Source organism: Chaetodon trifascialis, chromosome 18 (assembly GCF_039877785.1).
Source record: "Chaetodon trifascialis isolate fChaTrf1 chromosome 18, fChaTrf1.hap1, whole genome shotgun sequence".
NCBI lineage: Eukaryota > Metazoa > Chordata > Actinopteri > Chaetodontiformes > Chaetodontidae > Chaetodon > Chaetodon trifascialis.
The window spans coordinates 13882653-14162818 of record NC_092073.1 but is presented as its reverse complement, the minus strand read 5'-3'; the positions used below and the strand labels follow the sequence as shown (position 1 = coordinate 14162818).

The 280166-nt window shown below is 42.8% G+C and overlaps 9 protein-coding genes and 3 non-coding genes across 13 annotated transcripts; 3 read left to right on the top strand and 9 right to left on the bottom strand.

Annotated features, from left to right (window-relative positions):
• Positions 1-28130: 28130 nt before the first annotated feature.
• On the bottom strand, positions 28131-59515 carry eya1 (EYA transcriptional coactivator and phosphatase 1). Of its 2 annotated transcripts, XM_070985858.1 has the most exons (17): positions 59470-59515; positions 57719-57846; positions 55664-55741; positions 53535-53601; positions 53011-53156; positions 51980-52102; positions 47480-47562; positions 46713-46899; positions 45920-46062; positions 45103-45186; positions 41730-41819; positions 32491-32549; positions 32244-32404; positions 31909-32023; positions 31503-31624; positions 30559-30659; positions 28131-28328 (listed from the first exon to the last, which is right to left on the bottom strand). In XM_070985858.1, the coding sequence occupies exons 2-17, from the start codon at positions 57840-57842 to the stop codon at positions 28248-28250; spliced, it is 1764 nt and encodes a 587-aa protein (XP_070841959.1). In that variant the 5' UTR covers positions 57843-57846; positions 59470-59515; the 3' UTR covers positions 28131-28247. The 2 variants fall into 2 exon arrangements, with proteins under 2 accessions (XP_070841959.1, XP_070841960.1); XM_070985859.1 differs by lacking the exons at positions 57719-57846; positions 59470-59515 and adding an exon at positions 57097-57139.
• Positions 59516-115377: 55862 nt separating this feature from the next.
• Positions 115378-115791, bottom strand: LOC139347006 (musculin). Its single transcript, XM_070986423.1, has one exon. It carries the CDS (start codon positions 115789-115791, stop codon positions 115378-115380), a length of 414 nt encoding a protein of 137 aa, XP_070842524.1.
• Positions 115792-119941: 4150 nt separating this feature from the next.
• LOC139346882 (transient receptor potential cation channel subfamily A member 1-like) lies at positions 119942-137516 on the bottom strand. Its single transcript, XM_070986225.1, has 27 exons — positions 137421-137516; positions 136615-136777; positions 136215-136390; positions 135508-135615; positions 135208-135316; positions 134479-134624; positions 133657-133793; positions 131756-131804; positions 129734-129833; positions 129528-129628; positions 128860-129035; positions 127459-127623; positions 126270-126384; positions 125924-126090; positions 125482-125572; positions 125266-125325; positions 125089-125181; positions 123842-123912; positions 123507-123663; positions 123110-123199; positions 122663-122832; positions 122443-122572; positions 121688-121870; positions 121486-121554; positions 120974-121075; positions 120756-120874; positions 119942-120371 (listed from the first exon to the last, which is right to left on the bottom strand). The coding sequence occupies exons 1-27, from the start codon at positions 137514-137516 to the stop codon at positions 120158-120160; spliced, it is 3357 nt and encodes a 1118-aa protein (XP_070842326.1). The 3' UTR covers positions 119942-120157.
• A 19650-nt stretch (positions 137517-157166) lies between these two features.
• LOC139346491 (potassium voltage-gated channel subfamily B member 2-like) lies at positions 157167-237793 on the top strand. The gene is made up of 3 exons (XM_070985544.1): positions 157167-157546; positions 158624-159337; positions 231984-237793. Exons 2-3 carry the CDS (start codon positions 158753-158755, stop codon positions 233961-233963), a joined length of 2565 nt encoding a protein of 854 aa, XP_070841645.1. The 5' UTR covers positions 157167-157546; positions 158624-158752; the 3' UTR covers positions 233964-237793.
• A 1257-nt stretch (positions 237794-239050) lies between these two features.
• Positions 239051-242939, top strand: terf1 (telomeric repeat binding factor (NIMA-interacting) 1). Its single transcript, XM_070986417.1, has 10 exons — positions 239051-239225; positions 239778-239873; positions 240353-240480; positions 240698-240784; positions 240889-241041; positions 241709-241815; positions 241907-241933; positions 242066-242163; positions 242344-242417; positions 242562-242939. The coding sequence occupies exons 1-10, from the start codon at positions 239051-239053 to the stop codon at positions 242721-242723; spliced, it is 1107 nt and encodes a 368-aa protein (XP_070842518.1). The 3' UTR covers positions 242724-242939.
• A 350-nt stretch (positions 242940-243289) lies between these two features.
• On the bottom strand, positions 243290-246913 carry LOC139346934 (somatomedin-B and thrombospondin type-1 domain-containing protein). The gene is made up of 5 exons (XM_070986310.1): positions 246317-246913; positions 245087-245281; positions 244836-244914; positions 244066-244242; positions 243290-243716 (listed from the first exon to the last, which is right to left on the bottom strand). The coding sequence occupies exons 1-5, from the start codon at positions 246540-246542 to the stop codon at positions 243599-243601; spliced, it is 795 nt and encodes a 264-aa protein (XP_070842411.1). The 5' UTR covers positions 246543-246913; the 3' UTR covers positions 243290-243598.
• A 9772-nt stretch (positions 246914-256685) lies between these two features.
• On the bottom strand, positions 256686-260805 carry LOC139346927 (uncharacterized). The gene is made up of 7 exons (XM_070986303.1): positions 260453-260805; positions 260320-260365; positions 260082-260176; positions 259569-259707; positions 258526-258633; positions 258370-258425; positions 256686-257743 (listed from the first exon to the last, which is right to left on the bottom strand). Exons 1-7 carry the CDS (start codon positions 260655-260657, stop codon positions 257604-257606), a joined length of 789 nt encoding a protein of 262 aa, XP_070842404.1. The 5' UTR covers positions 260658-260805; the 3' UTR covers positions 256686-257603.
• A 626-nt stretch (positions 260806-261431) lies between these two features.
• On the bottom strand, positions 261432-265829 carry rpl7 (ribosomal protein L7). The gene is made up of 7 exons (XM_070986514.1): positions 265802-265829; positions 265204-265303; positions 264924-265090; positions 264109-264246; positions 262964-263073; positions 262100-262312; positions 261432-261476 (listed from the first exon to the last, which is right to left on the bottom strand). The coding sequence occupies exons 1-6, from the start codon at positions 265813-265815 to the stop codon at positions 262104-262106; spliced, it is 738 nt and encodes a 245-aa protein (XP_070842615.1). The 5' UTR covers positions 265816-265829; the 3' UTR covers positions 261432-261476; positions 262100-262103.
• LOC139347197 (small nucleolar SNORD12/SNORD106) lies at positions 261959-262051 on the bottom strand. The gene has a single exon (XR_011603312.1). It is a non-coding gene; the product is annotated as a small nucleolar SNORD12/SNORD106 (small nucleolar RNA).
• LOC139347196 (small nucleolar SNORD12/SNORD106) lies at positions 262605-262694 on the bottom strand. Its single transcript, XR_011603311.1, has one exon. It is a non-coding gene; the product is annotated as a small nucleolar SNORD12/SNORD106 (small nucleolar RNA).
• On the bottom strand, positions 263858-263949 carry LOC139347194 (small nucleolar SNORD12/SNORD106). The gene has a single exon (XR_011603310.1). It is a non-coding gene; the product is annotated as a small nucleolar SNORD12/SNORD106 (small nucleolar RNA).
• A 1818-nt stretch (positions 265830-267647) lies between the features above and the next one.
• On the top strand, positions 267648-278793 carry rdh10a (retinol dehydrogenase 10a). Its single transcript, XM_070986314.1, has 6 exons — positions 267648-268322; positions 268700-268935; positions 274912-275010; positions 276118-276263; positions 276943-277074; positions 277201-278793. Exons 1-6 carry the CDS (start codon positions 268037-268039, stop codon positions 277322-277324), a joined length of 1023 nt encoding a protein of 340 aa, XP_070842415.1. The 5' UTR covers positions 267648-268036; the 3' UTR covers positions 277325-278793.
• Positions 278794-280166: the final 1373 nt, after the last annotated feature.

Sequence of the window (280166 nt, the reverse complement as noted above, 5' to 3'; positions counted from 1 at the left end):
GATGTAACTGGACCAAATGAAATATGCAAACCCTACAGGGGGTTTTGCAGCGGGGTCTTTTCCAAGTTGGATGACATGCCTGCATGGAGGCATCCTAATCAGATGCTTGAACAATCCCAAATGTGCTTATTTCCACACCAAAGGAGCAGTGGTGTAGTGCATGGTGGACAGTGTTTGTGTGTATTATCAGAAACCACATGACTCTGACATTTAGAAGATGGACAACAATAATTCTCTTCCCATCTATAAGTGCTTTTAAAGGACAATCAGCCAGGATAAAGACACCCATCATCAGGTAAAAGAGGACAACATTTAAGGTACAGTAAGTGGAGCCTTATCTAAGACGCACATTGTCTTCTTAAGGTCTGTGTTGAAATCTCTGGCTCCTCTCCTCCCTGTCCGGATCACGGCAGCATTGACGGAGCTTACAGCCCGCAGGGTTTTTGTCACTGATACGGCTGCACCGTCCCCTAAATGGGTGACACTGACACTGAGATGTCACCTGGACTTTGTTTCTTAGCATGCCTCCGCCTCCCCACCCTCACCCCTAGGGGTGATTCCCAGCCTCAGCTCCTCTCACTCCTCCCTTTTGTATTGAGAGACCACACAATGCATCCAAAAACCTGAAGGCTATTTTTACACCTCTGAGCTTTGTTGTCCTCCCTCCTCCCTGTTTTTGTGAAATTCACAAAATGACAGGGCCGATCAATTGCGAAAAAATATTTTGGGAACTTTGGAATAAGTGCATGTGGCCCACAGGGCCGTTGAACAAAAGACTGAAGGCCTTATTGTTGTTGTGTGCCATTATGGTGGCAGCCCATAGCGTGACAGCACTGTGACAACAGCTCCTTTCAGATTTAATGCAGAGTGACGTATTGTTGATAATCACGACCAGATTGAGATCCTCCATGCTGCTTGTATTAGAGAGCGCTGCAGTTGGCATACGTTATATGGAAAAAACACTCTTATTATGACTATCGTTTCTACAGTGTTTGAATTAGTTGATGGGAAGCACCCTCCTCAAAAATGAAGTATTACTGTCCATTTTAACCAGAATGAGCTTGTTTTATAATTATGGTGGGAGCGGTTTTGGAAGGTCTTTTACAGTGTGTTGAGTTCAAGTCAGTTTCCTACAAAAACATACAACTGTGTCACAGTAAACCAAGAACACTCGGGCTGATGGACTTTGTTTAACTACCAACCTCAAGTCATCAGAAAATAATGTACCTCCTTAAATTCTCCAATGAATATAATAAATGCTACAGAAAAACGTGCCAGTCCACAGTTTACTGGTTATGTGTGAGTATATGAATTTGGCGCTCCTTTCTAACATTCTGCCCCGCCAGTGAAGCGTGCCTGTGGATTTTTCTCCTCATTGTTATTAAGTGCCTTGTATCCTTTCCCTGGTCTTAACCGTGATGACAGTGCTTTCCAAATCCCAATCATTTAGAATCCTGTAAACAGACCACTGCTTTCATGTGAGCACAAACTACACAGTGAATACCCTCTAATAGCGCATATCAATTGCTATTAGGACCAGGGGAAAAAGAAGAGAAAAAAACAAAAAAAAAACAAAAAAAACAGGGAGGTCCGATTATCCCTGAGTCTCTAACAGGCCAAATAAATAGTACCATGTGAGTGATTTGGCCCAGATGGACACCTGAGTCCAGTGGAGTTAGAGTTGTCCAAAAACCATCAGAGTTTAGGAGGGAAGTCAGGGTACCTGCCTTACCTCAGCATCCCCTCATCATTAAGGGCTTAGTGTCCCAAATGGATTTTACAGTCGCTGCTCTGGGACACATGGAGGCTAGGAGCTGCTCGAGGCGCACAGCCCAATGAAAACAACTTGTGGAGTCAGAGGTGGACTATTCAATGAAGGGCAACAGCATTACATCATTATGACTTGAAAAAGGTGGCAGCACAAATTATAAGAGTCATCCAAATTACAAATTTTATCCTAGCTGGTATCGAGGTGCATAGAGTGCAAAGGTTTTGTGTTGCAAGATTTTGAGACAACTCTTTCTGAGATTTCTACCACTAAACACAGTGGAGGTGAATGGAGTTTTGTTTGTGATGCTCACAGCATTGTACAAAATGTCAAGGCTTAACATTCAAAAGAAATATGATTTTCCAAAAACAATGTTTGAAAAAATAGTCCCTTTAAGTCCGTTGACAGGGAGGTCTGTGGATCATCCAGGATAACAGGGACGCTGTCTCTCAAAATAGCTTTTCTGTCTGTCTGAACTGTTTCTGGAAAAGGAGAAGTTTTCAATGTCATTTCGCAGCACTGCGAGCACCACAAGCCAAATTCCATTCACCTCTGCTGGACCGAGGCAAAAATGGTAAGGGCAAAATGGTTTAAGAAAAAGAGAAAACAAAACTCCTTGCATGGACACATAAAACCCCTACTGTCTGCTGTTTAGATGCCACTAGAGGTGAGTGAGACATTTCAGACTAGACAGGGCACCCAAAAGAATGACTGTACTCTCAAATGCAGATCCTGGCAATCTTCCCATCAGGGCAACGTCTGCCTTTACCGTCGGCCTCATTTGTGTGTGTAAATAAGGCCGAGCCACGGCCACACTGGGCTCTGGCTCGGGCATCAGCAATGGAAATGAGCCACGGTGTGTCAACAGCCTCAAAGCAGTTTGGATCAGCTTGCTCATCCTACTTCATTTGGGATTTGCTGCCACAATGTTGACTTGACGACTAGCGTAGCTTAAAGGGAGACAGTAGAGATGGAACAGCCAACATCTGTCTACCTGTCAGCCGCAGTGACCTGCCGACATCAGTTTTCGTAACTTAATATCACGCAATAAACGTGGTGACCTTATGCAGCAACCACCTTCTGTCACAGTGTCGCAGCGAGTGTCGAGAAGCCAAGTGAGTCCAGAGAAATGGTGTCCTGCTTCCTAGTCATGGGCCAGTATGCCTAAATGCAGCAGCACGTGGAAGTGGCTGCAGTGGAGCTGGCCGAGAGCTGCCCAGTCAGTCCTGTTTGTGAGAGATGGAGCCTGTCTTTTATCAGTCCCCATTAGAGGGGACAGGGGTCCAGTGTGGGTGTGTGCCTGCGTTTGTGTCTCTGTGTGCATGTGTGTGTGTCTTGCTTGAGCAGCCACATTAATCTCCATGAGTGAGCGCTAGCAGGTGTTAACCCATGTCAACCCTAATCGCCACGGCAACAGAGTCGTGGCACCTGGAGGTGTCTGTGAGGCTGTGTCATGTTTTGATCGTCACCCTCGCTCCCAATACACACACACACACACACACACACACACACACACAGAAACAGTTGTGTTTCCATCGCTCTTGGGGACATTACCTTGACTAACCATAAGCACTACTTGCCTAAACTTACTGTAACTTTAAACCAAGTCCTCACCCTAAAACTCAGTGATATGCTTTATGGGGACCTGTGTTTTGTCTCTACAAGGAAGACGAGTCCCCACAATGTGACTGTGTAAACAAATGTATGTCCTCACAGTGTGACTAACACACATTCACACACATTAAAGTCCAACATAAAGATCCAATTTGAGTGACATGAAAGGAATAATACATCCTGCTCATCACACATAGTTGTGCTCTTGTGTCTGTTTTTCAAAATGAGGCTAAGGCTAGCAGCAGTTTAGCTTAGCATTAGGACTGGATACAGGGGACAACAGCTAGTCTGGCTCTATACAGAGGTATCAAAATGAGCCTACCAGCACCTCTGAAGGGCACAATTAAGACTTAATATCTTTACTATTGTTTAGTGTGTACAAAAACCAGTGTGTGAAAATGTCAAGTTGTGATTTTATAGGCACTTATTGCTCTTTCTTAGCTGGTAGCAGTGACTTCCTTCTGGTTTTAGGTGCTGGAAGGCACATTGTAGCCAGGCTGAGAGCCAGTCTTGCGGCTTGCTTTTGTTTTTCATGCTAAGCTAAGCTAACCTCCTAGCTCTAGCTTCATATTGTGCAGACAAATATCCTAGTGTCGATCTTCAAAGCTCTCAACCTTGAACTACTTCTCCAATGGTCATATTTTCATTATTCTGTGTTTATTGCTTGTTTCAATGGCATTCATTAAGGAAATAAAATAAAAAGAAAAGAAGTAAAACTTTTTCTTAATGATTGAGTCATTTCCTGAAATAATAAGCAACTAAACGCAAGAACAGCACGATTTGCTCCAATGGCAGCATCAATTCATCCGCTCGAGGCCCTTAAGCACAAGATGAGACTATCTTTTGGGATCAACCTCAAAATATCTTCCTTACAGTGTAATCATTTCAGCTGAGGTCAAGTACTGATGGTTTTCGGGAGAGCTCTCTTAATGCACCCTTAAGTCCTCTGGCTCTTTGGCTACGTTCGTCTGGCAGACAGACGTAGGCGATGGCTTGTGGAGGAAATGCTTGTGGAGGACTTCAGGCTGGAATGTGGCGCGGTGCGCTCCCAGAGGGCCGTGCTGCAGAGGCCCCAGTGTGGCTGCCACACGCCGTGATTGCCAGGGGTCGCCACTCGAGCCCGGACCCTTCGGCCCCGTGCTCACTACGCATGATTTGGGGTTCACGTGTCGGAATTTTTCTCGGTTTGCTGGCCAGCCCCCACGTTGTTCCTCCACCTATCATCCTCAGGGAAGTCGGGAGGAGAGTGTCAGATAAGCACATTCAGATCAGAGATAGAAGAAGAAAAATTAAGAATGAGATAGAGAGTGACATAGTGAGCAGTGATCTCGCTGAGAGCCGCGTTGCAGCGGCGTTGTTTACCTTCTGAAGGAGGTGATGGTGAAGCCAAGCGCAGCGAGCTAATGCTGGGTGGCAGCTCTCTGAGGCCGGGCCCCCTGGGCTTTCTGCTGGCCAGCCCAGCTGTCATCTTTCTAATGATTTCTTTATTTTGCAGGAAGAGCTTGTCGCCAGGGGAAACGCGCCACTTCCGGCATGGGGAAACCCGACGCTGGGCCAGGCTGACGCTGGGACCCACTACGTCTGCAGCCACATCACAAGGGACCAACACACCCTTTCATCCTGCCTGTGTTTCTTTGCTTTCTTTCTCCCTCTATCCACACAGTCATCAGTATCACCCTTTCTTTGAGAGCTCCCATTTGTCCTCGGGGGGTTTAACTTTACTTCTCAGTAGTAATAGTTTTCTTTTGACTCCTAAATGATTATTTAGCATTCCATTTTGTGACACATAACAGTGGTGCTGCTACTCTGATAACATCTCGTTGCTATTTAACTATTTTCCAAAGCGCGTGATGCCAGTCATCTTCCTAAATAGCTTAAATTTTATCTATGAAACACTTTAAGACTGATCTAAATCTTTTCTTTTTTTTGGAAAGGTAAACGTTGAAAAGGAATATCTGCAGACAAACCACCATTAAGCACGACTGAATTTATTCGGCCCCTTTTGAAATTGTTGTTGTAACTTCATGGCGGATAAACATCCCAATTTCGATCATAATCGGCCGCATTAAAGTGTTTCTGACCACATTTGAACCTTGCAATTGATTCTGTAACGTATCTGAAATCCATTAGTGAATTTGGCCCCGGCCAGTTGGATCGGGGTGAGCGGGGTTACGGGGCCCGCAATGACTGATCTCACCCTGGTGAAGCTTCACTATAAGGGCGAACTCACACACATCCCCAGAGCCCTCGCTTTCTTCCAGCCCTCTGTCAGAAACCTTCAGAGGGCCTTGAAGGAAAGAAAGCGAACCCCCCCCTCCCCATCCGCCCTCCTCTCCGCCGAGCTGAGCATAATCAGGCCCAGCCTCCCAATCATGAAACCCAAGTTGAGTGCGACTTACAGCAGTTCCCCGTGCTTCTCTCCAGGCCCCTGCTGCTGATTGTTCCAGAAACAACAGATGGAAATTGTGAGCGTAAACATGTAAATATTGCAGGAGTCATGGCTGAGAGCAGCGTGGAGCAGAGGTCCTCTCTGCCATCACAGGGAAGCTATTACAACATGAAACGGAGCAAAGCCTTCAGAAAACAACCACTTTGTGTCAGAAGTGATAGCTGTCAGGATCCAACACACAGAAGCATAAACACGCACACACACACATAAACACATGCAGTCCAACCAAACCGACATAAAAGAAAGACTGAAATCAAGTGTATGTGACTGGTTAAGGCTGAGTCACTTTTTGGTCGCTCTAATCTGACGAAAATGCTGCAAAGAGTGACGGGAACAATGGCACAATTTTGAAAAGTCAAATTATCAAATGAAAAAACAAATAATAAACTTCTAACAATAAAAATATGTTTTTTTTTGTGCATCTCACTAAAAATATTCCATGTAACTGAAAAAACTGGCTTTGCTAACAAAAATGGAATACTGTACGTGTGTGTGTGTGTGTGTGTGTGTGTGTGTGTGTGTGTGTCCTGTTTGTAAAATTGCTCTCATTTTGATAGATCTTAATTGTGGTCGAGCAATCTATATAGGGGCACCTGAGAGTCAAAACATGCAGCGCAGCCCGAATGTAAACATTTTTCGGAGGCTGATTGGTATCCAAACCACAGGACCGTTACCTGTCAAGTCCGAGCAGCGCTCACAAACTTGATGAGATGTGCGTGTGTGTGTGTTTGTGTGTAAATTTGCGTGTACCTACATGATTATGTATGATTGAAACCCAGGCCTGCTCGAGACACTGAAAAAGCTCTGGTTAAAATCAGAGGGTCTGCTCCGCTCCAGACTGACAGTGCCATCAAATCATCTACATTCAGTTGGTTTCTGACAAAACAAGGGGAAAAAAAAGGTAAACTGGCAGAGAGAGCCGACCTCAACGAAGCAGACGAATGCTTATCCGAGATTACATGATGGCCAAAAGCTGGCAGTTAACATCTGAAACTGGAACTGTAAATATATTTTTAGGCGCAGATGAAAAATATAAAAACTTCTGATACTGAAATGTCCAAGTGCATGTTGGTAAATCTCTTTAAATGGATATCTGCATGTGTGTATTGTTAAGTTTGAACCTCACAAACCACTGAAACCACTGAGAATGAATCAGTGACACACAGGGTATTTAAGTAATCGATAACAATTATTGGTTTGGTTTTGGGTGGCTTTGACTTGATTTTTCTTCCCCATTTTTTTAATATAAAACACACATGTCGAAAAACTGTTCCTTATTTTCTCTTCTTCTTTTTCATTGAAGATGTAACTTTGGATGCTTAAGACATTAGCCTCTCTCTCTCTCTCTCTTTTTTTTTACATTTTCTAAATGACAAATTGAAATGAGTGAAAATTACACATTCATCAGTAATTTTCTTTTGTACCAAAGATAAAAAATTTTCGACACAGACGGCTGTCTGTTGTAATATTAACATTAAACAGTGTTCTGATGCTGGAAATTAATACAGTTTTTTATCTCAGCTCCACAGATCTGAAATCTTGAAATCTCACTCAGATGGCCAAAATATTTCCTGTGAGAGGTTACAGCCTTCAGCTGTGGCTTTATGGTGCTCACTACATAGCATTGCCATTGTGTTGTCTGGGAGCTATGAACTCCACCATTAAAGGCCGGTGATTGACAGCTGTGCCCGGCCTGGAAACTCTGTTGGGGGCTCAACACTATGGGGAGGCTGCCATTGATATCCGTTGTGTAATTTTCTATTGGCAGGTGGGTGATGGCTGTGATTAAATCTGGGCTTTAGCCCCTGCCATCAGCATTATTGTGTCGGGATTCCCCGAGTCCCTGCACTGCGGATCCTCTGTCACATTCTGTCATGCCAGCTTTGGGCCCTGCCAGCTGGCCCCGTGGCATGGCATAACACAGACTATGTTAGCCCCACAAGGGCCCCCGCCTATGCTGTCTTTCACACTCACATACACACTCTCTCAATCATGCCTTCTCACCACGTTTCCTCTCTTCCCCCTTTCCCACCTTCCATCACCCACCATTTAAAGCCCAACGCTGTCATCCAGCAGCACTGTTTTATTTATTTTAGTCTTCTGCCATTCTCTGAAGCAATGCATCTGTCCATAACGCTTTGCCGATCAGCTGAGTCCAGCCACCGACGGCGGGAGGAGGGTCACACCAGGTTTACGATGTAATTCGTGTGGGCCAGCGACGTGGGTGTTAATGATTACTGCTAAATGTCTGGGACGTGCGGGTCTGTTCTTGGTGGGCACAGCCTGGGACAGCGGCTAAAGGTCAGGCGTGCTAAAACAGAGACGCTTCCTATTGATGTCTGACTGGTGTGTTTGTTTAAGAGCAAAGAGGCGAGGAGAGCCACAGACGCTCTCATTGGCTTTGGCTGAGGCCACTTTACCTCACACACATAATTGGGGAGGCTTCAGCATGAGTTTGAATCATCTCTAAGCCGTCAACATCATAATTACCCCATTTGCCCTCCAAACGCTGACAAATTATTCTGAGGTAATCTGACCTTTTCTGAAAGGGCAAATACAGTTGATTCAGTGAATTCGAATACTTAGAGGGAGAGAAAATAATAATTGCAAAATAGCAAAAAGAAAATAAGAAAATGAGCTTGAATCCTTTAAATAGTTAAGAACGATCACATGCTAACAGTCTCTCTAAATGACTGTTCGCATGATTTTATTTTCCGCTGATAATAAAAAAATCAGCATAACTTTGACGATATTTACTTTCTTACAGTGAGTTTCTTTGGATGAGACCATGAGCGTAACGGCTGGATTGCACATGCACAGGAACATCACTGTGGGCTGAGAGAAATAATGATTAAATTCGGTTTAAAAACATGTGGTTTGGATAAAAAATCTGTCAGCTAAAAATAAATGTGCTCCCGCCAAATATGACTTTTTATGCTGCTTTTTTCCAAACATTTTTAAGGAAACTCTCACTTATCTGACCAGACTGTATTAAAGCACACTCATGCAAATAAACACATGAATCCAGGCAAGTATTTTTTACAGTACGCATGCAGGCCTATGTGTTTAACTCATGCTTTAAAAGCTTTATAAAACTACAGTGTGTAACACACACCAGTGTGCATGCACATACTGTATGTGTGCATGTGTGTCATCTCTTACAGTTACATTACAATATTATATTTCCATGCGGCTCGGCTGTCTCTCATTTGGTCCGCCGGCCGAGGTAGTTTACCGATTCAAAATTAGCCTGTGACGCGTCAGGTGCGTACAGTATATCATCAGTGCAGTGACCTCCTGAATAGCGCACCTCATGCTGTGAATGTGTCAATATTATGAAGTGCTGTCATCTGATCTAATGGGGTCCATGTCAGTGGACAAGCTGTGACCCATGCCTGCGCACACACACACACACACACACACACACACACACACACACACACACACACACATAGGGACAGAGCCTGTGTCACCCTGCCTATTCCTGGCTATTGTTTTAACAAAATGGTTTACCCATGCGCAATTTGTTCAATGCTGTATTTGTGACTGGAGATGTATCTGATTACATTCTTCCTTGCCATAAGACTGCGGCAGACTTGGGCGCTCTAGCTCTGTTGACAGGAGCGTTTTCCTTCATATTTGCAGATTCAGTGACAGCGTGCTTATTCTGTCAACTCAAAGTCAAGGCCAGAAAGAGAAATGTACAGCGGCCTCGTCAGTCTGTCCTCCGGCTGTCTTTAGAGCAACTTGTAAAGCAATGATCTGTCTTGGAACGCTGGAGTAAAATTAAAATCTGCGTGTGTGCGTCCACGCCCTGTATGGCTGCGTGCATTTTCATTTATGAGTGCACATGTGTGGACACCGCTGCGCTGCCTGTACTGTAAAACAAATGCCAAAACACACAAGAGACATTAGATGTGTGCTCAAAGAGGGCCTGTCTGCCTAATTTCAACACCGCCGACGTGGAAAAATAGATGTTAAAAATCATCATTATTACCGCTTGTTTTTATTTCATCCTGCTGCAGCACAGTATCTGCCATTGATGTTGCCTCCATCTGACTTTCTTTATTGTTTACCTTTAGTATCTATATCTGTTTACCTTGGGTGTGGGTGATTCCTCTGGGTGCTTGAAATGATTTAGCCGATGACCTCATCAAGTATACACACTTGTCAGCTGAAGTAAGCGTGGAAGTAGTTCATACAGAACATATCGGTGGAGGTTTCTTTTTTCTGAAAGTGGATGTAAATGATATATTTTCTCACATATTTGAATAGTCTGGGAGTCGGGAGGGTTTTCACAGAGGTAGCCAGCTCAGCTCAGCTGGCCCTGCTGGGAGACATGCATGCTGGCAGCGCGCTCATCACAGAAGGTAAGACTGTCAAGTGGAAGGGTGTCTGTGTGCCACATGAGCATACCAAAGCCGTGATGTACATTTCACCCGTGATCTTCTCTACAAATGACATTCAGTCAGATCCATGATTCGTTTAACGCGTGAAATAGTTCCGTATGATTCCAGTCCATGTGTGATCGGCACACAAACACACACAGACTCGCACACGGGCTGTGCCTGAATCCCAACGGTAAAAGCCACATTAAAGGTGAGCGTTGTTATTCTGCCTTCAGTCCTGCTAGACTCATCAGTTATCCTCTATGGCCTCCAGGATGTCTGCCATCCCCTCCCTCCCTCCTGTTTGTTTTAAGAAAAATCCCACTCTCAAAGTGGGAGTACGGAGTGGGCGCGACGGACAAAAAAGTAAAAACACATCTTTCATGTCTAAATAAATCTGACAAAGAAATGCTTTATGAACTGCCACCTGAAGGCAGTCCTAAAAGCCACGGTGAGCAAAGTGGCCATAACGTTTAATCCAATTGGCTTCCAAGCTCCAAAACCGTCTTAGCAGATGGTAGGCTGTAATATGAAAGTTATTCACCCACTCACTACGGCAGTGCGTCTGTTATATCACCATGTCCTGTTATTCTTTATGGCTTCCATAGGCACTAAAGAGGAGAGAAGTTATTTTCTTTTCATTACTTCTCTCTCTTGGGGGACTGGGAGACTTGGTCCAGCTCTTCCCCTTCAGTCCAGAAATTCTTTTCAATTAAAGGCCTATCCTACCAGATGGTAGAGACATTAGGCCAGTGCTCTGTTGATGTGCCGCCCCTGCAGCCGATGGACAGCCATTTCATTTACCAGGCAGTAAATCTTAAGGCACCTAATGCCCCGCAGCACAGGCCGCCAGCGGCCGACAACACGCACCATCCCAGCCAAAGCGTTTCGCGGCGCTCTGAACTTTTACCGTGCAATCCTCCGCTCTCTCAATCACACATGTATTGTCTTTGCCACGGATCAATTAAAAGGATGAGGTCTAAAAAAAGGGGCCATTTGTAGAATGGACGTCCTCTAAGAAGCGAAACAGCAGCAGAGAGCATTGGAAGCGTGAATAATTTATCCCGAAACCCTATCACAGTGTTTGTATCAGTTTCCATCATAAAGCTTGGCGAGGGAGAGGGGGTGGAGGGGAATACATCAGCCTGTGTGACAGGCTCTGCAGGGAGGGTACAGTAGAGGGTCTTCTGGGCAACCACATACACATAAATCCACTGGCTGTCACCAGAGTAAGAGGATGAGAGGAAATGGCACAGTGAGAGCGTGGCACCGGGACAAACCTTGTGCATTCAAAAGAAAAAACAGCCTTTTTAACAATGACAGTCGAAGATTTCTGAAGCTGTAAAGGCCTCTGCTGATAGTTTCATGTACTGTAGGGCCATAAACCTCCTGAAAGTATAAAAGAACACCATGAACAAAAGCATGAAAATCATCAAATTTTACACCCAGTTTTTTTTTTTTTTTTACATGACAGCCACAATTTACAGCACAGTCTGCGCGCTTTTATTGCAGCACATGAAAGCACAAGAATCACCAGGTGATATTCGACTTCTTTTTAAGGAGAAAAAAGGGAAATATCGACCGCAGCTTCTGCAAAAATATACAAGGAGAAATGAGAAACTTCTGGAATCACAATTAATTTCTTCCCTTCTTGATCTAGACTTTGTTTAGCGATGAGTGGTATGTATCTGTCAAAACATACTTTTCTCAGTTTGGGGAACTGGGATGAACTTCGCTGTTGTGAGATATTTGCGCCGCAAGGGAGAGGTCTCTCTTTGTTTTCCTTTGTGTTTTCACTGACATGATGAAAAGATCCGTTTGCATTTGGGAGCGAATCTGCGCTGAAGCAATGTCAGATCCCGTAATACATATACCAGACACTGATTGCTTATCAGAGGAAATTGCCCGGCATGGTAAATGATGCATATGTTTTTCTCTATTGCTTTAGCCTGCTTGAAATACAAGCGTATGAGAAATACATTTGTTGTCTGAAAACACGCAAACATAAAACACCTTTTGTTCTCTCACCTCCAGACCCAAAAAGCAATAGACAAAGGAAGAGTTGCGCCTCTACAGAAAGGGGAACGATGCATACTGTTTCCTGTAGCATGTACAGCTGATTTTATGGTAATGTGTGTGAAGGCCAGCTATTGTGTAAATACTGTCTCTACTGTTTCTTGAACATAAATGCAGATTTGACATTTGATACCTGACAAATATAGACAGATTTACGTCTCTATCAAATGTCGGCTCTATAATAGCCTGGAATAAAAGGATAATTGTATGATTTATTTACAGGAAAACAGCATTCAAATGTAGTGTGTTTTGATGAAGGACATCATAGCTCATTTGCTACCCATTTCCTGTCACGTTTGGAGACTTGTAAAAACAGAGCTCCCGGTGAGTGAGTGAAAAGCAGCCAGTCTGAGCTCACCTCGGCTCTGTCCGGGCCAGTAATCACAGCCCGTAACTCCCACCGTTCCCAGCTGCCGAGGCGGGGAAGAGGAGCTGGGGACTGACTGGCTGCTACTGCCAGCAAGCTCACCGCTCACCGCGTCTGAAGCCTGGGCCAAACCTCCCCTGTCCCAGCGGAAAGTGCCATTTTCTGCAAGAGTGAGTGAAAGTCTGGTTTCAGACGGAGGAGGCAGCTTGTTAAGGCAGCTCTGCCTTTACCCGCTCCTCGTTCAACGGGAGCGCTGGGATGTTGGAGGAAATCCCACAGAGTTGAAAAGAGACTCAGTCAAAACAAAGGCTGCTGTCAGGGCCTGAGACCACAACCATTTTCACACATTGTTCTACCTGGTAAAGGTGGTTGCAGTCACTTTACTTATTACATGGTTGGCTGGAGGGGGGGTAAAGTTAGTTTGATGTGTTTTACATCCAAGGAAAATTCCAGTTTATTGCATTTTGGGCCTAAATGACAAAATTCTCATGTTTGCATATTAAGAATGAGACCAAAGCCAGGAAATGGTTATCTTAGCTTAGCATAAAAACTGGAAGCAGAAGGAAATAGCTCACATACTGTAGCTCTTTGCAAAGTTTGAAAAAATCCACCCACCAGCACCCCTGAAGCTCACACATTGTATCTTGTTTGTTTAATCTGTACCAAGCAGAAATGTAATGAAGGTAAGGGTTTCTTTACCTGCACATGCTGGGACCATTTCTGGGTTGCGTGCAGGGACTTCCTGGAATAATGTCATCACCCTGAGGACAAGGCAAAGAGAAGTCACTGGGCCTGGCTATCAATCAAGCTATTCATTTGAATGACTGTTTTGCTGAGCATCCAAACATATTGGTTAGCCTTATTAATTAGAGTCCGTGCTAGCATACGGACATTTACATAAACTCAACCTCAGTCAGAGGAAAATCCAAGGTAAGAAGACATCATAGAGGAGTACAGGTGGTGCAGTGCTTACAGTAGACTGCTCAGTGCCAAATAGATTAAAACAATGGGCCATTAAAACAACGTGTATATTTCAGATCACCGTTTATTGCATCATGCTTCATTGATTTTCCTGAATGAAATCTGAATCAGAAAAGGAGGAGCAACATCATGTTGTTACATCAGACATGACTTCGGTATGTCTGACTCCTGCTTGTCCATCTTTTGTCCTAATCTGTCCTGCATGTAACATATGAGATAGGTCTCTGTCTTTTCTTCCTTTCAGACAGAGGGGTTTGAGGGTGAAGTGTCATTTTACTCAGCATCCATAAATAGAATGTGCGGAGCATATCCCCCATGGAGGTGAATGCATATCATGTTAGCGGGGCTGAGTAGGTGCTAACCTGCTGCTGGCAACCTCCACACTAAACAATACTTGTTACAGAGAAACACAGAAATTGGATCACTGTTGTGTGAAAAGTGAACTAATGTTATGTGGAGTAAAACACAAGAAAGTGTAATGCAATCTAAGGCTTATTGTTGTCAAGTGCTAGTTCCCTTGACAGAATTACGTTACAAGTCATTGAATAACAACAAGGATGTCCTTAGTCTGTATCGTGTGGTATGTCTGATTAAAATTCATGTAAAATTCTCAACCTGAGTAATGTTCAACACAAATTTAAATATGTAGAGTAAAATATTTTTCTTACTTTGAGTGTCAATTTCAGTTTGATGTGAAAAAAATAAAAACACTATTCAAATTTGGCACAATTTGGGACGCTATCTTGCAGCTGTGCAGCAAAAATGTTGTTATTGGGTTGTGGTAGTTTACCTTAAAGTGGGGGCAGACTTTTGCTGAATAACAGCCATGGCTAAATGCTATATTGTTCTGCTAAGTGCTGCTAAGACATTTAGCAAAGATGCTGCTTAAGGATTTACTGTTACATCGAAAAACAAGAAAGTGATGCAGACTTAAACAAAAGGCAGGGAAACCATTCAAATGATTTATTTAACAAAATCCAGCTGATTTACAAAAAAAAAGGAAACTCACAGCCAACCGGAAAGTCGCACAGAAGGGATGACGCGACAAAGACAAATGGAAGCACACTCGCTTAAATAGACAAGGGAGGAGAACTAATTACACACAGGTGGACACAATCAGACTATCACAAGGCTGGGAAAACACAGGAAGTGAAGTAAACTTTGACACACGAGGGATGGCTACAAAATAAAACAGGAAATAACAAAACTAAACAGTCCAGATGCTAACATTTAGCTTTAGTAGCTTTCGCCGCGGCCATCATAAGCTACTGGTCAGAGCAGCTAAAAGTAGAGCAAAACCTCTCAGTGCATTGAATGGAGCAAGAGTGTGTTTTATTACCTGGAATTCAACTTTTTAATTCTCAGAGGAAGATTGTGTTATTTGCTCTGCCACAAGTTACATAGTCTCGCTTTAAAGATTAGAATTTGACTGGAGGTTTGCTAAAAGAAACTGCGTTGTTAACGTCTCTCTGATCTTATCTTACAGTTTCACTAAAGTGTTGCCAAGCTTAAATCTGTAACAAATTATCTGATCCCGTCTTTCCTTTACAGGCCTAATCATCTCGGACCCTTAAATACAGACTGGGCCCTGTGGTTAGGTGAGTAACAATGTGTAAAAATTACATGCATTAAGACAGTGTCAATGACAGAAACCTCAACATTGCTATTAACATAGAACAGACACGCCACCATTTTGAGCTCTGACACCGTACACGCCCTGATATTTATCTGAGCTGGTGTTGGAAAGTCAGTCACCAACCAAAAAATATCCCGGGGCATCGAACAAGCTGCCTGAGAAACCACTAACAAGTCTGCTTCCTTCCGAAAAACACCCTCCTTCCCTCCAGTAAAAGTCTGTGAGCCATGCCAGCGAACATAAAGACATAAAGACGTGATAACTAATATAGCCTTGGCTACCTCGGCGTGCCCTGTAGTCACAAGCCTATTGTTGTCGTGCTCTTTTGAAGCCTGGGAAAAATATCAAAGTGTCGGAGGCTGACAGAGCTTTGAACAATTAGATTTTGGCTCGGTGACAGGAAAACCTTAGACAACAGGGGAGAGAGATGGAGTGAGAAAGAAAGAAAGTGACAGATAGAGAGAGTGAGACTGGAGAGTGTGTGCTGTGATTTTGGCTTTCCCATTTTCTGACTGATGGGGCGAGGAGCAGAGGGGGGGGGACCCTCGGATATTACTGTCCTGAAGGATGACAGCTTGACAAGGTAGCCTCCATTTGAAGCGTTGCAGGAAGGAGCGAGGCACTCACAAGCCTTGGCACATGAGTGAACTGCTTCAGATACACATGCAAACATGCAATATAGACACACACACGCCACCACCGCACACATATAGACACGCTCAGGAATGTGTGTCTGAAAAACACTGGAAGGAGGTGGACTCAGCCCATCGACAAGCCAGGCCAGGGTGGATGCCAAAGACCTCCAATCATCCCATTTCCAATAGGAACCTGTCAAATTGGTATCCTCCATCTGACGGACGGAGCGAGAGAGGAAGAGAACGAATGGGAGAGGAAGAGAGCGAGAAAGGAAGAACGTCTGGTCTAGCTACAGCCTGTGCTGCTCCCCTGTTCCCAGCCAAAGCAGGAAATGAAGAAATAGGATCACATCAAAATATGCAAGCCCTATCATCCCGAACACACCTTTCCAAAGGCCACAGACAAGCCAGCGTAGGATTTAGGAGATTAACCTTTTGCCAGATGAAACAATTCTATGGAGTTTATTAAGAAGTGTGTTTTAGCGATGAGCAAAAAAAAAAATGCCCTGATGACGACGGTAAAATAAACCAAGCGTTTAGAGACTGGCCAAGCAATACAACACTTCCCCAAAAAGAGATTAAGAAGCGATAATTAAACAAACCGAAGAAGAACAAACACTAATCACTGTTTTTGGTGGTTTTAGCAATGTGCGGCACTGGCGTACGGCTAAGCTTAAAGGCTACGGGTGAAAACAGGAAATTATATCACTACCACACAGGGTGACATATTCCTTCATTACAATAATGGTGCATTAAATCCTCATCGGTGCATCAAAGATGTATTAATGCACGGTGGAAAGTAGTCCCCAGCAAATATACATTATCTCCTATCTGCTAAAGCTGACAGTGCCCTGCTGTTTTAGGATATTACTTGGCCTTTATAAAAAATGAAATGACAGATTTGTGACCTGTTTTTAAAGATTTACACCTTCAGTCGGAACAAATGTGCCATCAGGGTAGAGATTTCAGAAACCACTGGGAGGAAGAGTGTAAGAGATGGTGGGTGGGGAGCGGTGGGATGGTGGCATAAATACATAACATGAGCAAAAACTGTGAGAAGAGGAAGCTTGCATGCAATGCTTTTGGAGCAGGTGGGGCTGTTTCCCACCTAGTGGGCAGTGATTACTGTTGGCTGAGGTCCACCCAGCCTGCAGCTAGCAAAACATTATCTATGGCTCGGTAAATTCCCTTTTATTTGATTTCATTGTTTTTTTCCAGGTTGAGAGTTTCTGCGGCTCCGTGACAGAATCCCACGACGCATGCACACTTTGAAGCCTAAAAGTTTAAAACTAGCTTCATAAATCACAGCATGGTTTAGAAGTTTGTATGTATTGTGTGATGTTATCGGGGGGAATGTACATTTACGAAGTGTAAACATGTGTGTGACGCTGTAGATCATCCGTGCTGTAATCAGGCGAGCAAAACCCAGGCCCCTGATTAATTTACTGCTTGTTAACAAACACACACTGCTCACTGGCTGCACATTGTTAGTGTCTGTCTCACACACACACACACACACACACACACACACACACACACACACACACACACACACACACACACACACACACAGCATTTATCCTAATTCATAAATGTTTTTTTCCTCACTGTAACATAAATATTTAAGCAGCAGTGTCCTAAATCTCTTTGAACAGAGTTTGGAAAAAAGACGAGTATTAACTCTTTTTTATTATGAGTCTTAAGAAACTGTGGATGTTTATGGGATACACTCTTAAAGAGTAAAAAGGAAAAGACATGCACAGACACACACACACACACACACACACACACACACACACACACACACACACACACACACACACACACACGGGTATCAGCTGGGTTTCATTCCTCTTTTTTCTCCTTTCCGCTACTCTCTTCATTGAGACGTGGGGAGCTCATAAAGAGGCTGAGAGAGAGAGAGAGAGAGGATCCGGGTGATGTAATTTGCTCTTAGCGTCAGTGAGGAGCAGTCCGGTGATTTAGCAGGAGTGTGCTGAAGACATGACAGAGACTAATTGCTTTCATTAATCACGTTTTGCTGGGCCCATTCCGAGGTAAACTAATTGAAATCCTCTTACCTGTCAGGGCGCCAACCATTGTGCGCCCGGCAGGAGTCGTGCGGGGGGGAGGGGCGGTGATGGGAGCGGGGTTGGGGGGGTAAAGGTGCAGGGAGAGAGTGCAGGAGAAGGAACGGACAGGAAATGAAGCTTTAACTACAAATAAACCATGTCTTTGTCTAGACAAATCTCTTTTCAGGCCGTAATGCTCTCTGAAATGTGTTAATGTCATGTAAAGTCTTTCAGGGGGCTGCAGAGCCGAGGAGAAGCCAAGCGCAAATGTGGCTTGGGAAGAAAGGCTCTTTTCCAGCATAAAATACCAAATCAAATTATTCCCCTGGCCCAGCTGCCAGTGGCGTCAGAGAGAGAGAGGCTTTGGGCCTTAATACCTTTGTGTGTGACAGGGGCCATTACTGAGGCCCCTTTATGGTGGAACAAAACAGAGACATCAGAACAGCTCGGCCAGCGCAGACAGATGGAGGGAAAGACAGACAGACAGACAGCGCAGAGACGGAGCAGAGAGGTGTCTCTGGACAGCATGTAAAACATAATGTAAGAATCAATTACACTATAGTTAAAGCTGGAGCGTTGACAAAGAAGTAACGCAGTTTCAATCAGGCCGGTGGATGAACTGCATGTACTCAGATCCAAACATGAAGACAAACAAAAGCCTTTTAAATACCCAGCAGCGTAAGGACTGAAGTGCATGAGAAAGATTTATTTGCTGCTATAAAAACGCATTACATTGCATTCATCAAAGGATGCCAAACAATCATGTGACTTAACAGGTGTCTAATGCACGCATACCTGTCCCACTCACATTTATTGCACCTCAGTGCCCCTCATCAGGGGGTTTGGATGTAAAGAAGCAAATCACACCTGCATATACATACGCTCACTCTCTCCCTCTCTCTCACACACACACAGGCACACACACACCTCTTTTTGGCAGTGGTATTCAGGAGTTGCACAGAGGACAAATCCAAAAGTGATTGCCGTGTGAAAGGCCCTCCTCCTGCCTTGAGAGTGCGTCTCCAGTTACGAGGTCACAGACAATTAGAGAGAGAGAGGATCAGACCACGCTGTTGTCATGGTGCTGCGGAGTGACTCTCTCTCCCTCTACACACATGTATACACACACGTGCACGAATAAGTTCGCAATACAGTGCATGAAAGACGCACATTTGCAATCTCCTTAGTTATATACAAAACGCCATCACAGATGCTCACATACACATGCATGAAGACACCTGGGACCACCGTCAGCTAACACCTCGCACTTCCTCCTTCCCCCTCCCTGCCTGTCAGACAGACACCACCTCAGGCTTCAAGAGCAGACATTTTTTGGGAGGTGAAAATGTAATTTAAGGTTCAGGAATGAATTTATTTGCCAAAAAACTATTATCTGTTGATCTGCGGGGTGTTCGCTGCTTCCTGAACACCTCTTGTCACCGCGCTGCCTTCCCTTGTGGTGCAGCGAGGAGGAGAAGGGCCTGCAGGGACACGGGCTGACTCAAGATCTTATCACCGCTACCATCCCGTATTAGGTTACATCCATTTTTTAATTTAGCATACTGGGAGACAAGTCAGCATTCACAATGAGGCCTTTATGATCTGTGTCAACTCAGTGCCAGGGATGAGTATTTCTCCTCATCACTCGTATGCGTATTAACGAACAGACAGCAGGCTGACTCCTTCGGCTTTCACTAATCTGTTTATATTATTGCAATTATATTTTTAAAGCTATTAATGCTGTTAAGGGAATGTGTGAGTAGGATGTTGATTTAACTTGTAAGTTGCAAATCTGTGATTTGTGATTATGCGCATTATACGCAATACAGATTTATTCAACATATTAAGATTTCTTGATATTTCAGGGCAATTGAGCGCAGTTGATACGCTTTACATTCTTGCACAGCACATTAGTCTACGCAGTTTTTAATGGTAACTTACTGCTCAGAATACATAGTAATGTTTGAAGCAATGGGTACAATGGGTGCTTGATTTCATATAAAAACAAAAGCAGGCTTCTAAAGTGAAAACTGTTGCTAGCAGATTCTATCAGACACTGTTAGCTAGCATACATAATTAGCTAACAGCAGCGTAGTGAAAACTTCTTTTCAAGCTGAATTTATAATGTTTCCAGCTGAATCATTTTAAAATGAGAACCACATTAACGTGTTGTAAATATGCACATGTTGGCTGCACACTTGATATAGGTTAATATGGAAAAAACTGCATTTAGCGTGTCTGCGGCAGTCATTCCTAGTTATTAATCCACATAGAAGACATGGAGATAAAGGAGCATTATCTTGTACTGTAGGTAGAGGCAGTTAGCTCTAGTACTATACAGTGTTTCGGAAAAAAAAATCTAATTCAAATGTTGGACATTGACAGGAAAACAAACTTGGGGATAGGTGACACAGGTTAGCTGCTATGCTCTAACGTAGCCCTACGTAATAGCTAACGACCTTATTATCATTGAAACAGTATGTTAGCTTTACTGCTATAGTTAGCCGGGAATAACATTTGTGCCTTACCTCAGAGCAGACAAACACAGTTTAATCCATTCCTTCGGCATTTGTTCTTATGTTTTGGGTTTTTGCAAAGGCAAAGAAACCCAACTTTCTTTCACTCTCCCATGCTAACCTTTATGATGTAAGCCTAATAGGCCTAGCAGCTTTTTGTCAGGAATAATATCCCTCTGGTAGGCTAAGCGCTGATGTGAACTGGCGTAGGCTGAGTGGCTGAACAGTCCATGAACAGCTCATGAACTAACAGAAACAATTAACATAGTGAACTCTGTCAGTTCTCTGGTTCTCTTAGCTGGGGGTTCAGAGGAAGAATCATGAATTATGGATTAAGTTTTACCCCCCAACCCTGTTTTAATCGACCCACAGGATGCAGGAATATAGATTAAGCATGGGAATCTTTGTGCATTCATACCAGAGTTGAGCGACGGCTGTGGGCTGAGGCGTACCTCAAGGCTTTCCCTTGGACATATTCAGCCATCTTTTGATACAGGGAGCAGTGGGACAAGCCAGTGTCCCCTTTTCAACTTTACCTGCCAGTGTGAATGAGTGTGTACAACACGCCTATTCAAGCCAGAGGTATGAGCGATCGGGGGCAGAGAGTAAGCAGGGGTGGCGTGGCAAGAGAGGGCATAGCAGGGGGTGAATGTGCGGTGTGTGTGTTAGTGGGCAACTGGGTGCACAGGGGAAGGGGAATGGGTGAGGTGTGGGGAAGAAGGGAAGGGGGGTGGGGGCCTTGGTTTCCTGTTCCCCAAATTCCCAGCTCCTGTCTGCAGAGCAGGTACACAAAGCCTCCCTTGAAGGGTTTGGAGAGGGGCGGCAGGATGAAACGTAGCCACTGATGGTTAACAGATCTGTCCCCCTGGACACCCCCCCCACCCTTCCCTCCTTTCCCCTCCTGCACTGTTAGCCAGTGCCCCGTTTGTTTACACTCTCCCAAGCCTTTTTAGCATTTTCTGGCCGGGCCGGGAGACTTGGCGAGGCTCCACGCTGCTGATTGCCATATTCCCAGACCAGAAATGTCACTTACCACTTTGCTCTACTTCATCCGCCAGTTAAACCCTTTGTAATCCCCCAGAAGAGCAGAGTCACCCAGGATATAGAATATTTTCTCCTGTCCCAGTGGCTCCTTCCACCAGTGCTGCCCCCTCCATCCCGTATGTGCCCTGCCCAGACAGAGGCAGAGCAAAGAACCCATTTCAGCCAACTGGAACGAGACATTAACATTCCTGCTGGGGCAGAGTGGGCTCAGGAGAAAGAGACAGACCAAGATGCCAAGAAAGAGAAATGTGGCATAAAACACAAATTTTTCTAACTGACCCTCATCTGTCCACGCAGATGTGCAAATAGCTTTGGTTGTATCTGCCTGCAGGATCTGAGATACTTATTTTTGAGATTTCTGTCTCCACAATGCAAAAGAAATAAATGGAATTTCATTTATGCAGCTTACAGATTTTAAAGCACATTTTGCAATTTCAGCAACCACTTGTCGGGTCACTTTGGATAATTTTTGGGAAGAGATGTTGTTGACTTTTTACTTAAAAGTTATTTGAAAAATGTACTTAATTACTGGAGACTGCTCACTGAGTAAGTAATGGCATTACCTTACTGAATAGTCACCAGCAAAAGTATTAAATTACTTGTACTTTACTATCAGTACTCAGCTCCCAGCTCCATCGACACAACTCCAAAACCTTTATGGTCTTTAATAGGTGTAGAAACAGAAAACAGACATTATGGTTTAGCAAGCAGCCAGCTTAGGGTTTGCAGGGATTTCCTGACCATCAACAGCTAGCTTAGCATTAGCTTCAGTGGCTGTGCACATCATTCCAGAAGTCCAGTCCTCATCAGCTTCATCAGGAGTTGGCAGAAAGCATCTTCCTCCTCTTTTTGATGAAGCTCACTGCCAACACCTTCAGTTCCAGTACATCTTACACAATATTAAAATCTTTCTTTCCTCTCATTGTATGCTGCTCCCTCAGCCAGGTTATAGATTTATAACATTCAAATTCTCCAGTACTGTATGTGGTGGTAGCATTCAGCAGTTATAGTGTTCAGCCATGATTACCATCTCTTCTTTCAAGTATAAAATAATCAAATGAATTATGTCCGCTCTAGTATTTCAGGGCATAAAGCAGCAGAGTTTCAGCACTAGGAGGGGAAAAAATCCAATGGGCAAGAACACACAGGCTACCTACCAAGCACAGCTCACCTTTCGTTCATTTCTACTTATAGAAAAAACAACATCACCCATGACTTATCGAGCAAAAACAAGCCAAGGTGGGACGCAAGGCTGTTTTATTAACCGGATGACATTGAGTTTATTAAACTGGCTGAGAGGCTCCTTCTGCTGCCAGACGAGAGGGAGCTTGGCCCGGCTCCGAGACCCAACTTGGGAGAGCCGGCCCAATTAACACCAGAGAGGGAGGTCCTTGCAAACACACACATACACTTTCTGAGCACACGCGCACACGTAAACACGTTGCGCATGCTAACACGCAGAACGCACAGGGAGGTCTGAAGGGGCGGCAGCGGGCAAATAAACCCTCAGGGACCTGGGATCATAGCTGAGAAGCCATGCATATGCACGCACACACATACACATAGTTGTAGGGTGGCCTTAGCTTGCCATATAAATCTGTGCCACTCGCCTTCAAATGGAGTGTTGCGGTGGGCCCAGTAAATATGAGGGAGTGTGTGTGTGTGTGTGTGTGTGTTTGACCTCAGAGGCAGGTGGAGCTGCGGTGTGGCTGGGCAGACAGTGAGCATCGTTCCAGGTCCGGCCCTGGCAACGCCGCTCAAACACAACAACCTCATGGTGGTTATGAGCCGTGGTGAGAGGTTATGTGAAAGTGTGCCTTTGTTGCTGAATTTGCTCAGCGAAGGAGCCTCGGTACCTGCTGAGCTGCAGCAGTTGCTGTGCGAGTAATTCTTTTTGGCAGGAGCAGGGAGTCACTGCTTCAACTTCCAGAGAAAATTAAGGAAAAACTGCATCAGAAGACAAAAGACTAACATCGTATATTGATGACTGGCAGACATGAGGCTTCAGCTTCAACATGTTTCTGCTACTATGATATTTAATCATGAATGAGTTGCCGCAGCTACTGCTGAGCTGGTGTAGGAGAGATGCATGATGAGAGACTCCAATGGCTACCACTGTACCTCCATGTTTTATTGAAACAGCATGGGCTTTGTCAAAACAACTACTTGTGGTAAAATAACATAATTTGCAATGCTGGATTCCTGAAAACCCTAATACTAAATATTGCAAATGCAATCAACCCTTTCCTCATCTTGTGGGTGCCTGAATGTGTGTATAGATGTGTGTATGTGGCTAACCCTTGCTAACCAGTCACAACCAACTCTGCAAATCCATTAAGATGCATGACCAAATCTTTTTCAGACTCCAACTCTCCACCAGCTCATGCATGTTTTGTCACAGTCTCCACTCACTTGGGAATTCGACGTCTGTATGGGACAGGCATAGTTGTGGACGCCTGGCCCCGTCGGAGTTGACACTCCTGGCTGGGATCCCTGGCATCCCCAGCTTCCTGATTACCAGCTGTCCCTACCCCACTCTTGCCTGTCAAATCCCAGTAACTGAGAAATAAACAAACAGTAAACAAAGGGCCTAGTTTAGCACCAGCATGACAACAGGTTTGTCACTCTAGCTGCCTGCCAAGGCTAACTGAGCCTTGCACTATGGAGAGAAGCTTCTCTTCATCTTCAAACCACCGGAGGAGGAGCTGCAATCAGTGACAGCATGTTTGTCTCTCCTGCCTCAAGACAAACAGCATCAGCCAAACCAAGAATAAAGAAACGCAGACTGAAAGCAACCTAATAGTGTGTCTTCTTGATTCTCAGATTGAGCAGAAACTCCTTGCAGCTCTGCTAAGGATGGAGGCTTTGTGTCTGATCCCCCCCCCCTTCTCTCTCTCTTATTGTCTCAATCTGTGCACATCTGCTCGCTACAGAGACAAATTCCCCTAGCTTGAGACAGACTAGCCACCAAGAGGAGAACACAGGCCTATTAATAGGCTTCCTGCTCATAAAAGAGATGTGGCAGATCAGGTTTTTTGGGGGGAGTTTGATATGCATGTAATACAATATTAGTTCAATTGTGATGCACCGTCAGAGGCCCCCTCTATGGAAATCTGCATGAAATCACTGTCTGGGCAAGGTCGTAAATCACCTACGGCGTTGTTTATTATTGCAGTACAGTTTTATGGAGGGCGGCCGCTTTGCTGGGACGTCCTGGAGAGGAATGCCCAACAGAGGACCTGCTATGTAATGGCTCCTTTATTTCCACAAGGGGGTTGATGGAAGTTCAGTGAAGATCGGGTCTCTGGAGAATTACATGGTTACTGTAAAGCCTGATTAAAGAACAGGAACACCTATATCTAACAAAAGCAAGCACATGGCCTGTTCACTGAGCAGCCATCGGATCTACAACACATCTAAGGATGATCAGTCTCCAAGATCTGGTCGAGGATTGTGAGTCAGGTGAATGAAACAAGCCAAACAGACACAATCCAGCTTTTATTTTTATTCCCCTCCGTTTCGTCCGAGCAGCCAGAGCGGCTGGCCGACGTGCCACAACACCCACTTTTTCTTTCTCTGAATGTCTGGTCTGGTTGTGTCTGAGTTTCACTGCCAGGTCCCTGAGCATCAGGAAAACTTATCAAAGAGAACAGACGTCTATTCTGTGCTGCAGAGAGAGAGCAGCACTCCTCTCCTCGAAAGACAGCCAGTCAGGCCCTCAGACACTACTCAGTCTTTCAGCTGTTCGGAAGTGGGAAAAGCACATTCGGGGTGATCGTGCTGGTGCATTCCTCTGGTAGCAGCCCGGCTTGATTTGTCCAGCCTGGCAGACGTACGTGCCTCACCCCGGCCATCAGTCGCTCTCCATCTGAAAACATAATTGATCTGGATATTAAACGAGCCTTGCGGCTCTAAATAAAATTCCACGCATGCTTAATTCTCCAACGTGGTTTTGGAGGCCGGACACTTTCTTCCCTATCCAGGCTAGTGTTACATGCTGGACTGTCTTAGCTGTGACCACCTCATAAAATCAGGCTCATAAATATTTTTCATGTGTTATTGAAACTAACTCAGCGCTCTATGGCTTGGAGTGTTCTGATATATGTTAATTATGCATGGACGCTCCAACAGACATTTGCTATAAGGATAGAACTATTACAAATATGGGGCTAAGCATTGGCTTGGCTTCAGGAGCCTCAAGAACGTATGACGCGTAGCACTGTCTCATGGGAATCAGGAAAAAATGGATTTGATTGAAATGCAACTAAAAAGATATAAAAAGTCTTGTAAAAAGTATTTCATAGCAGCTATTGTGCAGATTTAAAGGATGTGATTAGCATCTGGGCCTGACACGTTGTTTGGTCTAAACTTGCACCGGCTCTAGTTTCTGTTTGCTTCCTGGTAGGATTAGAGGCTGAGGCCTGTGACATCAGTGTCTGTCTTTGGATAATGGGGGCGGATAGTTATGTTATTCCACTGATATTAACACAGTTTAAAAAAGTTAAATCAGGCCTAACAATTTTGTCCACAGACAAAAAGTAATTTTAATGTCAGTGTTAATTGTGCTTTTTACATTTTTAAATAAAACAAAAAAGGGCAGCATGTAACAGTTCACAAATCAGTTTTATTAATTTAAACACAATCAAATAATAATGTCAAAAACATCTGTACACATATTTTGCAGACACAACAATCTTTTGCGTTTCACAATGAGGCCCATGTAGTGTAAAGTATTTCCAGTTTGCATTTATGATTGCAACATAATTAAAAAAAAGCGTGCTGTATGAATCTATAAAACATTTCCTCTATTTACCTACCATTACCTTGATCTAGCAGCAATATGTAGATACCCCCGAAGTGTGGGGGAAGAAGTTGTTTTGAGAGGACGGGGGTATGGGGGGGTACGTTAGGGGAGAGAGGGATCCAAATTGAAATGTAAAGGCCAACAGTGATCATGTGCAAAGGAGGGAAACATTAGAAACGCAACGAGTTGGTTTCTGTTTAAGAAATTCACAGTCGATAGCACATGTCCTGTGTTCACAAACCCCTCAAAGTTAGTGGCTTTTCTCTCCATGTTAATCATGGTTTCCCCATCCACAGATGTAGAAGCATTATGAAAAGGGCTTCATGTGTTCCAACTATCTCAAAGAGGGGCACAGAGTGTATTTTCAAAGTCAAAATAAAAACACTACATCATACAAAATTACGCCTGCTGTACAAGAGTTGTTATAGCGCTTGTATAAAAGATAATAAAACCTATTCAAGCCTGCTTTTTTTTTCAATCTCAGATTTATTCAAATTTGTTGTTAACACCGAGGTTTTCTCACTTCGAGAATTAAATTTGCTTCCAAATATACGGGGTCAGGGCTGCAAGCTGGTGAAATGCCATAAGGACACAAGTTGTGAGCTACCTTTTTGAATAACTAAAAACCAGACACCTCTTTCCCTTTAAAACATGACTCTAAAAAGGACTTGCAGTAGAGGAGGCCTGTTCCGCTGAATGAAGATGTGACTGAAGTTTCCTGTTCGGACGAGAAACATCACAGAATCAAATGAAAGGTCGTTGACACTTGACATCCATGCTTTTGGTCTTGACAAAACAATTTATCACAAAATCCCATTATCTACATATTTGTGTACTGAACAAAACTTGAACACATCAACACTTTCAGGCGTCGCACAAGCTTATGTGCGATGGGATGCCTTGAATTTTTTTTTTTTACTTCAATGAAAAAGCATTGCCACCTTTCAAGAGCACGTACCTAAATGAATATAGGAAGGAATAGTCCAGTGATTACAAACTTACACACACAAAAAAAAGATTTCCTCTATACACGATTGTCTCAGCATTGTAAATAAAGTTTTTTGTCATTTTCTTAAATTATTAGAAAACCCCTTTTTTTCTCGTCTCTTCCATAAACGTCTTCCTCTCGCTGTGGTGGAAATCAACAGTACTTTGTAAAAGGCACGAGTCTTTTGTCGTCGAGGTACCTTCTCAGTGGCGCGGTGCCACTCACAAAGTCTCCGTTCATAAATAAGAAGCACAGGACTCCCGGGCCGACAGTTAACAGAGGAGCAGTCGTTTTGTCTGTCTGTCCCACGGCGGGGGAGAGGCTAAAGAGTAGGTGGACAGATAAGGACCGGGCCGAGACGTGAGGTGAAGAGCAGAGGGGGAAGAGCTAGAGGGACGGAGAAATGCCACCACCAGTAGTCGTGGGCCTGTGGGTTTACTGTAGCTGAGTTCTGTGGCGAGGTGAGGCGAGGCAGGCGAGGCCATCAGTAGCTCTGCTCTCCTCACAGGTGTGAACCCTGACAGAGTCCCGGCACAAACAGGGGGCCGTAAAACACTTTGACAGCTTCAGAAAGCGGCCAATTCACAGTAACCAGGGCAAGCAGCTGCAGCGCCATAAATTCACCTCTCTCCTTCGCTTCCAGAAAGAAAAAAAAAAGTTTAGGGTTAAGACGAAGTGTGACCGTATGTCAGCACATTAACCGTGCGCTCAGCCTTCTTTTTTTCCACTCTCCTCTTCTTTTCTTCCTGTGTCGTGGAAGACAGACGCCAGGCAGTGCAGGGGGGGGGGGGGGGGGGCGTTCTTCTGAGCTGCAGGGTCTGCGGCAAGCATGGGACGGGGTTGGAGGGCGAAGGTGAAAGGTTGCAGGGTGTGCTGAGGCGGAGCTGGGTGTGCGATGGTGGTGTAGTGCTACAAGTACTCCAGGTCTAGAGCGTGGTGGAGGGCCATGAGGTCTGAATGGCTGGAGATCCTCCAGAAGGGCATGTTGTGCTGTGGGAGGAAGGAAAGCATCATATTGTGTGAGACATTTCAGTTAAAATGCTAAAAAAAAATAAATCAAAAATCTAAATTCTATACATTTTTAGAGCTGAAACAATGGGTCAATAATTGTACAATGCATTTAAATTTCAATATCATTTATCAAAGGAAGATTTGAGGTCTTTTTCTGTTTTTTATCATTGTAAATTGAATATCTGTGAATTTTGCATAGTTGGTTGGACAAAAAAAGCTATTTCAAGTTGTGATCTTGGGAAAGTGTGCTGGCCATTTTCACTGCTTTCCGACATTTAATCAGATAAATGAATAGAAAAAAATAACGGACAAATGAATCAACAGTTGCGGCACATAGTAGCATAAGATTTTATTCTTCACACTGCAGCTAATGCATTCATTGAATGGAGCACGCCTGGTCCATTCACCAGGAAAAGCAATCATATCAATAACACACCCCGACTGCTCCTCTTGCTCCCTGGTGCATACGTCTGTGCAGCCTAATAATACATTTGTACCTCTAACTAATTTCTCTTCTGCAGCAACCTGCAGTTTTATACCACCAAACGAATCCAGTAGCTGTCTTCAAGCTCAGCAGAAATGAACTCCCCACAGTGTCTTTTGAATGAACCTCCTGCCTGCCAGTGTGTGTTTAGGACAGTGCAAATGAGCTGTTGTTCCCAAGCAGAGGACGGGGGAGAAACCCGAGTCGCAGAGAATGAAAGGAGCTTGTCAGGTAGAGTCCTCAGCTCCTCAGTGTGTGGAGCCCATTACCCTTCCCTTATCAAAGGTATGGCCTCTCCCAGGCATATGTTCCGCTTAGGAGAGCCTGCACTGACCCTTAGAAAGCTCTTTGCTTTTTGTTTTGTAAATTGTCTTTGCTTTTAAGTTTAAAAGCTGGAGATGTTATCTGTGCCTTCGCTCCCAGGCGACGGTAATAACTGAAGGCAGAACTGTTTCAGGGATTGTGGATTTTTTTTTTTTTTTTTTTTTAGGATGAAGGAATGAGGGCAGAGAGAACTTTTAGACATTTGCTTTTGTAGTTCCACACAGTGTCACGTCTGATATGTGCCTCCTGACGGGTGAAATTGTTGTGTTATTTCACGTCCTCTCTGATGTTGACACAGAAACCTTTTACCGCATGGCGTGTCGTGGGACTCGCACCACTCAGACAGGGGGAGAAAAAAGCCTTACCCTTCCATCAGTGTCACTCTCCAACAACTCAAGACTGAGTAAAAATATTTGCATCTTTTTCCACAATCATCCCTCGGGACCATATTCCCAGGGTGTGTTCGCTTTTCATAATACAGAGCTATTGCTTTACACACTTATCCAGGGTAAAGGTTGTTACTTCTTCCTAATCGCTGCCTAATCACTCTTCATCTGTCCTCACGCTTCTACTCATTGTTTACTGAGAAACAGGTGAAAAAGGAGCTGGAGGCTGTTCAAAGGGAAGCTCGGTGTCTTCACGCTGACACTGCGGCTCACCGAAACTGTCAGTGAAATATGCTCTTGGGCCGCCGATTAATTTGCTAATGAATATGTTTGCTGTGTGTGGCTTGCATGCGGTGCTTGGTTTACATCCAAACTTGGCAGAAAACGCTGAATACACAGCCTGCGGAGCAAGAGCCAACAGGTAACATAAAAAGGGCAATGTCAGATGTCAGATTCAGCAGAACAGATACCGTCATGTTTCCTGGGAGAGCACGGGGACGTCGGCTTCGAGCCTTTCTTCATGCGTGCCGTGCTAACAGGCCTGTCTTTGCAGTAGATATTTTAATTTCACCAACAATGATTTAAGTCTCCTTTATGCGTGCTCTATTTACGATGTGCCCTCAGCGTGCCTGAAAGGGCTTGCCTAGCATTACGCATACAGCATTCATGCTGCTCAGGGCACCGAGCAGGAGTGTATAATTATGCCATCTCTCCCCTCCCCTGCTCTGTAAACCTGAGATGGCGGAGGAAGAGAGGAAGAGCGCTGATTACACACTACAGACTTTCTCTCTTGTACTCAGATGCCCTTTAAGAGGATAAACGAATGAAAGTAAGACTGTTGGGAGCTGGAGTGCTGATTCCTTTCTTTTGAAAGGTATGGCAGGTATGTTTTGTGTTCTGTGAGCATTCATGATGAACTCCTGACCTTACGGACGGCTATCACATTCACATTATCTTTTCTCGTGCATTTGAGATCAGTGTTTTCATCAGACGACTTGATGTGTATTCTTCTTACCTTTTTTGAGCCTTGCTCCTCTTCCACACCATCTCCAACAACAATGTAAACAACTTTCCTCCCGAACCTTTGAATTACTCTCTCAAAGCAGCTCTCCTTCCCTGCGGAGGAGTCGACAGCGGGACGTTAGTGGAGCGTTGCGTGGATGCAAACAGATACACAGACACATAGACACTTGCAGAGAACCCAAACTAAACACCATCAAGTTGATTCAAAGGCACAGGGCGACAAGAGCCCCTTTAAAAACACCACACACACAAAATAAGGCAGAGTGTAAACAGTTTGAGCTCAGCGAGGAGATGTGATAAGATCAGGCCTCAGATAAAGACAATCTGAAAAGCATTAACTCTGCCCTTCTCCTCTGCAAACATGGGACAAATGGACTCAGCTAAATCACTCTTGCATGCTACAGGGTCTGGTTAGGGGGACCAGTGTGCTTAACGCTCCGAGGAACCTTGAGCTACACTCGGCTCCAACTCTGCGCAGGCGGGCCTGAAAAAGGTGCAGGAGTGAAGCTTGATGTTTATTTTGCATTTGAAACAGTGAAGAAGGAGAAGGACTGGAGGAAAGGGGGGAGACATGGGGGAGGAAGCGAAGGGGGAAGGGGGGGGTCCTGTTGCTGTGGAATGACATAAATGTGCAGAAGTGGTTTCATATGCAGAGACTGAACAGGAGAGGCCTGGGGAGGCCCAACACAGGCCCAGCTCCAGGAAAATAATCCCAGGCTGATTAGGCCTATTCCTTCATAGAAGAACATCAACCGTCTCCGATGACTCTCCCACACCATCCACGCCTCTGTCCCCTCATTTAGGTAGCCTGTGTGTCTTAACTTCTTACCCTCAACAAGCTAAAATAATAAGCATCCATGTCCCAGAGTGACCAAATCATTACAGTGGACAGAACACAAGAGGATTCAAATCACACATTTCAGACGCACTATTTACCTATTTTGGTTGCACTATAAATATTCTCGATAGGAAAGACTATTCCCAAGCCGTAGAGCAGGACCTTCGCCAGGGCAGGGATGAGCTGCGTGGTGGTCACCAGGATATTCACACAGTTTGACCTGAGGTAGAGGAGAGCAAAGTGATGAAATTATTCTAAATCACTCTGAGGGAGGACAAAAGAAAACACATAAAGACAGCGCAGTGGATCAGCTGTTTAAAACATGTCCTGTAATGATGCATTGGACCTCTCAATGTCTTTCAAAATGTTTGTCCAAAAGACAAAATGGTGCATTGGTGTTTTCTTTAATAGCTTGGGAGTATGGAGATGACTTATTTACACCACATGCGAGTTTATATATGTGCGGTGTGGGACTGGGTACAATTTTCCTCACTGGAGTCCTACCTTGAGTGGATTAATGTTAGTGCTTTCAGTGCCAGTGTTAACCAGGAGTCCGTCAAGGCTTCAATTTCTGCTCGCAATTGCAACCAGGCTTCCCTTTTGGCTGGGCCCAGCAGACCTGAAATGCAGGGTAACATTGTTTGCGTTGGACCAGACCTCCGAATACCACTGAAATTTCAAAATTTACCCTGACCAAGTGGTGTGGCATGTGCACTTTGAGAACACACACGTGAACACGCGCACTCACACAAACACCCACATAATGAGGGCACGTACATCTGCAAACTCATTCCTCCGCGACAGATCTGTACAAAGCAGCGCTGCTTGTTGGGGATTACCTCCAACGTTATTTTTGTAGGTGGTGTAGATTTCTTTTACTCGTCTGTAGCGGAAGGCCAGTTTTCTCATCCAGTCCACGCCTCCCCGCACGCCTGTGGCCAGACACAGGTTGGCACTGGTCGCTGCTGCGTGGAAACCGTCAGCGCCGAAGTTGTACGTACTGAGATAAAGACAAAGAAAAGATCTGTCAGCGCACGCTGTGCCAAACTTGGTGGCAGGAGTTTATTTGACCGTTCAGCGTTGTACCTCAGGTCCTGGCCGTTGTCGTCAGAGGACACGTCGTCGATATGTACCTGGTCACATTCCTGGAACACACAAAACATACACTTTGAGTAATGTAGGATTCTCACACTCACAAAAAATGCACTTTTACACTTTAGAGAGGTTTTGGGGAAGGACACATGTTCCAGGTCATTTTCCACCAGAAACAACATCTTTATTCAGGAATTTGTGCTTTGGCTGAACACCTCGGTCTTAATCCCCTTCGCCTTGACTTTTTCTTTGCATCCTTTCGAAACTGTTCTCCACATTTTTCCTCCTTTGTGCCCTCACCGGCTCTGAACACAAAAACTAACCTCATTATCAGTCAGAATGGACTGCTGCCACTAGAGGGGTCTAAAGATATGCACACCCACAGACATAACCAATTACGTCTCAATGCAGCAACTCTAAACACTGCCCAGGTTGGCATTTGAACACTACGTCTGCGAGTACTGATATATATACATACAGTAGAAGGGTGTATGCAGGCTGGATGAGTGTACAAAGAGCCTTGGCATTAATGGTCTGTGCATGTGTGTGTGCCTGTATATGAGTGTGTGCATCTCTAAACATATGTGCGCGCTCCTCTTCCCCTCTGGGGGTGCCTGGCTCTTCTTGGAAAGGTAGAGGGATTCTGCAGCTCTGCACTGATTCCACTGGTACACAGTAACACAATCCAGACTTTCTGGTAAATGTAACCTACTAGAAAAATTGAACCTGATGCTAACCGCCAATGAAATTATGACCTCTGATTGCTGCTGCGCCACACACCAACACAGCCCCGGGGCCAGTCGGCCAGGCAGCCGGCAAAGGAGCGCAGGAGAAAGCAGAAATCTGTTATTAGTTTTCCATTTATAGGAGAGATCTAGTGCCTCCCCCTCCCCCCCTCTCTCCGCCTCCTCAGCCAGCTTGAAATGTGAGGGAGTCCTGCCTTGGCATTCAGATCAACACATTTCACATGGGGCAGAGCAGAGAGAGACGAGCTGGGTGTCTTTTTGCGAAAACTTGAGGTGGCTAACACGGAAGGTGGAACAGCCATGCTAAGAGAAAAAGGGCTGAAAAGGAAATGAATATGATGTCAAACTCTCAATTTGTTTCACTCAGCCCTTATCTGGAATGAAAAACAGAGAGAGCATTCGATATCTCTCTGAAGTAGTTTGAAGAATTTCTCTGGAAAGCTACAGGTTTTCAGTTGGTTGCCAAAAAGGTTAGTCTCACCTGTTTAAAGTTATGTGAGAAATAATAATTTCTCATGGAAATTGAAACTTGAGGAAGAGAATTCCTCCGGTCTCAAGCACGAAGAATCCCTCCCCATTTTTTTAAGCTTTTTAATTAAGTTTCATCCGGCTGTTAAGACACCAAAACACAGAAAGGACTTCCTTGTTTTAAGTCAATCTAACTGAGGCCAAATGCTGACGTTATTGCATTCCTCTCTAATGCTAGAGCAGGGTAAGGGTAAGGGCTTTGGACTGTAAACCTTTTTTATTTTACTGGTTCCCCTCTGAACAAATTTTTCATCTCCCTGGATTTGTGGGGAGAGGGAGGGGAGCGCGACGTGAGGAGAAACTCAAACCAGCTGTTCTTTAACAGAATTAAAATCTTGACCCCCAACCCCTGCTCTAATGCAGCCATTCTCTCGCCAAGCCTCTCCCAGCAAGCCCCGAGATCCAAAGAGGAAAAGACTTTGACCCCGTGACCCCTCTCCCCTCCTCTCCGGGGCTCTGGCACCCCGATAAGGGGGTGGAAGGGTAGAGAGGTGGAGATGGAGGGGAGCAGCAAGTAAAGGCTGGGGGAGAGGGTCCAAAGTGACCTCACATGGAGCGAGCTCTGAGCCCCACGTTCCAGAAGATGCACTGCCAATTGGAGATGGGGTGCAGGCGGGGGCTCTGCTGGCTTAATCTGTTTCCAGACACTCACCAGCAGATCTTTAGTAGCTGAAGAAAGCAACAATTTGTCCCAGCGTGAAAGCCTGCTGCCAACAAACTTGTGGATAATTTATGCTCAGAAATTATCCCCAAATATTTCTCAGAACAGGCCAGAAGTATTGGTGTGTTTAATTCTTTAAGTAGTAGAGGCATGTCTGTTTGTTTAGGACAACAAAAAAAGCAGCCTGGGTTAAGCACCTCATAAAGCTTTCTTTCAAAGACCTCCCATTCTGGTGCAAATGAGTGGAATGCTTCTATTATCCAGTAATTACCTGCTGATGAATCAGGCACAATCAGCCGACTGCCAAAGCTCCTACCCCCTCTTTCACTTTGGTACAGGACCATTCAGTTCCACTCGTTTGGTATATCACCACCTAATTGTACGCTGTCTGCTGGATGACAATAGTGGCACATATTTGTTCTTCCCCTGTAATGTGTTTCTTTCAGAGTCAGACAGCCAGCATGAATCAAAACAGCTATTTGAGAACAATATTCCCCAGCAAGATAATTATGGGTCTATTTTAGGTGCCAAACATGAACCAAAACACATAAATATGTCTCAGTAATTAGGCCAAGCTGGAGTCTTCGTCACTGCTGCCTGATTATGAATGATTTTTCATGGACAAATCCTCAAAGCTCATAGACACGTCAAACCACAACAAACGCAAAAGGTTAAATATCCACAGTTTTTTTTTTTTTTTTAAATTTTGTAGATATTATGATGCTTAATTAACAGCTGAACTTGGCTTGAGACCTCCACAGAGAAGTGTGAAGGGAGGGGGCTGCTGGCAGAATGCGCAGACTCCAACAATTACTGTTCCCAGCTGGGGCCAGCATAAACCTCTGCACTGGCTTCCTGGGAGGACTGGGAGAGCTAATAGAGAAGGCGGCTGCGGGTAATGTCGTACAGTAACCCTTACACATACTCATTAGGAGCCACTTCTGAAGGCCTCGTAAACACCACACAGCCACGGATGGTGCAGGTTCAAGTCAGTTAGGTACAGTCGTATAGTCAAAGTGGATAGGATGGAAATTCACCATGGGCCGGTGAATTTTATGGACTGAGGGACTTGCTGACGGACTTATTCCAGTATTGTTGGATGGATGGATTATGAAATGCCAAATATACAGGACAGAGTATACAGAAAGTCAGTATAATTAGCATCACCTTGTGATAAAGTTGCTCATTTATATGGACACAGGAATTCAGAAGGACTTAAAGTTACTGACTGAAAGCTTTAAAAACAAAAACCTGCTGCTATTATTTTGTTTGTACAGTATAACACTAACAATAGAATGACAGGGCTTCAAGATGGTGGCACATTGAGGGGCAGTCTGAGAATTTCTTAGAACCTTTTGAACATCTCTTTTCCATCAAACCCCCCCAATCTCCCCTCACCAAGCAAACAGTGGTCTCTCTAAAATCTACAATCACCGCTAACTCACACCAGATGTTCCTACTGTACTCAGGAGTGAAGACCCGCCACCAGAAGCCATTGCAATTACTCCTTATGCAAACACTACATCTTTCTGTAAAATTCATCAGCAGCCATTCTTTTCATTTAACTGAGTTCATTCAGGTGCAGGACAATAGAAGACAGGATGCTTCTGCCTCAGGATGCCTCATCTCTACATCATTCACTCTCCCTTCCTCTCCTTGTCTCACTCGTCTGCTGAAAACTCCTCACTGTGGAGGAAGTTATCAGAGCCCTCTTTGTTCCCTTGGCATCTGTCATTAAGCAATCAGCGATGACGGCCTGAGTCTTCCTGTAGTCCTGGAAAGAGCTCAGAGTGGTGACTGCAACAGTCAGAGGCAGGGAGAAGAAAGACGGGATGAGTCTGAAATACATGCTACCTAAACACAGAAAGGTCCGTGCTGTCCAAACCAACTCTTGGACCTATTTTTCCCATAAAGGTCTCGGTGTCCGCCATACAAACGGTGTCCATTATTGGATGTTAGCTGTCCACCTCACTCCCCCTCTCACTCAGGTGAGCTGTTGGGGTGGGGGTGGGTGGTCAAAACCACAGTGTGAGCGATAACAGCCGTCATCACAGCATTCCTCGTGACCCTACACGCAAATGCCATGTGAAAAAGACTCATCCATGGTTCGCAGGTTCTCAATACCGCCACTCCACCGGCAGTGGCTGTCATCCCCCCCGTGGTCTGTGACCCCCAGCAACTTCCTTCTCCGTTCCCACCACAGGCACCCCTGTCTGGGGGGAAAGGAGGAGGGTGTAGAAGGGAGGGGGGCTGTGATTACCTGGGGGTCAAACACAGGATGTGGGTAACAAAGGGAGAGTTCTTCGAACCCACTTCATTCCAATCCACAATCTGTGCTTGAACAGCCACGGAATTCAAACAGCGGCGCCAAACAAAGCACAGGTATGGAGCAGTGCATGCTGGTTTTGCAAAAATTCACACGATCGGGGAGAAGGGATCTGGAGGGAGCACAAGCATACTTTGCTTAGAAGCAGACTGAACTTGAACAAAGTGGTCTATAAAGCTTGTAGGAACTGGAAAAGTTGGAAAGGAAAGAAACACCCCACCGGTAGGCAGTGAAAAGTATAAATTAGTTATGTGTGATGGATGAGCTGCTTCTCATTATTTCCTATTTTTGGCATTACAAGTCCAAACCACACCTCAAGGAGAGCGACATTAAATGCAATATCAAATCTCAGTTGTTTCAGCATTTTCCCTCTGCAACAAACGTATCCATAGAGAGTTTATTCTTGCCAACTGGACTGTTGTTTGGACAAAGTGTCTGTTCTCTTCGTTCACAGACCATGTTGGGCAGGTGTTGTGTGTCCCTCCATAATTTAGGACAAGGAATCTCTTCTTAAATATCATCATTTGTCACCAGGCAGCAAAGCTATATTTTCCGTGCACCCTCAACCTCTACTGGTGCATGAATCGGCTGTGTTAGGATAGCGGGTAAAGGGCGGGGGTGAGGTGGAGCTCTGTGGAGCGAAGATTGACAGGGTGGCTTTGAAACCTCTACTTTCTCTCTGTAGTCCCTCCAAAACACATCAGTGGCCCTGCCTTGAGATGTGATGGAGTTATGTCGAGGAGCATGACAGAACTGCTGCGTCAGAGGCCATGCAAATGATGAAATACCCACATCAGTGCACAGACCTAAAGAAGCCCATCTGACAAAACAAACTCTGTGTATAAAAAATGCCCCTTTTCAGTTCATTTGGACCTCCTAATAAATGGTTTCATAGTTTTTCACCAGTGCATATCTTGATGGGCTGTCAAGGTTTCTGTGTTGCGTTTGCATTATTGATATATAAATAAAAATATGTGCCACAAAGCTACAGTGTAAATCGGTAACCGATCAACTGACTGACTTAATTTCATGACTCAATGAAAAGCACAGTTAGCATTATGTTCCTCCTTACTGGAAATAAAACCACAAAAAAAAACAAAACCCTATCAAGGAAAACACCATAAAGCTACCAATCATATGGAATGGCGAGTACAGGATCTGACTGTACAGTGAGACATAAAACCAACAGAATGGCTCCACACTAAGAGGCTCTGGAGAGCCATTTCAGCCACTAGGAAAAGGTAACCATGCGTTTCACAGCATCTCTCATTAACAGTCAGCCCCTGGGTGAGAGTGACAGAGGAGGTTTCAACCCTGTGACTACAGGCTGGGAGCCATAAAAGGCACTCCACTCACAGTGTCACAGTTGCTCCACAGGTATGTAAGAGTCTGTAGGTAGTGTTCATACAGTTTGTATGTGTTTGCATGTGCGTGTGTGTGTGTGTGTGTCTGTGTGTGTGTGTGTGTGTGTGTGTGTGTTTTCAGCACAACATGTTTAGAGTGCACGTGCATGGTAGGTGTGTGAGAAGGCATTGCACACAGCATGGAGGCATCAGTGGTCTAATTTAAAGTGTTCCCACCTTTAGAGACCTCTCCCCCTCTCTCTCCCCATGAGTGGTTTGCCCCCATGCCCTTTATCCTCCAGACTGGGAGGGTTGTTTTCTCACCCAGGGAAGGGGGAGACGGCAGCCCCTGTACCCCACTGAGAGGGGAACACAGGGGGCTCGGCCAGTGAGAGAGAGGCCCCTGGTTCCCACATACCGCTTAGTGTTAGCATTTGGGCTGCAGCAGTGCACCTACAGTAAACTCACACCCTGAGTCACAGCAGAGCTGTCAGTCTTCCCAGTGAGCTCAGCCTCAGTGGGCTTCATTATACACATCAGTTCAGACCATCAATTAACTCCACATTCAACCCCAGCGCACCACAGGACTACCGAGAAAATGGCATCAACTGAAGCAAATTTACTATATTTCATAAATAAGACATATGAACAACATCTTGGTAATTTACTCATAAAAGTGTTATTCTGAAAAACAATTAAAGGTTATTTTTCACTTTGACAGAGAATAATTCTGAAAATACAATTAAAAAAAACCCCCAAACAATTATTGATATTACATTTCCGTTGTGTGTTTACAAAATAACAAAAATGATTGATTTTGTATCAAGTTCTGTTGTAGATATAACATTGATTGTATGTTTATCTGTCAATCTACCAATGAAATACAACTTCTTCTATATGGAAAATGAATACAGAGCAGATCACATCAACGGGGCTCATATTGCCTTGAATTACTTTCCTAATACTTCCCTCAGTGAGCATTTTTGACGATAAAAACAGATTGTGCTGTTCATACAATACTACAGCCGTCCTTTAAAGGGCTGAGCAGCAAAAGGTTTGTGCGGGACGATCGATAAAGAGATTTGTGTGTGTGAGCCGGGAGGGGAAGTCTTTTGGGGAGGTGCAGTATTTCTGAGACGCACCTTCAATACTATCTGACGGCGAATGAAAAAAGAGCGCTGATCCAGAAAAAGGTTAGAGGAGAAAGAGGGAGAGAGAGACGTAAGGGTGAAACTGATCCCTGTTGACCTCTTCGGCATGCCCTCTTTCTTTTTATGACTTTCCTCTGAATCGTCACTCACCAGCTCTATCAACGCGGCCCAGCCTCCATTCACACACACACACTCTCTCACACACACACACTTGAACACATTATACACAATACGAGAGCCTTTGCTCTGGCTTTGCCAGGCCGAGCACAATATTATGCTTACTTGTGATGTTTGGAGGCACGTAAACAACCCTTGTGCATTTATAACATTTAAAACTAATTAATTTGCTTTAAAAACTAACATTTTAATACAAGCAAAATAATCTGAGACTGCACACAGAGACGTTGTACGGACACTGAGTCCATATTTAATGCACTTGTGTGGAGGCTGGCAGGACAACAGTGCTAAGACTTAAATGGACCCCTCATACTCTCTCTCTCTCTCACACACACACACACACACACACACACACACACACACACACACACACACACACACACACACACACACACACACACACACACACACACACACAGGCCACTAACCCTGCACCTGTGTTTCTGCACAGCCTCTGGGGTCTCCCTTTATGGCTTAGACTAAATTAGATGGACCATATGCATTTCTGCACATGCTTAAATACATAACTGCTGCTGGCTGCGGTATTTATAGTTGGACTCTATTTAGCTCTATCTGAGATGGAGGACTGTTAATCAGCAGAGAGGAAACACAACTGGTTAGGCATTGCTGAGAACTTAACACTCTGGCTGACCCAGCTCAGTTTAAGAGGAGAGATCAATACGCCTTCAAGAGAATGTCACTCCTCCTCTGGTATGATTGTTAATGACAATAGTCGCAGCGTCTGCAGAGAGGTCTTTACATTGGACATTTTTAAAAGGCAACCTTGCAGACGACCACAAATTGCTGTTTCAGTCATAACGTTACTCTAGTTTTAGCTGAAAAAAAAAATCTGAAGCTTTAAAGTGTCAAAACAAAATCTTTTAATTTCGCTACTGAGCTAAAGCAGGAGAAGTATAGGCGTTGCATTTTTAAATAATTTTATAAGCAGTCTGAGCTGCCAATTCATCTGTGAACAGTTTGATCACACATGAAAAGAAATCAAAACACAGGACAGATGTTGAGCGAAACCACATATAAGCGTTGTCACAAACTGCCATTTTTTCAAATGATTGGGGCACATCTATTAAATAAAGTGCAGCTACAATGGATTCTACATGGTTCGAGGCATACGGAAAGATTTAACCAGCCAATTGCAGCCAATTAACTTTGATCACGATGACTGTGTTTGGGATCTCAGTCACTCGTCTGTCTGGAAGAGTATGAACATTTTCCTCCTGTGTCTCCCTCTCCCCCGTTTTTTCCTCCTTCTTGGGTTTGCTTCGTGTAACACAGCCGAACACGGTGGTGAGTAATGAGACTTGGCAGACCGGCCACAGATCTCTTCACACTTAAGTATCAAACAAAACATTTCCTCTACTGTGAGGTCAGCATAAAGCAGGACACTGAGGAAAAGAGCTGGGTCAGGGGGATCAGATTCACTGGGAGACGGAGACTGAGAGGATGAGGCAAGGACAAAAATTGCAAAGATAAAAATGCAATAAAATTGCAGACAGAGAATTGGACAGAGGTAGAGCTGAGAGAAATAACACTGAGTTAAATTGCTTTGTTTATTGCTAAATGTGATGAGCACTGATAGTTTCAACATCTGGATCTGGAAAGAGGGTAGCGGGTGCACTTCATGTCTATGCATGTGTGTATATGTATGACCAAATGTGGCACGCACTGTTCTGTACATACAGTCGGAGCCTATGGTCTTTCACCGCTCCCCAGAGAGGAGCAGACACTCAAGACACCCCACCACACACACCCACACACCTCCCTACCCTTGATCCCTCTATTCCTGTGCCCCAGGGGCAAATTTTACACTAGCTGTACATGAATCACAGGGGCAAAGAGGTGTGGGAGGGGAGACGACGGCGGGGGATTTCAAGCTGTGACGGAGAGGTCTGTGGTGTAGGTGGACAGCGACACCAAGCACACAGCATGACACTCAGACAGACAGAGCGGCCACAGAAACACTAGAGCCTGACAAATTGAGCTGGCCGCTATGGGAGTGGGAAGGAGGTGGGGGCTGGGGGCAGGGCTGGTGACCCAGGAATGACGGAGACTGACAGCACATGTAAAATTCATGGTGTCCCCTGAGCTCCGAGGTAATACTTCACCACTATGAGACTGATAACTGGGACACAGGCTCCATGCTATGAGTCAGTTGTTGCTGTTTTTACTAAAATCTTAATGGACTGGTCTTACGCCATTAAAATGATCACAATGCGAACAAAAGGCATTTGTGCAGGGGGAAAGAAAGCTTAAAGAAGATGGCGAGCGCACACACAGACGCACCTCTAAGTCGTTGAAGAATAAGTGTGTGTCGGCCAAGTTGAAGATCATTTCTTCCATCCTCAGGCCTAGTGATACAGATGTCGGCGGATCCTGTAGAATAGACAGAAAAACAGATCAAATAAAAATCTGAATATTCAAGTAATGTTCCATTTTGAAGGAGTTAATGTGAAACAATAAATAACGCTGCTCCCTCTGAGTCACTCAATTAACACAGATTCCCTTTAAATTCCTCAGCAGGCCGTTCTCATAAAAGAAGACATTAGGCGGACTTGAAAGTTTCAGCCTCTGTTTACGACCCCTCCGAAAGGGACCAGAATAGTCATCAGAAATGCCACAGACTTGAATGAATGCAGTAAAAGCATGTCTCTTCTCAGGAGGGGTGGTCGATTTAGAGGAGCTGGGGTCGCAGTCTCATCGTAAATAGCCCATTCTCCACATAGTTGTGCTGATGCATCGTCTGATTGCTCTCTAGGTGATAGATCAACAAAATTCCCCCCCTGAAGCAAACACTTTGAGCTGCTTATTGATATTAAAAAGAATTCAAATGCAAAAATAAATACTGACGTTTCCCTGCATGTGGGTGCAGCTGCAATTTTTCCTTAAATCTTGATCTCTGTCAGTAATATGAGATGTGCTGTAATGGTGATAGGGTTGCACTGTCGGTAAGATAACACCTAGAGAGGAGTGAACTACACTGTAAATAGTTAATGAGCCTGTGACAATGCATGCGGTTTTCCCTTTAAAAAGATAATGAATAGGCAAAAATACCTCAATGCATTTTCTCATAAACATTTATAAAGATATAAGCCTTGTGTAATTATTTTTCATTTTCATTATGATTAATTAACTTATTGGATAAAAGTGCTCCCATTCTTTTTGCTGCTGAACACACTTTATCTTAAATTTCTGATCAGCAGATTGTCTTTAGCAAGCAAAGGATGAAGAGGGACAATAGCAGGCTGCAGCTGGGTGAGACTGCATTTAAGACAGGCCAGGCAGGACCAGAAGCTGGGATTATAGAGTTAAACCACCTGAAGACACACCTGAGCTTTCTACTGATTAGCTGTCACTGCCCACAATGCTTATGTTTTCACTAAAATGACAGAGGACAAACCACACAAGTAGAACTAAATCCCCACTTCTCGGGGCTTTCTCCTTCCTCTTAACCTCCCAGTTCGAATCAATCTTTCAGTCAGAATTCATCAAAAATAATTAGCCTCCCACATCAGCATGCCACCAGCTCCCTCTCCCCAGCCTCTGGCGCTGTTGGGCGATTTAGCGTTATGGGCTGGTTTGGTGGGAAAAGGCCGGTGCAAGTGAATCCTCTCCAATTAAATCTAAACAATCAGTCAGTGAGGGAGTTAAGAATACAAGCAGGCCAGAAGGCCAAAGTGCTGCTGCTGTCATTGCTTCAGCACCACCTGTCCCAAGATATCAGTGCCATCCACAGGGGCGCCAAGTCCCCCCACCACCACCCTCCTTCTCCCTCTGAGCCCCTTACCAATAACAACCCCCCCCCCCCCCATCCCCACCCACTTTAAGCTCTCCAGCTCTGTCCAGCCCAATAGCAGCACAGCTGGCCTCAGCCATCAGCTTTATGGGGGTGAGCTGCCTTGATGCCAATTAAAAGAGCTGATAAGAACAGCAGTGTGTTTATGTGTGTATGAGAGGGAGAAAAAAAGTCCAAGAGAGTGGGTGGGAGGTCACAGTGAGTGAGAGAAAGTGTGGATGTGCACTCACTCAGATACACATCTATTTATAGTAAGCTCAGAGCAGCTCGGAGGGAAAACTGTTTAGTAACTTTTCTGTTTATGCCACTAAGATAGAGATGACATGAATGGCAGACAGGAGGGAGGAGGCGGGAGGGCGGTTGTTGTGGTGGATGTGTGGTTGTGGGGGATGTTGGTCTGCTTCACTTTCTTTTCTGAGCTCGTTTACAGATCTGCGTTTCTGATATGCTTTGAGGTTGCTGTGAGTAAGCACGTCTCCCTCTCATGACATTGCTTTAATGTGATAGTGTCAGCAGGTTGGAGCATGGCAGGAAGATAAACTTTGGTTAGAAAAAGGGGGCCGACAGGAGAGTAGGAGGAGGCAAAGAGGGAACAAAAGGGAGAGCAGAGAGTGAGAGGGACTCTAGCGGCTGTCACATCCTATATGAGCTCTGATGGAACGGGCCCTTATGGAGTCAGGAGTGTTTCCTGTTTCAGAGGAGCACACTGGAGACCCTGTGTATGCATGTGTGTGTGGTTGGAGAGTCCCTCATCATTGAGCCACAGCTCCATAAGCCTCGGCTCTCTCTTTACCCAGCATGCAGGGCCGAGAATAAAGTAAATAAACAGTGGAGGGTCGTGGGGCAGCCCTCTTTCACCCCAAAAACAAAACAGTGCCCCCATCAAACACCCCCTCATACCAGAACAAAGACACAGAGCACGGGTCGCAGACGCTAAGCTCTCTGACATATGAGGAGCAATATGTCATTTTTGACTTCAAAACCAGACACCTCCATCGCCAAAACAACCGGCGATTAGAAACGCTGCTCTCAGACAAAATAAAATGCAAATTCTTCAAGATTCTGCTGTTGCTTTTAATCGAGTGTCCTGTATCTAAATGGGAAAATAAGAGCGGATGATACACTTTGAAAGCTATATAGAACGTATGACCTCAATGAAACCATGAGAATAGGATACTGCCTTATTTCCCAAATTGTTTGTTTTGAAAGTTTAAATTTAGAGAAGCAATTTACATGGAACAACAAATAGCAAAGCCTGGAAAAGTAAACTCATCATCTCATAAGCACACACAGTGACATGAGATGGTAGTTCCAGTATTATAATAGTATATGTTTGTTGATATTTACATATACATACGTAATATATTTGAAAGCAGGTTTAAGGGAAACTCTGTGCTCCAGTTTGAGTTCTGACTGAACCGCATTTGGTGGACTACATCTCCTGCCAGGGTCTCCTGGGAGATCCCTGCCTGAAAAGGATGGATTGTGAGACACTTAATTAAACTAACAATGTGGCATTTCTGAAGGAGAAAGGAACACTTAAGATGTGTCAATAGACATCCAGAGTGCAACTGTTGTGAGCCCCTACAGCTGAGCCCCGACCAGCCATGCATAGCTCCAACAGCTGCAAAGAGCACTCAAATACTTGCCAAGCCTCATTGGACCTATTAAAAAAAAGAAACAATTATCTGTACATTGAGTTCTTCTCTGTCTTTTCACTATAGACTCAAGGAATAGTGAAATCTATCCTCTTCTCTGTGGCCACCCCCCTCCTTCACCGTCTGATCCCTTTTTTCTCCTTTTAATATTTATGTGTTTTGCTGATAAAGTGCACCGCTACTGCCACAGTCTGATGTCACTCACCCGTCCATATCTGTTGGCATAAGAACCCGTAAGCAAGGAATGGAAAACGATGATTGTTTCATCCAGGTCCCAGATGAAAACTCGCTGGAGAGATGGGGTGCGGAGGGGGAAGAAAGAAACAAAGAAAAACAGAGAGAAAAGAGGCAAAATCAATGGTGCACTCTGTAGGGCTGCAAGGTGATCCTCCTGGTCAATAGGCCAGGAGTGTGTATTTGTGCGCCACAGGGACCAGGATCCATTTGCTTGGGTTGGTCACCGCAACACTCCTCCCATCACCCCACCACATGCTTTCCATCCCCTGCCCTGTACATTAGAGTAATCAATAGTGACAAACTAATTAACTAGATATGTTAACACGCCATGATGTCAGTGCTATAATGGGCGCTATTAACCTTGTTCAAATACATATCATACTAATGAAGAGCCCTCTGAATTACCAAGAGTTTATTTTGATGCATGGTCACTATCAAAGCGTCGTATGGCTCTTGATGCAATGGTTTGTCACAGCTGGCATCCACTCTTTGATGACGAGAATATATATATGTATTATTCACTCAAGTGATGACTCACCTAATCACACGCCTTATTGTTTATTCACGAGGTATACATGAGAACTTTATACAAGATATGCGTTTAGTGATGTCATATATTCCACAATGCATAAATAATGCTTTTATAGTTAAAGAATCAAATCTTTAAGAATTAATGTCCATCAAGTGTTAAAGCTGGTGTGGCAGCCATATAGTAAGTGGATTAGTGCCCGTGTGCCTCAGACAGGGCGAGGCTGTCTGTCGCCAAGGTAGCGGGCTCACCCTACCTCAAGGTCGGAGTCAGGCGGCGGTGATGGGTTGTTGTTCCTTCTTCCCCGGCCACGTGACTTTCCATCCGAGGCCCGCCGCAATCGATCCGAATCTGAATCTTTAATGGGGGTTGATGGACTGTGGATGGTACTGTACTCTGCTGAAAGGAAGGAAAGAAGGAAGAAGGAGAGTATAAAAAGAGTGTATCAAAGATGAGCTATTATTTGCTTTTAGCACAGAAGTGTGATTATCCATTTGTCTTGATGAAGGACAGACAGCTTCCTGGGGACATTTTTAGTGATTATGCAGGCATACAGGTAAGAAAAATACATAATAAAAGCTGCTGTGCTCCATACTGATTTAATAAACAAGAGGTAACAGAGAACATGCCAACTAGAAATAGCAAAGATGCCATTTATCTAAATTAGATGACTGTGTATGAAATTACATTTAGTCAAAGCCTGATGTCTTTGGTGTTGATTGATGACAACTGCAAACACAGTCATAAAATGTTGACTGACTTATAAAGATAGAGTCAGCGCTTGATTGCCAAATAATGCATTAATGTCACATCAAATTATAGTAAACTCTACATCTGATTCCAGTTTTAACTTTTTTTTCTTGCTCGCCACACTGCAACATACTGACTGAAACCATCTCTTACTCATATTGTGCATTTGGATTAGCACGAATAGAGATTTTCAGCATTTAGCTCATGCTCTCTTATCAGGAACAACTTCCAGTCCAGGATCAAATTCCTGATATTCAGGTTACACAAGGCAACCCTGCTGCCTGCAGTTTGACTCTTACCTGCAGGGTTCTCTGTGAGGGCCTGGCTGGTAATGCCGGTGGGTGGCTCCTGGAGGGTGTATGTGGTGGTGGTGGAGGGCGTGCTGGGGCTGGTGTTGTTACTTGTCATGTAGGGTGAAGTGTAGGGTGAGCTGTTGTAATACTGAGCATACTGCCCCTGGCCAAAGGCTGGATAAGTGGGATAGTCCTGTTGAGAAAGACAGACAAAGTAGGGAAATGGTAAAAAGATAAGTTACGTTGGGATAAAGATACGTCAAGTGGAGAAACAACTGAGAGATAATGAAAGATATGTATAATGTGGTGCAAGAGGGGAGATTTGGATCAAAAGGGTGGAGGCAGAGAGAGACAAAAGGTAGCAGAGCTGAGGAAGAAGCAGGAGGTTTGGCAGAGTAATGTGAGATATGCCCTGCACCAGTGTTGCTACTTTACGGCGCAGATTCCAAAACATAAATGCAAACACATGTCTGTTCTGTCCTACATCTGGACAACGATCTGTCTTGTTTTTTTTCCCCTCTCCTTTTCCTCTGTGGCATAAGACATTTGTATTGGGGGAGGTACAGTAGATAATCCTGCGTACAAAGCTTTAGACATCCTGAGTGATTTATGTCTGAATATGTCATGGATGAAATGTAACATATTGAGTATGCATGTTTCATAAAGATTTCCAGGTTGGGAAGAAGTCTGCAATTCAAACTTAGATAAACTGATAGCTGCATACTGATACCACATCACAGAAAGGGAATGAGCTGAAGGAAGGGCACAGATACCTGCTGTGTGCTGTTGAAGCCAGTGGAGTTTGTCAGGGAGTTGTTTCCTGCATACAGTCCTGACGTTGTTGTGAAAGTACCACCTTTAGGGAAAAAGAAATGATCTTTTGAGTTATGTATACACCATATTCCAACAAATAAACATTATTAAAGCTGTAGAAGTGCAAGCAGTGCAGTGACAGATATGAAATGGCATATTGTTAGGGGGGGAAAAGTTAGTCTTTTGTGAAACAACTATTTGAGGTGGTGAACAGAGGGAGGCCTGAGGGAACGCTCCCAACAGTGGCCTTATCTTTCTCCTCTTCTTTCCTTATCAGTGATTGGATCAGGCCTGATGAATGACGGGGGGGGGTAGAGAAGGGTGAGGGGTGGACCGAATCTGCTTCCAAAGCCGTCCGAGCCCGCACAATGTGAGGAAGACAAGAGGCTGCTGTGTGTGAGCTACTGAAGGGTGGCGTGGGGTGAAGCAGGGGAAGGAGGGGTTGGAAACGGTGGATGCACTGGGACGGATCATCAGGGTGCCAGAGGGGCTGTGCATGGGCAGTGTAGTGAGACAGAGATGTATGCCGACGAAGGGTTGAGGTCGGAGTGAGTAGCACTGGAGGGGGGTTTGCTGCTGACATCCAGCCCCAATGAATATGTATGTCCCTCTTTGCACTTGCTCAAAGGATGGTCCTCCTGGGTAATTAAGTCATTCAAAGGGGCTGATACCATCTAATGGCTTTATAATATACATGACATGAGTTATAGAGGAGAGGAGCAGCGGCGGCCCCCGGGGGCACGACTTCTCTCTTCAATGGCCGTCCACCTGTACTGTCATGTCAGGCAAGAGAACAGCGGGAGAAGCAGCTTAAAGGGGATCACAGACTGGTAGAGAGACAGCAAAGTGACAAGGGAGCATGAGAGAGCTGTGTCTTTCAAAGCTAAAATGATCCCAAACCTTTAGCTCATTCCTGAGATCAAAATCATCAGGATCTTTTAAGAACAAAAAAGCTTAAATTTGCACTTTAAATTGCACGTAATTTGGCTTAATTTGTATACTGAGTTCTATAAATCTATGAATAAAGGTTGCTTCAAATTTGCAAAACTCAAATAACACACCTTCTGAAGTTTGACAAACCTTCCCGTAGAAAAGACTTTGATTATCAAACCTATAATGCCACCGCAAAATGAAACTGATAAAAGTGAAACAGCCATGTTTAATCACAAAGTGCTCAAGGCAAAACCCAGTCAGAGAGTGTAGCTGTGAGCAGGGAACGTCTGATTTGATGCATTAGAGTAGGCACTCAAAGATTTCATTACAAGTCATCTGTTAAAAAAGTCTTGGCACCAAACTGCCATGACAGTTTTTCCAACCTTTACGAGTACGACCCCTGGACTTTATTTTGCATCTCTCTTCATACAAATTGCACTACCGCTGCATTCCTTAAAAAAGCTCCTTCACTTATTACCACAGTGATTCTCCCATGGCAGAAAAAAAAATATCCCGTAGCTTCAGTGAAAACGAAGGGGGAGATAAATTCACTGTTCCTAAATGGGGCGTAATTACACCTTTGTTCCCTGAGACAAACAGAGGGAGTTCCTTTCATCCTCTGGTCATTGGCCCCATCAGGAGGGCCCTCCCACACCGTGACAAACGTGAAGCAGCTTTCAGCACAGGGGGAAGGATCAGGGAAGTGGGCCGGGGGGGGGCGTGAAGGGTACCGTATGGAGGAAGGCATGCAAAACAGAAGACGTAGTGCAGTGTTTAGCCGTGTTAGTTAGCTAAGGACCCAGCACAGTGGCCAAAAAAGAGAAACAAATACACCCCAAGCTCCCAAGATTACCAGGATCCACTAATTATTTGTGCAGTTTCTCACTCTCGCCTTCCAGCAATTACACACACACAGCAGATTTTCACTGTGCTCCTCATCCTGGCCTCTACTGGTTATTTTCATCAGAACTGTTCTCTCTCTGTGCTGTTTTGCTTGATATTTCAAGGCCTGCGGGGGGAATTTTAAAACTTTTGTCTTTCCCGCAGAAAGTTCAACATCAAGTGAAAGTCCGACAGAACAATAAGGCAGAGACGAGGAGGGGTCTGCGAAGGACAACAAATTAGCCTAACACACAGTTCAAACAGTCATAAAAGCTCTCTCTGGCAGGGTTTGAGGGTTGCTCTGTGGAGAACAAGGAGCCACATAAAAGCCGACGGGACCCCCGCTAGCCCAGCGAGAATGAGCCCATGCTGTTGGGAGTGGTGGTGCTGGTTATAGCAGGGGGGAGAAAGAGGGGGTCTTGTGGTTCTCCAGGGGGCATGTTTTCTCTCCCTCCCCCTGTCCTGCTCCAGTTAGTTCACTCACTCAAGACCAGACATCATCCCTCCCTCCTCTCCTCCTTCCCTCCTGCCTTCTGGCTCCACAATTGGAAGTCCATTTGCTTTGCTTGATCAGTCTCCTTGCCACGGGCTATGTCTATCATCAGTGCACAATATTTGTAGCAGAAGTTTGTATGCCCCACTTGGGAATAGGCTATCAAGTCCAGATGGGGCTCTCCTTTTAAAAAGGCAACCGAGGCTTCATCTCCTTCAGCTCGCACTGCCACTGGGACAGAAAGCTGGAATCCAATTATTCACCTAATTAGCATCTGCTCAGTCCCACCATCAGCACAATCTCTCCATCTCCTCACACACCTTTGAAGGATTAGGCTTTTTGTGACAATACATGAGATGCACCACATAAACAGCCACGAGGGGCTGCAAAACTGAGGCGCATAAAAGAACGCCTGCCCCCTTTACAATTCGGTGCCATGACTTTAGCGCCCACACAAAGCTCCATGGCATCGGACATGCAAGCAAGGAGCAAAAGCATTAATCTAATCGTCCTCCGCCTTGACAGCTGGCCACAGGCTGGTGGCAGGGACACTGACAGAAAGGGGGAGTATCAGATGTGGAAAAAAGAGTCTTTGGTTGGGACATCCAGGCCTGAGGCACCTTGCCCAGGCAAATCAATAGGCCAGAGAGAGCAGCGATGATGGTGTGGCCAACGGCCAGAGCCACAGTTAGAGAACCCAAGGCCAGAATAGTGGTCAATCTGTCATCTAAGATGGCTGCCAATTACTAACGCACTTAACACTACATGGGGCATCTGATAGCCAGAGATAGTAAGAGACAGCAAGGGAGAGACAGAAACGGACGGAGGGAAACAGAAAGTCAGAGTTAGGGCATAATACTTGGAAGATGAATGGGCACATAATACTGTCATCGAGAGTTAAACCACTAAGGGCAGGATAGCGGCTTCTTCATTCGGCCGCACATGCTTCGTCTCTTGCTCCCTTTCTCTCTGTCTGCCTCTCCTTTTTCAGGCGCTCAGCCGCGCTCTGCAAAACTCCGGCTGTGGCCGACTGTATTTGGTTAAGAGGCGTGGAAAAGAGGCTTCCCCGTGCCACATCTGCTGCTGAGCTGGCGTTATTTATTGTGAGATGCTCTGGAGGCTTTTCAACAACATGTGGAGATGTTTCTACTGTCACACATTAGATATTGCAGGAGAGAACACAAAGACTACGCTGTTGGTTAACTGTCCTTGCATCGTGCAGGTGGAGCAGAGGGTTTTTTGAACCAATGCAACCAGAGAGTAATAGAAGCACTACATGGCAGAAGGCCTGATCTACATTTAAACAGACTGCACGAGGGCACAGAGAGAGCACAAGAGGGGGAGTGCTGGGTGCAACAACTCATCTTTATCAGCCTCAAGGCCATAAATCTCTATGGTCTCAGCTCTTAAACAAATACAAATATGATCACAGGGAGAGAAAAACAAAGGCTGGGGAGTGAGGAGCGACATGGCTGGTGCCTCCTAAGTGCCTGCCATTTTTCCATCTGTGCTGATTCTTTTAAGAGGAAAGGAGAGGGAGGCAGCCGTCGAGGCTGCACATAACGACCGGCGGGATGCAACCATCTTTTGGGGTGAGGGAGAGGGCCGTGTTGTGAATCAGTCTGGCTCTACATGCTATTAAACCAGGGACAGAGACCTTTTTCTCTAATCTTTTTGAAAAGGAGTACAATAAACCTTATTTGGTTGGGCTGAGCAGCGGGAACACTTGGCCGAAAAACTGAAATGAGACAAAGTAACAAAGAAGGCAGAAGGGGAAAAAGTGATAAGTGATGAATGGCAAAATAATGTTGGAGAGAGGCCCAAGCAGAGGAGTACTCTGACAGTGACGTTCAAAGGACAGAAACAGATACACAGAGAGAACAAGGGGAAAAAAGACACCAGCAACCAGATGCCCACTGTATTTTTAGATTGTTGGTGAATCAAAATCTGCTTTGTATTTTTGTAAACCTTTCATGATGCCCGCCATGTCCGCTGGTTTACTGCAAACATGTCATAATTGTAAAAGTGGACATGCTGTCAGCTTTAAAGAGAGGGTGATGGCATCTCGTGCTGCATTTCGAAACCATAGCAACACCCAAACTGGTTTGTGTGTACAGAGAAAAAGATGAAGGATTCACAAAGATGTCCTCACCCTGCATCTGGTAGCTGTAGGGGGCCTGTCCCGTCTGTGGTGTGGTGAATCCGGAGCTGTAGCTTAGGAAGCCTGCCTGTCCCGGGGACTGGGACTGGCTCAGACCCCCCTCTGTCTTTATGCCTGCCCACAATGGACCTAAATCAGTTAGTGACACCAGATCGGTTTGATGCACAGACAACAGTCAACACACAGGTTTAAATTTCACTGGACGAAGCAAAGGAACACGGCCTCTGTTTGTTAGCATAACACGCTAGTCACAATGAACGAGCAACGATTATCTGATTAAAGATTTTTGCTATCATCAGTTGTTTTGAAATATTATCTCACACTGGCTTCTGTCTCGCTGCAAAGGAGTTGGCTGTAACACCAAAAAGCATGTTAGGACTACGATGGTTTGATTTTCATGCCATCATTAGTATTGTTGTTATTATCGTCTCTGGGATAGGTCATCTGTGAAGAGATGCACAAGTAATAAAACATTCTGCGTGTGTTTGTGAGTTAAACTGGTCACTGCTCACGCTGACTCAGTCTTGATGCAGTTTCTATGCAGCGGTAGGTTGCAGGACTCCATTCAAATAAACAGTGTAAATTCCTCCGCATATTGGAGAGTCTTTCGGGGTCAAAACACTCTAAAGACTTTGGACAAATAAAGCCTTCAGTGAGCCACATACTCTGTGCTTTCTCTTGCAATGCCAGAGGAAACCAGTTTTTGTTTTCAGATGTTTATCACTAATCTTTCAGATCTATCTGAACAGCTTGACAAGCAAGTTCTGTTTTACTGCAATGAAGGAGAATATGCAGGCACTAAACAACAGCTCAGCATCTCTGCTGCTCGTGCTTTACTGGAGGAGTTGTGGGAACATGGCTTGTCATGAGCAAGGCCTTGCTCCTGAACACTGACAAGGAAAAAAATATTGAGTCGTAGTTTTCTCCTCCTGTGCATGTAAACAATGTAAAGAGTGACAACATTATTGACATACATTCTTTAGCAAGACAAGAGGTTATGAAGTGCATTAGAGGAATCTTACCATAGGCTGGGATGCCATAGTGCTGGCCAGGCTGGGGGTAGCTAGCATAAGCTGCGGCCTGCTGCATTCCTGTGGTGTACTGCGTCTGCCCATACGCAGCCATATTTTGGGATGAAGGAGTAGGAAGAATATGCGGATATGTTCTGCTATTTGAGAAAAGAAACAAAAGACAAATGTGAGAAAGGAAGGCAGGAGGAAAGAGGGCCATGTTTTACCCCTAAAACCATAACACAAACTTTGCTAACTGACCAATTCCTTGTGATTGTGCTACTTCATTTTAAACACTGAGCCAAGCTGTAAGGCAGATAGCATCACACAGCTCATATACATAGTGAAAGAACAATAAATGGCAAAGGAAATCTTTGCAAGATAATAATTACAACAGATTTCAGAGTGCGCAAGCTGCAGACATCCAGGCAAACAAAGTCGGCCGAAAACCCCCGATCTAGCAGAAGGATCTAATTAAAGATCCAAATGAAGTTGGATGCTGCTTATTTTTTAAAGAAAAATAAAAGAAGCCTTACTTGGAAGGGTAAATCTGTGGAGAGAACTGGTGAGTTTGTCTTGGGCTGAAGCCACTGGTTCCAATAGCTGAGGAGAGTTAAAAAGAAAAGAGGCAAGCACATATTTAAACATTAAGAAATAAGGTAAATATTATCTTTTGCCAATAGAACTTCTGGATTCCAAGGAAACAGTAATTACACAGCATTACTCTATTTATTTCGGTAACCTTATTTAAGGTTGAAAACCGGAGAGCAATAATGAAGCAAAATAATCAGGTAAGAACATCAGGTTTTTCTGCTGACCCACGTATCTCTGAGATACTTCTGGGCTACTATGACGACCGCTGGTGTAAACACACACAGGATGGTCTGAATCAGTCTCGGCCTGCAGCTTCAGTTGCCTTGGGCTTTTCAAGCCACAAGCACATTGGAAGCGACACCACTGATTGCAGGTAATGAGTGCTACTGCATAATCATTCCTTCATTAAGCGTCTCACCATGTGGTTCCACGCTGCAGTTAACATGTGAGAGGTCAGCCACAAATAACTCACAGAGGCACACTTGTTTTGAATCTGCAGTAAGATTTAAAGAAGACACACACTTGGCTTTTTTTAAAAAGTAACACCTCAAATAGACTCTTATTTACGAGAAAATGTGAAAATGTTTCTATCAGTGTTGTGGTAAATGTTACCGACCAGCTTTGGTTCCAAAATTCGAAATATGAATTTTGGAAAAAAAGTAGAATGAATAAAATCTGAACAAAATTAAAATTTCTTAATACACAGGAAATTCAACCTGCAACACTTCAATTACCAACTTGACAGCTGCACTAAAAAAAGCATCATTATTGGTTTTAATTGACTCAATCTTTTTTGATATAGCAGAAATAATTTCTTGCAAATTAATATCTTAATTGGAACAATTAATAAATGAAAGTTTAATCTAAATTTGATCCGATTCAGTTAAAAATCTAAACAATTCAAGCCACAATCACAAGTCTGCCGCATTACCGCATTAAACTGCACAGTTCTGAAACATCTGTCTAATTGGTCGTGACATGTAAAATATGGGATTTTGTTGCGGGGGAGCGCTAACTGTATGTAACTGTATGCTGTAACCCCTTACACACGTTATTAATATTGAACACTTTTCCCACATCAGCAGCACCTGCCACTGGACAAAACCTGCTCTTCTGAGTGGAGCTTTGGGTTTCCCCGTGGAGGATATGGGGTATAAGATTTCTAAATTTCATTAATATTGTCAGAGACAAAAGTCAGAGCAGTGATTTATGCGCTTCTAGCATAAAGTATCAAGTACTTAGTTCAACAGTTATGGAAATACAGGAAAATTAGCAGCAAGATAAGTTGGATGCAGTATTATTAATACATGTTTACAGAAAATATAAGAGAGTGCTGCAGCTTGACATAGATACTGGTGAGGGTGGAAAAAAGAAATAAGCTGGAAAATTATCACATTAGTGGTTATTTCTTTTGCAATTCCTACAATGCTCATTATATTCTGAGGGCTTGGTTTTATTTAGCAATGCTCTGGAGTGTGTGTGTGTGTGCGTGTGTGTTTAAGTGTGTGTGTGATCTTCCCATGCTGAGGGAAGGGTGTGAAAACCCAGGCTCTGACAGGGCGATAGGGTAACAGCCCGTGGAGAGCGAGGGCCACAGGGACGCCATGTCACTCCACTGGACAGGCAGGCTCGGTGCATTACAGGTCATAACTCAGTCCTCACTGGCATGGGAACCAGCGGTGCTAACACACACACAAAACACAACACACACGTGTGCAAGCAAGCACAGCATATAAATGTGCTGACAAAGGTAAGGTAAGAGTCGCTTGTTCTTAAACACTCACACACACACACACACACACACACACACACACACACACACACACACACACACACACACACACACACACACTCACACACACTATATTGGTGTTTTAGCTGCAGGGACACTTCCTGGGGCCCGGCTTATCAGTCACCCATCTCCAGGCTCATCTCTCACTAATCAGTTCTGCAGCTGTGTGTGTGTGTCTGAGAGGCAGCGAGACACATGAGTGCATACACACACGCACGCACGCATGGACGCACACACACACACGCACGCACACACACAGACTCCCTCCTCTAACCTCACCTGATCCTGAGAAGCTGTCTAGAGAGGTGTCTGCTACCGAGGTGGCGATTTCGCTGCTGCTCATTGGCTCGGTTTTAACTGCAAACAAAGAAGCCACATTGTCACCAAATGCACCAAATCAAGTCTGGAAAAAAAAGAAAAATAACAAAAGATCAGATTAATGTCTAACTACTTCAGGCTTTTCAGATTTTGACATTCAGCAAATTATGTTTTGAAAATACAGCAAAAAGTTACTAAATTAAAAGCAGAACTTGGCGGGAAGGAGGGCGTCAAACAACATCCCCACAGAATTCACAGTCATTTAAATGCATTATTAGTTATTGCATCTGTTTCAGTTCAAAAGGCTTCTAGATATATTTTTTTAATTTAATATCAGCTGGTACAAGAAAGTTTATCACTGATCCTTTTTGTTCAACCTGGAAAAAAAGCAATTTTTTGTTCAGTCATTTCTGTTTCCAAAGCTCATGATTTTAAAAAAGCATTTTAACTACTTCACAAGAGTGACATAAATCAAACTGAAATTTCATACATTCCACTTATCAAAAAATAGGTCTGACATTATCAGTTACATTTAATTTTAAATTACTGGCTTATCAGCACTTATGCGTGACATGAATCACATAAAAAAGAGCTCAGCAGAGACGCACAAGCACAATTGAAATGTCAAGGAAATGTATGGTGTATAAAATCTTTTTAAGAGTGTAGCGAACGCTGTTTGACCTTGGCTCCATTTTACAGCTGAGTGATAGATCTGCAAAGACAATTTCACAGCTTTCTGACAGCTCAGGAATCTTTGAAATCAATCCATTTCTCTTTAGGCGAGCTGGAGGAACTTTTTCTTTTTTTTCTTTTTTGGCAAAACAAATTGACAATGTGGGCAAGGGCGTCATGCTCAGTGGAATCCCTCATGGTTGAAGAAGCCATTTGCTGTCATGTTTTACATGTTTCCGCTATGCTCGTTCAATGCAGAAACACATGTTGACGAGGGGCAATTCTTCTGAACAGCACACCGATGAAAAAATAGTGATAGGGTGCATGCATAAACTAGCACACACTCAGGTCACAGAGCACACAATAATCACTGTATCCAGGAAACAGCAGGGAACGTCCATATGAAAACAAAATGCACAGTATGCAAGTTCACAATCTGACCATTCATTAACAATGGACTCCAGTTGGTGTCAAACCATGCTCGAGACAGATAACCACAACAATTACAGCAAATACCAAGGAGTTTCTGAATGAAAGGCACAATAATTGAGGCAACATTGGAATTTTGCTGCTGACAAATTGTGTATTTTTGAGACAAATTGTATTTCTTCATGAGTAAAATCACTGATTCAAAAAGATAAACAACAAAGAGCGCTTTCATTCTGAAAGTGGGGAAAACACCAAGTATTGTCCTTTCATTGTGTCACTAAGAGTAGACAAACCTGCAGCGGACTGTGAGTTAGAACCTAACAACCAGTCTGCAGTGGTAAGCATTGTGATGTTATCACCTATGGGAAAGAAAGAATGGCAAAGGGACACATGACAGTCTGCACCATGTTACACTTCCTGCGTGGTGAAGGCACAAAAAAATAAGTCCTGAGCTCAAAGCACAGACTAACCTGGAGATTACGTGACAGGGGAGATGTTTTTAATAACTCATGTGCATGACTGCTTCACTAAACAAAGGCTCAGATTTATGCACAGGTGAATCACCTGAGTAAATAACTATGTACAGTAGAGACCTCATGCAAAACTCCATCATTTCCATGCTGTGGGCTTTGAATAATTACATGGTTACTTAAATAAACAGCTAATAGTCGCTGGAAAACAACTACTGGTGGCACCAGTACTAAAAGTACTGGTAATTCACCATGAAAAAATTATTATTAAAAAAGTCGATGCAACAACCCTTAGCTTTACTGCTAGCTACACTGAATTACTTTCAAAATAAAAGTCACATTTAATGATACAGTACGGTTTCTATCACCACTGAGCACTTCTAAAATTTTAGAATATTCACAGGAGACAGAAAGCAACCAAAGAGGAACAGCACCGCACACATACCTTCAGTGCCATTGGGTGTCATGGAATTGTTATTGATGTGGGAGTTGTCGAGGTTGGGACCATTAGGAGATTCACTGCTTCCACTTACTCGGCTGTGAGGACTGGCTAGATCCTGCATTTCCATAGACCTGACGAGACACACACGCAGGCACACACCAAATCAAATTACCCATATCACTCTGGTTTCAGGGAAGACACACAGCTCTGATACACAATGCAGTGCACAAAATATGCATAATCCGGTGGTCCACATTTAGATAAATAGAAGAGTGATCAGAATTTAAAGTAAAAATAAAGTAATAATTCTATGATTTACTGAGTAAAAAAATCTAAAAATCTCTTTAAAATCTGTAATTCACTGCAATTTTGACAAAGGCAAAATTAACACACGAAGAAGGAAGAAATACACACGCACGCACACACATGGACAAACGAAAAGGAGTGAAACTGCGAACTATGAAATGAATACTAAACATTTTGACGTGGCGTATCTGATTTCTCGCATTACAACAGTCTCACTGCAAGTCATTGTTTGACGCGACGTGGACGCAATGTGTTTACTGTCAATTTGCTCTGCTGTATCTTAAAGCAAAGATGGCCTTAAGTGTATATTGTTTTGTGTGGTATCGAAGACTGTTAACAGATGTTTGCTGGTTTGAGGCAACGGTTAATGTGCCTGTTAAACGTGCAGCACTCTGCTTGATTATAAGAGCCCATGCCTCAGTGATGGGCAGATGAGAAGCTCATGAGGCATGTGTTTGCTCTGGCAAGCTCCTTAATTGTTTCTGTGTTTATACAAAAGACCACGCCACTGAAAACATTATTCTATCTTCTCATTTGTGCGCTCAAAGGATTTGATCGAGTAAAGACAATAGAGTAGAAAGAAGGCACGAGTGATTTGAAAAGTACGGCCACAAACTCAAGACCCCATTTGTCTCTGCCACTGTTCCCACTGCAAATGAAATTAGGACAAAATGTTTTGTACATTATTCTGCCATTTCCAATTATGTTGCAGGGCTCAGGGTATCTCTGCTATCGACGCACATCAGCCTTTTACACAAGGCCACAAAGATAAATGCTCAAGTAACTCTTGAGTAGTCTGAGTGCTATCAGATGGCACAAAGAAACCAGAATTATGAGATAAAACGATTAAATTATGATATGCATTTACTCTATTTAAGACGATATTATAATGTTATGATATTATGATACTTTGCAGCATAGCTTGGCAAATACAGTCCCTTCTTGCAGTTCAAGTCCAATTTAATTATTAACTGATAAACAATATATTTTTAAGCATCATATTACAAACCAAAAACACTAACACACAAGTGATAAAAAAAACAGTGACCATAAAGCACGTTGACACAAAAGGCTAAGCCACTCTTCCTCACACATACCCCAATAATGGAAGCTGCGTTGTCCTTTTCCCTGAAGTATATTAATTTACTTCCCTCCTAAAAATATCACGCCCTCCAAGCATACAACAACACAGAGGTACAAATATAAGCACATTAAGGATCGTCCAGAATAAACTAATCCTGTTTCTATGTTTCACACACGCAGCTTAATCCTGTTCTCTGCCCCATTTTTTTTATTAGCTGATGGCTAAAAAGCCTTCGCTATCTCCGATGAGACAACACAGTAAAGCTGAGAGAAGTTGACAGTTGTTTAGCAGAGTGTCTAAAGCAATCTCTGATGCCACGCAGAGAGCTCTGATGCTGCTGGCAGTGGCTCAACTGTACTCTTACCTGCACCTAGATAGCTTTGAGTCCTCACAAACCACACTCCCTTGTATTCTGCCTCCACCTGCCCTAAGCAGAAACAAAGTCGCTCCTTGTTATTGCAGCTCGATGTCACAGTCCAGAGCCATCCGTGACACAAAAAAGGTTTGTCTGAGAAAACATTATTGTTGTTCTGGAGCAGAATTGGAAGAGAGGGCTCGCGGGAGGAACAGAGGCGCACATTGTCTCTCTCCGAGCCGCAGCCCTACTCCACTGTTGTTTCCTCCTCCAGGTCCTCCCTCCTCCCTGAGCAAGGGGAGCACAGCCAAATGACGGAAAGGTGATTCATCATTGGTCTACGACAGCTGCAAACTGGATTAGCCCTCCCCCAATCAACATGCAAAGGGGTTTAGCCAAGGTAAGCAGGAAGGGGTGGGGGGGGCTGTGCGGGGGTGAAGGTAGGCAGAGGGGTGAAGGGTTGGGGAGAGCAGGGGTTGAGGGGCTGCAGAGGGTGGGAGAGCCTGCCCGCTTTCCTGCTTGAGGTAGCCTGCTGCTGGAAGGAAGATGGGACTTGTTGAGCAGAGGCAAGTCAAGCGTGACACCCCTAGCATCCTCAGCAGATCTTTCATCTGCAATTGACACTATCTGAAATTTATCAGCACTCCCCCTCCCGGCATACTGACAGGTCCTAATGACCGTCAGCGGGCCTGCCCCAGCCTGGGGCCACGGAGCGGCGCAGAAACACACAACTTCCTAACTTCACAGCCTATTCACAATGGACAGAGAGGCAGAGGGAGAACAATGTATAAACTCACACACACGTCATATAAATCTTGTCTTTTTCTGTGCAACGCAAAAATGCTTGTGCTTATGTCTTTTTCCGCCTTTTTTTAATGTCTTTTTCTTTAAGCAAACATAACTCATGTCTGAATGTCTGCATGTGTACACACACACACACACACACATATGCACAGGGCACTTCGGAGGCCCCCAGATCAGTGGTGCAAATGCACACACACACACACACACACACACACACACACACACACACACACACACACACACACACACACACACACACACACACACACACACACACACACACTCACAAACGCAGGGCACTTTAGAGGCCCCCAGATCAGTGGTGCATCTCAGACAATGAACGAGACTGGAAACAAGAACACGGAGAGCATATGGAGCCACATATGTTTCCTATGACGCTGCGAATGCCTCTATTACTCTCCTTTAGCTGACAGTTACATTTTGCTGTCCACTCCTGCTCTGCTCGTCTCTCTCCAAACATCAAGCAGAGCCGTATACTTGCATGGCTATAACACTATATTAGACCTGACTCCGGCCCACCATGGGAATACAGGGTCCAAAACAGGTCAAAGGTATTCAACTGGTCAGGAAAACGGAAAAAGACGAATAAAGTCCTTTTTCAAAAATGCTGGCATGATTTTTTAATGGCTGACTGTTTACATGAGCCAGGGTAACCTGAGCTGCATGGTCTTAAGTTTTTTTCTTCTTTTTTTCAACAGGCTTTGCTCTTCACACCAAGGCAAAGCCTTCATGAATACCATTTCAGCTTTACATTTTGCCTTCTCTCCCACTGCTTATGGTACAGCAACAACATCAACAGCAAAAAAAAACCAAAAAAACACAACGTTATATTTCTTTCATTCTCGCTTTCGCAGCTACGGACAACAGCAGTGCCTCCTCCTGGCATTTCCCAACACTAAAACATGCAGAGGGGGTGTAAAAAAAAAAAAATCCAAAAATATCAATGGAAGAGAAAGTCGACAGAGGTAAAAGCAATAAAGGCGAAAGAGAAACACATTTTGCCACAGCACATTAACAGTGATCACAGAGTTGGGGGGAAGTGGTGGTGAGATGTGGTGTGTGCGTGTGTGCATGTGTGTGTGTGCGTGTGTGTGTGTGTGTGTGTGTGTGTGTGTGTGTGTGTGTGTGTGTGGTGGCTGGTTTCTCTGTTCAGCAGTGCAGGCCAGTGAAGCCATTACCATGCTGGTGTCTCAGCCATTGCCAGCAGGTGAAACCGGCCAGGTGAAGAGAGCGAGAGGAGAAGGGGGGAGGAAGATGGGAGAGGTAAAGAGTAGGGGGGGGCAGGGATTTAAAAGCAAAAAAACAAGCCTTTCTTCTGTGCCGCTAAATATTTATTGTTTAAAAAAAAGGGGGGCTGCATTCAGCATCTTTGATGTGCTTCTTAGTTCAACCTGAACTGCCAGGTCTTTGAAGGTAACAAGAACAAAGCCAGGCTAGATGAAGCGCTGCAAGTGTCATCAAGAGAGGGGAAAAAAAGAAGAAGTGCCACAACACGCTTCACTCATGGTTTCTTGCTGGCCCTTTTGTTTCGCTTTACTTATTCCAAGACCTGCGTTTCCAAAGGTAAACACAGCCACAGCCGAGCTTTTAGCGTAGATCATCTCAGCATGCAGGTTGTCTGACCCCGGCACAGCTCGTTTCTTCACCTTTGCTTCACGTTTTGTCACTGTTCAGCCAAGAGTTTCACATGGAGGATGTTATATCACCTGCTAACTCTGAACAGATTTGTTTAAAAGTATTTACAGATATTAAGTTTTACTATTGCAAATAAAAATAATCAAACCAATGGAGGCCAAAGAGGATGAAATATGAGTGAATATGCTTTGTTTATTTCCGTCCTCCACTCCCTGTGTCACCATTAATAGATATTAATTTCATAGGGCACAGTGCACAGTCCTTTGAATTTTACAGTCTATGTAAGCCATGTGTTGTGAGTTACAACTTTTGAAAAACAATGCTTTAATCAAAATCTAACTTTAAAACAACTAATCCCCACTTAAGCTGGTCAGCTGAATCCACATGGTGGCCCAGGAAAAATAAATCCACTCTCAAAGAATGTAGATGCAGACAACAATTGGACACAGATGTGAGTGGAATTAGGCACAGTTTACAAAATGCTACACTTCACTTGCGTCTCTATATGTGGACGAAAAAAATGACGGCTGCCAACAAATGCAATGTTAAATAGCTTGTTGTTTTTTCATGCAGTGTGTTAGATAAGATAAGCGTCGCACATTTCTGATAAAACTGATGGACATTTGAAATCATACGCCGGTGTAATTTTGAACAATGCGGGCACTTTTCTAAACCTGTTTTCTGAATGACAGAAGAACATTTGTTTAATTTATTATTACAGCAGCAGAAATCTTAATGAAAATACACGTGAAGTAACGTGAAATATTCCTTGTTATTTTCTATATTCGCTGCACAGATCTGTATTTGGTAACAAATTAGACAAATTAAAAAAAGCACACGGTGCTTCAAATTTTGCACTTGTCTGTAATTAAAACCACAATTATTCACACGTGCTGTTTGTTGATGTGCAATTTGTCTCTCTCGTTTGGTTCAATCTGACACGGTGCTCCAGCAATTCACTCAATAGCTACATTAAATCTGTTAATACTGTGCTCTTCAACCTTCAAAATTATTTCCAGAAGGCCAGTTCGCCTTTGAGGGGCCATCAAACAAGATTTAAGGTGCACATTTTATCACGACCTGCCCACCACCGTGACCACCGCAGAACGAGAGAGGCTTTACACACAAAGATGAAAGAAAGAAGTCCGGAGACAAATCTTAATGATTATATCACTTAAACGCCTGTGGCTTGTTGTTTTCACTCTCTCAAATCTGAGACGGTTGAACGTTAATGAAATTATTTCTTACACAGGATAGGACGCAGAGGATTTTTTAATGTTGCTTAGCTTTTATCAACGCTGCAGACGGTGATAAAGCTGCAGTTTCTAAAAAATTAAAACGCAAACAGGGCATGTTTGCAGCACATTTGAATACAATTTCTGTTTAGACTCTCAATTCAGCAGCTTCCTTGTTATCACGCGCAACGTAAACATATTGCCATTTACAAACAAACACACGAGTGGGTAGTAGCGACTGAGGACCTGCGATCAACAGCAATCCTTAAAGCTCATTTCCTCTTCTCTCAGTCACATATTACAGATCCAAACAGCGGCCTGTTAACAAAATAACACCCCACGGTATTTAGTAAACAACCCCTGCCCACTAATCACCCAACTACTTAATAGGAGGTCCCTTATTTCCTTCTTCTTGCGGTCTCTCTCCCCCTTCTCCCTCTTCCTCAGCTGGATCAGTGAGGCTGGATCAATTAGCCCTCTGTGTCTTTCACCATTTTCAATCTCCTCTCTGAGAGAAGGGGAGAAGGGCTCGGCCTGAGTAGACACGTCTACACGGAAGGCATCAGGCCTTGGGCAAACAATGCCACCGTCACCGCCAACCACTCCTGCTTGTACACACTGCTGCTGCACATGCATGTGTCTCCGCAGCCAGGCAGAGAGACACAGACCTCTCCCTGCGTAAAGCAAATACACAGTGTAAACAGCCCCAAATCAGCCTGCTCATTATCTGTTAATTGGATAAATAAGGTTATTGTGAGAGTGAATGGTTGCAGCAGGCGGTCACACACACTGTCATGTTTGTGTACACGGAGCGGAGGCCACTCTGCAAGCAGTCTGGCTCACTATCCTATCCTAACCTCTCCGTTTCCTGCCTTTCATCTACTAACACACACCTTTCTAAACACTGAAAAAGAGGCAGGCGTTTGAAAATGACAGGAATTAGAGGGTGTAAAAGGAAAGAGAGAAAAAGCACAATTTGAGAGATGAAATGCTCTTCACACACATAAACACACAACACAGAATAATTCCCTGACTTGTGATGGAAGCCTGTGATCATACACAGAACATTAAACCAGAACATCCTTCAATTAGAGAGGCCAGTGATTACAGCGGGTGAGTCATCTGTACTACACGCGAAATACTGGCGAGCGGAGACGCGGCGCGGCCGGGAGCCGAGGCCTGTTGTCTTGGTCAGACGCTGAGAGGCTCTCAGGTCTCCTCGCAGCATTCCTGGCCTCAGCAGATGGCATTAGATGTCAACTGCTTTAACTGTATTGGTTTTGTTTGTTCTGCCAGTCAAAAAGGGACTCCTGCAGGGACCAGCATGTTTTCCTTGCCTGATCAAAAATGTAAACGGGGCCAGGCAGAGGAGGATCCCATACTCAAATAGGGGGGGATTTGAGATGTATTTGCTAACTAGGATATTACTCTTTCATGCTGATAGCACAGACTTCTTTTGCATCTTTTTTTTTTTATTTATTTTTTTTTTTATTCTGAGTAGAGAAAATTTTTAGGTCATAATTTTTAAGAAGGAAAATTTTAGTTAATTTTTTAATTTAAGACAAATTAGACCGTTAAACTTAAAACTAAAAACTAAAAATATATGATGTACTATAAAGACAGAATGTATAGTAAGATTTTTAGCAATTATCAAGTGTCCTGTAATATGCTATTAATTGTTATTTAAATATCCTGATGCATATTTAAATGGACTTCTTTATCAGGATGTGAGCTGCATTTACTTTCACTCAAACTGTAACTAAACATTCATCCAGGACAATTGTTTTCTTACTTATCTGTCATCATCCATGAACTACAGCTGGCCTGTGAAGATTAAAGCCTTCCTATGTGGTTGATATTATTACCATTATGTACATTTTTCAATAGCTCTTTATTACAGTTCTTATAGTATCAAAGATGTAGCAGATGCTGTTTTAACACCATAATTAATGACAAGGTTATTGCTGAAATTTAATTGTTACTTCCACCTCTCTTTTGAAATAAATGCTTTAAAAGAGAATTATATGCTGTATTAAATGTTCAAATAAATCAAATAAAAGGAGACAATTCCACACACACACTGAAAAACTCAAAAATTAGACAAGGTAAGAGAAGACAGGTAACATATCAAACGTTAAGTAGAAATTAAAGTCATACTCACTACAATTATGATTGAATCCCTGTGTGTTTATCCCTTCTTTTAAAAAAAAAAATCTTCTGCAGAAAGATCGCTCAGTCCAGCAAAACAGACAGCAAGCTTTCTAAAACTGCTCTTCGGGCGCTGGTACGATCTGTAGCACAATAAGCGTAAACTACAAGACTACTTTTTTCTTTTTCATTTTAGGTGCTGGAACCCATGGAGCCCCGCGCGGTATCTCAGGAGACCCAGTCCTAGTGAGAAAGAGAGTTGTCCGATTACTGCTTCAGGCAGTGACTAGCGAGTGTCTGAGGAAGAGGGGGAAAAAAAGAGAGAGAGTGAGAGAGCGAGGGAGGGAGGGAGGGAGAAAGGCAGTGAATGAGGGAGGGAGAGGGAGGCTGCTGCCGTTTGAAAAAGCAGAAAAGTTGCTCGGTGCTCTCTCACAGGAAGACTTTGGGTCTGGAGGAGGCACGGGGGAGTTGTGCCTCACACCAGCTCCCCATATGTCATTCACTCACAGCTTTAAGCAATAGAGCCCTCTCCAGATTGTATCAGTGGAGACCGAGACAATGAAATGGCAGATCCCTCCACCGGCCTGCCTGTCCACTGGAACACCAGGCTCCGCTCACACACCCCAAGGGCCCACACTTTTCTTCTCCCCCATTTCTCTCTTGTGTTTGTTATGCTCTTTTTTTTCACCACAAACCACTTTTGTTTTTCGCTCTCTCTTGTGAGTCTTAGGTCGCTGCTGGATTTTCTCTTCGACACAGAGGGACCTTCAGAGGGTAAACAAGGGTTTAGCTTAGGTGATGGGGAGCCGGGGGTTTAACAGCGGGCTGAGCGGCTCGGGTCTGTCCGTCTCCACAGCAGTCTAGTGGAAGTCCTCCGTCAACACATACACACCGCGTCTGTGTGCAAGGTAATGACTGCCTTCTGTCTGCTCCAGGTTATTATTTCAACTGTGCGAAGCTACTACACAAGGCCACGCTGCTACTGATGAGCTCAATCTGGTGATTTATTCAAGCTGCTGATGAGGCTTGCACAGCTTCAATATGTCGTGCCATTTTTTTTTTTTCTCAGAGAATATCAATTCTGTGTAATGAATGGCTGAGAGGTCAATGAACCGTTTAAAATTTGTTTAATTTCCACATAATAAAACTGTGGGTGGAATACCAACTGTAATACTGAAAAATGATTACCAAGAAAGAGGAAACGATACATTTACTATGGTAAAGAGGTGGTGAGAGAAGAAGAACACCCACAGCTGGAAGAATAGTATCCTGTGTTAGCGGGTGTAAGCTTGTACCTACCAGCCAGTGGAGGATGATAAGAAATAAATGTCTCGCTAAAAGAGCACACTTTTTTGGCATGAAATGCTGTTTTAATCAGGAACAGAACTGATATATTAGTCAATTTCTATTTCATCAGCTATACAACCCATACTGAAAGCAAGTCAACACCAACCAACCACTGAAGTGGTAGTCAGCGAGTAGTTGACAGAAATAGATCTGCTCCTGATTTAAATACACTGCAGCAATGATGTGGACGTGCTGGAAATGCAAGTGCTACCTCCTGCTCCAAACCGGCTGCCCACAGGTAAATCCATAGGCTCACGTTTCAATATCGCAGCATGAAATATATTGCACATTGAACAGGTTCTTGATAACTCGATTGACTAATAGATGCTTGGGGACTCTCAAGTAACTATTTCTAATAGCGGAGGGGTACACATGCCAATTGAGTTACTGCATTTACTCTGTCGCTCTCTATTTCAATAAGCAGCTGTATAAAATTAGCTTGAGATGTAATTTTGCAAGTGAGTTATTTTCAAATTGCACAGTATAATTATCCAGACTTGTTTATGTCTCAAAGACCAAACTCAGATTTTCCTTGTACTCTCACTGCATGCAGCGCTGTACGGTATGTTTTGAATCAAGGCTCCAATCAAGCTAGCAGTTTTGCTGGTGATGTTCGGTGATTGCTTTGTTCATGTTGCGCAGTATTGAATAAAAGGCTGTTAAATGAAAACAGCCTAATACAAAAAGTAGATTAAAGTCTGAATTAAACTGTCAACACGTTGAGTTGTTGAGTTGAGAATGATGCATGTCATCAAGCTGTGTTCGTCTACCTTCTGATGAAAAATATTCACGTATATAAAATATATAATATGAAGAGGCACTAAAACTTTTTCAACGTAAGAAAACTTCATCAAAGGCATGAATTAGAACAATCTAATAATTTTTCCTGCAACCAGAAAAACCTAGCCTGATAGAAGTTCTACATCTGCCAACTGGGAGCTTAACAAAAGATGTACTGATACTGCTCGACTGACATCAGCGCTAAAACGCCACTTGCCAAAAACTATATCAAGTAAGAAATAGGAGAAGTGAGCTAAGATTAAATGTGAAGCCGTTCTTTATTAAGGATTATCTTGATGGGCCTCAATGGTCTTCATGTGGGGTTGCAGGGATGCCTGCCTGCAATTTAGAGTGAAGAGAGATCTGCACTGTCCTCCGCTGCCAACAGGTTATCCACTCAGCTTCTCACACACATGAAAATAGACCCACTTCCAAATGGCTGATTCTGTTTTGGAGATAAGGAATGGAGAGTTAATGTACATCTAACTGGAATCCTAGTGCTCGGAAAGTTTTGGATCCTGAGCTGTGGCGAGTTTTTTCCTCTGTTGTTCCACAAAAGGGAACATCTCGGCAGAGCAAGTTTACTTATCTTGACGAAGAATACATAAACAGTGTGAAAGGTGCAGGAACGGTGTGACATGGGATCAAATGGAACAGATGAAACGAAATGCTAACACCCTGGTGACACAGTTGCAATATTTTCATATGCATATGCTGCAAATTTGTTTGGTTAGAACTACTACAGTGTTTATACAATGTCACACATTGGGGGGATCAAGTTCCTTTTTTGACATAAGTCTCAGCAGAGCATTACGCTCCAAACCTTCCCCCAAGAAAGGGAAATCTGAACTTGGGATAACTTTGGATAAAATAACAGTTTTTATATATTTATACAGGCATTACTAGGTCATCTATTGACTAAGGAAAAAATACAAAATAAAAAAAAACCCTTAACTACACAAACCTCCCACCCTCCAGCCTTGCCCCTGACACAAGTGGGACATTAAGTTTGCTGGATGGCAATTTGTCAAAGAGCTCTGTAAGTGCAAGGTACAGGCTATTCCTGAGTTATTCAATGTGCATAGTTTCCTGTTGAAAATAACAGAGCTGCACAGAGCGACATATCCTTGATAAAGCAAAGCAGCACTGATGACCAAGGGAAATTCAAGATCATTTTCAACACTATTCCATTCCTTCTCTGCTCCCGCTGCTTGTGTTTTCATGTGAACTCTGTAATACTAACTTAAAAGCAACTTGCGCGGCAACAATGACAGCTAAAGCAATCAAAGCAAAAACAAAACGCAACCAGCATCATATTGACGCCCCAAAAACATGTTACCTTGTTTAAGATGTCTTTCTGCATGCAGTATTCAAGTGTATAGCATTAACCCATCTATCTGCCAGGCTTTCATTAAACTCGAAAGAGAAACTTTGATGATGATGAGTTGCCACCACAAAAAAGATTTTGACAGCGCAGACAGATAATTTTGAAGTCCCTCGAGGTAAATTAGTAGCAAGTCAAGTGCTTTCAAGTGGTGAATGAAAGTTATGAGTGAAGCCCGAATTCCTTATAAACAAACATCAGGTTGGCCTGCCTCACCGAGCAGCAGTGATAAAAGCAAACACGGCATACCTCAACATGAAAATACATTGCAGCTTTCCTCCACGAAAAGTGAGGAACAAAGGAAATGGTTAACCTCAGTGGACGTCACAAACTTAAATTAACCGAGTGACCTTATTGTTGTAGCCATCCTGGTTCCAAACAAAACCAGGAGAAAATGCTTTGAATTAAATCAAATACCCGTTTGCGAGCGCACTTTAGCTCAGGCAGGCTCCTTATAACTGCTAAATTTTGTGGCTGTTGTGTTAAAAATCCCAGTGCATAATAAATAGTATTTGGTTAAAGAACACTCTGCGGACACATTTATCCTTGCATATACCATGAGAGACAAGTTATACTTTATGACCAGTGAGGCACACCTGGGGAAAGTCTACGAGGACCCCGAAAATCCTCAGACAGACACTTTATTGCTCTCCAATGGCCCCAAAAAAGCCAAACAAGCACACTTTAGAGACCTATTACTCAGAATGAGACATCACTATGGCTGGAAGTATCACCGCGGGCATTACGCTTAAAATATATAGCCTGTTAAAAGATAAAGGGAATATTAAGACTAAATGCAGCCTAATAAAGCACATAAATAAAGTTTGTTCCATATATTTTGAGATTTATGTCATATATCAACAAAAAACTCACAATTTGCATTTTGGTGGGGACAGGCAGCATTTGTAAATGAACACAAACCTTTCCTCCAGTGAAGCGCCACATCACATGCTAAGCTGTCATTGGCAGTGGAGTCTGGAACCGAGACATTTCTCCTAAATTCTCCATCAAAGCCTATAAGACAAAACTGCTGACTAACCTTAATTTTAGATGTGTTTTAACACCTAGTTTAAATACTTGCTTGCTTTTGCTTTGTGAGGCAAAGATTAAAAGTTATATTTAATTCACTAAATAGTCCAGACTGGAGCTTTGCTTATTACAATCAGCATCACTGCACTATTCTAAAGGATTTATACCAAACATGATCATTAATATAACACCATTTGGACAAATTCACAGGGCAGTCACCTTAGAGAAAACATTTAGGTTTAAAACACAGTTGCATTTGATCCCTGTGAATTGAAACAAGCCATTTTCTGCCTCCATGACCTAATTTGATGGCTGCAAACTTTTGACTGCAAATACAACTGCTGAGGAATCTGATACTGTAACTAGTTCAGCTGATATCAGTGATTACTAATGTAGTAGGTGGTCAAAGGGCAGTAAGTGGATGTTATGACTTTCTGGTGTTAAACTGGTAGTCTTGTTTGAAGACAGAGCCTCATCAGCAAAGCCACTAAATCTAAGTCAGCTGCACCCTAAAATACCAATATGTTTGGTAATAAATTTTCAGCACCCCTCTAATGGCGGCATTTGTCAGGGCTGCCCCAACTGTCTGGGACTACTTCTGACTTGCGCAACCCGGGCGGCCAGAAATGTGGCACTCCCCGTCTCCTCCACAGCTGCCTGCCCAGTTGGGCCCAGGTCAGCAGCAGGCTTGCAGTGGGTCTGGCTCATGAGGAAGGAGGGGCTGGTCATCGCTGGGAACTTATGTTCACCACACCAATCAACTCCCAGTGGGTTTGAGTACAAAATGCAGAGGTTAGAGACTTAACTTCTGCCTTGCGACCCCATTCCCTCAAGCTTACTCCCCGTTCCTGTTCCCCCCCAACTCCAAACCCACTGAGTCATTCACCAAACCCCCACTCATCCAGCCACTGTGACATTTGTGAAGCCAGGAGTCCACATAACAAAAACACATTAGGCAAATGTCTGGGGTCAAACGTCTGTTTGAATTGGCCAGATGAAAGCCACTTAGATTGGGTCTGTGCCATTCTGCTTAGCAACTAAATACAGTTACAAAAGAGGCAGTGCTATGCGAGCCAGTGGTTTGTCTCACTGACAGAATATGCTACCACATTCAAGTTCTGGTACCCGTGTGTGCAGAGAGACGACACGAGAGCTGGGACAAAGCCATTTAAGCCTGGGGTATTACCAATCAGCTATCTATCATACACAAATAAAACAGATATACTACAGACCGGAAAATAACTTATATTTAACCTACAACCACATTTGTTCTCTAAGAAGCAAGTGCATGCGAGCACAGCAGGGGTTAGTTGCAATGATGAATGAGCATTCCCACTGGACACCAGTTTTCAGGAATTTTTAACTCCTGGACAGACTTAACAGCTGGGCTTATCTGTATACCCGGCCTCCTTCTGCACGTGTGCACTCAAAAAAGCCGAAGCTCGGGTTATCCAGGCACCAAATGTCATTCGTTTTATAGAACAGCGGGACACATGCTGAGTTGCACAATTTTTTACAGCCTTGAGGACAGTGTGAACTATTAGCGGCTTGCCGAACTAGTGGGTGTCTCAAATCATGCTGGTGTCAGAGGGACTCGAAGCATGACAAGAAGTTCTAAAATAACCAATGGGATAATCACAGTTTAAGAGTATGCGAGAGGAGTGCTGACGTATATGCTAATACCTTACCCCAAAGTACCTCTCGGTGACTTCTGTGCATGTCTGGTACTTGTCGCTGCCGTCATCGTGAGTAAGGGAGACAGCCTTTCATTTATTGTTTTTACTAAAGCGCAAGTGCTACACTATCAATATCCAGGGAACAGGAAGAGCTGTCCAAATTACTTCACGAATTAAAAAACAAAGACTGCATCAGCCTAGTGAGGAGACACTAACAGAGGCTTACACACCAGGAGGAAATAACAAATACAGCAGTAATTCATTCAAAGTAAACATCAATTCACTCTGTCCGATCCAGTCTCTTTGTAACGCTGGTCCACTTTCTTGAGACCTAACGCAGTTCATTTGGACAAACATATCATTGTGAAAAACATCAGTCGAACCGACTGCACTAAATGATGTGCCAACTTTCCATGTTTGTTTCCTCTTGATGTGTTTGGAGCAGCAGCGGCCCTGCGAAAAGGTGACTTCCTCTTTGAGGAAGTGGAATTTGCAATGCACTCCTTTCAGCACACTCTCCCTTTGTACTTGTGTGAAAATATGTTGTATCTCATCTAGCTAGAACTGCTTACAATTGATTTGAAGGAGAGCACTCTCCTGTCTCACAGTTTTCTTTAGCAGTAAACCGCATATTAGTGTACAGAGAACTTATGCTACAATACATGCATTTTATAGTAACAGCTTAATGCATGGTTGAACAATTACACACAAATGTGCTTTAAAGATGCAGTAAAAAATAAAAACAACAAAAGCAAAATGTGAGAGACAAGAACGTCACATGACCTCCAGGCAGGACACAGAAAAGTCTGTTTATCTCCATTAGAGAGTACAGCCTAAGTGCAAGAACGATTACGCTGCCTGCTTGTGTTCTTTCCACGTTAGTCCACTGCCAGAGGTTTTTCTCGTAAACTTTTCATCTTCTTTGACTGTGCATTTGTATTAGTTGCAAAGCAAAATGAGGAAGACTGCACAATAACTGGTGCATTTCAAGGGTGGAGAAACAAACGGACTAACCGCAACAATGGACTTCAGAGTGAGCATGATGCTGAAAACGTATTGGCAGGTTTCATTTACCTGCATTAAAAAGCTTTAAAGAGGGGAATGATTGATTGTTATTTAAGTTAATGTATCTAGTCCATAAGCTAAACGGATTCCTATTGATATCTCACCTCTTTCAAAAGTCCATCTCATTCCATCATTGTTCAGCCTCTTTAAATCTTCTCTGTGGACTCCAAAGTTTCCTCCTGTGTCTACATTTGATTATCAAGGAGCAACACTTTTTTACATTTTTACATTGTTTTTAAATTCTGCAGGTCTTGAGCTGAATCTTGACAGTGCTTTCAGGAACATTTGCAGCAGCATGTATATAAAGACAGCTGTGGAACAGAGTAAATAGAAGCAGTGATATTACAATATATTTGATGTGTGTGAAGGCTAGAACTAAAAGTTAGAGACAGATTTTGAAATTGGAGTTAAGTTTGCTGCAGCTGCCAAATGCCTTAAGGGAGATCTCTTCTTGAACTCTGTACATGACACCTTTGGTAATTACTATACCTTTTCAACCTTGTGAATCAGAGATAAATTATCACTTTTAATAGGAAGGGTTGCCTGATTAACCTTTCGCTAAAGATGCACACAGCGAGTCGAGACGTGATGAACTGCCAAGGACCTCTGATGATGAACATATGAATCATCAATACCAGCAGCTCTGCACGTCTTTGCTAAAAACACAAATGAAACCACAACAAAGAAATTCCGGCCATCTGGGGCATTGCCTCTGACTCCAAAATAAACATTACGTTTTGTTACAAGGATCCGCTTCGACGTTGAGGAGGGGGGGCGTTGAAGCAGACAGTGGGAAAACAGAGGAGAAGAGTGTGAAACCTTCTTCCTCTCCACTTTGTGACTCAATTTCCGAAGCCCCAGGTGTTTTTTGTTCTCAAAACATCCAGTTAACTCTCTAGTTGACTTCCAGTCTATCAAAAGCACAAGAAAATTTCTCTCTGGCAGACGAATGAATAAAATTGTTGGTAACATTTCGATGCCTACTAGTACCAGCTAGATAGACCTATAAATAGCTCAGCAGCCTGCCATGGAAACAAACAACCGCCTGGCCTCGGATCAGTTTCAGGAGTAGCAACTTTTTATAGGTCACAAAAACTTCCAGTTGCCTAGGAAACGATGTGGAAAAATAGTGCACTTTTGGACGCAGAACAGGTAATACTGGTCAGGGCAATTAGAGGGCCCATTTTGTTGAATGGGAGTTATCAGAGAGCTGGCTTGGGGTAATTGAAGGGTTTGCTCATTCACTGCTCTGCTCAGGCTGCACCTGGGCCAAGGCACCTTGAACAACTCACAACGGAAAGAAATGCCTGTTTGTTTTCTGGAAGCCAGGGGAAGTATCTGGTGCAAATCTGTCAAAGGACGGGACTGGTGGTTTAACAAAAAGCCACCATCTGAATACTGATTTCCATTTTGACTTGGGTAATATTGTTCTGCCTGTAGCCAACGTAAAGAGGAAAGCAGTGGAGCTGCTCTGGCTACAATTGTGTCCAGAGCGCTGAGCTGGAAACACGTCGCCTTTCATGTTATATAACAGCCATTTATGTGTATCTCTTCCTCTGCGTCTGCTTTAGATTGATTGTGCGTATCAGAAGCTTTAATATTTTGTGTTTTGGCAAGCAAGGTGCTTCCAACTGTCTTCATATTGTTTCTCTGCAGGAATCTTTGGAAGCCTTTTGTTTCTGCGCTGCAACGCTACAACTCTACCACATCTGGTTTGAACTCTTCCTGTACCTGTTACTAAAACCCCAATGGCCAAACTACATTCAGAGCCGCCTGGCCCATCCATTGCATGATGACTATGCAATTTACAAAATTACAAGCTAGCTGAAACCCTGCCCTAAAGAAGCCCCAGACTCTGCCTGAATTATTAATCAACTATTGATGAAGGCCTGATAAATGCACTCGGCTCACCATCCCAATGACATTCTTGTCTCCTGCCCTGGGCCACTTCTGCCGCTCTGCCCGCCTATATGCTTCTGTCAGCTGATACAGAAGTTACAAAGATATGAAAAGTGCTCGTTTAAATAACAAAAGGTAATTGTTTTCAACAATGTATCAGCTTACAGATCTCAACTGTTCTCTCTCTTGCCCGGGAACTCAAATAAGCACACTTCCATGCCAGCTAATTACAGTTTCACACTGTGTGACAGTCGACAATCTTCCCCTATTCTGTTGGCCAGCCACCAAAGTCTTCTAATGTGCTCACACGAGGGGAATCAACATGCCAACCTGATGGAGGTATACAAACATCAGCAGAGAATTACAGGCATAATTTTGATTACTTCTCTGCCTTTAGGTATTAATATAAAATCCATTAAGCTTTAAGAAACTGCAGAGAAAATCACTGAATATTTGAGGAATGAGAAAACTGCCACGAGTCGACTTAAGTGTGAGTGATGTTATGTTATGTTACATGTATTGTGGTGACATAAAATGCACATTATCAAATGACAGTCAAGCTCTTCAGCAGCCCTTCTGACTGACCTCTGGGCCTGGTCGTCCATATCTCCACCACCGTCACCTCTAGCAGCTGCAGAGCACTTAATAAATTGCACCTTTAACAAAAGGAAAAGGTGATGAATTGAAAAATGTTTAGCCCTCTCATGCATTATTAATGCAGCCTCTCCCTCAAATCGTCCGCTGATAAATAATTAAAATTAATCTCATTATGGGAGTTTTCATTATAGGATAATTTAATTAAATGAAAGCCCAAGGACCTCTGAGGGCCTGGAGCCACTAGGGCCCCATGCCCTACTCCTCTAATGGGTCGAGGACAGGAGAGTGCATTGGTAATGCACAGCAGCCCATACATTATTTAATGGATCCCACTAAGTAAGGACAGATCAATGATAAGTTATCATCTCATCAATGTGTTGAAAGCATTCCAGAGCCCACCGCAGGACAAATCCCAAAACTGGAATCAGCACGCACATACGGAAACCCACACACACACATTTACTGAGCAATGTCACTGACTGTCATCTGAGGCTGCAGCTATGAATATTCTCTGTTCGTGCATATTGAAATGCAATACCAAATAGAGGATGCAAGTGCGTTTTACTGATGGGAAAGCAGCGGAGGCCTGGAGGTTGGAGGATGAGGGGAAAAGAGTGGGACTTGACATCTGTTGCCTACATTACAGTTCAGGTCAAACGTGCAAATGGTGAAGGGTACAAGGTGTACATCTGATACCAAACAATAAACGATATCAGAGTCAAATGGGAGCCATTAAAGACCTTCTTGGTGAATGAGAGGAGGGGCTGGAGAGGAAGAGGGTATCTGGGTTTGTCTCGTCTCCAGGAGCACTTAAGTGCTCTAATTATCACACAGCAGTGAAGATGCACACATCTAGCCCACACTGAGACGCCTTGACCCGGTTTTCCGCCACACATAGATTGAGTTCCCGGCTGTTCACACAAGCATCACAATAAATAGCGGCTGCATTATGTTTAGCCCTTCTTTCCCTTCTTGTTGTCAGTGAGTCTTCTTTGCAAACAACTGACATTGCTTTTGGTCAAATAAGACTTTTAATGTTAGAATTAAAGAAATGCTGGTTGATGGTGTGTCCACTAAAAAGCTTTGTTCATAACATAAACGGAGGCCCATTTTGCTCTCCATGTGATTACTTCAGGACGTAAATGGACTTTTATTCTGCTCTCTCTGTTCTCTTAACTCATATTTAAATTCTTCAAAATCAATGTGCCACACTGTGTGTCATTACTCAGACTTAATTGTTACTGCCAGACATCTACAAATTAAATAAATGCAATTATTAGGCCTAAAAAACACTGTGGGAGGCGTGCGATAATGAAGAACATATGTGATAGAAAATCTCACATTATGTATATGCACGTCAGACCTGCGTTTCAAAGAGGAAATCTTTAACATAAACATTAGCATTTTGTGAAAACAACTGAGTAATTAGTTTAGGCCATAATAAGCTGGGGTAGGCACACAATGAAAGAAAGCATTCTGGCTTTAAAATGAATAAAAATTGATTGTGTCCCAATAAAAAACGAATTGGCGGAGTGTTAACTGGATTCCACATAAACGTCTGTAGCAGTCCCTGGCCGCTTTATTGTGTGCTAATGCAATAGAGAACACTTAGCAATAAATGCTCCTCTCTGATGAGCTCACAGAGGCTTTCCAAGATGGCCTGATGAAATTGTAAAAATTAGATTTGAGCTAGCTGCTAATGACTCCTAAAACAAAGGAAAATCTCTAAATAGAATTAGCCTGCCCTCTTCTTCTCTAAATGCATCATATGTAAATTACTGTCATTTGGAGAAATATGCTTGCCTGGAAGGTAAAGCCTTCATTAGAGATCTCAGTAGGCTTGGGACTCGAACTAGAAGTCCTCCAGGACATTTAAAAAGTTTGAGCACTGAGAGAAGGTAAAAGTATTGTTCGCTCACGCTAGCAGATCAGAGATGTGACTAAGAAATCTATTTTTCATTATTTTAGTCAAAACAGATGGATTTTGCAATAACTGATATGAGAAACAAATGCTGTATGTGTGAAATTTCATTGTTTTAATCCATATTTGTATTGAATTTGAAATCCAGTTGTGCTTAATACGCTCCAGGCAAGTCAATGTACAATTTCTGAAAAAGCAGAAAGCTCACTTAGATTAAATATCTGCAGCGAATCGGTTCATAAATGCAGCGTCTGCAATGTGGTGTCTCACTGAAAGTTATTCAATACAGCAAATTAAATGAACGAAAGTCTGATGCATTAAGTGTATACAATTTCTTTTATACACTTAATGTTTAGTTTATCTAAGTTAATTTAAGTTTTTATTTCATTTTCTTAAGCATAATGAACTTCAAATATAATCATAAAATACTTAATAACTAATCAGATGATCTCAATATAAAAAAATGATGACAGTATTGTCAAACATACAACCGATATTCACTTGTTTAATTGGTTTTTACAGTTGATGAAGTGTCATTAAGTTCAGCAACGCTCCAGCTGACAACCATACAAGCTGTCTGACTTGCAGCAAATAAGTTGTTAGAGTAAGATTTTACAATTGAAGCAATCGGAACTAAATTTACATAACACAATTCAGCAGGCAATTTATTTTATGTGAGTCTAACTCCTGTCATTCAGATTGCTCTAAGATGAAAAATGCAGCTTTGTCAACATAAAGGTTCAGAAGTGTTTGCACAATTCATGCCATCAATTATTCGCCGCTGCAGAGAAGCCTCCACTTAACCACTCAATGGCCATTCACGCTACCCTCTATTGTTTGTACAAGTCAAGAAAAACAGACATGTATGACAACTTTGCAGGAATTACGCACCAATTAAACAGGATAAGTTGTGTTTGCAGGAGCTGCTCAACTGCTTCCTAATACAAACACAGGCCCCAGCAGTTGCCTAGCTTCAGGACACAACCCCTGTGTGTTCCTACCAGGCAGGTTAATTCACTTATCTGGGCATTGTTCTCTGTTCATCCCTGTTCAATCACATGGCTTTGGCATGAGATTTGCTCAGCTTTAGGTAAAACCTCCACCAAATAAAAGCACAGACCTCACAGAGTTTCCCAAAATAAAACCACACAGAATGCTGAGTGATCCTAAATGTCAATAATAAAAGAAATAGCTTAAAGAAAGGCATAGTCCACACAGTGCATCACTGCATGGTGAGGCCTGATGCACTGAGCAGTGTTTTATATTCAACAAACTGTGAGTAAAAACAGAACATCTGTAAATCTATTATACACCCGTAAGGTTTGTTGGACACATGTCTGCATGGCTGAAACTGAGACTAAGTCTGCATGGTAGTGAGGTTTGAGTGTTTTCTGAGGGTCTGACAGGAGGATCACATATGGAGCAACAGCCAGACTGCAGCTGTGGGGTATTTCCACTGTCCATAAGCACCTACCTATTAATGGGCTTAAAGCAACTCGTAATAACTCAAATTTGTCAAACAGCTACTGCATATTTACACGTGTAAGATGCAACAACTTTTTTTTAAGGCAAGCACATATTTCACATTATATCTGTGCTTCTATATACAGTATCAGGCATAGTTGAGCTGAGCTATGGATGAAAGGAACAGGACATAAAACGAGAAAATCTGTAAGATATTTCCAAACTAACACACTTGTTTGACACTTTTTGAGACAAAAAACAAAAATATAAGAAAAATAAATTATTTTTACATCAAAAATAAAGCTATGTCCACTTCTGAAATCTACTGTGGATGTTATATTGTGTTTATCTAGATAGCTAATCGGTCCTGATGTTCTTAAAGGAGTCAAGCAGTGGATTACAGTAATTGAAAGTCCATACTGTGACAGAAATAACTGTTCTCACACAGGGGCTAGACCCACTGGTGCCTTTTGCTGTCTGTTGGCGAGAACTAAATATATTTTCTGCATTCTGAATGGCATTCCTCTCTAACGCATACGTGCCAGTAGTTAACAGTGTATGAGAATAAATAGCTTTCTCAGCCAAGCCTTGAGACATGTCGAAGATGGCTGCATATGTACGTGATTTGTTTGTAGAAATATATATCAAGTCTATACGCTGTGAAGAAGTGTTCATGTCAGTGTCTTCTTTTTGTCTTTACCTTTTTATCCATTTCCAATGGTAACAAGTCAGATAAGCTCACACTTGCACACACTGACAGAGTAATAACCCTTCTGGCAAAGCAGCCGAGCCTAATTTTTAAGGATCTTAACAGTGAGCCAGAATTATGTCACCCTGACCACCTGTTCCTCTGAAAAACGTCACTGGCCTTAAGTAGTTCCGGCACGCATCCAAAATGTGAACTTCTGAACCGGAGTGCTTACTTTCTCATTTGTGTAGAAGCAGGAGGTGGCAGCGTGTAGCAACAGCCACTCTAATTTCGTGGCGGCAGAGGAAAGGTTTACATAAGAGATGTGCTGCTCTGTGCCTGTCACTCAACCTGCCGCTGATTGGCAAATACAAGACTGAGGCTGATGCTGTTTCATGTCACTTAAAGGCTAATGAGAGATTGAACATCAGTAGCAGATATGCTAAATATTGTTCCAGTAGACCAGCAGAGAGTTCACACTTGTGGAAATAAACCCAGGGAACATTTCCTTATTGGGTGAATGGAAATGGTGGTCATAGTTAGAAGCAATTTCATTAAAAAAAAGACACATGTAATAATTATTCTAAGTAATGTTCACTTCAAAAATGAAAAATTAAATCATCTCAGGAAGACGGGCTACAAACATTAATAATTACTCATAAATAAGTTCTGATGGAAATAATAGCGAATCCTTTCTCTATCAAGGGAAAACACAACATGTTCTGCTGCTTACACTCTGTCTGCAGGAGCAAGTTGCATTGCAGGTGTAGCACAAGTACACAGCATATGTCTTTTGGACTGGAGCTCTAAAATAGCTGTGCATGCACTGGTGGACCACACATAGCTGTTACTGGTGTGGTGCCGCTTACATCATTGGAGTTTATGCCAATTAGCTTTCCTCCCTGTTTGCAGGGCGTTCGTCATGAATGAATGACACATATGAAAATAGATGTAGTTGCCTCCACAGCTGTGTTGCAGTGTGCTCACTCTGACTGGCAATAAAAGAGCAAACATAACAATGTTTAAAGGATGGGAACAATTTATCAAACTTAAGGATTTGTAATGAGTGAGATTTGCATTTTTCAATGTTTTAATTTTTGCATTTCTGTGCCTGAAAAAGTGTCAAACAGCTACCAGGAGCTCCACAGGGGGAAACTGCATTGACTACACAGAACATGTTCCTGTTAAATGAAACAGGCTTGCTGAGGAAACCAGCCCAGCAGTGGTCCGGCATGGGGAGCAGGGCAATCACCATACTGTGGTGGCCTTGATGAAATCAGCTCACACTAAGGCCAATGTGCTGACAGTGGGGATCAAGCCGGTCAGAGTTATTTCAGGGGTCCTGCCACTCAGCCCAGTGTCTGACCTGTACGAGAGGCTGATAAGCCACAGACACTAAGCGCCAGTCTCCACACCGTAAACCTCGACAAAACCAGAAGTAATGTTTCAATCTTTGAGCGACAATACTGACACAGGCATGCAGGCAGAAGAGGGCACTGTTTTTCTTCACTGTCACTGTACAGTGATGAAAGTACTGTCTGATAAAATGCATTGAAATACGCTTAAAAGATGCTAAAAGAGGATCTTGGTGTGTATGAAAGGCTGCATGAAAGGAGGATAATACAGCAAACAGCAACACATTTTTCAAAAGAATAAGAGACAAATCTCTCTAAAATGTTAAATACTATATTAGGTCCATTCAATTTTAGTACATCTACTGTGTGGATGTATGGATTTCTGTGTATGAGGGCCGGTGCTGTCTGTCCTGCTACAGTAAAGAGAAGTAGCAACATACCCCGCTCCATTTGCTCCATGTGTTAAGGTGTCTATCATGTGTTAAACAAGCTATTTTTCTTCAGCCGTGCCTTTTTGACTCTGATGACATAATGCTGGAGAGGGTAGGTGCTGGGGGAACTTTCCCCACTCTTACTTTTATACACCTATTTAAGAACAGCAGCCTTTCACACCAAGTTCAGCAGGAAGAAGCAGTAAAACGAAATGGGCAAGACCTACAGTATTTCATAATTAATAGGTAGCAGTGAGAGGAGAATGGTCCACACTGACGTAAAAAGATCAACAACGTATAAAAGTGATCATTCACTCCCGAGAAAATTACGGATGAAAAACCCAGTGCCATATGTTATTCCTTTCACAAGAACAAAATCATAACAAATTTGAAATATGCGTCAAGCTTTTTATAATCTTTGATTACTTTGCTTTATTTGGAAGTCCTACAGAGCTGCTGCATTGCTTGCCTATATGATCTAATTTGTTACTGAGGTGGTCCCAAGCTCATACCAGGTCACCACCTGCAAGCAGTACTGTAAATTACTTGGTGGGCCTAATTGTCCATGTCCGCCGTATTACTATAAACCACTAGCGCTGTGCTAACTCTATTGTCAGGTACTTAATCAAGACCACCAGATTTATTTCCTCGCACTAACTCTGGGGACAACCACAAGCAGAGGCCTGAGTAATTGGATCTTTTTTTGCATCTAAAATTAACCACCTATTCTTAGTGAGAGCTGGGGGTTTGGAAATGATAACAATAATGATATCAACCAATACCATATGAAGCCTTCAGCCTTTCATACTGGGAGCTGCATAATGCGTAATAGAGCCAGATGTTGCTCGCACTGACCTTACCTGGGGGGGTATGGTGCCATTATGCCAATCACACACTGTAACACTTGATCAGTCACAGGCCTACAGCGGACTGGAGAAACTCAATTATTCAGTCTCTTACCTCACACACACACACACACAGCAGTAGCAGCAGACGTTAAGGTGAGCCCAGTCCCTCCCGCATGGACCTAACGCAGGAAATGACAACGGAGAGAAGTTAATAACCACAGCTTAATTTATGACACTTATGACGTTTTTGAGAGCAAAGCTTTCACTTGCTTCCAAGCAGAGTCACCATTTTCACTGCACGCACACAAAGACAGAGACTGATGATGATAATTTAATTGTGTATAAAGAGGAATTTTCAGGTACAAACTAAGAGATGACAAGTACAAAGACAGTGGCACAATGTGTACACAGAGTGAATTGGGTCATTTGTTAACGAACAATTTTTTTTACAGGTTGCAAAACAAGATATCATCAAAAAAAGAGACCTGCAAAATAAAATAACACTGAAATGCCTTTTTAAGTTTGCACAGAAAGATTTAGTCAAGGAACAACTTTAGCACAGAAGTGCTGTATCAAAAGAAGTCATTTAACATGTGATAATTTAATTTTAATATGTTTTCCATTCAATTTCTTTCATTAAGTGGCTGCATATAGTACTTTGTAACACAACTCCTTTTCGTCAATGCGGTAGGTGAAGCAGTGCGGAGTGAGAGGAGAGTGAGCACTGAGCATGCAGAGGGAATGTGGTCTGTGTAGGGATGTCAGATGCATAATGGCCAGCTGAGTCATAGGTTATAAAAAGCTGTCATTAGGGATTTCTGTCCTCAGCAGCTCATCACACAGGACCTGTGAATTATTTATTACGCTGGAAACTCAAGTGCCCCGTTACTCAAGACCGCCTGGTTTCCTGCACTTCCCTTTCCTTGCGCTTGTTTAATAAAAGCATAGCATTTGCTTGTTGTAATTAAAGCCTTTAAGAGGATCCAATATATTAATAGGAATTGCATTTATTAATCTAACTGCTGTGGTGATTTTTTAATAGTGGATATAACAAATTATACACTAACAGTGAGCGCGCCTAATGAGGGCTTTTATACCACGTAAGTGTACAATCAACGTGTTTGTATTATTAGGATGGGGCTTCTATTTACTTTGCCTGCAGTCCAAATGACCACCTAATTAGCACTCAGTGTGCATTAATAAATTTCTATTACATGGCTGATTTTTTTTAACATAGGCCAAAGAGCCAAGCCTACTGGCAACCATTTAGAAACTCAAGAATACATGATGTCCCAACACTTTTTGTCCTGATATGTCCTCAAAAAAGATCCCGTAAATCAGTCTGGCTTCATTTTTTCCCCTCAGTTTTTGATAGCAAAGTCGATGCAAATCAGCTCAGGCATTTTTCCTCACTTTGTTTTGTTCTCAGTATATGAAAATGGTTAAAAATCCCATGGGTCAGTGAAAATGATCCCTCCACTCCAGTCGCCTGCTCTTAGTCAGCCAAAACATTCCAGACTTCAAAAGGCAGCTTTGCCTACCAGGACCATTTCAGTGTCCCAACCTCCATGGCCCAGGAGGACTTGGTTATTTGGATAAATTAATTTCTGGAGTCTGCCTGAGTTGCAAAAACAACCGCCTGCCTGACAGCAAATTAGTCTAACTGAAAAACCCACAAAATTCATAAGGTTAAGGAAAACACATTATTTTTTTCTTTTACACAAAATTGATCTTCTGTTTATTGACTGCTCTGCTGTTTATGATTTTGGATATTTTCTGAAACTTTTATAAGAGAATAAAAAATAGAGTTGAATAAATCTGTAAACCTATATGCTGGCAGGTGAAGAGTTTCAATACAAGCACACAGGCTGTAAAACACAAAGGCTGTGTACAGTACACACCTGACAGGCTGCGTACCATAAAACAGGCTGATGTAAAAGTTTAACAACTGTCAGTGGTATTGGAAAAAAAAAAATATAAAACTGAAATCTCCTGAAGATTCAAACATTTATAAAAGAGAAAAAAATAAACCTGAGAGCACAGACTGTGAAACGGGGGAGGAAAACAGTTACGGAGGGAAAATTATGCAAACAGATGAAGACAATCCAGAATTAATGGTCCGCAACATTTTCAGGCACTCAAAGAGCTGTCCAAGGACACCATAGGGGAGACTGCATGGCCCCAGTAATTGGAGGAGCATGTAACTTCAAAAGTAAGGAGAACAGACTGGAGAACTTTCCTCTGAAGTTGAGTCTTAAAGAAAACGTGAAGCACATGTACAGTACAGTAGGGAATCTGGTACATGTGTGAATGAAAATTGGACTATTCATTGGTGCAGACATGATACATTGCAGTACTCCTGCTGCGCTACCACACTTTTAAAAGGGGATGAATCCAGACTTTGAATCTTTAGGTCACAGCTGTTACATCTCAGGTCAGCATCAGAGAATACAAAATACAGCAAAGAGAAATTGGGTCAAAACAAAACAAGTTATTCCACGATGTCAATAAAGACGTCCATAAAATATATCATTCAGAGGATGTGAGATCACCCGAAGAAACAGAAAAGGCTTTAAAACGAAATGACCATAAGTCACAATAGATGTGTCATTTATAGAGTTGTGGCTTTTCGCTGTGTTCCCTATATTTCATAAAATGGATGATATTTCTGTTCAGGGGCTGGAAAGTTAAACTGTGGCCTTTTCAGATGATGATTTAAACACAATATGAGAGAAGCAATGAAGTATTAGTATGGCTGAAATGATAAGTCAAATGGCAACTATTGATAATCAATTAATTGTTTTCAATCATTGTTAAAGCAAAAAATGTTAACATTCCCTTGTTACAGCCTTTCAAATGCGAGGACTTGTTGCTTTTCTTTGTTGTATGTCATCTTAAACTGAATTACTTTGACTATTGGTCGGTTAAAACAGGCAAAGTGAAGGCACCACCTTGGGTTTTGGTAAACTCTGATGGAAATTTTTCACTATTTTCTGATTACAAAACCAACAATCAATACAACCCTGCTTCCAACACAGTTGGGACGCTGTTTAATATGTTTATTCTGAATTTGATGCTCCAAAAACACCTGTTGTGTGTATCACGTATTACGATTGGGTATGAAAGAGGCATCCTCGAAGGCTGAGTCGCTCGCATGTAAGGATGGAGGGAGGTTCACCGCTTTGTGAACACATGATTGTGTAAAGGATATTACTACATTGGTTTGGGAACTCTTCGTAAAACCGATGTCATTAAACACCGTTCATTTGCAAATGATCGCTCTCTGTTTTTATTTACGTTTTACACAGCGTCACAAATTTTGGGGAATTGGGGTTATAGACAAATAATAAGTAGATTAATCAGCAATGTCAATAATCACTAGTTGCAGCTCTAATTAGTTGAACTATTCTATAATAAAGGTTCAGTGTGTAGGATTTAGTGACATCTAGTGGTGAGGTTGCAGATTACAACCAACTGAACTCCTCATCCTCCCGTTGTAAATGTGTAGGAGAACCTACAATGGCTGTGAAACACAAAAAATGTTAAAGGTTTGTCCACTCTGGGCTTGTGTAGAAACACAGTTGTGCAACATGGCGGACTCCATGGAGGACGACCCCCTTCCTGTAGCTATAAAAAGCTAATTCTAAGGTGAAGAAAAAGCAGACTTCTACATATTGAGGTGATTATACTCTAATGAAAATATACTTAGAAATATTATATTCCATTTCTGCCACATTTTTCCAACAGATCCCCCTAAATCTTACACACTGGACCTTTAAGTGGGGAAAAGGCTAACTTTGAAGATAATCCCGTCCCTTCATCATGCATGTTGCATGTCTGCACACTGAGGGCTCAAATACAATGAACAATACCAAATTTGGCCTTTGTTTAATGAAAAGCAGTCTGATTACTAACATCAAGAGTCTGTAAACCTGACACATCATTAATGTTTGAGATCACATTAAAAAGATGGGGACCAGATGAGATAGACAGACAAAGCAAACATCATCCGTGTACCCCGTTCACTTCTCCGCCACTGTAATTACAGAACCACATAGTTTGTGCAACCATGAACCCATGGATGACCTCTACTCAGAAGAGAGCCAATACTCATCATAACATTTAACCAGGTGCAAAAATATGGCAGCTCCTTCAGCTGACGTGTAGACATGGAAGAACCACTGATATTTGACAACTTTGCTCTAAGACAAGGAAAAACACCCAATCAGGGAACCACCATCTTTACACAGCTGATCCAGCGGTGCTTATTCAGTACTGCTGCACTGGTAGAAGACCTGCTTCTGCAACCTCGACCGTAATCATGATGGCATAACTTTGACATAACCTACACTTCTGTCTTGACGATGTGCTTCAGCCATACATCATGAAAATGAGTCCGAGTCAGAAGAAAATGAAGACAAACTGTATCATTTTGGAATGGGAAAAGCAGAGGGGAACACAATCTTTCCAAGGTCCTTTGGTCTGAGGGAAGAACACCATGCGTGCTTGAGTCAATCCAACATACACTAACTGAGGAGAAAATGTCCATTTTTAACCTGTTATCCATCACTGTCAAGTGTGGTGCAGAGTAAAAAAGGAAATAATTAGACAGAAAAATGACTGCAGCCCGGGGCAGAATGAATGAGAGTAAAACCTAGGTACAACACTGTTAACTTAAGGCAAATGGTATTTTGATAAATGACTGCAACTTGCACTACCTGCATCGCCCTATTTCTGGGAGTGAAAGCATGTTATTCTTACAATATGTGCTATTGAGGGAAAATGTGAGACAACACATAGTAAAACACTGTACAATGCAGTGCACTCACTCATCTGAAGCTTGGGAAAGAGGCTTTTTTTTTAATGGCAACCTAATTATGCAGTTAAAAAAGAAAGTCACTATTGTGAAACAGGGGCTGTAAAGGGATGCGCGCAACCCACCAAATTATTTTATGTCTTGCAGGATGGGTAAACACTGAATTAAAAGAAGGTTTTACAAACTAAACTACAATTAAAATATATAATAATTACATAAAATAAAGTTGAGCTACAGTTAAGTTGTATGAAAGCCCTAACTTACCCAGGTCTAATATCTGACTGCGGATTGATCCCTCTGACACAGCTAATACTACAGCTATGATTCATAGAGCTACAGCAGTCTTACTCAAAATTAATGCTGCTGCTGTCCCCGCCCATGTTGGACATGGCTCAACACCACGCTGTCAATTCGCCACACAAGGCAAACAAATCGGTAAAAACTGTGAGGAAAGTGACAGAAAAGTTGCCAAAACGCAAACATTGCTGCCTACCTTACTGTATCACCGCTGTCACCACATGCAACAAGTCCCTCTGTCCATAACCGTGAATTTTGTCTTCCGACCGGGCAGCGACTCCTTCTCTCCCCGCTGACTGGAAAATGTGTCCGCGACGAACTCAAACGTGAGGGAAGAGGGGGAAAACCCGCATATAAACCGCATAAATGTACGACATAAAAGCTACAAAGTTTCAACGGCAGCGGAGTCGGAAGGTTACAGTGAATTGACAAGATAGATCCGCGTGCGTCAGAGCGCGCGCTGGCAGCTGGTGTCTAATACAGCAGGCAGGCACGAGGAAAACTTTACGCTCACATTATCCTACACATGTTGTTTTTACTTGTCAGTGACATATAATTTGAGAATATTTTTAAACTCTACACACGTGGGCATGTTTAGAAAAAGCTTTCCATTTGTTCTAGATATAATACAGCTTTAATATGTACTTTGATCAGTCACTAAAATCCACTTACAAGTCTTTGAGGATGCCCAAATATTAAAATTACTGTGTTAAACCGTTTTATGGGGCTTGTATACTGTAAACTACATCCCTCCCGCTCTCTATGGATATGAACTAGAGCGCCACCCATAGTTCACCGTATAACCATGTATATTGTTGAATGATTTTCAGCGTGAATGAGAGCTTCTTTAGGAGTGTCCATCAAAACATGAGATGTTTAGTGCTCTAAAGGGTCGTGAAATAATTTCCCAAAGGATGAAATAAGAAAACAACAAAATTCTGATGCAGAAATATATATTTATTTCCCATTTATTTACTTCAGTTTGTTGAGAAATACTGCAAAATATCAGGGCTCTGAAAACTATTCAAATGAATCTGCCAGGGGACATGTAACCTATGACAAGGGGTCATAAAGAGATAGTCTTCATATCCAGGGGTCACATGCAAAAAAAAACTTGGGAACCATTGCTTTAATTATTGTACAAATCGACTATTACGATAGGGATATCTTATAGCTTCATATGCTTCCAAGGTACATGCAGAAGGGGGGAAAAAAACATTTAAAGTATAAAAAAAAAAACTTTTCCTATAAGAGTTGCTGGAATTTGATTATACAATTACAGAACACTTTGGAGCACACAACAGGATGTTTCAGGAAAGCGTACTTCCTGCATTGTAAAGAGAGTTTCTTGACAGATGAATGACTGCAACGTTGCTTTCATGAATAGCCTCGATATAGTAAAGCCATTGTCATTCTACTCCTTTGATAATATCAACTCACTGGACTCGATGATTGGATGGACAGCCCTTAACAGCCTTCAGCAATACATCACAAGACAATTCTGATGATTTGTTGCATCAATTGACTGTTCACGTAATCTCATTTGGGCTGGAAAATGCACTCATCCAAAGGTTCCAGTCCAGGCCTTCATTTCAACACAGCAGCCCACACACCTTCAGATAAAGGGATTCGAGTGGATGGAAAGTGCCACATATCCTTGAGAGCATTTTTTAATTTCTTGGTGCTCCATCTGTTGAAATGATAAAGTGCAGCCATAATGGAGTGCAACAAGATTAAATTAATCAGGTTTGTCCATTACACCGCCGCAGGCTTTTCACAGATGATTGCAATTTTCTCTGTCAGGCCCATTATTGTGAGATCTGTTTAGTGGCTTGATGCAATTAAAATGGACTTAATGTAAATCTAACAATACAAATAACACTTCTGTCTGTGTATGTTTAAGAGGGGTGCGGCTGGAGGGTCCTGAAGTGCAACGGTAAACACCCACTGTAACCATTTTTAACTTCAAACAAACCAGGGTGCTATTTGATTAGTGTGGACTCAGTGATCAATAACTATGTTTCATGTTTTCATGTTCTCTGTGATGTCAAAGGATCCGGTTGCACAGACCACCCTTGTCTGGACATCAGCAGTGAGGAACACAACACCTTCCACAAGCGTATCATGATGCTCATAGATCATTTGAACCTGGAGTGTGTGTGTGTGTGTGTGTGTGTGTGTGTGTGTGGGGGGGGGGGGGGGGGTGTATAATGGAGTTGCTCTGATGAAAGCATATAAAGTGCACGCCTTTACTCTTGTGTATGAATCTCAAGGTTCAGCACAGTAGGTGAGGCCGACTTGAGAGAATTTTATTAATTTTTCCCGGAGCTGATCTAATATTTTCCTGATTGGTTGCTTCCTCCTGCTGGATCAGGTCACTGCCAGGGGACAAAGCCTACAGGATGTGTGCTTAACAGGAGGAGATCTCGGCCTAGCGCCACAAAGCTCCCACCGCCACTTAAACACGGGAACTGCGGAACTGTCACGCTAAAAATGTCAGATGCTTTTTATTCTCAGCACCTCTATATTTTTTGATTTATGCCATACAGTAAAATATAACAATGCACCAATGCTTTCCCTGCATGAGGACACTCCTGCACATTGGAGGACCAGGTTTTTGGTGGTACCTCCGCCGTGAGGCACATTTTTCATAGATCTATCTGGAACCTCAGAGCCACATCTGTTTTAGGTGATTTTACTGGATTTGAGGCACTGAGCTTAAGGTTATTGTGGCTAAATGAAGAATTACCATAACCAATCAGACAATGCACTTTATTACATTATATGCTGCATTTCATTTTGAGGTCAGGTGTTTTGTATTAGTCTCCTATCACATTACAAGCAAAGTGAAGCAACCCACACCTGGAGAAAAGTACATATTTTCTTTGATACATTAAAGGGATGAGGACATTTTTGTATTCAAATATTCCTTCTTGACCCTCTTTTTTTGTATCACACAAAGTGATTTATAATACCTGGAGTGCCGCCCAGGTAACCTGAGGAGATATGCGCCAGCGTGTTTGTTGGAGGCACCTTTCACACGAGGTGCATTCCAGTGGTCATGGCAGGCCAACAACAAGTCAATCAATCACATTCTGTACACCAGTAATTTAGTAGGTGTCACACTATCTCTTTTGTTAGCCACAGGACAGCAGTGGGAGTGAGAGAAGGAAGCAAGACAACAAAATGCTTTTCAAGCCGTCGAGGACACATAAAACGCAACAAGAACTCCCTCCCAAAATCACATTATGCAACATTTTCATGTGGTTTATATGAATCACTGAACTGCAGTCAAGCACAATTTAAGACAGTGACACATTTTTTATGCACTGAATTAAAGACAGGAATTTGATACATCTTTTATATGATTGAAATTTGATGCTTTATTGACCCCTGTAGAAAGCATGCCTAAGGTTTGTGCCCCAGACTCAAGGAGCGGTTAGCAACACATCAGCAGGGTTTAAGGCGACATTAAAACCAATCTGTCAGTTAAAGGTCTAATCTCTAATTTAGCTTTTTGACAGTTTGATTTCTAGATTGAAAATAATCACTTTTGTGCTCCTTGGCTGGCTGTAGCCAAAAATAATGGCTGTTTTGCTTATAGGTTAGGGAATTATAGCTTTAAGTGTTTTGGTGTGGGGAGTAGCCTTTTATTTATAGTCAGATCACAGATTGTTCCTTTAAAGCAGAGGCTTTTTAACCATAAGACTGCCCTGCAAAACAATCCCTCACACACCCTGATATCAGTGAAAAAAAAACAAATAATGTAATGTATTATATATAATTATAGTTGCAGTGTAGATCCAGCTACATGTGTTTAATAAACTACACAATATATTAATTTCCTTATATCACACAATACAGCACTGTGTGTCCTTTGAAAATTAATTGCCATCTGTGGTCATTTATGTCTTCGATTTGCTAGACATCTGCCCAAATATACAAATACAATAACAACCGAGACACTTTAATTCATTGCCCTGGTGGTATATGGCCTTGAGGTGATGGCTGTCCAGTTGCCAAATCAAATACCCCTGCAGGTATGTAAAACCCTGAAAAATGTGGCTCAATCTGTCCTCTATCAGCGGTTATATTGGAGAGGAAGTATGGCCAATGTTTGAGAGTGGAGCGCAAAATAATGAGCCGCCCATTCCAAGAAATGTTTAATACAAACATACAAGCACCAGCATCAAATGCCAAAATCTCCCACAAAAAGAGCCAATGAAGCCCCGGTCCAGCGGGATAGCATAAAGTATGGGAAATTTGTAGCGGGGTGAAGTCCTCCAAAACTGCTCAGTACAATTACTCGGTATGTGTGGATTCTTTTTAATATGTCATGAAGAAAACTGGCACTGAGCGCAAGACCTCTTCTTTGCCTTTTTCTCAGTCACAATGCTTTATGGGACATACTTTTTAAAATATAACAGGCATCTTCTAAACTTCACCAAAGGTTTTTTTTTTTATCATAGAGTGTTTTTTTTTTTTTTTTTTGCCATTACAGGGAGATATGTTACCTTTTTTGAATCATCACCAAAGCAGATTCCTTTTGGCTTGTAATAGAAAATTGCTTTGGGGGGGAAATAATGTGTGTGAAGGTTAAAAACGCACCAGAGAAGGGTTACCTTATTGGCTCCTCTCAGATATAATATCATTCCACTGATGTTCTTCTTTATTCGGACACCATTTTCTGCCAGGTTTGCCTTATATATGTGGTTTTATATAATAATACAATAACTGGTAGATGCACTTTTAAAAACATTATACATATAAAAAATGGTGCTGTGAGCTAGGTACTTGCTTTAAAAGCATTTATTTGCGCACTGTCACTTATGTACATGTGCTGCATTATCGTGGCATTTTCTACCAGGAGGTTGTATTTCACAATGATGTAATAATTTTCTTTTCAGGGGAGAGAAGACTTATTGGATTTGTAAAGCATCCACCCTGCTGTTTTTTAATGAAGACAAAGTAACCTCTGCCATAAAACAGGCCATAGTCCATATGGTGGAACTGACTTAATCATAACACATATACCTTCACCAGTATTGAAAACATCTCTATTCATGAAGGGGGAAACACACATTGAATGAAAATGTGTTTGCCTCATAGCAATAGGTCAGCAATAGGTGTGGTTGAGTCCGCAGACGGATAGTGATCATGTGGATTAAACTGCATTTAGCCACACTTGTCTCATGGGATTTTCCTTGGCTACATGCAAGCAGACACTGAGCCAAAGCCCAGCTCAGTATTTTGACAGCAGAGCCAGAAAAAACAAAAGTGTTTTGCTTTTCCGTTGAAAAAAAAAAAAAAAAAACGAGGTTAGAAAGAAATGAAGATGTAGTGGAGAGAAACGGTAGTCCCTCAGCCACTGCCTTACTCAATCCATATGCGAGGCTTAAAGGCAGGAAATACCCACAATTCAGTGTAATCAGGGTAGAGGCCGCCTACCCCATTGGAACGGACCTGGTGGAACTGATTGGGCACCATTAGGGCAAGCAAGAGCTAAATATGCAGCGCACTCAAAATGTTACATTTTCATACAGCCAGAGACGCAATCAAAGTAATGGAAGGGAACAAGGTCTATCTCCCATGAAAACTTAAGTAGAAATGGATTTGTGAAGGTTTTTCTGTATGATTTTTAGGTTCACCTCTGACCTGTGAGCTTCAGTCTCCTGCCAAATACACAAGAGCACTACCGCCTCACACTTGCCTTATTTAGAGTGACATATCTCCAAGTTACGAATGTTTGATCACAGCGAGGGCGCATGTGCATCTGCTGCGTGCTCCAAGTTCACTTTGAATCACAAAGGAGCGTCTGTATTTTGCTCCATCGCATTGCTAATTCACAAACTGCGGTACATAACGTTCGACCACAAGCAAGACTTCAGCAGAGCAAATGACAATGTACTTCCCCAAGAAGGCAGCAGTTGTTTGACAGGCCGGTGGGTTTGTTTCATGATGAGGGAGAACTGCTGGCATGTTAAACCATAATAACACTTCCCCCAAACTAGCGTGCTAGCTGTAGCTCAGTGTTAGAACCAGAGAGGGGTTTCCCAGTTATACAAACAGAGGCAGGCTGGCTTGTTGTCTCTGCAGCTTGACGTTTATGGAATTTGAGGAGTCTGCATGTTTACTGATAGTTGGTTTTGGTTTGTCCCTTTTGAGAAATAATTGGGGAGGCTGAAGGAAACAAGGGTAGCGACAGCTGATGTGGTTTGGTCAAAGGGAATGGGAACATCTGCCTTTGATTTAATGCGTGGCCCAATAAAGAGCCATGGCACTGGTGCAATATCTGTCTTTCTCTCTGTCTATTGTTGGATTTGTCTGTCTCTCACACTATTTCTCACTCTTTCGCTCACACACGATTCAAAAGGCATCATCACCGCCACCGCACGACTCAGTACTTTGTGATTACTCTCTTCTCTTCTGCGCTATATATGTAAACACTGGCCCATGCCTAGTGAGTAGGAGAGAGGGCTGGAGTAGTTAAATCCTTGATTTGTACCTCTCGAAACTCTCACAAGTCCCCGTTGCCCCTCCACCCCCGCTCTGCACCTCCCACACAATTCCCAGGTCAACAGAGCTCTCAATATGAGGCGCGTCTGGTCTACTGTGACAGCATATGGTTATCCACTCAAGGTGTCCAGAGGCACTCGTTCTTAATACATTTCCAATAAACAATAGAGTAAGGGGCTTATTCAATCAAAGTGGTACTACATTGAAGAAGCAAAGAACCTGTCTGCCTCAGTAAAATAAAAAAAATATATATCTTTAAGTATTATTTGGCTCATAATCTGGCATTTAAAAAGGTAATGTTATACTATTACAGTAAGTTGCATTTGACAATTGGAGTCTCTTTTCTCTGCAATCAAAATATCCCCCCTTTTAGCAGTTAAACATCTGGCAAAAAGGAGCTATACTGTATGCGAGCGAAGAGTAAACACACTAAATTAGACACTGATTACATCATATTTTGAATCGGGGGCTAGAATGGCATCACATGAAGTTTTATAGGCACTGTCAGTTACCTTTTAAATACACTCACCATGGAGATGATGTTTACTTTAAGAAAACAAGTGTACGTTTTGCCTGTTAGAGGCACAATTCCTTAAGTGCTCAGCGGCTCTGTGCAGATGTTTGTAGTGTAAACATGTGAGGAATATTAGAATGATGTAAACCCAGAGGGTCTGCAGTCTGTTCCCACCTCTGCCTCTTAATTTATAATGCTCAAGATTAACAAAAAAGCTGATTTTATTCCATCATACGTGTTCTCTCCAGCAGTTTTGACTTACATATTGTCTCGCTGGATGAGAGACAGATGCTGCCTTTCCTGGGGTTTGTGTACTGCAGCTGCATGGCGACAGTGCGGCAGGCATGATGGAGACGTGTGCTCGGGTTGATAGCATCTCTGAAAGGCAGCTCCCCTGGGTTAATGGGGGAGTTATCGTATTAGAGCCCCTCCTCTGCTCCACTCCCCCGCTGTCTGCTGGAGAGCACCCATCAGTGCTTGGTCTCTCCTGAAAGGGGAAGAGGCTAATGGCCTCTGCTGCGCACAGTAGATCCAGGCCTGGACTGGAAGTACTGTACTTAAATACAAATCTGAGGTCTTTATTTCCATGTTCTGCTACTCAACTAAAACTCAGAGGGAAATAATGCACTTTTCACTCCACTGCAGCTGTTTAACAGCTTTAGTTACTTTACATATTAAGACGGAGCTCATAAAATATAATGGATGACTATAGATTGAAATGCACATACAATACACATAAATGCATCAGGAATAAAAGACCAATATAATATACAGTATAATGGCATATCAGTCACAGGGAAATGTTGTAGTTTTTGCACTTTTAATTGTAATGTATTTTAAAATATAAAATTAAAAAGGAATTGAATACTTCCTCCACCAACAACTTGATTCTAAAAAAACAGCTAATAAATGGCAATGCTTAATATGTGGGGAAGCAGGAGATTTGTATGCATGGAGACAATATTGAAAATAAAGACCTAGCTTCAACGACTCTGAGCCACCAGAGCTTAACAATGACCCACACGAGTCCCGTCAGAGCTCTGAGGAAATGGCAGGTGCTGAACAAACAATGTAAAAGTACACAAAAATTATATATATGAAGTTTTATTCCTGTTGCCTTAATTATGTAAGTGCAATGGACTAAGTCTTGGCTGTTTCTAACTGTTTCTTTATGAACCATTTTTTTTGTATGTAGTAATAAAACTGAGAAATGTGTCACTGCCATGAATAGTAATATTTAAAGAAGGCAGTGATGTGTGGAGTTTGGCCGGGCTGACATTAGATTCCTGGTCTTGATTATTATGCCAGTCCAGCCCTCTCCTCTCCTCCTGTATCAGTCTCCTGCCTCATTGGCTCTTGTCTCTGCCTCTCGCTTACCTCTCTTCCTTGGCCTCTCCACCTCCTCTTCCTCACTGCTGATTCCCGGGATCGATTGTTCTCTGTGGGCGCCCTTACATTTCCCTCTCAACATGTTGGGCCATAAATCACCCCTCTGCTTCTCCCGGCAGGAAGGATGCCTCAGCTAGAAAACATCTCCAGCAAGCACAGGTCAGGTGGAAAGGTGAGGACAGCTTAACGGACTGTCCCCAATAACATGCTATTACTTCCAAAAGAGATTGTTTTTCTCTTTGGTCCTGAGTCAATGGATGGGTGGGGGAATAAATTAGGAAGCCACATTAAGCTGTCACCCAGGACTCTGAACAACACCAGCTTTTCAACCTTGATGGTGCTTTTCAGAAACCACACTGAGTAGCTGGGCCAGCTTGAAGCCATACTCAGAAATAAAAAGCAGTCAAAAAATAATAGCAGAGCGGGATTTTTAAGATTATTTGAGAAAGAAGCCTCAGAAAATGTTTTACTTTAATGGGCTTTTTGTCATTGCCCAATTGTATATTGTTCTAACATCTATGCTAACATCAACCACAGCCACTGGAAAGCCTGCACCACAGGAAACAACAAAACCACCCCCTTTTAAAAAAATCACTACTGGTACAGCATAATCCACATGGCATCCTGTTGTTTCAAATGTAACCCTGCTGTTGTGTAAATCACACGGCCTCCAGGTTTTCCTCCTTCACAGATCTGACTGTCATATAAAGCATTCTTACTGCACATATGTTTGATAGTGAAAGTCAAAGGAGGGAATCTTTGAAGATTTCAGGAGTGTGCATCTGGCCTGTTCTCTCCCCGCACCAGAGCTGCTAGTTATTTCCCCATGGCTTCTGAAGGCAGCACAAAGACATTGACCTAGGCCTCAGTAACGGCCCCTTGGTGGCCATCCTGCCTTGCGATGTCCATCTTCACCATCTCTGAGTGCTGAGGCCCTTGACGTTTTTATGCCGTAACTTATGCGACTCAACCACATCGGCGAGGGTGCACTTGCGAGATAGTGAGGGAGAGAGAACCATAAAAAGTTGGAAGGATTAAAACAATCTTATAGATCACAGTCAAGCGGGGCCTGCACAGCTTTGTCTAGTGGTGATCACAAATTGTGTTTCGGGTTTTTCAGGACATCAAAGGTGGTATGGGGAAGGTGACTCACCCACAGCAGGGAAGACTGATATATGGCGTGAGGAGGGAGACAGTATGAGGCTCAGTGAGGGGCTCATGTGGAAACATCTTGGACAAACTCTCACTGCACCGTGTTTGCCCTTGTGACCCTTGTTCCTGACAGCATTTGGTCAGGAGAGGGGAAATATTATTACTTTCAGACGATGTTCAGAAGCTGTATTCAGGCAGTGGCAATGGCCTTGGTTTATACTGTGAGCATGAGGGATAGGAAACACGTTCATCTTCCACCGTCTTAACCACATATTTAAAAAGTTATCACATTCAATGGGGTGTGCACTCCTTCTTGCGTCCCAAATAAACTCCCCTGCTCTTCTGCTTCTTTAGGAGATGAATGGTGGCGGAGCAGAGCTAAAAACACACAAATACTTCAAAGAGTGTAAAGTTTGATGGGGTTTTTGCACCAGCAATTTATGATTTTGAGTCAAAGGTATTTCCAGGAGCGGCCAATGTTTTTCCTACCAGACTATAATTGTGCTGATTTACACCACTGGCTACAGAAACATTAAATTTCACCTCCTCCCTTCAGCGCTAAACTTTGTCCTTTCCCTCAACACAGGCACACCATTGTATCTCTGCATTACGATGAAGAATACACAGATAAGTGGAGACTCGTACCAGACAATGGCTTTTCTATTGCAAGTGTGGGTAATCGTCTTGTGGAGGGAGGCACTGTGTTTTGGCAAATTGCATCAGATTCATCAGGCTATAGGCATCCCCTTTCCTGCTCTCTCCTTGGGTTTCCTCCACCCCATCACAGTGCGGGGGCCTTATAGTGCTGCCCACTCTCAATAGGCAGGGCCGCCGCTAAGATTTCAGATGCTGGCCAACCTCTCTGAGGGAACAGGTGTCCCCTCTGTCTGCCTGGTCGAGGTCCCGTGGTGGAAGCATGGGAAAGGGCAGCCACCGCAGAGGTTCTACCCCAGCGGACAGGTAACAGTGCGCCTTTCAACTCAGCCTGAATTCAGCTAAATTGGTATCCTTTTAGGAACCACGGGAAGCAGTTGGAGCTCGAAAATAAAGAGCGGAAATTCGCCCAGCGATTCCCAGTTGGCTTGAGGAGTACGGTGCTCTCACAATGGGAAAGGAGAGAAACTATTTTGATGTGTAAATGAGATAAGAAAAAAGAAGGAGCTTTGGCCAGGACTGCTTTACCTGGTTGCTTTCACAGAAAAAAACAAACTGACTATATTAAACATGGATTTAAATAAAATCAATGAATCAAAAGTGGAGTTTTGGAATTTGCTTCATGAACAAAACAATCAATCAAGAGTTTTTTTTAGTCTGATGTTTTGGGCCTGGTGATGAGCAGCTCATTCTGAAGACAGATCAAAAGAGCAGCAGTGTCAGCCCTGAAGCAAACAGCTCATCAGTGTGACCTGTGATCAGTGGAGCAGGTGTGGAGGAGAAAACCTGGCCAGGTAAATATCTCAGAGGCTAACACCTTGAGCTACTCATTAGGTACAAATTTGTGTCAACTTTGAGGTCCAAACTTTCAGCCGTGCAGAGTTTAAGCCTGGAAAACCCTTATTTCCAGTAAGTCATTAAAGGTAATTAATATTGCTGCAGCAGTTTTTAATGTTACCTCTGACTGACAGCACACCCACCCAGTGATCCCCCCTCCATCCATGAATGCAGCCCAACATAAACAGCTTCATCATCAAAGTCCACCACAGCCTCGAGGAAGCTCTGGGCTTACAGAACAAAGACATTTGCAAATGTCATTTGTGACCTCCACGCTCAAATTCTGCAGAGTGATAATATATCTATGGGAACGCCATTAAAAACAGTTTCAAGCCCCTCCTGGATTCATTTGCGCTGACCCAGAATGCAGTATTTTCTTAACACAAGCAGCAGGCTGCTTTGATGTTATCTCCCTATCCAAACAGTGGAGGGTCGGCCGGCTGCCCCTGCCCCGCCTGTGGCCGCGCAGGACGGCGTCGATTAATCACTGTGAAGCCTGCGAGAGCGCGCTCATAAATCGCCTGGCCGCTCCTTAAACAGGAGAGTCCCAGGGCGCAGCGCCGTCATCTATCAACACGCTCCCCTCAGATGAGGAGTAAATAAAACTCTGAATATGTAACGGAGGCGAGAGGAGGGGTTGGTGTCCCGGGATATTGAGCATATGCACTGGTGTAATGGTAAATAAAGAAATGACTCAACTATGGTCTCCAAGCAGTGAGCACTTTAATTTGTTTATTTACTGACTGATCAGCGCTTCCTTTAAAATATCTCACATCATGGTGGTATTATAACACTTTTATGAAGACTATACAGTAAATTTGCTTAATCTATGGCACATTAAAACAACCAAGATTAGATTATTCAGCATTTAACACCAGATCCTCTCTGGAGCCTATTTGAATGTATTTTTCAATCCCTAACATAACATAATATTATACCAATGCACCATTATATATGTGATAATTTGACCAACAGGTCCTCCCTAAAAACTGAAATATGTAAGGGTCTGAAATGATCATTTGATTAATGGCTTTGTTAATTGGCACAAAATTCATCGCCAGCCCTCATCACCATGAATTGAGCATTTAAGACATTTTCTCCAGCAAGAATATCAAACACTAAGCAGATCAAGCTTCTAGATTGAAAATGTCACCTTGCTATATTTTCACTGTCCTCTGACATTTTTGAACAAATCCATTAATTGAGTAACCAAGGAGATAATCAACAGATGAATCAATAAAGCCCTGCATACATGTGGCATCCTCGCCTCATCAGATGTGTCTTCACTCCAGGCTGTGTGGTAGACAAACAAATTGGTGCCATAGCTGCAAAATGTTTCCCTCAAGTGGAGATTAGGAAAAATGCATTAGTTTGGGGCTGTGTGACACTCTGTGTGCCTCTAACTATTTACCGTACAAATGTAGTGGATGTGTACAACAGATTGTTCTGGACAAACAAGAACTCAAAGAGCTTATTTGTCAGGTTTTATACTTAATTTAGGTCATTTATTGTTATTTTGTAGAGAAAGACAAAACTTATACAGCTGCTGCAATGGCACGATAGTATAAAGTATGACAGTATGATGGTGATGCAGCACATTCATTACACTCTTGGTCAAGGTTTCTCTCAGGACAAATGTGTGGATGAGTTTCTTTAACTGGTTGATCCATGTTACTCCCTCAAATCTGTCTCATTCTCCTCTGTGCTATTCTGTGCAGTACCAGTCAGCAAACTGGTTCAAACTCTCTTAACACACAGACATACACTCACATAAAAGTACAGTGTGAGTTCAAAAGCATCTTGCAACGAAGTGTGCAAGACTTTAACGTCACACTTTGAACTCGGCAATACAAACACCAAGTTTGAGTGAAGACCAGGTTTCCCAGGATTTCTCTGTGGGACTGTCTCGGGTTGTAAACATTGCTGCTTGTGTGTGGCAACACTGGAGTCCTGTGAGAGTCTGGGAGAAGCTGCAGCAGAAAGCACTATCTCCATCATCGGTGCTCACCGGGCCTGTCCTCACACTGGCAACCCCACAAAGCCTGCCCGGAGACAGATGACAGCGCCACAAAGACAACACAGGTGGCTGGCTGCAGACCACCTGGAGCAGAAAAGCTCGACCACACTAAGATCTCTGGGAGATACAACAGAAAGCAGAGTTTGGAGATGGGGGGATGAGAGGGAGGAAATTATGAAGGGGGTGAGGTATAGACAGAGTGAAGAGCAGGATGAAGAAACAAACAGGGTAGGAATTAAGGCCCTGAGAGCTGGGCTGAGATAAAGCTGCAGGCTATCTTAATAACACCTTAGCTGAAAACTGCAAAGTTTTGGTAAATGCCTTCATTTGCCTCAATGCTGAGAGTTAAATGGGAAGATCCATACCACCCTCATGCTAGTTTCACAAATAAGAAGCTGCAGCTAGCAGTCAGTTAGCTTAGCTTAGCAGAAAAAACATGGCAACATGGAAACAGCTGACCTGGCTGATCTAAAAGTAAGGAGATCAGCTGACTAGCACCTCTGCAGCTCACCACGTCGTCTCTTGTTTGTTTAGTCAACAAAAATTTTAAATATGAGAATTAGTTTATGTGCATGACTATTTCTTTTCTGGGAGCAGCCATAATTGGTGTTTTTACACTTCAATTTTTTGTATGAACTACAAAAAAATGTTTATTTTTGTAGCCAGCTGAGCTGTTCATCCCTCTCTTCAGTCTTTGTGCTAAGCTAAGCTAAGCAGCTGCTGGCTGTATGGCTTTCTATTCAGAAGACATGAGAGAGGCATTGATCTACTCATCTAAGTTTTAACAGATAAGTCTCAAAAGTTTAGATAACGGCAGCAAAATTTTTATTGCATTGATATGTAGTTAGGAGATCCTATTATAATGAATTATGATAAAATAAATCTGCAGCGTTTTGGTTTTAACAATTTGAGAAGGAAATGTTGGAAAGTCATCACAAATAATAGAAAATACAGCTTTACCTCCAAATGACATCTACCTGCAAACTATTATTTATAGTGATGGATAAGCTCATCAAAGCCAGCCCTCTGTCTATCACCAGGATCAGTGAAGGTCTCAAATGCCACAATAAGGCGGCTTACATCAAATTTGACCTCTCTCTCCTATTTCCTTTAACAATACCATTTAATAACGATATGGTCCGTCACGCTCCATACTGCAATTACATGCCCTCCTTTCAAGAGGCTTTCTCCTGACCAAGATGAATCTCTCTTCAGGGCTCACATTCATGCCCACCTTTGAACTTAGGGAGATGCTTTAGTGCCGTGACCTCAGTCCATTGCCCTTATTCACATGCTGAACATTTATCCAGACAGCTCAATCCCTGGATCAAATTCTTCAGCATGATGGAGAATTTCTGGAGCCAGTCGGTCTTTAAAGCAAAGATGGACTTCCAGTGAGGGAGCGCAGACTTGATGGCCTTTTGGACCTTAGATCAAGCTTTCCTGTGCTGGCCGTGAGCAGTAGTTAGTCTTTACAGAGATGGAGGAAGGTGAAAGGCAGAGAGAGAATAAAAATAAGTCAGACAGAGCATTGGTGGGGGACTGATTGGAAACACAGAAGAAGCTCGTACTCCCAGCAGTAGACCAGGTTCAATTTTTGACCTCCTGCTATTGTCTGTACTTTTACATGGCAGTAATAGCACATATGACCTTACCTGCTGTTGGAAGAGCAACGCTGGAACATCATCAAGGCTGAATCATAAGCCTTCATTCTGTCATCGCGTTGAAAGCCACCCACAGGGGGTTTCCATGAAATAAACACAAAGTCAAGGGTCTGTTATTCTTCTATAATCTATGTTAGCTTTGGACATCATTTATTCCTCTACCACTCCCCCAATTCCCCCGGTTGCTACTCTCATTTTGACTATCTCCATCTCTTTTTGTCCTTGTTGTCATCACAGTGTTTTCTTTTCTCCTTCCCTTGTCAGCATCACTTCTCCATCTCCCAGACTTCATTTTTCAACCTCTTTATCCTGGTAGCAAATCCCTTTTTATGGCCGAATCTCACCTCATCAGTAGCGCCTCCCTACAGTACATGCACCGCAGCCTCCTGTGCATCTGCACATGCTACATCTGGGTCCAGGCCCGCTCGGTGGGAGCGCTTCACCTCCAGCACGAGGCCTGACCATCTGCAAGCCTCCTCACCAGCTGTCATGAAAACCAAACAGACAATCTTAATTGGCGTTCCAGACTCAAGGAAACTGGACTAAAATATTTGCATAATTTCACAGAGGACGGAGGAAATTGTTAAAACATGTGAGCCGAGGCCCTGGCTGCTGTAACCCTACCCGGCCAGGGCCCGAGTGGCTCTTGGGTGCCACCCAGCGCCAACGGTGCCAGGAGGGAATGAAGGGGGGGGTGACGGGGGCGAGGGGAGGGCAGTGGAGGAGAGAGAGGCGAGGAGTGAAAAGGTCATACTGGCTGATCCTATTAGAGTGTCTCACCTTCTCATACTGCTCAGAGCCAGAGAAGACCTGACACAGGCAGAGCCAAGCCTGCAGTATCGTATGAACACAACACTGGGTGGTTCTTGTTAGGGCAAACAGCAATTTTTTTCTCTTTTCTGAAATTTCTTCTGCAGCTTTTGGACATATAGTGTATGTATGGGGTTTTGTGTGGTTCAGGATCTTGCAGAAATCCCACTTTTTCGCAAATAAATCTAAAGTTTTTTTTTTTGTAGCACTACTGTGCTCACATCAGAATACAATAGATTATATCAATGGTTCCCAGCATGAACGCCAGGACTCCCCAGTGGGGTAACAAGATAAATCTGAAGGGTCATGAGATGATTCACATGTTAGGAAAGAAGAACAAAACATTTTTTTTCCCTACATGAAATTCTGTTTGCTTTTTAGGATGTTTCGCTTTGCTTTCTTCTTATAAAATCCTGTATAGTTTTACCTCTCCAGGCCTCCAAAAGTTAATCAAATCAAACTTGATCAAATCACTCTTTGCTTGCGTGAAGGGCTCAAAGCTCAGAGAAATGTTCAACCTTTGCTAAGGGGTCATGACTTGGCTCTTTATTGTTTTAAAGGCTCACAAGCCAAACAGATTTGGCTTATCGTATTGATCATATTATTGAAGATTAATAAAGTGGAGTGGATGATACATTCCAAACAAATTAAAGGTACAAGCTCAACTTCTCAATAGTGCGTCAAAATCACGAAATTTCCTCATATTTCAGCATTGGTGATTTTCGAAAAATCTAAAATTCATGGTTGAGTTTCAGGTCAGCTGTGAGGATATTTTGGTGCTAGCTATTGGAAGCTTTAACAAAGGCAGGGAGTAGAAGGTCCATATATGTATTTAAGATTATTTATGTTATAATTCTGATTAAAATCCTGGACTGTATATATTAGTTGGTCCACAATATAGCAAAATAACTGTGAGGCAGGGGTGCTCAGGAGCTGGAAGAAGGAAGGAAGGAGGAACCATCTTTTTATGAATCAATCTGATTTGAATTTCCCTCACATGAAATTATCTATTTCAGAATGAGACACAGGGCTGGTCATCATATGACCAAATGAGGTGATCTTTTAAATTGTATTAATGCTATCAGTGATGTTTACATAGAACTAAATATGTGTGTACCCAGGAATATATGTGCTTGCATGGGTATGCATAAGTACACATGTCTCTTTATATATTCTTTTATTTGCAAGAGAATTACAGAATTTTGGTGAATGTTTATGCCAAAATCAGTTCAATATAAGTCATAAAAAGTATCCAATAAAAAGGTCGTAGATTGTAGCATTGTGTATATGAATGGAGACATGAGTATATTTACTTAGATCATAAATCTGTCATTCAAACTTTGTTGTTCTTTCTGCATTAATGTGCATTAGTTCATATCAGTTTTAGTCCACATGCAGCAGGGCTCCGTCCCCTGTCCTCCTCCGTCCTGTTTCCCACATAGTGAACCAGATTGTGGGTGTTCACAGTCACAGCTGAGGCAGGGTAAGGTAATTAAACTAGTCTGGGCCATGTGGAAAAGACATAGAGCTTTAAATGCCCTCACTGGAGATAACATGAGCGCCATGCAGATAGATCACATGGGAGCCCCCCGTTTACTGGGGGTGCCAGCTGCACTGAGACACTGAGGCGAGCTTTGTCACCTTGTAAACGAAAGAGGAGAGACAGAGAAGTGTGGGGAAGTCAATGAGTGGCACTGCAGTATGTCTTTTTGTTGCACACCAGAGGCAGAGGGAGCAGCGAGGGGAACATAGGGTCTGAAATTGCACGGTGCTTAATAAAAACGCGGAGGAGGCTAGTATGAGACGCATGAAGTAGCTCAAACAAGCATCAGGTGTCTCTGGGATTTCAAAGGAAATTTCATGCTGCAAACCTGTATTTTATGGTTCTCAGCTAAGACAGATTGTGAAATACAAGCCAATGATTGTTGACATTAGATATTATTTCGTTTGTTTTTTTTTTCTTTTTGCAATATAGATGCAAATGAGCCATCGTTCTGCACTTCAGTGCAAAGGGCAAATTACAAATTCACCACAGCTACAAATAATTATTATAAAAAACAACTTTGTATTACTGAGGAGTGATTAGATCTAATCAAGTGGAGATAAAGTGAGTAAACAGATCATGAAACATCCGCTCGTTATGAATACAACGTAATTATTAAATGATTATGGTGATTACACACCCACCAGGGTTTGTGGCGTGTCTTCATTATCACGCAGATTAATCAACGCCACAGGCTCAGGCAGCGGGCTGCTGGAATATTTACACTGCGAGAAAGATGCATAACTAGGTCAAAAACAAGAACACATGCCATTGCTGTTGCTATAAAATAGAATTTTTTTGACCATTATTATTAACTATTGTCTACTATAAAGCAAAACAGCTGGAAAAATACCAGTTAAACAAATAGTGATCAGGTGTGATTACTATATTTGTTTTCGAAGCAGGTGAAGCAGTTACTGATGTTTGGCAAAATATGAGCTTTTATTCAGTGAGGGAATGCAAATGCTCTGTATTTTATTACAACTGATGTTCTTCCCAATGCCTGATTATTGTATCAGTTATGATTAATAGGTAGGTAGGAGTTAACCAGGGAAACTGCATATTAATATTTTGGAACTGCATTTAGTTTTCTGAGTTTTCAGACAGATCAGAGAACATAATGTCTTCATAATGTTCTTCCACTTCCACTCACAATGTATAAATGACTGCAGAACACTTACCCTGATATTAGTTATGTCTCCATCATATGGGGCAAATTAATCAGTGTCACAGGCCCAGACAGTGGGAGAAAGATGATGGATGGAAATGTCTGCATGGTAACCATGTGATGCAAATAACGAAAGAGAGCGAGTGTGAGCATCTGCGATGTCGTGATAGAGGAGGAGGAGGAGGAGGAGGAGGAGAGTGCGTGGTTTACTGATGCCCAGAGGAAGGAAGAGACAGTGAGAGAAACAGTGCGTGTGTGTCTTTTCAAGTGTGTGTGTGTGAGTATGTCTTGCTATGATGACAGAACAAACGACCTCCTCTGTCAAGCATGGCCTTGAGAATACTCCATGGATTTAGGGCTCCATCAGCCCCGGGGAAGGGGGGCGGGGTGGGCCGGCTCTCTGGCCGTCCTTGGAGCTGCCTGTTTGTCTCTTTCCACACCACCGACTAGCCAAACAGCAGGGTCCTCCGCCTCTCCCACGGGTCAGGTCCCTCTCAACCCCCGGTGAGCTTTGATCTGATGGACAGAAGAAGGGGGTCTGAGAGGGCTTTGGGAACTCTAAGCTCTGCGTATGTGTGTGTGTGATGGGGTAGCAGACAGAAAGGCAGGGGGATGGTCAGGGTCGGGTGGGGTCAAAGGCCGGTGTCCATCTCGACTGTCCTGTTTTTTGGCTACAGAAGAACAGTTAGCTCATACTTGTGCGAACATACATAAAGACATTAAAGCTGCTCCAACGGTCAGTTTAAAGCTGCTTTAAAAAGATAATAATAATGTAAAATGTGTCGCTTGTAGTGAGAACACAACTCTGCAGTTTCCATTAGCCCTGCAAATTTTATAACATCTTTCAGCTCACTGTCATTTTAAAAGGTTTAAAAACCCACCGTACTCTACCTGACCAACACCAAACATACAAAGTCAGCCATCAGCTGATGAACATAATGCAGCACTTAGCATTTAAAGAGCATCGTATTTGCCTCAGAGGCTGGTAGAGACCAAAACAATTTGGAAATAGACTGTTAACTCATGTGTTTCCCATATCAACTTTAAAGGTGATAATGTTGCGTTTAAAGCTTGTTTCTGCAGCCTGTAAGTGGTCCAAAAACTGTGATTAAAATAAAGTAGGCAGTATGTTGTGGCATCATGCTCTACCTCCTGCTCAGGATGATTTTAGCTTAATTTGCTAGTTTGGTGAAGTTTTGTGTTTAGCGGATGAATTAAAAATGCTCTGATCAGAGATTATCTATGTTGGTGGATAGTGCCACTGATATACCGCATTTTGCAGGAGCCTTGTGTCACTTTATGATGAGGCTCATCTGATGGCTCACCTGTGTGAGTGGTTGCATGTGTGTGTGATCACTGGGTAGATCGCCACATGTATCCCTCATCCCCATGCCTTTTCCCCACGGGCAACCTCTCTGACCACCACACAGCCATCAGCCCTCCGCTCACTTCAACCCAGGACAGCCCCCTTTTGAAGGCTGAGTAATTAACGTGCCATCTGATACACCATCCGGCCATAGAGGCTCTCCAGGGGGACACACACACCCAGACATCTCTCACGCACACACACACACACCAAACCTGCATGCACACTTGCACGCTTACACGCACAGGCGATCCATCAAACAGTGTTAACTGGCTGAGTGTTGCTGTCAGCTGTGTCATGGTGTATGATGGTGACCCCGAGGTTAGCCCATAGAGACCATCATGTGCCATAATGACAATCCCCTCTTCAGCAATTTGGAATTGGATGCACCATAAAACTAGTCCTAAAGATGTGATGTCTGATTGAAGGTCTCTAACAGTTACCCTAAAGGGATAGTTTGAACGAGGGAATTTTTTACCACTGACCCAGAATCATACCAACTCATGGGTGCCTTGTTTAATGCCCTTTTGGGTAGTTTGAAGGTGTGCTTTGCTCCGCTTTGCTAGTTGTTTAGGGACACAACCAGCATTGTGGATGAGATTGTTAATGTAATGACACACACACTCTCACAAACACACGTCAACAATTACATAATTATTTTGAGTTTTTTAATATGTATATTCACATCAGATGTACAAGTAAGAAGAATAGTTATTTTCATATAATACACAGTCTACTATTTCTTTATCTTAACTATCAAAGAAGTCACATGAATATATCAAAATCACCATCACCAATCACCAAACATTTGGAAAAATGTCCTCTTCTTGCATTCAGTATATCTAAATGGTAAAATATTTGGACGCTGTGTGTGAGACGTCTTTGTGTTTTCCCCGTCAAAGCAACATTTTAATGCCGGTGTTAAGTTATTCATGCTGCTGTCTAAATTAGACATGAGGCTTCACCTGTGTTACAAAACTCCACCGTCACTCAGCACAAAAGTTGGACTTTAAAATGAAGAGAGGGAATGAGTTAGTTCTCACTGTCATCCAAGACGTTTGACGGGGGAGGACGGGAAACGTTGTAATCACGAGGAAGTCTTTGTAAAGCAACTAAGCAAATACCAGACACGAACTTCAACTATTTTTTTCTTTTCAAAATTTAAAAGACCCACGTCTTTCATTGCACCTGTGCAGACTACGAGGCAATAAACAAGAACAGAGACCACACCTCAATAAAATTCTCTCTTCCCCTGAGATTTTTAAGGACCTCACGTTCTACACGATGACCATGAAATCGCTTTGATTTCTGATGTGGTCATGGAAAGTTCAAGCCTCTTAGAAAAAAGGTTGGATTTGGGATTTAGTTGCTTGGATGTGGCCATCAGAGACCCTTGACAGAATATTTTCTCCACGAGGTTAAAGGTGACGCAGGGATGTCAAAATAAGACCGATGCCTGGAAAATGAATCCTTCCTGACATTTATTTGGACTTGTAGGAACATTTGCTACATGCAGTTAGATTGATTCAAAGGATGAACTCCTGTAAAACAACATAAATCATTTCAACATAAATTAATAAAGAACTACCAAAATAAAAGTACTTTTTTTTACATCAGATAAGCATCTATACATAACATGACGACAGTAATAAAAAAAGAAAAATAAGCTGCATATCTCGTCCGCCATTGCTGCAGGTGTTGACCAGGAAAGCCTGTTTCTTTTTGTCTTGAAGATCACTTTTGATGTGGCCAACACTGCCATGGGCAATGTGTCAGTAAAGAAAGAGAAAAAGACAAGAGAGAAGAAAAAGAGGGTAAAAAAAGGATCTAATCCATAGTTGCAGGTGTGTTACACTTTTGTTGCCCCAGCAGAAGTTCACAACAGAGTTGATGACAAAGGGCCGGGCCCCATGCAGCCTATTGTGGCCTGAAGAACAATACGGAGGCTGTGAATGGCTAATCCCTCTGGACCGCTGACAGGTTGGGCCTTTAAGCAACCTGGGGACTCATTTCTCCACTGGGTTGGGCCACTGTCTGACAGGGATGGGAAAACCCAGGCTACTTACTGCGTCTGAGCCTTCGCCCAGAGCAGAGACTGGGAGACCATTGTGAAGGGAAAATATTATCTCCATTGTCAGGCTGTGGCCGTCTTTGTACTGTCAGAAGATGAACTCGGGGAGAATATGGCACCGGAGGGGGACTGGAGCAGCGATATAACCAGCTCAGACTGTGTGAACACTTTTCACCCTATTAAACCTTGCTCCAAAAATGCCCAAAGGAATCTAGCAATAACAAGAACGTTTGTGCTGATATTTTCATTTATTTATTGGTATCAAATTCTTTGATTTGATTTTTCAATTTTTAATGAATTTCACCTTGCGGGACTAATAAAGGAATATTGAATATTGATACAATTTCCCCTTAATAAATTCTTAGAATAAAATTGCTGAAAACAAAAAGGCCATTCAAGAAAAACAAGTTTTTCTGTGGCCTCTCATTTTCTCCCCTGTACAGTATATGACATGATTTTAACCTTTGCTTGTGCACACCTTAAGCCTGTTTGCATGCCTGCAAGAGCAAATCTAAGAGTGCACCTTACATATCAGAAACTCGGACACAATGGGAGAAATATGCAGTCAGTGTCAACGTAAAACAAGCTCATTGAAAGAAGCTGGTGGTGTAAATCTCTTTGTGTGAGAGACAGAAAGGCGAGGACAAGATAATAGGCCAGGGGGCACCGCCCAGTCCTTGTAAACTGGGCTGGGATAGCTCCACATGCCTTGAGGCAAACACAAATATCTGTTTCTTCTGGGCTCCCATTGGCAGTGGTGCTGAAACCAGGACACCACTAGAGCAGCGCAGTGTCTGCCTCAGTTAGGGAGGCAGCGGAGGACGAGGCTGAGAGAGGCCGGCGGGGGTTGTGTGGATGTCGTTTTGTCAACCTTCTCCTCCTCGCGCCCTCCTTACCCCTTCCTCACCACTTTCTGCATCCTCCCACCCGTCTTCCTCTCCCCTTTTTCCCCCCTCTGTTTGGCTCGACCTTCCCTTTCAGAGTGTCCAGCTCATCCTGCCACAAAGAGCCTCCAGTCTCTCCTGAGAGGAGGCTGCCAGTCCCCCACTGTAACCCAATCACCTATCTAACAGAAGAGTGTGTCGTCTCCACAGAGGAACAGGAAGTCTTGCGCACAAGACAGATCTCCGTCTCCGTCTCAGTCACACTTACTCACCAGAGGGCATATGCATATTGTACATACTGTACATGCATGGATGCTCTTAGCAGCAAATTTTCAATATCCTGCAGAAAACTGCATGACATTTGATTTGGGGGACTTTTTTTTTAATTGGCATGCATGTGCTCTTTAAAAATAAGGCTGGCTGATATTCATTGTCAAAAAATCCAATGAAAAGACCACAGTGTTGCACACAGAGCCATATTCCATCAATAAATGAACACGGGCACATACACCATGCTGCTGTCAGAAATACTCACTAGTACAACAAATCTGTGGCTGGAAATAGTCGCCCACAAATGCACAATTTACTCCTGTTCCCATGAAGTTTGCTCAAAATGTCAGTTTTAGGAAATAACAAGAGGTTGTTTTTTTTTTTAAGACTTAAATCATTAGCAGGGATGAATGGACTTATAGGTAAGTGTCACAGACAGGCTTGGGAAGTTGGAAGTATTGACAGTTAAGACAAGTTTCGGTCTTTTAATGGGACTGGCCTTATCTTTTAAATCACATAATTTAGTATACTGTATCAGTCAGAATACTAATTTCATTAATATAATGGATAAGTGTGCATGTGCTACTGTGCCTGCAGCCTGTTGGAGTTGCTCCAACTTACCTTGTATTACTATTATCAGCAGTATTTTTACTGTATTAAGAAGAAAGAAGACATATACATTTTTTTTAATCATTACTCTTAAAATGTATTATTATCTTATTTAACATTTGCACATTTGCATCACCCTTGGCTATGTTGTATTTATGGTATGTTTGTACTACTTTGTAGTTTTTTACCTTTTTAAGTACATTTATCTGTCTTTTTAACTGTGTGTGAGCAGCTAGTACTGCAACAAAGCAATTTCACTGTGGGGATAAAAAAAAGGTTTTCTGAATCTGAATAAAAGAGTGAGTTTTGTTGTATAATAGCAAAATGTTCAAATATTTATATTGCAGTGATTCAGAGAATTCGCAGAGCTTTGTATGTGCTTGAGAAGATGAAATGAAAAAACAAAATGTGTCTAAATGCTTGCACAGACGCACACGCGCAGAAATGTCTCAGTATCATTCGGTGACCTTCAGAAGACAAACCACCACTTCCTTCAGTCCAAGTCCAGCTCTGGATCTGTTGCAAGTCTCTTTAAACGTCTGGTTCCTCAGTTCATGGGCACATTCCCGGAGATGTTCCATCCAGTCTGGATAGAGCTGGTTATCATAAAACAACATCCGCATCCATGTTGCACCACAAGCCCACTTCAATAATCATAATTACAGCAATTTTTAGAAAAGCAATAGCCCAACTGTTATCTTAAATATCTGTTCTAGGATGATGGCTGTAGGTTCAGGGGTCAACATTTTCATACCTGGAAAGAATGTATTTTCTAAACAAAGCCTGGACACAGCAGAGGAACTGATCCCCCCATGGGAAAGTGTGTACATTAGGCAAACGTGATTGAAATAGTTTGGGATTTACATATCCCTTTTGTCATTAGTGGTATTGAGTGACTGGATATTAAATAACAAACATGCTGAAAGTGGGTTTGGAAAGCTCGAAGCGTCCAGGCTGGATTCCTGCAGGCTGCAAGGCCTAAACTTAGTGCTTTTGGGGCAGCTACAAAGGCAGCCTCGCTGAACCCCCGATGTTGGCTTTGGACCTATAGTTCCTTCCTGTTCATGGAAATATTCCTAAAAAATGTTTCAGTCGCACCAGAAAGTTCGACTATGTTGAGTCTTGATGGCTGACGATGCAGTTTTATATCAAAGCAATGTGCTTGGCCTGAACTGAATTAATATCTGGTTCAAAAAAAGATGAAAAAAGAAGAGTGATAATTAAGTCAGACAGCATTTCTGTATGGAAAGCGCACAGGGAACAGAAGGGCGAGTGAACTGTTATTGTATGTATTTGCCTTAAATAAAAGTTTCTCTCTAAAGTGATGTTTGATGATCGGCTACGGAGGACAATGTCAAAAAAAAGGAACTTAAAGCTGAGGCTTCTCAAATCCAAATATACTGTACAATGCAAAGAAATGTCACAGTTTGTTTCGACCATCATGAACATATGCTGACCTCTGCTGGACATAAAGACTCATGGTTCTTCAAAGGGAAGATACTGTCCTGTCTCCTCCAGGACTATATTTGTGTTTAAATCTTTGGAGTCCTTTAAACTTGCTTGAGCCAGCAAAGAGAGACACTTCATTGCACGAGGACGGATCAGAATCAGGAAATCTTTGTGCACATCTGTTCATGTGTCTCAAATTTACTTTACCTTTAAACAAAATCTTTCCATTGTGTTCATCCTGTTATAAACCTCAACAGTTTTTTGCTCAGTGCAGTTTTAACAGCCGACATTCTGACTTGTAATAAAACACATGTGTTACCGATAACATTAACGATGACTCTGTTCTGTTCAGGTGTCACAACTGGATGTGACAGTGTGACAGTGGACAGCACCAACTGGAGCTGAAGCAGCTAAATGGAATTCAGACACCATTCGTTTTGTCTGATTTATAATTATTTTCACCTGTGCTTTTCCTACTCTGACAAAATGTCCACTGATGTCTTTGTTTAGTAGCTCATCTTACTATTTATGCTGTCTAATATTTAAACTTGAACACTTATTTTCTTAAAATAAGTCAATATTCTGCCAGCAGTGTAAGATTAGTCCATTAGTAAGTCAATTTGTGGACTTTTGTTACTTGTTTAAGGCAAAGTTATTGATAAGTGATGGATTCAATGATTTTTTTGGACAGCTGCTTTATGTTTTATGGGATTAACACTCTGCTAAGTGCAGTGATGGAATGTAATTAAGCACATTTACTCTTAAGTAATGCACTTAAGCGCAAATTCGAGGTACATGTACTTGAGTATTTCCATTTTATGCAGCTTTATAGTTTTACTTCAGTACATCCCAGATACAAATCTTGTACTTTTCCCTCCACGCTGCACTTGTCTGACAGCTTTACTTACTTCACAGATTACAATTTTTACTGCAATCACTACTTTTTGAATGGTTTTGAATGCAGGACCTTTACTTATACTGCTCTATTTTCACACTGTGTTATTATTACTGTAACTGAAGTCCAGGATGTTAATAGTTTCATAAACAATGATGCTGATTTGCAGATATACACTAAGTAGTGCACAGATAGGACTGTAGGTGTAACTCAGAAAATAAGGAAGTGATTTTCATTATCAATTTCTCCATTAAGGGTTGTACTCTGCAGAGTGAGTACATGATCGTGGCTTCAGGTTTCTTGTTCTGCTCAACTGAATGTGACCACTAGATGCCACTCATGTAACATCACAAACTACACGAGCTGCCACGAAACTTGCCACAGCAACACATTTTTATCTCAGCAGCGTTGCCGTTGTCACTCCAGCCAGCATTGCCATAAATCAAGACAAACATTCAGTAGTTTTATTTGTGAAACACAAAAGCCTCGCTCCCGCAGAGCTGAGATCAGCTCGCTGCAGGATGCTCGGGCCCAAGCATCCTCATTTTGTTGACATGCCATGCTTTGATTAATGGCACCTCATTTTCAGTGCAGTCAAGATGTACGTCGGACATTTACAAGTGGCTTTCCCTTGGTGCCACATTTGAAGTTGATGGTGCAAGAACAGAGGCAGACTGAGTGTGAGAAGGCAGCTCATTAGCTGCGCGGGTCCAGCAAGAGTGGCTGGTTTCTCCCAGGGGAGCAGTTCAGAATTCTGGGAAACTCACCAACACGCCAACAGCTGCGATTCTGCATGAACCTGATGAAAAGTCTTCCTCTTTCTCCTCTGTCTTTATTTCTCTCTTCATCTCGTGTCATTCTGTCCCACCAGAATGCCCTGGATCTCCATCCATCTGTACTCACATCATTTTGGGTTTTAACTGCATATTGAAGGCCCCGTAGATTAAGAGATCAGTGTCATCCATTCTGTCTCTGTCGACTAAGTGTGAATGTGCATGAGCATGTGAACTTCTGCTTCTCCCTGAACTTTTGACCAATGCTTTGTAAAGTTTTTTTTTTTTTTTTTTCTTTTTGTTTTGACTCCAGTATGAACAACTGCATTCTGCCTGATGACCTGGCTCAAGATCTCTGGAGTCCTGCTGGCAGATACGAGTTGTGTTCTGAATACATGATGGTGTGTGTGGTGGGAAGAGCACTGTCCAGTGAACAAGCTTTATGGTGGGTACAGTTGCATCTGCATCGTATCAAATTTCATTTTTCCCAGCAAGGAAAATTAATAAAAGATGTCTAAAAGTCTAAAGAAACACAACATATGTTCATTGTTTTGGGGAATATTTGGACAAGTGTGCTATGTGTTGATTGACTGTGACAGAATACAATCGAACCAAACCCATTTTTTCAAATAAAACATCATTCTGAGAACAGTTTTCATGACTATCTTAAATGCACTTGGAGTTTGGTTACATGCATAAATAGCAGAAGTATCACACATCTGCTTCTCACAGTGCTGCAGCTGCTGGCCACCACTATAGATTCATCTGCTACAGACATATCATTTAAACCATCAGGATTCATGGATTTGCATTTACTGTGCAGGTCACATGACAGCTTGTGCTACGTGTCTCAACACTGAGTTTCAATACATGAAATAAACCCACAATGAGATGCTGTTATATGTCAGATATTATCATTTTTTGATGCAACACAAGGAGAGAAGACAGCTGTTCTTAGTAAAATTTTATCTGAAATGCAAAAATATTAAAGGACAAACACAATCATCACAAATCACATACACAATAAATACTGTAGCTCTAAACTGTAGTAGAATCCTGCTACACATTTTAGCTTGATGAATGCAGTGCAGTCAAGTCAAAGTAACAAAACAGACAGTGTTTTTGAACTGTGAGTCGATTTTGTGAAATGCAGTCTTAAACCTGTCAAAAGCACCCGAATCTATACCGATAAGTTGGGCTGAAGTTTGTACAATCCAGACATTAAATCCAATATAAATGATCTTACACACAGTGTAAACATGCCATAATACTACAGTAATTACAGCAAACATGCACACAAGAAAATATATGTGAAAACAAACAGGGATTACTGTCTTTATTGTTCTAACTGACATGCTCTGAAATACACAATCCAGGGTGTGTTAAAGGTTGAGTTCAGGACACACAGAGAGAGACTGAAGCACAGGTACACAGATAGTTTTCCAAAGATAGGCACTGGACAGCAGGAGTCATCGTTTCTTATTGTCTGCAGGCTCCACGAGAACCAAAGGTGGTGTATGAGGAAGGGAGTCCTATGCTGTTGCTCCACATAGTCTGACAGTGGATGAGATGTCTTGGCTGTCCTCTGATCGGCCTGTCATCATAAACGGCCAGGTCTGTTAAAGCAAAACACAAGGTTTAACAGTCAAGGAACACATCCAACGCTTTAACTGTAAGTCTTTGATGAAGAGATCCCCATTTTTAGAATGAGTCTGCAGAAATAACAGTGATATTATGAGAATGTTATAGTGACTAATTACATTATAAGGTCACTATATAATTCAAATCTCTAAACTTTCGAAGTTGTTTTGCATTTTGTTGATGTGATTTATTAAAAGTACATTCTGAGATCTTTCACTTTAAAACTTATTTTCGGTTGTTTGGAAAGTTAGAACTTCATACCAGATTGACTGGGTGCGCAAAGCGGTTCTCGAAGCGGTCATCCTGCAGGAGCTGTCTCAGGTGAGAGATGTAGCTCGAGGCGAGTCGAAGCGTGTCCAGTTTGGACAGCTTGGTGTCCGCTGGTACCCAGGGCAGGCTGGTTTTTAGCCTGGAGAAAGCTTTGCTCAGCACTCTCATCCGCGCTCTCTCCCTGGCGTTGGCCGCGTTCCTCTGTGACTGGCGCGCTTCCTTCTGGTGCGCCTTGGAGAGTCTGCGCTCATGCTGGATCCTCTCCTCCACACCGTCATCGTCCAACTCCTCGTCAGAATAGCGGCTGGGATTGTAGCAGGTAGTCTTTCGCACGGTGGCAGTCCTTCTGTGACACGTCTCGTAGTCCTCAGCATCACTTGCAGCAGAGCCAGTGGACATGGCTGCTCCACCTGTGCCTCGGAGGCGGGCAGGAAAGGCACTTTGGTGACAGCAGTGACTGGAAATCCAGACTCTCAGCTTGGTAATTTTTTTTCGGAAACGACACCAGCTTGCAAGTCAGCAGACTCCCACCACTTTTAACTTCCCATTTGGTAACCCTACAACTTCTTTCGCCCTGAAATGTCACCACTTGACAATGCTACAGTTCCCACTGCTTGAGGTCAAGGCTGAAAATTGCAGCTCTCTCTAAAACTGAAACATGCCTCCTTGCTTAGCTACCCCTCTAATTTAAGTGTCCAGGACTTGGCATCTGTACAGTTTTTTCTGAGCATTTCTCCTCCCCCTTCCTCTCCAAACCACCATGACCTCAGTTAGACCACAAGTCTATCTCCTTGTGTAAACTGTAAAAGGCTTAAGTTGCTCATCTGCAACTTGATGATTACAATAATCCTTGTAAATGAATGGCTTATTAATGGTCTATCTAGTGGGAGGTGGAATAAAACTGCAAAATGACTGTGGAAGGATTGATTTTTCCAAGCAGAGAGATAATCCTTCTGATGTGTTGTATTACAGGGGCCATAACTTCCCTGATTATAATACGTGCAACCTCTTGCAACGTTTATAAAGGCACACATTTAGTAAACATTTCCTCAGTTTGTCGGTTCCAAAGATGTGTTTTGGTAATAGAAATGTCTTGAGGACCTTATCAAAAGTGTGTAATCCTTTGCTGTTTTCACAGAGGGATTGGGTTTCTGCAGATGGAGGAGCCTTTCACACGCAGCCTGCGTGCACCAACCCCAGCTGCTATCGGTTCCCATGACATCTGGAGCGTTGGCATGACAAGGGTGTGGCAGAGGCGAGGAGGCACCATCTCCATTCCCATAGTAGCACAAACATTTCTCAGCATTTTCGCATTGGTTTGTATCCTCCAAACTTTCAATCCATGGAGATCAAACAAGGAAGAAGATTTTTAGTGTGGACTGAGATCAAGAGCTAACAGAAGGGGGAAGAGAGAATTGCTGCAGGCCTCTGAAATATTGTTTGCAGAGGTACTGCTTAGAAAGGTTTTGAGAAAGAAGTACCAAACTCTACTCTTCAGACAGAATATTATCTGTTGTGAGATTTGCAAGCATCCGAGAGTTTCGGAGAGTAAAGTGAGCAAGCTGTATTAAAAACAAGCTTGGGGAAAGCTGTAAGGAGCCTGGAGATGAGGGAGCTTTGAATAACTGGAAGGTTATGTTTCCACACAGCACTTACAGGAACCCCCCCTTCACTTTTTCAAGATAGAAAATCCCAGGTCCCCGACAGCTATTACTCCACATAATATGTGTGAAATTAAGATTTTTTTTTTATGACAATAGCAAGACTCTGCCAAGAATTACCTAACTGCAGCTGAGATGCACGCTTGATTTTGGTGGCTGGCCATGCCAGAGTCACAAAAGGGGAACCACTGTACTCTGCACTGTGCTGTTTGGTGTACTCTACTCCAACAGTTCCCACAATGGTGTGTAATTTACTCCAACATGCTGCCTCAAATCTCCCTTTATTAAACTTTTAAAACATGCTTTCTCTCAAAGCTTGTTATTCTTATTCATTAGCTGTTTGTAATGTTGTTCCAGTGCAATTTTTCGGTATCAAACTGCAAGTCATCGTGATTTTCATGTGTTCTGCGGTTTTCCATTGCTCAGATTTCCCATTCACACGCCAAGAATGCTCCCTAATCCAAGGACACATTCACATGCTCCCCACAATCCCGCTCCTCCATCCACGTTTTCACGAGAAGACCTGACATCAGCTGGAACCTTGGAGGGATCTTAGCTTATCCTTGGATGTGTCATGAGGTTGAGATATTAAGTTCCACTTGTGCTGGTAAGACAGTCTGAGCTTCAGGCAGGCTGCCATCTCATCCCGTCACTCCATCCGTCAGCGAGGTGGACGGCCTGACTGACACACTTGAAGGAGCAAGCTAAGGGATTCTGCTGTTGGATTTACTCCCCATTTAATCAGCTGTCATCTTTTTTTTTTTTTTTTTTTTTTTTTTTTTTTTTTTACATAACACGAAAAGGTATTGACTATTGGACACATATTTCAACCGGCTGCTTCATTCACTGTCAACAAGAAGCAGGTTGAGGTAAAACAAGGTCGCTCATTAGTCATTCTGTAGATGTAGTTCCCCAAGTAAATGAAAAAATATTGTCCAAAACATCAGTGTAATTGATGGTTACATGGTTATTGCATTTGCCCAGGGAATAATTAAATTCAGGGCCAACAGTAATAAATATGACTTAAAAGTTGACTTGAAGGGAGAGCTAGCATTTGTCTATCAGCGAAGACTTTCAGGGGTTGTGACCTCTATCGGGGCCCTGTGCTGGAGAAGCAGAGGGACAGGTGCAAGCTTATGATGTCAGGGGCCTTCCTCTGTTTCTCTCCCAGCCCCCTTTGATTCCCAGGACCGCCGCTGAGGCAGCTCAAGTGCACCAATCTGCTGAAGTGCACAAATCAGAGGCAATAGTCCATCAACCATTGAGAGGACTTGGAAGGTTTTCTATCATTGTGCCATAGAAGAGACCATATCCAGCCTGCGAGGGCCTACAAGACTCCACACATTAATATGAACCAGATCTAGACATTTTCAAACAATACTACAAAGAGTCCGGAAATAAATAGAATCAGATTTTCAGACATTCATGTGCACAACAAAATTCATAGTTTTACTTCTGTATGTTGGATGAAGTATTTAGTATCTATCTTGCAAAAAAAAAGATCTCTGTGTAACTGATGCATTCGTATGGATCCCACATGCACTGAGGAAATACATAATTTTGCTTTGAGGTTCAAGGGAAATCCTTGCCTGAATTGACATGCCACAGTAATTCATGCACACATGGGAGGTGTCCTCTCGGCTCCTACTGCGGCTTTAAATTCTGCCTGCGTCTCACCCAACAAACTTGAAATTCAGTGAAAACTAATATATTTAACTACAACTGAAAAACAAAAGACAAAAAAAAATCCTTTTACATGTTGACATGTTTAATAATGGATTGAAACATCATATTTGAGAGATAATTCATATTTCCCAGAAAGACTCATTACAGCATTACAGAAGCAGCAGTAGTTAAGTATACACAAAGACTTTAACGCACAACATTATCAGTGGGTCACCAGTGTAACTCAGCAGTGTCATGGACAAGAGACGTTACGGTTTCAGCCTACAGGGAAAAGAGTTAATGATACCACTAATACCATAGGTTTAAGTTCAGTATGCAGCAATATTCAGTATTGAACCACACAACAGTTAAGACAACTCAAGAGCATGTAATTAAATTAACTGTTACACTATACAGGATGGATACAGTGGATATAAGGACTAAATCATATAGTTTTTCCTCACTTTGGTGCATTTCTTCTTATGTCATGCTGATTAAATAGTCTTAACATCTGGACATTAGTTCATTGTAAGTCATAACATGCAAAGTGGCTGAACCAGTTTTCTCTACAATTCTCTTAGACTTTATTTTCTTTTTGTAAAGGTTTTTGTAATGACTTTCATTATGAAGGGATGTGTGGGAAGAGTTAGATCCACCAACGATCAGTCGGTTCTCCAAAGGAGCTCACAGGTGCATCTCATGAACTGTCAATTGGCATGCACACAGTGTACACACAGAGAGCAAGACGGTGTTACAAATCCTGATGAGAGGCTGAACAAGACACTCCAGACGATTCTTTCTGCGTTACAAAGGGAGATCTGCTGCCTGACAGACAGGAGGTGTAGATAGCCAGCACTGTAATTCCTCATACAGTGCTGCATGCACAGTTCTGCTTTAGCCTTATTTCCTGTGTTTACACTCCTAATTTTGTCTTTTTTTTTCTTTGTGCTGTGCAGTGCTGTAAAACACCGTCTTTTTCTTTTCTATATCAATGACACAGCCTGTCAACAAATGACAGTACAAACAGTGAAGGCTGCTTTGTTCTGCTGAAACTGATATATGCCGTACAGAAAGAGTGCAGAAAACACTTAGAGTACACTGTTAGATTGACTATGTGATGACAATGACACAAGAAGTTGTCATTCTGATTATACTGGCATGCTTGCTGATATAATATCTCTTTGGAAAGATAAACTCAGCATTCTGAGCAAGTTATGGGCTCTTGCAGACGATCCATTATGCAAAGCTGTTTGAACTGTTTTGAGAAATGCACTGATTTGCAAATGTTAAGGATGATTTGAGAAATGTACCAAAGTGACTGAGAAAAACTGTAATACAATGAATTACACTGTGCATTTGTCATATAATTATGCAAGTTATACCCAGAGATTTATGATGTAGCTATAATTCACTAGTTGTGGTCGTGTTATGATGCTCTGTCATTTTCTCTTGGATTCGATGGCCTTCATCAGCGGGACCCACCGGGACACACGCTGTCCTCTTGGTTTAGCCTGAGTCAGGCTCGGCCACATCCTGGTCCTGACGTTCACGGGGCCGTCGTACTCGTCAGCCTCCGAGGTGATCTCCATCTTCTGAATGACGAGCTTCAGGAGGTTGTGCTGCTTCTCCAGCATGCTCGACATCTCCTTCATCCTGAGGAGGAAAACATCAGCTCATGTGGCTCAGTGAGGGGCTTCATTTGTTCGTTTAAAATCTGGCTTTTTGAGGGTGATACTGCTGAGCGGTCCTATGTGCTTATTATAGAAAGAAATCCAGCGAGTCACATCTTTCTGTCACCTGGTCCCAGGCTTTATTGATTTGTCACCACTAGGGGCTGCTCATGCATCAACAACAGCTATTAATTTGCTTGAAAGACCACAGTTTATGCATTTCTTATGGCAGCTTATTATATTTGAATTGATGATAACAATGTACTCTCCATCATCACAGTACTAAGCCTACTTGGAGCTTTGTTTTATGATGGGAGTAGAAAACGGACTCATGTGATTTTCATGTGCACCCTCGTGTGTGTTTTACCTGCCCTTCTGCTTTTTCATCTCGCTCTCCAAAAGTGGGCACTTCTGTGATTTGGCACGCAGACGAGTCCAGACTTCATTTGTGTCATCTTCACCTATGATTAATTGCCTTACATAGTGCTGTTGACAAAAGTGGTGCAGATTAAGAAAGGGAACCGACACAGGCACGGAAACAAATCGATATGTTGGACAGTATTGGTTTTTAAGTATTGCGCATACCTGGGAGCACTTGCGATTGGGGTAGACAGTGATGGAGTTCTTGTCGACTCTCTTCATAAACCAATAAGGCAGCTTGTCTTCTAGAGCGGTGTGGAGCTCAATCTGGGGTAAGAAAATTCAGACTTTCAGTCAGAGGGGGTTGTACATGCTTAAGATAGACAAATATCTTTACTCAGATTCTAAACTACATCTATCACTTCTTCATTTGTATTGAAGTCTAAACAGTCATCTACAGTGTGTAGTCTCCTGCCAATAATCCAACATTTTTGGACAAGTATCACATTTTACATGTCTATGTTCCAAGTCCACTTGGCCTCAAGAACAAAACACCACAGTATCATCTACCGTGTGTGTGTGTTTTTTATACTTGTCTGGTTTATTTGTCCAGGGCAGGCATGGGAGGCTGGGAGTGCACGGAGCAAGCAGGATAAAAGATGTAATGACGCCTGTGCTTTGGAAATGCTGTATACATAAGAGAAATCTAGTAACAGACGAGCTATTTCTGCACATACCTGCATGGCTATTCTTTTTAGGGCAGCATTTCTTTGCACTTCAGCAATGTCTCCAACTGCTAGACCAATCTAAAACAATAAACAAAAACAAATAAGAACCACATCATCAGTTCAGCAGTTTGAAAATATAAACTAACTGCTGTTATGTGAGAACTGGATGTCTATAAGGAGGCGATGAAAAGGGACCATTGTGCATACTCACCATCAGGTTCACCAGCAGTATTGGCATGAGCAGAACAAAGTTCACAAAGATTAAATAAGTCAGGATACCAAAAGGTAGCTCCCTCTTCAGGTAAGCATCCAGGAAGTTATTTTGGTAGTTCAGCTCCCCGACCATCATCACAAAGGTTTGTATCACTGAGAGGGGCACGGTGTCAAACTCTTTCTAAGGGTCAAAAAAAGGGAGGCAAATTTTGTCAGAGTTAAATACTGTAGCACTTGGCTTGAGATTAACTGCATGAAGTGCATATCACAAACAGACGCAGTGAACGACAAAGTGACGTGCTTTCAGTGGGGACAAAACATGGCAAAAGTTTTTAACCCGTCACAGCCAGGCCTAAAGGTGGTCCAGGCCGAGATAACTTGACCACTGGCCAAATTACTGTAACATTTGGTATGATATTCTTCCTCCACAGATGATGATTTTGTGACCTTCTTGCCCGTTGTCTGTTTTGGGAAACAGGCTTATTCAATGTCTTGCAGTTGACAAGGTGAATACCACTCTTATCTGTATGAAGCAACCAACCACCAGCATCCAGTTAGCTTAGCTTAACCCAAAGACTGCCAATGACACCATCCTGAAAATTAATGGTTTACCATGGCATTTACATTGCATTCATAAATAAAAAGCCTTTGGTATTACCCAACCTCCATCTTAGCTCCACCACTGATAATGGAATAATCATTAGTATGTTATTCGTTTTGACTGGTTTTGACTATTTCTTTTTTTCCTCTTACCTGATTGAGCATCAGAGCATAGAACGCCAAGCTGAACGCTAACATCAGGTAAAAGAACAGCAGTACGATGCGGACCAGTGTTCTCATGATCTCCCAAAACATCACAACATAGATGCCAACACCTTCGAACCTGGAGAAGCAGATTACCCATTAATGGCCTCTACACCATACAAGAACACATAATGTAGACACAGTACAGTTAAGTCAGAGTGAGCAGTACCTCTGGAGATACAAGAGGAATCCAACCCAGCAGGCTAAAACCGCTAGGGCCCCTGCTTGCCAGTGTAAAGAACCTTCTACATTTAGCATGAGGGGAATGACGAACAGAAGACAGAGGATGGCTGAAATCCAGTCAGACTGGTTGGAATAATCCCTGAAGTAATTCCAGCGCTTTCAAGACAAGAAAAAAAAAGTAAGCAAAAATCAACAACCTTGTAGATATAAGCAACACTCAGGTGCAGTATTTCATTTAATGCACTGTAAGTGTATATTCCTGAATCCTCAGATAAAGTGCAGAGGGAACATTCTGACTGTGGTCGTTCTGTGATCCCGCACATCTAAATCAGAGTGTGCTCATCCATCACACCCGATTGCTGGCGAGACCTGGCGCTGAACAGATTTATGAGCACATGCTTCGAGCAAGGCGACAACACGTGCGTAACAGTACCTGTTGTGATATCTGCACCACCTCCTTCCCTATGGCGTAGATGTTCATGACCAAGACCATCACCATGCAGAAGGACAATAACGGACTTTGCTGTGGAGTGAAGAACATTGACGTTTTTTTTTATTCCTGCATCATAATGACAAATGTTGATTATTGTCACCCTTCATCACATGTAATCTGCTTGTGTACTACGTGTGTATCTGGAGAATGAAAAAGTATATTCACAAAGAGGTGCATCAAAGCAGAATTCCCCATGGTCAACACCAAAATATGTTCCTTTAAAGCCTCTACTGTTGCACAGTGTAAACTCTCAGATGCTGTACTGAGATCACAGCAGAAACCTGGTGTTAGTAGCACCTCTTAAACACATAATATGGATTGTCACTGTCATTAGTACCTCTGAGAAAGATACTGGCACCATGGTGATACTGTGCTCGCCCGTGGTCGTGGTGTTCATAGAGGGCCTCAGACTCACTATCAGGTGAGTCAGGGGCAGCAGGCCTAACAGGTAAAAAAATATGTTGAGCAAATGAGCCTTGCTCCCGTAAGCAATCCTGTGGATTAGAACAAAGGAGACAGAGCATTTCAACATGAGAAGAATGACATTCAAAGTAAATGGTGCAGTGGTATTTGGTGCATTCAGCACAATAAATCGTCTCGCAACCTGATCAGCAGTCGCAACACATCAGAGTGAGAAATGTCACTCGTGGGGGTTAAATCACGAATACGCACCACTTCATTGCAAGGTACTTTTTGCAGACAGGGTGGTTGAGGAGTTCAATGCGGTTGTAATGCACCATCGCCTGCACAAAGAGCAACAGAAAAATAGCTTGCTGTTAATGGCACGTTTTCTGCAAGCAATAAAGAACAGCCTGACAGCTGCAGCCAAAAACATCTTGACCTCCACAGGTATGTAAGATGACTTCAGCAGGCAGAGCCATGCTATGAGGGTCTCTAACATTTGATGGTCAATGAGATTGTGTTTTTGTAATAAATGAAATGTCACTGTGTAGTAAAAGAATAGTCGTTGTTGTGTAAATGGCTATTTAACAAAGATTACACAATATACCTCTGGTTCAGTGCCCTGACAGAGCCGTTTAATAGAGCCCTGCAGACTTGGCCACTCACCAAAGCATATTTATGAACATCTGCATACAGATTGAACCCATTTTGAACTTAATTGCAAAATGAAAATATATTTACAGGCAGATGAGCTCTGTGGACTTTTTTGGTAGGATCATGGCTTACACCTTTGCCTCTCACTGCTAGTTTTCAACCGTAAAAAATCAAAATGGCACATGCGATTGCAGTCAACACCAGTGCACTTTAAGAGGTGCTGACCTCTAAGGCGGCAAACAGCAACGAGAGAAATAGGTGGCACTCACAGCACATTTATCAGCTTGTTCATAAGCATTTAGAACCAACACATGGTAGTGTTAGCAGGAGGAGAGCAGCAGCCTGACCTCACAGCTTGTTCCCAACCAGCCCCTCATGGGGGTCCAGGAGGCCAGGCAGAAACCTGCACCTCCTGGGCCTCCCTCCCTGGAGGCGAAGATAGAGGGCAGATGGCATGAAAGCAAGAGGAATAAAAATTGAGGGACACACTGAATTTTGTTTTGACAAAGCAACAAAGCAATGTGTCATCTCTCATCTAGGTGTAACGCAGGGACGGGGTTTTGGAAAGCCTTTCAACTGCACCCCAATAACCAGTGCAAGGAAAGCAAAACCTCTGATGACAGAACCACAAACTTCGGCTGTGCAGTTTTCACCATCACTGCAAAAAAGTGGATGGAAGTGTCACCACTGTGCATGAATTGGCTAACACTGATCGAATGAGCCTGTATGTGCAAAATTTGAGCCCACAGATACATGAAGGAGAATGGTTGAGCCTGCAGAGCCTCATTAGAGGGAAATGTGTGACTGTAGTACATTATTTACAAATATGTTAATTTTGTAAATTAAATTGAAAAGTTGCTTACATTGAGTGCAGCCAGTGGCTGAACCCTCAGGTTCTTGTCAGTTGACTTCATTGTTACAAGGGGAGCTTGGAGCCATGTGAAGTTGTATTCAATCTACACCACATAAAGAAAAGTTTAATCTGATTGTTTAGTGCAATATTAGATCATGATGTTTTGTGCAATTTGAAGCTGAGTTACATGGTAGTCAGGACTGTTGTGATCGTGGTCAGATTCCCTCACACAGCTGTCCAATAGGTGCTATTGAAGAAAGCAGAAAAACAGTGATAGAAGATCTGAGGGCTTTACATGTGACATATAAGCAGCATTCAATTTGAACAGTTTATACAACAGCGAACCGCTGAAAATATGACCAGATTTAAGATACACATGTTATTTTTCTTTGCTACTGGCAACCTTGTAGGTCTCAGGAAGAAACTCAATCATGTCTAGTATGGGACATCGCTGGCTGGAGCCGGGTATGAACAGCTTCAAAGAATCAGCACATCTGGAAGAAGAAAAACAAATAAATCACAAAGCCACTGCAAAATGTGTGGAGTAAACATTTTGGCGCTACCCAGTGGTAGTTTTCCAAAAAGATAGCACGGTCACATAAAACTTGTCTTGAAGCCGTAGCTTTAGTGGTTTTTAAATCTTCTCCTCAAGATAGATTTTAATACCAATCAGACTATTAGAGAAATGCATTGCTACAATGCCAAAAACAGGCCTGTCTTTCTTGTAACTACAGAAAAGTTTCAGAGGAACATGGTTTTCTCAGGACAAAACTGAAACACTGGATAAATGTATGGTTTACAAATGGTGCTTTAAGCTGAGCTTTTTCTCTGCACTTGTAATATACCTGTCACTGTCAATTATAGCGTTCACCACATCTTTTCTCCCGTTTTGCAGAGCTTCATGGAGGAACGACGTGTCATTCTTGTTTAAGATGAGGTCTGCTCCCCGAGTCAGCATGAGCCTGACTGCAGCCACATGTCCCCCTCTCGCTGCGACGTGGAGTGCAGTGTTCTGGCATATACAGTATATATAATACATAACAGGAGACAGTGCTCTGCATTAATTATAGAACAGGGACATCTCTATTATTCAGTGTTGGTCGTTATTAGGGTGCCAGTGTTTTTATGCAACAATTCATGAACTGCAGAAATAAGTTTTTTTGGACTTTTTGAAACAATAATAGTTCATACCCCATCCTCATCTGTTTTATCCATTAACTTGGGATTGGCTGACAGGAGGATGTCCATAGTGTGTGTGTATCCCGCAGACGCAGCGTGGTGCAGACAAGTCCAGCCCTTGTAATCACTGTAAACAAGACATACTCAATGAACAGGAATTGGTGACAAGAATAAAAATTGTTTACAGTTCTGTATACTGTAAATTGCAACCACGGCAAAAAACAGGACATAGGCCTAGTTCACACCTGCATGGCTATTTCGGAAAACATCTGTTCATATGAAAATGCAAATGAGCATTCCAAGCGGGTGGTCATATGACCTAAAGCCACGTTGGCCAATCAGAGGCCTGAAAAAGAGCTACCACCGGGACACATGTGTATAGGTTCATTTTACTGAAAAATGTCAGAACTAATTGGAGGTAATATTTACTTAAATTGTTGCACTGCTCAGCCTATAATAGTGATGATAATCAAGATATAGATCGCAAATAGAAACTTCTACATCACTGATGCAGCTAATTATGAAGCACTGATGTTCAGCAATTATTCGCAGAAGACGCCTTCGCCTCAATGAAATGAGTCTGCAGGTATTTCTCATGATTCGGCAGTTGATCCAGGACAGTTTGGACTTAAAGTATACAAAGACGTGTGTGCTCCATTTAAATCCCCCACCCACTCCCCCTCTGCTCTCCAAGTAGGCTCGGCGCAACGTATGCTGTTTTGTAATACCGAGGGCTGAGGGCAAGAGAATGAGTGAAAGTGGAGCCGCTAATGAAACGCAGCGTGTTGCTGGCTGGGTCTGTGTCGTGGGAGTGTTGGATTATGTAGCAGCGACCTCACTGTGACACCACTGTGCCTATGCATTGACATGTAGCACCAACACTACTTTGGCCACTTTGGCCTACCCACAAACCAAAAAATCCCTGTATATATATATATATATATATATATATATATATATATATATATATATATATATATATATATATATATACTCCTTCCACCCTGGAAGGAGTTCTCCAAAAGCTCCATTTTCAGTGACCCAAAACTACATTTGTGAGTAGAAGAAAGACCAAAATACACTGAAAAGCATACATGTGAAATTACCCGCATGTGTGGACAAGGCCATAGATGATAGTATCGTGTTTTACATATACTTTTATATTTGTACATGAAGATTTTTTGTCTGTGTTTCAGTTTACCTGTGAAAGAGAGCCCCTTTGCGCAACAACAGCTGTACCACCTTGGTGTGGCCCTCTCTTGAAGCTAAATGGAGCGGTGTCAGGCCTCGCTCATCACCCTCATTCAGCAAACGAGAGTCTGTGATTGTTTCCAGCAATCGGTGACATGTATTGATGCGCCCATACCTTAAAGGGAGAAAGGAATGAGGAGAAGCATGAGGTTGTGGAAGAACTTTTTTCATTGTTATGATCTGTCAATCTCTGAAATGGACACGCTGTGCCGTGCTGTGCTGTGCTGTGCTGTGCTGTGCTGTGCTGTGCTGTGCTGTGCTGTGCTGTGCTGTGCTGTGCTGTGCTGTGCTGTGCTGTGCTGTGCTGTGGCCAGAGGCCGCAGGCACATACAGCACAGTTCATCTTGGCAATTGAGTATCTTGCTCAAAGACACTTAAAATTGCTGTTGCAGGGCTTGAACCTGCAGGGAAAACATAGTTAAAAAGTGCCGGGAGCGTTAATGACTAATGGTTCGGCAAACCGCGAGAAGACATAAACAGAAGTGACAGACTGGCTTGCGCTATGATCTTTCTTTGTCTCCGAACCTTTTAAGCAGGTCAGCAGCACTTTGTGTTAGTGCAGTGAGACTGGTGTGAAAGGGAATGAGGTGCCCACAGTGGTTAAGGTATGATATCATAGCATGGCCTTCATTTGGCCTCCAGCTCTGATGAAATAGATGGTACATGATAGAAAAATCAATAACAATAATGTTGAATGTCCGCTTATTTCACACTGTTAGCACTGTGACATTTCTTCACATGTGCTTCGCTAATTGAATTCTATTCTTGCAGTAATTCCTTTGGGTCACTGTATAATAGGTATGTCACAGCAATGAATCATCAAAAGACATCGGAGTGCAGAAATTGCTCACCGGATTAAAACAGCAGTGAGGTAGCTGTTTTAAATGTAGGCACATTTTTTCATTTTTCATCTGACCACTGTTGAATTACAGAGCTAAAAGTCTTGGCTTTTGGAGGATCATAAGTCAAAGCCCTCCCAAGAGCCATTTTTGATTAATGTTTTATACTCTTGGGGTATCATTGATCAATACATAACACTTGTTAGAGAGTAACTAGAAGGAACAGTGTCAGGATGTGATCTTAAGCTGCCTGTGAAGCCAGACATTTTAAGACAAGGGAATTCTGTGTAGAGAGTAATTGCTTCAGAGTTTTAACAGTAACAACACAGAAACAGAAACAATATAAAAAGGATATATTCACTGCATCCCACACTGGTTAACGTCAACAGCGGTGACATTGCTGGCAGTACTTTGATCAAATTTGAGTGAGTTTGAGTGAAATTCAGGCCAAATCAGTGTTGCTTCGTTTGATGTTATGGAAAGTCATGTCCTCAGGGACCAATTGAACTCACTGAGCAGCAAAGTGCAGGGCAGACTTCTTGTCCTTGGACTTGCATGCGAGGCCGACCTGCCCCGAGAGGCCCAGCATGTTCTTCACCGAGTCATGGATGCCCAGTCTGCAAGCGTAGTGGAGCGGGGTGCAGCCCTCATTATCCTCGCAGCTCAGCAGCTCCTTCACACTGCTATGCTACGGTTAGACAAGTCATGAACACACTTATGTATTCATACTTTATAATAGACAGTAATATGCGCATTAAACAAAGAACAACTTCAAATCATGTAGCATAAAGGGCACATATTATATAACTTCAACCATGACTACATTTATACACATGCATACACACCCACGCACACGCATGCTGAGATTAAGTGCATAATAGTGTAGTGTAATAATATTTGAGCACAGATACGGAGAGATCCCATTCCCAGTGTAAACATCAGCCTTCCTCTGTGGCTCATTTTGAAGGTGTCACTGTAGCTTTAGCTAAAGCTTACAATGTTTTCAAGGATCATCTGGCTTAGTGAGGCTATAATGAACTTCATCAACTGGCCTTGAATGCGTGAAGCTAGGCTCAATGGAAACTGACAGAGTGAATTCCAATCTTAATGACATCTTTGTCTGAGCAGCATTACAGTGCATGTGATGAGTCAAAAAGAGGCAACATTGATTGAGGATTACCTGCAGGACTTCTTCTGGGAGGTTTTTCAGGCCTTTAGGCTGTAGAATGGCCAGGTGAAGGAAGTTACAACCGCATCTGTCCCTCACATTTACATTTGCCCCTAAAAGACATAAACACATGCATGAGTGGGCACAACCTGCATTATCAAGCATTTTACAAAACAATATGGACATTGCTGGTGGTGAAATACAGTGCAGTAGCTCACCTTTTGACAGCAGCAGAGCCACAGTTTTCCATGCTCCACAGCTCGTAGCCAGCAGCAAGGGAGAGTTTCCTTTACAATCGATGCCATTAAGGTCCGCGCCCTGATGAGCGAATGCATGGTGCGCCTCATTAATTTTAACACACATTGATGAAATCATGGCAAACAAATGAAACCATGGGAGCATTAGCAACATCTATGCTAATGTCAGGTCTGAGTTTCTCAGATCAAGTGTGGAATGTGAGGTATGTAGTGTGGCACATGAGTAATGACATGGGCAAATAAATTAATTCCAGATTTAAAGTCTGAAGAATTTCAAGCTTAGGGCATGACGAAAGTACAAGAGCAAATATGTTTGGAACAGCTAACAAGCTAGTAACAGCATTACTTCCATGACAGCATATCAGTCTTAATTAATTCAGTTTGTGGGGTCACAGATTTCAACCAGTGCAACTACTGTGTGGAAGCCAGCCCCAGATAATATAGACACTTAGGCTAATATTAGCAGCTCTATTCTGCTCAAAATTGTTGGATTTTGGGAAGTTTACAGTCACAATCTGCACTTCTCCCAGGCCAAGTACTTCCACTCTCCTCCCAGGCCTCAAGCTGTCCACCAAATGTCCCTGCTTTTCCTCATCACCTGACAGCCCCACCCATCCACACACCTGTTTCCACTTCTCGTCTGCACCACACCCATCTCTCCACCTGCACCTCACTCCCTAATCAACCTTTCGTTGTTCCTTGCCTGATCATTTTGTTATGTAGCCATGTGCTCCATGACTTCCTCTCCAGCCTTTATCTTGTTAATCTGTTGTACCTGAAACCTATTACCTGTCTGCTTTGGATCTCGCCTGCTCCTTGTTGGACTTGTTTGCCTATTTGGACTTCTCTGGTTTTGACCCTTGCTGGCCTCCATCCTGTAAGCCTTTGTACATCTATGTTATCATTGAAGTGCATCACTCCGCCTCTGCATTTGGGTCCAATCCCTGATCCAACTGTGACATCTACAATTTAGCAACCCCCTGCTAATGTCACCTTAGATACCACTGTGTTTCGTTATCGTTGGTCATCATCCTTGAAACGTTTCCCATAATGCTTAGCTAAATACTAAAGGACACAAAAGTGTCAAATTTGCCACCATTTTCTTAAAGTGCAGAAGTTGCATGCAAGTGCAGAAAGGCATAGCAGCAGTGACTATGGGGGATGGAAGGGCTTGACAAAATGTCAATCCTTTGAGCCAAAAAATAGACACTTATATATCCTGTTAGCAACACAAATCAGAAATATATAAAGACCACACAGAGGAGAAGGGTCGGCACTGTCTTTTCAAAAGCAATTCAAACACGACACAATTTCCTCCTCCTCCTTTTGAAATACCACTAACCACCTCATGGCTCGATTTGTTAGCGTTAAAACCAAAAGCTCAGGCAAAATCTCAGCTGAAAAGCAGATGTATTCACTGCAATTAGCTGGTCTGTGGTGCCAAGCGATGTCACTCTCTGTGTGATAAACATGCACAGCATGCTCAAGTTTGTCTCCTGTTGTAGTGTTTGCTGACAGAATGAGTTGACAGGAGATAAACTTGGACCCCCTGCTTTTTCTTAGCAACACAGTTCCATTAAAGCTATTGCAACAGATGGTGACAGATGGTCCGCAAGCAACGGGGCTGCACCTTTAACATTTACTACACCAAGAGGTGTGTGTAAAATTGAAAATATTGTTTAGTGATGGCAACATGAATACACATGTGACCCAATCACTGAATGAGCAGTATTGAAGCATACATTGCTGATTTGCCATTTCATTCGCACAACTGGAGTATTTACTGCAGAAAAAAAGCAGTTTTCCTGTTTTTAATGCAGTTTCTTGCACTTAATGCAAGCAATTTATAACACACTCCCTTATGTTAAAGGTGGGAATGTCCTGTGTGTGTGTGTGTGTGTGTGTGTGTGTGTGTGTGTGTGTGTGTGTGTGTGTGTGTGTGTGTGTGTGTGTGTGTGTATATATATGTGTGTTTTTATTTACCAAAGAAATTAGGTACTCGGCCAGCTCTGTGTGGTCAAATATTGTAGCCCTGGAAAAGCAAACACAGTTGTTGTAAAGCCAGCGATGCAACCCGTGATTACTGAGTCAAGATCTGACCATTATTGTCAGATGTCGAATAAGGACAATCTGATTCTAATTCTACTTTGCATGATATAACAGCCAGATTTTCCTTTGCGATTACATGTTTTATCTCCAGGGTTGTAATGGCTCACTTCGATGATGCACTAATTCCTGGTATTCCGGTGACATTCTGCATCAAGAGAGAGACTTAAGTAGAGGTAAGATGATTTCCGCCGCTGAATGGCGTTCTTCACAGACTTGAAAATCTCAAAGTCTAAAATCCACACATGATGCTATAGCTGGGGGGGAGACGGGAGCATGGCTGTTGAGTGTTAGAGGTCATGGGTTAGATTTATTGAACCAAATCAGCTATAAGTTTAATGTGGGTATTTTACAACACACTACAGCACTTATATCAGAGTAAGAATAAAAATGTCAGCTAAGGACTTTTTCGATGTTAAAAAGAGGGTAAAAAGGGTTACACAGATCCATCCCCCCTCCCTCTGTCCTTGAATATGGTCTTGCTTTGCTGCTGCCTGTGCCAACACAAATAGCTTTAAGATAAAATCAATGTGGGGAGCATATCTTTATTATGTACTCATATCTTTATTATTGTCCCCAATTAAAAGCTCATTATTCTGCTGGCCATGCCCAAGGATTTTATATCTTTGTTCTCCTTGTTTGTCACAGTGTTTATATCACAGAGATGGATTGATCTTTACAGAGCATGAGCAAGCAGCTGGGATAGTAACCACAGATACTACACATCTACATAAATGCATTCATGTGCATTTGAAAGGGTTTTTATCTCTGAATAGTTTAATTAAAACTATATCTATTCAAAAAATGACTAATTAAAAGTATTTCTGAACATGTGCGAAAACTGAAAAAGATTATGCTGGAAGCTTGGTGACGTGGCTTTTCCTGCTCTTAGTCTCTAACTGGCCTGTAAGTTAATTTGAGGGACCATATTTTACCATCCGCTCACAAATAGCTGCAAAGCATGGCTCATCTCCTTTGTGAAGAAGTTCATCCTTTTGTGGAGACTCAGATTAAATTGGATGGCGAGAACTAATAAGATAGCTTTCTCCATTACGGACTCTCAGGATCTCTCTGTTCCCTCAAAGGTCAGCCCTGTCAAGGTGGTTAAGTGCCAAGAGCTTTTCAAAATGCTCCACGGTTGAACTCTACACAAAAGCATTGTGCACATTTACATAAACTGCAACTCCATTGACAAGAACTAACCTGAGTGCTAATTTATTGTGTCATAAATGTAGTATGGATATATGGAAAGCCAGCTGCTACTTAGCTTAGCTTAGCATACAGACTGCTATATGATGAGAAATGTGGTGTCATGTGCCAAAGTGACTCGGTGGAATTGACACTGGTTGCCTGGCAACCTCACAATAATGACAAGCCTCCCCAATGCATGGCATCGATCTAACGCTCGGAAATACATCAAATAAGCAAATTTCCTAACATGTTAAACTATTTCTTGAAATCCTTAAATGCTCAACGCTTAGCTATAAAGAGCAGCTAAAGGACATCATCACAGTGTATGCTATCAAGTCAAACGGGCAGCTAAATGGAATTTCCCCTCGAGGGACGAATAAAAGGAATATTGAATAAAAGGAATATTGAAATGGCTGACAAGAGGTCATGATGGAGCAAAATTAGCATCATATTGAAAGTCAATGAATGTATCTACAGACCTCCATGGCCACTGGCATTATCAACACATGCAATCAATGTAAGTGAATATTTCATATTTGAGAATTTGTTTTTTCTCAGTTCAGGGTGGAGGGATAGAATAAGCCCACCTGTGTAGAGGGGTCTGATTCGCCCCATCAGTTAGGTTGATGATGTCTTCCACTTGGTCAAAGGACGACAGCATCAGCTTGACTACCTCAGTAGCACCCTGGGTGCAGGCCAAATGTAGCGGCGTGGACCTGTCATTCTGGACAGCAACAAAACACAAATACATTATGAGCGATGAATAATGAATAAATACAATGAATATTCACAAGCTCTTCAAGCTTGATTTATGTCTGCGCCATTCAGAGAAGCCGTGACATACTGAGCTAGACAGAGCAGAACGTAAACATGCACACAGGAATTAGCATGCTCCCAGGCTCTCACATGTGCTCACTTACACACATACAATGCACACTTCCACAGTGTGACATCAGCAAAGCATCTCCCAGACTTACTGGCTGAACCCAGGCGTCTGTAACACAAGACTTTAATGAGATAACCAGAACTGGCAAGAGGAGGCCAGTGATCGCTCCACTCAGCTTCGCCGAGTAAGTGGAGGTAATTTGTATCAATTTAGCCAGCCGAGGCTATTACTGTAGTCACTATTCCTGCTGCAGCTCCGGCCACTACCCCAGGGCTACACATAACGATCACTCCCAGATGGGCATTATAAGACTGACGTGCTTGAACAGGAGATACTGGGCTCCTTTGCCAGCTTCACAGGTGTACGCAAATAAGATCTAGTTTCAAAAATTCGGCAAACCTGATAAAGCATGCAAGAGACAGGTGGAAGATGAACATCAATATCTGCAATTAGCCGCCCCCAGATGTTTAAGTGTTTATCACAGTGCAGTGCAGAGAGGTAGGAAATCATTCAGTGTCAGTACCTGTTGCTGGTCAACTTTGGCGCCATATGCGAGGCAGAGACGGATGGCGTCCATATTCCCACCGCGTACAGCCAGATGGAGGGGACTGCTATTGGACTTGTCTAAATAGTTGATGTGTGATTCAGTGCGGTAGCCCATCTCCTCTCCTGCCAGCAGGAAATTAAACAGTTTCATAATTGTGAGTTACACACTGAGTACATATAAGGCTCATGATGAAGGATTCTTACTCGAGGCTTGTTGGTGTAAGCGTGTTTGTTTTTATTGCTGACAAGCTTTTAAGGGAATTTCAATCACGGAGCCTCTATCTTGTACCATCCTTCTTTGGTTTTAATATGTCGGCTGTTTGTTTTTTAAGGGAAGGGGAAAAGCGGGTGATTGTGTCCGTTTGCGGTGGGCTATCTGTGTGATTTCCCAAACGCACATTAATTCCTTTGCCGAGCAATCACAGATATATCATAAATATTTAAAAATATTTTGTGATCCGACTAAAGCCCCCTCCAACGACACATGATTTACCAAATAGACCTCCCACAGTGGATAAACACACTGACAGTCTGCAGCATCTGGCCTCTGTACAAAGTAGCACAAGCATTTTTCTGCTAAACATCCCTGCTGGCTGAGTTGAACCCTCGTGTTATCTATCGATTTAATGCGCTGTTCGGCCTTGGAAAAACTTTTCCTTATTGTCAGCACTCTGTTTTTGATGATGAGTTGTTCCTTTTGTCATACCGGACTTCAGGATCACCTCCATGGCCGTCTTTGCACCTGCGAAGGCAGCTGCATGGATGGGGAAATGGCCCAGCTTGTTCTGTTGGCAAAGCAGCGCTCTATTCTTTAGCTTTGACAGATAGAAGAATGGATGGAGGGAGAGACAAACAGAGAATTCTTTGTCAGAGACAAAGCCGCAGTGGGCTGACAGTCAGTATAAAGAACAGCAACATAATCTGTTCTGTACAGCTGGACAGTTATCCTTTACGCGCTGGTGCAGGTAGACATGAGGCTGAATGCATCATTCTCTCTTGTACATACCAACATGCTGAGAGCCTCACAGTTATTCATTGAACAGGCCAGTATCAGGGGGGTGTTCCCAAGGTCTCCCTGTAGATTGCTGTCTGTAGCACAGTAGGACAGCAGCAGCTGCAGGGGGCAGAGATAAGAACCTAACATGAGCTCCATCCCGTTCCTGTCCTCAACTCTCTGCCTATGCACTAGTGTCCTTTCTCCTCCAGCATACGGCAGCTGTGTCCGTTTGTGGACAACAGCCAAACGCTACAGGGATGACGGGACAAGGTCTTTCCAAGTAGACAGTTGAGTCAGGTTTTGTCAGACAGTTTTCAGTTGACTTTGGGGTGCAGTGGCTGCTCTAAGTGATGAGTTCGTGTGCTGTGAAGTGTGTGATGTGATGATATGATTGTCTACTATACTGTTTTCTTTGCTTTAAAAAGTTTGTGAACCTGCAATCTTTCTGTTATGCAGAGATGCGGTTTTACACTGGACTTCCTGTTAGCATAATGGATCTATCAGAGCAACTAAAGCTTGGTTTGAAAAAATAATTCACTGGTGCCAAAAAGTAGTAAAACCAGAGTAGTAGCAACATTGCAATGTAAATTTACTCCACCATCTTATATTTAAATACAGCATCTCTGCAATCATCTTGTCATCAGTGAGATAATGCAAAAACAAGGGAGCACTTCACATGAATTGTTATTTCAGCTGGACACTGTTGACTTCCTCACCTCCACCAGGCTGTTGTGTCCGAGGCTGACGGCCAGATGCAGAGGGGACAGGAGGGCCGTGTTGAGGATGTTGGGGTCGGCCCCCAGGTCCAGAAGAGCCTTGCAGCTCTCTGCCTTGTTCCTCTCCACAGCCCAGTGGAGGGCCACATTACCCTGGTCATCACAGCTGTTCAGCTCTGGGATGTGATACGAGAGCACATGCAAATACACACAGACGCAAATGCAATTACATAAAGATGCATGTAGATACAGTAAACTGTTATCAGTACCAGACACAGCACTCCATAATGTAACTTATTCCTTTCTACAGTAGCTTCAATCAGAATTATGGTGATGCACAATATGGATATTTTACCTATTGTGGGGTGCAACTTATGATAAATGACTGAGGTGTGCCTACCCTGTGAGTCTATGACACTGGTGATGAATTGGATAAGGGTGATGTAGCCCCCTGCGGCAGCGTGATGAAGGGGACTGGCTCCACATTCATCTTTCTCACTCAGGACCTCTGGGCTCTTCTTGACCAGGTTGTCCAGGAGAGCCAGGTCACCCCTCTCAGCCAACTAGATGGTAATATAGAATGTGATATAATGTACGGAGAGTGACGATAAGAGAAGAACCTGTTCGCCATGTCGATGTTTCCACAAAGAGAATTCATGCTTTTTATAGGCATGAACAGCTATCAGTGTTTCTGTTGCAATAATATGCATGCAAACCTGAACCTAACCAAATAGCTCTGGTGTCTAAACCTGAGACTGTTTCTCAGCCACATGGCAATCAGTCCAGTGTACCTATCACTGGTACTCTCCAACAACCATATATGTCAGTTTGGTAACAGTCATACATGCTGTTTTGGCAATCATTAGCAGTCGACCTCATCAGGTGTTTGAGTAGGAAGACATGTATGCATGACATAATGTCTATTGTTCAATTTAAAGACCACTAATCTAAGTTTAAATACTGCAACTCACGTAACATTATTATACAATACTAGAGCTGTCATCTGCTCTGCAGTGTTTTTCTTTAAGATTACACAGAGTTGGGATTACTGATGGGATGTTACATAAACACTCCTCATATTGTAAACACATGTCAAAGAGAGAAACCACATCTTAAACTGCTTTTTTTTTAGACATTTGTGGTGTCATATTTGTTGATTTTTATGTTCATTTGCTCATCTTTCACACAGTTTGGTGACAGCCTCACCTCAAATATGCTAAGGCTTGCCAGGGCTGGATCCTCATCCTCTATCACATATGTATAACAACTGGTCTGTCGGGCCACCTCCCTGCTGAAGTTCATCACTCAACTCACTGGGGACAAACCCTGGGTGCCCGCATGAAGGATGACGGCACGTGTCTATGCATAAGCACACATACACACAGGGGAGCACATATCTGTATACAGGCAACAACAAAATAATGAAATAGAGAACAATAGTTTTGATCAAGCCATATAACTGAGTATATAAAGTGTGCTTTACAAGCCAGGAGAACATAGTGTTATGTGACTGAGAGGGCAGATAATGCCTTAAGCCATAGGCTTCTCCTGCCATGAGGGGATATGGGCACAGATGACTTTGTCTTTACCCGGAAGGGCATTCAGCTCCGCCGAGTGTTTGGAGGTTGAACCCTTCTGCTGAAGAAAGCAATTATCTCCTTCACAGTTGGGGGGCAGCTTGTTTGAGTCAGTCCCACGTGTCCTTGAGTGATCCTGAGTGTGCGAGATTGAGAAAGACCTTGTAATTGTATTGTATGAAGGCCGCAGTCACATCAAAAGGCCAAACAGCAAATGACATTTGTGGTGAGCAAATTATGGAGAATTCTCAGTGGGAATCTCCTCCGCCTCGCTCCTTTGGCCTAAACTGTGACTGATCAAAGTTGTTTCCCTTATCAACACAGTAGTTTCACCCTGCTGAGGACATTTTGTGGAGATTATAGTTTCTATTGGTCACTTGATTTACAGTGAATTTCAAACATTTACAGTAAGCAATACTGGATGAGTTTTATCACCTGGATGGAGGTTGTAAGAGGGCCGGCTCCTTTAAGGTGAGCAGAATAACTATCTCCACATGAGAGATCAATAATCAGCTCCAACCTCTGTGAGCTATGGTCAATCAATTTAATTCACTTCCCTTCGGGCAGCCCTGCAGATTAGCAATGGATTCATCTGATCGGTAAATAAAAGAATCGTAAAGCAGAAGTGTTGCTCTCGCTGGAACATGTGGTCTTTGCTTCAGGGGACTGCACAAGGATTTACCTTGTTGGCACCAATTACAGTTTGAAGTACGTACACTTATACACTATTGTTACACAGGTTACAGATGACCCCGAAATACAGTACAGTGTACAAAACATTTCCACCAGAGAAAATGTTTCCTCTGTGATCCGTCAATATTTCAGGACTGAGTATACTTGTCTGGACCACAGTGCAAATTAACATGTCGACTCCTCTGCAGTCTAGATTAAAAAAAGAAACCAAAAACAAACAACGCAGCCTCATTTTCTTCTAATTTGGCAGATTTGATAATGACCCTTTGTGTATCATCCTCCCAATCACTTCCGAGCAGCAGCGGTAAATAACTGTCATTGCTCTTATAATTGAGTCTGCCACTCATCTGTACACAGTATACAGGAAGTGCACTAATGGCCACTGCTAAACACATTTCCCACACAGCTGAAAAGCAGGTGGTAGATAGAACAGCATTTAACAATGACGTCCTTGCTTTGAAAGTTTGGTCTTCCATTGTTTATATTCAGTGTACAGTAATAGAACAGACACACAAGGTATCAGATGTTTGCTGACAGAATTTAATTAAAAAGCTGATAAAAATCTCACTTAAATTGCCTACGATGACCTGTCGAGGTTTAAAAATAGATTTCTTTTGCGGCAACACAACCACAGTCAAAAAAAAGTGTCATACTGGACTTTTAGGTTATGACCATGAAACTTCAAAATAAAATGATAAATCGTCATCCAAGTATTGATAAATAAATGAAAAATAAAATAATGGAAGGAGTGTATTTCTCTTGTATGTTGCTTTACACTTCTGCTGTACTACATTTCAGGATGAAATATTCAACTTTTTGCATCACTGCATTTATTTGACAGCTACAGATTAAGATTCTGATTATCTTATAAAACACAACACATAGTCAAAGATTAAATCAGTGGTTTCCAGTGTTTTCTGGCTTGTGACCACTCCCAAAAAAACAGCTCGTCACATTTCAGAAGTCTTAGCTGTGAGTTCTGCCAAAGAGAAACTTCCCCTCTCATGCTGTTATTTAAATAACTTAACCTGTTTGTTTTTTTTCCAAAACAAAAAAAAATCCATCCAAAAAAGGATGAAATTATGATTTTATGAGTCTTTCCAGGAGCCTGTCCCCTGGGCTAAAACTAGTCCCACCTCGAGCTGCTACAATCTACAATTCAATCTATTCTCATCATAATTAATATTATTAATACGCTACTTACTGTACACACTGATCCATCAGTATTATCAGTTATACATATCAGTCACAGGGACGAAATTAGTACTTTTCCTTGTAATGGAGTAGTCTTAAATTGGTACTTTTACTCACGTAAAGGATCTGAATACTTCTTCCACCACTATGAAAAGCATATTTAATGAGGAAATTAATTGCTACCAATGTGGACACTTGTTTGATGTAACTCTGCACAAGAACTGCTTCTAATCTAGCTGCGTCAAAGGTATTTAGAGAAGTCGTCATTTTAAGTGAAACACTGCCTAAAACTTTAAACTAAGAAATTCTTTCTACCATGAATCCAAGATATCCCTAATATTTACCCTTTCTGATAAATAAAGTTTAAACATTCAGAAGAAGTTGAAGGCGTCATGTACTTACTGCGTTGGTGTGACGCCGTCGTTGAGCTCAGGATGTTCTCCTCACCACTGCAATAGTGTGGACAGACGAGCTATTACCCAGTCTGTTTCCTAATGCAGGCAAGACGCTGCCCCTTGTGACCAAATGACTCTGTTCTCACAGAGAAGAAGGCAAGCCCATGTTGTAATGCGAGAGGAAATTTGGCTGGCATGAATGCATTAAGCAGCACACATGATACTGCTGTCTCCCTAACAATAACTTAATGTGAAAGGATGTTAAAGATAGAAGAATTTAACCACTGCGTAAAATGTGATTTGATTAAAGAGCGTCTTTCATTTCGTGCCTCTTTACAAACTAGACACTCTGATTTCATGAGAGCAGCCAGAACATGTGTTCACGTCCAAAACAGCATTTGTCATCATTTCAAGTTCGAGGGGCTGACCTTATTATTTTGTGTATTATTGGAAAGGTAAGGCTCTTGACATTTTCAACAAACCAAAGCAGAAACTTGCCCCCGCCCCAGCAGCATAAACTACCATTTATCAAAGCGTTACTCTGTAGAAGAAAACTATTGACTTTCCTGCACATGTTTGAGGATGGGGCCTGTCCTACTGCTTTTTTTTTCAAGCAAGTCACTCTCGACAAGAGACAATGAAGGCGACCTCTAAGACCTCCGTGTTGATGGGGGGGTTTAAGGAATATTCCTCAGGGAATCTTTATCGGGCAGGATTATCAGAGAAGGTATATCATTAACTAAGGATCATACTGCTATTCCTACCGGCATTATCATCAAGGGAATACACTAAGTAGGTTGTATCCTGGCCTTTGAATACAGAAAACATTTATTCCAGCTGCCATGAAGGCAGTGCTGAATTTTAAACGATATTTTAAAAGCAAGTTAATACTGTACTGTGCTTAGAATATTACTTCAAATGGATGAGCCACTCAGTCTGAGAAGTTCATTTTTTTTACATTTATTTGGTCATGATGGTGGCTAAAACAACTACTGAATGCAATTAATATTTGAATAGAGATTAATGGGCCCCTGAGGATAAATCCTTGACTGATTGAAATGATTTTGGTGATCCCTTGACTTTGTAGCACAACCTTGAGGTTGACATTTCAGAATTTTAGTCAGATGTCTGGACAGCTGGATTGCTATGAAATTTTATACAGATATTTGTGTTCCTGTAATCACTTTGGCGGTCCCCTAAATTTTCATCTATATGTGCAAAACTAACTTTCCCATGAGCCTCAGCTGTATTTTGATTTAACTGCTGGTTAGCAAATGTTAGCATGTCAACATGCTAAGATTGTGATCAAAAAAACTAAAGAGGGTGAACATGGTTGACATTGTTCCAGTTAAACATCAGTATGTTAGCATTGTCATTGTTAACACGCTGGTGTTAGCATTTAGCTCAAGGCACTACTGTGCCTATGGGTACAGCCTCACAGAGCTCAGCACAGTCTGCCTGATTAAACCTCTGAACTGAAACACTAAAAATGAATTGCACTTACTGACACAGGTGTGATTTTTATGATTTTTAACAACAAAATAATTTTTTAACTTTATTAAAGATCTTTAAGTTCTATTTGCCAAAAAAATATAATACAAAACTACCCATTATACTAAACGTCACCATGTATAATTTGTTCAGATCCAGAGTCCAGACTTAACATAGATCTAAAAGCTCAAAACTAATATTTACCCGGTTATTGTTCTCCTAGGCTATCTTTGAGATGTGCTCTTGTCCAAGCAATATTTGCGGAAAAGCCACACATGCAGCAGAAGGCACTGGCACAAAGACAGTATTATCGCTCTAGCTGAGCGTGATGAATTGCCCGGATCACGTTGTGTTAGATAAATATGTAGTGCCTGCAGAACAGTATGGCTGTGTTTGTCTTAATTTGCAGTAAGTAGTAATTTAATGCACAGAGGCGGAGATGGAAGAGAGGGTTAGGAAGACCAAGTGATGTACACGTTTGTGTGTTTTGACAAAATTTGCTGCAGAGGTTGCCTTTATGAGAGTTCATGTGCGTAATGGCTAAGTAATGACCACGTCAGTTGAATATTCAGTCGTTCAAACAGAGGGCATGTGTGTTTAACAGCGATGCAGCGCCTCTCTTAGGATGCTTCACTGCACCTGTCGAACGATGACTCAACTGCTGACGAGTCGTTACTGAGCTCTGATGCTGGAAGGGCTACTGGGGACTAAATTATACATTCATGCCGTTATGCAGAGGGCATACTGCACACTGCGAAAATCCCCACTGCATAAAAAATGTCAGTTCTTACATGCTTTCCCACATGCTCACCTATGCGTTTGATGCCACTATTAATAATGCACATAAAAACTTTATTTCCAATTTTACACGTTTGCCCTGATTTACATATTGAGTGTTTTTTTGGCAACATCCTCATGCAACATTGAGGAATACTTATGACGCATATCATTCATAAGAGCTATTTAAGCAAGAGAAAAGCCTCTTATCGGTTTACAAGTGTAAAAAGGACAGGTTAATGCGTTACTGTACACAAAAGTGGCTGAGACCAGCAATATGCAGAGTGCCTAACCGGCAGAGCTGTCAATCTGAAGTTCTCTATGGCCTAAGTGGTGTTTTTGTGTGTGTGCATGTGGGTGGGGGCTCGTGGTAACATGTGGGACTGCGTTGGTGTTCCATCACTTATAAATGAGGTTACCTCTTAAGAGTGGCCCCGTCCTTGGGGACTGTGCTGCGGGTCCGGCTGCCAGGCTGCTTTTTGACACTCTATTTGTCCCCGGCTGAAAACGCGCTCAGCATGTTTGACTTTTCACATTTATCATCTTTGAATTCTAATCAAACAAAAAGTCACTTTCCCGTCCATTAAACCGACATAAACCACACATAACTTTCTGTAACGATTAAGCTTGTTTTTAGTGATTTTCCTGCCTGACAATGACGAGCCTGTCAGACACTGCAAGTTACTGGGATGCAAAGGAGGAAGCAAATTTCAATATAATGTTTTCATAGGCAATCTGTTCAGTCATACTGGGGATTCTATTCTTTTTCAGCATATAATCAAGAGCTCAAAGGCATGATTTTAAGGCTTTACACAGATATGGAGTTAGTCCAGAGAAACACACTTGAATGCTTTGCTCCTTTGACAGGATCACATGTACGATGCTTGTATTTCTCTGCGTATATATCCACAGGGCAATCAAAATGCTCTGAAAGGCTGATGTTAAGAATAATAGCACAAAGGTGAAATGATCATTTTTCAGACTGTTCAGCACGACACAGTATGAATTATAAATGTTTGTGATGTTAATGTGCCTGTTCAGGAAAGGCAGCACCTAGCAGGGATGTATCGCACACCTAGAAACATCCTTTGCATAGTGTTCATGTTAAGATTTAGCTGTTTCACCGTAATGAATAACTTATTCATAACGATAATTTTTTGCTCCACTTTAGCATCATTTTCAGTGCAGAATTTGCAAGCACGTCAGTTTTTGACTTCCCCCTTGTTCAGATTTTTATTCAGTCAAGTCCAGCGTGAAGCAGCACTTTTTATTGGGCTTGTTATTGTTTTTGCTTACTGCAAACTTATGAAATGTTTATAAGACCTCTTTACACATTAATCATATGTGTATGGGGGCCTAGGGGTGACAATGTAAATGAAAGAAATTGCTCAACATGTAACTGTGTTTTGGAGAAAATAGATGTCCTTGTTTTAGAATGTTTTTCCCAGTAATTATCCTCCATGAACAGGAAAAATAACATGAAAAGAAAACATGAAAGATTCAACAGTCTGTTTGGTAAAAAAAAAAATTAAATAGTTTGCTCTTATATCTTGGTTTTTGCCTCCTACAAGCAAACCATGAGTTGTCCCAAACCAATTAATGTGGGCAAATGTGACTAATTGACAGTGATTCAAGGGTGGGAATTGTACTGGTCTTATCTGTTGCTGCTTTAAATGGTATTTCTGAACCTAATCCTTTGAAATGTTTCCCTTGTGGTGCAAAATGTTATTTCTGACAGCTTAACACAATAATGTTAAAACGATTTGCGCGTAACAGGCGGGGAAGTCAGAGCTGTATTGAATGTAAGAGCTGTTAGATGGTGGTCCCTTCCTCGAGACTTAAAACTGTTTGGATCACTCTGTCTCTCTCTCTTTCCTTTTTATTCTTTCTTTTCTATCCAAGCCCCAGCTGGTCTGAGCTAAGTTGAGGTGAGCTCAACTGCATTGTCTGGAGACTATGACCAGGAGCGTTATGACTGCTGGAACCCCCTGAGGTCTAAATCCTTGATCCTGATGCCTGTGATTATCTGTGTGGATTCGCACAGGTCAAATTGGAAAAACAATCATGCTGCTGCTGCTGCTTGTCGGGTCAGAGACAGTATCATTTCTATCCCATCCCAGCGACACCATCTGCTCAGTTTGTTAGGCCATGCCCTCATACACTTGTTACTGGAGCATTGTGCTTGCAGCATTCCAGTTTCATTTCTCAAATTTCTTATAATCTGTGGACATTTTTGTGCACTTTTTATGCTTTAAAAGTTCAATTTTCAGCTAGATATTGGTCTCATCTATTGCAGCTATGTTTGCGATATATTCATATACAGCATAATTTTCACATGCTGCAGTTGTCGTGGTCATATCATGAATCGCGGTCTTCCTTAAACTTTTTGAAATTATTCTTTATGATGAGCGAAGCCAAAAAAATTTTTAATTGATGACACTGGAACAGTTCTCAAGTCATGCAAATCAGCAATAACTCAGCAAAAACACAGCAGAGGAAGAGAAGGATGTGCGTCGCAGCTGCTTCCAGGAAGCAATCCTGGCACTTCATGTGCTTCTCTCTGCTCCATCCGCTCATATACCTGGAGGACCACTTCCCCTGAGCCCACCTTAATCCTCTTTTAACAGTATTCTTCCATCTGTCAGTGCCAGGCTCTGTGCCAGTCATTAACACTAAATTTACTCTTCAGCCACCGGCCTGGTGGGTCCTGCCATCCACTGCAGCTTACAGTGTCAGCAGCAGAAAAGTAAGGCTCAATTCTGAGATAACCAGCATTACAAGCAAACTTAGTGCAACTGTCGAAAATACGGTGCCCTAGATTCAGCTGCGTTAACTAATTCCTTAGAGAGTGTCTCAAGTTCTTCATAAGTTGTCAGCACTGCCTGATGTCAAACTTAAACCCCATCAATAAAACTGAAGACGTTAGCTGGTGAATACTTAATGAAAAGTGACACGTAAATCAGTTGCAAAGTATCATTTAGTAGCATGGTACAATCAGAACTATGTGGGAGTCACTGTACCATCATAAACTGTAACATAAGGAACGGTTTTAGGGTCCTAATTAAGTGTTGGTACATAGTGAAGAAAAAAACGTCCCCAACAATAAACATCTTCTCCAAGCTCTGTTAAATAGCCTTTATGTTACAGCAGTGTTACTGAGGGATGTTTGCGCAGGATGTCCCAAGGACATGAAAAGGCCTCTAGACATCCATTATGATGATGATGATTGATTATTATTATTATCATTATTGCTGCTGCTGCTGCTGCCGCTGGTGTTGTTGTTGTTGTTAGTAGGCCAGTGCTGCTACTACTACCAGTACAAATATCCTTTACTGTATATATTGCAGAAATATGTAAGATTCAGTATTAGTATTGTTCATGCAGTTTAGGGCTAACTATCCATTTAAGCTCTTCACAGTTTACATCATTATTACACGAGATTTTCATCAGATGTCATGGAGGATACAGTGACCACATTTCATATGACCTCTTGGTCAGGCTTGTGTATTTATAAGCTTATCACAGTTTGCTTAATTAGACAAGCAAACTGTTGCATGTCTAACTGAGCAAGACTGGTAGGTACTACATGTAAATATTTAGTCACAGCTCATCTCTTGTAACTGTTTGTGTGATGCAGCCCATTTGAATTTAGTGACATGTAAATCTTTACTTACTGTAGCAAACTGGTAGAACTAGGAGGTGGTACAAGCGGCCCCTGGCCTGTCTCAGTAAATCACCACCAGCTCACACTTATTAAAACATGATTCTCGATCATCATCATTTTCCATCAGTTCTTGCAGAGGAATAGTGCCACTTTATTTATTAAAGCGTATGATAGCGAGCTAAAGGAATGCCTTTTATCTTTTTGCAGCTCCTGAAGTTTTGGCAAATTTTATATTGTTGCATACAATACTCAGTAGCTCAGTCCTCCAACAAACTGGTTGTGGATCGGTTAGCTGATCATGAGTCATGGTTAGTTCCACTTGCTGGGCCCAGACAAAGCTTGTTAACCCTGACATAATGGAGGATATGCCTGGGTACACTCAGCCGCAACCAGAGCTGACCACCAGGGCAACGTGTCACAAGAGACCAAAGTGGTTAACTTATAATTGTATTGCATAAGCACTGATTGTTTCTTTTTGCACACAGCCTGAAATTACAGGTGGTGAAATCTGTAAGTGACTGATTTCTGATTATTCTACGATATCAGGTGTAGAAGATGATAACGAGGGAGAACAAACTACAGGGAGAGAGGGAGGAAGAGATTAAGTTGGAAATCAGAGAGGATAGAACAAATAACAGAGAGGAGAGAGATGTGAGACTCAAACCACTCCAGGATGCCCTGTTTTCTTGACCTTATTTAGTGATTGAGACTGTATGAGCTAGTGTACTGACAGGCATTCTGGGTAATGAACTGTCTCCACTCCACTTGAGCCATTATTTTGAAGGTCAATGGACGGGTCAAGACAGCCAGCTCCACAGACCGAAACCTTCCAAACTGTGGTAACGAGTGGTTGGCTGCACTTCACTGAACTGCTCTCAGCTGTGAACTGTTTCACAGAGTCACATTTGGGACTTCCAACTACAGGACAACAAGTGTCTGCAGTCAGTTTGAACTGAAAAGCACACTGATTCAATCTTGACTTTTTTGTTAAATCAGAGTTAACTACAGCTCTGCTCCAGACAGGAGTTATCACATATTCAAGGAAGTGTACAAGAGTCAGACTGGCTGTAAAAATGAGCTGCAGTATTTAGCTAATGAGCATGACACCACCTTGTGGAGACAACACAGATTTCGGACTGGAACACACATGCTGAGGGAATGAGACAAACTCTTTGAGTAGTTTAGACAGACTATTCAGGAACATCACACTGCTTAGACAGGCAGTGCAGTTTCATTTTTAATTGGAGAGGAAACGCTTATCTGACAAACGTACGAAAATGCTTATGGAGTGCAGTATCATCCTGAAAACTGTGGCACCTCTTATTAATCCTTTTTACCTCCGGGCCACAGTCTATCCTACTTCTTTTCCAAGAATTGCTGTATCAAGGACTCCGAAACACAAAATCAAACAGAATCCCCCTCCTCCCACCCCCCCCCCACCCCCCAAAAAATCCAATCAAGGCTGATGAATTTGAAATTGATGGTAAATCTTCATGAGCGCAGCCACTTCTCAGGTGATGAGGGCCACTGAAAAATGAGACACGAGAGGAAGAAGAGGTGGAGAGAGAGATAGCGATGTGTCGACGGGGAGGATGAGGAGGGGAGTGAGGATACACTGCTAGATTTACGGCTTCTTGTTGCGAGCATACTGCTGAAACAGACTCATAAATGTTTTTGATGGTCCGCAAATAAATAACTCCCAGGATGTCTGCTCAGCACACAATAAATAATCCTAAAAAGTTTAATCATCCTCCATCCTTCCGATTTATTTTGGGGATATTTATCTGAGCTCATATATACAGTAAGGCACATAGAGCCGTGGCACAGGCTCATCTCCCCATCTTACCCCACATGTCACCTTCAAATCTGTGGGATTTCAGTGAAGTTGTATATTAGAGTTAAAATGTTGTGCCAGTAGATGCCATCACTGGACAATCCTTTAGTTTCTGCATCTGAAATTCTATTGGCTGTCTCCTCTGTGCAGTAATTTCAGTGTATTTGCTAAGAGCCGTGCTCACCCTTGAACCTCCTCCTCTCCCACAGCAAACCGCTTCCCACATGCACCGGTCAAGAGACCCACTGTAAAGGTGCCCTTTGTATAACTCATTATAACACACTGGGCTCTGAGACAGGAGGAGTCTGCATGCATGTTTTTATACACAAATACATCTCTCCTCCACAGGTGCACGTGGCCTGCATGTGCAGTGTGTGCTACAAGTGCACGTGAAGATGCATGTAGGAAGACATTTGCAGTAATGCAAGTTGGTAGGGAGCCTGCGATTGACCAGTGTGTGGGACTGCATTCATGTGTGTGTGTGTGTATGTGTGTGTTGGCGTGTGAGCTCATGTGTTGGCGGAGGTTTCCCTGGAGAAGCCTAGCAACACAGCTGACCTTGCAGTAAAAAAAAGACACTAATTTATTCATTGGCATTGCACAAAATCGTCTCTATTTTCTATCAGGTGTTCAGCTGTTATCTCAGCTGTTTAAAAGCAACTCTTCCTGCACTCTGCAGATTATTGATTTGTCCAAACAACCTGTCATTAGTTTAGGACACCAAGATTGAGATCGTAATTTATGATCTAATCAGTGTGCATTCGGGATTCATTTGGAATCACTTGCACACCTCCTCCAAATCTGAAGGTCCATGCTTACCACTGCATTGTGTATTTTTAAGCCATGAAGCTTAACCTCGCTGTAAAAATGTCTCTTATCGGACAGGGTCCAGCTGGCAATGTCAAACAGATGGCTTTATACCCTCTAGGGTTTCCATTCCGAATAAATTAGTTCAATAAAATACCAAGAGGGCACTTAGAGAGCACACAATTAAACACCTTGCATAGAACGCAGTCAAGCTGTATTTCAAATGACTGAATGCTTCCACTGATGAATGCAGTCATTAAAAAAGACAGCACTCAATAGGATTTCAACAACAGACAGTAAACACACCGCTAACCTTGAAGCTGAATGAAATGGAGTTGAGATGGATTCAGAAACTACAGTTTGAGTGTGTGCTCAGGATCAAGCTGTTGCATAATGAGTGTTTGACTTCGCATGGACGGAGAAGGGGTGATGCTCCCCGAGTGACTTTTGGTTGCACATATTAAATGACTAAGTACGGCAGCTGTGGAAGTGTTCATGTCCGGAACCACGTCCAAATCGCCAACAGGCAACACTTGTTGCTGATACGGCTATCATTCTGCTCTGTGGTGCCAGTAACCAGGGATCACAATGAAACATTCATTGAATCCTACTCAACATAATTAAACTGTATTAACTTAATTACCTCTGCCTCTGTCACGGTAATCAAATGGATAGAGTTGAGCTGTGTGCTAACCTTTCCCCCAGGTGTGAGTTACAGAATACCAGAGGGATGACATTACCATCGCTGCCAAAGGCCTGACTGTCGTTTCTTTTGAGGGCTTCATTCCTTTTCTGTCTATCTACCGGGTCCGGAGGGATTTCGCTGCCACAGGGGTTATTGAACGTGGGTCTTCGTCTGTGCCCTCCAAAAACCAGAGAAGGTATTCTTAGAACAATGACCCAACTCCCTTGTGAAAGTAAGCTCATGCCTGATCCCTTCACTGGAAGGTTAATGTGGGTGCAATGATCCAAGGACCACCATCTGTCCTCAGGGGTTCTCCTTTACGATGACAGCAATAACTCATTTTGATACTTCTCATCATGACTCCGCTTTTGGACAAGGGCTTGGACCTGTGTTCTGGGTAGAGGGCGTGTTGGGCTGTGCAGGGTCGCCTGGCACGCCGCATGATGGATGAAGGGAAGGAAGTCTTGGTTCCTGACAGGACCCACTGAGCTTGCCTTGCCAGCAGGGATTTGGAAGCGCAGGACTCGTGTCAGATTTTTCAGTGCAGTAAAATCATATTAAGGCTCAGATGTTTGCAGTCCAAACACTTACAATGAGAGTCGTGTTAACCTGAAGATATTTTAAAGATACTAGACCCCTTACAATACAGATCAGTTGACCTTTTCTACTTTGGGAGTCAGTCTACAAGGGTTTTTCCCGGCTCAGTGTGAGGCTAGAGGGGCTATGGCACGTGAAAACATGGGGTTTACCGTGATTGTGTCCAAAGTTGAAGGTTTACCCAAACAGCATTTGGTCTTTGTCTCCAGGTGGGCTTAGGTGAATGAATGACTAAATGAGTATATATTTTATTTTCATGATCCCATGCCAGTAAAATTAAGTTGTTGCAGCAAGTATTAAAAATAGGCAAAAACAGATAAAAAGAATACAGGATAAAAAATCAACTATGTACATTATTTACAGATTCTAAAGACATTATGAATAATCTACCAATGCCATATGTTGAAATGCACTTTACACTAGCATGTTAACTCACCATCACTGAACAGCACAATACATCAACATCATCCAACCACAACATAAACAAAGACCTATCACAAATAACACTCCGGGAGCTATCCCACAGTGGAAATACAACAAATATACAAACACAGTCCCCTCACCACAAGCCACAATACACAAATCTAAGCAATACAAAAGCTGCACCCTTTCGTGCCAGACACTGTATATTTGATCCAGCTCAAGTCTGCAGTCCATATAACATAGAGTCTGAAGAATTCATCTATCAGGTAGGTAGTTAGCCAAAGGGAAAAAAAGTAAGAAAGAAAACACTTAAGTTGCTGTCACAGATTTACAGAGGCAGGCAAAGCACTATTGACTTCTACTGATGGCTAAGTGTATTGAAGTGGTGGGCCATAAATAACTGTGTGTAAAACTCATGACATGCACCACTCAAGCAGACCAAAAGACAAACCTTACAAAAAACAAATGTACACATCAGCCTCACAACACATGTACCAGCATTAAAGCTTAAAACATTTTGATTCAAGATACTCTGAGACAGAACCTCAAGATCGAGGAAAAAAGACACATTAAGCCACTTATCATGTCAGCTGATACTGTGCTTCAGTGGTGTACTTTCCCAAACAAACTGTCACTTAAAAGAGCACAAACCAGTTGACATACAGTACATCTGTTGCTTGGTAATCCAGGCTTGGTCCCCAGTCCCAAATGTTCCATCTTCCTGTATCAAGATACTGGTGTTGGCCAATCACTGTGGGACACTACTGTCAAGGACAGAAATCAAGATCAGCACAGGTGACCTCTTAAATAGACTGGTTTAAATTAGGGGGCACTTCCAGAGAGCATGTACCAGAGTCCATCAAAAGCCTTGACATCTCCGGCAGTTAGCATTATCTTTAAAGTGCGATATGTGTAACCTTGAAGGACACAAGCGAGATGAAAAAATGATATCATATCACCACTGGACGGAGATGGTGATTGAATATATCAATTGTGTACACTGGATTGCTTCACGTCCAGTGACTTGATGAATTGGTCAATGTAAATATCCAAGGTTACCATGCGCACATACACACACTGACGCACATATAGACGAGTTAGCAGAGGGGACAGGAGATTGGATGTCAGTGCAATGCCATCTCCCATGCTTAGAGCCAGAAATGCTGTTGGCCAACATCCTCAACGTGACCGCGGACCTACAGTACTTCAGCAGACAAACAACAGGCTGACCAAGATAGAGTGACATCAACTACTCCACCTGTTTTACCTTGACACGCAGACAATGTATGTCTACACACACCTACTGTATAGTTAGCCCTATTGGTACACATTTGTCACCCATTGGTGTGTTCACAGCATGACACACAATACAAACATGTAAAACCCGAGTAAATAACATACGGCTCAAGCAAGAGCAAAATGAATGAAGGTTGGAAAATAAAGACAGCCCCATATCTTATGTAAGATTTTGATGTTGAGTCTTAACTTTGTTCTTTGTCAGTAAACTAAACTCAAAGTGAGCGCAATCTATTAATGTTTTTCAGCTGGCAAACCATTCGACCATTTCCCCAAAAGGCTACTTAACGCTACACTAACACATTAGTGGTTGAGTACGGTATCAATAGTATGGGCCCATAACACCTCGGTGCAATATTTAGCCAGTATCTTAATAAAACATCTCACTGTTACCTGTATATGTTGGAAAACATCTTATTCCTATTAGTATCAAATTAACATCAAAGAATAAAGCTCATCTGTGTTTTGGAATTTTCTTAATTAAGCTCAAGTATTCTGCCCTGAAGATGAGATGACTCGTGAAAAGACACAAACAGTCAGCATTACACAAATTCAAAGAGACCTCCCTCCTCTTTCTTCTGTGCTCATTTGTGAGAGGAGAAAAGAATTTCCCCATCACAATATCCCTCCCAGGAGTGGGCAAGTTTTGGTTTCCTGTCCAAATGATTAATCTTTCACATTATTTTGCAGAGGGGCTCATAACACCATAACACTACCTGTGGACCCAATTATACAACTGACAACAGTATCAATGCAACTCTCTGACTTATGGTAGCATAAAACAAGCTCTTTGTGCTATATCAGCGCAAGTGATTTACTGAATGATCTGTGCAGATTTATAAGCTAGAGTGGATGCATAAAAATGTATTTTGATATGGTTAGTCTCTCCTGGTAAAGATGCAAAACAGTGTGAAAGCTGAGAGCAATGATACAGACATGTCACCAGCGCCTATCATACAAAAACTCTCTTAAGAGTAGCACAAAGTAAAAGCATGTTGACAAAGCTTGTAATCACAGGCAGGGTTTGTGTATTGGAAAGAAACAGAACTTAAAAATGGCACTTTTCAGCTTCAACAAATCAGATGCAGACTGATACTAAATGGTCCACCCCAACACCAGCTAATATGCCAGCTACACCACAAGTGACTCAATTGCTATTCATACCATGGCCTCTCCTCCCTGTCTTTCACTTCAATGTACAACTCACAGTGATCACTGGAACACGCTAGAGGTGCCACACCTGCCCTGATTACATAAACACTTACTTTCAAAGTGCAACTCTTGACAGTAGTTAGTAGGCCAAATTGCCAGGCTGCGTGTTTTTGCAACAATTAGACCAAGTGCATTATATTCACATTATCATGCTGCCACAAGCACTTTGGGTTAAGGTGCAGCACTGAGCATCTTGTCTGCCCTGCAAAGCGGCATTATTCACGCTGATGAATGCTGATGAGTATGGCGCAAGCTCCTGAAATTTAGAGGTTACAGAGAAGCTGTGCTGCAAAGGATGTGGCATTCTGTATTTGGTAAACAATGATGCTGAGGTGCAGAGTCAAAGCAGAGGAAAGCATCTCTGTGTGTTCCTTTCATTCTGCCTCTGGTGTACTTTGCTATGACCAGCAGTCACCGCTGAGATACCAATAAAAATATAAAAGCAACTCCCATTCAATTAGTGATCCTGGATGTATTATGCAAAAATAAGCAGCAGGACGGAGTAGTGATCAATCATGTTTGTTTGTCCCATGCAAATAGCAGCACCACTGTGGCCAGAGCAGCATGGACTACATATGCACATTAAGAAAACAGTGTATTTTTCTATAAGATTGCTTTTAAGGCATTGTTGCCTCACTGATTGATGGCTAGGGAGTGGCAATAAACAGAGGCAGATAGAGAGAGATGACATACTGCAAAGGTCTTTGGTTGGATTTGAACCAGGATTTAGTAGACGCATGGTGACACGGTACAGACTTAGACCAGTGAGCCCCTGGGACACCCCGCGTACTGTAATCGTCAATTGCACAACGAAATACCAGAGCATGCTCCTGCTCATTGTGTAGTGTGTATTTTTGAAATGTTCGTTCTTGTTGGCAGCATCAGGGTGAACAGGTGTGTTTCGCGGGATGAATAAAGAGATGACATGGATTGATGACTCGGGTCTACAGCGGACCATTATATTGAAGGCCGCGGCTGCCCACTGTGGGTGGGTGGTTGTGTGGACCTTGACATGGCCAACAGCTAAAAATAGCCAAAGAGAATAAACAAGCTGCTGCTATGGTTTGTTTCCTCCCTCTTATTGACAAAAACACACACAAGCATGTACAGATGCAGCCACACACACATTTACGCGTACGGCAATGTGCCACGGCGTACTTAAAGATTCTTCAAACTCACACTTGGTAGACTTACATCGAGCCAGTTATGGGCTGTCCTCAACTCTGAATTTCACAGAATAATAAATGACACCTCTGAAAAGGATGTTATATTCCAGCCTTGCTCTGGCGCCTGGCAGCAGAGAAATAGAGTGGGACAGAACATATGCTCACATTTTTAACCTTGTCCACCTGTGTCTCTTTTCCCTTCACAAGCATTCAAATCTATCACAGCTTTCTATTAATAGAAAGGTGTCCCACATTGATTGAATGCTTATTGTAATTTAACTGAATGTGACTTTTGCTCTCTTCTTTCCGCAGAGGCTCCCAGTAAATTACAGCCATCCACATTTCTGCCTCTCTTTCTTTCTCTATCTCTTCCGCACACACACAGGCCCATTTTGCACAAGAGAAGCATTGCTTGTTTGCATGAATCTGCAGTTTGGAGTACCATTTTCATGCATATTCATACTTTAAGAGCTCATTATGGTAGCATATTCTTTATCTATAAGCAAATACATTCAGCTACTTACAGGGACGCTGTAAATGATATGTGTGTTGCTCTCTCTAATGAAGGCGTTATGAACAGATGATGGTGTGTCTCTCTCCTGTGCTGACAGCGTCAGAAGCAGGAGCTGTGGATTGCAAGTGTGTCCACGGTGTTGTTTGGATGATGGAGTGGACACATTTTATGACAAATTGGAAAGGGAAAATACAGCAGGCAGTGACGGCTCAGGGATGAGGCAGCCGGTGTAGTCAGTCAACTCTTTTTTGGCGTGAGATTGATGAGAACCTGCTTACAAAGAGAGAAGCTGGAGGTGACTGTTAATGTAGGTTAGCTCCTCACCTTTGAGTTCTTCTTTGTAACTTACTTTCTTATCTCTTCACTCGCAGAATATGCTGCATAAAGCTTCTGCATGGCCTTCAATTCTCCATCATAACATCCTGCTGTTAATGTGAGGGTGCACAGTATATTCTGATAAATGCAGACAGCAAAGGTTAATGGTCCAAACAGTTGATTAAGTCACTGTCAGCCATGCTAGCTCGCAAGGCTATCTGGCTCCAAGTGTTTCCTCAGCATGATGCTACAATTTGGGTTGCTATGGCAACAACCCACACAAGCGCACATGCCCACATAGTGCACAGGAATTAAAAAAACCTGCATAACCTCATCTCTGTGAACACCCTCTTAGAAGAAAAAAAGCATTTTGTAGTCTTTTGTAATCTGCAGAGCATCAACAGATTTATACGGAAAGTTAGTAATTACAGATCTCAAGCTGCTAACTGGAGTTATTCCGCCCACATGGAGGGACGCGGGCCGGCTTCAAGTCCCAGGAGTACCCATGCATGCAGTTGGTGTTAGTATAGGGCCGGAAGCCTCTACTGCACAAAGTATAAGATTACTCCTCACACCACATTTGCCTGCTTTAGAAGCTGTGGTGCACATTCCTGCGCTGCTGATTATTTTGTATCACTGCTACCTCACACATCATGACTCATAGAATCGCTGACTGAATGCCAGTTTGGTCATAATTAATGAAAGGGGACACAGTCAATTGCTCTTAATCATTTCTCTGTACCCTAAGTAATTAACGACTGTGTCATCAGAGGGTTTGTCGTCAAGAGAATAATTTACGTCTGTCAATTAGGGTACAGGGTGATGCTTCCCTCCTCTGGCCCTGAACACTGTCAAATGAATGTCATGGTAAACACAGTGTTGTTGGAAAATCCTGACTTCAGCTGAATTTTTGCTCTTTAAATGCATATTTTTCACATGACTCCTACAACCCTCATGCCGTATTCAAATAAAATTTGCATGGCAAAGAGATGGAGGCAGCCTGGACGGCCAGAGTGCTGAAATGACATTCAAATAATTAATCAGGTCCATATGTGATGACCATAAAGATGATGTGGGATTAAACTGCGATGAATCTGTATATGTGCAGATCCGTATTTGACTGGACAGTGCCAAAGCCTTTGACCTTTAAACAGTGCCTACACAGTGAAGACATACGTGCACACAGAGACTCCACTTAGTCAATGCAGCATTATTGATCACTTGTCACTGGAAGGAAGGAACATGGCAAAGAAATCAATTACACATATGCAGTGTATAATCAAATTTCTGCAAAAATGCTTGGCTAAGGGGAAATGGTTAAACCACGCTCTATCCAGGGAAATATCATTGCTGTATTGAATACTGTCCATATGAACTGCGAGTGAGGAATGGAGAGAAGACAGAGGCAAACACTCCAGCAGTGTGGGTAACAACCTGAGGGATAATCAGGGTTACATAATTTAATATAACTATTTATTCATTTAAGACCAGGGACTGGGGAGATCATTACATATTGATAGCTAATAGATAAGATGGGTTTTGATTACCTTGCATAAGGTGTGTATGTCCAGGTTTAAGGCTGCCTTACAGCTGACTGCCCACTCAAGTGGTCAAGAAAAAGCACTAGCAGCTTCTGACTTCTGCAGATCATATTGCTTGCCATGGGTCAAATGGAGCTTCTCAAATGGTTTGTTCGCTGTTACCTTTGAGGTTTTAGCTGTTTTGCTTGTCATGGGTGTGTGTGTGGAGGTGAGAGGGGGCGGTGGGAGGAGTGGAGGGAGCACTTTGTTGTGCTTATGCTCTTTAGAGAAGCTGAATGAAATATTATTTCCTATCAGGTCTTGCAAGCGGTTCTTCACGGTGCTGCAAAATAAAAGCACAGGCTTGGTTGCGCATTTACGGTCAGAATCAACATAACATTTCATGGCCATTTCACTAAAAGTCGCCCGTGGCAAATTGTGCACCTAATATCATTTGCCAGCAACACTTTAAAGCCGGCCTTTGTGGGGCCACTGATACTAATGTGATTTCTGGGATATGAGATAAAGGTTATGGCCTGTGTGTGCGCGCGCGCGCTTTACTATATTTCCTAATGTAATGATAAACCATCATAACTGAAACAATAAAAAAAAACTCTCTTTGCCTCAGCACTTCAGCGGAATGGAGCGAGCAGCTCTCATTTTATGATGTTACAGAGTATCATCTGCTGCCTAGTTGCACTGAGGTTTTCACCTCTAGGATGTGGTGCAGCCCGTGCGCACCCCTCCGCTCCTCCTTGTGTAGTATACAGCGGGACACTCCGCAGTTCGCTTATCCCGTTTCTTCCCGTTGCCTTTTACGCGCACGACGTCTGCAGCACAGTGATTCAGTGAGCCCGTCATCTCCGCACGCTGCAAGCTTTTGGATGAAGGCAGGACTCTTTTCCTTGTGTTCCGATGGCGAAGCAGCGCTGGTTCTGTTCCGGTGATCCTTTGTAGAAGAAGACATTCACGCTTTTTTTTTTCTTGTACTCCTTCTCTTCTCGACTCGTTTTCAACAAAATGTGGGACGCGCGTTCTCTGCGCGGCGTCCGCGGAGTGCTCTCCTCGGTCGTGGCCGCTTGACTGAAGGGGGATCCCGGCTCCCTTTTCATCCTCTTACTCCCTTAGGAACAAGAGGAGTTTGGATGCAAAAGGTGGTTTATCTCGGCAAGGTAAGAGAAACTGTTTTTATGTGACTTTTTGAAAATTTGGATCCCACTTTTAGAGTCGAAAACAGAATTCGTGCGTCGCCAGTACAGATTTTTATCGGCAGATTTACATAGAAGGTGTTGGGCTATGAAAATCTTACAGAACACAAGATACGATTATAGCGTAACAGGTTTGCAGTGTTTCTGAATTTATATCACTGCCGAACAAGTCGACACATATAGATTAGAAACGTGATGCCTCTTTACATCCCTTCCTATACACATCTCATAATATTCCATTTGGATGGTAAAACTGGCTGCTTTGTAGCAAAGGTTTGGTATAATAATCAGGCAGTGCCAAATGTGACTAAAAAACTGTTGCATTCAGGAACCTCCGCTTATCTCAATCCTACACTTGGAAGAAACAAGCCCTGTTCCTAATTAAAAATAGAAACCTGCGTCAATTAATCATTAAAGACCTCATTATTTACAACTTTTTGTGTAATTTTGAGTACTTATTCATGTGAATGCATTTTAATCCATCTGTTGAATTTAAAAATTCCATTCAGTGGCTCTTTTCATGTGCAGGTGGTTATGTTAGTCAGAGAATGGGATTGTAAGGACAAGTTAAATATAAGACTCGCTGTAACTCATACCCCCTCCGTCCATACTGTATAGTCAGAGCACATTAATGGACTGACGGCTTCTTTCAGTTAATTTGATTCCTCACCTACCACTGAGTCCTATTTCGTCCTATGGGCTGCATAGAAAGAAGTGCTCGAGCAGGAGTTCAGTGCCTCACTACAGCCATAACAGCGCTGAAGTGGAGTGCAAAGCAAAGCAGCCATATTGACTGTTAAAACAAAATCATTGATTGTGCCTAACACCCTTGTAGAAATGTGATCAATAACAATGTGCAGCTGTGGCTATTTTTGACAGACAATTTGAAGGAACAGGTGACCCTTTCCTCGTGTCGCTTGAAAAGAGGGGATTTATTTTTTGTTTCTTGAATTATGCTTAACACAGAGCATAAAAAGATTCTGCAATACATCTGAATTTTGATGCTGAACTTCTCACAAACTGCCTCTGTTGTTTTCTCAGCCATGGAGGGACTTCCCTAAAGAGGATCCAACATAATTAAAAATTTTTAGGCTTTTTTTTTTTTCTATTTTCCTTTTTCTTTTCTTGTCATCGTCACATCTTCCCCAGTAAGCCTACTTTTCCATCACCATGGCTGAGAAGCTTGGACCTGCAGGGCCTAAGCCCACCAACATCCGAACCGCTCCCTCCCTGCCACCCGAGCCCATTGACATCATCCGCACCAAAGCCCGCTCCCGCAGAGTCCGCCTTAACGTCGGGGGTCTGAACCACGAGGTTTTGTGGCGGACCCTGGACCGGCTCCCCAGGACCCGGCTTGGCAAGCTTCGAGACTGCAACACCCATGAGTCCCTGATGGAAATCTGCGACGACTACAGCCTGAATGAAAACGAATACTTCTTCGACCGGCACCCGGGGGCCTTCACCTCCATCCTGAACTTTTACCGCACAGGCAAGTTACACATGATGGAGGAGATGTGTGCCCTTTCGTTTGGCCAGGAGTTAGACTACTGGGGAATTGACGAGATCTACCTGGAGTCCTGCTGCCAGGCTCGCTACCACCAGAAAAAAGAGCAGATGAATGAGGAGCTGCGGAGGGAGGCAGAGACAATGAGGGAGAGGGAGGGAGAGGGAGAGTTTGATAACACCTGCTGCCCAGACAAGAGGAAGAAGCTGTGGGATCTCCTGGAGAAGCCCAGCTCCTCGGTGGCTGCCAAGGTAGGGAACCGAAACTGGAAGTGCGATCACACCGCCCCCATCTCACATTTCCTGATCACATTTCAGAGCCCAACACTCTGCCTGGATCATAACACATTACCAGCACACTTATTAAAGGCCTACTCCCACCTGTAAAAAATAAGCATGAGATCATCAATTTGAATCTTAAACAGGCGCGTACTGTACTCCCGTCAGGTGTTTTCTTGTTCCATCTGTCTGCTCTCCATCTTTGTAAGTAGCAACAGTTGTTAGGTATGACTTAAATATAGAGAAAGCTGCAGTCTGTGGGTCACAGTATGCATGAGTGCAATGGAAGAATAAAAGGTGAGGAGTGGAAGTAGACGTGTGCTGAGTAAGCAAACATCACCGTGAAGTAAAATGTATAGTTCTGGTACTGATAAATGAGTAGTGAAATCACTGCAGGGGCTGCATTTAGACTCCATTTGCTTTGACACACTAATTGGTGAGTGCGTCAGCTTCTAGTGTTGCTTTCTGTGCGGGGATAAAGTATGTCAGAGTAGACCAGATCCGTCTTGTAACAGGCCACATCTCTCAGAGGTAGCAGGCCTCTTTTCTCATGCTATTATATTTCCAGTGTCACTCACTGATTGGACGTGCTCCCTTCTGGATCTGTGAGTCAGCGAAATGACAGAACGATGTCAGAAGTTTGTCGCAGGTGTGTCGATGGATGCCGTTGCTTCTGGCGGCGTTTACTATATTTACCTTGAGCACATTTATTTGGTTTGATTGCGAAGTGAGGTAGTCATCAACGCTGCTCCCTTCCCACGTACCACATGTTTCGAATACTGCTGCATCAGTCACATGCAGGTTTCATTCCTACGTGATAAATCTTGCAGAAATCAAGCGCCTGTCTTGCAATATCAACGCTGTCCCTGGTACAATGATGACATCTCTTTCAGCTCCTCCCCCACCTCCTCCTCATTCCTTCTCCGCTCTGACTCAGTCCTCAATTAGGTAGGTCAACCTTGATGAAATCCAATCACTGGTAATTTACTTCTGGTCTCCAGTATCCTGATCTCATCATCGGGCAGTGCAGGGCAGGGCTGGCTGGGATTATATTCCATGTTAGAGGATCATAAACAGGGTCCTCTGTGTGTGTGACTGAAGCAACATCATCCCCCTCATGTGAGAAATGTAGCTCCTGATACGCTGTACATACTGTGTGGTGCATTGTTGCGGCCTCTCCCCTTGAAGCAAACAATATTTCCCTTTGGCTGAGACAGTCTGGAAATCATCCTAGATTCAATTTCAGAGCTCTGGTGCCTTGTGCAAAATTTATAGCGCAGTATTCAGCTTTAAAAATGGCAAAAATATGGTAATGACACTGAATACGTAAGATTCAGCTCCTCTTGTCGGGCTGCTGTTGTTGCTCTATTCCTCCCTGTTAACTCTGCATGCCTTGTTTTCCCTGAATCAACCAGCGATTTGTGATTGACAAGGATTTCCCGTGTCAGCTTAATAATTGCATTTAGCCTCCAGTTGGGAAGGTGCATAACACAAGAATCAATTATCAGGAGGTTGCCATCATCTAATTTAAGGCAAACTCAGGTGACGGCTGTGGGGTAATGTGATCCGCTGTGTGACATGTAAAGTGATTTACCTCCTCAGTGTGGTCCCTCATTCTCCAGACACGTCTCTCAGTATTGCTGACCTGTTCACTATGATGTGGGGGAAGCCTGTGGAGCCTTAAAGGGAAATCCCGCCCTAATTCAAGTTGCATTGACATTCTGCTGAGTGCTGTACGAGGAGGACTTGAACGTGACTCAGCCCTGTGATAGCGCTAAGGTTATCCACAGCTGAAAGTACATTTGGAAATAGACTACCAGGGCTGCTCAACTGTCAGATGGCAGCTCCTCGAGGTCAGGGAAGCCTTTTACAGGGCGCGCACTACGCACTGAGAACCCTTGAAAGCTCTTGACCAAGGAAACACCATTACTAGGCTGGTACGCAGCCGTGTGCTTTTATACAAAGCAACCTGAGCTCTTTGTCAAATGCAATCACAGTCTCCTGGCACGCACATTTTCTCTCTCCCTCTCTCTCTCTCACTGTCTTTTCTCTCACTCCCTTTTTTCCTCTTACTCTGCTTTAATCAGATATTAGAGGCCAGTGTGCTGCTTTGTGGCACCTATGGCCCTCTCTGCCCTTAAATAAAGGTTAAGCATGAGAGGACTGACCTTTTCAGCAGGGTCAATCAAGCTAGGATTACATTCATTAGCAATAACGGCAGCGCACACTGTGAGAGTACGGGCAAGCCCTTGCAGAATGCAAAAGAGGGAATCTAATCCGAGGTTGCACCAAGAAAAAAAAGGTGAAACAAAGCAGCAGAGTTGTGTTTAGAGAGAGCCACAAGTGAAGGAAGAGAGGTGGCGGAAAAGACAGTGAGGCTAGAGGAAAGCCCTGAGAGAGAGAGAGAGAGAGAGAGAGAGAGAGAGAGAGAGAGAGAGAGAGAGAGAGAGAGTGATGTAAGAGATGCAGTCATGTAAGTTACGCCTCGGGATGCTGAGCTGGATCTTTGCAAACCTTTCCTAATGAATAATGAATGCAATGGTCAAAACAAAGAGGACACGGGCTAATGCAGTGGCTTCTCTGTTACTGCGTGACTTTTGGTTGAGTGCCCCGTCGCGTGTGGAGGAGGAGGAGGAGGAGCAGCAGCAGCAGTTGTGTCCAATTCCATCTGGCGCTCGCCTTGTCACAGGTGAGCGTCCAGGGAGAAAAGTGAAAAGTTAATGTCACAACAAGACCTTGCAGGCCTGCTTCTGTACACCTGCAGGAGCGTGCACCTGGAACATCCTTAGTGGAAGTCCCATCACGCGTGTTTTGGAAACTTTATTGAAAATAGAATTTGATTGATCATATCTGTCAACAACTTGATGCCTCTCTCTCAAGGGCGGTGTTCTGCTTGAATATCTCCACATCTTAGCCACTGGTAAAAGTCATGTGGTTTCCAGTATGTAAGATTAGAGTGTTGTCATGTTAAAAAAAAAAAGAATCAGATGGGGTGTTGCCATTGTTTCCTTACTGTAGGCTCTAATTTCTATTAATCCAGTAGAACGTGTCATCCTTGATATTGAGCCAGAAGGATTTGTGCTGCTCTGACCCTCTTTTGTTTACAATGAGTCACGGGTGTTGCTGTGCAGCAAATACACTTAGTGCAGGCTCATACGAGGAAGCCATGTCCAGACTGCTGGATTGCTGAAAGGTGCCTGAATTACAGTGAAATTTCCTTTGATGTGCGTGTGTAAATGTACCACCATTTGCCAAATATCATCCCTGCAAAGACGGATCATGGCGCGCATAACTTGTAAATGTAGTTTGTCACCTGCCTGTGTTTTGCCGCTGGAAGTGTCAGCGTGACGGGAAATGTGATTAGATGCCTCTGATGCGTTTCCTTCTGTGTTCAGATGAGTGCAACAATATGCGGAAAGTGTGTAATAAATACCAGGACCTCACCAAGCATTTGCTGCACAACTAGTGATTTAGTGAGTGCTTCAACATTAACATACCAGTCAGGCTGTGCTCCTGGCATCATAAATTAATGCTATTAGCTGTTACATGGGTGCCTACAGTGCAGCTTTAATATGCAGTCTCTATAGTATAGTTTGCAAGGGCAGCATCTTTTTATTTTGATTTGTGTTCATGCAAAGCTTTCCAGAATATTAACAATGTCATATGAAATATTAAAGCTGTAATACAGCCATCACTCTAAGAGAGAAAACATTCTCCTGTTTATGCTTCTTCGCTTTGGAGTCCATTCGGTCTGGGCAGCCCTGGAAAATAATGGCAGAGGATTCAGAGCATTTTAAAGAGATCAATGTTTCTACTTGCCAGACATTTCAAGTTGGGTTTTCTACCCCTCCTCCCACCTCCCTCCTCCCTGCATCCACCATGTCTAGCCTTGTGCTTGCTCCTAATGTGGATGTGCACCATCACTCTTTCCTTTATCTAATAATGTAGTCTAGCTAGTGGGGAATGCTAAGCAATGGACCTGCATGGGCGCAGACTTGTGCTGTTTGGTCCTCCCACGCTTGGGAGCAGCCAAAGTCAGTCCGCCACAGACACTGTTGGTGATGATGACACAATGTGAGGAAGCTGTAGCATAATAAGCTACTGTAACAGACACCTCAAATGCCAATCTTTGTGAATGTCAGTTTTGTCATATTCATCTGCCTTAATGCGGTGCAGCCACATATGACCAAGGCACAATTTTGTTGATTAGAGGCGTGCATATGTGACGCAATGCTAAGTGGCAATACGAATAGTTTTAAGTGTGACAGGAGCAAATTCACTTAGCATGCAGTTGTGCTGTAACTCCTACAGCAGCCTGTTGTTTCAGATCACTGCAGAAAGCCTCACACTCTCCATCTGTCTGTTTCCTTCCAGGCTTTTACAGCACTGAAGTAAGCATTTGGCCTTTAGTGTGTATTGATAGTGGGTGAGTCAAAGATGAAGGGAGGTGGGAATAGGGAAAGTGAGGGAGAGGCCTTTAGTCAGCATTAAGTCAAATGTTCTCTACAGTATGGGCCCTTGGTTCGGATCCAAGCGGCAGGTCCTCTACTTTGTGTTCTCATCCTTTCACCTCTGCATGGATTGTGGTCAGACTTCAGAAGGTTAAGTCTTTAGGCACTGGCATTGTACGGAAGAAATGTACACAGCTTGTTGGGCAAATGGATTTTAGTTACTTTTTGCTTAGCCTGACCACTGGATGCTGACCTTGTTTGCTGAAGTCAGATTTTGGTGATTGTGGGTCGCCAGTCATATTCATAAGCTCGTCTCAATGATTTTAAGTCATTTATTTCTCTCATGGTGATGCCTGCAAAAAGTTGCTGATGAAAACTCCAACCTGTATAAGTTTGCATTGTACTACCTCGTCTATTTGGCCTTTAGGAAGTTATCAGGATGTATGACGGGGAGGACTGCTTTTAGGAAGCACACACCTTCTCCCCCCGTAGTCTCCTAGTTACATAAGCCTTCCACCGGGCCTCTAATCAGCACAGCCTAGCATTTAGGCAGCAGCACCTAAATCCTCTTTAACCCGCAATCATAATCAGATAAGAGTGAACCTCCTAGATTATAGGTGGCATGAGTTCTTATAGTGCCTGCATGTCCAGAGGCAGTAGCATTTATCATGTGGATGTTCCAGGACACATTTGAACTCAGTCCACTGCTGTCTTCCTCTTCCATGTTAAAGTCACAGGCGATGTAAGGATTATCTTAAATTGAAGTGAGTTCTCTGATGATTTGGTTCAGATCAGAAACACTGTGGAATCTTTATAAGAGCGCAGAAATGCTAACTAACAAGCAGCACTTCTGAACTTAATCAATCCTTTCTTCTTCACTCTTCATTTGTTGAAAGCATTTGTAAGCGTGCCTCCTGTTGTTTTCATGAAAAGTGGTCGATTTGTTGTATATGTATACAGTGAATACTCACGAGTTTGTTCTGCTGTTTACGCTCTCTAAACGAACTTCCACATATGGACAACCAACTGCAGGAGTGGCTTCGGCAGTGCGTAGGGCACTTTCCACTCTCCACAGTTGTGTTAGTGCTGTTTGAATTTATGGTTTTGTTACTAAGCAGCAAATATCAACTTTCATAACAATCGCATTGCACGTTTGCCAGGGTGGTGATATCAAATGGTGAAATCATGAGTTGTAGCTCAGTTCTTTGCATTGCGTGTATTTACATTATGTTCAGTGAGTTTACACTCATGCTAGGGGTGCATTTGATTTCTGCTGATAGTGTTTATGCACGACTGTATGTGCAGATGTGAAAGTGTATGTTGCAAATAATACACAAGGGAAACCTTAAATCAGCAGTTCATTACACAAAAGCAATTTTTAATATTGTCAGATTATCTCTCACTGGCTGACTAGATCTCATTTTGTTTTTACAGCAGAGGTATCCCAGGGTCATACAGAAAATGAAGAGGAGGTTAGGACACTGCAGCCCTTTATTGATCTAACTGTAGTGTTGTATCTGCGAGTCTCACCCACAGGGTTGAGAGAGGACGTTTGAAGTGAGGCAAAGGAAGTTGTTGAAGACGAAGGAGGAGAAAGCTATTGATGCTCCTGACCATTAAAATTGATCAGCTGAAATCACGCTGTTGTACATTTTCAATTATTTTAGGAATACTCTTCGTTGTGTGTGCAGTAACATACCTCCATCTTCTCGTTACGCTTCGCTTTGCACAAATAACCCGCCGCTGCCTTCCTCCATTTTCATGTTTACAAGAGGGAACTTGCATGCAGAGGAATTATAGCCTGAATGCAGCTCAGTGGCAACAGTGTCCCAGCAGAGCCCACGGGCGTTCTTAAGGCTTACTGCACTTGACCATGCACGTAGTGATTCATGAGTGAAGATATCATTAAATGGGACTTACGAGGCACGGCTAATATACACTATGTTATTCGCACACTTTAGGGGAAGAGGAGGGAGAGAACAACAGGAAATACTGGTTTCAGGGGAACAAGAAAAACTCACTTTAACACAAGTCTAGTATAAACAACATGGCTAATACAAGCCAAGGCTAATGAGTGGCCAGATGGTGTGAGGAGCCTGATGGCTGACGTCTCATTAGTAATTCCACTGTCGTCCCTAGAATACACCCTCACATTTCCTAAGTGAACAAATGTGTTATGACTAAGGCTGCTACTAAGGATTATTTTCATAATCAATTCATCTCTGTTTTTTCAAGAAATCGTTTAGCGTATAAGATGTTAATTTCCCAGAGGTGAGATCTTCAAATTGCTTGTTTTTTCCGACCAGTGGTCCAAAACTCAAAGGCATTTCATTTATTATGATGCAAAACAGAATAAAAGCGGCAATTCCTCTCATTTGAGAAGCCAGACTTGTGAATATTCAGAATTTTATCATGAGAAATGGCTTGAGCTATTAATAAATTATGATTCCTGTCATACATGGTCAACAGCTATGCTCCTTTTAACTTTGTTTTGGTCTCCTCCTACTCCTGAGGGAAATACCAGGCTCTTCAGCTGCTAAATGCTCTGCTGTGTTCATCAGCTACTCACTAGCTTTATGTGGTTGTCATTTGATGTTGGGCAGGTAGCGTATTCACTCAACATTTCACTAAAAGTAGCTGTCTGCTACAGCCTAAAACAATGTGATAAGAGCAAATGGAGTGATCCAAAACACTACAGTTGTGGGCCAAAAAACCAAAACAACGAGATGCCATAAGCTCCAAAGAGGTGGCATTTTTTTTCTCTGTGGGTTCATCGTTATGAGCAAACTTCCTCCTCTGAGAGGGTTCTGACCTGCAAGTTGTCATGTGATCTGTTGTTGGAAAAATATTGATTGTAGCCTCTTTAAGCAAGCGTTGCATTTATTCTCTAGCATACCATTTCTTGTTACACACTTTCTATAATGCAAAAAGTCCATAGGATGTCAACTGGCAAAAAGCCTCAGGTCTGAGCACCATCAGAGCGAGACATAAATCCCACTGAAGGCTGGGAGTGGCTGTGGACCAGCAGCGAGCGGCAGCGCTGGCTGGCACTGCCAGTTTGAGCGACACTCTGGGTAAGAGGCTAATGTGTTCCTTCCTCCTCCTGACTTCCTCGTGGCCTCCACGTCCTCCTGCACACTGCTTCCACCGCCGCCTCTTGTGAGGTTTGCTCACCCTGTCTTTTGCTGTTTCCCTCGTCCCAGAAAGCATCAGATATGCGTGGGGACGGGGGTAGAAGAGTCATCAGTCTAAACGCCATGAACACCAGGTCTCTATTACGTGCTTCACTGAACCCCCTTTGCACACATACACACACTATGTACTCACAGTTAGTTTTCCACTTCTCTGCACATACATACAATAGTGCACACATTATGCCCTCAGTAACTACAGCACAAAAACGAAAGACGTGCCCATCTGCACACACACACACACACACACACACACACACACACACACACACACACACACACACACACACACACACACACACACACACACACACACACACACACACACACACACACACTTTCAAATACTGCTGAGCCAGCTTTCTGTAGGTGCCACAGCACAGTGAGTGCCACGCTGCTATCTCTCTCTCTCCCCATGCCATCTCTCTTTCAATATCCTTCACCTCCTGTTTACCACCCCAGCTGCTTTCATAGCCTCCCTTTACATTTGCTTTTTTATCACCGGCGCCCTACACTCCTCCGTTTCCTCTTATAACGCTGACTTCCTGCGCCCTTTCATCTCCCTGCTCTGTTTTCCCTTCCCCTCCACATTTTGGTCTTTATTTACTTGCAGGGTGAGAGCTGAATTGTGATCCTGCTCACCGTTCCATCTTGGAAGCAGTGATATGAGAGTGCATTGGTATTCATTGCAGCGTTTTTACATTTGGCTCAATATCAGTCATGTTTATGATTCAGTACCACTGGTCAGAGAAGCACTTCCTCAGGTGTCTCCACTTTCTTTGTGCTTCCAGAGCTGCAGCACAGAGCTGCTCTGCTGCTTCAAGATACAAAAACTGGGTGGTTTTGCATGCACCAAATGCAGAAACAATCCAGACACTTTGAAAAATGACTGGTGGAGAAGCAAAACCAAGTGATGCATATTGAGAATCCTGACTAACAAAAGGGATATCCTTTGGAGGAAGAGCCCTGGCAGTCTCCCCTGACCAAGAAAAACCCTCCATGGAGCTCTTGAAACGAAAAAAAGGGAACATGTAATCAACCTCGTTTTACTTGTTTCCTCAGAAATGCTGTGTTTGCATAGTTTCCATGGTGACCGTGGTGTGCCATGGTGACTTATTGACACCCAGGAAGCAATTCATCTCTATACAGGCTGTGTGAGAGGCTGAGCAGCTGGTACCTCAGCCCCCACAGCCAACCCCAAACGCAAATGTAAAGCAAATGCTTGTGATGCACCACTTAGGTCTCACTGGCTTAAACCTGCCCTCATACGTTTTCATGCAATTCTTTGATAATTTTCCTCGCTTACGTGTTTTTTGAATTTTACGTTCTTGCCATTTTCGCCAAATGCTTTAATAGTTCTCACTGACACCAAAATTACCTCCTATTGTGCAGCGGAGTGCTGACATGAAATCACACAGACATATTCAGCGCAGTAGCTGCAGTGATAAGAAGAGCATAAACTAGCGCTCATTTTAATTGCAAGATGTAATAAGCTGTTCTCCTCTATTTGAGATTGGAGAGAAGAGAGAAACAAAGCGAGCAGAGCAGGGTTTGCACTCCTGCGAAAGAAAAGAAGAAGAATGGTATCTCTGCCTCTCTCATGGCCCGGCTCTCCAGGCCAATCAGAGGGTCTCCGGAGCATCAGCAGCAGAACAGGGACTTGGTTTTGTAGGACAGAAAAGATTAATTAAAAACCTCTGCTCGGTGAAGGGGCCTCTGAGGACGTATAAGAGAAAAGAGACAGATAGCGCAGATCAGTGGGAGGTTGAAAAGGGTTGAAGCCACTTGTTAGCTGCTGCCTCGTGGATACTGGGTGACAAAGCAGAAGTTATTGTGATTGCGCACATTTCTTCACATTTCCCTGTCATCACCGCTTCCCCCTCCTCCTCCTCCTCCTCTCTAGTCTTTAGCTTTTCCTGTCTTTTTCTTATTTTAGCTCGTCAGTTGGACCGCCTCCATTTTCATACACCGTCTCCCCCTCTTTCGCGCTTCTCTTTTCTCTTGTGTCCTCGCGCTGTTGGCGTCACCGTGGGCTGTGCTGCCAGCTGTTTGCTGTCTCCCAGCACCTCAGGAAGTGACAGAAGAAATTATTATATCTCCTGCTCTGCATTGTGTGTGTGCGGGCCTCCCGCCTCCTCAATCGAGCCACAGGAGTTCCTCAGTGCTGACCACGGTAACTCTGCCTTGCCTCAAATGCTTTAATGCACCTTAAAAATTCAGTTCTCCTACAGTTTTCATATATCTGACATCCATTGTGCAAAAAGTTAATCTTAAATACTGTATTCTCATATTGTTGTAAAAGTTTAAGCACTTTTAACAATTTCTGCCCCTGGCAGGATATATAAATATAAATCTTCCTGAGATATGCGGCAGTGTTTTTTTTTTTTTGTTTTTTTTTAGCGACATGACTCTAAGGATGGCAAACTAACTTCACCAGTATTAAAAAAAAAGAGAGAGAGAGTCATTTTTGATTAAAGAGAGGTTAAACATATTTTACACTCATTTAAAAAAAAAATTGCAAAAGCTTTGATTAAGTCATTAAATGCAGTGCAGCTTCTCTCGGCAGGAGGCTCCCAACCAGTCACTGAAACCTCTCTGTAACCCAAAGGTCACCGCTTTAATCCCCCTTTAATTCAGCCAGTGTATGAAGTATTAGACAAAAAAGAATGACTTCATATGCTCCATTCATCCCACTTGTTCCATGCCATTCAGTTTTCAACCAAGCCATTCATAAAATCAGTAAATCAGTCAAACACATCACCAAATGTGCCCTCAACTGGAACTGTCCATCTGTGTGTTCAGTCAGGCGAGGTGACAAGAGGCATTGATACGGTCCTTTAGCTCACTCGTGTGATTATTGTCAGCTTACTGCCATTGGAGGGAAGGACAAGGCTGGCCCGAGGGCACATGAAGTCATACACACCATGTGATCCATGTCAATGTCAGGAAGCCAAACAGTGGGCCAAAGGATCAGCGTGTGAGACACTTGAAAGGTCACACTGCCTTCTGGTTTTCTCTGGTGCAGTGTGCAGATGTGGGTCTGGTCCTCTATTGTGTGTGTGTGTGTGTGTGTGTGTGTGTGTGTGTGTGTGTGTGTGTGTGTGTGTGTGTGTGTGTCTGTCTGTGTGTGTGGTCCGACCTATCACAGCACAAATTTTCTTTGTGATTTTATGTGATTCTGGCAGCTAAAGAGCGAGCTGTCCTCCATCACTGCAGGATCAGGGAAGATTTTGGTCTTTTGGGTGTTGACATTTGGTTGAAGCCTTGCCAATCAATAGGATGACTCTCAGGTATTGACCGTTGTGCTGAAAAGCCCACCTATCTCTTTGTATTTCTGAGTACGGCGCTGTGTAGTATGTACAGTGCACGAAACACCACCAGGCCACGCACACTCTGGCTGTACTGGTGATTTTACACTCTGGCATGTGACTGATATTTGCTGTGTCACCCCCTTCAGCTGCAGCAGATATGAAGCATTTATGTCTTATATTTATTTTTCTGAACTTGCTGCTACTTTTACAGCAGCTCAGCTCTTTTTCCTTTATGCCTGTTTGTGGTTCACCTTCAGTGACTCACTGTTAAGTTGATTCTCTTTATAACCCTCCTTGATTATCCACATCTCTTGTGTGAAGTATACTTCTTCACCTCTTCTTCTCTGCCTTTCATTTTACCCTGGTGTCCTCCAGTCGTTCACCCTCGCTCCCAAATCACTTCTTTCCTCTCAAGTCTCATCTTTCCACTCTTTCATGCAAAACTAATAAACATTTATGGGATCTCTCCACCAATATGTATTTAATTTGCAATGCATGCTGGCATACGAATCAGCCAAACCCACTCAGAGTCTGCAGTGCACTCAGACTCACCGGTGCTGGCCACTGTTTCTGGCACTGGCCCAACTAAAGATTTTTAAAGTATACTTGTTTTGCAATAAATCCCCTTTAAGTAGCGTGACAGTATCTAAAGGCCACCTAGCACTCTTAAGCATCCTGTTCCAAGGTATTGAATAAGGTGTCTGAAAGCGAATAACAATACTAATGTTGATTGATGACTGTTGATACAAGGCAGAGTAGCAGCGGCTTTTGTCACGTTTCCAGCGTTGCTGTTCTCGTCTTTTTAGCGGTGGCTTTCCTGCACTAGTCTTGCCCTATCTGGATCACACTAATGCTGCTTTAAAACTGCATTAATGTCGCCATAAAAGTCAACTTATGCCACAAATAGATGCCATAAAGCTTAGTATTAAAACTGCTTAACACTTAGAGGGAGATGTAAAGGAAAGCTCACTTCTAAAAATACCAACGAGGCAGCCCGACCCACCACATTACAACACATTGAGTGGACAACAATGTGCAATCATGCAGAGAATAAAATCAGAAAATCTAGATTTTCTCTTCGCTTGTTGGTCTCAGGGTGTATCGGGAAAGATTAGGAAGTCTCATTTAAACATATAGCTGCATTGTGAATGGGTAAAGCTAATGCGGATTATAATAGGAAGCATTAAATCGGCTAAGGCAGTGATTCATCCACCCTTAGATTCATGATTCATCTCCTCTGTTATTACTTCAATATGTATTTATTCCCTTTCTTCACATGTCACACCTAATGAAACCCTGGCCTTTAATCTTTGTTAAATTCAGCTGGAACAATGTGGAATTTTATAAAGTGACCTGCTTCCAGGGTGACCTTTTTGCTGTGTATGTATGGGTATGTATGTCTCAGAAGGCGTATTCATTTAATTTCCAAGTAGTCTGAAGCACACAAGAGTATATACACAGATACATCTACTCTATTCAAACAGATGCAGATGAAAAACAAAAAAGACACAATGGTGTCAGTCTCATTTCCATTCGGTCGACAACAATTTCATCCACTTGAGAGATGACGTTCCCTCTCAGGCAGTGGAAGAAGTACAGGGATGTATTCATCAGAATATCTTTTTTAATTTTTCTTTCTCTCTCATTTCTCCAGTTGAGATTCACCCCTTCACTTCGCTCTCATATCAGCGAGTTTACCACCACATTCACGGGTTTACACAGCTGATGGGTCTCCGCAGAGTTGGAGGAATGTGTCTGGAGAAACAGCACACACTTTGGCAGTGGAAAGCTGTGACAGAGGAATGCTGTTTATGTGTAATAGTTTAAAAGTTCGATAAATATTAATTTAAAAATGTTTACCGTTTCGGCCTGTTTAAGAGGGGCGGCAATTTAATCATGGCCCTGTAATTTGTCTTACTGAACACAAGGAAATTCCACAAATTGCTCTTTCCTAATTGAAAGCCCAAGTCTGTCTCCTTGCTAGGATTAACTCTGGTGTCAAGAAGTGTAAATCCAGCCTCCTGCCTGTCTGACGGACAGGCAGACACACCCCCAACCTGATGTGCTGCTCCCCTAATCCCCTCTGACGACACGGCAGAGTCTGAGGACAGAAATTAACTGCCCTCTTATATTGTGTCAACTGCGACGTCCTGCCTGCCTGTCATCGCAACAATCACATGCTCATGACGACGGCGAACCAATTACCATTGCTGGTATATATCAGATTAAGACTAAACAGGGCCAAAGGCGGGCTCATTAAAACGGCTGTCTGTTCAGCTCGTCTGACGAAGGCCAAGCAGAGGCTTAATGGGGGAGGGTTAGAGTTGTTGAGGGACGCTGTGGATTGCCGGGGTTCACAGCCTAATCTGGAGCAATTGGCTTCTCTGTATTCAAGCGGAACTAAAATCAGAAAAGGGGGAGAAACAGGTGGACATGAGTTAAAAAATGTATGCTTCTTAGTCTTAAAGCTGCTCTAATAATTATTTTTGTCTTAACAATGGATCAGATGACTATAGCATCTTTCAGCTTCTTGTCTTTATGGCCTATAACTTTAGTGTTTTGGTTCACTCTCACGGCTCTCATTAGCATTGTTGTGCTACTGTAGGCAACAACTGTTTCTAAGAAGAAGTTAACCACCACCAAACAGCAGAGAGAGTAAGTTAGGGACTAGCTGGTGAACGTAGTGGAGAATTTAGCAGTAGGGGTGTAACGGGACATAGAAGTCATGGTTCAGTTCATGCCCTGGTTTAGTCATGGTTTGGTGCAAATTTGGATAAAAAACAAATGCAAAAGGATACATTTCTTTTCATTTATTTTTAACCAGACAGTAGTGCAAATGTCAAAGACAGACAAAATCCCCTTGCTGGGGATTGAGGTAGCGTTTTGCCCACTGGCAGCATTGGTATGCATACACAATGGTTCAAACATTTCTGTGTGAACACTGAATAAACTCTTACTCAAAAGACAATAGGTCACAATAGGCTATAAAACTGAAAAACATCTCTTTTGATATGAATTTGAAAATACAAAATATGCAGAATAATAAGAAATAAAACGTGTGCCTTAGGAGAAGTGTTTCAATTAGTTCCACCATGGCTGTATTTATTCAAAGCACCCAAACATGCATGTCTTGCGCAACAGTGGAGCAGTGCCAACACATCATCCTCCGTGTGTGTGTGTTTACATGCATGTTTGCCCACGTTTCTGCCAGTTTTCAGGTGGGACATCTGCATGCCTGCAGAAACAAGACGGTGTATAGGAGTCTTCCCATTGGTTCCCACAGGGCCCTGCGCTGAAAGATGCAGTGTACACAGCCTGCAGATTACATTAGTGCACTCTGCATACGTGTGTGTAGTGTGTGCACATGTGTGTGTGACTCTGTAGGAGTGCAAATGCAGCACACTGTAGCCAGCCATGTAGAACATTGCATGGACAGCATCATGCAAAGCACGTTGCAGTTCAGGTGCTCTGCAGCAAGCTCTTGAGCTCCATTCACAAGAATACATGTAACACCATCACAATGGTGAATATCGAACAAATGCCCATTTAGTTCTTTGTCCATTAGCTTAAACATGAGCTCCAGTTCAGCAACCGTTTTGCTGAGTTTTTTGTCTGTGAACTTGAACAGTATGCTAATGAAACCTCCAGTCTTATCAGCCGTAGATATCTGCTCTGTGCTCTGACAAAGCACTCATTTGTATCTGGTACCACCAGTGAAGGAGGAAATAGTAAGGGAGATGTACTTTGATATGAATTATTGATAGCCAGGACATTTACTTGAATTGCAACAAAGTGCTCGCAGACAGAACAGGGAGTTTTGGCTCAAGAAAATGAAATATAGAGCAAGGACTGGGAAATACCATAGACAGAGGGAGAGAGGTGAGCTCCAGTTTCTCTGAGTTACAGACTGCAGCAGTTGGAGGGATAAAAGCGCATTACGAAGAAGTGCTGTAGACACAGCTTCACAGGGATGGAGCTTTGGTTGAGGTTGTGACTCTGTGACCATAACAGGGATGTGGCTCCTCTCCACAAGATTCTTACTGAACGCTTCAGGGCTCGTCTCCTCTCCTCTCCTGCTTGCAACTGCATCCAGCTCGCAGAGTGTTTGTTGCTAGCCCACTTAGAAGACTGAACATGGGAGAAAAACACACTACTGAGGTACAATCAATAGTCCCTAAATAATTTCCTAACTCTATTTATTTGATGTTGGTTCGATCCAAGAGGTTCATCAATATTGCTGTCAAATGAAATAATGTTGTATTTGGCAACGTTTGCCCCCCCCTCCACTCTCTCTCTCTGTCTTGGCCTCTGCAGATTGAGGTAAATGTTTAATGGCCATGTGTGTTCAGCCTGTGCCTTGAAGTGTACCACTCTCCACAAAGCACATGTCCCACTCCTCACTTGTACAGTAGCACCACAGAAAGCTTGTGCATGTGTGGATGTACAGTACTCTCGCGTGTCTCCCCCTCTTTCCCCCCTCTCTTTCACGTGCTTTGTGATATCTCGCATTCTGAAGTTCAAAGTTTAGGTTGTACCTCATATCTGTGTTTATATATGAGAGACACATTTGCATTTTGCTGACAAGGCTGAAAATATAATAGGGCATAATGTGGAGTAGTACAAACAGTGAAGGTCAAGGTGTCAGGTTCAGTTTAGGACACTTGAGCTGTCTACACATCAGGGAAGATGGAATCAGGAATGTGGGGCAGTGAACTTTATTGATGCCATAAAACACCAGAATTCCTCAAATCCCATTTTATTTCATGTAATTTATTTCTTCATCTCTTTTCAACCAGCTACTTTATCTGTTTTTCTCTTCTTTTTCTTCCCTTGATGCCAATCCCTTTTTCTGGCCTCTATTTGCTTCCACCCACATGCCCACCCACTATCCTCTGCTCCTCTTCCCAGCAGAGAGAACTGCCCTGCATGTTCCTTCTCCCTTGAGGAGGACAATGCATGTAACCTCTATCCCAAATACTATGCATGTTAGGTTTGTACTTAGAGCTAATTCATATTTCATGCTATCCAAACTGCCCATTTGTCTCCATAAATTCAGAAAAATCTGTTCTTTTTTAAAAATGTGACCCTGGTTGTGTATGTGCATCGTCTATCCCCACATGAACTCTGATGACAAGCCCACAGGCCCGTGCGGCAGGAGTGCAAGTCATCACACCACCTAATCTGACGCCACTGCCTAAGACAATTTAAGCAAATTAGCAAGTGAGCCGTGCGTGCGCCGATACTAATCTAGCATAAACATAGAGTGGGCTATTTAAAGTTCAGTTTCCACTGCGACAAGTCAAATTTAGCGTAGCTACAGAAGTGTATGGATATCACTTCATCATCCTGATAACTTAATCCCTTCTTTGTGTAGTCATGCAAGAGGTAGAGATGGAGGGGATGAAGTTGGAGGTTGTGAGTGTGTATTAATAAGCTCATGGAACTCTGGCTGGAGCCGAGCAAAAGGAAAATACCGCATACTTCTGTAGATGCGTGAAGGTGATGGAGAGGGAATGACCGTGATGGGCTTTGATAGCGATTGAAGGCAACTTCTGTTTACATTTCTGGTTAAAACAGAGAATTTGAAAAAGAAATAATAAAAAAAAAACATCCAAAGAGAATGCGAAACTTGTCTGGGGTTAAAGTTGAGGCAGCTTCAAAGGAGGCAGCGGGGAGTGCTCGCCTCTGATAGTGGGGTGTTTAAAGACAGCACACTCCCACACAACTGCTTCCAAGAAACTGAATAAGCCAGTGAAAGTGATGTTTACTTTATTCCAAAATATACTCTGAGGCTGCTGGGATGTGCCTATGAGGTCTTGTCTATGTGTGAGTGTGGTGTATACATTTCTCCAAGCACTATCACTGCTCACAGTGCTGCTGATTAGCATTTAATCAAGGCTGCAGTTTTCATTTGATTTGAATACAGTTATGCTTATATCCGTATGCAGGGCCGTATCATTATTGTATTTATTACAGGACGGGATAGGTGAGGTGGTGGTGAGGCGGGATATGGGAAAAGCCGATGAAGCGCATCACAGGAAACAAAATGCAGGCGTGGGGATGTAAGATATAAAGCTGGAGAGGTGTAGAGAAAGATGAGAGGAAGCAGCAGGAAGTGAAAGAGTGCGACGGCAGAAAGAAACAAGAGATGGTGGGATGGAGGGCGGGGGACTAATGTGTCCTTCATGGGGTGAGGCTGGACAGAAATGGCTCAGCGTGGAGCTAAATTGACTCCATTACAGGAGCAGTGCACCGGAAAGTATCAGTGACATCACCCACCCCTCCCAGACAGGCAGTTACAACTCTCAGAGGGAATGATGGGAGCAGGCTATCTACAGGATGCAGAAACCGCCGCGGTTTAGGCGTGTTTACTGCTGCTTTGCATGTTAAAACATGCAAAGCAGCGACAACACGTACGTTTTATGAAAACAGCATCTAAGAATTTTTCCTGCATGCTTGAGAGCAAAGAGACACAGGAAACAGCTAATGCAACAAATGTCATTGGGGTCTACAGAAGATTGCACCCACAAACTCATCATCAGCTGTCTCATGCTTGTTAGGTTCACCTGCAGTGAAACATGCACACACATGCTGATTTCTGACTCTTGAAATGCATGCGGTATGTGTATTACACTGCTCTGTATGTTTTATATGAACACTTTCACCTTCATGCACTTGCATGTGTGCAGTGTACATCAGAAGAAATATTAGCTGCTGGGTTGCAGCTATTTGCAAGTATTCAGATTCAATTTATACAATTTTCAATGTATGGGTATGTACTGGGGTTGGGAGATGATTTAAAACTTGAATTATTCAAAGTTGTTCAAAGTTGTTGGAGTATTGTGATATGAGGGCTGCAACTAACAATTATTTTCACTGTGAATAAATCTGCCAATTATTGTCTTGATTGAGCTATAAATTCTTTGATTTATAAAATGTCAGAAAACAGTGAAAATACCCACAATTATTTTACTATGAAAATAGTTACAAAATACCTTTCTGTCCACCTACTAATCTATTAATTGGCTTATGATTTCAGCTCATTTCAGCAGTTGTCTTGTATTTAGATTTTGTGGTGAAAGCAAATTGTGATGGCAAACTTCCAAAATGACTTATTTAACTTTTCCGTTCTACAGGTGTGATGTTTTTTCTAATGTAACGCAGGCAAACAGTAGAAAAGAGGTGATTTTGCATAAATTTGATTATGTATTAATACTGGAAAAAACATTCTTATTGACATCGTATTATTGAATTAAGCCCGTAAGATAGGCTGCCTTGTGACACAGTTAGATGTCGTTTTGTCACCTTGTCACCTGATCTGGACTCACATCCGGTATGGAGCTGCTGAATCTGCCTGTACGTTTGCCCGTGTTTCACAGAAAACAGGTGCAGTTTGCATACAATGCATTCAACCATCAACACCGACACTAAAAGCAGAATGACTGAATACGAAATGCAGTTAAAATTCTGTGCTAAATCCTACCTGACAGCCAGGATCAACAGCAACACGCTGGACTCCATATCAGCTCTGTTCCAGTGTCGGATTGCTCATGCACGGGATTAAGAGAAGGTCATGCTACCACAAGTATTTGAATCAGGCGCCATTGTTTCATGGTGTTTTGTGTGTTCGTTCTGTAATACACTTTATGTTTATGTTCATTAAATGAGCCTCATTATTGATACACTGACAGACTAAGTGGTTCAAATGAATCTCTCGTGTCCTGACTTGCCTCCTAATCTGGATCAATACAGTTTATACGACGACATTCAACTTATCTGCTTTCACATTTTACAGTCTGCCATTCATTTTTGCTACTTGATGCTTTTCACTGCGTTCCAACTGTTGACTCATACCAACAGGGGCTTCCTCTGAGTTCAGACCCCTCAGTGTTATTTATAGAGGCAGAAAAGACAAGAAGGAAGATGTAACCAAGACAACAGTGGATACTTTCACACTTCACACTGGATTGGGCTGAATGGAAAAGAAAGCATACAATTATGTCTCTTTCCTTACTGCGATACAGCTGCCTGATTATAGAGACAGAGCATGCACAAGCTGGTGGATACGTCCAAACAGAAGCGACTGTGGAACAGGGTCTGCAGCATGTAAACACCTTTCAGACAATAACATCTCATAAAACTGAGTCCACCAGCCTTTCTCCCACTCTCAAAACAGCTCGTGAATCAAGTTTGTGACAAACTTATATGAAGCAGCGTCGCCACCGGACTGGCTTGCACTCCCCGCTGTCCAAAACAATCAACCCTGAGTTGTCTCTTGGCTTTGCATTAGGGATGCATTCAGGTAATGAACAATGAGCGAGAGCAGAAAAATATAGCATGCACCAGTGAGCGGCTGATTAGGGAAGGTTAGTGGAGTAATTATGCAGCTGTATGGAGTAGTTAATTAAAAAGGAGCACTTGGCAGATCAAGCATGTTAGACACAGAGAGCACAAGATGGAGGCGCCTCGCCACAGACCTGGCCAGGACAGTGGGAACTGTGCAGCTGCGTTCTCTCTGGCCACTGGCCCAGGCCTTGGTTTGTGCCCACGGCCTCGCCTCCATTTCCGCGATCAATCCCGGGCCCTTCCACGAAGCCGGAGCACCTGCTGTCCATTCTTACTGGACTGATTTCCCTCTGTTCTTTTTTGCACCTCCTATGGAAAGTAAGGTAGGGGAAGACAAAGGAGGAAGACCCTCTCATTGTTAATGCAACAGAACTACGTTGTCTACTCGTCTCATCTCTCGGGCCCTCTCCATTATTGATGGCTTTTTCCAGAGGAATGGTACAGCTACTGATTTCAGCCAGCTGGTCTTGATCCATGAGTGACAGTTATAGATCGTAGGTCTCCTTGTGAGGGAAGGCTTTGCACAAAACGTCCAACATGTCCTTCATAGCAGAAGGCAGTGCATGTCCTGACTATCATATTTCAGATGCCTACTATAAGGTACTTCTGTTCCTGCATGACATTTGATACCTCTTGATGGATCCTAATCCTCATGTTTGTCTCTCTGTCATCTCTTGTGTTGGAGAGAGCAGCGACTGTAGAGATTATGAGATGGGTTTATGCTTGCTGTGGTGAGTCGCAATTAGTGCATCAGAAGCATACAGAGGGACATTCTGGTCTTTACAATTCACTTAACCCCTATTATCTGCACTGATTTGATCTGCCCCTCCTTTACTCTCATTAGCAGGGTAATTATCAAACCCAGCCCCGGGACACACAAGTGAAGCACAACATTTGGTGGAGCAGGATAGCTGTGTTATCATACCTCTATTAATTAGACACATAGTTACTTGTTAACTGCTCTGGTGTCCTTTCAGTGAGTCAGAAACATCTCGCACCTGCATGACTGTGTCACTGTTGCTGTGCCCCTGCATCTCCTCATTTGCTAATAACACAGTGACCCCGCTGCAAGAGTGATTCCTGTGGCCCCTATCATCATAGGGCAGCACTCCATCACCACAATTAAAGCTTTATGTTTCAGGTCAGCAGGTCTCCCGCTCCAGAGGAGGTGAAATGAAAGACACTGCGTGGTAAAGGGGGCTCATGGGAAAGCAGCATTGAGGGAGAAATGGAAGGAGGGCGGGTGTGCATGGAGAGGGTAGGGCGATTATCTGTCCTTGCGTGTATGCTAATAAATAAGTTTCCTACTTTCCGACTGCCAGGGAGGGGAGGGGGTGAGTGGAAAAAGAAAAGGAGCTGGCAGAGAGACGTAACTGATTAGAAGATAGAAAGTGACAGAGGGAAGAAAGGAGGAGTGACAATGAAAGGCAAAGGAAAGGACAGGTTTTTTGATGTTGGCCTGGTTTGGCTCTGGTGAAAGTCCCACCTTTATTGTTCAGGTGCACTTTGCCCAGATCTGAAACAGGCTGACTCGGACTGCTCTGTGGAGTCCTCTGAGGCTTATTTCCCTATCAAAGAGTGCTACTTATTAGAAACTGTGAGTGTGCGGCTGTCCTACTGTCTGTCCTGTCAATTTATTTAAATGAATCCAGCTTTTATGCAAGCTAGTCAGAAGAACAGGGCGGGCGTTTCATCCGGTTCCAGTTTGGACTTAGCAGCGGAGGAGTGCCTGATTTGTTCATGAGCCTGGCAGTGAAAGTTTTTAGTTTGCCTTTGTTTGCATGCAGAATATTCACTTGCATAGCCAAACATCCTCTTCAAAGTTGTAATTGTGAAGATTTTTCTGAAATTAAATCTAGTTTTTGATACTATTTATGGTCATAATTTTTCAGTAATAGACATTAAATGTATCGCACTCTACACAGTAATTTGTTAGCGACGGAGTCCGCCATTGCCATGCTGGCATACGCACAAGGGAAACGACTCATCCATGAAATCTAGCATTGCTGATAGTGTGTAATTTTATCTCAGTAACACCAGCCTGACTGTTTACTGTTCACTCACTGCAGCCGTATCAGGGCCATATTAAGTTCCTGTTAATGTAAACTTAGTATTTCCTACTGCTATTAGTTTGCAGTGAAAGCATTCAGCTGGTGAAACACTTTGAATGAACAATGCATTCGTCAAGTGGTTGTCTGACAGCAATCAGTCGACAAAAAAAAACAGGCATTTTCTGTATTTTTGATCAATTTCAATACGGCAGAGAGCAGTGATGAGTATCCACAATGAGCCGTCAGATGAGGAAATGCATGCGACAGGCTGCGCAGCTCCAACTTCTCAGCAAGGTAACCAGCTCCTTTGGTTACCTGCTGCTGTGCGGCTAACTGTGAGCGCTGTGTGCCGCATGAAATCCTATTGTGGTTTCTCATAGCCAATTATTTCTGATTGATGTCTTTGACTGCCATGAGTTTGTTTGGCTTCACTGTAAACAGATACAGCAGTTGCTCTTCTGTTGTAGCTGCTGAAGGAGTTTTTATTCACTGCCCCCACGATTCTGGGACTGCACTCGGTGTGTTGCCAAAATCAATCAGGACTGAAATTAAGTGAATAAGTTTAAGATGTAAATTTTATAACAAGCTGATTCTGATTATTTTTACATGATATTGGCTTGTTTTTGTCTGGTCAGCCATTCATAGTTTAAAGCAGAAATATAAGAAGAAGGAAAATGAACACGTCTGTTTGGTCTAAATATATCCAGTTGGAGGTTAAGTGTATTCTAAGGTGGAAACAGACAAGGCGGTCCCTGTGGGCGCTCGGTCCCAGGCTTTATTTTTATGTCTCGACAGCAGTGCTGACTTTACTGCGCTCTACCTGTCCTATGAATGTGGCAGACTCCCCCTCATCCTTCTGTGATCCCGCCCACACAACAGTGAGCCGACATGGCCGTTGGCAAAGTTAGCTCTTCCGCATCTATAAGAGAATGCACAAACACGCACAAAGAAAAACAGGCAGAGAGAGACAGGAGAGTGAGACGGCGTCGAGAAATGAACGACGTGAACCATAACCTGTAAGATTAATAAAGGAGAAAGACAAAGGAAGAAAGACCGAAGACGAAAGAAAGAACTTAAGTGGTTGAACAGATATGCGGGAGAAAAGAGGAGGAAAGGAGAGAACGGAGAGATGAGATGATAGAATACAGTAGAGACAGCTGAGTCACTTGGCTTCTGTCTGAATAATCAGATATTGTTATTCATGTGGAGCAAGCTGCTCCACACTGCCACGGGCCATGTGCAAAAGCTGAATGACTGCAAAGAAAGCGAATGACAAGCTAATGGACTTCTGTGGGAGTGTGAGGAAGCACTCTGAGGGAAGCTATGTGGATATGCACACTGTTTACTTGGTGACATTTGCAACATCACCGTGGCTCATTATTGGTTTGTTTTTCTTTTTTTGTTTTAATTTTGCTCGAGGATCAGCGAGCCTCTCCAAATTACAGAGGAGAGGCAATGAGAGACAAAAGGGAGCTGTATGTTTTCTGCTCTACTCTACCTGGCTGGGATTATCAACCTGTTTTCAGTGAGATGGCGTTGGAGGTTTGAAAAGCAATCTCTCTTAGATTATTCTCATCTCTTGTATTTACTTCACAGAGAACAATAACTCTATATTACATGACCTGACTAAAGCTGGGGCACACACATCACGGACCTACACATATATCAACACACATATACACCCACATCTTCATGCAGATACAGATGAAAGCTCCCACTCGGCTCCACAGAGAATCAGGATATATTTAAGCATATAACTGTACTCTATGCATAAATGCACATGCCCCTATTAGCTTTGGCCTTTCTCTTTTATGTTCATACACCGAGGTGAGCACAAACACATATACCTGCTCACCTCATCAAACCTCATAATGTCCTGACATTTCATCTAAAACCCCCAGGAAGGGCAGAACCCTGAGCTGTGAACTGTGTGTGAAGCCACACCACCATCTCTCAACCCCCCCCCCACCACCACCACCACCACACACCTCTGCGGTGTTAGCCTGTGTAATTTACCACTCCAAACACACTGTGCAGCATCCTCATGTTTTAACCAAACAACAATGAGACAGTAGTGTAGCCTCCTCTTCAAGTCCCACATTGCGGCAGAGCATCAATTATGAACAAATGCAGGGGTTTGATGTGGTGCTGAACAGCTGGATATGATACGTGCCGAGCAGAGTTGGCAAATTTGTTATTCTTTGTGTAGTGCGAATGAATGGCTTTTCCCCTGTCTCTGAATTTCTTCACCACATGCAGGTAGAGGAAGGCAATGCCAAATATTAGAGTTTGTCTCTCTCGTGGTATACCACACCTGTCAACACTGGAATCTGAAATAAGGAGAATTTTCCGCTGCTCTGCCTTGGGCCGTCCCACCACCCCTACCACTGTCCACATATACCCCTTACATTTAGACAAGGGTACAGGCAGAGAATCACTGCAAGGCAACAAGTTGCTTTAAAATATCAGAGCAACACGGATTGGAGTTAACTAGTGACTACAGGTCAGGATCAGGTACCTGGTTGAAAGTTAAATACTGTCAGCGTCAATCCTTAATATAAAACATAGAAACACAAAGAATCCCAGGCTAACTTAAAGTGCCTGAACACTGTACCCCAGTCAGTAACGCAGATCAGTGCATAAACAAGTGCATAAATAATGATAGTGGTAACTCTTCTAAATACACAAATAAAATAAGATAAAGCAAACCACATACAGTTAATACTGATTTGGTGCATTAATATCAAATGAAATGGTGTAGTATATCTCAGTATACTCACTGCATTCTGTCTTGCTGCTAACTCAAGTGCCCGCGTTGCCCCATGTAGCACTACACAACAGAAATAAACATTTTTGGTACCATGCACACATATTAAATGTTTTCTAGCGTGAACGATAGCAGAATATCTCTAGAAAGTTTAACTTACAGAGCTTTCAGAAAGTATTAGCCTCCCAGGAGTCATTCAGCCCTCGTGTACAGAATCTGTAAACATCACACCAGCTACTACTGAAACTACATTTTCTAACTTCTATACAGTCGTCTCAGTGCGCATCTTTTGATCAGCTTGCACAGAAATAACATTTGAAGCATGTTTGCCCAGTTGGAAATGGTCCCACACGGAAACAGGTGAGTCACTCAAAGGGGAAGCTTCTCCACTTCCTGCTTTGCTCTTTGCATACTGCTCAGTTTAGGGGGAGCCGAAAGAGGAGAGTGTCATCCAGTGGCTCAGTGAGAGCACACACCATGCACAGTAAATAAGACAACTTACTGTAGCAGGAGGTGCATTTCTCATCAGCAGGAGTTTTGCTTTTCTGCTCTTTTGTTATGCACTCCAGCTAATATGTAGCAGACCAGTCTCACCACTGAGCTCAGAGAGCCCCAATTAATATCAACCCTCCATCCAAATCCTGATAAGACAACAAACAAGCCAACAGATTGCCAAAGTCTAAGTGAGCATTACTGGGATTAATAATGTACTTCAATGTAAGTAAGTAATGTACTACTGTCTCTGTTCATAGGAAACACTAGTGTGGTCCCATGTGGCTTGATCTCAGATGGTAATTATGCTAAATTACATGAAAATATATTTTCAAATAATGGATTTGAGCTGGATTAGAAAAACATTTATATTTCCACTTTTAACCTTGAGGGAAAGGTTCATGTGTGGTGTAAGTTTTCAGCTGGCTGGTCTTTACATCCTATTATGTCTTGTTGGCTTTTAGACCTGCAGTATTTCAAAGCAATCTTCACTTTGCTGTGGATTTTTTTTTATTTTTTTGTTTGCTTCTTGCCTACAGGCATAACATCATTAATACTGAGATCCATTGTGCATCTCCTGAGACCTCTCTCAACTCAGCGAATAGCAGTGAAATGAAGTACAACCTGTCTCTTTGCTGTAATAGTTTTATGTCACCAGCCCCCCGTGGTAACGCCAGGTGCATGTGATATGTGATTTGTTATCATCATTACGTTCAACAAATTACATGTGTTTGGGGAGCAAATGCAGCCATCGGTGAAGGCTGCAAAATTGCGAGAGAGAATTGGCAAATGAGTTCATATAAATTCTGTCACACATGTGAGGCACTTGTCTAATCTATTAAGAAACGCCTGTGTGGCGAAGGGTCGTGCTGACTCAAAGTGGGCTGGTATTAATTTGATATCCGGCTATGGAGGAAGGGTGGAGGAAACTGTTACAGTGTGAGGGCCGTTGAAGCCAATATTTTACTCCTTGCAGAAACCATTATTCTGTTTCATTTGTCACATGAGGCGTGCAGGACAAGCCGGTGATTAATGGGGGCTTTACGTCAGTGTGCACATACCCCCCCCCCACACCTTACATTCCCGTCTTCACTTCATCCCTCTCATCTCGCCCGTTTCTCTATGCTTGTTCTGTTTGACAGAAACAGCAGAGCATTTGGTGAATGATGACTTTCCCTCTTTTTGGATGACGTGTACTTTGTGATTGATTGGGATCAGGAGTGGGTGTGAGCGGACGTCTGTCAGTCACTGTAGATAGATAGAGAGACAGATAGATGAGGTCAGAGCTGATATATTGTGAATGATGTACAGATTGGCAAATAAATTATTTGTTATGCACCCTTTTGGACTTCAGTGTAATTTATCAGTGTAATTTGACATTTTGGGAACGCCGTGGTGCCCAAGGTTTGGCAAAATTCAAATGCAATATATTACAGTTGTCAAGTGGATCACAGCTAAAAGTCTGTCCTCCAATTTTATTTTGTAGGATGATAAATATAGTCAGTTTTCCTTCTGTCAAACTCTTCAGCCTTCAACTTTGTTGTTTCTGCCTCTGCTGACCCTGTGACCTCACATCTCCAGAGGGATGAGAGGATGGCTGACAGTAATTAGACCGCCCTCCCCTCTTGAGGTTGGGGTGACATTAGCCTTGGTCTAATTTAACGCGAGCTGATTATATGACACACTGACGCACCTGAAGGGTTTCATTGCCGGTTTAAAGTACGTGAGCTGAATTGGTGGGATCTGCCCATGGCCTGGCTTTAATGAAAGCATTGAGTTGCTCTTCTATGGCGAATGCCCGTAAACAGTTTCAGAAATCCAACTCTACTGGCAGTGTTGTCTCTGGAGGAGAGGTTGAAAGACTGAGATTCATTATGGAGCCTGATGTAGCCAACATATTTTTGAACCAGCCCTCATCCAATCAAATTGCTATAAAGATGGTAACATCCTCCATGTGGTTGTTTCTCAGTGATGGGAGTTAAATATGCGTGTTGTGTGTTTGGCAGGCTCACTAATGGTCACGAGGCTGCGCTGTAATCTCCAGTAACTATTGAATGTTGTAATTTGCTGTGCTCTACATGAAAGCTGTCATTAGCTGAATGATGCTTTTTTGCTGATTGCAGGAAGCGGTGCGAGATAACTGTGTTGTAATGCTCCTTTTTATAGATGTAAACACACGGAGCACGTGCACCGTGTGTTCATTAGGTCATTATCGTACAGGATTATCACATCACATAGTCAGAGCCGCACATACAAAGACGCACATTGCAAAGATAATGTGTGAGCACAATGCGAGGCTCATCCCTGTCTCAGCAGTGTGGCCCAGGAAATATTGACTTTATTACTGCACCACTGACGGCTCCACCCACTGATAACCATCAGCTGCATCAGCCGCTGGTCTCAAGCAGGTCTCACTTCATTAACAAGGCCATTATCACTGACGGTGCTTATCAGGATGGGACGGACACTGAGCATTGATGTGTGTGTGTGAAGGTCTACAGGGGAAATTATTTTTGCAACTGTCAAGGACTTGATGACGTTTCTCTTAACCGAGGTGTGCGCACCTGTGTGTGTGTGGTCTTGTCATAATCTGACATATAGGATGCGCCAGCCCATTCAGCACACAGCGCAGCAGGTGTGACACTGCGTGAAAGGATGTGTTAACTGAGACGGAGAGTTTGTCTGTGTCCTGTGATGAGACCCATTTCAGGAAGTTAGAGAAGCGAGCCATCATCATAACGCAGCACCATTGTCCATCTCCGCTGCAATTTGTAGACCCAGTCTGGTAGCCAGCACCAGTGCGTGACTCCGTGCAAGCCAATTATGATTTATCCATGGCTTTTGCCATGTGAAAATGATTCATGGCTCTGCTTTACCCGAACCCATGCAGCGTGCTCGGAGTCTGGCGCACTCCCTGTGACTGGCTGCATTCATAAATCATTTTCTGAATAAGTATCGATTTGCTTTTATGGTAGGACGTCACATTGTTTATATGTGACACAATTTAGTTCAGCGTCCTCCCCTAGTGTGCCGTATCACAAACTGTACTGGCAGTGACACAGATTTCTGTGGCGTCACATATTTGAGAGTGCCTTATTCGCAAGAGCTATAAAATGATTGGAAATGCAAAGGCTGTTGGGTGTGTGTATGATGCCACGGTGTGCAACACATGAAAACGTGCATTACCATCAAGTACGCTGTGGCTGGCCAAAATGTTTTTGTGGAAGGTAATGATACACTCTGGTATCCCTGTGAGGAAGCTGCTAATTGTTAGACATTTGATCCTCCCTAAGGTCTGTTCTGGGAAACAGAGATGGTAAAAGCTCTTAGAGATCACAGCCATCACAGGGGAAAGCTTTCTCACCACACGTGGCCCTCCTCACTCCCTGCTACGACTGTATGACGTGTTCCTCAGCCAAAAGCTAAATACACTTTTTGGAAGAGTCACACAGAGGAGAAGAACATAATGACTTAGAGAGAATGGATTTAGTGCAAGTTATGTTTGTTATTAATCAATGATCATTTAAAAAGGCAACAACTGTTTGGCACAAGTTACCAGAACACAATGTTGATCTCTGAAAAACATTTGTTTTTTCCACAAATGCCTTGATTTCTCCCTCCCACCAGGGGACAGACAATGCATTTCGTATTGTTTTTATTGGAATATGACTTCAAACTAAACACCAGCCATGCACTTAATGCACTTATTTATTACCATATTACCACCTTGAGATGTGCTTCCCCAGTGTTGGCCTATTATGAAAAATAAACCCCAATATTAACAAGATATTCTCCAGGTATTAGCTGGTTAGTACCTTGTTTTTTCTGTGCTGTAATGTAAAGCACTGCTGAGCCCTTTGTGTATGAATTCATCTGCGCATCGAGCGATTGTTTCAGCAACACTAGAGAGGTTACATTGTTCCCTTTGGGTGACGCTCTCAGCAGTTTATGGAGAAAAATACTTTTTGCGTGAGCACAAGCTCCTCAGACTCAACAGTTTAGGCAGGGGCGGTGAAGCGTGCTGTCTCCAAGTTCATCATGTCTTTTATGTTTACTGTCAGAGTGCCCTCCTGGAAAAGACAACAGTGACAGTTAATAAGAGGATGGCTGTTGGCATCCAGCCTGCCTGTCACTTTACAGAGGCTTGACGTAAAGCAACACCCAACATGTGCATGACAAAAGCACCAAAAGCACTGGTGTATAGTATGTCACTCTGCATTTACACATGTATGCACCGAAACAGACAAGCATACATGCTCCTCTGTGTTCACATGTAGATAACATATATATGTAAATATAGGAACAGTTAAAGCAGAATGATTATGTAAATTTAAAGAACCCTCTATCACCCCTCTCTGAGATATGACACATCAGTTGGCACCGCATTGCCTTTTCCACCTTCATACAGACAATGGCGCAGCACATCCATAATTCATAACATCGTTACAGATGTACAGAAGGATACTCACTTTGATTCCTCTTTGAACATGTGCATGTGTATGTGTGCGCTTGCGTGTGTGTGTGTAAGAGACACTGGGAGAGTTGGGTCGTGATTAACAAGCAGTATGGTCAGAGTTGCTGTACAACCTGTCTGAGTCAGTGCTGCATGTTTACTAAGTGTTTGGCTGGGGTTAATCTAGTTAAAAGGGATTGCACAGCGCAGTGTGTGTTTGTGTATGTGTTGGTCGCGGCAGGGTCTGTTGCATCACTGTTTGGTATAAAATTTCTCAAAGAAGTTAGAGGATTGTGGGAAAGTGCTAAATGTGCCTGACAGCGATGAGCATGCAGAAGAGGAACTCCTCATGTTTAGATGTTGAATACGCACAGAACGGAGCTCCAAACACAAACACGAGTGTGCTTGATGCAAAACTTTGAAATTGAACTTGAGTGTTGATTGATGAAGCTGAATACTTTTCATAAAGAAATGTAAGGCTAAAACACTTTTTGTTATTTATTTCAGAATCCATTTATGAACGACAAGTCACCTGTGAAGTGTGTAATTAGGTGCTTTGGCTCTTTTTAACACACAATAAAGGAACCTCTCTGGTTTACTAGCAGCAGCTCCATCCATTAAAGCTCTGTGTCTCCTTCTTTCATTGGAACAACACCTCAGATGAGACGGTCTCCAATTATAGAAGCCGCTGAAGAGCCCTGAGCTCAGGTGTCCCCTGAACATCACTGGTGGCAGCTATGCTTTGTCGGTACGCGGCAATCCACTTCTTGGCACCGACTTTGATATCCTACCACTTCTTCTAGATTTGCAGAATGCTTCAGCTAAGTGAGCTTAAAGTGTCACTTAGCTGAAGCATTCTGGTGTTGTGACATTCTGGCACCTAATAAACCTTCTCTTATGACAAGTGAAGTATGACCTGTGAACTAAGAACTATAACCAGCAAGCAAGTACGACCTCTGCAACGACCTCTGCCGACAACAACAGTTCCATGAAGCTTTTCAGTTTTTTGTTGGAGGATTTGGGGGGTTGGTTATAAAGAGCAAATTACATGTGGCAGGTGTGTGGATAATGCTTATAGGCAGATTTTGTTACATTTGGACTGAGCTGGGCTAGCTGTTTCCCCCTATTTCCATTCTTTATGCTAAGCTAAGCTAACCGGCTGCTGTAGCTTCATAGTATCCATACAGACGTGACAGTGACAGTTTAGGCATTTATATTTCTGTTTTTGTTGGTTACATATTAACATGGATACATGAACAGTGTTATAGATGAAGAGTGTGAAATGTGCAGCATCAGCAAAGATAGAGAGGCAGAGCTGATTTGTGCGAGAGAAAAAACATATGAGTGAGAGAAGAGTTATTACGACCTTTATGAGTGCAAGAACAAAAAAAATGCTTGTTTGCTCTTGAACTTTGGGCTTTTTTCTTCCCGTCTGCCCGTCTCTCTCCTCCTCTTCCCATGCCTTGCAGCTCATCCTACACAACCCTAATCTTGTGTTCCGATGGGGATTAGCCCGAAATTCAGTCTGTTCTTAAACCCTGGCATCACCGTCTTGCCTCAGCAGGCAGCACCACGCACATTATGTCTGAAGATTAAGATGTGGCCTCTACGCCTTGTTCTCACAGCCCTCTAAGCCCGAAACCCAATTCAATTAAAGAACAATTGCAACCCTAATTGCATTCTAATTGCCATTGCATCTCTGGCTTGTTGGCACAGTCACTAAGATATCTTGGCGTGTTTTCCGGAAAGCTGCCCACCCGCATAACAAAGAGGGATTGTACCGGAAGTTTTGAGTGGATAGAGAAAGACCCGCTCGGATTGAATTACTTTGCCATTACTGACCACTTAACAGTGGAGACTTTGGCTTTTCCCCCACACAGTAGCATCTAGGTTATGAAAGTCAAGATGATAGGCACTCTATTTCATCCACTTTCCGGAGACAGAGGTTGGAGACAGAAAACTAAGAAACACACATCAAGCTGCCAAAGTCTACTGGTGAGACTGGAAATGCTCTAATGTAACATAAAAGTTAGAACGGCAGGAAACATTGCATAGGAAAGTATCAAGGTTTGATTCCTATTCTAACTTAATAGCCCTCGAAGGAGGTTATTAGGAAGCATCGGAGATGTGGCTTGTGGTTGATTGATGGTTAAAGGATAGTGGTGGGCTTCATTATGTAGCATCTGTCAGTCAATTCAACCTTAATGTCTTGGTTATAATACAAATCAGGGAAATGCCGGGAGCAGGAGTAGGCTGAAGACTCACACGGCGGTCTTGGTTTTCATGTTAACCACATTACCACTAATGGCAAAAGCTTCTTCTGCTCCGACGACCACTGTCTTGTGCTAAGGAGGACAGTGTAATTTACTCTGTCAAGACCAAGTATAATACCCCTTTCAGTGAGTTTGTGCTTTTTCATCAGCGGGAATGATCTGCAGAGAAAAGTGTCTTTATTTGGCAGATGACAGGCTGTCGTCTTCTCCTGGATTAGTGCTTTTTCGGCTGAGATGACATCGCCTCGCAGGTCAAATCCTTGTGAAGAATTGAGGCCAATTGACAGATAACAAAGGCGTTCACTGGTGTCTGCTGATAAGGCTAGTTACCATGGTGACAGGAGGTATTGGCCACTGAGTTGTGCCATTGTTGTAGTGATGGGGATCATGATAAGATGAAACCAGTCAATGCGCTATATTGTTAAAGGTGCAAGGTGCTGCATGAAAAAATGACTGTTTTGACGTTTTAAAGATGCAGCCCAGGCAGCGCTGAACTGGATATTGGAGGGTCAGGAACGTATTAGGAGAACTGGACAAAGATAGCCCCCATTCATTCATATGGAAGCTGCATACGCTGAAAAAGCCTCTGTGGGGTTCCTCACGCTTCCTTGCAGAGACTCATGCACATTAGAGTCCCTCTCAAGCCGAGCCAGTAGAGAACTTCCTGTGGGCTCCTCGTGCACATGAATGGGATGAAACAGTATGCAGCTTTTCTAGACTGTCCAAATGTGACTGTACTGAAGCAATTAAACATTACAGTCATTTCAGGAGGTTTGTGATGCTCAGAACAATTTATGGACCGTTTTACAGATGCTCCTTTTCCAGTGATTGTGTTAAAAAATGCTTTTTGAGACAGTTTGTGTGACGTGGTGAATGTGAAAGTGGCAATGTGAGGGATTCTAGTGGCCAAAAAAAGAAATATCAACCAAAATTCCCCCCAAATCTAAAAAAGTTTTGGCACTCATCAACAGTTTGTGGCAGTAACGCGTAATGTTCCAACAAATGCACCGAAGAAGAAGAGTGCTGTTGGCACACATGGCTGTAGACGACGTGGGATTCAAAATGCATTAAAAACTGGCTTTGCAAATGTTATTTGTTAGACCTCAAGGATGCACTGAATGTCTGTCTCCTTTTCATTTATTTAGAGCTGTTTTGCTCTCATTATCAAAGCAAATAAAAGCAAGTTTGTGGAGTTTTTTTTCGCCCATTTCTCGGTTTCATGAACTGAGCCTCCTACTTTTCCTCTGAAGTGATTTATTCATTAATTAGCTGCAGCGGGGCACTTTAGAGGCAGAGCTTGTTAGCTGCTGTGCAAGAATATCATCTATTCTGAGTGCGCCAGCGCTGCTGACCCTTCGCTTGCTGCGCGGATGCTTGTTTGCTCCTCGCTTGGTGTAGCACATTGTTCTACTCGCTCAGGTCAGCTTGGAGACACACTTGTTGTATTGGTTATATAAGTGCTGGTTTTGGAGAATGAATATTTGATTGGGGCCCTTAATGCAGAGTGAGCGTTCAGATGAGGAGGCGGTCAGTAGGCGGAGAGCAGCGAGCTGCATCTCTGTCCAGGGCCTGGCAGTGTGCCAACACAGAGGAGAGCTTTTACTGTACCCACTCCTCTACTCTTCTATCTACTCGCAAATGTTCTTTCCTACTTTTCTCTTCCGCTGCTCTCCTTCATTTCTTGGCCCATCATCTTTCTTTGCACTTTAGCTGTCAGTCTCCACTCCTCTTTGCCTTTAGATTTCGCTTTATTGCTGATTTGCGTCTTCGTTACCTGCTCTCAAACACCAGCGTAGTCAACACAAAGTCAGGGGGTATTTGAGTGTTTTCCGAAACATTGACACAACTCCTTGCCTGAAGAAAGTGTGAAATCTGGACATTGCGTTGTGGGATATGTGTATGGGTGTGACTGCGCATAGTCCAGTGCTCATGTTTGTGTATGTATGTGACTCCTCGGTCACAGGTAGGTAGAACTGGTGATCCCATTTAAGGTTTTCTGTGAGTAAGATGAAGCCTCATTGCAGTAATACAGGAAATAATATAACATAACAAGCTGCGCAACTGATATCTGAAATCAATCATCGCTGATAATAATGAAGACTAGTGGTGAAGGGAAATCCCTGTAGGTTATAGCCTCCTCTGAGAAAATAGCAGCAATGGGCTGACAAAGGCAAACACTCTCCTGTAATTATCTTTTGATGCTGTTCAAATCCTGCACAAATAATAGAGGCGTGAACCATGCAGAGAAGGAAAATAAGCCTCAGGGCCACATTTACAGTATTTGTAGAATATTAAAGACTTTCTTTTTTCATAGATTAAAGCTGAACCTGCATCACCATGGCCATAATTGCTAAAATATTAGCAGATTAGGCAGCTGAGTGTACAATTTTGCTAATCGATTAATGGTTGAAGTCACTTGTGCAGCAAAAACGTGCAACATTTTCTGGTTTCAGCTTCTCAGATGGGATGATTTACTGCTTCTCTCTGTTTTATGTCAATGTGAATTTAATATTTTGGTTTTGACGGTTGAAGACGTCATTTTATGCTGTTCAAAGTAGTCTGTTGGCTATGATTTACTATTTTCTGACATCCATTGTGTTAATCAAAAAGTGATCACAAGATCAGTCAATAATGAAAGAAATCATCATCACCCCCAGACTAATAAAACGAAGTTCAGTTCATGTTCATTCAGTTTTGTAATTCCCAGAGTCTAAACTATTAATTTAAGAGATTTAATTTTAGAGTTTGGCCAAAATGTGCATTTTTAGTTGGATTTAATTCAGTTTGCAGGGGAAGACAAATATTAAAAATTTGAGTCAAGCTGACATGAATATTGTCAAGGACTTTTAAGTGCAGCATCCATAGGTCGGCATCCATAGGTCCCAGCATGCACTGCGGTAGCTGACTCATGTCTCCTTTTATGATTGCTCCTGCATTTTTACTGGTGTTATTGTGTTTGCCACCATTTCCTCATTTCCATTGTCATACATTTAGACTGAGGCTGGTTTAACCGTGAATGATGTTGTGTGCGTGGTTGGTGGGAATGAGGAGTGACTCAGCTTGAAGAGCAGTTGGTGGAAAAACCCCTGGTGCTTCCTAATGTCCTGCAGGTCTGAGCTTGCAAGGCACAAAATTGTAAAAATATAATATAACACTGCGGTCTGTATAAGTGGTTACATATAAAAGCGGAAATTATTACAGCATTTCTAAGTAGTTTCTGATTAAATGTTTTGCCGTGACAAAAAAAAATCAGCTTCAGTGAAATAAAGGGAATTATGTTAAAATATTTAGAGTGAATCATTAGCTTGTTTTGTTAAAGTTTGGCCCGGGGTAGATTTTTCCAGTGTACCTGGTTATACACTTAATTAATAAGGATGGCTAACAGCAAGCTTCACAAGTAATTTCATGTTTTCAATTATGGCTCAGCAAAAACCAGAACGCCTGAGAGAAAACACCATGGGTGATTTTAAAAAAAAGCATGGTGAGGTCACAGACGAGCCTGGTCAGATAGACTGGTTGCTGTCTGTTATTTCACCTCTAGCCTTAAACTGTGGATGCGGCGTGGACGGCCACAGTGTCATGCATCTCTCTCCCTTTCCAGCCAGATTCTCCTTGTTTATCTGTTGTTGTTTTTTTGTTGTTGTTGTTGTTTTGTTTTGGTTTTTTTTGAGGTTAAGCCTTTGAGGAAGGGGTGCAGCTGTGTGCTGGCGCTTTTTCAGCTCTCCTCTCTCCATTTTCTCCCCTGACTCCACTGCCTTTCCCATGGGGGAGGTCGTAGAGAGAGGCGGTTTGGCTCACCAGTCTATGCCTCCCTAATTGTCTCTCCCATGTGGGTGAGTGTGGGTAAGCGAATGATAAGGAAGCGGGGGGGAGGGAGGGGTAAGGTGGGGACAGAGGGATACAAGGGTCAGCTGCCTCACAAAGGCACAGGCTAATGATAGCGGCACGGGTGCACAAGGAGATGCAGCTGTGTGCCCACCTACTCTGCTCTCACTGGGACAAAGTGGATCCAAAGACACCTGCCGCGGTCACACGGACCTTCACTGAGCATCCCTCTGAGCCGGCAGCAGCAGGTCGTCTGGAGAGTCAGCACAACAATGGATAAACATGCTTGGAGAGGAAGGATGTAGGAAAATGGACAGATGTTGAAAGGTCAACAGCATCGACGCTTACATGGATTTACGGTTTTCACGGCACATCAGCTGACAATAAGTGTTGCTGTTAATAATCAGTATTTAGTGCAAAGGCATTATCATCAGCCGTCAACTAACCCTCATGAGACCTCGATCAGTTTTCTCACAGTCCAGATTTGTTAAAGACAGCTAAAAAAAACACTGGTGTGCTTCATTTCCCCTGAGTTATGTGATACTTTATCTGAATATTCTTTTGACATTCAGTTGGGTTTGTGGTGTGAGTTCCCAGTGGGTAAAATGTGCTCCACTTGTGCTGTGGCATTTAGCCGTGTTGCCATGGTCGTGTACCGTATTTACCGACTGCGGCCACAGTGAGTTCTTGACAGCTGCGTATTTGTGTGTGTGCGTGCGACCGAGCCCAGGGTCGAGCCTGCGTGTGCTCAACACTGAACCGCTCACGAACAATTTGAGATGTGTGAAATCAAGGTCTAAGACGACTAGAAATGCCATCAGTAAACGAGGCTCGCCTCTGGCCTTTACACTCTGTGCCCTGAACTGTCCCCGGTGCGGCCACCTCCTGCATAAATACTGTAAGACATAAAGATACAGAGTCAAATTGCTTTCTGATATCGTAATTAGAAGTGATTGATTCTCTGCAACATTGTTATTAATTTTGTTGTGAAGGGATCATTATGCAAATTGAAAGGACTGCATTTCATTAAAATTAACTGTCAGCATGAGAGGAGAGACTCATTAACTGGAACTGCAAAGGTTCTTGTGAATGATTTTTCTGTAGCCCTTGCTCCAAAATCGAGTTATTCTTAGCTTTGGTAGCTCCAGGCAACTGTTGCCATGCATACATATCCGTAGATACGCTTGGTGGCGCAGGGTTTTTTCTTTTTTTTCTTCTTTTTCCAGCAGTGGGGAGGCTCAGTGTTAAGGAGGGCAAAAAGGAGGTGATTGGTGAAATGAACCCAGGGGACCATTGATTTCCGAAGAGTGGAAGATATAGCAGTTTGTTTCCACAGTCGGTTATGGAACCATGAAATGTCCATTGTTTAACAGTAATGCTTGGATTGTCGCTGGGCCGATGGAGACCATCCTTGGCCGCGTGCAAAGGCATGAAATAAAGCTGAAAATAAAAATATAAGGCATGACAGAAATCTATGAGAGTCGGGGTGTACGAGCAGCGTGATGGTGTACGAGCAAGTACCTGTGCTTGTGTTTGCGCTCATCTGTATGCGTGTGTGTGTGTGTGTGTGTGTGTGTGTGTGTGTGTGTGTGTGTGTGTGTGTGTGTGTGTGTGTGTGTGTGTGTGTGTGTGTGTGTGTGTGTGTGTGTGTGTGTGTGTGCACGTCAAGCAGCTGGCTTAGTCGTTCCTCCTGGCCCGGTGTGGGCAGATGTTGGTGGAAAGCTTCCCGGAAAAGAAAGCTCTCTCATGTAAACATTTCAACAATACCTTAAGCTTCTTATAGACTTATATGTCATAGCTGTGTTTGACCTGCATGGCTTTCATTTACTTTTATTCATCTGCTATGCACAACTCTTTCATCTCAGTGGTTTTCACATTTCAGTGATGGAGGGAAAGGCAGCTACAGTAATTGCAGTTTGAAGAGGAAGCTTTTGATGGAGAGGATGTAAGGGATGCAGTGTGTAATAAGGTCCTCAGTACATTTATGCCTTCTTTAATAGGATGTGGTTAGATGACTTAATTTGCATCCATTTTCGATCTGAAATTGAAGTCTTAACAGAACATGTCATGAATCTGATACCAATGCTAATCTCTTACTCTTCATTTAAATTCTTTTCTTTAGATTGTGACCAGTTCAGGGTTAACATTTAGTCCCTGACAGCTTGTTGGACCACCAGAACAGCCTTGCGATTGTATGATGGCTCTTCAGTATCCTAAAACTCCTCAGCTGACTGCTTGTGCTCTTCTGCAAATCGACGTCGGACTCGTTGACTTCCGACAGCACGACGCTTACACAATACCTCGCTATGCAAAGAAGCTGAAGTGTGCTTGAACTGCAGTCTTGAAAATAAAGGGCAGGAAGATTATTTCTCCTCTTTTTTTCCATCCCTCTCTTCTCTCACTCAGTTTCAATGGCGACTCACCCTCTTGAAACTATAATACTATGATGGCTGTTAGAGAGACAGTGTAGAGGGGTGTTTCCAGTGTAAGCCTCAGTAAGCCAGTGGAAAGACATTTGGATTAGGTTTTGGGTGCTTTTTTGGTTGGTTGGTCCCCCTCAATAAATAGAGTGGACTTGATGGATGGAAGCTGTGTTGGCCAAACTCTCCACTGCTCAATGGCAAGTGATCACGAATGAAAAGGGGAGGGGAGGAAAGCACGTGTGTTCACCATGGCTGCAAAGGTTAGGACAACAGATTGAATTTCCTCAGCTTTGCTTCATCTATACATGGATTTATCCCAAGCAAGCCTTAAGCTGGCATTCTTACCTCATTAATTCTGGTCTGGAAGTCTGTGTGTGTGTGTGCATGTGTGTGTGTGAACGTATATGTGTGCTTGCTGACAACATGATGTTCTCATTCCTTCTTCACTTCAAAGCACGGGAGCGGCTTTTGATAGACGGTGGCAGTGTGGGAAGCACATGGAACTTGCCTCTGCCAACTTTTAAGCTCATTGATTGACTCCCAATCAATTCAATTATTTATCTTTCAATTTCATGGAGAGTGAGCCAAGAGAAGGATGCTGTCTGCATTAGGAAGTCAGGAGGAGGAAGAGGCGTAATTTCCCTTTCCGATGTCTTACTCTTTATGCACTGCACCACTGAAAAGTGCTGAAAGATAAGGCAGACTACATTATTTTCAAATAAAAAAAAAAACACTGGAGTAAATGCTCTGCAGTCAAAATCTCTGTTTTTACTTCATTTCTGTATGCAGAAAAGTGAAGCTAATCAAAGTCTCATGGGATGCCGCATGGAAGTACAGTGAGCACAAAGCTGCGGTGACAGTAGCTGCATTTGAGTCTTAATTTAATCACATACATGAGAGGCTGTAATGCAACTGCATAAAAACTGTGTTATGGCAGAGGAAATGTGCTGGGTGTCACAGCAGATTATGGTTTGTTTATGAGGTTTCCATGGGTTGTTCATTTTACAGTTTATTGGACAAAGAGGGGGAAAGATGATACATCTTCTCTGTTGCCTAAAACAAAGAGTCAAAGTCGGGTCGACATCTAAAGCGGTGGAAAACAGCTCTTTCCAATGGAATCACAGCAAGTTCACAGGGGCGACATAAATCTGCATTTTACTTTGACTTCAACATTTGTGAACTTGACCTCTGAATTTGAACCTCACCAGCTGCAAGCCATCTTCACTATGCTGACCATTACGGGGATGGAGAGCTGCAGAGGCCAAAAATGGAGGAGGCTATTGTATCTTATTAGCAGTGTCTCCTCATTCTCTTTTACCTAACCCTCCTCTGTTGGAGTATAAACTGAAACAAAAGAGGCTTTGTTTGCAGCTAGTCGTGAAGCAGAAATTGGTGACACAAATACATCTTTTGAGCAAACTGTGTGCTCGTATTGTTCCATTCGAAACAGAGCTAACAAGCCTGCTAACCGACAGAGAGCAGTTTGCAGGCCTGCATTAGAAAGTTTGTCGAGCTTATTTCCCTCGTCAATAACTCCTCATTGAATGAAATTGTGTGCATCCTTCCAAATAAAACACCTAACGTGCTGCCTTCCTCTTTACCTCCACGCTGTTCTTGCCTCACCCACAGACGCCCGACAGCTCAACATCCTAATCTGTCTCCCATTTCCATATTGCTGACTGTCTCTTCTTAATCACTACCCTGCAGTCATGTCCCTGACAATCTGACCCACGTTGACCTCCTAACTTGTCATGTAGTCTTTGGCCTGAGGGCCGATTTCACCTCTGAATTACTCCACTGCCACATGTCGTCCTGCAGTCTCCCTATCTGTCTGTAACTGTCGCTGACTGGGCTCCCACAGGCAGTGACAGCATCTTTGTGATTGTGCTTTAGAGTTAACATGAATGGACCACACACACACACATATGTCCACAGGATAATATCAGAGAGCTCCAACTTTCAGTGTGTTCGGGAAGACGTATAGGCAGTCTTTTTCTTTGCATATAACAATCACACTTTTCAAGGAATGCCACTACTTTTACTTCAAAGTTACACTTTGAACTAGAATTTTTTTCCTGCATTAAGAACTACTGTTAATCATGTTTTTGGTGTTTCGAGTGGGTTTTGACAAGCTTATCGTCATAAAACAAGACAGTTTTATGCAGCATTTTATGCAAATCAAGCTGGCATGAAGAGTCATAGCTGTGTCTACTCATTCTATTTATATAGCTGGTTGGGTGTGTAATATTTATAACCTATCACTTGTGATTTAAAATGAAACAACACTGTGCCAAATGGAGAGATACAATGTTATGTAAAGCATAAAGACCTCTCAGTGTGAACATTAAGTCCACTTTGTTTTGCTGCGTGGTGTCTTATGAGTTAAACGCTATTCCAGATATATGTAGCTGATAAAAGTCTTCTCTGGGGAGTAGCTAACAGCGATGCTACAAATCTGTATTTATGACTGTTATCTATGATGTCATGATCATCTGCTGCTGGGGTTTGAGGGTTGAGTTGTGTTTGTCTGTCTGTCCATCTGCTCTGATACTGACAAAAACCTGGAAGGATAATGTGTCTTGGCAATGTGCTCTGATATTTAAAGCTGCATTAAGCTATATTTCTGAATCAACACTGAGTCAAATGACTCCCTGTAAAAATCAACAAACCAAGTCAATGCCAGTTCCCATAAAGCTCGAGGCAGCCACTCCCCAGCAGAAGCTCACATAAACCGGCTGAACGCTACCCAAGCCAATGCAGTGTGAGGGTGACAGAATACTACACTTAAATTATCCTTTTTGAAGTATGTACTAATTACATTTTGTGCTATTTTGGTTGCCTTCAAGTATATTTAAGAGTATTTAAGTAGTCCGTACACCAGTACACCAGTGACAGTCATGACTCATGAGCATTCAAAACACACTTGCAGTGCAGTTGTATTATATCACCAATGTGTTGGAAATATACTTCAAATGAAGTGAAATTGAAGTACACTTTAATTAAGCATGCTAATAGTGTATTGCAAAGGACTTGAGAATGAGTAAACTTTTTATTTTTCAAGTACACTTTCTTACTATTAAAAGTATTTGTAATTTAGTACACTTTTTAGAAGTACTTTGAAATACTACTTGAAATCTTGCAGAATTAGTATATTCATTGATGTAGAACTTAATGACTAAGTAATGAATGGCACCAAACAAATTATTTTTAAATACAAACAAAGTGAGACATTGAAGTTGTAGTTTTTTACATGTTTTGTCATGTTTGACATGATTTTTTTATTATTTTTGCCTATTTTCAATTGGCAAACTTGTCTTATCATGTCCTTAAAAAAGGTTTCAAATCATATCACCTGTTTTATGTAAATATCCTGCAGTGTTTGGGTGCCTGCATTATTCGCCGGGGAAAGCGTATTGGTAACCAGTAAGGTTCAAATTTGGTAAAATCTGTTACTATTAAATCACTGTTCGCGGGACTGGTGCGAGTCATATGTTTGCATGCTTTCAGGATTCTCCAGCGTGTTGCATGTTACGGCTCCTCAGCTGTTTTTATCTTTTCCATATCTCAACATTAGACTGTACAGCAAAGGACAAAGCACTAAAGCAAGATCTGTGGGAGATAAAGCCCCAAGGGGCAAAAAATGAAGCTCTGCCACACCAGCAAACACTCCAGTAACAATGGAGCTCTCCATTTGGCCAAAATAAACCTCAAACTAGAGCTGACTTTCTGTTGAAAAGAGGTCAGAGTATGTGGAGAAAGAGCATCCAGCTGTAGAGCCTAATACAGTAGATTACCTCATACTCACACATACCCTGTCAGCAGCATGATACAGGAAAAGGCAGTAGAAAGTTGACCATATAAAGAAATAGGGCTGTCATAGCTCCAATTCCAGATACTTGGTCATCCTTAGAGACTGCAATGATCAACTATAGCCCCCAGTTCATGCAGTACGATGGATTATACTGCTCTGCTGCGAACACCTTCTCCATCCTCCTGCACTGTGGGCTGCAGGAAACCGTAACCATGGTCACCTCATTAAAGGAGTAGAGGTAAAAAAAAAAAAAAAGAAAACAAAGGAAAATCATAGCAGAAGAGACAGCCTCATAACTCTACAAAACACCACTCACACATACTCACATGTCTACACCTACACACTCACAAGCACGCTGCAGGTTCATAAATGACTGCCACAGAATTAACTGAGTTATTTTGAGCAAGTAGTTACAGGTGATGTCAGTCCCGTTGCAAGACTTCAGGTCAGGGGTTTTTCTGCTGGTAATTAAATGCCTTTGAACACATACTGGAAATACACACATGGCGGGTGGAGTTTTGACGTCATTAGCGATGAGCTTGCTGAGGTCGGGGCACTGCTATTTTAAAAAGCATTTCAAAAGAAACGCTCGTTCCTGGGAAACACTTTGGATTTTTTTCTCCAATAGTATCATCTCTCCTGGACCAAAATGTGGAAAATTCAATACACCCACTTTGTCATTGCCCCTGGAATAGCTGTGGCAATATCGATCATGGTATTCTTACGTTTTTGGCAAGGGGTTCCGGCCACTCACTCTGGAGGACAGAGCACTCAAAAAGTATTCCCCCAAAATACACCATCCTTCAGCTCTCAGCCACTTAAGCGGACTGGCTAAAAGAAACCTGCAGCCACATAATGATATCATTCCATTTCGGGGGGGTTTGATATCACATGTAGATGCAAATCTTATAATCTGAGTGTGTGCTGATTGGGTTGATGCAGCAATTTGGACTGACTGTCTACTTTTATCATCTGAGAGCTTCAAATGTAAATGGCTGCATCTACAAAGTGAGATCACAGGTCACTGGTGTATGTTATAGCAAAGCTGTAAAAGCCTTTAGGAAGCCAACATTTTATGAGCCCGCTTCACAGTTGCTCTGCAGCTGATAAATAATTGAATGGGTTTGGAAAATCGAGATGGATGAAAGTTGAAGGAATGTCTATATTCCCCACCACTGTTAGATTAGATGAAAGTTTAATTAACCCCTCCAGGGAAATTAGGAAATGGAAAACTGGTAACGTTATAGCAAAACTTGCAGGGGGAAAAAATCCTGTTGAATACGAAATTAAGTGGTAAAAGCCTTCCATGTAAAGTGTTGCAGTGTATTCAAACCATGTTCCAAATATATAGCAGCTGGGTCTTCAGTACCTAAAAGTGACAGTATTCTGTGCAGATATAGGTATTCTGTATAGCATGCTGTCACTGCCCAGTAAAACCATCTATCTACCTCTTATGGTGTGTGAATTTCAGATGCAGCATGATTGCATACAGTGAAAAGACGGATGCAATTAGAGATCAGTTCTCCTGGGACAGTGTGAGTGGAGACAAAGAAGCCTTGATGTTTGGGAGATGCGAAGTTTCCACTTGTCTGGGACGTCACAGTAACTTTGCTGCATACATATGATGTGATGATCACAGAAGGAATAAGCAGAAGCAAACCAACTTTGAATTGCCCTGAGAAGAATCCCAATGTCTTTGGGATTCAGTGCTAAAGTGGAACAGTTTCATACGTTGGCTGGAGACAAAATGATGCAAAAACAAAAGGTTTTCTCACACACAGCACACACAGGGTAGCACTGAGTCGCACAGTGCAATCTAAAAAATCACCCAAACCTCCCTTTGGCAGCACAGGTATTTTATCATTGTAGTCCCCTGACAGAAGGTTGTCTCCTGATGACCCCTCAGATCTATCATTTCCCAAGGATTATAAAGTGGTGTAGATCTCACCCCCTGTCAGAGCATAGGTCAAGGAGAGACATACACTTCTCCTCCCCATATTCCCTTTAATCTGGAAACGGGCTCTGTCACTCACTAGAGATGCACAGATGCATGATTCTGTTTCCCTGTCTTCTCTGGCGCCTGTATTTATTTGTAAATGTGATTTTGAATGAAAGTTTGCTGGTTGAATAAATAGAAACATCTTGTTCCACACTGACTCTGTACCTCGCAGTGAGGGAGAGGAACAAGATTTGCTCTGCAGTGGTGATAATTTCAAAATGTATACGTAATTATGCATAAGCCATATGGTCATTTGAAAGTACAAGGGAGGAAGGCGCAAAGCGAAAATGTTCAGAGCCCTCCTGCAGTAGCTGGCTAATGATGCTACTTTATGCTGTTTGTTGTACAACGATGTTGTATGGACAAGCTGTTCAGCCCAGTCTGTGCGTGATGTGAGAACAGGCACGGTGCTGTGCTGGGATGATGCTGAATGTTCAAACTCCCCCCCTGCTTCTAGTCTTTATGCCAAGCTAAGATAAGCTAATTGTCTCCTGGCTGTGGCGTCACATTTAACATGCAGACATGTTCTGTATGCTTAATTAAATGAACGTAAATGAAAGAATCAAAGCGTTTGTTTGTGTAGGCATTGTTGTAGGTGGGTTTTGTTTTCTCTGCAGGCATTTCTGCAAAATTGTCTCCATTTATGCATATAGGGCTTTAGGGGAAAAAAAAAAAAAAAAAAGGTTTTATTTTCAGTTTTCAGTATTTCAAAAGTGGTGATATGAGAAAATTATACCCCTGCAGTTTATTGTTGAATATGCATGATATTGCCATAAAAATTAAGTGATCGGAACATTCAGTCAGAAAATGTTCAAATTCCTAATAGGTATGCAAGTAGAAAAATGTCCCCAAAAGACATACAGAATTTCAAAGTAAGTCCTCAATATTATGCAAACCTGCTCAATGTTTTTTCAAGTTCGGCTTATAATAGTGCTTTTGACATACATGTACATGCACACGTAGGCTGCATACACAGAGAAATCCTGGGACACACTCTTTATTGCTCCACCCATGCGATTAATTGTAACAGGCTGTACCATGAGGTAGTAAAGTGAAGGTCACCTTGTGTTTGGCCCCAGCTGATAAGCTGTAATGTTGTCTTTTATGTGATGCCATGCTCTCCAAGGACCCTCTGCAGCTTACAGCGGCTGATCAATACACTAAACCAGACAGTCTCATTATGGCACCCGTGGGCATGTGTGTGAGTCCGTGCATGTGTGCCACGCAGGATTTCATTTTGTGCAGGATGTAGTTTATTGTGTTTGCATATGAGCATTTTGCATAATATTAGTCGAGGGTTGTGCGTTTTATGTGTGTGATTGCACATGCATGCTGATTGTCACTTCGGTAATGCAATTATTTGCTCCCTCATTAAGCTTCAAAGAACATGAAATTAAGGGCAGTGTAAGGTTGCCAAACTGAATTTGTCTCAGTTGACATTTCAAGACATTCACTGTTGTTAATACGGTATAAAATAAGGATTTTCAGGCAAAATGTCATTTTAATGAGTCATAGCATTTGCAATCTTCAGTTCATCAGCAAATTTTATTCTAAGCTGTCTAATGTTGAATGAATGACAAACACTTGACTCAGAAACAGTAGCGAGTAACTTGACCTTTTCCTGTGGAAAGTTTACGCACAAGAGAGATTTTGTTGTTGTGTCTGTGTGTATGTGGCCATGTGTGAGTGCATGCACACAGGGTTATGTGCACTTACATTTGTGTGTGTGTGTGTGTGTGTGTGTGTGTGTGTGTGTGTGTGGATGTACAGAACCACGTGTGAGCTGGAGGAATAGAGTTCAGCCAAGTGCCCAGAGCCTGTAATAGCTACCTTGAAGGCTCACCTTCAAAACTCCAGATTACAAGTTGTACCTACCTCTCCTATGATTTCCTCCGTTCTCTTTATTCCCTTGTTCCCCCGTTTTTCCATCTGCCTTTGCTGTAATTCATGCATGTCCTCGAAACCCATCACCTCGCCTGTCTGGGAATATCACAACAAGGAAAGCAGGAAATGCTCTGAAGAATTGCGTCCTTCAGTCTCATTGGACGTTGTGTATGTGTGAGATGCCAGTCTTGAGAGCCGTATAGATAAAAATAGCGTCACTGCTTGCAACCCCAATCTGGCTGTCTCAAAATCAGTAATACTGTCATATAAAACCTTATTAGCACATTGGCAATGTGAAAAACTAGCATTTCATTGCACTTTGGGGACATAAGGATTGATCATAAGTTTATGTCCCTGATGACTGATATTTTTTATTTAGCTCATTGTGTCCTCATCTCACACACGCAGACACACTACAGGCCTGTAATTTCTCCTGCCAGCTTGTTTTTATCTCCTCTATAAATGATAAACATAATTCTGCACTCCCAGCGCGAGGCAGAGGAGGACTTCCAAATCTGCAGCGGGATATGTTGCTATAAACAATCCTGTGATGGTATTTTTGGGTTTCTTCATCTCATTCTGAGCAGTGATCCGCGTAGCCGGAGGAGGTGGAGAGGGCCGTACGAGAAAAGGTCGGGCGATTATGAGCGGGAGTGGGAGCGGAGGGGGGGAGAAAGGAGGAGAAAAGTCTTGGAGTCAGCCAAGCTAAATGAAAAGAAATCCAAATCTTTCAATTAATCTGCTTAGCTCCCCTGTGGGCAGATGTTAGGAGAGACTGCAGCAGGGCACAGGTCAGAGAAATAAATAGGCAAGGGGAATAAAGAGTGGGGAAAAAAAGAAATCAGAACTTCATCGCTGCCCCTGAGTTGTCACAGACCTCTACATAATCTTCTCTGCCCTTCCAGCCACGTTGTCTAAATCTTTGCTTCTGTTTCGTTCTTTTCTATCCACACCAACCATCTGGGTTCAGGGGTACAAATAACTTACTAGTGAGGCCAGTAATGCTCAGTCTGTCTTTGTGCCCTAGAAAATTACTCATCCATGACTGCTTACAGTCTGTTGACCACGGAGACAATATGGACCATGAGACTTACCAAATAATCATGGAGTAAAACAGAATGTGCCATAGAACTGGACCATAAATCAATATAAGATCAGTAAATTATCTTTCCTCCGCTTTAAGCAAGTGCTTTGATTTGCCTAAACGTTCTAATAAAAATGTTCATCGTGCTTCAGCTGCACGAGAGAGAGAGGACAAATGAGTCAATGTTTTGCAGACGCACCCAGTATGAACAATGTGCAACTTTGCAGATGCATTAATTAAAAATGTCTCTCTATCATGCAGTTAAGAAAACACATTCCTTTCAAAATGTATTGATGTCACAGAGGGGTCAGTCTACATAATGGCATATCCATGGTTTTATTTTGAATGGCCAGCATAACTTATATCTCATAGTTTTTAGCAACAATTTACAACAATTTGACAATGTTTTGCACTCCTGCACACTGCAAACTCATGTATGTCAAAGCAGCCGCAGCTGCTACAGCCAACAACATGAAACTAATGCATGAGAACAGCAAGGAGATGAAGAGGGAGAGACAGCGCCTGGATGCAGGATGTGACCTGCGACCAGTTCATCATGGTTTATAATGATGCAGCAGAGTGATGATACAGAAGTACAGAAGCGTATATTCCGCAGATCTATCGGTCTGTCACTGCTAACGGAGACTTCAGTCTACAGTGTTGCTCACAGACCTCGCTGACAAACTACAGAACTGTCGAGTAACTTTTGGCTTCATGATCAAAGAAGGTTTTTATATCACGTCAACGCTCCTGTCCATGTTTTTACGCTCCCTCTCGCTTGTACGTGGGAGCTCCCTCTCTCTGCATCACACTTTTTATTATCACTTTTTATCAATTGACGGTTTTGTTTCTGCTTCAGGGCTTTTTAGTCACTGTTAATTCCAAACGAAATATTTCCAGCTGCTGCAGCTTCGCACGGAAATCATTAGACTGCCGAAAAATGCGTTAACTTTTATTATGAAGTAGTCGCAGGAAATGCAACATGTTGAAAATGTGTCTACAAAATAAGGAAATGGTAACTTTCAGCATTTTCTTGAGAGCGGATCACTGTGAAATATCGCAGGCAGTAATGGAACAAGAAGCAGCAGCCTCAATGAGCTGTTAGATGAAGAGATGCAGGCGACAGGCTGCACACCTTCAACTTCTCAGTGATGTAACCAACTCCTTTCAGTGTGACCTGCTGCGCACAGACGCGTCGCTTACAGCATAACATCACGGCTGCTCACAGAATGAGAAAACAATCCAATTATTGCCTGACTTTATCAAAACAGCAATAGTTTGTTTTTTTGCTGCCCTCAGAATTCTGGGACTGAAATCGTAAGAACTTAAACTTTAAAAAAGAACTGGAAAAAGCAGCGGTGCATGGGTACGACTAAAACGATGGGTGTGGAATTCATGCTGACAACGGTGGGTTTGACTGCTGCGTCCAGAACTGCAGGGGCTCTCTGGCTCTGCAGGCTGATGATCTTGAGAAAGCTGCAAACAGCAATACCAGAAGCCAAGCAATCAGCCTGTTCTGAGGCACATTTTGAACGGGCACTGCACTACTTCTTTGTAATGGGACATTGCTGTCATGTCTCACTCGAAGACAATGCTGTGGTTTGCTTTGTGGTAAGATACAAAGGTCAAATAATTGAACAGCAGTGAAAGACAGTAGGTGAAGACCGAGACTGCAGCCTAAGGGATAAGTTAAAGTTGAACTATTGAATTTTACAGTACCTGCCATCAACCAAAAGGAAAACGACCTTTCCCTTCTTTCTCCTTTCGCTGTTACCAAGAGATACTGAGGCGCACTCGGCCTTCCAATTAACCGCGCAGCCCAGACAAAGAAGCAAAGTCCATTTCCTCACCTAGCAGAGATCACTTCAGACTTTAATCAGCAAGAGGGAACTCAAATTCTACAAGTAATGATTAATACCAGATGATTAGCCACACTGCATGCCAAAGTGGCAAACTCCTATCCTCATTAGTTTCCGATAGGCAGCGTAATTTAACAATGTGGAGCAGTCTCATATATTTTTAGGAACCTCCTTCTTCTCAGGCAGGGGGTCTGGCGGTAATCTATGGCTCAATTTGTGCTCCTGAGGTATAAAGATTGTTCAGCCGAGCTTTAATCAGGACTGACACGCTCTCCACTATCTGATAAACGGGCTAACTTTGTTTCAGGTGGACAGCGCTGACAGCAACATCAGATAGGGAGGGGACAAGGGCAGGAGGGAGGAGTGGGTGGGATGAAGGGAGGCAGAAAAGGATAGACAATCAAGCCTCATATTCAGTGAGCATATGGACTGTTACGGCATTGAGGGACTGCATGAATACCTTGTTCTGTACTTTAATGGGGCTTGTGAATTATAGCAATTGAGTTATTTCAATGAAATGACTTTAGTTTTAAAGAATCACTTCACTCTGCACATCGCAGCTGATATTTCCATTTGTGAATTATTCTCATCTCGCAAATAACAAGGTGAATTGAGCTGCACAAACACTATTGCTTTTGCTCAATCGAGCACACAGGAGCTTATACTTCAGTCTACAGCAAAGGATTTTAGTCTTTTTTTTCATAAGCAATAAATTTGTGATAGGTGTATGAAATGGCTTTTCGAAAGGCATACTGTATATCTGCTGAGAGCTCACCATGTATGGATTATCTCTTCCTGAATACGCTGGAGTAATACCCCCTCTGCGAGTCGGCCTGGGTGTGACATTGGTATCGCTTCTGCCAGAAATATTCGTAGATCTATTTTCATGGCGCGCAAACTATACTGAGGGCGTGAAAAGAGTGTCCTGAGTAGAAAGAGCTTATAGCTCCAAAGAGAGACAGATTAAGCCTGTATTTTCCTCCTCATTGTGATTGATTTGGCTATTACATCTTATAGGAAATAAAATTGTGTTTTTCGGCCCCAGACTGTGGAAAATGCGCCTGGTGGGGTTTCCATTAACATTGCCTGATTTCAGACAGTCTGCGGGGATCGTTATATGGATTAGAGAAAATCTCATTGTGCGTAAATCTTTTCATCGAGGCTCTCCTTTCTGCATCACAGTGTAATCTTAAATCATATGTATACTTATCCCATGGCGTCGTTATTATTTTCTAGACTCATTTGCTTTTTATGTGAAATCTCTGTGAGGTATCCAGTACATCACGCCAGAGTGTTGTTACGGTGTGCAGTTTGTGCCACATCCGAATGAAACTAATTTCATCACGGATTCAATTTTGGCTACATCAGCACTGCATGCCTGTTACGATAAGACCTCTGTAACCTATTGTGACTTGCAGAGCTGCTGCAGATTTAGCGTCTCATTGTGTGAGAAAGCAGTCATTCTTCCAAAAAGACAAAGAGCCTACAGCTACAGTAGAGCTCTGTGAGGCTATTAGGGATGGATTAGGATTTTTGAATAGTTATTGAATTGTACAAATTGAATAGTTAAAGCGACTTAAAAAAGAAGAATGGTCAAGTAGTTTGGATTGGGTTATAATTTGGAACCAAATTTCAGTTCTCAGTCCTACATGGCGCTTCCTCCAATTCCAGCTCCCCAGCCTACTTATCTCTCAGCCAGCAGTAGCTACATCTGGTCCCTCTGCTCTGTGTGTAGCCATGTTATGCTTGCTAGCACCACAGCTTGCAGCCTTATTAGCACCAACAAATTTGTTCTTGACACTAATTACAGCTTCACAGTAAGCGGTGCAGTGGGCTAGACAAATGAAAGGCAGCAATCTCCCCATCACCATGGCCTTTTTGTAAGCACGAGCAGTGACAGGTGTGGGGGAAGAGGGAGGAAAACAATGGATCCTCTTCTTGCTGCCGGGTTAAAGGTGGCCTCTTCAAAGGAAGGAGAAGGAGGAGTAAAGGATGGCAGGGGAAGAGGAGTGAGGTCATCCGGAGGGAATTTCTTTTTGTCTTTATTGAGGGTTGAAGGAAGTCAAGAGGAGGTTCCCTGAGCCTTCGTGCTCCATGCATCACAGGAGAGGCGATATGTCCATGTCAGGATCTGTCCACCTCCTGCTTTAGCCGTGCTGGTGTCGGTTCCTCATTCAGTTTATGTTTTCCACCCAACAGGCTTAGCAGGCTATAACCAACAGCAACAGGAGCTCACAATCTCAGGATGTTTTTCATTGCTGCTGTGTGAGAACAGTCCGCGTTTCCTGTTCAAGGTTTCAGTCTGTATAGGTGTATCCCCATGTGAAATGAGAGTTCTCTCAGTTCATCCCGGGTGGCAGCAATGGCCTGTGACTATGCAAGTGTCTAAAAATGGAACAGTTCCCCTGATGTCAAGTTACTCTCAACCCTCCAAACATCCACTGTGAAGGCTTACGGTGGCAAAATGTTGGCATCCGTAATGGGCTCACTCACAGGACTTACTACTTTAGAAGAGTCAGGATGCAACTGATGATGAGGAAGGTGTGTAGGCGGCCCCACCAACGCTGCTGCAGATCAGTGGAGAGAGCAGCAGGCTGGAGGAGCTGCAGTGGAAACGCACACATGCACAAATACAGATCCTAACTTGTGCTCCTACACTAAGCTCTGAAGAGAAAAACACTGGGAGAGAGAGATGATTGTGCGCGTGTGAAAATGTGTGTGTGCTGGAGAGTGTAGATCATAAAGTAGATATCAGGCATTGTGCTTGTTTCTGGACAGGGATCATAAGCCAGGCAACAGGATGCCTGGAGCATACTTTAAGCAGCTGGGAGGACAGTGGCTCGTTCAGCACGCTTGGACTGGCCTCTTATTTACAGCTGAGGGTGGTTTAATGTCACACAAGGGTTGTTATGGTTGGTTTGAGCTGACTTTGTTGTATTTTAGATGCCAAATGGGCTGGATCTGTCACAGAGGCGCCGAGCAGCAGCTGGAGTTGCAGAAAGTTTAGGCAATCCCTGGAAAGTATTTTAAAGTCAGTTTATTATACATTTCTGTGAGCGACAACATCTGGCACATCTGAATAGTGCTGATACCGTAAATGCCAACCTTCAGGCAGGCCGAGCAGGGTAAAACAAACACTAGATATTATTTGGAAAAGCTTTTTATCCGAGGTCCAGTGGATGTACACACTGTTCTTGAAACTTGGCTTGACTGACAGCGATACTCTGAAGCACCAAATATGGCGTGGATGCAGCACAGACTCTTGGGGAGATTCCGTGGTCCTCCCACATGTCCTCCCATCTGCAGCATTTTGTGGCAACGCGTGACTCCCCATTCCTACTGACCAACACACTTGTGTACGTGAGTGCACGCACATGTGCAAGCGGCGCGTAGCCCAGAAAAGCATCCAGTCTATCAAGCCCGCTGCAGATCTCTTATTAGCAGGTATTTGGTCATGGAAGCTGTACTCTCTGGAATTGACTAAGGAAATTAATTTAAAATGAGAGACTGAGGAAATTTGCTTAAAAATTAGGGCCTATTTTTGTGTGTGTGTGTGTGTGTGTGTGTGTGTGTGTGTGTGTGTGTGTGTGTGTGCACGCATGTAACTCATTAGTCATGAAAGAGGGATATTTATATCATTTCCTCAGACAGTCATCCACGTATTCTCTCCTCTCCTCATCTCTCCTCTTCTCTCCTCTGATTCACTCTCTTGACGCTCCACTTTCTGGATTTCTTCCCCTCCCCCCTCCTCTTGTTCACAGAAGCATTCAAGAGTTAGAGATGGCTTACTCTCTCCAAGGCCTGTCTTCATACTTCATTCACAAATCTGTGCACTATCACTCATAAACACACATACACATTGGAAGAAGAAATGAAATAATTAAATAACATGCACATGCTCGCGTTGCAGTGGTCAGTCCTTCCAGCATCCACCTGATCCACCCTCCACAGTGCCTCGTTTTGGCACCCATGAAAAGTCTTTGAACATTTACACTCCTGTAAATAGCCTACCTGCCCAACGTGCTGGCCCAGAATAGGCAGCTACAAATAAAGATCAAGCCAGTCCAGGGTATTTGTAACATTTCCTTACAGGTGGATCAGCATTATCTGTCTGTGTGTCCATTAAGGCCAAAGTAATGGCACACTTGGGACAGACAGACGGAACGTTGCATCAAATTAATAATTGAGCGAGATTGATTATTGAGGAAGAAATGCTTCTCATCGCTCTCATTGTATATTATTTTAATTAGTCCTTTGTCTCTGATAATCAGTGTCAGATCCTCTAAAGGTGCTAGGGGTTAGCTTCAAGATCATTATAAGAAGGAAAGGAGCAATTTCCCTAATTAGAACAAATGCAGCAGAAGAAAGGAATGTTTCAGCATATTTATGGTGTTTTGTGTGCATGCTTGCGTACTTATTTGTAGGCATTCCAGTGCCTCGAATGCTGCAGCCCCCTTCACCCCAAAGGCATCCACATGTTCCGTGTTCTCTGGCTTCTCTCATTTCCCAGCGTTGCCTCACACATCATCACACAGACATGAGAGAATAAAATATTGCTTGTTTATCCAGCAGCCCACAGTGAAGCCACACGCTCCGGCGCAATGCAGCATATGAGTGGTGCCACTTCCTAGCATCAATATGTGCCTTATTCGTATTAATAAACTTGGCTGTGGCACCCAGAGTCATTAGGGGGTATGCCTGTCAAGCGGGATTACTCCTGATCCTCCTACAGATGGCTGCAACCACTTGTCTCTCATTTCTCATCCTGAACAGAGTCGACAGAGAGAACAAAGACTGGCTTCACACGGAGGTGATGCCAGTCGGTCAGTCACAAGTGATGATGTGTTAGTCGAATGCTAGACACTGCTGTTTGGAGTAGGACTGAAATGAGGAGATGAACTGAGAGGAAAGGTGGGAGGAGAAGAGGCCAATGGGGACGGACGCAACACTTACTATTAAGAGGGGGACACATGACACCCAAAGCATAACTGTAATAAGCAGATTATTGTAATGCTTTGGGCATTAAGACTGAGCGGACCAAGTTGGATGCAGCAGCGGCAGTTGGTGTTTACTGTCAGGAGGTAAAATCATATATGGTGTGGTGTGTAAGGACTCCTGCTGCTCCCCATGGTTCTCATTGAAATTGCAGCAAATGGCGAATCAGTTAACTGCTCAGTACAATTCCAAATTTTAGAGAACCACCTTAAACCTGAAGTTCACGTCACTGTTATAAAGTCACTTTGCAGAGTTTGCAGACCTTGTTCCCCACAGATTCCACACCTCACAATTTATATCCAGTGCTGATGTAAGAAGTGGTGTCCCCTTTATGTGGCTCAGTAAAAAAGACTTTCATAACCAATTTTCATAACCATAGCCTAACCATAATCGAGTGTTTAAGTATCTTTCACTAACCTTGACCATACCTTAGTCATATACCAAGTGTAGATATTGTTTGTCCACCGCCTCATCCAAATTTAGTGTTTTTCCTCCGTAATGGCAGGTCTACCCAGGAGGAGCAATGGTCAGCTTTGAAAAATCTGTGTGTATGTGTGCGTGCGTGCGTGCGTGCGTGCGTGCGTGCATGCGTGCGTGCGTGCGTGCATGTCGTGCATGTCGTGCATGTGGGGTCTCATGTCTTTGTGGGCTTCAGTAATCCGTTCCCAGCTGGCATCAAGACAGGCAGACTTCCACGGTGGAGGGAGAGAATGAGAAGAGACTTCGGGTGGGTGAATCAAGGAGAAGAAGTGCATTTGTGGGTGTAGCAGGAGAGCTGAATGAGAGAGAGAAAGGCAGGGGTAGTTCGAAGGGAATACAGTGAAGGAATGCAATTTAATCTGGGTGCCAAGGTTAAAGCCACTGTTGTTCATGTGGCAACTGTTCTTAGACCCCTAGTGACATCAGAGTGTGGTCTGCTGTCCCCGGGCCTATTTTAGCCATGTACGCTGGCAGCCATGGGATCCACTGTTCCTGTTTGTCAAGCAGGAACTACTGATGCCAGCAATGACATCATCACTCAGATGCACAGGAAAGCTTTTAAACCAAAGACATGCACACACACACGCACACACACATATAGGCTTTCAGAGTCCCTACAGGAATATCGTCTTTACATGCTACAAGTGTAGTCGGTGTTATTTGTGTTACAGTGGCGTCATGTCACAGTCCAGCCAGCGTTTCTTGCTCACTAGAGGAAAAGACGGTGTAGACGCAGACTGAGAGAAACAAAGAAATGATCTGTTTGCTTTGCTAGAAAAATCATCATGAAGAAGGATTAAACTGAGCTTTGTGGAGCAAAAAGAAATCTGACTCATTGTTGCAGTAATCCCTGTGGTACACCTGAGCTTTCATACCGCTGTCCTAAATCCATTATTACAAACACACACACCTCGCAGTTTATGCCATCGCATTTCCCTACCAACCAGTCCCAATTAATTCTGATGAAAATTTCAGATGAGCTTTTCAGAGTAAAAGCCACCCGCTTGGAGGGCTTGTGACTGGACTTAATGAATAAGAATCAATATTTGACATTGATTGTGGGGTTTTCTGAGAGTATGGTGTGCCTCAATGGGCTGTTCTAGTGGCATAAATTTTGTATTTGAATTGGAGCGTGACGCTGAACAGTGAGAGGAGGTCAACGCAGGCTTCTCATGCTGCTCATTAGCACTGGTTGCTAATGGGCCAGTCGCTAAGAGCCGAGTGACTGAAGGTTTCTGGCTGTCATTCACACATGTACCGTAACACAATGGACAAATACATACTTGTGCTATTCTCACGCAGATAATGGTGGTCTTGTTGCTATATCAGCGCTACCTGGGCATGCTTTATTGTAAGATAAGATAAACCTTTATTGATTCCCAGCAGGAAAATCCAGTTGTTATAGGAGCGCAGTGTCAGAAACAAGCACAGATACTGTCAGTGTAGCAAGTAAAAGAAATAAATAACAGAGGTATATAAAACCTGAATTACAAAAAACTATAAGAGCATCAGATCCTGTAGCAAATATCAGGTAACAATATTTAATATAGTATAATGACGGAAGTAATTTGAGAGTGGTTTTGCCAAGCCATTTCTCATAATAAAATGTGAATGTATTCAACCTTGTAAGCCAGGGGCAGAGGTTTACACTCATTATATTGTACATTATTCAGTCTTTGTCTGTGTGTGTGTCTGCGAGAGAGAGCCTGCTGTTTCCTAAGACTCGCCCCAAGCGTATCAATCATGTTAAGCTAAGTGTTGTTGAGAGTGGTTACGTGTGTTTGCTCAGCGAAGAATCACTTTGTGAGGTGTTAGCTCGACGTGCATCACTAGCAGGGTGAGACAGAGGGGACTTATTCTGTTGTATCCTAGCTTAAATTATGAAGACGGAGAGCTCCCCTGCTGTGCGGGGGGGTAATTATAATACATTGTTTACCTGCTGCTACACAGCTGAGGCAACGTAGCGGAAAAAAGAATGGGAGTCAGTGACACCAGAAGAGACACGGCCAATTATTTTGACCTTGAGTTTCTCCGGCTAAGGCAGCTAAAGCAGCATCACAGTGTGAAGTGCTGTTCAGCTTGCTCAAGATTTGCAGAGCTCGGGCAAATAAGTGAAAAATAAAAGTTCAAAAAGCAGGCCAATTACTGTAAGCCTGAAAGTTTGGAAACTCTTACTAACAATTCTCAACTTTTTCACATGCTCAGTAAGAACTGAAACCACAGCTATAAATTATACATACCAGAGTTCACTAAACTTAACCATTAAACATTTCATGGGAGCACAAAGATTTCTGCCTCTCAGAAGAATGACTAACACTGCTTCCACTGCACTCTCGCCTCTTTTAGTACAACATAATACAGTGAATATATTTATTTTCTAAATGTTCCCAGTAGCTCTTACATCACAAACAAACTAAGCGTACAAAGACATCACAGGTTTGTGGCAACAATGCTTAAAACAGAGCTTCACCTGCTGTGTACATCATTTTGACTTCTTGCCATTGGGCATAACGCAGTTAATATCATAGTTAATTAAGACTGAACTAAAGCCTAAAATTAGATGTGGAAAAACATTTTATATATCTGAAATAAAAATATACAGTGGACAATATTGTGATATAAAATACAATAAAAAAGAACAGGAAATGTGGGCAGCTTTACTCTCTCTCAGTTTTGGTCAAATTTGTCAACACAACAAACATGAGGAGGCATATTAATATTAATAATAACACTGAAACTAATAAGAGGTAAACTAAAACTAAGCATTTGGAACAATAAAAACTAAACTAAGATGAGCAAATCAAGTCTGGAAATTAACTGAAACTAAACTGAATTGAAAACAAAATTTAAAAACAAAGTAAAAACCAAAACTAATGAAGAAAAAAAACAAACAAAAACCCTGGTTTGGGTTGGACAGTTTTCAAAGATGGCCTCAGATTTAACAGGGAAGATTAGGTCACTTACTATATTTTACAGCCTTTATGCAAATCAAAAAAGAAATGCTCCTGGCTCCTTCTTAATCAAGATATAATTTACCTCTGATCCCACATTAGCCTGTTTTATAGTGTCATCTCTCCATGGCACACTGGAATTATTAGGCTTTTAAAAATGTGATTTTTTTTTTTTTTACAAGGTTGCAGTGTTTGCTTTTTATGTAATAAGAATGATTGATAGACTTTGAAAACCCTGGCAGAGCAATGTTATATCAACAAAGTATATTATTGTCTAAGGAAGAACAAAGACAACAAAAAGCTGAATATATAACATAAATAAAGTCTATACTAGTGTTGGGAACAATACAAATAGTGAATGGATATATGTACATGGATGATTTTGTACAGTATATGCATCTATACACATCAATATGTATTATGTACAGCGTTCAGAATATACATCGACAATGACAGTGCCTGTGTACTTGTTAAAAACATGCATTTTAAATGGTAAAAATACAATCTACGAAAGTAAGTGGATGTTTAGGATTATTGGCACTGTCTGACTGATTTAAGTGCTCATCAGAGTGATGGCCTGTGGGAAGAAACTGTTCTTGAATGTCCTCTGTAACCCTGATGATCTGAAAGTAGCAGACACCTTGGCCTGACATACTTCAAAGCCATTTGGGGTGAGTACCAGGGCCATACTGATTCCTGATTGCATTAGGTTCTTAGGAGCTGGCTGGCAGCATTAGAGGCTTGAGTAGAGCTCATGTTCTTCCCATTTTCTCACCATTGGCCAGCAGCAGCATTGCTTATTTTCTGTCTGCCTCTGTGAAGTGTGACCCTCAGTCACTGACAGAACAGCAAAACTAAGGTCATTCCTAATTTAATATCATCTTTGTCAAAGCTGCTGATCCACTTCGCAGTCAGCTAACGTAGCACCGGAGTTCCTTCAGTAATAGGATTACACATCCCAGAATGTCAGTGTGTAAAGGTTTAATTGTTTGTTCGCTCTTTATTGGATTTTAGTATGAGCTCAATATGCCACCCATGCTGTGTCATCCCAGCAGCATGAGCACTGATTATCATTTACTTTCTGTTTCTTTTTTATGTAAATGAGTATTTCTGTCTAATTTGTACTGTACGCAGTGTTGCAGTGACAAAGAAATGTGTAACTGTAGTCAGGCTGCAACTAAACATTATTTTCACTATTCATTCTACGTGTGTGTGTGTGTGTGTGTGTGTGTGTGTGTGTGTGTGTGTGTGTGTGTGTGTGTGTGTGTGTGTGTGTGTGTGTGCGTGCGCACGCCTGTATGAATTGCAGTTTGGATTATTTAAAGGAAATCTCTAGTGGGGGTGGGGAAATTCCAATCTGGCCTTCTCAAGGACAGGCAATCTATCACTAATACCCATAGATGCTTATCATATGACCAGAGATCATCTGAGAGGCTGAAATTGTAGAACGTTTGACATTTTTGCTTGAAAAATGCCGATTATCCACATTGCTGTTGATTTTCTGTCAATGCACCAGCTGATAAATTGGCTTTCAGAATGTCAGCAGCATGCACTTGGTTTGTAGACCGTCAGGGGATTTCATCTTGATTTATCATTGTATTGGTGACACACAGGAGATATTACTAGTAGTAATACCGTCTGTACTTCCTTCATTGGGAGGTCAGGGGTCATGGTCAGCTACAGCGCTGGATGGAATTTGGTGTTGCGCACTCAGATGCTTGCCAACATGTGGGATTAAAATGAGTCTTCTGCATGAAGGGCAGCATGGCTCCTCACTAAACCACATCATTGCCCCCACATGTGAATTTTTCATGTGTTCTGATTCACAAGCAAATCAGCCCCGAGGCGCAATGACTATATTATTATCAGGAAACGCTCGGCTGTAATTTTTGTCTCTCGCTGCGCCTGCTCGTGTACGTTCAACCCACCAATTCTCTCATCTCCCACCGTCAGCCCCCACACTGGGCTGTAATAACTATGCAGCGGCGCACTTAACCCATGTTGCGCAAAGAAAACATCTCGAGTGTGGAGACTTCTCCATCCGTGAGGTGGTGCGGCACCAGAGGCTCTCCTTCCACTCCTCCTCTGCCTCCTGCGGTTTTGGGTGTTGAATCTGCGGGGACATTTCATATCATTCAATGTGAGGATGATTCAGGGTAATTGTAATAGGATTTCAAGTCTATCTTTAGTAAGGATATAAACAGGGTTGTAAGCAGTTACTCACTCTTTCTCCTCACATAAGAGGTAATAATCAAACACAAATAATCTGATTGCAAACTTAGCTTTTCATTTTCAGCTGCTCCCCCCCACCTGCATGGAAACACTCTTGGTGTTTGTGGAAATGTTGTGGGGGCTTATCGTCTTATACACACAGATTTGTTAATCCTATACCTGCTCCGACGCAGCTGCGCTGATTACCTGATTTGACTGGGCCATAAGCCGTAAGGCTACACTGACTCACATCACACTCGAATGTTTGCCAATACAAGCGATGGACACAGACACAGAAACCTGAAACAGGAAATTCAAAATGAAACAGACGCAGATCACTACATCAAAGTCAAGCATGTTATGGGGAACTGTGAAAGGTGTGATTCTGCTTACAGTCAGACAGCTGTCTACAATATGCTCATTTTTATTTATTCTTTTTTTATGATATTTTGTTCTCAGCCATACTGTCATTATGGCTCCAGGGATGGCAGCGCTGGTGGTTCTGCCACTTTGCTCCAGGCTGAAATATCTCAGCAACTATAAGAAGACGCAGAGGATGAGGCCCGCTGACTTTGGTGAAGCCCTGACTTTTCCTCTAGCGCCACCACAAGGTTGACATTTGTGGTTTTGATTGAAACATCTGACAGTCATTGGATGGTTCAGATGTTCCATCTCAGAATGAATAGTCAAAACTTATCAAATATTATAATAATTCCTTATCTTTTCTCGTGCCATCATCAGGTCAGGTTCTTCATTTGGCCAATACTTGTGATGCAGTGATATTGGTAGGTTTTTAAGGTAGTGAGTCCCCAGGACCCACGGGTGGTCATTTGACTGAGTCCAGGGAAATGCTTAACTTGTGTCTACTGATGCCTACTATAGACCTGAGCTCGTTACCATCACCACATTTTATTTTTTTCTCATTTCATTGTTTTGCTGGTGAAAGTTAATTGAGTGCGCGTGGTGTGTGATATGGAATAGAATAAACTCAACAATCAGTGTTTAGTCATCATTGACTGTCTTCCATCCTATGTTCAAGGGCATCCAATCATTATTATTATTACTCATATTTCTAGGCTTGTGTACCTGTGATATCTAGAGGTAAATTGAATAAATGATTCACAAACATAAAAGACTGAAGAATAAACAGTTGGAGTGCTTATAGCGGACACACTTCTCTTATGTGGTAATACCCATAGAGTTAACGATAAGGTTAGCTGTTCCTGCGCCCGGCTTTGATAACACCTGTCCTACAAAGGGCTTTGATCACTCACAGTTTAGCTCCACTTCTGACAAACTGTCATGTTAGGTTCTCTCAGACGAGTGCTGCGAGTATGTTTTATGACTTTTATTGAACAGCACTTGATAGCATTTAACAGAAGGTGAACTTTACCAACTCTCTGGGGCCTTGTTGCAGTGGGAGTAGCGATGATTGAGACACAACACAGATGTCATCTGCACAAGACAGATGTGCAGATGGTAGAAAATGGTGACCAGTGAATTTTATTTTATTTATTTATTTTATTTTTTGACAGCAGTTGTACTTTGTGTTTATTGCTAATTAGCAAATGTCAGCTTGCTCAAACACTAAGCTAAGATGGTGAACCTGGTAAACATTACCTGGTGAACATCAGCATGTTAGCATTGCCATTAGAGCATGTTCAGCATGCTCATTAGTTCAAAGCACCACTGTGCCTCACAAAGCTGCTAACGTAGCTATAAACTCCTAGTCCTAACATATTTGCTAATTCATTTTATCATGCGACTTTTCATAGAACATCTGTAAAATTCGCAGACACATTCCTACATTTTCATCCTCTCCCACACTACCGCGCTGACGCTTGCATGCAGTCATCTGTGAGTGTGTGTGTCTTTGTGTGAGCATGTGTGCAAGTGTGTCCTCATTTGGATTAATTAAAGGAAATCTCCCGTGAAGAGTGGGGGCGTCCCAATCTGGCCTTCTCAAGGACAGGCAACCTATCAATAATACCCTAGCCTCCACCCCAACCTACACACAATACAGCCACCCACTCAGATGAACACACACACACACACACACACACACACACACACACCTCATTCGAACGCCATGGAAACAGTCACCCAGTGCCGCTCCCAAGCCTGGTGATCATCACTCTCATTTGCTGTGGAACAAAGGCTGTGAAATTCTGGCTGTTATTACAGCTCCCTTATCAGCGCTCCCTGCTTGCCTCTGCCGTGAAGCAGCACTCAGCTCAATTGCTCAGTCATTCATACGGCTTTTTTGTCCCGAAGTCCCATTTCTATTGTGGACTGTCGGCTGTCCTTTTGTTGCCGACGACCACTGAGTATGATCCAGCGTGAGTCATTACTGAAGTAAACATCATGGCACATTGCGAGGGAGAGCGCAGCATGTGTTCTTCTGCGGAAGGGGTTGCCCCAGCCAAGATAATTGCTGAAATCGCTCAGCTGATCCACGGCTTTATTAAAACTGTATCTGAGCACAGAAGTGGGTTTTATCGAGCTTCAGTGGTAAAATAAGATATCCAAATCCTTGATGGGCACAAAATCCCTTTAAGTGATACAGTGTGTTTTGTTTTTTTTTCCTGTGATGACTGCTGCCTTTCACACATGAGAATCCATTCACAAGTGTCTATGGTTACGGAGACAAGCGTCAATATGTTGTTGACACCATGGTCGCTAAGCCTCTCTCTTTCCCCATGAGCAGACGGCAATGTCAAGGTGTTGTTTGGTAATTGGGATGAGGAGGACCAAAGGGAAATGAGTATTAAAATAAGACTCCTTAGTCATGGGGAGGCTCTGAAATCTCAATCCACATGCACTTTTATGTTTTTTGTATTTCTTAATTTGTTTTTCTCTTTGGCTTCCTCTTTGTTTGTTGGTCTGTTGTTTCACTCTTCTCCTCATTTAACTTATTCACTGACTTGGCTGCTCTTGTGCCCATCTTGTATCTCCTCCGTGTCACTCATGAATATATTCATGCAAACATCATCAGGGTGAATCTCATTAGAAACCATGTTGTCAATTTGCCGTGTTTCTCTTGGTAAACAGGGTTTGGTTCATTTTCACCCCAGTCTCCCAGAAGACAGACAGAAAAAGATATTTTAAAAAAATCAGCGAATGCAAGAAAAGTATGAGAGTGTGTGGGTATGTGTGTGATTTTGTTATATTTGTGTGAGTTGTGTTTAAGATAGAAAATGATGGAGGCACAAGTCTGACTTGGAAGCGAAGCTGAATAACAATCAGCTAAGCTGCGATAGAGTTTTGCACCACTAGCACATAACTTGAAAGATACTTTGTGAGAGGCACAACTGAGACTGACACGATGTGCACATCTGAAACCAACAGTCAAACAGTTCACGTTTTGCAGCGATGGTGTCGGAGGTGATGGTGGATGCTGGTGTCATGGGGAATATAAATGAAGGGGAGTGCCGTTCGGGGTTGAGCTTTATTCTTCCTACTTGATTAGGATTAGCTGACTCCTCGGTGACCACTAGTCTTTCTGCAATCCCAAATGAGAGACAGAAAAGGAGAGAGAGAGAGAGAAGAGAGAGAGAGAGAGAGAGAGAGAGAGAGAGAGAGAGAGAGAGAGAGAGAGAGAGAAAAAAAGTCTGATTTTGATTCTCTGCTTGAAGGATAGAGGGAATAGCCAAGGGATTATCTCAACCCCTCCTTAACGTATCAAAACTCAGGAGCTGGAGTTTTCTCTCCACCTCCAAATGACCTCCTCGCAAAAAAAGGGAGAAAAGTCACAAAAAGGCATTTTGACTCGTTGAATTGAGCTCCAGAGGGAAGAGGAGCTCCCTCTTGTGGGTGCAGGCACTGTGTGTCCAACCTTCAACCCAACAGTGACCCCTCTAATTTACCCGAGGTCAGAGAACCAGTGGAGCACTCCCAAGTGTTCGGGTTCAGTTCACTCTGCAACATCCTAAACTCGTAAGCCATTTTAAACAAAAGCTCCCCCTCAACTTCAAATGTTATCTCACATTGTTGGAATTCATGATGGCACTCAATGAGGCTGACAGGTTTTGGCTTTGAATTCCAGTGTAACCTCTCTTTACCCTGAGATCTGTCTCCGTCATCCCGCTGCTCACTGGGGCTTCTGCAGATCACTCAGCTGAATGGCAAAGGCTCTGCATCACAGAGAGAGAAAAAACAATGTTTAAGTCACAAAGCTGCTTGGCTTGCGCGAGTAGTGCTGGGAGACATCTCCATGGTTACAGAGTTTGACTCAGACAGCAAGGTGACGCGTAGTCATTGAGGATAACAGATAGAGGTACGAGAGGAGAGGGGAGGAGGAGGAGGAGGAAGAGGAGGAGAGAGAGAGAGAGGCGGGGGGATTCTCTTTTTCATGTGAGGGTGTAGTGCCGGGAGCTATAGGAGCCTGCAGAGTGCAGCTGAATGTGACAGTGTGTGTTTTAGTGTGACAGTGTGTGTTTGGGAAAGAGAGAAAAAAGGATTGTGAGAGAGCAAGAGGCAGGTTGGGGGGGGGGGGGGTGCGTGTGCATATGTGTGTAGGAGGTGTAGAGGAGCGTTTTTCCTGTGAGGTTTTCCCAGTCTTATCTGTGAAGGAAAAACGCCCAGGAGAGGTGACGGGAGAGTAATTCTTATTCTGAGAAAATTTCTGGAAAACACCACACACAAACGCACACACACACACACACACACACACACACACACACACACACACACACACACACACACACACAGATGCCTTTTAAGCACTTACCACCCCAACTTCCCATCCTCCTTCAGCCTCCAAGCTGGATGATGTTATCAGGAGACTCTGGAGGAGAGAGGAGCAGGGAGCTTGTAAAAGATCCTTCCCGTGTTGTTATCTGCATACGTACAGGCAGGCGCTGGAGCAAGCCCGAGTTATTTGCAGCAGTCAGAGCATCATGAATATTAACTGTTACAGGGTCTGGGCTGCATGTTTGTTTCTCCTACCATCCTTTGGTCTGTGGCTCAAGGAAGTGTTGATTACGGGGGCCCTGGCCGAGTGATTAAAACAGCGATCGCTACTCAGGCGCAGAGGCTAGCACACTTAGCGATAATTACACTTAGCCCTGTTGACTGCTCTCTCCGGTGCTCTTTCTCTGTCACACATGAAGGCACACACCCCAGCGGGAACATAAAGCTGCTCAGCTGAAAATTCCAGAAAACATAAGAAAGTTATCTATTGCAATTAGGATGTTGTCCTGTGATATTATGTCTTTTGTTCCGTTTTAAAAGATGCCCCTTTTGCAGAGGCAGCTATAACAAGCCTGTGTTTAGATGAATAATTTGCTCATATGCTATATGCCCTCATGTGCATGTACATGTGCATCAGTGTGTGTGAGTGCTGTAGAGGGTACTGGCTGTATCTCTGGTGTGCCTGCTGTTCTGCTCTCTCGGGGAGGGGGGATGTCAGAGGCATATAGGTTAATAATGCTGTCACGGCATGAAGGCCGAAGGCTTGTTCTCTCCAGAAATGCACACACATGTAGAACACTTGCACACACACACACACAATGCAGTGCCCGCACACAAACATAGGCACATGCATACAAGCTTTTTTTTCCATGTCCACCACCATCTCTCCTGCCAGGGAAAGGACGTGGATGAAGGACATTGTTTAAATTGGCTTCTAAATTAAATATATAGACATATATCTCCAGATCATCAACAGAAGGGTTTATCGTCAGGGTAAGACATCACTGAAGCAGTTTCACAGCAACAAAGTAATCTTTACAGAAAGCAAAGGCAGAGAAACAAGCAAACCTTCAGCTCTCGCTGTTTCATAGCTCAGGGCAAGTTCTTACATATTTTACTGCTAGAAGAATTAGTTTTTATTGGATTTTCTCCCGCTAGGAGTAGTGGCTTCTGTTTATTACTGCAGGTTTTAAGCTTATAAATTAGTTTTACTTCACAAATTAATTTTGCTCCCATATCTTGGTAATTTCAACGGTGTTATAGGAAATGCAGCTTTGCCTCTTGGTTAGTACAGCCTGCTCTCTCCTGCAAAAGCCCATTCACACTCTCTCTGTCTCTCTCTGTCTATCTCTCTGTCTGTCTGTCTCTCTCTCTCTCTCTCTCTCTCTCTCTCTCTCTCTGTCTCTCTCTGTCTGTCTGTCTCTCTGTCTCTCTCTCTGTCTGTCTCTCTGTTTCTCTGTCTCTCTCTCTCTCTCTCTCTCTCTCTCTCTCTCTCTCTCTCTCTCTCTGTTTTCCTGACATTTGTTTTGTGAAAGTCACAAGCCATGATTGCCTGCAAGGTGGCTAAGAGGGCAGTAGTGATGGACAGATTACGCAGGACGGACAGAGAGAGCCAGATAAAGAGAGTGACAAAGATTGGCGCGATTAGAAGTTGGTCAAAAGTGAAAAGTGATGATCTCACTAATGCTAATCAAGACATTGTCCTAACTCTCAGTTTATTCTTCGTATTAAACGCTTTGTGTCGCACTGTGCATGACTTTCCCCGCTGCCCTTCCTGGGAGGCTTGGTCTCAGCAGGAACCACTTTTACGTCCAACGCTTAATTCACAAAACTGCTGAGCTGTCCACGGAAATAGCATCAGCACACTGTGGGAAATCTTTTTTTAATACACTGATGAGGTATTGTTGAACTGCAATCATATCTCTCCTGAAGACTACTGGGTGTAGAAATCTGATATGAGAGTGAGAGGGCTATGTTACAGGATATACAGTAGAGTGGACCAAGCATTCGGTATCTATTTCAGTCAGCGGATGGTTCAAGGATCCTATCAGAGCTTAAAATAAATTTGTCAATACGCTTGATTGAGAAGGAGAGTTGCAGAATTTCTCTCAAGGTTGAGGAGCCTACAGAAATGGCCTTGCTGGCTTGTGATGTCCAGATTAGCATTTGAAGCATTGCTGCAACGAGTGTGATGGTGAATTCATTGTGTGGCAGCTCGCTCATAAATATTTAAGTTTACCTGAGTGCTGTTGTGCTGTGCTGCATTGTGTCCTAACAAAAAGCAACACCGGTCAGCATTGCTGGATGCCACTCACCTGTGACTGGCCTACCTGTTTATTGATATAGATGGAGACAACGTTTGTCAACTTAAAAAAAGAAATCATCTAATTATATTGTTTGACTCGATATTTTGAGTATTTTAGAAATGAATCAGTTATTAACAATGTGTACTATGAACCCACCGTATATAGATGGTTGCCCACCTTTGCTTCTGCTAGACTCAACATTCAGTTTGTGTTTATCTGACAGGGCAGAAAGCAAAGGTGGAAAATCTGTACTTTTCAACTTTGCATTCACATGTACTTTAGTCCCGCGTGACCATAGCTTCAGTTTGGAAAATTCATCATTCCTGGTTTGCTGTTTCCTTCATACCGCCACAGTGAGACTGCAGCTTAATTGAAGAAGTCAGATTCTTCTCTGTGCTGTTTGCCAACTCTCATGACTCATAGGGATTCATACACTGGCACTTTTCCCTCCCAGTGTTATCATTACAGTGAAATAGCAACAGTCTTAAAGGGACATCGTTTGAACAAAAAGCAAAGGGGGAATTGTCAGTACAATGTGTTCGCTAATGTCTAATTTTATATCTATGATATTTCAATCTGCTAATCACGGTTGCATCACTCATCGAGCTGTAAAGGAGCACCACATGCTGACACACACAGCTGTGTTGCCGGTTCTGTGCAGGCGTGTTTGTGCCACTACTGGCCCAATGGACGGACGCACTCCATAAATATTTCATACTAGCCCACTTTCTTCCCTGGTTCCACAAAAAAAAAAGAAAGAACACAAGGTAACACAGAAACAAATATCACTCCAGCATAAATAAAGCCTGGAAAGGAAGTGGAAGGGAGAGTGAAAAGCACACAGCCAAAGTGTTTACAAGGATGAGATGAAACAGTGAAGTTAGGTGAAGAGTTCAAAGGAAGCATAGTACAGTAACTACTTAGGGAATACACTCCACCAGAGGGAAGAATGTGTGGTTGGTGGAGGGACATACCTCAGTTATGTAGAAGGGTCATCCAGAATTTTATTTCTTTATTTATTTATTGGTTGTTCCTCTGTTTTCTCTCCTGTGCTTCTTTGCTTTAGAGGCAGTGGTTGTGGGTTGCCTACAAGCTGATGAGGATTGGTTATTGATTTCTATCAAATATTGTCAGCCCATAACCAATTTTTGTGCTGCTGTGGGAGCCTCTCATCCTCAGCATCAACATTGACTGAAACGCTCGGCATCCCTGCTGTTGCGTGCCTCCAGCAAGGATAATCTGAACGTGACGGTTCTGTACCTCTTATGGATGTTTTGTGCCTTACAGAAAAAAAGAAAAACAGCAAGAAAAATCATTTACATGGAAAGTTTGCCTCCCGCTTGTAAAGCACCACACTGAGATTGACCCTGAAATTGTCACTTTAATCACATCATGCCAATACTCCTCATAAAGGTTGCCAAGCACAGAGGGACACATAATATAGCCGAGATGACTGATGACAAATTAAATTGTAAGTGACACAGCATGGTGATGTTGCGTTATGCCAAGACAAATGGGTTATATCCACTGCAATTATTGACTGCACTGAGAGCTGTCAGAGATATGTGAACAGCTCAATAGTTTTTCTTGAAATAATAAGCCTTCATCATTATGCACTAAACTCCCACTGGAGCTGCCAAAAATAGTTAGCCAGATGGACACTGGAGTGGTTTCTTTATCTGGTTTTGTTGCAAAGTTGTAAAGAAAATTTTGGTACATTGGTTACACACATTTTCTGCCAGTTTCAGGGAATTCACTTGAAATCCTAATGACTGTGGCATTTCTCCAAACCTCACTGAACCTTGGAGGAGCTGTGGGACAAAACAGTGGACGGCCACCAAATATCACATTCCCCCTCTGCTTTTTCTCTCTCTGTGAACTCTTTGGAAACTGGCCATTGGAAAAGGCGCTTAACCAGCAGAATCCTGACTGAGTGGGAGGGAAGATGTCTCCTGCTTTGTTGATTAATGTTGAATCTCTCTAAGGGTGCATGTATTATAAGTCATACCAGCGCTACCCATGCCTTATAAATCTCTCTTTAAGTATGTGTGCCAGGTTCTTTAACAATGCCATATTTGCTCAGTGCCATCATTAATAGTTGGTAATGGCTCGCTAACCAAATTTGTGCACATTTAGGGGTCAAACCTTGCCATTTGGGTCCTCCTAAACCTATTTCCAGCATGTGGAGCGTTGGAATGAATAATGAACTGTTACATATGAACTTAGTATGGTAATTTATTAAGTTGCTGTTATAAATTCCACTTGGTTTTAATGTATGCACAAAGCAATGTGCAGTCATGTGACACCAAGACTCGTGCATGCTTCGACAGGGTCAACACACTGGAAGAGATGTAGTCTGAGAAGATGAAATCGCGCACAAGTCCTGGGATCAATCCACATTACCATAGCCATAATCGCCTGGATTGATTCTGCAGCAAAAAATTATCATACCTGAGGAATGGCTCAATTTATCCAGCTCAAATTGATGACACAAGCGGAGGGAGGGAGGGTCAGCGGGGACCTCAGAGGTGGATCATGGTCCATAAGAGCTTCGAGCAAGGAGATCAATAGGAACTCGCTGGGCCTGGCTCAGTGTCCATAATGTGATGTGTACACAATCGATAGCCTCCCCCAAGCTGGTAGATGGGTCGCTGGTGTGGCACAGGTTATTTTTCTTCCCCGCAGCATCTTTCCTCCCTCAAGCTAAGGAATGATGGGGAATGCAGGCGGGGGGGGTGAAGCAGGGTGTAACTATGTGACCACAGGGCTGTCACTGATGACAGGGCATTTAAAGGAGTTAGTGGGCCTATTGACTGCTTCCTGTAGGAGCTTGAAAGTGGATGTGGAAAGGTGGTTCTTGCAATTTTAAGAGTAGTGGTTGAGATGACAGGTGGCTGAAGATGGAAATCGAGAGAGGCTCAGAGGAGAGGCTCAAGAGAGCTCTTCACTCAGTGGCTCCTGTGTGTTTTCCCCTCTGGATCAACTCCACTCATCCTGCTCCCATAGGCTCTAATACCACCTTAAAGGAGCTGTGGAATCAAAATTGTGATGGTGGGTGTCAGTGGCTAAAGCTCACTCCCCTGATGCACAAAATATATTCTCCTAAACTGCTGCCCACACTGTCTCTGGCACTATATTTTAATCTGTCCCTTGAGGAGTTGAGCCAGCTGGCTTTTTGTTTTTGAGAGGACAACCATCAAGTGATTTATTTTTTCATGATGTGTTTTGTAATGTGCTCAGGAGTAAAGACCAAAGTATCCGGGGGAAATCCTCAGAGTATTGTATAAAAATAAAAGTCATGTGACACTTAATAATTTCCTCCCTCCATCTGTCTCCCATCTCATTATAAACCTCAAAGCGAAGCAGTTTTTTTTTTCCAGTACAGTCATGCTAAGCAGCAGAATCGGAGGAAGGAGAGTAAAAGAGCTAGAATAGCCGCGGACAAGTAAAGCAAGTCACACATCACCTAATCACTGAAGACTTTAACCCCCCCGTCTAAGCCAATCAGGTCTCATGACTGGCATGACCATGAACTCAGGTCACAGGAACAGGGAGACGGAGAGATGGATGTGAGAGAAAGGGCTTACATACAGTAAAACCTGTGTCATCAGGCAATTTTTAAATACAAATCATGTCTTGCTTGTGACAGCTTTCATTTGGTTGCATTGAATGTAACTTTTTATAATCAAATTTAGCACTTTTTAGTCACGTGTCTTTAAAATTGCTTTTCAATGTAGCTATTAAAAGTTTACCATGCAGAAATTGGTGGTTACTTTTCAGTGCTTTGTCCACCATATAGCTTCCTCTTCATGTGTGCTGCTTGTTGTCTGGCACCTGCTCGCTACCTTTTTATAAAGTCCCGATCTCTCCCATGAGCTGTTACTGGGTGGGGGCTAAACACCGACTGTCCACAGGTTGCAGCCCAGAGTCGTCCCAGCCACAGAAAAATAGGATGAAATTAAGAAAATACAGGATCGAGGCAGATTAATGCGCTGCTACACACTTCTAGTGGATTGACTGTACTGTAGGTCTAATGCAGGCAGATTTGTTGTCAGGAATAATTGATTAGTTCAGTAAAATGCTGTGTTCTAATGACATTTTATTCCCAGCCATTATACCTTTGAACCCCTGTTAAAAGAAATGCTCCCGAGATTTGAAAGTGTCTAGTTCAGTGTTCAGTCCAGAAAGCTAAGCTAGCCTTCCTCCACTGGGTCACTTCCAGGTCGACTAGCCTGGCTGTGCTTGTTTCCGTCTTTTAATCCACCACTCCCGGCATTTGAAGCTATACTTAATGCCACCACACATGCAAATCAGGGGCAGGGAAGACTGAGTCCAAGTAATTGATCTTCTTAACTACTCCCACTCAATTACAGTAGGTTAATGCAAGCCACCTTAGGATTGCTCATCCTCACACTCAAACGCCATTTGCTGCTATCCATGAGTAAAGGGTGCATGGGTGTGTAGGTAGGCATGGGTGTGGGTCAGTGAAAACATTAATCACTTTCTCTCCCTGTGTTTGTGTGTATGCCCATGAGTCCATTTGCTCAGCTGTCCATTGTGCAGTTTTTTAAAAGGGCTCACTTGCTCCAAAGCACAGAACAGGACAAGATTAACTGTCTCAGTAAATGTTAATCTAAATAAAGAACAAGATGACCTCAAAGGAACAAGTGACCTTTTGCTTGTATTGTCATAAATTACATATATTCTTTTACTGAATCTGAAAAAAACAGTTTCTCAAGCATCAATAAACCTATTAACTGAGCAAAAATCACTATCTCGTGCTCTAATCTTCTCCTCCATCTTTGGAGCTGACGTGGTGCCAAGGTGTTCAGCAACAGGAACACAAGTAAAGGTCCTCTGATCGAGTGGCTTGGCACCAGGGGGTGAGCCTTGAATGAGCTTGCCAAAAAGTTCAGGGGTACGGAAGCAATCTGCGTCTTTTAGCTCGGTGCCAGGCCAGGCCCAGGTTGCCTCACTTAGCCGCTAATAGGTTTAACCTAATCAGCACCAGCATTCATTTAGTGATAACACTTCCTCTGCTGAGCCATGACACCCACTTGTCTCTCTTTTGGTCCCTCTCTATCCTTTTTTTTCTGTTTTTTCTCATCTAGAGGCATTTCCTCTCTTAAAATATATTTTTTATACATATAAGTTTGTCCACGTCAGGCAGCAAGTCAGAGCTATAAAGGCTAATGGATCGACTGCGGCAATAGCTGACCCCTGAGCAAAATCCTTGAACTCCATCCCTGCATGGTATTGACTGCTCGGCAGTATTTGCTAAATTAGGGAAGTCTCATGGGAGATGCAGTGACTGTCTCCAGACTGCACTGTGTAAATTTATGTAAGATTATCATTGCGTTCTGCAAGTTAATGCGGTTTGTGATTAGTATTCTGGGGGCCTTGTTTTCCTATTTGACTGAAACTCTTCTATCTTTGTTCATTAGATTTTAATAGGTTTTGTACAGCTCAGGTCATCGAGGACTTCACACAAAAGAATGCACATTTTTCCATGCACTGGATTTCAGTTGATTGTTGTGGTTATGCTGCAGGACTGTAGAGCATAGTGAGACTTTTCACCTGTGTGGGTTTAGACGCTGGGTTGAGCTGTGGAAAAAGGACCTCAGCTAATCCCAGGAGCATGGTAAGGAGTTATGTGTCTGGCTCTGGTGCAAGGCAGAGGCATATGGAGAGGTACTATAGAAGAAGGGTAAAGGGACAAATGATGAGAGAAACATGGAATACTCTGCACTTCCACTCACATTTTATATATACCAAACCTCAGTCAGATCGGGCCAGATTTAATCTATGGAGGTCAATAAATCCTGGTCAAGGTAAAGAGCCACAGTTGAAAGTCAGCCCCATGCTGCGCTGACCTCACAGGATTATGCAGGATGTTCTTAACCAGCCCCTTACTGAGCACAAGGCACAGGAAACAATATCAAAGCATGATGTTTAGATTCCCCAAAAAGTGTTCAATAACTTGTTTGCAGTTACATTTCTTTTATTACTGAAGGCATTAAATTCTATTCCAAGACAGATGGAGGGAGTTTTAGACTGTTGCCAACAGGTGGAGCCAAAATCCTTTTATTCTTTTATCTGTTATAGATGGGTTCCCCCACATACACAGACACACACAAACACTCATCTATTTCCAAAATAGATTTCTGGCCTAGTTATTTCCCCTTATTGAAATTTGACTCTTGTTGAAGAATCTATCCTACTATGCTGCATTCATTCAAAGATTTGAACATTTTGGTACTTTCTTTTGTCATTTTATACTGCTGGGCTACCTTCATTTGTCCTTATAAACAGTTCTGTCATGCTTTATATTTCTAATATGCATGAGGGCTCATTTTCATTCAAGAACACACCCATAGTGCCTTTTAAGCAAAGACAGGCACTCTATTAGATTCATATCATTTATACTCCACACCTCTCAGCCTTTATTTATGCATCTTTTTCTGTCGCTAAATCAAATCAGACACCTATGATTATTCAGTGTATCCCATATGTATCACAAACAACTGAGCCGTATTATGATGAATGATTGACAGACACAAAGTGATAGATTGACTGAGCAACACAAGATTGAGTCAGCGTTAAATGACTCATACATATGTAGTATGTATTTATATCAATTCTGAATATTTACCCTCTTGTTCCAGGCTATTAACAATGACAATGAAAGTCATTTTCCACATGAACATGAAGGAATTTCTTGGAATCACACTCATTTGTCATTCCCTTTTGTGCTCTCTTTTCAGATTCTAGCCATCATCTCGATCCTGTTCATCGTCCTATCCACCATCGCTCTGTCTCTCAACACCTTACCAGAGCTCCAGGTCACAGACGAGTTTGGCCAGGCCAATGACAACCCCCAGCTGGCCCATGTGGAGGCTGTGTGCATCGCCTGGTTCACCATGGAGTACCTCCTTCGCTTCCTCTCCTCCCCTAATAAGTGGAAGTTCTTCAAAGGCCCTCTGAATGTCATTGACTTGTTGGCCATTCTGCCCTACTATGTCACGATCTTCCTAACTGAGTCCAACAAGAGTGTGCTGCAGTTCCAAAATGTGCGCCGTGTGGTGCAGATATTTAGGATCATGAGAATATTAAGGATCCTGAAGTTGGCCAGGCATTCGACAGGACTGCAGTCTCTTGGGTTTACTTTGAGAAGGAGCTACAATGAACTGGGGCTGCTTATTTTATTTCTTGCAATGGGCATCATGATATTTTCCAGCTTGGTCTTCTTTGCTGAGAAAGATGAAGATGCCACCAAATTCACCAGTATCCCAGCCTCATTCTGGTGGGCAACCATTACCATGACTACAGTGGGCTATGGTGACATTTACCCACAAACTTTACTTGGAAAAATTGTGGGTGGGCTCTGCTGCATTGCAGGAGTGTTGGTCATCGCTCTGCCCATCCCCATTATTGTCAACAACTTCTCTGAGTTCTACAAGGAGCAGAAGAGGCAGGAGAAGGCCATCAAGAGGAGGGAGGCATTGGAGAGAGCCAAGAGGAATGGCAGCATTGTGTCAATGAACCTAAAAGATGCCTTTGCCCGCAGTATGGAACTGATGGATGTGGTGGTAGAGAAAGGAGAGGACAAAACCTCCCTGGACAACCATTTGTCGCCTAACCGCTGGGGTGGCTCAACCAGGCACGCAAGCTCCGAGTCTAACCTGAAGTCCCCTGACAAAAGAAACCCAGAGTCTCTGCTGCAAAGCTCCACTCACCGTATAACCATCACCACCACTGGAAGTCCCCAGCGGACAAACCGGACCCCACAGCACCTTAATGTGCAGAAATTGGAGGAGATGTATAACCAGATGACCAAGTCACAGTCCTTCACTAACCTCAACACCACAAGCTCCATGAGCACTCTGAGCACAACCATGACCGCCCCCGTCTCACCTAAGAAATCTCACAGCCCTGAATTTACATTAAAAGAGGAAGTTGAGCTAGAGATGAAGGAGGTCCAGCCCTCCTCACCAGCGAACTTTGCGAGCTGCTCAGGAGACTTTAAGAAACAAGGCTCCAACTCAGGTGAGGAAGAGGCTGAGCACTGTCAAAATCGACACCCAAGGGCACCACCCCATCTGGATTTTAGCCAACTGAGGGACAGCGATGGAAACAGCTCTCCTGGCGTCATTCTCAAAGATGGCCTCTATGAGTCCGTCAACCCAGGCGGCGGATCGGAGCTCCACATAGAGGAAGGGGAGAGCTTTAACAGTGCTGTGGAGAAAATCCAGAGCGCTTTCAGAGGGAATAAACCTCTTAAAATAAAAGATTTGAAAGTCAACTCTGCTGAAGGCCCACTAACACCGCCCAGCACTACCTCTCCTGGAGACATGAGCTCCAGCATCCTGGAAGACGAGTCCCCCGGGGGAGAGATGTCACCACTCATCCCCAGTTCAGAGGAGCTGCTCCCAATCACAGAGGAGGAGACCTGCCCATTGTCACCTAAGAGGCTGGTAGTAGACACCCCACCCGGCGATGAAGATCAATCCACAGAGAACCACGAGGAGAAACATCTGATGGAGGTGGCGGGCGCAGCCATTGCGCCCTTGTCACCCAAGACAGCAGCACAAAATTGCAACCAAGGTGGGGTTGGGGCAGGCGAGGAAGTCAAGGCTGACAGCAACCAAAGTGGACACAAAGTAGAGAACCACATGTTTACATCCGATATCCATCTGATACCTGGGGATGGCAGCCTGTCTCCGACCTGTGAAACCAGCATGTGACTGTGAGAGAAGCTCTCTGAGGGACAATAGACCCACTGCAACCTCAGCCTGGCGTGTGGGAGAGCGGGAAGAAAAGACAAGGGTGCTGTTGTAGTGACAGATATTTTTGCATGGCATGACAAGTCCCTTTTACTTGTGTTGTTGTGTATTGCTGAAAAAGAAACTGCAGCGCTTTGTGCAGATTTGAGAATGACTTTGGAACAAACAGAGAGAGGAGGCTCTTGAAAAACAGAGGGAATGCATCAACCTGTGTACACACTTTGGTCCTCCCAATGTACATAATGACAGGCTCCTTTTTCTAGCAAAAGAAGGAAATTCACAGAGGGACGTAACTGTAAAAAGCATGCATTTAAAAAAGACAGATATTTTACGGTGCTTAGTTTGCTGAAAGCGCTCCACTGTAAATACTAGGACATCTAAGGCAATGACAATGCACAGGCTGGCAAAGGAAAACTGTCCCTGAAGGTACAAATATTTGTAATGTGAAAAGGGAGGGGTGGGGGGTGAAACCTAGAGCCCTCAGACTGGGTGTTGCATTGTAGCGACCTATAAAAAAACATATCATTACCTTTTGTGGAAATGCAAAGTGTTCCCATGATGACCCTGTAATGTTTTTTCATGTGAAAAATGGTGTATGAAACTGTACCGTTGACATTGTTGCGTTTGGTTTTCATAACGACTGTTGAACTTTCAGTTGAGCATCCAATATTCAATCATGGAATTAATTACGGTGAGCGAGAAGGACAAAAACACCTTAAATCCTCTAAATACATCTGTGGTTGCCAAATGCATATGTAACCGGTAAGGACAGGAGCTATCAGATGCTGCCACTATTGAAAATATTTTATCATGCGGTTTCAGAGGTAAGGACAAGATGTTTTATTCCTCGTTCAGCCTTTTGATTCCATCCAAATCACAAAAAATAAATCTTATTTACTCTACGACTTCAGATATATACATCTAAAAGTAGTTTTAAGAATAAAATATGAAATACATAGGTCTAGATTGGTCGTAGAAAAATTCTACAGTAGGTAAGTGAGATTCCATAAAGTTTAAGACTATTTATTAATTCAGTATAGTAGATCTGGTCATCCATACACATATATGCTTTACACTACAATTATATATTTTGGCAGATCTAAAGGGTTAGAAAAAAAAAGACAATATTCCTTGTGATATCAATGGACCAAATCAAGCACACTGGCAAGCTTTCATCTATCTCAGCTGCATAGTAACATGTACGGTAATAACCTGTAGTCTGACAGTAGTTATGGGATTTTATTTTTTTTTTCCTTACTGTTTGTTTACCTGGTTGTGTTCATTATCCTTCCCTCAGCGCCCTGATGTCGTTGTTGACATTTGTTCCATACTACTGCAAGTTAATCCTGCTGATGAGTTCAAGGCATCTTTTTTTTCTTTCTTTTGTATATCCATAGTGTCTTGGACTGTAATTTATTATGTTTTACCATGAGCAAAATGATTTTCAGTCAAACTTAAACCCAAAGGAGTTGTTTTGTTTCGTTTTTCTCTTCTTTCTCACTTTTGTTTTACACTGACTGAAAATATCCGTTGTATGTTGCCTTTGATTCCAATTTTATTGCTGGAATATTTGTTCAGTGTTTCAGCATGACACTTGGCTGAGTGTGCTAGTAGTGCGTTTGTGAAAGCCACACAAACCAGGATGGTACTGACATGAAGTACGTGGTTGAATTCTTTGTTGTTTGTTTTATTGTTTTCCTTCTTTTTATTATTATTATTATTATTATTATCATCATGTTTTGTTTTTCTCGTTCTCACAGAGAGGTGTGGAATGTGCAATACCGCATACTGCAATCTATGCAGGCCAAGAATTGTGGCACTTTATTTTCTGTCTATGGGATTTGTAAGTGTACAGGCAGAAATTACTTGTATTTTTCAAATGTTATATCTTTAATATGAGGCAAAACAGTATTACAACTACCAGAATCTCACAAACAATGCAAATGAGAATTTGACTTTTACTTTTTCATGTTATATGGCTGAATGCCAAATATCAGTGGACCTCAAATTTGATTATCAGTGGGAATAGGGATCTAAATTGACCACTTTTGGCCTTTTATAGTGCTGTTAGATTTACATTAAAATCTAACAAACATCTATGGAAGATATTAAGATAATTTCAATGGCCACACACAAAGGATTTTATGTTTTTTGTGAATTAACGTTGAGAATGATTCTATTTTTTCTAAACCAAAATGGAGCACGACCACAATTTCCTGCCATATGGTGGTTGAAATGATGCATGCCTTTTCATAACACTGCTGTTTATGAGAAGGCAGCAAGTCATTTTGCTTTGTTCATATAGCGCTGTACAGAAAATTCTAATTTTATAGGAGAAATCAGGTCTTTATGTAATAGATACAAGTAATGTTATTGAGTTCTCAGGTTTTCTATAACTCTCTGATGTTCCGATTGGATAGATTCTCTGTTTTTTCTTTAACAGCTAATGTCAACTAGTTACTTCTGTACTTTTTGAAAGGTGATGTTGTCAAATCCACATTGATGTCTTGTCTCCTGGAGTAAGGAGTGGCAATATTTCTCCCTCCTCCTGGGTAATCTGTGTACCACATTCAGTGTCCACTCCCATCGGTCTTCAGTGAGGCAGGAAGGAGCACAAACAAAGGGACAGAAGCTTGATTGTTAGAGTTTAAGAGCTGAGACGTAGACAGAAGGGGAGTGAAGTGTCCAACTGACCACCGGCAGGTAGGAAAAGATCCCTACTGTCACTGAACTGATACATCTGATTATTTCCCATGCTGACACCATTGAGTGCTCCAATCCCTACAGCTTCAGAGGCTTTAACCCCATGGCATGCCCTCAGGAACAGCAGGCAATGGCTAAAAGGAAGGCTAGCAGAAGGGAAAGCTCTGAGCGTTAAGAGGCGAGATGAAATGAGGTCCTCCCTAATGGTTACATCACAGTTGTGGTCCATATTTCCTTTTGTCTGTACACATACTGTATGCACAGACATAGTTTAACACCGTAATCAGAGATTCACGGAATTATCCTTCATGTGAAATTATTGATCCCTCAGTGGAAACTCAGACTCTTTGGTACTCTCCAAAGTAAAATGTCAGTGGTGGTTGTTTTGTCTTTTTCTTTATGGAGGAAGGTTAGACGAAAGCCTTCTTGTTAGAACCCTTTTTTTCTGTACCTATAAGTTCAATTTAAGGTTTTTTTTTCCCCTTCATCCCTTGTTTGGCGTAACCATGTCTCTGTGTTATCCTCGAGTAATCCTTCATTTTGACAGGTAGGGTAGAGAAACAAGGGATTTGGGTTGATCAGCTATTTTCCCTTGGAATGATGTTTGTGTGGATACTGAAATTAATTCTGTGAGCTGAGAGCTAATGGACTGTGCTCTGTCTTACTGTCTCACAATGGCTTTATCATCTGTGATACTGTACAGAGTGGAAAGGTTGTGTCTTTATTTTCTCTGAGAGAATGGGTGTTGTCTGTGTCATTCATGCGTGCTTACCAAACCTTGCTCCCTGAAATGCATAAAGCATTGTTTCTTATTATTTCTCTGTGTATTCTGCCTCTTACATTTTTTTTTGTTTTGGGATTTTTTTTTTCTCTGTTCAGCTTTGGAGAACATTATCATCAGACACATTCTGAGCTGCAGACTGTTTCTGTACAAAGCATCATCTTTGTATGCATGTAGTAGTCCAAACAATTATGTGACCACAGAACACTTTGTTATGGTACATGTATGTCAACATTTCTGTAGAGCATTGTTCCCCATTACGTCTATTAGCATATGCAGAATAACAAATAAATGTGTATATAACTCATGTGTTTGTGTGGCTGATGTCCTCCGCTCTACAAATATACTGTTTTCTAGGCCACATCTGCATTTGTTCGGGTGCTTTTTTTTTTTTTTTTTTACATAAGGGTCATTATTACATAATATGATATACATACAGTATATGAATGCATAACAGCAATTAAAACTGATTTTGCTTTTGCAGAAAGAAGTTATGCAAAGTTGTTTTTCATATGCAAAACTGCAGAGAACTTAGCGTTCTAGTGTGAAAGTTTGATAAATGATTCATCACTGGAGGAAAATGTATCACATTCTGTTAGATGCAACTAATGGATCAACATTTCTGTTGTGTACTGCTGCCAAACAGTGATAATGAACATCAGCAGTGCTCCCAAACCTCCAAACCAGAAGCCCTGTCATGTTATGTCTTTAAAATGAAAAAAGTGGAGGAACCTATTCACTGCAAAACAATTAAAGAAGTTAATAATGCATATTAACCTAACAATATGTTATACTAGTGTACTGGCCTATTATCGCTGTATTTATTGCATCACATGGGACAAGAACAACAGTATCTGTTATAAGGAGGATTACAATTACAGCACGCTTGCAGAGCAAGTTTCAATATATTATAGGTAGGTTCATGTCGGTTATGTAAGTTATGTCCAAAACTTGGCACTGGTGTAGCTGTAAATTCTGAATAAGAAAAGACAAAACTTGCAACCCATAAGAGAAACCAATGCTGTAAAAGTGCCATCTGAAACTTCATGACTTGTTTGTAGATTTTCATTTTCATTTTCTTTGTAAGCCTTCACACCAGAGACATTATTCAATCTGGTGCAGTGGGTGCAGATATCTCTTGATGGGTGCACATATCCCAATATGTTTAACAAGTTAAGCTCGTTGGATGGACTGCATGCCTGGAAAAACTTTAGTTCTAGATTCTGCGCTTTCACACACATATTTGACTGTAATGCAATCCAAAACATTAACACATTTTGGGGAAAATACCATAGAGTTGACTCAACTTTGCTCTGATACGGGTCAAAAAACAAAAAAATTACAGGGTTTATTTGTCTGCTTTGTTTTTTTGGTCACTGATATATCGCATGCAGGCGTTATTTAGGTACTCCTCCAAACCACAACGGGGCGCTGCAGGTAGTTCAAGCGACGCCGACAAACACAAAAGAGCGCGGAAAGCAAACAATTTCCCAAGAAGAAGAAGAAAAAGAAAAAGAAGAAGTGAAACTATTTTCAAAAGATTTACCAAACAGTAAATGTAAACATGGAGTCGGATACTAGCATTAACAGCGCTTCTGATATAGATGAAAGTGTCAGTTTTTCCCATGTCACTGATGTCGTTAAAAGGTGGACTTTGGACTTCTTGTTTATAAGTTTGTGTCGGCATTTCAAGGAAGACAAATTTGACGAATTCAATGAAACGCTTTCGGCTTTTGAGGGTAAGTTATTCACAACTAACAAAGTATTAACATCGTTATGTTGCTGTTATTTCTTAGCTAACTCCATCGGGTCTGGAGATACCGGTTGTAGCGCTAAAAGTTTATAAATTCGTTAACCTGAATTCATAATAATTAATATAATGACACTTATGCACACAAACTGACAAAACAGAAGCAACCTCGCTGTAACCGTAACCTGTTGGCTAACGGTCAGTGTAATTGTAAATACCGTGCGGTTAATAACCAAAACAGCTTTCTCAGTTAATTTTGCACTGCACTCTAATGATATACAAAGACATTAGAAATAAGGCCAGGTGTAAATTGTGAGTTCCACAGCTACAATAACATAACTCTGTTAATCATTATTACTGCCATAATGAACAAATTATCATACGTTTTACCCCTGATACCTGGATTAAAACTCGCCATATCAGTAATGAGGATGGGAAACATCTAATTTGTTACATTAATGTAACCACAGAGACACTATAAAAGTATATTTATATATTCACTGGGATGTTTTTTTGATTTGTTTATTTTTCTTTTGTTTAGCCATGTGCCAGGGTTGGCCTCTGAGAGGAACACTTCATGATGAGAAAATGATGATAATTGCCTTCCTTGCCAGAGTCTTACACGGAAAGCAATTGGGTAAGTGGTACAGTCAGATGGATGTAAGCCTCACTCTTATTTGCATCTTTCTACATTTACACATATTATCTCAGCAGTGACGCTGTTTGGGTGCTTTAGAGTGAAAGTTGGTGCTGCAGGGCAGTCAAAACCTGCTGTATAACTTGCAGCATACATTCCCATAGATACTATAATGGATTTTACAGCCATTTGTCTTTCAAACGTTGACATTTACACAAAAAAAAAAAATACATGCAATACATACAAAAGCCTCAAGCCACTCTGTACATTTCTTAGAAGAATAATTTACATGAGAAAAATTTATTATTTGGGGCTCTGGTTACAGTTTATACCCAAGGATGTTTACCAGTTGATATTGATCCCAATTTAATGCTCCAGTAAACCTGCACAGATGCAGTATTACAGACATGAAGTCGCTGTTTTGTTATGAAAGGCATTACAGCCTGTTTTTGCCTTATTATACACTGTTTTTCCCCCAGATGTCCAGTTTGAAGAGGATGCCCGTGTGATGCCTCTGATGTCTGCTGCCAAAATCTGGTCCAAACTAGAGGACACCGTGGCGGATGACAGCCTGTTTAAAGACATTACCATCCTTTTGCTTGTCCAGGTAATCATAATGTATTATTTGGGAGGATTTATGTACACAGTGTGGCTTTATTTGTGTGCTGGTGTGATTCTAAAAGTAATTCTGGACAGTCTGCTTGCTCTAATGGATTGATATCACTGGTTCAGAGAATTAGCAAAGTTAAAGTCCTGATGTCACAGAGGGATGCTTTGTCCTCATTTTGACTGTTCTGTATCTGATGCATTTCCCCTACTCCTAGTCTGTGGCTGTGTGCGTGGAGAAAGGCCAAATATCTTCTGCCTCCTCTGTCCTCAAGTGGTTTGAGAATAACCATGGATTCCCACAGGTCTGTGTGTGCATTATCTCTTTTCTTTTCAAAAGCACAGCGTCAAAGCTGGAATATTTGGTGGTTTAAATTGATTTTATTGCTCAACAATGAATACTTTTTAGCAAAACTTTGGAGTTAAGCTGTCGACAATCGTGAAACAGAGGGAAACATACCACCCGTTCTTCACGAGCTTCAGCTTCAGCCGCCTGCTAGAGACAGTCCAGTCTTACTTGGAAGACTTCTTGGCGATGAACTCATCTGACTTCCTTCTCAAGGTACAGGACCTGATCCAGTATGTTGTAGGTCACAGCCTGCGTCAAAACACTTTGTCACCAAGTTCAGCATTGTTCATAAAATGTATAGACCAGCCTGTCCTTTAATCCAAATAAGTGGAAAACAAATACTTAGGTTTTTGCTGCTCAGCTGTTTGTGTGGTGACGAGTCTTCCATCACACATGATTTAACCGGCGAATTCATAAGGTCTCCAATGTTTCGCTCCAGCCAACAGCAAGGTTTAGCAAACAAATTCTGCCACCGGATAAATCTTCTTGATCTCGTGAGCCGACCTGCTTGGCTCTGCTCTCGTCCCTCTGAGTAATGGCGCTTTGACCAACTGAAGGTGCTGATGTGACATTATCAGTCATAGTTAATTGACAATTTGTCATCAAAATTAGTTGGAAGGGCAAACTGCTACATTCAGCAGAGCCCTCCTCAGGGTCTAACAGAGTCGCTTATTCAGGAAAGTTTTGAGCATGATTTACACAGAGGCTGCTGACCAAGGTTAAACTTTGAAGGGTGTTGTAATTGCAGGCATCGTTAATTTTGCTTTCACATTATAGCAATATCTGAAAGTTAATTGTTTTGGTAGTATATGAAATGGTAATATTTAGTCACATAATTTATGCTAGTGTGCGCGTGTCTGTCTGCCTCTCCATCCATCAGGCAGCCACAAAGGTGGTCCAGTCATCACAGAGCATGGAGGGTGTGGAGGACACGGTGAAAGAGGACAGCTCTCAGTCAGAAACAACCGAGTCAACAGAGGATAGAAAGTAGGAAATGACCTTTAACACACCAAGTTGTATTTTTTGAACATTTGTCTGTTTCTGTTCTGCACTGAATTGTACATGTATGTCTTAACAGGAAGAAGGAGAACACTGTATGTTTGAGGTGAGTAGAAATGAGCTTTCAAATGTGTCTTTTTGCCGTCTCTGTTTGGTTAGAAACCAGCAGGCAGTCCTAAATGCTAGAGGACAGATGGGGTAACAGATCATTTTGTCACTCTGTATTATACTTCCACAGAACAAAACGGAAACTAATGCCAACTAAAATGACTGAATTATGGAAACCTGATTCGTGCAAGAAGGCTTTTGTCGCCATCAGAAGAATTTCAGAGAGTGGTAAGTCTTTTTTTTTTCTTCTTCTTCTGCTTTTGATATTTCTGTTAAAAACAAGTTGTGTTTTTTATTTGATTTCATTTTCTGTCAAATGTAGAAATATATTCATCAGCACATTTTATTTGGTACATGTTTCTGAGCATGAACACAAGCTAAAGAGAATGTTAAATGTCCCACCAACAGAATTATCTCGGATAACGTCCCAGAAGTCAGTGGACACCACAAAGAAAAATCAAAAATCAAGAAAAGCACCTCAGGTAAGTTAAACCATACAGTTAACTTCAGTTAATTCATCACAAATCAAGTGAATACATCAAGCATCAATCCTTAGCTTTGGTTAGAATCCCTGAAAATATACAAACTTGAAGTTTATGTAGTACTTTTTTTTTTTTCTTCTCAAGAAATGGACTCCCCAGCTGGACAAATACCTGAAGCAAGGTGTTAAAGAGCACGGCCAGGGCAAGTGGTCTCGCATATTAATGGATTATGACTTTGAGGGACGCACTGGCACCATGCTCAAAGATCGCTGGAGAGTTCTGATGAGAGCATATAAAGTCAGCTGAGGAGGATGAGTGGCTCTCCAACTCTAACTATGTAGCAGTTTACCAAGAAATGAAAATATTAAGTGGCTGGTCTGCTAGTTTAACCCTTTCCAGCCTGTATCTGATGTTATGAGTTATATTTTGCTGCAGCTCTGTTTTTGTACCACTAGAGGGCACTCAACACAGAATAATAAATTGGGCTTTTTGTAATGCCTATGATACATGTTATTGTACGCAAAAAGTGTGCCCCAGAAACTTGTAAAATGTTGCAGTTTACCTGTGAATAAGCTCTCTGGTTAAACTGCTGAAATTGTTCCTTGAGTTTTATTTTTACTATTATTATTATTTTTTTTTTTTTTGTTTCCTCCTGCTGTGTTGCACCAGGAAAACTTCATACCAGCAGAGGGCACTCAACACAGAACAATGAATTGGCCTGTCCACATTGACATCTGTGATAGGGAGCCTTTCATGGTATCTGTTTTTTTAATGTGTTATCACAGTTCAAATGTAGAATATTTTAATAACTTTAAGTTAAATATTTTTGCCATAAAGTTGTTAAAAATGAAAAAAGAGTGACTTGTTTCATTGAAGAGATGCACAATCAGTTTTTATAGGTGCTTAATGTGTCGTAGAAAAAGGTGAAATACTGTACAAGTTATACAAGTGTCTACACAGAGCAGTGGAAATGTACACAGTGATTTGAACATGCCTTTATGTCAATGTTGAAGTTGCATTGCACCACCCTGGAGTCTTAAGTCTCTTAGTATTGAAAGCCTGCTGTACTGAGGCATCTGATCTGAACACAGTTTTTCAGTTTTACTGCAGAGGGGAGCTTGGCTGTAAAGTGTTACTGTGGACTCCAGATCAGAGCGTTGTTCTGTGGTGCTTGGTTTGGATCAGGTGAAGACGAAGCTGTGTTGTGGCGGACAGTTGCACTGCTGGGTTTTCTGGATCTTCTTCCATGTCCCGCTGCACTGGTGGTTCCCCACCGCCTGCCAGTGGAGCACAGCTTCTCTGCAAGACAGACACAGCCCCAGATGTTTATGCTTTTCACACCGCTGTGTGCATAGTTGCACACATTCACATCTGTGCAGGGCAAGGTACATGTTTCACATATTTACTACTGTGCTCAAAGACATAGTAAGTGCAACTGGTGAATAGTTAAGATTATTTTCACTTGATTCTGAATGTTAAATGAATTTGGTATTGACAAAATGGCAAAACTGGAAAGAAAACCAAACCAGGAAAAATACTGTTTTCTGAAGTCATTCTCAGTAATCCAGTTTGTGCAAACCTGACCCTGCACATATGAAAGCGTAACATTACTGAGAGAACACTCATGTCAAAGTCCTTAACTTCATACTTGTCTGATTCCTGACCGTCTCCTTGGCAGCTGCCACTATTGTTTCGCATGGCAGGAGGTTCACATGCCACACACACTTTAAAGCCTTCTGTTATGTAGCGCATCCAGTGTGTGTGTGGCCGGTTCTCCACTGTACAGTGGGGTGTCCGGGACTCCAGTGTGAATTCCACACAGAACCTGAGGGGAGAACAGACGAGGCCATGAGGGTCGGATCATGAATCGAGAGAGGGCTAAAGTCAACACTTAAGGTACACAATAAGAGGACGTCACCCAGTTTGTGACTGGCACAGGGATAATTTGCTTCATAGGTGCACTAAAAGAACTAATATCTTTTTAATTCAGGGTAGTATGGACGCCCCCATTATGAAATATAATAACAGTAAATCAGCCAATGGGTACACCATAAACTGCACGCTGTAGCTCACCTACTGTCATCTGGACCCTTTGTGCATGTGCTTTTCATGTGACAGTCCTCATTAAAGTCTGAGTGTTTAATTTCAAAGGATTGTGGGCAGTCTCTCAGCATTGCTAGATATAATGGTTTGTAGACAGACGTCCAGGTGAGCAAACACCTCCTGGTAGCTCACGCAGATGGAGAAAAGATAATCTTTTTTTCAGAATGGTTTGGGTTACACAGCGTAATGTTAAAATGAAGTTAACCCCTGGCAGCATTCGTGAACTTTTCAACTCTCGAATTTTAAGATACCTGAGGTCATGTGCAGTTTCGGAATACTTAGGGAGGCATTTTAGGAGCATGATATGAAACCTACCCGGGGTCTAGGGGGTTTCCATAGTTGTCATGCTTGGGCCTTCCCTTGCCAAACTCCATGCTGGTGATGAATGCAGGTCCTGATAAGAGAAACCAATGCAGCATTTCTGTTAGGAAGTTCAGGTTGAGCCCATTTAAGGTGTAAATTGCAAAAGTTGTCTTAACTTTCCACACAGGGAAAAATACACATAAAAGCAGGAAGCTGTAACTGCAAATATATTACAACCAGGGAATATTCTTGTAAGTGTGTACCTGCGTTGTGTCCACAGTGGCTGCCCTGGTGGTCTCTGTACTCCCTGCAGCCGCCTCGTTGTTCCAGGCTGGGACAGGCCTCTCCGCTGTTACTGGGCCGCTGCTCTATGTGGCGGACACGGACGCGCACTGAGGGTTGGCAGGGTTTGGCACAGCCGCTCCAAAAGCTCCAGTCGCTCACAGCACAGTCCTGAGCTGGATGTGGGCACCCACATTGTGGGAGAGATTATTACAGGATATCCTCTATGGTAGTAAACAATCAAACTGCAGCGAGCTTCAAGAGAAGCTGGACTTAACGCTGACACAGAAGTTCACAGTGAGCACAGAGGTGACGTTTCTGAGCAGCAGTGAAACCTTGCAGTGTTCTCGCAGACTGTAAAATTGCAGCTTTCCTGTGAAACAGTGTAATTGAGCTAAATATTCAGGAAATAGCTGAAGATCAATGAAGCATTGATTGTGACTTGTAGAATTAGTGTTTCCTTTTCTACTACAAGTAGTTTGAGAGCATGCCAAGTGAGCAACCCATTCAATCACCAAGTCCTGTGATTTTTCTTTTCACTTGCTCTCTGTGCTTGATGATCAAGCTTTGATGTATTAAACATGCAGATTTAGTGACTACCGGCCTGTAACACATATTAGGTACGCTCGGCTTGTTTGACTGCAACTGTAATTGCTACAACTGATTGACAGAATCACATTCTTCAAATATTTGCACTAATTCCATTATGTGGGCCAGTCCACTGAAATGAGGTTAGATGCAGAGCTGCCTGGGTTATTTGCTGAACTGATTATTGCCTTTTTGTGATGGAACAGGTGTGTTACAGAAGAGAAATAAGTGTTGAATTTGCGTTAGCAGAAGTTAGAAGACGAAGAATACAGAAGACAGCATGTGAGTGTTTGACAGGACTTCACCTCTTTGAAGATTAATGGGTGCAAACAATTTCACATGCCTTGCATGAATTTGGAACATCTCCACCTTTCCAATCTCTGTGTCATCAGAGATATGCGATAAGCAGCCCAGTAACGACAAGGTGCTGAAAATAATCTTGCTTCGCCATCTTTATCTTCTATCCGATAGATTCAGAAGATCTTTAGCAAGAGTTTGGTTTATCTCATGTTGCAGGTTAACTCCCACTGGTGTCATATAGTTAAGGTGTGGGCAAAAGAATAAACAGTACCTCCCCTCATGATTGATTCACACTAAAGACGGCCCCTCCATTCATCCCTCACCTGGGCACTCTGTGAAGTAGTCAAAGCAGCAGTCCTTGGTCCTGACGCAGCCCTCATCGCAGAAGCATGCGCCATACACACGGTCCATCCTCCAGTCAGTGGTCATGCAGCTCAGGTCTCTGCCCCGGCAGCATTTCCCTGAACAGCCTCCAGACACCAAGTGGTTCTTTCCCAGAGCAGAAACCAGCAGCAGCAAACAGGCAAACTCCACAGAGGATCCCATCATGAGGGGGTCAGGCCAGACCCCTGAAGTGAAACACTAACCTCTTAGTTGCTCTAATGTGTAATTTCTTATTTCGAAGTGTATTTATTCCTTCCCTGGTCCTACTCTACGCCTGTCATACTCATGACCATGAGAGGGAGAGGTTGGAATACCAGCCCAGTCCAAGCCAGCCAAGACTGTGCTCTGCCACAGGAGCCCTTGTGACCTGGAATTCCTGCGTCCTTCTCCTGTGTCCAGCCCCTCTGTTTCCCTCCAGAAACAGGTCTGCAGACCAACCTACAGTACAGAACACCTCATTGCAGCTCTGATCAGACTCCCATGTCTCTCACATTGTGTGTGTGGCCTCTCCCTCAGAGCTGGTGTCAGTCTCTCTCTCCTTGTTCCCAGCTGAGCACCTCCCTTCAGTCGATCGCACAAGGGAGGAGACAATAAAGGCGAGGGAGGGGTGGGCTGGTGAGTTTGGCCTGTGTTTTGCCTCCTGATTCTGTTCTCTCTTGTCTCTTTCTCACCTGTTTTATTGTTGTTTACTCTTTTTCTGTCTTATGCTCTCCCTGCAGAATTACTGTGACCCTGATCTGCCAGTCTTGCCCAGCCGCTCTCTGCCATCCCAGACCTCTGAGTCCTGAAAGAAAGGGAGGAATGTGAGCAGTTGGCAGGTCTCCAGACAATTGTGCCAGGGGGCCCGCTGAGCACTGTAAAGCCACCCTTTGGTTCTCACCTCTCCCTTTTCTCATTCCCTTACTATAGTTATTGTAATCTACCAGAATCCAACACTTCAGAGTCATGCTCTTTATGTTATACATTGTATGGGTTCATACCATTACCTTTGTTTTAACAAGAAGTCTTGTAGCCATACACAGTTTATCAGTAGATATGAATATGCATAATTTTAGGTCTTTTTGCAGATTACTCCATGCCCAATTTGCATAGTAGGAAAATATAGTTTTCCTCAGATCTGGCAAAATTCAGGGTAAATAAAAAAGCAATGACTTGGAAGAGCGTAGTTGGTAACTACCAGAGGTGAGACAGAGAGGGGTACAGAGCTAAGCTGGAAGTTTACCCAGTATTGCTATGTAGACGGAAATATACCAGTACTGCTGTCTGTGAGTGGTCAGTGATGCCCAGCCCACCAAATCATAAAGAATGCAATGGTGAGACTTGCCATTTTTTATGGAGGTGGCGGCATGCATATACAGTATGTCACTTTAATCAAGTGTTTTTTCTTGATGTTGAAAGTAAAGCAGGATTTATTTAAAAAATAAAAGGCAATCTTCACTTTGAGCTTCCTAACAAGATTAGCAATATGTACGCTTAATGAAAACTTGAGAGATGGGAAAATGCTATCATCAAGCAACTGTAAGCTAGCTTTTGAGAAGACCACGAAGTAGACATAACAAACAAATTTTAAACTTGGCAGAGCAGTTTGTAATGATTGAAATTTAGTGTGAAGCTCTTGCACTGTCTGTACTGTAGAGGGAGCATACATATAAATGACAGTGTCATCAGCACAGAGGTGTATTTTTGCTTGAATGTCCTTAACCAAGTCATTCATAAAAATAGTTATCTGATACTTTTTTTACTTGTGGACATTCTGGAAAAATGCTTATTTGTTTTCTTGCCAACAGTTAGGTGATAATATCAATACCTCTCATACCAGTGCCAAATGGTTTAGTTTAGCACAAAGACAGGATTTTTAAAAATCGACCTACCAGCAAAACTTACTTATAAATATATATAATTTGTTTAAGGATTGAAAAAAATGACAAGTTGCTTGGCAATCTTATGGTGACAATACAGGAAGTAACGACCTGCCCAAGAAGTAGTCACACATAACCCCTGATAAAACTGCAACGACCTATTTTTATGCTTTTATCAAATTACAGAAGTACATAGATATACATTATAATTAGCTTAGAGATGCTGGTAGGCAAATTTTAGCCCTGGGACAGAGCCAGGCTACCTGTTTCCCCCTGTTTGTAGGCAGGAGTAACTATGACTCACCTACAGTGGGACAGCCATACCACAACAAGAGAATTCTTCTAGTTTCAATCTGGGTGCAGGACAGTGAAACAGTGAGCTGGAGCTCCATAGTGCACTAATTCCAGACCAGGGTGTGACCTTAATTTATAACCCTTGACATAGAGTACAGGAGAACGGTAGATGACAGATTCCTTTCATATACTTTAACAGGGGAGAGGCATGTCTGTGACAACCTTAGCTAGGCTAATTGTTTTATCTCATTAGGAAGGGGCTTGTCGCTGACAGGTGATTGATTAAGAGGACTATTAGATTTCTGCCCTGAGTGAAATTAAGACATAAAGCAGAATACTTTTACAGTGTCAAATGTGAGGATTTCGTTATAGAAAAAAGGTAGTAATGCCACCCTGTCCTGTTTTTACTCTGTGTTGCAAAAAGACATTTTCCAGATCATTGCAAAACTCAACAAAAGCCTTTCCAAGAACTGATCTTCATGCATGTGAATTGTAAGAAAAATTTTATATCTTTTGCAGGGCAGTGGCAGCATTTTTCACTGTTATGTTTGCTCAAGGAGCCTGAATGTCTGAGGATGTTGTGAACTCAAAAGGGTCAGCTTTTATTTGAGCAGTCACTCCTCCATCTCATGGGATACAAATGAGGCCTCCACAGGGAGCATTAACAGGGAATGAGGCCTCGCTACTGCTATAGAAGGAGCAGATATTTGTAATAATCTGGACACTTTGCCTCTGCTGTCTTGAAAAACAGCTTGCGGAGACCAGAAGGGGGTCCTTTGATTCTTCCTCTCACCATAAGCAGGTAGGTCAAGCGACAGTAATAGCCTTCATCTTCAGCATAATCATCAGCAGCAGCATCACGGAGGAGCATGTGTCTGAATCAGTGTATATTAAAGTTTGAGGGGGTTGAACCCAGACTGACCTCAGACTTAAGACTGCATTTTGGTCATTTTGAGCTAGAATAATTAAATTCAACATATTTTCATGTGATTTATAATCCTCTTTCTGAAGTGTTATGTCATATGCTTTCTTTAAAAAGATAAATACTTATTTTTAATTATTTTGAGACAGCTGAAATGTCACTAATACATAGACACTACATTTCCAGTGCTGATTTGATCTGTCCACTGATGCAAGACTTACAGCTGCATCAGTTTGCTATGGTTCCAGCACGTTGGAAGTGCACATCAAAGCATGTGTGTTTTATGTCTGACAGGCCCCCAACCCTGGACCTCCTGCCCTTACTGTGCACTTGTCAAAGACAATCAGCCTTCCCACAGCAACACACTCTGCTTGGAGTTTTCCTCTTGTATGTCTCAAGACAGAGACCTCTAACTATGTCTGTTTATGGTCTTCAAACTGTCACAAGCTGCCATGTCAGAGGCTGAATTGATGACAGTCATATACACAACTAATTTTAATTGACAAATAGAAGAGATAGTGAGAGACTCAGTGAGAGATTGATTGGATTTAGTTAGCGTGCATGCCAACACTTCTTGTCCTGGGTGTCAAGGAGACAGCAGGGTGGATCCCAGCTCCATCTCGCCTATGTGGGGAATGCAAACTGTGGCTGTCCCCATGGCGATCACTGACCTGGGTTGCTATAGTTTCAGAACATTTTGTTGACAAATGCTAGAATCCACCTTTTCATCTCGCCACACGTCGCAAAAAGGTGATATGATGATGTCACCTCTGAGCAGGATAACGCTCACTGTATCTCAAACACACAATGGGAGTATCTTTGTGGGGAATTATACATGACAGCGTCTCATAAAAACCTGTATGAACAAAAAAAAAACCCTCTTTTTACTGTTGTTAAACCAATCAATTGTCCAAAACGTAATATAGCATGACCTCAGAAATATTTAACCTTAGAAATATTTCATCAAAGACTTAGTTGGACTAATTAGTCCACGTTTGTTTCATTCTGTTGAGTTCAGCCAGTTTCTGTCTGATGAATAGAAGCCTTTGTCTAGTATACTCTCAAAATTTACTGCTCAGCTGTCTCATACTTCCTCCTTCCACATGTACATCTGTACTGTACTCTGTGTGTGTGTGTGTGTGTGTGTGTGTGTGTGTGTGTGTGTGTGTGTGTGTGTGTGTGTGTGTGTGTGTGTGTGTGTGTGTGGCTGTACAGGAGTGTCTGACATTATCTGTTTATGTGCCAGAGTTTCAGAACATTGTGTGTGTGTGTAACCTGTAAGTGTGCATTTGTCCATGTGGTGGCATTTGAGAATGTCTTTTATCTTATTTCTTGTGAATGATGTACCTGGCTACACACACACACACACACACACACACACACACACACACACACACACACACACACACAGTAAGGCATATGAGTCATTATTTAAAGAGTGGAGGAGTTGGATGTTTGACTTGGCTTGTGTCATCAGAACACAGCACTCTGGCAGAGGGCGATCTGGAAGACAGATAATTGAGGCTGAACAGGTGAATCCAGGTGAAAGATACTGAGATTTTACAAGTTCCCTCTAAGAATACAGAGAATTTTGTAAGTATTGTATCAGACAGTTGCAGCTTTCATCATGACCCCAAGTGAGTCTCTTCATGCAACACTTACATGAGCATCTGTTTGAGTAGTGCATCCCGCTAATGATGCTCTGTTCATTCCTTGTCATCGCTGTTTGATGGTTTATGGATGAGAACATGCTTCAGGACCAGAGAAGCAAAGAGGGATGATGACACTTCAGCAACAGCTCTGCAGGCCGGCTTGGACCTGGACCAGCGCCAATGTAATGACAACAAAGACAGTGATATTGATGAAAGTCTTTCCTCTGCCTGAACCTGGCATTATCACTGGTGATGATTGTTCCCTCATCACTCACACATCTTGGCATATGCTTCCATATGTGTTTAAATGAAAGCAGGCGTTAGAAGGCAGATAAGGCACGGTGGATGGGAGGGGAGTGGGACTGACCCCTGCCTCTGAGAGAGATGAAATTCTGGTAATGACTACAAGAGGGGATGCGTCTATCATGGTGGATTTCATAAATCATATAGTGAAATGTCAGAGCAGCGGAAAGGTTAGGGTGCGTTAGGGCAAAAGTGTATAATGTCATATACATCAAGAGCTGCAGCTGAAAATCATATCTCTCAGTCATGCTTTGACTTGCATGTTGCTGGCAAACATGTCAAATCTCAGTCATACCTGCACATAACTGATACTTTTGAGGTATGAAAGTTAAAAAAAAAAAAAAACTCCTCAACTGGCAGCTGTAAAAACTTGTATGCAAACATTCTTAACGATAAAAATTATCTAGCTTTTTTTACGATCTTGAGGTTACAGACAGAGCGCAAGCACAGAAACTAGTGAATATTTGAGGCACCATAGGCTTCGTTGCCATAGATGTGTGTTTGTATGATGGCAAAGACGAACATTTGACCTCTGAGTGCCCCACTTGAACACACAGACGCACAAGTTACTATGGGACCAGGGGCACCTGTTGACACATGTCGCTTGTTTGCTCTATCATTTGTTTTTGATCACTGTGTAACTCTCTTTTAGGATCCTTTAACCGGTTTCTTTAGAGCACAAACTTGTTTCTCAACAGAGGAGGCAGAACGTATCAGTCGAGAGTTATAGCCTTTGGAAAGAAAGAATTTTTATTGGTTGGCTAGAGGTCTTTTAGGTTAATTTCTTGGTAAATAGGAGATATGATGCTGCTGGGTCTGATGAAGACTCAAAGGGTGCTGATGTATAGTATGAAATGTAAGTAAATCTGTGATTAGGTGATTGGTGAAAAGTGATTAGGGCTCCAACTAAAGATTTTAATTAATAATATTGTTCCTTTCGATTTCGTGTTTCTTTGGTGTGCAGAACACAAGAGAACAACACCATCAAACATCTTGCTTTGTCCGACCGAGTGTAAAGATATTCTATTTATGATAATGCAAGACAAGAAAAATCAGCAATCCTCACATTTGAAAGGATGGAAACCTAAAATCTCAACCAAAGCATTTAGAGGCTGAAAATCCAAAACAATGAGCTGAAAGATGCTGTAAAGCAGTAGTCCCCAACCACCAGGCCATGGACCGGCACCGGGCCACACAGAGAGACTGAACAAAAAACATTTTATTGATAATCAGAGTCTGAAAGAACTTTTATTTTGAAAATCAGGTGCTTCCGCCTGTTCCTCTGTACACATGTTACACACACACACACACACACACACACACACACACACACACACACTAATAACAATAACAGTTACAGGAAGTCAGTGCAGAGCAGCTAAAACTAGAATAATGTGCTCTCTGCTTGTGGTTCTGGTTCATAGTCGAGCTGCAGAGTTTTGAATAAGCTTAAATCTATCAGTGTTTTTTCTTCTGGAGGTCAGTACCCGGGGCCGACCTGACACACGCACACTAATGATAATAATAATAATAATAATAATAATAATAAGAAGAAGAAGAAGAAGAAGAAGAAGAAGAAGAAGAAGAACAACAACAACAACAACAACAACAACAACAACAACAACAACAACAACAACAACAACCTGTGGCGGGATCAAGACCCGGCATCTGACCCGGGATACGCGCACTCTAATAAGAATAAGAATAAGAATATTGACAACAACCCGTGCCAGATCAGTACCCGGGATCCGACCCGGGACACACACACACTAATGATAATAATAATGATAATAACAGCTGGGTGGAGTCAGCTTGAATTAAAGGTATGAATCAGTTTTTCAGCATCCGACCCGGGACCCGATCTACCCGGTACCTTCGCGGGTCCGACCCGAAACTTTCCAGGGATTTTACCGGGACCGACCCGTAACTTTCCCGGAAATTTCCCGGGACTTTGCCGGGACGACCCGGGAAAGTTCCGGATCGGTCCCGGTAAAATCCCGGGAAATTTCCGGGTCGGTCCCGGGTAAATTCCGGGAAAGTTCCAGATCCGACCCGGGACCAGACCCGGGATTCGACCCTGGATCCGACCCGGGACACGCACACACTAATAATGATAACAGTTACAGAAAGTCAGTGCAGTAAATAGTGCGTTAGAGCAGCGGTCCCCAACCGCCATTTGGTACCGGGCCGCACAGAGAGACTGAACAATATTTGTTCAGTACTGTACTGTACTGTACACATGGAGCGTCAAACCGCTCGTCTTGGTCACGTGATACGGTAGTAAAAAAAAAGTAAGCCCACAAGCTAGCAAAAATGAGTAAAAAAACAAACGTCTTTGGAGAGCTTCTTCAGAAAGGGGAAAAGGCCAACTTCCAAGAAAAAGAAAGGTGCATTTAAGAGACAATATCAGCAGTCCTACTTAAAATCCGGGTTTGTCGCTTCAGGTGATTCTCACGCGCCAAGCCCGCTCTGCGTAACATGTGGCGACAGGCTCGTAAATGAGGCAATAAAGCCTTCTCGTTGAAGAGAAACAAGCGCAGGGCTCCCACTAATTACAACAACTATACACTCAGGGTAATGGTGAGTTATGTTTTTAATAATTACTTTTTATTCGTTTCTGTGCCGATCCGGCAAAGCATTGCTGTACGTGAAACCGGTCCATGGCGCAAAAAAGGTTGGGGACCGCTGATTTAAAGCTCCATTGAGCGGGATTTTAATTCTCTGTGGGTTATATTAGCGATTGTTTTCATATTACAGCCATTCTTGTCATAAAAAAAATATTGGATTATTGGATTACGGGTACACATGTGCACTATTAAGTAGCTGCTTATTAGTGTGCATGTTACTAACATTTTGGCTCTGCACTATAAAGCATTTATTCACGCCTTGTTCTGGGGGGTTGAGTTTTTAAGGGTTAGGGTTAAGATTAAGATCATAATTCACGTACAATCAATTGGTAGTAAACAGGAGGTTATGGAGAGAAAATCGTCCAAAAAAAAAAAGTTAATGGATAGAATATGGTCATGCAGAATAAGGCAATGATATGTGCTTTATAATGACTAACAAAGAGTCAATGTGCAACTAATATGCATGCTGAAGAATAGCTAATAATGGTGAATATGTGCATCTTTATATTAAGCGTTAGCAAATACTGACTATGCCTTCTTCAGATGCAGCTTTAGAGCACTGGCACTAAACAGCAAACATGTCATCCACACTAATTATATAAAGCACTGATCTTTGTCCCCAAACCCAAGCTGACTCTTTTCCTCTCACACTGACCCAAACATATTTAGGGCATTTTTGATTTGCGGCGTTGGCAAAGCTATAATCTGGCAGACAGGCTACATTCTCCGATCCCTGCTGACAGAGTCAACTGGCACACTATCAAGGCAGCCGAAACAGTAACACAACCTTGGCTTTCCTCACTGAAGCACTGGTTGAGCTGGGGACACGCAGTCCACTCCCATCTATTGTTCTGACAGAAAACACTATATTGACAATAGTGATGTAAAACTTTTGGTGGCAAATATAAGGAAAAAATAAATGTAAACATTAAAAGAAAACAGATTTGCACATGAACCTTAAAAGTTCTTTTGATCCAGATAAAATCATGTAGCACTTTTGCATCAAAAGCTCACTGATCAATCAAAATGAGCCCTGGCTGATTTAAATAAGCACTGCACTCAGTCCTGGTTAAGAGCTCCATTGAGCTACAGTGAAACGATAAACCACTTGTGGGCAGGTCTCAGTACAGCTCTTATTAAAGGCCTCATTGTTGACTGTTTGTTCCAGGTCATTTTGTTTCACTACACTTGAAAGAGACGGTAAAAACCCTGCAAGAAGAGGGAGACCCGGCCTCTGTTTGAGCCTGAGTACAGCCCCCCTTCACTTAGCATGAATAAGGGGATGGCTCTGTGTTTCTAGGTCACAGTGTGTCCCTGAAATGCACACCTCACACACAGGGAGGGAGAGAGGAACACAAACAGAACCTAACATCTGACAAGATCGCATTTGTATTTAATGGGGAGCTCGGGGACACACTCTCGGAAATGAAACACAGATAACAGCTGAGTGGCACAGTGACCAAAATCACTGATCTTACTCACATCCTGATGACGGTTTCTACTCTCACCCTCACCCTCCCGTATCTGCTCTCTCCACTTTGTTTAATCACGTGGAAAGTAAAATAAAACAATGAAACAAAAACCTTGATCTTTCACTCGGAAGTCTTTCAGATCGTCAGGAGGCCTTGATGTGTCACTCTCAGGCCCATCGGCCTCACTCGACACGATCTCAATGACAGACTGCAGGACACTCCTTGGAAAGCCAGTGAAGTGTCTCTGTTTCCTCATGCCCCATAACACACGTCACAGAGGAGTGGAGCAGCCAGAACAACTTCATCTGGGACATACACACTTTTGAACTTTTATTTATCTGTCAGCGGCCATGCCACGTAAAACATTACGGACTTAATGTTAAGCAACGCTGAGCATTCAATCAACGATGAAGGTCAGCATGGATGGCAAAAAAAGAGTGAGCCAGTTAATAGATTTTTATGTCTGGAGGTGTGTGAACTTCCACTTTGTCTTTCAAATAAACTTTTAATTAAGACGAGAATTATGTCACACATGATGCATTTTTGTGTGATTTTCTTACTTTTTTTTTTTTTTTTTCAAATCATAACCTTGTCCTTTTTTTCTTCTGGTACTTGTTCAGTACTCCAGCTTTACAGTCCTGTTCTTCAGGCTACAGTATGTCTATGGCATCTGACTTCAAATCCTGCACTGCAGCAGGTGAATTTTTATGTGTATGCCATGATATACAATATGATTATGACTATTGCCTTTCTGCTGTAGTTACTCACACTACGATTAGTAATGCAGCGATACAGTAAAGGGCTGAAACAACAACACAAATTAGAAATGAGTACGAATGATAACTCTTGTTGCCACGTCATCAAATAATAACGGATTCTTCATTTTCCTCCAAACAAAAAGACAATTGCCATGACTGCTGTCTTTGTCAAATGCAATGAACAAGACCATTCAGAGACATGAGCTGCCCTCCATACAGCAACAGAACAATGCATTATGTGGGAAAGTACCACATTCTGGGATCTGGGGGCACAGTTTTGTGTCTGTTTTGCAGATATGGAATGTAGATTATGTTTCATTGCAATCTTTCAGGCATTCTGATGACTGCGCTGGTCCATATGTACATGCCAAAAGGAAGGGAAGCTCCAGGACAAAAGGGAAGAAGCACTCAACAAAAAGAGTAACAATAACAAAAATAAATTTATTTAATTTCAGGAAGACGTTTAACAAGGCACAATAATGGTTTTGCTAAACTATTTAACATAGATATGTTACTTGCTTAAAGGCAGAATGAGTAGGACGATGTATAGACTCATACAAAAAACAAACCCTCTCAATCATCACTTCTGGTGTTGTGTGGCGGTGTATCTGCAGAGCCCCTGCCCTCTGCCTGCACTTCATTATTTTCCTGTGTTTGTGATGTTTCTGGGTGTCAAACCTTTGTGCATGTGTAGCCTCCAGCCAGTAACAGCATGCAAGGTGTGACCAGGGACCAGATCTTAAGCATGCATCCAAGAAGAGGCTTCTGGTGTCATTGAGCCCGTCAGGAGGGCCCAACTTCACAAACCGCGACCTGCAAAATCCTACTCATTCTGCCTTTAACAAACTTTAATTAGTATACAGGCAATGTTTGAAACACTGTTGTAATGAGATCCAAGCTTGACAGCATCTGTGACATATTGATGATACAGTGATAAATATGGCAGTATTACATAACAGCCATTACAAGCCATTGCAAAGGTCAAATAAATATCTGTTCATGCAGGTGTTTGAGTGGAAAACTACTGGCAGCTGTGAGTCAGAGGAGAAAATATTCACTAATATTCATCATCAGCATTTATTCTTGTAGCAAACGCTGCAATTTACTACAGTAAATACTACGTGTAATGACTAAAGGAGAGACGCTCAGGTCAGGAATCCCAAAATGTGAAGATCAGCCATGTTAAGCAGGAAACTAATATCACTGAGGACAAACAAGCAGTCAGAGCGAGCCACTGAAAGGAACACGGTGCCCTAAACATTTTGTTTTCCTCAGGCGTCGTTGGCACAGACTCAAAGGTTTTTATCCTTAACCAGTGGGACTGGGGAGGAGGTGATTGTCAGGATGGAGGCTTTCGAGGTTTCCGCATTTTCTTGAGCTTTTCTTGTCTCACCGTCTCGCCCTCCAAAGAGGACAGCTCAGATATCCTGTGGATGAAAGAGCGAGAGGCTCCGACCATTGGGTCCGGATAGGACTGGCCTGTGTGGCAAGAGAGAGAGGGATACATGGAAGGGAGAGAAGAAGAAATGAGGCAGTGAAAATAACCAGGGGCATTTTCATGATGTTGGGTTGCAGCTCTGTTTGCGCAATCCAGATATTATCTTAAATCAAAATGCAGTAAACGGATTCATTTTAGCTACACCTTCTCATTTTGTGTTATATCAGCATGCACAGTTATATCAGCTGAGGATCAAGTCATGGATACTTGGTTGTGTCTAATCAGTGAGAATGATTCAAATTTTCAGTGTTCTGCAGTAAAGATAAGTAGAAACGTAAAATAAAAGAGGAAAGTGCAGGTTTTGCACTTTAAAACTGGGGCAAGTTGAAGCACGACAGCTTCAGGAGAAACCCACACTCTGCCTGACAACACTAAACATTCCCTTTCCCCGTGTGACCCCTCACCCCACTTTGCTTTTTGTTTGAAGATGTAAAAACCTTAAAAATGACATGTTTGTTGCCAATAACTCATCTTTAACACCTGTACAGGTTGACGGTTGGATTCTCCTGCTCGCTTTCTACACAAACAGGGCATTCCTGACCTGACCTGTCATGACCACAACAAATACCTGTCTTGGCTTCACAGCCAAAGCATCACTTCAACTCACTCTTTTGATTGTCTTTAACAGTCAGTAGGTTGGAGGTTGGATAATTGACCTTTGGCCTGCAGGACAGGGTGCAAGCAGAAAAGGCACAGGTCTGAGAAAAAATTGAGAGGACTATTGATTGGCTTGGTCTGATTGAGTTTGTACGGGCAAAAATACCTGCTGAGCTTGCAGTTGTCAACTGAGAAGGTGTTTCTGCCGCTGAGAACTAAAGTGGAGGGAAAGAGGATAGCTGGACTTGTGTTCAGTTCATATCTTTCAGGGTAGCTGGAAGACAAAATTGAGGACATGTATGAATATACATGCAATTATGGCTGTTGACTTAAATCTTTTGTATCTGGTGTCTTTCTGTGATGAAATTAGTACAAATTTATCTCTGTTTTGCTTGAAGAAGACCCACTCATTTTATGTGAAAAGGTCAAGGTGTGTATGTTCTTCCAAATGGTATTCTAAGTGCTATATGAAAATGAAGGCAGCCTTCTGTCCATTAAGAAAAAGTGCCATCAAACTAAACTGTTCCCACAAACAGAGGACGTACAGTAATAAATGATTGTGATCTCATTCCTGTGCAAAATAATAATGATTCAATTCAAGCTAGAATCAAGTGCCCCGTGTTGCCAGAACATTAAACATAACAAGCAATCAGCTTTGAATCTTATTCTTTTGACAGTTAAATTAAGCGTGTCAAAACATTTTGTACATGGCTGCTTTTTTCTCACCTTCTTGTCATACAACCCTGATTGCAAAAAACTTGGGACGTTGTTTGAAACATAGATAAAAACAGGACGCAATCATTTGCAAATGAACAGTTTTACAAAGTGTTCTTGTGCCCATGTAGTAATATCCATTATACGATCACGTGTTCACAAAGTGATGAACCTCGCTCCATCCTCGCTTGTGAACGATTGAGACTTTCTAGGATGCCCCTTTCATACCCAATCATGATACTATCACCTGCTACCAATGAACCTGTTTACCTGTGGAATGATCCAAACAGGTGTTTTTGGAATTGAGTATGTCAAAATAGGATGAGCAAATGACCCCCTCCTGTTTATGTTTTACACAGCATCCCAACTTTTTGGGATCTGGGTTGTATATGGGACAGTGAGTCAGTCCAATTACTGCAATCTGTGCGGCTGTCTCCAGGAATATGCTCAGAAGAGTACGACTACTGCTCTGAGTGACATTAATCCACTGGTTACCCCAGGGTGTAAGGCCGCCCAACATGGCTGTGGGAAAGCTCCTTGGACAGGCTGAAGGGATGCAGGTTGCCAGGTCTGTACACACGGTAGTCTCTTGGGAGAGGAGGAATCACAGTTCTGCCCCTCTCGAGCCTTGTACCTAAAAAAAACAAAAAACAAACTTGCATTCAGCATCTAATATGAAAACAATCATTCTCTGAAATGATTTTATTTCCAAATAAAAGGAATACGGCAAACATCTATCTTTTATAAAAAGTGCTGATTCCTATTGTGAAATTGTAATGTGGCTCTCAAGCGTCAACGTTCACACGTGCAGTCACGTGTCGGAGGCTCGTGCTCATTATGCGTGCTGACATCTCCACCTACTGGTTGCCAGGTTACAATCCAGAAACAAGCCTCCAGGTCATCTCTTTAAATCCAGTCCACTTCTTAGGCCAAATGGGATCAAAGCATAGTGTATACAAATCTGCTCCCTGCTGTAATAACCAAACTCTCATACTCTGCAGTTCTTACATTTCTTATCAAAAAGAAAGTGTCTCCCAGAGATGTCCTTCTCCGGGTCACTGTCCTCTGACTGCAGTCTGTCATCTTTGGCTAAGTTAGGTGACCTGCACACAGATGGAGGACAGAGAATCAAGAAGCAGCCTCAGCAGCACACATGGATTTTAATAAAGATGAACATCACCCAGAATGATGACACATGCTTAGCAGCATGTGTGTATTAGTCTTTTATTCATTTGACACATCTTACCCTCCAACGACGATGCCGCCAACTAAGGCTGTCCAATCCCTGGACTCTATAACAGAGATGGACGCTGTTAAGCACAGCGCTAAGCTAGCTGTATGCTGAATGAGCTAAACAGATGTGGAACATGCTCACTCACTGCTCAACGGTTGCATCACAGGAAATTTCCTCCTCATGAGATTATTTTGTGTGAAGGCTGCTTGTCCTCCGCCTGCCCCCATCGCGAAGTTCCTGTATGCTGGATGTGCAGCTGCGTCAGGGCCGCGCTGGCTGCTGTTTGAGCTTCCCTCTGATATTAAAGCCTTTGCGGTGGGTAACGACGCATTAACCTGGAAAGTCATCATGTTGGAGCCGCCATGCACTGACCGCTGAAGACATGAACCGGTTATCGACCAAATAGAAGACTCCTGGTCATAAAAACGTCTAATTCGTCCAAACAAGTCATCCCCGAGCAGCAATGCTATCTGCAGCTCACCGCTATGCTACCGAGTCACCGCGTCGCCATGGCAACAGGCTTCATTTAAACCGTTACACTGCAGGTCCGGCTCTGCTTAACACCCCCTCTTCATTGGAGAGACTTTATTGACTCACGCAGTGGGGAAGTTCACTCGTGATAGCAGGTCAAGTAACAAAGCAGAAGGGAAAAGGTGAATCAAGCGATAAATAGAAATCAAACATTAAAACTTAAACATAAGACTACATGCACCTTTCACTCATACCGACATGGCCATGACATAATTGCACCCCTGTTAGCATACATGAGTATAGCATTACGCTACAAACACATCTGTATATGTATTTCATAGGACATGAAGATCTCATAGAAAAGGATAATAGCGCAATATAACTATTGTGTATATGGTGCAATATGCATGTGTGTAACAAATGTGTAACTTGTCCTCACATACAATTAAATTTATTTGTAAATCTGTATATTTTACCCATGTCATTTCAGGGGTCTCTAATGCTGTTATTACCAAAGGGGAAATACAAAAACAAAAGAAAAAAAAGGGGGGGTTCAGGGGTTATAGCTCTTTTAAACACCAAAACAAAAAGACATGTATGAGATGGCACATTAATGTAAAGGCCACCACACATTAATGACAAGACCAATATAGTTTTTTTTCTATGTTTTTATTGTACATTTTGAGTCCTTTGAAAACCTGAAAGAGAAAAAAAAAGTTATTAATGTAACAGTTAACATGTTTTTCATTTGTTCCCAGATACAAAACAATGTCCAACAGATTAAATAACTGAGCTCAATGTTAATTCCATGCTTTCTCTACAAGTACTCACTACTACTTATTTTGAGCCCATTATGAGGACCATAATTCATATTTGGGAAACTATAATAACTTGTTCCACACCGTTAATGTTAGGAGCACATTCAAAGGTGGCTGATACATCTTCATTTAAGACTGGCATCACAGCTCATCTATACCACAGTTAAGGCTCATCTTAGAGCTAACTTTCTACAGTTTGGGAAATACCTTTTGGAAGAAAAACATTACCATATTGCATATTTTGACCCAATCTGCTTTTGAAAGTCACTGAACCAAGTTAGATTTGTCCTCACATTAGTTCTTCCTTGTGTCTTGCACAGAATGAGGCATTTGTAGTGGATGATCAGAAGATTAATGGCTAAGATGTGGTTTCAGACATTGTTGGCTTATTGTCAGCTGGTTTTCACCATAGTCGATAAGATGGGGAAAAAAGAATATGCATCATTAACCACACCTAATGAGCTATGCCTACTTTCGAGAACCGCAATGTTCCTGCAACTCACCATATCAGTTCATCCTCCTGATCATTCTGTTGATCTGATCCTCCCTGTTGCCAGCGTCTCCTCCCTCCACAAAGTGTGTGGTCTTCTTGTTCATACCACCACGAGGTGACGACAGCTTGAAGGGCCACAGGAAGTTGTTGGCGGGCTTGAAGTTCTTTCCAACTGTGTAAATCTCATGGATGAGGTCCTCAACACAGATGATGCCGTATTTGCCTGCAGATCAAAAAGCAATGCAATTAAGTTTAACTGCACAGCTGCCCCCACACAACTACTTTTAATTGCATGTGAGAAATTAGTGAAGACAAGAGATGATTCATCTGTTATTACCTGAATACAGGACAGCTTTGGCTTTACTGATAGGGGCATTTATTTAACCAAGACTGGAGTTTATTATATAACCAACAAGTTCACCAGATTCTGGTAAAGCTCAACATTTGACTTCGTGACAAAATAAGGTCAATATAAGAAGTTTGTCATCCTAATGGTAAAGTCACTGTTAGACAGGCATGTGGTTTCAGACACAACTGGCTTAGTTTTCAGTTTTTTCACCATAGTCGATAAGACGGGGAAAAAAGTGTGCATCATTAACCACATGCAGCGCTTTGCCTGAATCTAACAGTACATTAAGCAGTGATTCTGCTTTTGAAACACTGTGCTTTGTAGCAATAAATAACACTAAATACCTTAACACTAAAGAATACCATGTTACCAATTAGTATTCCCTCCTGAGGAATAATATTCATGTTAATCTTAATTCTAGAATAATCTTCACCTCATATATGCAACAGTGGATTTTTATTTTTTTTTATTATTTATTTATTTATTTATTTATTTTTAAGCAAAAAAGGTAAGACATTGCCATACCGAGGGCCTTCTCCACCAGAGCATTGTCTGTGAGGGCGATGCGCTGTTTCCTCATCCTGCCATGGCCACGTTTGTAGATGAGCTCACGCACAGACTTCAGGTTGGGATACCTGGGGAAACAACAGGTCATAAATGTTATTAAAATCAGTTCTGAAAAACATAGAAAGACTTGCATATTTGTTATTTCCTTCAAGCATTATTACAGAATTTATCATTTCCCCCAAAAGCATACTTTACCTCAACTACGATATAACAGGCTTCGAAACAAGCTTAACCTAAATGAGGACGTTTCAGAAACAATGAGCACTTCAGTTGTGTAGCTTTGAAGGATTTTACAACCAGTTAAAAAAAAATAAATAAATTATCAGCATAAACCTAGCCTTAGTGCTCATCTTCTCACCTCAAAACATGTGGCACTTGGGGAAACGTCTTCAATCAACAGACTATAGCAAATTACCTGCTCTGCCATCACTTAAAAGGTTGCGACTAGAGGTACACCATGCTCAAAGAAAGCTGTGCAGCAGCAGTCCAGAACAGAAACATTCACTGTAAATATTCTATTCATAATAAGCCATAAAAGCTATACTTTTGTGTATCCATGCTTTCACACTTCCAGCAATCAAGTTTGTGACATTGTCTATTTAAGTGGTAACTGTCTGACAGTACTTATTTCCTGACTTTTGAAGTCAAGAGCTGCAGCATAAGGTGCATCAAATACCAGGTTATAATAATATTCTCCTGGGGGAGATTTATTACAACTTTATTTTATTAACCATTTCTCCCTTATCCAGACCTCTCTCAACTAGACGCCTTCATGCTAATTCTAACCAAGAACCTCAGAGCAATTAACTCCTTTTCTCAAAATACAGATGTGTAAAAACTACATTATCAAGGAATGTGGTTTCAGACAAAACTGGCTTAGTTTCAGTCAGTATTCACCATGGTCGATAAGATGGGGAAAAAAGTTCAGCATCATTAACCACATTCCAGAGATATGTTATTGTCAGCAGTAATAGTAATACTTTCAGTAGACCAGAACTAACTGTACTGTCCATAAAATCTAAAATGTCCAGTATGGTGCACAATGAGTGAGCACTTGTTTTAATTATGAGGTCAATGTCAAGTTTTAGTGATAACAGCCTTACCCCCAGGCAATGTAGGGTTCAGCAATCCTGAGCATGTTGATTGAAGCTTTGTTCAGCTTGACGAACACACCATTGAAGATCTGGCGCAGACGGAGCAGCTGCAGAACTTTGCGGACCTTGGGGCTGACACCGTTGATACTAGAAAACAAATAAAGTCAATTATTAGCATATCTTAGCAGCAGCATGCAGCTCCCCTTCTATTCTGATTGTGGTTTCAGAAATAATTGGCTTATTTTACATAATTGTATCAACATAGTCGATAAGTCGGGGAAAGAGTGTGCATCATTAACCACGTAACTCACTAAGCACTTAAAGACCAAACTGCTTACTCAAGTACTTTTACATGGATTGCTATAATAACCAAATTTAGGTACTACTGAATGAAAGCGTCATCTAAACATAGTCCTTCAACTCCAAATAATTACTTTAAGTTACTTATAACTGCTTGCACAGCACAATGAGTCTAAACTGCAAAACAAATTAACAGTTTCACCTACTCTCAATACAGGAAAGCTTTCTACTAAACTAGCGTGCAAGATACAGCAGCAGCAAGAGTTTGGAACTACATTTATTCAAGATTGCATACTATAGTATTTACTATAAATCTGCATCATCATGGAAGAAGCATTTCCAACCAGCAAGTATGTAATACAGGACGCATATGAGCAGGATCATGAAGAGTTGGGACAGCATCAACACATCACATCAACAGCTTGAGCACAATGTCCAGTTGGGAGTACAACAATCCATGTAAATGTTACTGATGAGTCTGGCAGGTATGGAAGTTATGTCCCCAGACAGTGGACACTACTCACCCTCTGATTCTGATGACAAAGGCCAGTTTGGGCTCCGCGGGCACATAGAAGTTTCCCACTTTGCGAGCAGTACGACCCTGACGGATCTCACGCCTGTACATCTGCCTGTACTCCTTGTGGTACTTCTCAGCCCTCTTATAGATCAGTTTCCTGGTCACTTTGCGGGCCTGGGGGACACATGAGGAATACATGCCCATTCAATGCAAAAATTACAGAACACGCCACATACTCAAGTCAAATCCGTTCTTTAAGTGGGCCATGTTTCACGCATGCAACCTACCTTTTTCTCAGCCAGCATCTTCTTGATACGAAAGGCCTTCATGGTGGCGAAGGCCTTACGCCTTTTCAAAAGGCTCTCAGGGACCGCCGGAACTTTTTTTCTGTTGCACAGACACAGAAGTTCAGGACCAAATTGGAAACACGTTAACAATATATACGATCTTCTCGTAGCTAATTTCCTTAACTGACACATCACATCCTCACGCTAGCGGCTAGCTGCTAACCTGTCATTCACCGGCTTCTATACCGCTTGTTTAACTCCCTCGAAGGCTAGCTTACGTGTCTCGGAAACATACATAGTAACATAAAAATCAGCGCCATATTGTGACAGTCAATTGTTATTTCTATCGTCCCTTTCAGCACAGAAACTACTTCTTGAGTGCATGGAGGCTAGAAAGACAGCCATGTTGTACTACTGCATCGGCTACACATAAGTCTCCACAAAGTGATGATACAACAATAAGAACGACAATCCTCAATAATATTATACGGATTATAGTGTATACAAACTAAACAATCTATCCAGGGTGTAAAATGAAAAAAGATGGTGGTCTAAATTCTGGATGTGCTTGGATTTTGATATAGCAGCAAACACTCACTCTGCGTCCGCCATTGCGCCCACCGAGAAAGAGGAATTTCCTTATGCGCATGTGCGCGTTAAAGGATTTAGGACCTCAACGGGCTGTCCTTCTAGCTGCCTGATTTGTACATTTATTTTGTTAGTCTATCAAAATTATTCAAAAACAAGCTGTGTTATCGTAGTTTGACTAAATATGGCATCATGTCGTTAGACGAAGCTCCTAATATTGTTGATTGAATAGCCCCGAAATTTACGGTGTCATATCTCGTTCAATTTTTATTTTATTTTATTTGGATAGTGGTATTGGTTACAAATTCAACAACAAATTCTGAAAAGCTATCATTACGCTGACATTAAAATAGTCATTCTGACATCAATTACCATATTTTCGGCACAAATGTGCTATTGTTAAGGGAAAAAATCGTCTACTGTAGGTTACCTTTCCAATTTCCATGCTACAGGTGATGGTTATGCTCTCGCTGAACCGGCAGAGGGCGGAAACACTTCATTTTGCAGAGCAGGATCACAGCGCGCCTGAAGGGGCAGGTTCCTTTCGCTGAACCTGCCCGTTGGGTCCTGGATCTCAGTGGACTCGTCCACTTCAGGTTATAAAACACAGGCAATGAGATGCACAGCAAGGTTAGAAAAACAAGAAACAATTTGCTGTAGGAAGACTTTAAAGGTCACATTGAATTAAAAAGCCAAATAAATGCACATTTAATTAGATTCGAAAGGGAGGCCAAGTCACACGTTTACTTCACTTATGTCGGGCTACTTTAATGCTCATTTGCAAACTTTTGTGCAAATATTTTTAGATGCAAAAAAGATGTAAAAATCACACAGGCTTATGGGCCCAAACAGCATAGAAAGCTACAGTATATTTAACTCCCCAAAGTGGTTCATAATTCATTGCTCTGTAAGGGACCATCTAAATAAGAATGGCCTCTTGTATTTTGCTGTTCATACTTGGGCACTTTCACTGAATGCAATATGCACATTTTGGTATTACAAAAGCATCTGAAAATTCTTCCACCAGTGGGTTGGTCGCCCTGACACGCCCACCACACAGGGGCAAACACATCTCTGCTGCAGGATGTTACACAACGTCGTAAGCGCTCGTTAAATGAGGGCAAAATGTAGGAAAACGGCGAAAAGCGTCTTCAAATTGAACGCAGCTCAGGCGCGTCTGTTCTTGCGTAAAGCGGGCATGTGTATCGGTTTGTAGGCCATCACCCTCACGAAAGCTAGGAAAAATGATAAGACATCAATTTAACCGTAGAAATACATTAATTACCATTGTGGTTTTTTTTCTACGTCTGCATGAGTGCGCAGCCTGACTTATCGATCCACTTTCACCTTCTGCAATGAACAGAACGTATTGATCATTGACAGTAAATTGCTGTGATAGCCTTTGTCTTTGTCTGCTGACTTCTTCAAATCTAATCCACAACAGTTTAAATGAAATAAAGTCTGGATTTTTTTTAAAGAGCAACGAAGCTTTTGCTTTTTCCCTGCTTGGGCGGACATTGACCTGAACTTGCAGGATATAGCCTGATCTGCATGTGATGCTGGAAAAAAAAGCTATCATTATATTCAAGGTTTCTAAAATCGCTATGGTAATAATAATAATAATTTAAAAAAAAAAATATATATATATAGAATCCAAACAAGATGTCTCATGAAAAGCCATAAAGCCATAAAGCCACATTTCCTATAAATAGCTTTGTTTAAATATGATAAAAGCGTCGTTTATTTGATGGGAAAGCCACTTCTCTCATCTTCCTTTGTGATGTTGAACTGGGTGATGAGTGTTGGCTAAAATCTTTCAGGTTACATCACCTCTGAGTGTAGTGCATGGACCCGGCGCTTCATTCTGACAGGCGCTCAAGTCTCAGTCCTATTGGGTCCAGCGCTGATGGGTGGACTGAATAAATAGCGAGCGAGATGGGAGTGAGGATGAGATGAGTGGAGGAGCAGCAGAGGAAGTAGGAGGCATAGTCTGTAGTAGCTGCTCGTAATTTACTGCAACTGTGGCGGCAGCCGGACTCTGACTGAACTCTCTTTTATCACAAGTTACGCTCCAGCTTGCGCTTTTTTTCCTCCGCCACTTCTACTGAGCGCTGATTGCGTTTCCTGCCTGCGCTGCGCTCCAAGTTAGTCGGCGTGACCCTACCGATCTGCTGCACACAGGTTTGAAGAGGGACGCACTCCCCGCGCTTCTTCCTCCGCTGCTCGCTCGAATTGATTGGCCAAGATGATGATAATTATTGCGGAGTTCTTCGTGGTCATTTTGAAGGTGCTCTGGGCTTTTGTGACTGCCGGGGCGAAGTGGGTTGTGCGGCCCAAGGAGAAGAGCGTGGCGGGACAGGTGTGCGTGATCACCGGGGCTGGAAGCGGCCTCGGGCGGCTCTTCGCCAAGGAGTTCGCCCGGAGACGAGCGATTCTGGTGTTATGGGACATAAACAGCCAAAGCAACGAGGAAACGGCGGAGATGGTGCGGCAGATATACCATGAACTGGACACTCCCATAACCAAAGACGGTAAGCCTGCTTTCTTAGGATCATATCAGTTTTTACGCATGGTCAGCGAAGTCGCTTGTCTCACTTGGGATCCTGTTTTGTGCCTGCAGCGGCAAATTATACAGCAATAATACTAGCTTCAGCATATTCCTAGGCAGAATGTCACAGTGAACACAAAACAAGATACGTGGACGTGGTTGCACACACATCTCAGATGTTCAAACATGACTGACTTCCATACTCGTTCAGGTGGTTTCTGACTGTAAGCAGAGAAGTGTCCTCTTAATGTGCATTATAATCCCTTATTAACAATATAACTCAAAGTCTGAACCAGCCTGCTGAACAAACTTTCTCACTGATCACTTCTATCATCTGTTTCCATCTCCCCCCCCCCATAGGGCCTGTTGGAGGGGTAGAGGAGGTCCCCCCTTTCCAGCCGCAGGTCTACACCTATGTGTGTGATGTGGGGAAGAGGGAGAGTGTGTATTCTACAGCTGAGAAGGTGCGGCGAGAGGTGGGAGAGGTGGACATACTGATCAACAACGCCGGCGTGGTCTCTGGACATCACCTCCTCGAGTGTCCCGATGAGCTGATCGAGCGCACCATGGTGGTCAACTGTCACGCACACTTCTGGGTGAGTTGATGCTCGAGTTGAGCGCGCCAAGAGAGAGAACTCAGGCCCGACAGTGTGACGGTGATATCTGCCTCAGTGTTCATGAGCACAGTGTTATCCAATGTGTTTACTGTGATGCTAGGTTCACAGGAATGTTCCCAGCCTGACCTGCATGCCTATTCATAATCTCATCCTTCTGTGTGCCAAACTCAAGAATCAAAGGTGTTTGTGTATGTGTGTGTCTCCAGGATTGAAAAAGTATGACCATAAATAGTTCCCTTGCGTGTTCGAATTTCAGCTCCGCTTAGTTTAATTCTGCCAGAGGAAAGTCACGGGTTTGGCTTTGGAAGTCTTGCCTTCGCTGCTCTTTGGCAGCCCTGATCAGCGATGATCCACATGGTATGTCAGCCCTTCCCTCTCCTCTCCTTTGCAGCGCAGATGGAGGCAGGGGGTTCTGTACGTGGGTTGGATCTGTGTCAGATCAGCTCACCACATTTCGTTGGCAGGCGGTGATTTGTTGTGTATCGGATTTTACTCTGGCTCCGTTTTCGGGCCTTTTCTGTGTGAATGCTTATCTGAAAGGCTGCGCGGACTTGATGGAGTGAATACGTTGCACTTAAGATAAGCCTAAAGTGCAGCGTTGAACAGCCAGGTGCTATCGCAGCTTTCTTGTGTGTTTTGAGGGTGTGGAAGGACCACAGCTGCAGCCTGGCAATTAGAAATCTATTGAGATGAGCAACCTTACTGGTGGGATTGAGAGTTGAGTGCTTAGCCTTTAAGACTGTCTCCTAAATCCCCAAATAAACCAGTAATGATAATTGATTGCATTGCTTGGCCACGGCCTCCTCTGTAGGACAATAGTGGTGATTATGCACAAATTGGTTCATAGGCCTGCTGTGGAGTAAATTGCAAGGATTGAGAATGTGTCTTGTGCCTGGTGCCACGGCTCTGAATTGACCATTTCATCTTTGATTGCATTTGTCACGATGTATTGAGCAATGGCTCTGCTGAAGCGGATGATGCTGGTTTTGAGACTTTGGCCGCAGGCTCTTCCTTTTACTGAGAACTGCATTCTCAATGACACCATGAAACCTCAGTGATTGTGAAGCTCCCTAATTGAGCATGAAAATCTCTTGTGTTGTCAGTCAGGCAGGTTGTGTATTTCCTGCTTTTAATGGATGCTCCATTCATCTATTCATGTGCCCTCTGCTGGCTATCTCTACATCCTTTTACATCCAGGATTTGGAGTCAAGATCCAGTGGTTGGGTGGCAGATTTGGGATTTTTAATAGGAGCCTGTGTTTGTGTTCTCCCATATTCTGTGAAGAGTGTGGTTTCTTTAGGGCCGGGGTGGGGGGCAGATGAAAGAGGGACTTAATGAATGGCGACAGCCAGAATGGAGGATGTGGTTCATTACAGACACAAGCTAGATGAATAGAGCTTAGACTAACAGGGACCTGTCCACTTTCCTCTCTCACACAAACACGGTACAGTAACTGACTGCATGCAGGTGGCACATTACACAAACCTTTGTTTTGTTTTTCCCTTTTTGAACAACAGGTTTCTGAAAAGTATTAGTTGAGTCATGAACCACAATTAAGCCACTCAGTTTAGTGGATTTATAAACCTCTATTTAGGTTCACGCTTTTTCTAATGACACTCAACCATATTTCAGAAGAGGAGTTTGACTGTTTCTGACAAACGTTTGAGATTAAATTAAAGAGCTCTTGTCATTTTAATAAAAAAGGTTCCTTAGGTTTTCGTGGTGGAAACAGATGCACAGTCTGTACGTTCTTCTTGAGCTGTGTTCACCTTATTCAGCATCACTTTTTTTCAAAACATCATAGATCACATTAATCCCAGCCAGTTATTGACATTAACCCAAACACCCAGTTTCTCAAGTACAGCAGGACAGCAGGTGCAAAGCTTTCCGTGCATCTAAAATGCGCAACAGAGTGCAAAATAAGTGAAGGAGCGGGAGGGCCTCAGTCCAGATAAAGTTCCTCTGTCTGCCTTCCAGGCCCCTCTGACTCCTCCCAACCTGATTTGGAGGCAATGGGTGCAGCTGCATGGCAGTCAGGGAGGCCAGCTCTGTTCATCTGGCTCTGCCACATACACGCACACACACAGAGACACACACGGACAAACAGCTATGATTCAGTCTTTTGCTGCCTTTAGGCTTTCGTGAGGCAGGGGGGTCATAATATTTAATTTGTTTGATGATGCTCTGATTAGTCCAGCTGGCGATTTGTGATGTTGGAGCGTCAGTCTTTAGTCATGCCAGGACGGGGAATGTGCAGTCGTTTCAGTAAGTGTCACCAGTTTGCGTATGAGGCTTAGAGTCTGTCTCGAGGAATGACATGAAAGGAAATCATCCTCAGCATCTTGAGCTGGTTATCCAACAGGTGGTTTGTGAACAATAGGCAGTAATATCCCCCTCTCGTGGAAATCGCACCGCTCTCGTGCGAGTACATGATGGCAAAGAGCGCTCGAGAGTGACATGGCGGGAAAAGAGCAGAGGAAAGAAAAGGGGAAGGAAGGCAGTGCCGTCCCATCCACAGGCGAGGCGAGAGGGTAATGGTAAGCTGCTGCTGACCCACTTTATCTGACAATTGGTTTCTTGTCTGTGGATCAGCTTGACAAGATGCCAGGCGACAGGAGCCAAGTTCCGCAGGCCGCATTCCTGCTGTATCCAGAGAAAGGAGGCAGCCAGGCAGAAGGGTCCTACTTGACTGGTTTTATATGGGCCCCTCCTCAGGCCTGGTGCACCTGTACCCTTCGCTGGAGCTAGCCATGACTACTCCCATGATGGCTCTCTCCCCCAGCACGTACCTGTTCAGGTTCAGGGCTGCAGCTAATGATTATTTTCATTACTGATTAATCTATTAACAAGTAGTCCTGAAAATTGGCCATCATACTCCCCCAGAGCCAAATGTTACGTCTTCAGAGATATTCAGTTTGCCATCATGCGACGAAAAACGGCATCAAGTCCTCACTTTTGAGTAGCTGGAACCAAAGAATTTCCACATTTTTTACCTTGAAAAATAACTTAAATCAATAATTAGATTCAGGAGCTAAGAACAAATTCATCTGCACATGAAAATCTTTTTTAAATGTTGGCATTTAGCACCAATATTTTGTCTTGTGATCTGTGACTCATGGACTTATCGCACTGAACAACTGTTAGTACATTCATAGATGGCTTTAAGAGCTACAGAGCTGTTATTTATCAAACGCTTCTTTAAAAGTGGGTTAAAAGGAATAATTGTGAACTAATTGGATCGCTACCTTTTGGTGACACGGTATATTGGATGCTGGGTGTCTCGGTGATTGCAGTGCATTGACACCGCGTCCCCCCTGGCCTATCGATGCTGTTACTTTCCAGGTAAATTGGATTCCAATAGGGCAGCTAGCAGGGGGGTTGAGGTTTAGTCAACTGTAGCAGAGGCTCACTGACTAGCGTGGCCACCACAACATGACCAATCTGCATCCATCATCCCTGATGACCAGGAAACGCAGCCCACTCAAATTCCACGATCTGCTGTAGGATCAGACGAGCTCAGGCGTTTCTCTCTCTCTCTCTCTCTCTCTCCTTCATCCAGGGAGAAGTCAGCCCAATTAAATGGCCATCTGGTCCGACGCAAAGGCCAATATTTGTTCATATTCCTGTTGGTCAGGCGCTTGCACTAATGCAGCCTGACACCCCAGCTGCAAGAAGCTTTGTGTGGCTTAAATGCTCCTGGGGGCACGCACCAATTAGGGGGTGCAGCGGGCAAGGCAGCCCCACATAGGCCAAGGAGGCCCGACTGTGTCAGCGGGTAATTTAGCGGAACAAGGGAGCGTTGAGACCCAATTACGGCAGCTCTGATGTAAGACACGAGCCCCTGGTTGCCTTCACACATTTTGTGTCTGAGAGGTCAGCGGGGGTCATACCCACATGCCAGAGCTGCCATGAGAAGCAGGCCATCACGCGAGGGTGGGAGCGAGACGGGACGTTTGTTCACGTTTAGCCCCGTCCTCCAGCTGAGGGAATGGGCCCTTCCTCCGTCAGTTCCAGTTATTTTCAGGCCGCTCAGCAAAATTGTCCAGTTCTATCTTGAGAGTTGGCTTTAGTCGCAGCACGGTGTGCCAGATCAAGTCATTCCCTGCTCTCTGAAAGTTGCTGTGGGAGTGGGAGACTTTGGCTCAAGTCAGGTATGGGCATATCTTAAGCTAATGCTTCATTTGCACGCAACTCTCTCCCTCATCCACTGCCATTCTGGCTTGCAGAGGCCTTTCTCAGCTTTTATCCGGGCCTCATGTTCTCTCGCTCCCTCTGTTTGGGCCCCATCATTCAATGAGTTGAATATAGCAGCAACTTTAAAATTTATGTCCTGGAAAAGTGCAGATGTTTGGAGCTGAGTCAGATCAGTTATACCGTACCTGGCTATAGAATACACTCAGTGAAGTCATCTTCCTTTCACCAGCCTCCTCTGCATGGGTTTGACTTATTGCTTCCAGTTTTACTTACTTTACAAAACAAGGAGAAAGATGTCCAAATACAGATGTAAAGCATAGCAGAGATTACACGAGCAGTCAGCAGGTCCGGTGCAGTTAATCTCTGGTTTGCAGTTTTAATGAGGCTTTTCCTCCCCCTGCCAGTGGTTTCATGGTTGTACTACCTGGTACCATGCACTCTCTGGCTCTGTGTTCCCCTCCAGCAAATGTTTACAAAGGAGGCTGAATCATTCCTCTGGCCGGGCTCACATACTGTACCAACCAATGAAACTGTTACCTCTCATTTATACGACCGCAGAATTACTGAGAGCTAGAAATGAAACTGTCAAAAGCCATAACAAATGCACAATTTCCCAGAACAAGAAGTGTCTTAAAATTGCTTAGAGAAAAGACAGAGACTTTACATTAAAGTTGGATGCTTTTTTTACTTGTATTGATTAATTCTCTGCCTAGATACTTTAATCAGTTTATTGACAAATCGTCTCAGCACCGCGGGGAATCTCACGTTACATATAAAGGTGTCCTCAGTGTTTTCATTTGCAACCTCAGTAACATTGTAAAGGAGCGTTGCAGGCCACATGCATTGTTCTTCACTATGGCAGCGCACGTCTGACTTGAATAGATGTAGCAGCGCCACCAACAAAAGGCCCGCTGCTTGTTTGTAGACCTCCTAGTGGGAGAGTGATTGGTCAGTTCCTGTCATTGCCGTCACATGTCACACCTGCTGACTGGCTCATGCTGTGTCCAGAGTCAGCAGACGGGCAGAATGAGGAATGGATCCACAGGTTAATCAACTGTAGCCGCTAACTCTCTGTGAATCTCCTCGGCGGGGGTTGCTCTTCTCACCACCTCGCTAAATCTCACCGGACCGGCCGGTGGAACCGCTCCGGCTCTCACGTGGCACTCCGGTGGAACTCTTTCATCTCGGAGCTCATCTCGCCACCAATTGTTCCGCTGACTGCTGCTCAGGCAGGGCGCGAGGCTGTGTGGGTAGACGAGAGGCTGAATTGTATTGTTGTTGAGTGAACGGAGGCCTATGATTGGTGTTGTCACCAAGTCTTTAGAGCCGGGCCCAGCGACGGGCACCAGATCTGTGTGGGAAAAGAACAGATTGTACAGCAGCGCACACACCACATACCTGTTTGTTCAGTGAAAACCTGACGAGTGGAAAAACCCTCATTCTTCTCTTCCCTCAACGTCGAATTCACACCTGCCACAAAGGCAAAAACTTTCAGCTTAAATTGTTATACTCTCAAAAGCTGCACCTCCACAGCTCCGAATGATTTTTTTTTTTTTGTTTTTGGGCCTGTTATGAATTCTCATTCAGACGCCTCTCTCTGCATCACCATGGAGAAGAGGGGGAAACACAGGGAGAGGGGGAATGAGAGGGAGGCAGAGAGGATCAAAGGGCTTTGGCACAGACAAACTGCACAAGTGAACTAACCTTCCTCTTTTCTTTTTTTTTTCCTTTGCCCTTCTGTCTCTTCTGTCCTTCCCCCAGACCACCAAGGCGTTTCTCCCCAAGATGCTGGAGCTGAATCATGGTCACATTGTGACGGTTGCCAGCTCCCTGGGTTTATTCAGCACAGCTGGAGTGGAGGTTAGTATCATACACAACAGCACATACACATCCCATCGTTCCCACCATCCGAAACCAGCGCTTTTCTCCAAAGCCCTCAGCGTGCCAGCTCGCACACTGGGCCGGGGGAGGTTAGGCCCCCTTTCTCTAGTTGTCCCTCCACCCGTTAAATTAAGGGACACACATGAACATTGGGGAGCCTCTTATAGAGTCCTCTATCTGCAGCAGTGGGGGTGTTGGGCCCCTATTGGGCTCTGGCTGCGGGGCCAGAATGAGCTGACAGCTCCCCAAGGGACAGAGACATCTTCATCACTGCTTTGTGAACAACGTGGTACTCACTCAGTATTCAGCTCACAGCAGCTTTCAATGGATAAGATTTTGCTTGTGCTTCCTATAGTTTTTCTCCCCAGAACAGAGTCTTTTTTATTTTAATGCATATTCAAATATTTAGTGGCATCGTTTATCTCCATAACCACAGAGGGAGTTGATTGATAGCCCTCCCTCGAGGTTTTAAGTTGATATTTGGGAGAGCGGTTCTCAGTTATCCGCCTGGCTGAGAATGGTGTCATTTTCAGAGCGTCTGCAGGGACGGCTACTCCGTTTGGCTTTGTTTTTATAGCTGCACGTTTTGCTTTTGTTAGGCGAGCATTCATCCGTAATGATCGAGCCCCTCTTCAAAGGAGCTGAAGTTAAAGTCCGTTTTTGTGAAGCCATTATGCTTCCTGGAAATGCCTCAGAATGTGATTTCAGCCGTGCACATTAATTTCAGGGAACCAAAGCCCTCGCCTGTCATGTGGGCACAGTCAAATCTCTTTATCCTCCCCATGTTTATCGACATGCATCTGTGTTTGCCCAAGCCTTTTTTTTTTTTTTTTAACATTATTTCCACGGCGAACCACATCAAAACCTTCCCGCCAAGCAGAGCAGGCTCCTGATGCACTGGAGAAGAATGCTAATGAAACCGAAGAACAGCGGACGGGCTCGCTCAGGTTTTTGTGGCTGTGTCATTAACAGCAAGGAGAGACCTCTGTGCCCGCGGGGCATGTTTGAGAATGTTCTCTGTGGTCCCTGGGTGCGGGCAGGGGCAGCGGTTTACAGGGCTAACCTGTTCTCTCTTTATTCCCTCAGGATTACTGCGCCAGCAAGTTCGGTGCCATTGGCTTCCACGAGTCACTGAGCCATGAGCTGAAGGCCTCGGAGAAGGACGGCATCAACATGACTCTGGTGTGCCCTTACCTGGTGGACACGGGAATGTTCAAAGGCTGCAGGATAAGGTTAGCTTCAACACACACTGGCCTGTGTAACTGCGCTTGCGAGGTTTTTAAAGGCCTCTTTGCACCTGGGATGGGTTCTAATTTTCAGCGTAGGAAATTGCCTCGCAAACACCTTTTTTTTTTTTTTTTTTTTAACTTCAAAGCAGCAGCTGACAGTTTGTGTCGCATTAGATATTATAAAGTGACTCTTATGCCATCGGTCAGCGCTCCGCTTAAACAAAGAGGGCAACTTTCCCAGGGGAAAGCCTCCCCAACAGGTGCACCTGGGCTAACCCCCCCCCCCCCCCCCCCCCCCCCCCCCCCATCTGCTGCTGTAATAGTCCTCACTTTGTTTGATGGTTACAGTCAGCAGGTGGCATTTTCTTTGGCTTTCCTCTCCCTCCACGTTGGAGCAGTGAGCAAAAGCTGTTTTACCGGTGGCACTATAATCACGGATTGATTCAAATTTGTTGTAATTCTCGCTCTTTAAAGCGTTTCTAACATTGTTAAACGAGATGCACTTAAAATAAATGCAATAAAGTCAAACCGAGGAAGCCCCTTTCCTCTCCAGTTTCTGAATGAATTTTAATCAAATTTAATTGACATTTTCAAATCTTAGCCAGTTATAGTAAATTTGATTTGACGTTCCCTGAATGTATGCGCCTGCAAATAGCCAATCTGTATTTTTCTGTCCATCCAGGAAGGAGATTGAGCCTTTTCTGCCTCCCCTGAAGCCAGAGTTCTGTGTGAAACAGGCCATGAGAGCCATCCTCACCGACCAGCCCATGATCTGTACGCCTCGCATCGTCTACATGGTCAACTTCATGAAAAGGTGAGCTGCCTCCTACATTCCAGTATCTTGCTTCCTTCCATTTTCCAGTTTTTCCCTCCATCAGCTCTCCGTAAACGATACAGGAGTATCTCGTGTCACTAACCTCTCTTCATCCTGCTTCCGCAGCATCCTGCCCTTCGAGGCCATTGTGTGCATGTACCGGTTCCTGGGCGCCGACAAATGCATGTATCCCTTCCTAGCCCAGAGAAAGGAGGCCATGAACAACAATGAGGCTAAGAATGGGATCTAGGGGGCGCTGTTTGTAACACGAACAGAGGGCACATAAACCTGCAAGCATGAGGAAACAACCACTGAGGATGAAAATGGGGAAGATGGGAAGGAAGGAAAGACTGAATCTAGACTGGTGCACTTGCATTGAGCAAATGCAAAGGTTTACCATATTGTTCCTCTGGAACAAAGAAAGCTGTGTACTACACAAAGGATTTATTTGACTTTGTTTTTGTCTTTATTTTTTAAGTTTGTTTAAAGAAACCAACATCTATATTCTGTGTCACTAGTTTTGAAATCATACAGAAAAGGTATCCAATAATTAACTATTTACGTAATGTAGTCACCAGCCTTATCTAGTGTCATTGTGGAAATATACAGTATGTTACTGTACAAACAGTAAAAAAAAGTTTTCACTTTTATTTTATTTTTGTAGACATGCACTGTAATTTCTGATTTTTCTCTACACTGCCAGCATTCTCTGTGTAGGAAGGTTCAACACAGCATTTCAAACCACCCAACGTCTCCCCATGCAGAGGCTCTTTTTCAGTCGGTCAGGACATTGGTTTGCAGCTTAACTGGGCTCTGACTATTGCTTGTGCCATTTAAAAGCAAGCAAGATGAATATTTCACCATTAAAGTTTACCATATTCCGTTGTTGTTTAATACTTAAGTTACAGACATGTAGCATATATGTTGATAATGAAGTCATTCCAAGGGGGACATTTAAAGGCCAGATTGTGGCTGTTTCCAGCGTAACGGGGACTCAACATTGTCCCTTTGATGGTCCTGTTATTTCAGGTCTGTATCGACTAACCTCTCAGATGAAAAGTAGACGAGGGAGTCAATGTCCTGGGTTGAACCAGCATGTGTGACACATTCAGAATGTACTGCTTTGGGAGAAACGGAGAGGAAATACATTTTTTATTTCTCTCATTTGTCTTTATTTTCAAGATCTGTGGTGTTTATATTGTAAATTTATCTGTTACCAATATTATTTGTTTCAAAGAAAAAGAAAAAAAAACAAAAACTGACATAGGCTGTAACTCCGAACCGCTGTCCCAACACTGATGTGTGGTCTAGGGGGAAAAAGACACTAGCTTTCCATTATTCTTTCCAAAGTAACACTTTAACTCTCCTGTCCATTGTCCACCTTGTCCAGTTAAAGTGAAATGTAAAAGTTTTAATGTTGTGAATACCCCAGTATCCCAAAAATGACCGTCTCCATATTTGATGTATGAATATTTTCTATACCTTCGGGACGACAAGAGTTTTTGAATTTCAACTACATTCCAATGGGCGTCATTCCTTCAGTCACAGTGATGAGCCTAAATCCTCTACCTCTTAATTTTTGCCATTTTTTTTTTTGACAGTATGACATAAGCCTCTTTTTTGTAATTTTTCTGAAGACTGCTCCATAGCAGAGCAAATGTGGTTCCAATGTTTAGTGTCTCTACCTAACTTAAATTAATAAAAGTGATTTAGATTATTAAATGGTGTGTTGTTATTACCTGAGCCTGAGCTGGCAGGAGACCCGGACACTTCAGCATTTCACACACACTCGTTCGCCATAGTGGCCAGTTTGTGAATCACCGCAGTGAGTGACAGGAAAGAGGATCTTCTGCAATGCTGATGAACTTCGTGGACACCTTTTCCATTGTGTGGATGACACCCACCCAGCCCTTTTCTCCTCTTTATGACGACTCTTTTGACTAGTATCAGTGTCACTGTCCTCCCACATTGTGCCACACAGTGAGTCAGGTGGCCTTTGGATATGGGTGTTGGCTAAAGAGGGTGATGCTTTTGTAAGTAACTGTACTGTACATACAGCACGAGCAGGCGTGTGATGTTTGAAAGAAAGCTTGACCCAAGAGAGAAGGTGTCAGTCACGCTGTGAGTGACTAAAACAGAAAGAGGATGCAGAAAGTTGAGATACAGAATAGAAACAAGGCAGGGTGTGGTTAAAAAAACACTCATCAACGGTACTACCTTGGTTAAAACCCGCTTTTAGCATCTGTCTGGGAACAAAAATAATGAAAGTCCTTCCATTTCTGCTGGAGTTGTTATGACGAATGACCCTGACCTTTTCTTTCCCCGAAGGAAGGCAAGAAACAAAGCACAGTTTCCTAATTGGTATCATATTAAGATGTCATGAGATAGATTTGGACTCACATGCTCAAACTGCTGAGTTGTTAGCGCATGGCTGTAGTTGCCTTTGAGGTCACATCCTTGGTATGCGTCAGAAAATTTGGGGATTTTAGTGACCTAAGGTGCCGTGAATATTGTGAAAGTAAAAGTTGTACATGTCGTTGTTGAGCTCGGAAAAAAGAGACTTGGTTAAAGCTTAATGAAAATGCATTTTTGACACATTTCTCAACACTGAGGAAGAGTCTTTTTATCCTTTAAGATTCCATCCAGGCATTTTTTTTTTCTTTACCAAGAAAATAAAACAATACAGTGATTCATATTAACTCTCCAGAAATGTCTGCCGGTTTGTATGCTGAACGCTCCTAATCTCTAATAATGTTCCAATAAGTTAAATGAGGACAAAAACTCTCTATGTTTTTTTTTCCCTGCAGAAAATTTTAAGGATAAGATCATGAGCCCAAGCCTGAAGGCTTAAACTTTATAAATCTGGGTCAGACGAACAGCCACACCTTCCAAGCTTTTTGAGTCCTGCGTCACACCTTCCCTCATCACTGCTGATGCTTCACGGTCAGCTACCAGTAGATCGATCAATCAAAAACAGAGCTTTCTAGATGCTTCTGCATACAAAGTATCTGCTGTTAAAACTGCCTGTTAATCAACAGCATTATGGTTTAGAAACCAGATCGCAAAAACAAAGCAGTTTCTTCACCCATCTC

What these genes read in the sequence shown, in the direction of transcription:
- terf1 (XM_070986417.1), top strand. Translation starts at nt 239,051, where the DNA reads ATGGAGTCGGATACTAGCATTAACAGCGCTTCTGATATAGATGAAAGT. An exon ending in AACGCTTTCGGCTTTTGAGG is followed by an intron (nt 239,226 to 239,777) that starts GTAAGTTATTCA and finishes TCTTTTGTTTAG; the next exon opens with CCATGTGCCAGGGTTGGCCT. An exon ending in CCATCCTTTTGCTTGTCCAG is followed by an intron (nt 240,481 to 240,697) that starts GTAATCATAATG and finishes CCCTACTCCTAG; the next exon opens with TCTGTGGCTGTGTGCGTGGA.
- rpl7 (XM_070986514.1), bottom strand. An exon ending in AGATGCTGGCTGAGAAAAAG is followed by an intron (nt 265,091 to 265,203) that starts GTAGGTTGCATG and finishes TGTGTCCCCCAG; the next exon opens with GCCCGCAAAGTGACCAGGAA. An exon ending in GAACCCTACATTGCCTGGGG is followed by an intron (nt 263,074 to 264,108) that starts GTAAGGCTGTTA and finishes TTGTTTCCCCAG; the next exon opens with GTATCCCAACCTGAAGTCTG.
- LOC139347006 (XM_070986423.1), bottom strand. Translation starts at nt 115,791, where the DNA reads ATGTCCACTGGCTCTGCTGCAAGTGATGCTGAGGACTACGAGACGTGT.
- LOC139346927 (XM_070986303.1), bottom strand. Translation starts at nt 260,657, where the DNA reads ATGATGACTTTCCAGGTTAATGCGTCGTTACCCACCGCAAAGGCTTTA. An exon ending in TGTGATGCAACCGTTGAGCA is followed by an intron (nt 260,366 to 260,452) that starts GTGAGTGAGCAT and finishes TCTCTGTTATAG; the next exon opens with AGTCCAGGGATTGGACAGCC. An exon ending in GGCGGCATCGTCGTTGGAGG is followed by an intron (nt 260,177 to 260,319) that starts GTAAGATGTGTC and finishes ATCTGTGTGCAG; the next exon opens with GTCACCTAACTTAGCCAAAG.
- rdh10a (XM_070986314.1), top strand. Translation starts at nt 268,037, where the DNA reads ATGATGATAATTATTGCGGAGTTCTTCGTGGTCATTTTGAAGGTGCTC. An exon ending in CACTCCCATAACCAAAGACG is followed by an intron (nt 268,323 to 268,699) that starts GTAAGCCTGCTT and finishes CCCCCCCCATAG; the next exon opens with GGCCTGTTGGAGGGGTAGAG. An exon ending in ACTGTCACGCACACTTCTGG is followed by an intron (nt 268,936 to 274,911) that starts GTGAGTTGATGC and finishes TCCTTCCCCCAG; the next exon opens with ACCACCAAGGCGTTTCTCCC.
- LOC139346934 (XM_070986310.1), bottom strand. Translation starts at nt 246,542, where the DNA reads ATGATGGGATCCTCTGTGGAGTTTGCCTGTTTGCTGCTGCTGGTTTCT. An exon ending in GGAAACCCCCTAGACCCCGG is followed by an intron (nt 244,243 to 244,835) that starts GTAGGTTTCATA and finishes TTCTCCCCTCAG; the next exon opens with GTTCTGTGTGGAATTCACAC. An exon ending in GACGGTCAGGAATCAGACAA is followed by an intron (nt 243,717 to 244,065) that starts GTATGAAGTTAA and finishes TCTGTCTTGCAG; the next exon opens with AGAAGCTGTGCTCCACTGGC.
- LOC139346491 (XM_070985544.1), top strand. Translation starts at nt 158,753, where the DNA reads ATGGCTGAGAAGCTTGGACCTGCAGGGCCTAAGCCCACCAACATCCGA. An exon ending in GCTCCTCGGTGGCTGCCAAG is followed by an intron (nt 159,338 to 231,983) that starts GTAGGGAACCGA and finishes CTCTCTTTTCAG; the next exon opens with ATTCTAGCCATCATCTCGAT.
- eya1 (XM_070985858.1), bottom strand. Translation starts at nt 57,842, where the DNA reads ATGGAAATGCAGGATCTAGCCAGTCCTCACAGCCGAGTAAGTGGAAGC. An exon ending in GACACCCAATGGCACTGAAG is followed by an intron (nt 55,742 to 57,718) that starts GTATGTGTGCGG and finishes CTTTGTTTGCAG; the next exon opens with TTAAAACCGAGCCAATGAGC. An exon ending in TTATAGTGCAACCAAAATAG is followed by an intron (nt 30,660 to 31,502) that starts GTAAATAGTGCG and finishes ACTCCTCCGCAG; the next exon opens with GGAAGGAGAGCTGCTTTGAG.
- LOC139346882 (XM_070986225.1), bottom strand. Translation starts at nt 137,516, where the DNA reads ATGAACTTCAGCAGGGAGGTGGCCCGACAGACCAGTTGTTATACATAT. An exon ending in GCTATAATTGACAGTGACAG is followed by an intron (nt 125,573 to 125,923) that starts GTATATTACAAG and finishes TTCTTCTTCCAG; the next exon opens with ATGTGCTGATTCTTTGAAGC. An exon ending in CCAATCGCAAGTGCTCCCAG is followed by an intron (nt 120,875 to 120,973) that starts GTATGCGCAATA and finishes TTTTGTCAACAG; the next exon opens with CACTATGTAAGGCAATTAAT.